Genomic DNA, 279,175 nt, shown 5'->3' with positions numbered 1-279,175 from the left:
GCTGACAAGGTTTGAATACCCTTTTTTTCTTCTTTGGCTGTGGATCCCCCCCGAAAACGTGCCGCAAATAGCAAGAGAAGCAAAACCGAAAAGGAATATTTATTATTTGAAAAATACCTTGAGGCCGTGGCAAACGTCGTGAGTTCATAAATAACATTCGGATGCCAAAAATGGACAAAATCAAGCGAAAAATGCATAGGGCAGCAAACAGAAATTTGATAAGCGATAAGGGGCGGGCCCCCCCGGGGGCTCCCCGTACAAATAATAATATTAGTAATAATAGTAATCAATGTGTAGTGTAAATAATAAATAACATGCGGCCCTAGCCGGCGCCGAAGGGGCCACAGGAAATGCCAATAAATTGATAAAAGATGATGAGCGACGGTCGGAGACGGCGACGGAGTCGGTCCTCGATGTTGGATGGCCCATGAGCGATTAGCCCTGGCACGCAACGCAACAGCCGTGAAGAGTGCTTACAAAGGTCAAAAGGAAACCCCCGAATACACAAACACACTCGGCGAGATAGAAAGCATAAACAACATAAATTTATTTGCTGTTAGCCTAATGTTATTTATACCTTTCAATTACAATAACAGCGGGAATCGGCCGGGACTGAGGGACAGGACTCCCGGCAAAGTAAATAATAAACCATGACCCATCAGCAATCAGCCAGAAAAGAGGACCCCGTCCCCGCCACTATCAAACCTAATGCGTGCGCATAAATAACTTGTCCGTTTCCCCGCTTCTCGCTTTTTACCGCTTCCCCCCTCGCGAAAGGTGTGAATATTAAGCCGGTGGCAAGCGGCGTCAGTTCCCAAAAAATTTACGGTTGCCCGTAAAAGTTCCGCTCCAGTCATAACTCAAATTCATGCCTCCCAAGGGAAGCTACTGCTGCCGTCGCGTTGCCAACTCATTTGATTTTCGCCGCCCAGCTCCTGCTCCTGCTCCAGCTCAAAAGCGCCCGACAAATGAGGCAGCCAACCGCAGCCAGTAATTCAGCAAATCTAGGGATGCAAAATGACATTAACGCGGGGCTCAGCAGCCAACCGCCAAGGCGGCGTAACATTCTCACCCAGAAAACGTGGCTGATCAATCACTCGAAGGGACCTTTTGCCAGGCAGCCGCCTCAACCTAAAATAAAGCGGATTACCCAGAAACTTTAACGATTGCTTAAGATTAACCCTCTAATTAGTATTCATCAGCCTTGTTTTTAAAATAACTTAAGCACAGGGACTTTTAAGAATACCTTTTAGCATATTCTACAAATTCTAATAACATTCGCATACTCTGGTATAAATAGTACCTATTATTTAAACTTTGCTATTATTTTTACTTAATAAAAACTAATAATAAAAATAATTAGAAATACTTCATTATAGAATAACCAAACTTCACTTAAACCAATTCGTAATTCTGATTTGCCAGCCCTGTTTTCCAACCGCAATAAAGGGCAAGCCAGGCAACTTTAAGTTGTGATGTAATTAGAGATTGGCAAATTCTAAATTTCTCATTAATTGTGCGGTGCCGCATACAAATGCCTGTAAGGACAACTCCCTGCCCTCCAGCTGGATGATTGCCCCACTGACTGTGTCTCCTTCAGCAAGAACGAGGACGACTGATTGAGCGGCGGATACGTCTGGACAATTGATAAAATGTGATAAACGCGCAGCAGTGAGAGACAAATGACTGCCAGGTTTGTGCATTAGCACGTGTCCAGGACGAAACAGTAGAGAATACTGATGCACTGAGAAAAATATATATGAATTGTACTATATTAAAGATACATATAAGAAATAAATGTATAGAATCTAGTTATTTGTAGGTATAATCAGCATTATTTAGCTATTCAAGGCCAACTTCTTATTCAATTCATATAATTTATGTATAGATCCTTGCTTAAAACCCCTTACTTTCCCTCTGTGTAGCTTAGGAATGAAACTGCCAGGTGACTCGAGGCAGCAAGCCAACAAATTGAATTTATGGCCAGGGCTAAGCGTTTTGGGTGTCAGCCTGGTTAGGTCTGATTCATTTGCCAGATATAGCCGGGTTGAGTTGGGTGAGCCGGGAGCTGCTGCTCAAGTGCTGCTTTTAATTTCCGACTCAAGCAGTTGGCGATTTGCTGGCCCTGCGGCCTACAAACAATTTCAAGCAATTTGCCTAAAAGTGGGCAACAAAGTGGGCGGTCGGCCAATGGATGGCTCCCTGCCAGTCTATCTGGGAGCATGCATCTAAATGAACTTTGCGTGCTGTCCAGGGGAAAAGGGAAGGAAAGGGAGTGGGTCATCGGGACTAGGGCACAGAGACAGATACAGATACAGGCAGGGGGCAGCGAGAGAGAGTCAATGACAGAGCCTCTGGGGACAGCAGGCAGCTCTCACATTGATATGATAAAAATTTAGCAATGTGAATAATTTATAATTGCCACGCAAGCAACTAAAACATCTTACCTCACACTGAGAAAATGTACATTACCAAATTATAAGGTAAATTCTCAAGGATTTGGGAAAATGAAATGTTCGCAGAACTTTCTTGATTGAAGGATCAAATAATTTATACTTACGAATACTTTAAAATTCAAATTCTACTCATTTCCTGAATGATTACTTATAAGAACATATAATTTATAATTTATAAATAATTTATGCAACCTAAAGTTTCACTTCTTTAATACTCTTTATTTGTATTATTTCTCTTGGTGTTCGTTCTCTTCTCTTTGGGAATATGCAAATTCTTGAATTTTTGATGTGTTATCAAAAAAAAAAACTGTTGGTATGCTTATTGCTTTTATTTATTTATCGCATTCACTCGGCATTCGCAGTTTACCGCGTTGAAATCGATTTGCATACTCCAGGAAGTGCCTACGACAGCGTTATTCTTCTTTTATTTTCCCCCGATTCGAATCTGGCAGGAAAATGGGAGGTCAGGGGAAGCTGAAGGGGCCACCCAATGTTTGCTTATACATAGTTCCTGAAAAATCGAATAGCAAAAATACTGAAAGAGGAGGCGGCGTCCTTCAAGTGCCATCAAATGTCAGCAAACTATAAAAATCCCGAAATATGTATCGCATATATTCCATGAAAAAATCAAATTGAATATATGGCATATGGTACTTTCAGGCATGCATGTATATATATGTATATATGAATGTATCTATATATGTATATAAATTTAATAAGTGGTGTGTATTGAGTTTGAAATTCAATTTCGGTACAGTTTAAACAATATTTTTAAGAATTTTTATTAAAGCCTCTATAATATTTAGATAATAAAGGTATAAGAACTAATTTTACATTTTGTAAAAAGTAAAACTGAAACTTAAATCAAACTTAAAACATTCTTTTTTATGATTATAACTTGCAATGATATTTGTCTCTCTCTGTGCCTTTATTTTTTATTATATTATCTGAACAATTCATGGTTAATTATAAAGAGCCTGAAGTTTAGTTTTTGAAATAACAAGGAAAGAAGATTATTCATAGAATATGAAATACCAAAAATCTTAAGAGCTCTGCTTCTGTGTGGTAACTTAAATAAAGGAAATATGTATAAGAAATCGTACATAATTAAGCCCTAGGCGAATATTGGGTTGTCATCATTGTCCATCGAACTTTCTCCGGCATTTTCTTAGCTCTCATTCTTATTTTCACAGTTAAGCCGTCTTAGGCCAAGCATGTTCTATGGTATGGCTGAATTTTCCGCAGCGACTTAATATGGAGTTGGGAAAATATTCCACAAAAATCTCACCAACCCACACGGTAGAGCACAGTAAGTTTCAGCATCTCAAAATCGACATTAGCGGAATTAAAAGTTTTTTTCCATGCGGTGAAAATCTTGATAAAAAAGTTTTTCGCTTCCGCTTTATTAAGCGCAAAAGAATGAAACAAAGAGGCCGAGAAAAAAATAACAAACTTTCTTCTTAACTAACGCTATAATTAATAACGCCTCTCCCTCTCGCCCTCCGGTAGTATTTCTGGTGATGTTAATACCATTCCGGAGATCCAACTAAGAAATTCATTTCCATTTAAGCAGCTTTACACACAAACGGCAATTATTATCTTTCTATTATGCAGATTAATGCAGCCCGAAAAGGGGGGACTTCTGCTATCGCCACGGCCACAAATCACCGGCAACCGCCTTAATGCAATTCAATTAATTCAGTTTGGAATCTAATTGGAGATATCACTTTTGGTGTCAAAATAAACCAAAGCGAAAACAGCAAGAAAAACAATGGCAAAACACTGAAACCGAAACAGGAACGGAAAACGAGGCTCAAACAGAAACTGAAACAGAAACAGAAACAAAGGCAAATTGCAAAAGGCAGAGAGGATGATGATAAACTGTCGTTGGGGGGGTTGGGTGGTTGGTATGTGTGACGTCATTACGTAATCAAATCAAATAACAATTTGTACTTTGTTAAATTTCTTGTCGCCATCGATTGCCGCTGTCTTCGCCCTGACAAAAATGCAAATTTCATGTATATTTTTTTGTTGTTTTTTTGTGTGGCGTATTGTTTTTGCTTTCGATGTTTCTGTGTTTTATTACGTGACAACTTTGAATTAGTCGGTGGCTTTTGGCTTTGGCTTTGGCTTTTTGGACTCGTTCGTTTTCGATTGTTTGTATTTTGCTTTTGATGCTTATGCTTGAGTTTCTATCTCTTTCCTTTCCGTTTATTGACCAACTGACACATAAAGTCAAGTGGTGAACCCAATTGGTAGCAGGCCCCCCCTCGGAAATGGGCTCATTGAAAGGGTTAAAGGGGTACAAGTATTAGAAAATCAACGGATCCTAAATTGCAACTAAAACTAAGGTACATAAAATATAATTTATGCCCTGTTAATTTGTTGTTTTTCCATTGAATTTATTGGTAGTGTTCTACCTAGAATATTTACCATAAATGTGACATTTATTTGAAACATTTGTCTTTCAATTGTTGCATTGTAATTTATTCCCAAACAAATATATAAAACCGTAATAAATAATACAACTCATAGAATTTAAGCAGATCTATATTTAAAAATATTTTCCTCTGCTTTAATAATTTATTGTATTTATTTTACATTTACAGGTATGCTTCGCCTTAGAAAGGTTACTAGCTCTTGGTTGAATATCCATTAAAATTTATATAAATTATATATATATTAAAATATATATCACCAGAAAGGATATACCTGTATCTTGCTTTAAATCTGTATTAACAATTTACCTAGGTAAACAGTACCTTTTCAGTTACAAACAGTCTTTAACTTAAAGCCCTCGATTAACCCTCCCGTTTTGGAAATCAAAACTTAATTTGCCGCAAATACAACCAATTCATTTCAGTTATCGCGATGAGATATATTTGAGCCTGATACTTGAGCTGTTGTTGTTATGCTAATTAAGACGGAAAACTAATTTCGCCTAATTAATGATGAGCGATTAAAGTGGATTGTCAACCAGTTAGAGATTATGCACACGCCGGGCCTAACAACTTCAGCTGCAAACTGTCTAATTGCGGGCCCAAGAAAGTGCAAAGTGCAGCCCGGAGATTTGTGTCCAAGGTGTCACATATTAAAATCAACTGACCAACAGACAGACGGGCAGACACACTGGCCAAAGCAAACAAATTGAAAAGCAGACAGAGTGGCAGACAGTCATTCGGAAAGTGCACAGAAAACAATTTGAACTTATATAATAAACTTAGGTTAAAAGGTTTTCATTTTCAAAAACGAAATTGAAATTTGACGTTCTTAGAAATTAAATGTGAAATAATTCAAACTTTTAGTTAGTTACTATATATTTTCCTAAGTGTAATAGTTAAAAGGTCTGACTGCGGGAGGGAAAAGAGACTACGAAATTGACTTTGAGTGTTTACGAAATGCATCGTGTTGGGCCCCGGCTTTGGGAAAATAAAAGGGGAAACGGAAACGGTTGGGAAGGGGGTCGCTTTGAAATCAATTTTGCGAAATTCATTACATTTAACCATTTAGGGCCAACGTGACCAACACCGAGGAAATAAACGAATTTTTAAATTACAATTTACAACAACTAATCCTAATATTAAAATCATAAAAGCAGCATTCAAATAAAACAATTTTTAATGTACTTAAATGTTTTAGGTATTTTAACTTATTTATGCTTAATTTGTAAAGGGGTATAAATTTTAAATAGAAAATATTATTGTACAAAAATTATAATAATTTACCATTGGTAATATTTGGTTTAATAATTAAAACATTATTTTTTTAAATAGAAATCTGGGGTTTTTAAAGTAATACCTTTTAATTAAAAAGTTTTTATCAAGCTCTAATAACTACCAAACATTTATTTAACTCAACTTTTTACCAAAACTGATATACTCTCTACCAAAAAAAAAGTGAAATTCATTTGCTTTAAGCCATTCCACTGATCATTAAGCGTCCGTGGCCCATCGCTCTTGGTTGGGCACCAACTCGGCATTAAATTACGAGAGCGCCCAGTCAGGTTGAGGCCGCGCTTAATCAGAGAGCTTAAGTCGTGTTTGATGGGAGAGATTAAGCAGAGTTTGATCAGAGAGTTAAATGTGTGTAAAACTGCGTGGAGGGAGGAGGAGCGCGGTGCAATGTGATGTGTGCAGCCGATAATTTCGGATTTTGTTTGCACGCGGCGGCCTATTGCGTGGCGGCAGCTGCCCAACATTCAACATTATTTAGTTTTTATTTTCGCACATTTTGCATAAATTAAGGTGCCAAGACCGTAGTCCGTTGGTGGCTGCTTTGGCCCGTGGGCTTTCGAGCCGGGCTCAGTTACCAATTTCGTGTGCAGCCGTTCGGTTTGGATGCGGCATGGCGTGGCCAAAACAGTGAGCCAGCGGCGATCGATTGGAAATATAGTCCCCCGCATAACGCAAATCCCAGATATACAAAATGTGTGCACACTTGAGCGGTGGAGCGTCATCGGTGGTGCAGTGGATGTTACTGATTGCGGTGCTATCCGCACCACCGGCCAGTGAAAGTGCCAAGCTCCCGGCCCGACAGTATCCCGCTGGAGTGGATTTCTTTGAGCACGAGTTTACCAGCCTGTCGGCAGGTGTGTTTCCGCCGTAGTTTACCCAGTTTACCCACTTAAACCACATCTGCTGTACCTTGCAGATGAGTACGATCCCTATGGCCCGGATATAGGGGACGACGATCTGGGAATCGATGATCCGGAGACCATGCCGCGCCTCTTCCAAGGAGACATCGCCGTTGATCCTTACACCTACATCACGCTTCGCTTGGGAGTTAATCCCATGCGACACCCCAAGCGCCTTTGGCCCAATGGCACCATTCCGTTCGAGATCAGCCCGCGGTATGTGAATCAGGAAAGGCAGGCCATAGTGCAGGCCGTGAAGACATTCAACTCGCTGACCTGCGTGCAATTTGTGCCATACGATGGGGAAGTGGAGGATTACCTGCTGATTGAGCCGCCCGAAGAAGGACCCCAGGGCTGTTGGTCCTACGTGGGTCGCAGGGGTGGGGAGCAAGTTGTGTCCCTGCAGAGGCCCGACGAGAACAGTGCCCATTGCTTCAGCAGCGAGGGAAGGATAATGCACGAACTGATGCATGCCATTGGCATATATCACGAACAATCTCGGGCCGATCGGGACAATTTTGTGAAGATACACTGGGACAATATCGTGCCGCGATTCCGAAAGAACTTCAAGCTGGTCTCGAAAAAGAAGGGGAAATACGCCTTCGACTACGATTACAACTCCGTTATGCACTACGGGGAGTTTTACTTCAGCAAGCGAAAGGGGGAGAAGCCCACGATGACCCCCTTGCAGCCTGGCGTCCGGATCGGCCAGCGAAAGACCATCAGCAAGATCGATTGTCTGAAAATCAACGAGCTGTATGGATGTCTAAAGGGTCGCAGGGCCAAGATGTACCGCAGTTTTTGTCACCTTTTGGGGCTTTAAACGTCACTTTGCTTTTAGAGTTTTATAAATCACATTGATTTGTTACTTAATAAATTAATCTTTAGATCTGTATAGCGGATTTGTGTCTAATTATTTTATTAACAAAAAGGTAACCCAACTTCGCGCTTTAAATAAGGAGATAGACTGGTGTGGATAACTTACATTTTTTAATTATTGAATTATGGGGTCAAACATTCTAAAGAATTCAGCAATATTCCTTAGAATTAGTGTGTTTGTTATTATTTTCTTAAATAAGCTTATTCACGTATTACAAAAATGGAATTTAAAACTAGGTTGCACGACAAAATGCACGTAAATACGTGTTTTAATTTAAAATTATAATATATTATTCCTTTTATCCAGTTTGTGATTGTATACTTATACAATTTAGGTTCCTAGAATATTCATTCTTTCATTTAAAATTCAAAATATAACGGTTTAAAAAAATGGGCAGCACTAGGACTAATGAACGTTAAAAATGGGCAGCACTGGATGCTCGAGCAACCAGCGTTGCCAGACTTTTCTCTTTACCCTCATTCGTGAGATCAGAGGTTGTAGTATCCGCTGTGGTTCAAGTAGCGGTGTGGTTCGAGTACAAGGTGTGGTTCGAATATCAGATGTGGTCGGATTTTTTAGGTGATTTGAGATTTTTTAGGGGAAAATTGCAACTCTAGGAGATTTTAAAAGGCAGTATTAATCTGCAACACTGGTTCGGTCACTCTTTTTTTGGACGAGGTTAGGTAAGACACGCGCGGACGTGCTGCTTCTTGATTTAGCATAACGAAAAGTGTACTTAGAATAGCCTAGAATTAGTGAAATATGCTAAAACTAGTGCAATACATATCCCGCCGGGCGGGCGGGAGTTTTGCGGCGCCGGCTGCCTGCGGCTGGCGCAACTCGCTATTGATTTCCCAGAGTTCCGAGAAATGTATAACGCAACGTCGCCATTTTCTTTTCTCCACAACCAACAGCGGCACTTTCGCTTCTTCGCTCTGCTACGAACACCGACAACAGTTCCACGGGAGTCGCAAGGATCGGAAGTTATATCAGCCGACGCTACTGCTATCCAGTAACAGTATTTTCCAATCGCAGCGGGCGTTTCGATCCAACTCGAAACCAGACGAGGACTCCATAGATTCTCTCCCTAGAGCAGAGCAACGGACGAGAAGGAAATCGCTTTTTACCGATCCAGACGAAAGTAAAGAGGATATCAAAATTGAAGGAATAATGTGAGTAAAAACATCTGCTTAAATTGCTTATGAAACTCGTTTGGTTAATTTCCGACGTCGCCATTTTCTTGCCCTGCGTGTTTTTTTTTTTTTTTCTCTACACCTACGAACGAGCGGTGATGAGTAATTAGTGTAAGCAGAGCAAAGCGAAAGCGGCGAAGAGAGGGGGGAAAAACACATGGTCTGCTAAATTTTGACAGTTACTCGTGCCCCATTCTCTTGTATTTTTGTGTATCCCCCACATCCGCAAAAAATGGGGAAAAGCAACAAGAACGACAGCGCACGTCATAAAAAGAATTTGCTTGATTTGTGAAACGTGTCTTTGCTTCGTTTGCTTTTTTATAGCGTTTTAATTTGTCTGTATGCCCCAACACGAACACGCCACACACACACATCGGCAATTTGGTGTGTTTGTGTGTGTATATGCCTGTTGACGGCGGCATTTTTCGCGTGCACATATAACAGTTTCTCGTATAACACTGTGCGGCTGTCACTGAGTCGCGCCGTCCCGCTCTTGCTTGCGTGCCCATGCCCCTGTCTCATGTTGTTAGTTCACACGAGGGTCTAATCGAAATATCGCGATGTTTTCAGTGGCCGTAAAGACGTAAAACTATACTTGAGTTATTATTGGTCTGTTCGGACTGTATGTGCCAAAGGTTATCTTCGAATTACTCACGAAACATTGTTTATATTTATGATTAATATTTATATTTCTTGGAAATTTCATAATAATTATTATATTGTGCACTTCGTGAATCGTTCGCTTACATAAACGCCCCATTAGTTTAAAATGTCAAACGACGCCAATTGATTATGATGAGGCATTCATTCCCCCCTTGGCAAGCCCGCGATTCGTCTTTTCGCATGTCAAAAAGCGACAGGTAGACACACAGCAAGTCAAAGGGGCTCCCTTGGATTTCCCCGAAATACCTTCCCCCTCCTCTCAGGTGTTTGCCCCGCTCGAGAAACTAGGGACAAGACATTTGGCTGTCTCATAAATGTTCAGAGCGTTCCGTTTCCGCTCGGCTAGTTGGGCACAAACGCTAGCGTGCCGTTGGATCCTACAAATAAACAGTTCGGGGAGGAATGGGGCTTTAGAATTGACAGAGCAAGTAGACAGGCACAAACGGGGGTGGGATTTGCATAGTGCGACCCCATCATCAGTGTTGATACACCTAAAAAAGCCAAAAAGTAGCTAAAATGAGTAGTTTAATTAGTACAGACATGAAGAAAGACAGTTTGGTCCTGTGTATTAAATTCTTTTGTAGCCTGTTTCGGTTTTCAAGTGTAAAGTATTCTAAATACAAATGCGTTAAAAATGTATAAACAAACGACACTTTTCAACATAGTTTTCGTTATGGGTTATATAAATGACTGAAATTTAGTAAAAACCATGATTTAAATTATCTGTAATGTAAAATGCATTCCTCATTTTACACATTTCCTAATTAGTTCAAAGATCTATCCAAAAAATAGCCAAGTCTGCAAGCCTAACACCGCGCATTGATTAATGTCAGAGCAATAAACCCAGTGCGCGGCGGGGTTGTTTAGTTGAGCAGTTTAGGGCAAGTAAATTGGGGTGGAAACAACTCTTTGGGAAGGGGTAGTAGTAGTAACCCTGCTCGAATTGCATGTTGTTGTCAATCAAATTTGCTTTACTGTTTGTATTATTCGAAATTTATTTAATTTCCCTAACACGCAATTAGTTTTATTTAAGTTTATTGCGGTTGTAGCACAACTCCATGTCAGCTGTTTAGCAGCGTCGAAAGAAAGAAAGAGTTACCTTCAAAGCCAGCCAAGTCACAGTCACAGTTGAAATCTAAGACCCAACTAGCAGACGTCTAAGCGCGGCAGCATGCGAGCAAAGTAAGCCAAGTCACTCGTTTCTTTTTCCCCTTTCTTTTTCTGCCAAAAGAAATACTTAAGAAAAGAAAATGCAGCTGTCGAGGCCGTGCCGAAACACACTAAAGTCTAGTTAAATACGTTTAAATTGTTGAAGGTTGTTTTTGGCTGCACAAACCAGAGAGTAGACTACCACGTTATGGCCAAATTGATACCGAAATCGTTTTTATTTATCAAAAGTAAAAATCCTAAAAGTGCGCTGAAGGAAACAGTAAATCCCAGATGCAAGATATCATAAAATTGATTAAACAAAAGTACACTTATAGGAAAAGACTAATAAACTGGAATATCTTGAATAGTGCAGCAGAATTTATGCTGTGAGAATTGGTATTCCCAGTTCTCAGATAGCAGTTTCGTTATAAAGTAAAGTTACGCAGTGTCTCTTATGTAACGCAGCAAGTTATATAAAAAGAAATATTCTTGTAATTGACATCGTTCTGAAATGCATTATAATTCAAATTTAGCTCATTTATAAGTGATTACAATTTGTACTATCTATTTTTGTATGAATCACATACATGTTCATTGTAAAAAGCTTTTTGAGGAATGTTTTCAGATACCATAAACAGTTAGGATACACATATCTGATACACCATCTTTTTAGACGCTTTGACCCCAAAAATCGCTTCTTTCTAGAGACCACAAAACCCTGAAAGAAACCAGCTGCAAGATAATAAATCACATGAATGTAAAATTTCTTTTCTTGAGCGTTCCTTTCACACAACAACTTCTTTGTAAGACAGACACTAACAGGCTCTTCTTTTGATTTCCAGGGCACCTCACGATCGCGACTTTGGTCAAAATTCGCGTGGCGGGCGCGGAGACCGCGGCGGGGATGACCGTCGTGGCGGTGGCGGCGGAGGCAATCGCTTCGGAGGCGGTGGCGGCGGCGACTATCATGGCGTACGCAATGGTCGTATTGAGAAGCGTCGTGATGACCGCGGTGGCGGCGGCGGCGGCAATCGTTTTGGTGGCGGCGGTGGTGGATTCGGTGGCGATCGTCGCGGAGGCGGCGGAAGCCAGGATCTGCCCATGCGACCGGTGGACTTCTCCAACCTGGCGCCTTTCAAGAAGAACTTCTACCAGGAGCACCCCAATGTGGCGGCTCGTTCGCCCTACGAGGTGCAGCGATATCGCGATGAGCACGAGATTACCGTGCGTGGACAGGCACAAAATCCTATTCAGGACTTTTCCGAAGTCTATCTACCCGACTACGTCATGAAGGAGATTCGCCGACAGGGCTACAAGGAGCCCACACCCATCCAGGCGCAGGGCTGGCCCATTGCCATGAGTGGCTCGAACTTCGTGGGCATTGCCAAGACGGGTTCTGGCAAAACGCTCGGCTACATCCTACCGGCCATCGTTCACATCAACAACCAGCAGCCGCTGCAGCGTGGGGACGGACCCATTGCTCTGGTGCTGGCCCCCACTAGGGAGCTGGCCCAGCAGATCCAGCAGGTGGCCACCGAGTTCGGTTCGTCATCGTATGTGCGGAACACTTGCGTTTTCGGCGGCGCCCCGAAGGGCGGCCAAATGCGGGATCTACAGCGCGGCTGCGAAATTGTCATTGCCACACCCGGACGACTCATTGATTTCCTATCTGCCGGCTCTACGAACCTGAAGCGCTGCACCTACCTGGTCTTGGACGAAGCGGATCGTATGTTGGACATGGGCTTCGAGCCCCAGATCAGAAAGATCGTCTCACAGATCCGGCCCGATCGTCAGACGCTCATGTGGAGCGCCACATGGCCCAAGGAGGTCAAGCAACTGGCCGAGGACTTTTTGGGCAATTACATCCAGATCAACATTGGATCGTTGGAGCTGTCTGCGAACCACAACATCCGCCAGGTGGTGGAGGTGTGCGACGAGTTCAGCAAGGAGGAAAAGTAAGTGAATTTCATTGGATACATTTTCATATATTTTTCAACCTATAATCGACATATTACCTTCCTTTTAACACAGACTGAAGAGCCTGCTGTCAGATATCTATGATACCAGCGAGAACCCCGGCAAGATCATCATTTTCGTGGAGACAAAGCGGCGTGTAGACAATCTGGTGCGCTTCATCCGCAGCTTCGGCGTCCGCTGTGGAGCGATCCATGGCGATAAGTCGCAATCGGAGCGTGACTTTGTCCTCCGCGAATTCCGGTCGGGCAAGTCCAACATCCTGGTGGCCACCGATGTGGCGGCCCGTGGACTCGGTAAGTTTTCGCCCACGTGCCAGTGTAGAGTACTTAGTGGAAATGCATTGGAGGGGGGCCTGCTGCTAGTTTTTAGAGATAAGGCTACACATCCCAGGGCCATTGCTTACACCCATCCATACCACAAAGACAACACGTCCATAAACGTCACCTAACCGATTCCCATAAGTCATCACATCACAACACACACACACATTCACAATGCGAGATGAATTTGAGACCCGAACCCAAACCAAATCCCCACCTAACTGCACCTAGAGAGAGAAACTCTCCTCCTGAACATTTGTAGCGAGCTCGTCAATTCAGAATCAGTTGTTTTTTTGTTGTTCCCTTAGACTTAAGCCGAAATGCCGAAATCGAATAATCAACTTGAACTTTTACCCCACCCCCTGACCCACCCAACACCCCACCTACCGCCCCCACCCGCAAAAACCCGGCCCAACCCTTGCAAAAAAAAAAATATAACAAATTTATTCAAAAAATGTATATATTCTATATATACATTGTGTGTGTGCTGCGTGTAACACAACACCTTTTGTCTTTGTGCGTGTCTCTCTCTCTCTCTGCCTCTTTCTCTCTCTCTCCCCTCTCTCTCTCTCTCTTTCTTGTTTCTTTCTCGTTTACAGAGGCCGTTTTTGGTAGTATGATGGGGAGGATAATGAATGAGCGGCGACCATTGCGAACCCTCGTGACTTGAGCGACTTTTGCCAACAACATCATTGATTGATATATATGTGGATGATATATGTACACCACATGTGGTGCATATGCATATATAGTTTTGTGCAAAAGGACCGATGAAAGTTCTGATTCGCCGCGAGACACGAATATCGAATATCCCCAACATCATGCATCATATGTGGCCTCTGGAGTCCCCGATTTTTGTGTTGAGAAAGAACGATGTGATGATCCCACACCACCGCAAACCACTCAACCAAAGATCCAAAACGACAACAACAAGAACAACAACAACAACTGAACCGAGCCCCGAGCCCCATCAGAGAGCCAAGCTTTTATTCAACAGCAGTGGTGGCAGAGACAACGACGCGGCGCGCTACAAGGAACAAAAGTCCAGGCAGAGTCTCCTCCGCTATGCAGCAAGATGTGGTGGTCTCCCCCTCCTCTCTCGAAAAGCACAAATATTATTGGACATGCACCTGCAAACCAACAACCAAAAGAGCAGCAAAAGCAAAAAAGCACATTGTCTTGACAGCAAACAACACCCACACAACACATTTCACACTCCAAGACAATCACCAGACATTGCGCTTGCCCGGAGGATGATCGATCAGCGGGAAGATGTATGTGTATGTGCTTTTTATGATGATGAGGATCAAAACGAATATGATGCTGCTGCTGCTCCTGCTGCTGGGTGCGTCATCCGTCCTCCTGCTTTCCATCGACCACCAACCCCCTGCCGGCCTGCAGGCCTGCCTGCCTGCGTTTGCCTTGCCGCCGCATCAAAAATGTCGTAAAGAAATGAACCCACTGCTCCTGGACGAAAAAAGGCGGCCCGATTGTTGTTGTTAATCCCCTTGAGAAAGTATATATAGTACTGTACTGGTCGTGTCTCCTCTCGGTGGTCATCAAATAAAATGGTCCAAATGAGAAGAGAGCTTAGTCAGAGGCGCACGCGGCTCAATGCAACAAACTCTCCGCTTCGCCGTGCGATCGAGATCGCCCGCCGTCCTTTGTTGTTTCTGGCGAGAGTTTGGACCACGAGCTGCGCGGCGCCAATCAGAGATTTTGATTGAGAGAAAAATTGAGTGAAACAATTTTATAGCACCAAGAAGGTAACGTACATTTTGAAACATTTTCTTTTTTCTCTCTAAACAAAAAACAACTAAAAAAAATGAAACAAAAGACAAACCAAAACCCCATAGACTCGATAGTATGCTAACGTAAACGAAACCAAAAATATATAAACAATCAAAAAAAGATAAGTGTGTTCAAAGTGTTCAAAACATCTCTCGGAAAAACGCTAAAAATTGTTGCAAGCGAGCGCGCAGAGCGTGTAAAACATTTGGCTATTTGAAAATTGTTGTATTATTTATATTTAATATATTATATACCCAAAAATAATTAGTAATCGTAGACAGCGAGAACTTGCAACTAATCTGTGTAACTTATTTTATTTACCTTGGGACATTTCTGCAGATGTGGACGGCATCAAGTATGTCATCAATTTTGACTATCCGCAAAACAGCGAGGATTATATTCATCGCATCGGACGCACAGGTCGATCCAACACTAAGGGCACTTCCTTCGCCTTCTTTACCAAGAACAATGCCAAGCAGGCCAAGGCGCTGGTCGATGTGCTCAGAGAGGCTAATCAGGTGAGTTTCAGTTACAAGTTTAACCTCGAATAACTTCTAATGATCCATTGATATCTTCTTTCATAGGAAATCAATCCTGCCCTTGAGAATCTTGCCCGCAACTCGCGCTACGACGGTGGTGGCGGACGCTCCCGATATGGAGGTGGCGGCGGCGGTGGTCGTTTCGGCGGCGGCGGCTTCAAGAAGGGTAGCCTCAGCAACGGGCGCGGCTTTGGAGGCGGCGGTGGCGGCGAGGGCCGACACTCGCGCTTCGACTAGATCGAGGACGAAGGATGAGCAGTAATAGAAGCTAAAGGAACAGGAGATTTCAGTAGCTAAACTAAACCGCGCTAGGCCCTAAGTTAATTTAAGTTAATAGCCTAAGTTTAAGTTTTCGTACTACTTTTCACCCGAAACAACGGACTTCAGACTTCAAAGCCCCATAATTAATGGGAGCACAGAAAAAACAAAACTATTTTAAACATACCCATTTTATGTTTTACCGAATTTGTGAATTTGTAAGTTATTTGACGCCGCGCCGAAAGGCCAACGGCAAGCTTTCCAATTGAAAACATCAAAACAAAACCACTCTTTACTTAAACGCAAAACCATAATTTCAAATATGATGTGATAATTTCTTAATTTAATGCAACGTATCACTAAACTAAAAAACAAAATCAAACGAGAACGTAGCGCGAGGGGTAAACCAATGTGTGAGGTGAGATAGGAGAAGGAAGATGAAATAAGGATCATTCCCGTCTGTCCCGTCTTGATGACAATGAACAAAGGCTGACTGACGAGCGACCTTTGTTCGATAAATAAATTCTTTATTTTTACTTTTGGAAAATTAACTTTTTGGAAACCTTTTATGGCTCAACACGAAGAACGTGTAAGGAATGTGCAAAACAAACAGGAAACACATTAACTACTGACACTAAATACAAAAAGAAATCTGTATGTACAAAGAGAGCATTATTTCTCTCTTTCAATTTAATTTTTCGGAAAAAATAAACGTGTTTGTGTAAACTTACTACAACCAAAACCAACAACAATGCTGCAGTTTTGTCTTAAATTGAATTTACGGTGGTCTTTGGGTCCAAAGGAATTCCATTTTTCCCATAAAAGTTTTGGGGGTGCAAGATGACCGCAATTGCTGAAATATTTTTGCGGTCATCATTATTGTCGGGGTTTGGGGCTCGATTGGAGCGACAGATAAAGAATGGATTGTTGTCCCGCAGGGATACAGTGTCAAATTTGTCAACTTATAGCCGCTTTAAAGTAGAAACAAAAGATGAAGAAAAATTATATACGTAGTCCAATACTTTAATTACCGACGAACTAGCATCACCTTTAAAGAAGCCATCGATTGTACACTTTTCTGTTGACAGATGAAAGATTATTCTGGCTAGATTTTGTCAGCATTGTAGACGCTCTTTATAAAATAAAAGTTTATATAATTAAATTCATACCTTAAAGTTCTTCAAGCTGTCCCTAATTGTAGCTAAATATTTATACAAAAAAAAACAAGAAAGAAAGCTTTGTAACTTTGGCCAGCCAAAGTTTGTATACCCTTGCAGGTAACAATTAAAATATATCATAACTAAGCCAAAAATGCATTAATTTCGATTCGGAAAGCAGTTTCGTGTTAGTTTTTATTAATTTAAAAAAACTGCATACCAAATTTAATAATTTAAGAAATCAAAATTTCAATCAATTTTTTGGCCATTTTTGCTAATTTTAATGATGTAACCCCTTATCAAATTTTGCAAAAATGGCCAAAAAATCGATTTCTTCCGGACATGTCTAGAAAGATTCGCATGTTAATGCTGATCAAGAATATATATGGTTTATGGGGTCGAAAATGATTCCTTGACTTAGAAAAATATTATTTTGTATTATAAAATTGGATTTTTTATATTAAAAAACTTCCTAATTTTTTTTAAATTAAAAATATCATAACTCGGCCAAAAGAGCATTAATTTTAAACCGGACAACTGTTCTGTGCAATATTTTCTACAGTTAATAAATCTGCATACTTCATTTAAAAATTTTGAAAATTTAATTTTTTATCAAAATCAAAAATTTTAATGATGTAACCCCTTATCAAATTTCTCAAAAATGGCCAAAAAATCGATTTCTTCCTGACATATCTAGAAAGATTCCCCTGTTGATGCTGATCAAGAATATATATGGTTTATAGGGTCGGATACGTCTCTTTCACTGCGTTGCAAACATCTGACTGAAATTATAATACCCTGCAAGAGTATAAAAAGAGCCTTGCAATCGATAGTTGGAGAAAACCCTCGAAAGTATATAGGCAGGCAGTTTGCCGTGTCCGTGTCTTCTGACACCACATTTAGACGCAATGAAGCCAATTCCCTGCTCCGTGCCTCGAGTTCTATTCTAACCTTATCCCCGCGACTCTCCTTTCAGGGCTCACTCCTTATGACAAGTTAGTTTGGTTCTTACGCCCATTCCCCACCACTTGCCCCATTCGACGATGGCCAGAGTGTTCGTTCCATGGCGATTCTTGGGGCACGATAATGACGCTTCTGGGGACGTGAATGCGGTCGGATTGGTGGCCCTGCGATTTGGTGGCTGATGGGACATCGCGTTCCAGTGGTTGCGGTGGAGCCGAGAAGGAAGTCATTTGTTAAATTGCTTAAATTGGGCAATGCGTTTAGAGGGCGGCAATGGAAGAATCGTCTGTCGCTTTGATTGGGCGATATGTAAAACCGAAGAAACTCAAAGGAAAATGGTTATCAAGTCTGGTGAGGCAAAAGTTTGTCCTGGCAGAGTCCTCAGAAAATGTTCTTCCTTTAAAATAAATATATATATTTTATAGTTTAGAGGCCCAAGGATACTTACTCTCATAAGTCTGGGTATTTTAAGGCCTTTCGGTTTAGACCTTTATCCTTTAATACTTCAACTTGCAGGATATGCTGTCTTTTCTCTGCTTGTGAGAGCATCCACAGGTGGTAACAGGTATCCGAGCCACACTTTGACTAAGATGCACTCCGGAAATTTGTTTTACCCTGAAAGTATTTTCGTATTTCGTAATTTCTGGTTATAATTTAAGGCTAGGATTAATCCCATCCCCCGCCCCACGATGATGGCCCCGAGTGAGGCATTAAGCAGCCACAGAACATTTACTCCACGCACTCTTCGCATTCGCAACTGCCGGCAAATTGCCTCCAGTTCGTATCCGTACACCTCGCTGCATTCACTTCTGCCTCTTCATTTCCATTTCCATCGCCATACGGCATACGCCACATTCCGTACTCCACATTAGGGGCGCAGAGCATGGCGTTTTAGCTTATTTCATTCTTATCCACTAGCATACACTTGAGCAAAAATCTTTAAATTAAATTAAATTTTATAAATTATAATTAACAAAAAAGGAATCTAGCTTCAAGAAGCCGAAATCGGTAGTAACTGAAACAAAAACCAATTTGGAATCAATTTCTGTTAGTTTTTATTGAGTTAATAAGTCTGTAAATAGAACAAAAATGTTATTTTAGGTGTGTTTTCATGACAATCTTGTCACTATTGTGCTCAATTTTTCTTCCAGTGTTTCTTCCCCTCCCGAACTCCGAGGAGCTCGAGCCAGGCCACTTAACCGAGAGCCAAGCAGGTCACTTACTTCGCTCTGCGCGCACTCGGATTACAAAGGGGATGCCACCAGCATAAATTCATTAAATTTGCCTAATTTCGTTTTGCCAGACGCACAGGCACACACATGGATCCGACAATTGCCGGCGAGAGAGTGAGCGAGACGAGAGCCATGGAAATGGATGAGGGTCGGAAAAAGAGCCAGGACAACCAGTTGAAATTCATTGATTGTATTTACAACACCCGCGACACCACCCGCAACTCCTTCTCCACCCCGCACCCTGAACCCTTGAGCCAACACACACACATGTACGATGCTTTGGTAATTTGACGCGTTATCACTTGTGTTGAGTTTGTTATCATTAAACAGGCGGCGCCGGCTGATGTACTTAGGCCAAATCAAAACTCAAGCCGTAGAAACTGGAGCGTTGGGCTTTGGGCTCCGGGCTCACAGCTCAAGTTTATAAAATCCGCGCCCACGCCCCTGACCGAGCCGCCCCCTTTTAGCCGCCCGCACGCACATTAAGCACGCCTTAACTAACAGCCAGGCTGGGTCGCTTGTTTTTGACAACTTGGGCATAATAAGACATTAACTTCATGCACATCAAATACTTTATTTATGGGCGTCTGGGGTGAGTGGATGCACTGCAAAAAACAAAATATTTTAAAATGATTTATTATTTTTTTTTAACTATGAAAACCAACCTTGTCTGTAATTATTAGAGGGAATCTGCAGGAGAGCAGTTAATATTATTTTTTTGTATTAAACATTTTATTTCTAAGCTCTTTAATTGGGGGAAAAATAATTAAGGGAAATAAGCTCTTTTTCTTTGGCTACTTTAACCTAAATATATATAATATATCTTCAAGTTGTTATAGTAAATTTCACAACATGCTGACCTCCTTATCGCCCAGTGTATCCATGCGAGTGTTCTTGTGCTTTGGGTCTGCTTCCTCAGGCACTTCAAACGAAGGCGACTGCGACTGCGAAAGCCACGCCCATTCAAAGATCCAAGGAAGCCAGGGCAAGGCGCCGTCTTGGATTTCCCCGGCATGCTCATAATTTCAGCTCTGTTCCCGCATTTCATCGAGCGCCATCTGGGCCCCGCTGCCACCGCCGTCAACGTAGCTCCTCTTGCCAACGCTTGCTTGATTTTTAATTTCGGTTTGCCCCGCTCACACCCCCAGGATACCCAGCCATTCCCTGCAGTCGCCTTACCCGCCAATTGGTTGCCGTGGCCCACGGTGTCTGTTTATTTACCATAGCTGCCTGTTTGGCAAATTAAGTGCAATTGCTTGAATTAAATTTCATGCAAATAAAAGTTTTGATTAGACGCCTCACATACCACCGTTTCGTACCGTACGCCACCCCGCGCCGAACCGTCACTTGTCCTCCCCCGGATCCACCGACACATGTTCGTAATTAGGCACTTGGGCTTATGGGTGTGTGTGTGTGTTGTGTGTGTTCGGGGCACAGCCTACGTGCTGGCCCACGTGGCGTATGCGTAACATAAAACGAAGCGCCTGAAATTTCCCAAAAGTTATATGTATGTATAAACGAATATGCGGGCAATATAAACTATACGAGTTGGGTCGGTAATAAAATATCTCAAAGGCTCTCTACCCATGATTTAATTTCGCTGAATTTTTTTTTCGGTTAGATATTCACTCTAGGGGCTGAAAAATGGATAAATTATTATGAAAACATACATCTGCGTATAGTTCTTAACTTCTTTTAAGAATACCTAAGAGTTATGGTTGTATCTATAAAGAATACTTTAATTTCTTGGTTAAATAAAGTAGGTTCAAAAACCTTTAAGTTCAAGTTATTGTCTTAAGGGGCAGATCATCACTTTTATTTGACAATTTTTCCCCCGGGAAGTGATCTGGGCGCGTCATCCATATTAAAGTAATTAATAAAGTTTACCCCAACCTCCTCATATGTCAAATTAAATTTGCCGCTTAGCAGACCAGAAACAGAATGGGCCAGAGGGGGTGGGTGAATACATTCTATGCCATCTAGTTTTGGGCCAAACTTGCAGCAATTTGTGTCAAATTTCTGGCCGCCACTCTCGGCACGGAACATAATTCAATAAAGTGTGGGGGTGATGGGCCACATGCTGCTCCCAGACCAGAATGGCAACGGCACCGGCTCCAGCTCTGGCTCTGGTTCTGGTTCTGGCCCTGGCTCTGGCTACGGCTCCCTTGTCTATGGTGCGAACCCGATGCCTGCATAATGATGTCGCAGCACATTACATATTATGTAAATATAAAATTCAATTGTTTAAGCATTTAGCAGGCTGCATAATTTATTAAAATGGCACACCTGACGCATGCCGGCTGCTGGCAGGAAACAAAGGCTGAAGCTGCTCTGGACTGCACTTAGGAAAAACTATGTCACATTTAAAAAGTAACTAGTAAGAGTAAGAGTATTTAAAAGGAATGAAAACTTTATGGTCCTAATAAATATCACTGCTTTGCTTATTTTAAAGTAATTTTTATGGCCCGTTTGTCATGTTAAATCGTATTGAAATAAATTTGTTTAAATATTCCTCTCCAGATTCCTTTTAAATCAGAAAGTATTCATAATTTCTTTGAGTGCATCCGAAAGGCTGTAGGACGATGGGCGATGATGCTGCGTGATGGCTGCTGAAGCCTGTTCCCATCATGCTGACGTCTATTGGCTTTTGTTGTGTGTACACGGGGCGTATGTCGCTGCCTGACAGGAATATAAACAGGAGGCTGGGATCCCCCCCTGCTGTTGGCTTCAAGGTGGGCTCAAGCTCGCCCAGCATCCGGCAAAGGAATATCCAGCGAGTGCAGGGGCTGCATGCGGCGTTGAAATTGATTTTTAAACAGCCAGGACAGGACCAGGATAGGGCCAGGACGCAGCGCAGCTCATGTCGTTAGCAAATCATAAAAGTGTGGCCGCTGCTTCTGCTGCTCTCTGCCTCCCTTTCTGCTCCTCTTAATAGTTGTTGTTTTGTCATCGTATAATGAGGAAAGTGCTGACGTTCCACCAGTCCCTTTTTCCTGCTGCTGCTTCTGCTCCTGGTCTAGCTTCTGTTCCTGCTTCCGCCGCCGAGGATGCGGATGCCGTCTCCCTTGGAGCAACGGGGTGGCACTGCATCTGACATTAAGTAAGATGGATGGCGTTGACGTTGCGTGCAGCATTTAGCGCTGATCCCCTTTGAGTCAATATTGATGCCAGCAACGGCGCCTTGGGGCAAATTCAATTTGACTCGCCGATGACTTTGGTCAACTTCATTTTACGACCAAGTCTTAATGGAGCGCAGCCGATGGCTTGATGAACTGTGCCGCACTTTAGGCACTACAAGAAAATTAACTAACTTAAACAAGTTGTTTTGGAAGAATAATTAAACAATGAAAGGTTTGAAAACATTAGCATATTATTAATAATATTAAATAGGAATTAAGAAGCATATTCTCTTACCCTTGAATGCTCTCCTCTTTTTTTTTGACTGCAATGTAAGGCGTGCTAAACTTTCTGCTAAATTAGCGTTGCAAATCTATCTCCCTAATCTCGTTCTCGCTGTCCGTCTGCATTCTCGTTAGCCAACTGATTTTCCACATTAAAGTTGCAGTCAAGTGGTCTGTCCTTCAGCGCTCCCATTGTTGCTGGACGCGTGCTTTTATGCAAGATTTATTACTATTTAAACGACGCATAATGTGTCCTGGCTGATGTAGCTGCGCAGCTTTCTCTTTGCCTCCTGCTGCTCCTTCCTCTTCCTCTCGTCCTGGCAGACACACATACATATTGTCGGGCCGTCTGTGTATGCAAACATCAAGCCACACTTCTTGACAACGTGTTCAAGTGGTCCTGTGTTCCTGGGTATCCTTCACCCCACTTCACCCTTACCATGCTCCGCCTCCTTCCCGTGCAATATTTTATTTACATTTTTCACTCGTCGTCTGCCTTGGCATATCCTGTTGTTGCCGTTACTTCTTTTGCAAATGCACAACGAAAAAAAAGAAAAAGTCCTGAAAATATTAGGTTTAAAAACTGCATTTTAATACTGCATTCTTGGTTATAGTAAAGGCTTTGCAGTTGATAATTTTTGATTAACAAACTATACTATTTATAGCTAATACAGTCCCTGCAAAAGTTGAGCTAGTAACTTAAAAACATTTTTCCAAGTGTCATGTTGATGCTTCTGGGTTGGCTGAATCCTTTCTGGTTGCCCTCCCGCTGTTTGCTTTTACTGCTCTTCTTGCCTTTGCCATGCGGTCCCATTCCCCGCAGCTCGCCATTCGTTTTATTTGCATTTTTGTTTCATTTTCTAATGAGCTGTAATTTCTTCTTTTATTTGCAGGCGTTATGCGTGCGTACACAAACAATAAACGGCAGGACTGAAAGGGGAAATCCTCACGCTGCGCTGGTGTGAGTGTGTTGCTGAGGTGTGAAAAGCACTTCTAATATGCAAATGGTCTCCCAGCTGCTGGAATGTCTGTCAGGGCTCAAGACCGAGCTCGTGTTCAGGCCAAGGCCAAGCCCATGTAAACTGTAATTACGATTGTAAGTGGATTCGATCAACTGATGACATGCTCAAAAAAGAGAGCTGCTCCAGGCTATTATCTAATATATCTGATGCCGGGTTCGCCAACTTTAATTAACCATTTCGATTAATTATATAGCGAGGGGGCTTTGTTTGAAATGAATACTGCCTATCAGCAACATGAGAAGGCCTTAGCTTTTCCGCTGATTACTCAGTTGATAACTTAGATTTAAAAAAAAGATGTACGAAAATAGGAATTCAATCAGAGAAAAAGCAAGCAACCACCTCTTCTAGGCTCTGCTAACTTCCCACGAAATATGCTACCAGTTGAGGGGTTTTCAAGAATCCCTGAAGTCCTTGCCCCCAAGGTTGGCCAGTTTGTATTATATAATTTGTTTGATTCGCCCACTTTGTGGCCTTGCTCGGCCCTCCTTTGTTATCTAACACAAATTATCTGCATTGCAATTTGTTATGCAGAAATTCAATTTGCTTAACATTTCATTGGCAGCAACTTCTGGCGGTGCAGCCCCAGGCGCTGGCTTTGGCGCTGGCGTTTTGCTTTGTGGTGCTCGAGATTCCGCCCGCTCCGTCCCAAAGCTCACAGCTCAGAGAATGGCCTCCAGTTAGCAAGCTGAAGTTACACCGAAAATTAGCATTAGGATTAATTTTTAATGTTGGTAAAGAAGTTAAGCCTGACTAACGAGATCGGTATTTTTGTATGCCATATTTGAAAAAAATATAGACTTTCTTTCAAGAGTTTAGCTTGTAATGGAAATTAGAAAAATATGTATGGTATATAATTCTTTTTCAGTGTCTTGGATCTGCTTGACTGGCTGTTGGCTGGTTGGCCTCGCCTCAGTTAGGCAGGCGCCCAGTCAGTCGACTCGGTCGACTACTCCATTAGCCTTTGGAGTGTAAAATTGTGCAAACAATTTCAATTATCCCCGAAGACGCGTTGCAGACTTCTTGTCTGGGTGCACAAAGGGAAAAAGTGACATATAAGTTACTCAAGAATATTGAAATGCTTTGAAAAATGATAAAATCTTAATAACGATTTGAATATTTCAATGATTTCTATTGGCGAAATAAATAAATAAATATTAGAGCTACCAAAGATCTTCAATTAAAACTCAAATATAATTAGCTATAATATTAAAAAAGAGTATACATTACTTGAATCTCTTATTTTATGCTAACAATCTCTATAAATTATACATTTCTTTAGGAATATTGAAATATTAAAATATGTCCGAATAAATATTCAAATAAAAACTAGAATATTCTAGGGTATATATGACACCCTTCACTGAAGCTCTCGCTCTGTGAGCCGAGTAAAATATTATTTCCAGTGCTTGGTGGCGGAGGAGGAGTGCGCCTGTGAAACGAGATGACAGGGAGCAAAAGGAAATATGTACGTAATAATAAGGCCAGCGAAAACAAGCATTTTAATGGCCGCGGACACTGGCTCGTCTCTCTGCAACCCGCCGCGAAATTGGAGCAGCTAAAATTTAGCGTGGCAATTGACTTCAAGTCTGGGCTCTTGGACCTCCGACTCGGATTCCTCGCTGGTCCTCGTCCTCGTCCTCGTTATGTTCCGAATTTAATAAAGCAGCTAGCTGCGACTGGATTTGGACCTGAAGAGGACCGCCAGTGCCGGCCAAATTGGGCCAACCAACTTTGAGTGAACTTTAAGCAGGGCACACACAAATTGCTAGCTTATGGCCAATGAATGCAAGACGCTGCAGCTCTGCATCGGCTGCCAAAAGTACGGGTTGTACAGGATGCGGCGCGAAAGTATGCAGGGAAAGTGAGGGAAAAAAGCAGTGAAGACGAAACGCAGAGCCGGAAATTGGCGGCCGACGAAGCCGCCGCCGCCGCCGCCATTGGCTTTAAAGACTCGGATGACTCGGACTTCTCTGCTGGCCATTTTTTGCCCGTACGTATAGAGTTTTTCGCCAGCTCTTGCCAGCTGGCGGGGTTTTCATTCAATCATCCATTTATTTTTTGACCATTTTCCAAGACAACTTGGTGGTCACGATGTTCCGCCGGAGTGAAAGGGAGATGGAGTGCGCTAAGAAATTCTTTCAGCCGGAAGCGAAAAGATAACATTGTGTGTGTGTGTGTGTGTGTGCTAGAGTGTGTGTGCGAGCCAGTCTGACGCTTTGTATATAAATGCAAGTAATGCGGAAAATATGAAAAATGTTTGGCATGTAATAAAGGCAAGAAGAGGACGCAGTAGCAGCAGCAACAATAAAAACAACAGCAGCCACATTGGGGGCTAAAGAAAAGCCCTCTACAAATATAGCAAAATATTCAGTGCAAATAATAAAAGACCATTACAAAGTGGCATGCGTTATAATTGAAAATAAATATGACAATGGAAAGTGTTTTTCCAAAGGACGAGGACGCGGACGAATGCCCCGAAGGTGCTATCAGTGGACTGGAAGAAACAAACACTGACTGCGAAAAAATAGCCAAGTAACTAATTGATGACTGAGCTGATCTAAGTTTACTTCTTGCCGGGTTTTCTTTTTCGAAATGGCTACCACACGAATAGATATTATTTCCCTGGTTTTAGCCCGGTCACGCAGTAATCAACAGCCGGAGCTACTGATTTGGAACTACTTCAAGAGTGCATTCGAAATTGAGTGATTAGTGTTGGGTAGGGTTTATATCAACACATTTGATGGATTGGAAAATATATTCGAAAGTTAAAAGAGAATGTAGAAAATAACTATTATATTAATTTATATAAGATTTTTAAATTAGCTCATCTTTAACTCATCTTTAGGATGACTAAAAGAATATTTCCCAGAAAATCTTAAGTGCAAGCCTCAGATTACTTACTTATAAGGAAACTTCTTTCTTCTTACTGCAATTCTCACATATTTCCCCCTTAACCAAAGTAACTATTTATCTCATTGTCCAAATAGGAGTTCAACATTCTCTTGCAGCTTTGATTTTAGAAATTGCCTAATAATAGTAAAATCTTATTCCCTTTGTCTCAGGAGCTCGCTTTGCATTTCTGTTACGAGCTGGCACTAGGCTATCGTCATCATGTTGTGAAGCCCTATGCAACTTAATATTCCCCCCGTGAAAACGATCCTTATTAGACCAAACGGAATGCGAGTGGCCCATTATCTAATTCCAAAGGCACACTTACAGGTGAGCAGCGGCAATGGCCAACGGTGGGTCGGCTCAAGTAGAACCAATTAATTTCCTGCAGCTGTTGACGGATGGCCAACAATGCGAGCCGCTGCTTACCTAAGCCAACTTACACAACAAACAAATTATCCCAGAGACCCGGGACCCCACATAATTATGAATCCCAAACGGGAAGGCTCTCGATACAAAAAGAGTCGCTCTCCGAACCGAGCCATCCAAGCCCAAACGTCCAATTTCTGGCACATAATTTACCGGCGAAGGGAAAGAAAGAAAAATCGCTTTTCAATTGGATTCGAGGATGAGGGTGTGTTTGAATTGCGATTGCGACTCCTATTGGAGGGCACTGAGGCGGAGGGACTGGGGCGCAGAGGCTATATTTTCTTCGATCCAACCGTCAGAAGGCAACATCTGCGCTGTGTTTCGAAGGCGCAATGGCAAATGAAAATTCGAAAATTATTGCAGCAACAGAAGGAGCAGAAGGCCAGAGGCGCAGTCTTACACCGAACAAAATAAAGTTTGATATTAATGTATTATCTGTTTTTGATTCTAAGGACTATTTTTGGGGGTATTTACATTTTCTTTAAATTTTTGTAGAACAATTTGAATGTTAAAATGTTTTCCGTAATTTGATTTCTGAAAATTTGTAAATAACTTTGGACCTTTGTGGGACTATGATTGTCTTAGAATCTTTAAAGATCCTTCAGTTTGCCTTATGTAAAATAATATTATTTTCAATATACAATCTGTATTTTTCTCTGTGCATTCACATTCCCAGCATCATTGAAATGTTTTTGGCACTTTCGGCGTGAAGTTGTCGATGCCTTTTGCCATTATGATTATTATTATTATTGGCAGCGCACCTCATACCCCTCCCATCCCTTCCTCCACTCTTACGTAGCAACAATGCATGGATAAATTCACGAGTAATTTTCCGAGTCGACAAACGACAAATTTCTTGCCTCGGCTCTTTCAACACTTTTCAGGAGAGACGATGGCAACGGCGGTGTGGGCCATACGTTTTTGCCTCGACTGTTGTTGCTGCATTTGAAATTTATGACTTTTTGACTATTGGCAGCAGATTGCGGAGCGGCTTCATTATTTTGCCAGGCAAACTTTTGAATTTTAATTCGGAAATTATGCCCATTCAGCCATTTTAATGAACTGTGTGCAGCGCACCCAATTTCAATGACCTTTTTACGATCTCGCTGGCGTATGAGTAACGTTGTTGGGCCCTAATTAACCCGTAAATAAATGAAACATTACTATGCCCAAAATTTGGCCCGTTAATTGAGCCAAAACTGAGTGGAACAGTCGCCCTTGACCAAAAGTCAAAACATGAAAAATAAAACACAAGTGTTTGTCTCCACGATCTCCCGACTCCCCCAGAGGCGTTAATTGTGTGCTCTGCAATGCGTGCTGTGATTTGCCAAAAACTTAAACAATCCCTAGATAAGTCACACCAGCTGAATACTCTACGAACTTAATTAGATTTCTATGTTTTTAAAATACTACAAATTTACATTATTTATATTAATATTAATGGTTATATGAGGAATTTAAATAAAGTAATTCTTACAATTGAAAATATATATTAAAACTTTGTAACCTTCAATTTTAATCTCCTTTTTTTCAACCAAAATTTATCTTCTGTCAGTTTCAATATTAACACAGATTTCGCTTCAAAACTACAAGTAAAATTTCCCAATTCGCCAAGAGTATTGTCCTCGACTTGCAACAATGTTGCTGCCATATTTTAGAGCAGCAGCTACAGCAGCAAGCAACAGTGTCGTGGGGCGGAAAAAATCGAGTTAGTTGCCAACATTTATGCGCGTTTCCGGTTGCAATTGTCACGGGACACGACGACAACGCAGAGATTGTGGACTGGTCCGTACTGGTCCTGAACTGGGACAACTCCAGGCGATGCAGGGGCAGACTTTGGCCCCACATAAAATATCAGATTTTATGCATTTAGCCGGTCAAGTGGGCGGAAGGAGGCGCGAGTGCACACACAAACTTTTAATTTTATTTCGTTGACTCTGCGCGACCGAACTGCGAGGCCAAAAGCTAAAGTCGTACTTGGCCTGTCCATTCAGCATCTTATGGACTTGAGCCACCTGCCCCAATTATATTGACCTTAAGGCACTGCAATGTGTGTTAATTAAATATATTTTAAACATTAAAAATATAATCTTAAAAGCTTTTAAATTACAGAAAAATGTTCGTTTTTTAGCGACATCCACTGACATCTTTAAGCTTCGGGAGCTTGGCAATTAATTTCGACTCTAGAGGTGCATTAGAGCGTACTGAAGACGAGGTGCTGCACCTGCTGCCGCATTGTAAATGATGCCACGAAATAATGCTGGCAGTAGCTTATCTCTTGCCCGGCACAAAGGCAAGTTTGTTGGCCAGAGCTTATCGCTGTGTGTGTGTGTGTGTGTTGGCCAAAACGTAATGCCGCAGCTCAGTGGCGATTAAATTGCAATACCAGACACGCCAAATCGTTGATACTCAATAACCAGCAACTGTTTGTTTGTTGTTCAAAAAAGTGTAACATGGCCGCAAATGTGTTTTTCAATTATCACCGGGATTATGTTAATTTGCGCTTCTTTCCAACGAGCTCGTTTTCGTTCTCGTTTTCGTTTTTTGTGTTCCACTCACTCGAAACCGCAACAAATCGCCGATTTATGTGCATTTAGTAAGTAGATTTTACAGATTTTACACATGTTATGGCATTAATTTATGGTTATTCGAGTGGATCAGTGTGGGAATTTGTGCTGGTCGAGATAAGAGCGCGACTCGATAGGGAAGCCTTAATTGGGATTCAAGAGTGGTTTGTTAAATGTTTTATTTACTTGTAACTTCAAGGGTTTTAATATCAAAATGAGCTACTATTTATTACAAATAAAATTACCCGTATCATATATTTTTGAAGAGATTATTGAATACCATTTTATATAAATTTTATTTTCTCATGTACTCGAACATAAGTTTATTGAGAATTCATCTGAGGTTAAACTTCCTGCACGAGGTCAATATATATCACTTAATATAGACCAGAACGGATTGCTCTAGCCGCAAGTTTCAGCCAATTCTTTGGGTTTTTTTCTTCGCTTCTTTGTATGGGCCAGAAGTCGGAGCAGGCAACCAGTTAATATTAGTTTGATTCCACTTGTAATGAATCTTTTGAACTATTTCTTTATGCAGCACTCACAAAAGGAAACTTTGGCAGTGACACAGATTTCATTTCGGTCCATTCTGTTCCATTTGCTGGCATAGTTTGGCCCGAGAATTCGGGTGCTGGCTTCGCACTTTCAGCTACAGCTCCTCCTCGTCCTCATTACATTACTGTGGCGGGGGAGCTGGGCATAAAAGAGACATTCCATTTGGCCGGCCAACATGAAAGTATCCAAGTTTAGGCAAATTAAATTACACACTTTACTCTCCAAACCAGACACCAAATCAAAGATGCGGCTGTGTGTTAACCATGGCCAAGTTACGGGCAATTCGGATTAGCAAAACACAAAATATCTTAAATTATTTTGCTAGTCTGTCCAGTCCGGTCCGGTCCGGCCTGGTCTTCGGTTCCAGTGAATTCGGAACTTTTGCTTTTGCCACACTTTGACACATTTTGCTGATTTCGTGACGCCCACGGGGCGCATTAGAAGTGGAATGGAATGGCAAGGAAAGGCCGGACCGGGCATGCTGGGATTGTTTGATGCTTTTAGCTAAAGGGCCAATATTGATTTCGATCTTAATTAACTTTGGCACATTTGCAGCAGCCTCCAACTCCGCCCCCGGCCAAAAACAAAAACAGACCAACAAAAAGACAGAAAAAAAATTAGAAAGCAGGCAAAAAAAAAAATAGCACCGGAGACGGTCGAACATTTCGCCCACAGAGGTCTATTTGTGCTTGTTTTCTTTTTGGGTTGCTCCTTTTGCTAATTTGTTTGTGTGCCCGTCTCCCAGGCAGGCACTCACTCTCACACCGCGAGAATCACCTATTAACCCAAGATCACTTAACAAATCTTCAGGTCAAAGGAAGGCTAACAAACTAAGTATTCTGACCCTCGATCGCCAGCCTTCTGGTCAACCCTTTCGGGCATAATAATCTCAATTTGAAAGGCTTTCTCTCAGTGTGCTCCCTTTGGCTCCAACCAATCGGTTTCGCTTTCGTCAACGGGGTCCGGGCCCTGTTTGCGGAATATTCTAAAACGAAGCTCAAATGGGTGTCAACCCCTGGGCTCGGCAAAAAAGACAAAAAAGTTGCCACTGTGGACAGTCTGCTTTTGGTTTTACCTCAGTTGTATCGCACACACACACACAACTTTTACCATTATCAGTGTTTGAAAAATCCCAGCCCCCAGCCAGGCACCGCAAACCCTTCTCCCAGGTCGGCACTGATATGGTATTTTTTGATTGGTTTCACAGAGACTTCAAGTGGCGTTCGCTTTGCCTTTTAATTGCCAACTGAAATTTTGCAACACTCTTGCGGGAGTTGGGAAATGGAGGGGCTGTGGACTGGACAGCAAACAAATTTAAGTAAATATTTTTCTAGGCTTTTGTCTGCAACTGTCGAACAGGGAGTGAATAGTGTTGATGTGACTGTGAGTTGCTCTCTTTACCTGGGAAATCCAATCAAAGAAAATCATCCTTTTTTCTTTTTCAAAAAGCAGATTGATTGGTTTGAAAGGAACTGTGAGAGAACAGGTCCTTTTAGGGGAGAGTCATGAGTGATATTAACTGTAAGCTACAGAGAAGCAAATAAATGAACTTTAATTTTTAGTTAGGCGGAATTACTGGTTAATAAACAAGATGTTCAATAACTAGAGCCTTATCCAAAGACCTTATTTAATGGCTAAACTTCTCAATCTGACCTCATTCAAGTTATTTACGTTTGCGACTCGGCTATTCGAGCAACGGCTGCTCGGTCTATTATTAATTGTTAATTTGTTAATTAAAATCACTTTGGCAGGCACATTGTTATGCGCAACATCTTAGCACCCTGACTTTGATGTGACCTTAAGTAGGCATAATTATAATGCATATTGAAAGCCATATTCGGCCATTGAGCGCTGCGTATTTATTTAATTACAATTGGGGGAACTTTCAACTTGAATGGCTGCCTCGCCCACGACACAACAAAGGCCGAAAGGCGGACAAAAGCCAATGAAAAGGCATTTAATAATAATATTAGTCAACCGATAGCCGAGTTGCCAAGCATTTAATTAATGAAAACATTTTTCGATGCTCGCATGGAAATGTTTAAAGGAAAAGCGAAACTGAAAACGCGGGAGGAAAAATGAAAATAAAAACAAGGCCAGCGTCTTTCAACCGTTCCTTAGTTTTGCTCTCAACTGGCAGCAGGAAACTTTTAATTAAACATTTTCTGGCCGGGCCGGGGCTCTGGGCCTGGCTTGTTCGGGACTCCGAAAAAAATAGCATCTTACGACAAATTGCATTGAAATACATGGGAGCAATAGAAGCCGCACAAGCCAAGTTATCGCGGCACATTAGAAAGTCCGCCGCCCAGCATTTAGATCTAATTAAATTTCCAACTTGTTCGTTCGTTGTCATGCAAAGCCGAATAAATTTCGGCACATACAACTCCGGGTCAGATCCGGCGCATATATAGCCATGGCAACAGATGAGCGGAGGGCTTAAAGCCCGAAAAGAAAGAAGTTGACAGAAAGTTTTAATAAGGCAGGACGAGCGGAGGACACAGGAGGGCGCTCGCTGGAGAGCGCTGGAGAGCTTGCAAAATAAAAATAAATAATGCGAGTAGTGGAAGTGAGCAAATAGAAAACGCAGCGGGGCGAGCTGGATTTTCTGGCGGGAGGCATTCATTAGAAAATTTCTGGCCAGCTATAATTAAAGTTTACTTTTGCCCTGTCCGATGCAGTAGCAACTTTTCTCCTGCGAGTATTTTTCTTCCTTTTTTTTGGGAGCAGCCAGCACAGCACAGCCAACCAGCTAGCTAGCTGCAAAACTCTGATAAAAAAGTTTATAGGTGGAGAGTGAGTTTGGGTCATGATTTTCAAAAAGACATTACACATTACAAAGCTTAAAAACAGGAGCAGCAGCCGCAACAGCAACAGCAGCCATTAAATTGACATCGTTTGCATTTATTTGGTTTCATTTCGCTTTTTGCCTGACATTTTAGCATAGAAATTCGACAGGAGGTCGGACCGCCGAGGACCGCGGACAAAAATTTCCATAGCTGCGGCTCGCATTGAGCGCGTGGGCCAACCCTTTTGATGTAACCGCGCTTTTGACTAGCGAAATCAACGCCGAAAAAATGTAAAAAAAATAGAGAAAAAATACACTTTAGTCAGGATTTTTAAATACCCTTGTAGATAAATTTTTGTTAGGTTAAAATCTCTCTTGATTGGATCAATATTTTATTGGAGGCTTATATTCCGTTCCATTCATTAAGTAGCTCTTTTGTTCTTCCGGGAAAAACCATTCAGAAAATATATTTAAGTGTGGATTACCACGAAATATCAAAGGTAAAAAGTTATACTACTGAAGTTCTCTTTAGTCTGAATAAAATATAAAACCTGTAGGTTCAATTAAAAAATATGCTGAAAAGAGTTCTCAAATTTAAATTTTTCACCGAAGAATCTGTACTAGACTGGCTAGAAAACAGGGACATCCCTTGAAAGGGTAGTGAAAAGAAAAGGGACACTGGCAAGATGGTAACGCTTACGGAAAACAAAAGGCAAACGCTGCTCCAGATGCCAGCTTGCCCTCCTGCCGTTCGCCGTTCGCCGAGCGCTTTTTGTTTGCGGCCGTGTCATTTTTACAGACTAAATTAAAATATCTGGCCGAAAAGAGCAAAAAAAAAATGGCGGTCTAATTTACATTTGTAAAGCAAATGCCAGAAGCCTTTCGCTCAGCCCCTCGGCCGGAGGGAGGGCAGCCAAATCTTAATCACTGTCAAGTTCAAACGCCCCGGGCTCATGAATATCAATGACAACTCTGAGCTGGGACACTCTTAAGCGTTTTTCCAGTTTAGTTTACCGTATCAAATTTGAGAGTGGCCAAGTGTTAAATGAATTTTTATGCATATTTATTTCTTGGTATATGAAAACTGCGATTCCTGGCTCTGGATGGGAGTACTTTTCATTGCCATTTGACATTTTAAATTTAATAAAAACAAAATTGAGTTTACTTTGTTTGGTGGGTCGCGGTGCGGTGCACATGGATTGAATGCGTTTGTATATTTTGCTCTTAATTAATTTTTAATGACATACAATTTCGTGTATTTATCAGCAATTTAATGCCCAAATGCATAACGGTAAATTTCCCGAACCAAGTGGTCAGACTGAGGCAAACCACTCGCCCAGATCCATTTAGTTCAACTATTGAAAATGTTTTTAATTTTCCCCTCTAAAAACTAACTAAATGCCGGCCACAAAACATATTTGCTGAATTTGGTATTTGCCCAAGGGCAATGGCAAAAATGAATAACGAATTAAGAGCTCAGCTAAAGGCGATCGGGAATTAATCTGTTTTAGTGAATGATATGATTTTGAAATAAAATTAACACGTGGAAGACTAAGGCTATTTATTTAGTTATTTATTCTAATTTTTAATTCGTTCAACATCAAATAAAATAATTATTGGGGAATTTATTTATTATTAGTCTCAGAGTATTAAATTTCTTTATATTATTTTGTATTTATTTTTATACAGAATATGTTACAAAGAATTTTTATTTTGATTTAAAGGCCTTGTCGAGTTCTCTGTGGTCTTGATTCCCTGATCCTTGCAGTCAATTACAGATACGCTAATAACTGGAAGGGATCTCCGCCGGAAGACCGACCCAGTTCCAGTTTCAGTTTCAGTTGCAGTCGCCGTCGCCTTCGTAGCTCCAGTGGCAGTTCCATTGCCATTTCCCTTGCCGGCTCACACACACAGCTATTAGAGCACAATTTTCAAATGTGTGCTTGGCTTGCACTTTGGCTTAATGCTTTCATTTGAGTGGCCCGCATGCTCAACTTGCATTTAAGTGCAAAACTTTCTAATTATGTGCCCAGAGAGTGAACTAACCAGCGGGAATGGCACGATGGCGGTCTGACGTTGATGTGGATGTTTATACTGATGACGACTTGAGACTGCAGTGCCGGCGGAATGGCGACTACAACACGCTCTTGGCAAATTAATAGACTGTAAATATGTTAATGATGAAAGTTGTGTTCTTTCGTTCGTTTGGCTTTGAGCGGAAATGAGCCCTGCTGAAAGGCTGCGAAAAGTCCGGGGCCACCGGGCATCAATAATAATCAGGAGCAGTAATGAGTGGCAATAAAAATATTAAATTTCCCACTAAATTCAAATGGGCCGACGATGGATCTAGAGTGACCTTGCCTAGTTATTTATTGTGCGTATTTGCCTTTGCCCGGCTGCTAATTTAAATTTATTGTGCCCAAGCAATTTCCAAGTGGCCCCGCAATAAATTTCAAATGCTAAGCCGCCGCTCAAGCCGCAATCATTAATTATAATTCATTGGAGCTGGTTATACTACAAGCCGGAGAAGTGTTCTCCACTATAGTGGGCCCGATCCCTGGGTCCTTTTGATGAAATGCGTAGAATGGAGTCCCACAAACCGGACAACAGTAAATCGATTATGTCCAGTAGCAAAAGGGTCCATGCAACGCACTCTAACTGCCACAAACTGGGTGCACTGGCCGAAAAGTGCAATATCGGAGGTAGTTTTAATGGGTTATAATAATATATAATATATTTATAATAGATATTAATAAAGTAATCCAGTCTTACCTTTTGTCTTTAAAAAATTTCAAGGCCATTTTATTATCCGTAGAATTTTTAATTATTTAAAATAGTTCCCTTTGCAACTTAATATTTGCAGTGTGCATTTGGACAGAGTTCGTTTAACGAAGTTGTCGTCCAGCTGTCATTTGCTCTCTAGTCCTGCGGTTCCTGAAACTGACGATGGGCGGCGGCGCAACTTTTCATGTTGGCTCAATGCAGCTCCCAAAAAATTACACATGTAAATTGCATGTGCAAACCGCAAAACGAGTTGTGCTATTTAGTGTGTGAGCTTCCAAATAAGGTGTCAATAAATTGTGCAGCCAGTCCTGCCCAGCTACCACTTCTGCCAAATGCGGCCAGCTGATGCCGATGCCGATGTTGCCTGCGAGCGTTTAATTTGCAAGTGTCAAATGTCAATAGATTGCTGTCTGATGCTCGGTGCAGCATTAAAGTGCATTATTATGGCCCAGAGCCAGTGACAAGGATGCTGTGGCAGATGGTGTGGGGCGATGACAGCACGGCCTAAGCCCAAGTCAAACAATTGTGGGGGGAAAATGAAAACAAGTTAGATGGCAGGTATCGACAAGGAAAATACCCTGAAAACTCGAGATTGACCATACATTCTTGTATCATTTCTCGTACTTTTAGCTTTAAGATATCCCCATGACTTGGCCACACACGTCCTCTTAGCTTACACGACCTTTTGCGTGGCAATTTACATTAAACTGTGGCACCAGATGCCAAAAACTTTAATTACAGCCCACGCACTGCCACTCTCCCCTCCGGCCGTCCCATCTAAATCTATTATTTGGCAACATTCTCGGGGTGGCAGTGATTAAAAATTAATTTGACACTTTGCGCTTGCATGTCAAAGTAAGGCGAGAGGAGAGGCCCGGGCCCTGTCCGAAACTTTTGCCGAGCGCTTAGCTTGCATAGTAATTAATGAATGCTGTGGGTGGGAATCGGTCGGGGCCAACTGCAATGGCCATAATTAACGCGTTTCGTGTGCGACAAATGATGGTGCTCAAGGTTCTGGTGAGGCGGCGACGGACGGGTGCTGGTGCTTTAGCTCGCATTATTTTTAATGGCTCGGTGCGTGTTTTATTTGCGCCTCTTGTTGTTGTTATTGCAATTAACTTGTTGCCCCAACACCGACGATTGTTTCATGGCAGCTAGCCATTTTTACCTCGATTCACTGTGGGAAATTTGTCAAGGGCTAACAAAATGAAAACAAAGTAAATGCAGCTAAGGAGCAATTAAATAGGAAACAACTTGGTACAAGTTTTAAATTAAACAACAAATAGAATTAAATGTATTAGCTAAAAAAAATAATAGTATTAACTAAATTTTTCCTTAATCAACCACTGATTTATTCCATATTTTCTGAGCACATCTTATACCACCGTCCAACGGGGCGTATACTTAATACAAGCTGCCTAGTACCGCGTTATGCATTCTCGCGTCTCGTAGAGCGATATTTGATGGGCAAAGGCTAATTTAAACGATGCCTGTTATGCAAGCTTCGTGGCAGCAGTCATAAGTCTTTCAATTTGGCTTGGCACGTGATGGCCAATGAGCCACTGAGCCACTAAGTCGCCGGCATCTCCCCCCGTCACTTACGTGCATCGATATCCAGCTTACGGCTACTTAAGTCTTCAGCTTGCCCATTTCCCCTCCTACTTGCATCTCACATCGCTGTCACGTGTGGCATCTGATTCCGGAAGCTGACGACAGTATCCACATTTTTTTTTGTGTTGCTGCGGAAAAGGGTAACATGGAAGCTTTTTAGGATTAAAATATTAGGTGGATATTTTGACAAGTTGGCTTATGGACGCAGTCAAATGCATTAAAGCTAATCTGCTTTCTAAATTATGTTTTGCCTTTGGCAAAACTGAAATATAACAGGATACAAAGAAATGGAAAGATTTTTCATCTATTAACGAGTTTCAGTTTTGTGCTAGCAAGTCATCTGTCACTATGTCAGCTAAGTATTTTGTAAATCTTCAAGGGAAATAGGAACGATTGTCAAGGGGAAAGCTTTGACTTTGTTTACACAAAGAACTATTTTTGTATTGTTTAACAACAATTTCAATCTTTTCTTATGAAATTGCCATTGATATGATTACGAGTCATAGAAATTTTACTGATTTTAAGCTTTTGACTATAATGTTTTTACAGTGTACAAATAACATAGAAAAGATGCATTACTTGGAGTTTTTCTGATGAGTTAACAGAAGAAAAAGGTAACCATTGCTCCAGCGCATCTTGGGGAATGGATAGCGACTGGGCGTTGCAAGGATGCAGTCCATCCATCTGGGATTATTTGGGATTTATGGCTTATTACTATTACAACATTTGCCAAATGAATAGAGTTCTGGCATGCGCAGTTCCAAGGAGGGGAGAGTAATGAATAAAATATAAGAAAAAAGTATAAAATGTATATTTCATCCAGCTGTTGCCATGTGGAATTGCATAATTGTCGCGCCTGATCGATGGCGCTCATAAATCGGCTGACTGGCAATGACCTAAAGCATATTTAATTATTTAATTAGCGCTATCTAAAGAGCGCATCTATAATTTTATGCATCGACAAGCATTAATGGCGTCATAATAAAATTAATACATGGCCGACAGGCAGCTGCGAGGGAGCAGCATTCCCCGTAATTATATTCCATGCATCCACAGGCAACGAATGCAATTTCTGCTGCTGCAATTTATGTTGCTGTGGAAGTTGCAATTGCATCAGGCCACGATGTGTATGCGTATGCAATGCTGATTGAGAGCAGCGCATAGAAATTGCTTTGATTTCACGGCTGATTGATGTGCTGTGGCTGTGGCACTGGCACTGGCACTGGTACTGGGATATGTTGCCAACAGAAAGTGAACAAAAAGCAGGAAGACTTACAAGTGGAAAACGCAGCTTACAAAGCTGCAGAACAGTCTGCTTTCCAATTAGTCAAATAAAATGTTTTCATTTTAAATGAAAAGGTTGAAAGCCTAAGGCAGATTATATTACATTTTTGAAAGGATAGGTGACAAAAGTAAAGACTTACAAGGATGCCTGCAAAATATTTGACCTTAAACTTATAAAGGCTTTAATCATTTATAAAAATGCAAGGACTTGAAGCATAGAAATCGAAATGAAGCATAAAAAAGGCTTTATGGGGACTTATGTAACAGTTTCAGTAATTAAATCATAACAGATTTTAGATTTTTACACAAGAGTGAGTCTTTTTAAATCATTAACAAATTTGTAAAGGCTTTTAAAATATTTGTTTGAAATAATAAAAGGTTTTTGTGAAAGAATCTTAAAACAAGAAAAATTTGATTTTCACTGAACAAAGTCATGTCTGCAATAACCACTCTCTGTGTCGCAAAAGTTAAGCACCTTTTATTTTAAAATGAAAAGCACATCCAGATGTGATTTGAATATCGTAATATATTTTCTAAAGAAACTCTGATTGATGGCGACCCTTCAGTGCCCAACTTCAAGGCAATTGAGTTATGTCGAGCATTTCAAATATTTCACTATTGTCTACGCAAATTTGCTGACGTTTGGGGCGTGTCAAAAGAACGCCATTTGAAATTGAATTTGACGTACATATGTACGCCCTTCCGAACAGCGATATTAGACTTTTATGACATGTTTCCCCCGCACACACACAGAATAAAACCGTGGCAACACTTGTAATGTGTGCGTGCTGCAACGCCCACAAAAATAAAGTATTCCGAAACAGAGCTCGGCTCAGATCGCATTGAACCAATTCAGCGTGTCGCGGATGACACTCCAAAAATTGCAGGTCTCGGCCACAATACAATCATTGCTTAATTTGTGTATTTCCAGTTTTTAGTCCTCCATTTGGCATTTTGCTATCAATTGCCGCTCTGTATGGGCTGTCATTTATTCATTTGGCTCGCGTGCCGCCTGTCTGCCAAATGGATTCGCAATTCGATTGCAAATGGCAACCTGCAATTAGTGTGCGTTTCTAATGACAGTCATCACAGAGTCGAATATTTCCACGGAGCCCCTGGGCTGTCTCATAAAAGGGCCATTTCCGGCCCTTTTGGCCCTTCATTGTGACTTCAAAATGCTGAAATGCCTGGCTTTGTCCGTCGTTTTACTGGTCTGTGCCGCGGCCCAGGAGCCCAGACGGGATGCTGAGGTTGGAGTTATTTCGAAAACGGAAGTTTTCCAGTTATAATACATTTTTTGTAGTATCCCCCACCAGCAATTCTGAAGCTGGCCAAGCATTTCCATGACATTTGTGCACCCAAAACTGGCGTTACTGACGGTAAGAAAATCCTCTCTCCACTAAACTTAAATTGTATCTGAATTAATAAATTATTTTATACATTTTTACATTTCAAATATTTACAGAGGCCATCAAGGAGTTTAGTGATGGCCAAATCCATGAAGATGAGGCCCTCAAATGCTATATGAACTGTCTGTTCCATGAGTTTGAGGTGGTCGACGACAATGGCGATGTCCACATGGAAAAGCTCTTCAATTCGATTCCGGGCGAAAAGTTGAGGAACATATTGATAAGCGCTTCCAAGGATTGCATTCATCCGGAGGGCGATACCTTGTGTCACAAGGCCTGGTGGTTCCATCAATGCTGGAAGAAGGCTGATCCTGTCCACTACTTTTTGGTCTAAGATAGGATATATTTTTAGGGCGGATCTCGGAGTTGAGCTAAGAAATCAGAGAACAGGCAATGAAAGCTCAGTTGTGACCTCCTTGCTAACAAAGTTGTTTAGATTTTAAATAAATATGAATAAAAGGTTGCTGGTTAAATGAAGTATTTATAAACATGTGTTTTAAAATATTTCTAAGAGATAATTTTGAATTGGTTAATGCTAGAGATAAAGGCTTAAGAGATTTAAAATTATGTAGTAATGTGTTTAATAAACTTCAACTTAATTGATTGAATTCGTGTACCTTATAGCCTTTCAGTTGGCCTCTCCGAACTACATTTACCTGTTGGCTGTGTAGATAATGCCACCCCTTCTGCATCCATTCGAAAAAGCTCAAGTGGACTTGAACTCAAAGGGAGCTTCGATATTGAGCTACTTACAAAATCAGCTCGTCTATCCTGGATCGACAACAAAAGCTGGCAGTGGCCATTGTGGGGATTGCTCTTCCTTGATTACTTTTGCAAGCTCGGAACTTTACGTTTTTGCATTTCTTTCGGTCCGTCTGGCTCGAAAGTTGGTTTAGTCTGCAATGGTTTGACCCACAAAGCATTTCCATTTGTATACACAGAGAAAAAAGGCTTAGAAGGTGAATATTTAAGACCTCATTGGGATTAAAATTGAATAGATTTGTAGTTTTGTAGATATCTTAACAAGTTTTGAAGCAAACGTTTATTAAGCTTTCCTAACTTGTTCCTTACAATAACCCACAATTTTCTATAATAATTAATCCAAAAGAACACTGAAATTGCTCAGTGTACCGGGGAATTCTGCACCTAATCATTAAAGACACGCCAGGGGGCGTGACCCTTGAGTTTGGGCCTGCACTTATAGGGGCGATGCCATTATAGAGACACATTGCATCCACATGAAGCGCCAATTGGCCCGATAACTGAGTGCGGCAGTCAGTTGGGTTGAGGTTTCGCCAACGACGGCACAGCGAACTTGGCCAAAATCAATATAAAAGCCAAGCGCTGCAAAAGGCAATAAAGCAAATTCAATTGTGACTGCGGTTGTCAAACAATCTCTGCGTGGCGTGTGTGTGTGTGTGCAGTATCGAATTTTTCCCATAACTACTGGCACTGACGACGGGCGTGGGGACAAAGGTAGGTTGGAAAGGACCTGCAGGAGGCAAAGGCCGAAGGTGACCCAGGAGGAAGGCAGGCAAGGGGTCGAAGGTTGCCCAAGCATAGGCAAACGACGCGTTGCAACACGAAAATTGAAATGGCAATTAAAAAACCATCCATCGTTCATGCCGCACACAACGACTCTCCAATACATACACATACACAAGTCCTCTATATTCGTCCTGCAAAAATGCAATGTTGCTGTAATTTCATTCGTCGTCCTCCGTTTCTGCAAGAGTGTGTGTGCGAGAGTGTTGGTGTGGGCCGGGGGCGAATGTCGTTTTGTGGCTTTGTTTCGGTTGTTGCGTTGACATTTGATGAAACAAAAGTGACAGTTGGGCGCAAGTTGAAGTCTTTGTTTTGTGTATTTCGGTTTTACAATTTCAAAAGAAGCAAACGAATGGGAAATTTTATATTTTGATACCCTGGACATTCGGTGACAGGTGTGGGTATCCTGGGACGTGTATACATATAACAAAAATATTAAAAAAATAATTAGAACACCAGTTACTATAAAGAAGGGTTATAATTACATTCTGCTGAAATATTTGCAAATCATATATGATCTGATAGTATGACAATTAAAGCTTTAAAATGGTTCTAATTAATTTAAAGAACAAAGACAGATCTCTATATTTTATTAGATGGAACATTCAATATACATATGTATCTAGAGAATTCCATGTGTCTTTAAAAAAGGCTAGTGTTTTTAACCAAATTCTTGATTTCTTTAATTTAAAGCTAGTAATGTGAAAATCTACAAACAAATCTGTTATTTAATCTTGATTTTTCTAAAGAAAATAAACCTTTTCTTGCTCAAATGTTTGTTAAAATTTCCATTGCCGCTCACCATACATCATAAGGAATCCTCGAATCCTGGAATCCTTGAATCCTTAGCTAGGCAATATATCACAGTCGACCTGAGCGCAGAATTTCTGAGAACAGTTGGAACGGAGCGGAGTGCCACGTGGGCATGTGTTTGTCAGACGAAACACGACAATTGTAGACTTGTGACGACTTCGCTGACGTCTCGGGCACAGTTCCGTTTCCGTTTTGGCGGCAGCTTTTTGTTCGGCCATCAGCGGTTGGAATTAATTTAGCGTGCGCTGAGCTGGCAAGAAACAACTGATTTTTGTTGCTATCCTCGTGGCTTCTAAAAATACAACAAAAATATAAAATAAAACAAAAAAATACGAAAAGGACGGAAAAATGCTAGGACTTGGCTCTCATACACATGGGCAAAAACCAGCACTGAAAATTTTGTATAAATTTCAAATGAAATTTCATAAATAAGAGAAGGATGTTTGTATCATTAAATAATGGTACCTTTTAAGTTTTAATACCCTGCAAAGCTATACAAATTACACAACAATTAAAGACTTGAATATAAAAACACCTTTAAATTGAAATTTAAATACTATTCGGGCGTAAAATTAAAGTATAAAGAATGCAACCAAAAACCAGAAAAGAATTTTTATACATAGTTCATTTACGTAACGCTTTTCGCCTCTGTGTACGCACACACAGCTACCCACAGTGTCATTGTCCAGCTGTCACGCGTGGCACATCGTCGTCAACAGCATCTGCATCCTCATCCTCTTCCTGATTCTTATTCGGATTCGCATCCTGGCCCTTCCGATGCTTGCCCTCGTCCTGGGCCGTGTACTCTCTTATGCATCGTCGCTTTTGTTCCACGTCCCTCGTTTATTTTTTCCTGGGCTCTTTTTGTTTTACTCAGAATTTACAAACAAGGCCGAGACAGAGGACAATTTTTGCTGTTTCACAGTCGAAAAGGAGAGGAAAGGAGCTGAACGGAACAGAACGGAACTCTGAGGGCCACATTAAAATGGCTTTGAATGGCTTTGGTCGGCGTGTCAGTGCGTCTGTCCTTTTAATCGCCTTGTCGCTGCTCAGCGGAGCGCTGATCCTGCCCCCGGCTGCGGCGCAGCGTGACGAGAACGTGGGTTAATGAAGTGCCCGGCCGCGTTGCAACGCCCACTTAAGCAACGATTTTTAATTGCAGTATCCACCGCCGGGCATCCTCAAAATGGCCAAGCCCTTCCACGACTCGTGTGTGGAGAAAACGGGAGTCACCGAGGGTGAGTGTTATAATCCGGCGCCGAAGTGAGCCTATAATTGTAGCCAACATGAACTCGGCAGATGCAACACTTGGCCAAGTGCTGCATTTCCATGCATCGTCAAATTCTTGAGTATCAAATGGATGATTACTAAAACTCAGGGTATATTCTTTTTCAGTAAATATGGCAATCGAACGATTTTTAATAATAAATAAATATTATTATGCTTAAAAATAAAAAATTGTTTACCTACAGCTGCCATCAAGGAGTTCAGTGACGGGGAGATCCACGAGGACGAGAAGCTCAAGTGCTACATGAACTGTCTGTTCCATGAGTTTGAGGTGGTCGACGACAACGGGGACGTCCACCTGGAGAAGCTCTTTGCGACTGTGCCGCTACTTATACGCGACAAGCTGATGGACATGTCCAAGGGTTGCATTCATCCCGAGGGAGATACCTTGTGCCACAAGGCCTGGTGGTTCCACCAGTGCTGGAAGAAGGCCGATCCCAAGGTGAGCACTGGCCTTAAAGGCCCAAGAATCCCACTTCTAAAGGCGCAATTTTCTTGCAGCACTACTTCTTGCCTTGAACACCTGGATGATCCTGTTCTCTGATTAACCCGTCGCCGGCCCCGCCCTAAATGTATTATGATTTAGTTTTTCAATAGCTGTCGAGTAATAAACGTAGCCGAGTTGTGCATGCAAGTCGCCGAGCTTTCAATTATTTGTCGACTGCCAAAAGGGCAGCACTCAATGCGCTCAAAAGTGCGCTGCAAAAAACGGGGCCGCACAAAGGCTCCGCCATGCCCCTGCAACGCACACACGCACACACACGGCACTTTTGACATAATTTATACGCATTGTGAGTGAGTGTACGCTTGTGTGCCTGCAACGTGTGTTTTTAAAATTATGCGTAAACTTCACCAAGCTTGTTTACGCCGACAAGCGTGTTACGTCGCAGCATTTAACATAAACGCGAGCTGCTGTTTTGCGCTTTTTACTTCCCATTTTCCGTCAAAGCGGAAAAAACACATTTTAAATATGTATTTAAAAAAATACCAACCAACTGGTCGGCAAGGGGCACTCAGAGTCATTAGTTCAGCTCTGGATGGTTGTAGAAAAAAATGAATACAATTTGAATTATTTCACATTGGGCATCAATCACATGGCTTTGACACCGAATTCCTTTGGAAATATAAATAACTTTGACAATTATTGATGTGGTTTTGAAAAAATTAATTAATTGATTATTACAGAGAACAAATTAATAAAAAATATATGGTATTTGGTTAGGCTTTAACTCTATTATCAATAAGACAATACAAATAATTAAATATTAATGTAACTGATTTATATATTTTTTCATTGCTAAAAAAAGACTGATAATAAAAAGGATATTAAATATAAAATTCCCCTTTCAATTAAATAAGAGAATCGGAAATCGGAATATGTTCTGTCTTCTTTAAAAGCTCTTCCCTAAAAATATTTCCACTATCAGCATTTAAAAAATACCCAATTTTAAAGCATTTCGCTTAGTCGTTCCTATATGTAAAGGTTTTCCCGACTCCGCCCCATCTCTTCCGCTGGCATTATATTTCCAGGGCCATTAATTCTAATTTTTTTTGAATTTAACATATATTTCATTGCTGTCGGTCAAATGCTCGCTGGCACCTTTGAAGCGTCGGAGTTGGGTTGCAGGACGGGTTTCCCAGGGTGGGTCCCGGGTTTTTTATTGTTTCGACGACTTGTTGCGCCCAGCTTTTCATTTCAGAGTCAATGATTTATGTTTTCACTTGCGCCCCACGTCCCTTTAATGCTCTTTTTATTATTTATGCGTATTGGTTTTCATTTTTCTCCATCGCCTGAGTGAAAAGTTTACTTACAAAAAAAAAGAAGAAAAATGCGCTTAGCTGCGCTAAAGGTCCTTTTCCTTGGCCCTTATCCGTGTAATTGTCGGAAGAAGCTTTGGGGAAGCGGAATTCTTTTTGTTGAGTTTGGCCAGCTCATTATTGTCAGCTGGCGATTCTCAGTTGCCGTTGTCATCATTACATTTCACTTAATACTAATTTCTTTTCCTGCCGCTGCACTGTGAAAATACATGCAAGGTACATTTTAAACTTACTATTTGGCAATAAAAAATACATAAAATAAAATATGTTATGCATAAAATAACTAAATATAAAAATGTTCCAAATAAAGTGAAAATAAATGTAGGAATAGGCTCTTGATAAAACTCAGAAACATAAGAAAGCCTTCTTAGTTTGACATCTACTTTTCTGACACTTTTCCCAGTGCTTAAGTTCTCCAAATTGAAGCACCCACACATCTGCTGAACTAATTTGGTAAATTGAAAATTTTTTGACAGCCTTCAATGAAGTGTGGCCGACGACACTTTACGCTGTGCGGTTCATTGAAGACGGGATGGGATAGAATGGGACTTGGGTCCCTCAATGGATTTCCACACGAGCAGCTTGAGCCATTTAGGCAGCCAATTAGCTGCCCAAATGTTGGTTAATTTCCTGGCCGCCTGTTTTTGTTCCTAATGATACAATCATCTAATTGATTTGCCCCCCAACCATTTTCGTTTCCACAACCGTTGCCAATGCCTTTGCCTTTGGTTCTGCACAATTCACCGCGAATTTGCAGGCTGACCTGTTTGGGTAAGCAGTCCCATGCATTTGTAATTCGAAACTGACACAGTTGGCAGTGGAATGCGATTGGATTGGCAACGGAAGGAGTCCGGTCCGGGGCCACGTGGCTCTGGCGGGGCGTACAATTAATGGAAGTTTAACTGTTCAATTGAAGCAGATTTTTTTTGGCCGTTTTCCTTTTTTCCGGGGGTTTCTTTTTATATTTTTATACTTCGGGAAAAGGTATATTGTTTTGATTCATTTGATTAATTCATTTAATTAAGGATTCTATTTGAAACTTAAATCTAAATCTAGGTAATTGCTCAACTTGGGCAAGCTAGCCTAAATTTCAAGTAGTTCTGTGGCTTTAAAAAATTCCTGAAAAATCTATAGCAATGTTTTGAGTCTCTAAACTATATCCTGCAATTGTTGGTCTTTAGATCCTTTTACAGGGATTCTTTGGGGTCGACTATGGTGCTCAGACTTATTTGAAATGAGTACAAGCGGCCGTGTTCCTTGCCATTAGGGCACTTTGTTCATTTTTCATTTCGTTGAATTCTCTGGCGCGTTGGCAAAGTTTTTTTCTTCACTAAACGCTGCCCCGCTTCCAACTGCCTTTGCACTTATTTTACGCTCTATTGTTCGTTTTGTCGGCCACGTCCAGAGCAGAGAGCACTCACTTTCTCGTCCTGGCCTGGACTGGCCTGGGCCGGTCGACCCATTCATATTTTCCTGTAATTTTTTTTCCGTTCGCTCACAACTTATTCTTGTCGTTTCCCGGTCAAAATGTAATTCAAAGGGAATTAAATTTTCCAACGTTTGTGTTCGCTTTCGGGCAAAAATTTAGGTTAGATGCAATGGCTTGATAATTAGCATATAACTCGACAATTGGCCACAGTTTTGTCTTGTCCTTCGTCGACTGTATCCGCAAGTATCCGCAAGGTCTGGCAATGGGATTTGCATAAATTGACATTGAATGCAAATTTTTTGTCGCCACTCCGTTGCAGAGGCGATCAAAATTGTTTTCGATGTAGCGCAAAATGAAGGGGAACCTCACCCCAGTGCAAAAAGCGCCAAGCTAAGCGTTAACAAACAAAAGTCGATAACGAAATAAGAGCGCGCTCTATCTGTCGATTTGTATAAAAAATCAAATTAGTGTGCCATCCAGAAATGCAGCGACAGCTGCACTGAGAAAAAATGTGCTTGGATAATGTGAATAATAATAACAGGTAAGTAAATTACATATAATAATTAATTCAGATAATTAAACAAAATTATTATCTGTGACTTCTGAAATATTTTATTCACTGAAATTATTTTCCTTCAGTGTTGGTAACCCGAAACACAGACATTAACTTGAACAGCGACAACAAGAACAGCAAGGCAACGGAATTGAGGCATTGCCGGACAGCGTGGTGGCCAGGAGGATCGGATCTGTTCGGTTTGGTCACTGGCCCGGGCCCTTGCCCGACGAAAGGACCCCATTCCCTTCACGATTTTAGTGCATCCGGCGAGGTTGTGTGGCGGCTGTTGTTGCGCCGCATGCTGCCGATTTTTATTATCCTTTTGTATATCCCTCTCTTTTTTTTTTATTTTTTCTTTTTAGCTGCCTGTTATCCGATTTGCATGCCCTGGTAAATGTAGAGCGAGAAGCCGAAAAATTGTTTAAAATCGAGCTGAAACATTTTTCGTGGTGGCGGGCCGCAATAGATTTAGCCAGAAGCTAAACTGCACACTATATATGGTTGCGACTAATGATGATTGAAAGGATTGCGGCATTTAAGTTGCAAGTTGGTCATCAAAATGTCTACACATCACTGGCAACCGACTAGTTGGGGTTTGGTAGAGAGAAAGGTAAAAGATTTTAATTTATTATAATTAATTTATCGGGTGATTTTCGAAGGGTTTTAAGCATTTAGTTGCCTTTAAATTGTCATTTAGCCCCTGTATTATACTCGAAAGATGCTTCAGGAGGGTATTTAAACAACGACTCGTCCCAGTTAAGTCACTTTCTTGTTTTTATAATTTTTCCACTTTCCCACGGTTCATTTGCCACGCATTTTTCACTCCGGCACAAGCAAATGTTAATAGCATCAACAGCCAGACCGCCCGACTGACAAAACATTCGTAATGCGGGGAGTACTGCACAGTTGAGGGGCTGACAGCAATTACGCTCACTTGCGTCGTGTTTCCACTGCCAAATGGTCTCATGCTGCATTTAATAATTGCGCATACGCAACGTTGCCCCTTAAAGCGAGCCAGCCTGCGACTTCAAGTGGAAGACATTTTATTGCCCGGCACACATATGTCTATGTATGCATAGGAACTGCACAGAATAGGATCGCAGAGACCAGTTGGATTTCAAAACGAGCATTCACCCGGAGCTGCACAAATACTTCAGCTTATCCTTTGTCTTTTGTCGCAGCCTTGTTGCATTAGTGACGTGCCGAGTGCTCGGCATTGTGTCCAAGTCAGCCCGTGGCGATTCATCTGCACAAACGGCGGCCCTAGTCAAATTAACCTCCATAGTTTAATGTCTGTGTCTTGCCCGACTTGTTTCTGGCTGACATGGTAGTGTCAGCCCAGGCCAATCCGCATGCAACGTATTTGTATTTCCCAGCGGTACGTTGATTATGTGTCTCCTGGGGTCTACACCTCAGCATAGCGATGGGTTCGTGAGGCCCTCGTGAGGTTTTACAATGCCAAAAAACAAATGATAAATAAGAAATATTTATTTTAAATAATTTAAAAGAATTGCTGTCTGAAAATCGGATGATTTATGCATCTGAATTATTTACAAACTTGTCAATTTAATATCACCATCTCTAAGTCCTGCACATGTCCCCCCTCTACGAAACTTGTTGCAATTGTATGCAAATTATACAGAGACTGCTGGCTGTTCTCATGTTATATGTAAATAAGCCGACAGCCAAATGGAAAACAAGACGCAATCGTAAACCTCGCAGGCCATTACGTCTGTTTTAGATTGAGGTAGGAGCCAGAGGCAGAGCTGGAGCCGTTGCCGGGGTCAGAGTCGGAATCGGAAGCGGACTTGGAGCCGGAGTTTATGGCAGGGGCTGCAGAGTCACATTGCCAAAATGTTAATGAATCAAAGGCTACGAAAAGTCTGTGGACAACTACTGGGAATGAACAGGAAACACACGTCGGGAGCGATGAGGATGGGGGCAGTCCGAAAGTGATGTGGGCGTGTTGATAACGAGCGAAGGCGCCAAAGTCATGCATAATTAATCATTTGTTAATTATAGACTTTGGCCGGGCAGAGTAGCTATTCAGCGGACTCACCTGTCGTCATCCCCGGCAGTGGCACTCGCACACCGGCGTACGCACACACACACGCTTGACACCTGGCAAAGTAATTGCCTTTGTCCACTTTGAAGTTGTTTAGTTTTTGCTCCGGGCTCATTACAACGTGGGCGTGGCAAAGGCCTTCCCCACATTCCGCTATGCCCACGTCCAGGCATTTATATAAATGAACTCGTCGCAGCTCTCCGCTAAAGAATCACAAACAGAGAACGGACATCGTGTGTGTACACTCGAAGGAATATTGCATATTTCTTTTTAAATTTTATAAAGAAGTTTGATCTTTATATTCTTAAACCGATAACTTATTTAGATATTGTAAAGTAGGTTTGTTTCTGATGAAGAATATATATTCCACTATGTCTCCTGCACTTCCTTTTAGGTTTATATTTCTTACAGATATTTTTCTATATTTTTCCCAAGTGTATGTGTGTTTTGGCCACAGTTCACGTGCATGCGTCGCCCCTCGCCGCTCCGCTCTCTCCTTCTCTCCCAGGGACATGGTGGGCAGCTGTGCGAGCGAGCTGAACGAGTGGCGCTGGCTGTGCCATGTTTGGAACAGGAAATGAGCACCTGCTGCTTATTTATATTTTCCGCTCACTTGAATGTAAAATTACATCATATTTTGTTTTCGTTCTTTCAGCTCCTGATGCGGCTGCTGCTTGCCACTTGTACTAGTCTGAAAATTGCTGTGTGAAAATACTTCTGGTGGAACATTTGAAGACAGCTGGCCACAGAGGAGAGGAGGGACGAGCAGGTTCACGGTTGCCTTTTTAAAGTAGTTGAATCACCTGAGCGAAGAGTCGAGGCAAACCATCTTAATTGCAAGTGCTGTTCATAAATTTAAAATTTATTTACTTGTTCTTCTAGTATGATAGAGAAAAATGAAATAAATTAATAATGTTATGTTTAGTTTGAACCGTATGAAAAAAATTTTGACGAGTAAACTATCTACAAACTGCAGTGAAATAATTCCATAAATGCTTCATAAAAAATGTTTTTTTGTTTGAACTGAAAGAAGCTTTTCTCACTGAAAATACCTAACTGGGCCAATCATTGAATGCCCTGAATAGTTGCAAATTGAACGGATGCCTTTCGACCCGGCATAGAGTTTAAGCCAAGTTCTATTCATACAAAATATTAGTTAACTATTTGTTCAAAATGTTTGCATACCGCGGGCATGAATAGGTTTTTCCCAGCTGCTAACCGCTGCAGAAAAAGTTCCCTATTTGTTGGCCGTTTTGGTTGCAATGTGGTAACCACAATGTACGTGAAGTGGCGATGGGACACAGCGTGCTGGCCAAATGCTCATATGCGAGTTGTTTATGTTGTCGTTTTGTTTTTTGGTCGTTTTGTTGGCCGCGCAATTCGCCAAATGTTCAGTTGGTGTTGCTGCCACCGCCGCGCTGCCACTGCCGCATAAATTGTTGCCGCTTTTGAGTTTAAGCCAACAGTTTGTTCGCTGGTCAGCCAGCACTTTCGCCCTTTCCTCCCGCCGAAATCCGACCTTTAGTTAATTGCTGTTGCCGCTGCAACATGATTGCACTTATTGGTCAGCAGCATAATCAAATGTGTAACTTTTTCGGGGCAAGTTGCAGCCGCATGAAAGTTTAATTAGAAATCTCGCATGTGCGGTGCTCACAGGGCGTATGCGTAATGCAGTAAGGGTGAACTGAATTTAACCCATAAAGAATTTGTGTGTGTAGTAGAATGATTTTCAACTATAGTTCATATGGGAAATGAATTTCGCAAAATAAGAAAACCAAAATCGACGAATAATACTATTAATTATGACATAATAATTGAACTAATATATGTAATTTAAATTCTCTGTTTTCCCCCAAACAAGGGTTAATGCAAAACTAATTTTAGCTCATAATTAGGCCACTTGCAAGTCGACAGTCTCTCCTCCCCGTAATCAGGCTTTTTCTTCAACTCTGGCTCATTAAAAATAGCAGCAACAACGGGCTAAAACAAACAGCCAAACAAACCTTTCACCTTCACACAGCTGCTGCTGGGAGCATATTTTATATAATTTCTTGGACCGACGCAAATGCAAGGCAATGCAGCTCAAGTCGCTGGCGTTAACTTAATTTCCCTGCGCGTATAATTGCAGGCTCTGACGAGTTGTTGGCGAAACTTTTGTTGGCTTAATTGAGGGCATCATTATTTGGCTAACAAGAACGGGCAGCAAGGCGAACTATCCCCAATTATAAGTCAAATGAAAGTTGACCCCTTGTCGAAATGAATACTTCTTGGGATTCACACCCCAAACCATGTATGTGTACCTTTCTATACAGGCCCAGCGAATGCCTTTCGGGTTTAACGTTTCATTTAATATTTAGCCAAATTTACTCGGTCCCATAAATCAATGCCAAACAACAGGCCGGGGGCTCCCTTATGAATACTCAAGTGTCTCGCCGAGCAACAAATGGGACAAATTTCCATTTCAAGCCAATGCCGCATAAATGGCACATAATTTACGATACGAGCAACAGAGAAGCAGCAACAGCAACAGCAGCGGCGGCGGTGGCAGAAGCAGCTAACCAAACATGCAGCTAACTATCCAAAAAGCTGGTAACAATATTAGTTAGCATGAGCGGCAACAGCAACAAAAGCAACCGAAATACACTGAGAGGAAAATTTGAAATTTAAATGAGTAAATAATCTTTAAATTAGAACAAGGCTTTGCTGAAACATTAACCAATATTTCAACAGCTGAGTTTCCGGAGAAAGCCTTACATTTGGACACGGCTAGATAGATTTGTAAGGTGAGGTTTTACAAGATCTTAAAAGCCCGAATGGGTATAAAAATATCTATCTTGAAGTAGCGATCGTTAAGTTCCTCTGGTAAAACTCAAAATAAACCCAAAAAAGGACTAAAAGGGATACTATTTATTTCTAGTGTAGTGGCACCATCGGTCGGAATCAGAGAGTAAACTTTACATTTGTGTTGCCTGTTGTTGGGAATACCCGCACCCGAACTGGCCGGCGTCAATGTGTGAAGTAATTAATTACAAAGCAACTGATGTGTATCTGTGTGGGTGGCCGCCTGCGAGTGTGTGCGTGTGCCTTGGGTTTCGGATTATGATGCATGATCGTATATGTTGCTCCACTCTCGAAACCCAAAACCCACACGCACACGCACACTCCGGAGCAGATAGGTAATGCCGTACAAGTACACACCTGGTCCCCTTTCCTTTTTGGATTTCAAGTGGGCAAAAATTGATTTGATTTACACCTGTGAGGTGAGAAAACGCAGCGGATGTCCAGGCTCAGATGCATTTTGGTAATTGCACAAAGCAACGAAAGATTTGAGCCTGACAGATTGAGATGGGGTGTATACTAAGAACCAGATTTCTGTTTTTAATATAATAACTATTTCCTTCCCTTATTTAATTATTTCCTTTTTGCTTAATTCTAGAAAAATACTTTTAATTATACTCCCATAATTAAGATGTAAAATGTAAAGCTTGGAACATTATGTCTCGTTATAATCATAGATTATGGACGTTTCTTGTGTGCTTGTGGGCTTCCATTTCCCCCATAAAATTCATATGTCATTACTATACCCATGTAAATTCCAGACGCACCATAATTCCGTTTCCTTAGAGCTAAGGCCCCGAAATCCGGAGCCAAGGGTATTCCTCATTAGCACGGCAACTTTAGGCGTTGTCTGCCATCGGGGGCTAATTGTCCCGGCGACTTTCTATGGGCAATTCGATTTAAAATTGCGGCTCGGGAGCTTCAAGGATATATTTATGAATCCCAAACACGTGATGGGCGCAAAAGTACGGGCCGCGAGGGTGCCAGCTATTTAGGTGGGGGTGCATTTAAATTAATCACAGTAAAAGCGAATTGCCCAAAACAATGTAATATCCCGTGCAAGGTCCTTTGGGGAACGGAAATCTGTAAACCGTGACGAGACCGAAACCAGAGCCTGTCACTGTGTCTGTGAGAGTGTTTGGGTGTGTGTGTGCGTGGGTATTCCTCTGTTTGTGTGCGTGCGGTTGCTCAAATTAAAACAAAGTGTCGTGCGTTTGATGAAAATGTAACGCATTTTGCTTAGCCACCCAGCGTCGCACATAAATGCTAATTGGCTTAAATGTATGCGTGTGTGTGTGTGTGGATGTCTGCCTGTCTGGGTGCTTTTGTCCTTCTGCGGGTGTGTGTATATTTTCGGCATGTGACCCCCTCTTCCCCATCAGCTTTGGCGGGGAAACGTTTTTCTACCAGCCAGGTGTTCAAACTTAAACATTTTATAGTTCGGTTAATTGTCAAAGCCGTGGCAAAAGGCAGCCAAAAGTAAAAGGGTGCGCCAAACATTTGATGACTCAATTATTCGATGGTTTTTGTGGTCGAGCTGGTGGTTAATCTGTTGGGGGATCCGGCGGGGAAGGATGTTGGGTTGGGGTGCGGTGGTACTCAGAGGGAAATGCTCCTTTCGCAAGTCCTATCCTTCATAACTAAACAAACTAAAGGATTTTTGAGTAAGTGTATCTTATAATTCCCAACGAGTTCAAGCCTTTTGGGGTAAGTTAATGGTTATTCATTTAACCTTTGATATGTTAAAATATCAAGGACTACATGATGATCCTTTTCTTATATAATTAATTAAACCTATTGATTTTCGTGTGTTTTGTCCTAACTTACTACCATACTATTTCTCAGTGTAATTCCCTTCATTGTTCCATATAAAGTCGGAATCGTTTAGGCATCTGTCGCTTTGATTAGCATGACCTCTACGTGATTTCAGCCCCCTCAAAAAACTGAGACTAGCTGGTAAAAAAAAGGAAAGAAAATAGGTGGAGGCAAGCTTAAACGTAAAGCGCTGAAGAGAATTGAAAACAAGTGAAATAAAGTGATTGGCCATAACATTCGCGCGTACGCGTGCACTTTCCATTCTACAAGCTTGGCTTTTCCATTTCCTTTCGCATTTCTTGAGTCGTCTGTGCCTCTGCCTTTGTGTGCCCACAATTCTATGCTATTTTTATGTTTATCTGCCTTCACTCCATTACGACTTTATGCTCTTTAGCAGACAATCAACATTGTTGCCGCCGCTGCCGCCGGCACCCGGAACACCCCCAGAACATCACGACCCACCGACACCCCACCCGGGGGTGGCTATAAGAGTGCCGTTTTTCTGGGCGGACAATGCCCGTGCGAAAAATGCAAATTGCGAGTGACGGAGTGGCGGATTGGCGGAATGAAGTGAATGGGCACCGAATGACTGAATGAATGAATGAATGAGTGATTGTTGCCGTGAGCCAGACATTTAAAGGAATTTGCGCTGCTCCGCTTTGATAAATAGCAACCGCTTGGCCTAGCCTCGATTTGGACTCCCTCATATGCCATAATTTATGCAAATTAATTTATAAAAAAAAAAGAATATGTACAGTCGGTGCCAAATGGGAGGGGCAAGTGCAAAATTGTTCGCGGCAAGTACATAAATATAGTGCGCCTTAAAGTATGGCTCATTTATATGGCTTTATGCTTTATGCGTAATTTCAGGCGCTGACATTTATGATGTATGGCCAAGGACAGCAGAGTTCAAATAAATAGTAATGCTTGAGCATCAAAATACCAGAATATGATTATAAAAAAATAAATTTAATAAAAACCCTATGATAGCTTAAATTTTTATCATTTTAATAGGCTAAGGCCTATATAGTTATATTATATTCTTCAGAACATATCCTATTTTTTTAAACGTACCTGTCCGTTTATGAGCACGCAGTGGAGTTGCCATGACGGCTGACGAATGACTGGCTGCCCTGTGGCCTGTAACTGGAAGTCAGCCTCAAAGTCAGACAGGCTGGCATTCGCTTACCTGTCTGAAATCCGTCATGTGAATTTGCTTAGACTTTCTGGGCATCTAGTGAGCGATCACGTTAAATTCAATCTGTGTAAGGTAAAACCTTTGAACCATTGCAAAAATTCCATTGGCAAGAGTCTCAAAAAATATTCTTTAATCGACTTCAAAATGCCCGAAAAACCCCCTGCGAAGTCACCGCCAAAGTCGCCACAGAAATCGCCACCGAAGCCCCTGACCAGCATCACCAAACCGTCCACATTCGGGACTCCTAATCCCAGAGGCCCCAAGCCATCAGGCGCTGGAACGAATCGTCCTCCTCTGGCCAATCAACATGATAGGGTGAGATATGTCAACGGTAGCTAGTCCTTATGTCAGCAGTTCCTAATTTGATATTATTTTGTCAACTAGTTATTTCATATTTAAAATTTTAATTTTTAAAATCTATATTTATTGTAATGAAAATAAAATTTTATTAAGGTTAAAAGGTTCCTTTCATACATAAGATCATTTAATTTGTGGTTTATACCATCGATACAGTTGACAAAATATAATACCAAATCGATTCAGATAAATTTAGTAAATTTATTTTAATTTCTACAGATTTGGAAGATTATGAAAATGTAATTACGGAAACGATTTTAAGGTAGTGTGTGGAAAATATATTTGTACTTACCAAAATCAAACTTAATAATTCTTAACATTTAGGATGGCTCAAGACAACTCTTCGAACTTTTAAACAAAACATAATTTATAATTCAAAATGTGTTTTGAATAAACTAACGACGGCGCTGAATAAAGCGAAAAAGTCCCACAACATTATGAAAACTCTTATAATTCTGCGGTTAGCTGACTGGAAGTTGAGGAAAGCGCAGGCGCTGGCTCTCAAGAGAAAATAGGGAAATTTCAATGGCAGGGTTATTTTCTCTTTCAATCTGATGGCTTATCTCGTTGTGCCTGAAGGTGGCTTTGAGTTACAAAAATGAAACTAAATAAGTACTATTTTAATTTATTAAGCTTACATATTTCATTTAATTTTACTCTCTTTAAATTTATGGATTTTTTTTAATACAAAAATTAGGACATATGTACATATATATATATTTTTTTTATTTTTAATTTTGTAAACAATTTTAAAATCTCACGGGGGAATTTTAGAATAAAGGTTGAAATAAGATTGCAAGTTTAGGCAATAAATTTAAGCTTTCCCTGCTAATTATATCGTGATAAATGACTTTTATTTGTATGTTATAAATTTATACATATAATATTCTTTAACAAACCCTGTTAATTTAGGAAATAAACAGAATTATGTACCAAATAATTCATCAAATATTAGCAGAACGATTCTACTTAGTTATAAATGTTCAGGAAACTGGATAAGTTTTCCATTAAAACCCTCAATCAATTTTATATGTCAGAAAATATGCACCTCCAGGACCTTACCTTCAGCGTGTAACGGAATGCAAAACAGCTTGGGATAGGCCTACTTATCCAGTTCTCAATGCAATTTAAACCAAAACAAACTCAAACTGCCGAGCCTCTCTTCGCCGAGGTCGTTTCATTTTTACTTTCATTCGGCAATTGAGTGGAAACGATGTTTTGGGCCACGACGAGCCAGAGACGAGCGCAAAAATCCCCGAGCTGGCGTATCGACCGAGGAGCAAAGGACTTTTTGGTGCTCGGGAACGTTTTTGCCAGTGGCGCGGCTCAGTTTCGTATTCGTGTCGGAACGTGGCGCTACGGTCTTCTGCTCAAGGATACGCGAGCCATCCGCTTCAGGAGCAAACGCGGCGCGTGGAACCCAACGGAAAATAAGAAAAACACAGCTGAAGGCTCGAGAGTTTTCCTGTGTGTGCGAGTGTGTGAGTGCCGCAGTCTCTGTGCGAGTAGATCCTGGCCGGGGGTCCTGTGCCGTTTTTTTGGCCGTTTAATTTTATTAGCGGCCGCGCACAGAAATACAATAAATGAAAAATTAAATATTAATTTAATTTTGCATACGAATCGGGCGGCAAACGCGGCCATTTCGCTGATTGAAATGTTAAATAGATATTAAAAATTAATGGTTATATTTCGGCAACATACAATCCCGACTGAATCGCCGTATAACACATTGGCATCTTGGCCAACTCCACCACCGACGACGACGACGACGACGGCCGGGTGTGCGTGTATATGACTTTATTAAAAATTGTAAATCCCCCCTTGCGCGTCGTGTTCCTGCCCATTGTTTGTGGACCCACGTAAAGACATTTCGCAGACCGCTTCAGATTTCCCACTCGTTTGTTGTTGCACTTATCGCGATTACGGAGCACGGAAAGCCAGCTACTTGAACTGCAGCTGCATCTATAGCTACAACCACAACAGTCCTCGAGAAGTGCGTATCAAAAAGCAAAAAAAAATAAGTATTTGGCCCAGGAAAAATAATATACACAGCGAGAACAATGTTCACATGAATAAGGGTTAAATAAAAGTAAAGATAGGGTACAACATCAAGCAAAACGAAAAGGAAATTTTTACTTTATTCTTGTCCTATTTAATTTAGAACTTGACTTTAATTTATTTAATGCAATTTATTTATTTATTTTTGTTGTTGTGTACATGTGACAAATCCCGGCTTAAGCGAGCGGTAGCGGCTTTAATTAATATCACGTACTCGCCATGAGCACCGCCTCGGGTAATCTTTAATGTTTATCGCCTTGTAGTCGATAAAAATGGCTGTTGGGGGCCGCATATATTATATTCATGAAAATTGTTCTGCTTCCTGCACTTAATTGCATTTAACTGGCAATTAATTGCTTTGAGCCAAGCCAACTCTCGCTTGGGAAATTACGTAGCCAGAAACAAGGGTCTTGTGGAGTTGTTACCTCCAGAAATAAAGGCACTCGTATAAATAAAAATTCTATTCCCTCATCTTTGATAAACTTATACATCTATGCAAAAATTTTAAACAAAAGGTCAAAGCTATATGGGGAACAATGAACAATTCTTTCTGTTGATAAACTTACAGTGAATACAGTAAAACTGTCCACAAAGTATTATAAAATGCAAACAGTATTCAGAAAACTATATTCATTAAAGAACCAAATCATAAACTAAAATATAATCTGATAATCGCATTATTAATATGAATATTTAATAGGTATTTTATATTGTTATAGTTTCACTGTATACCAACCGAACAGAATATATTCGAGGGGAACAAACAAAAGCAGATAGCAAAATTGTATATGAACAATTTGTAAATGCTGTATAGATATTGAAATATTATTTGCAAAGGAAAATTCCTGCTTTTGAACAAACGGAGATATGATGAAGAAATTCCAGATTTGTTCAAGCATTTGACCAAAATTTATGGCACGACTCTAAAGCAGAGTGGTTCAAGCCAGTTAGTCCATGCATAAAAGCTCCTTACAACAAGCCAAAGAGTATGCCAAAAATCCAGGCCTAAACTCAGCCGCACAGATAGGCCAAAAGAGCGAGCGACAGAAGGACCGGAAGACAGACAATCGGGCAAGTGGGCTTATTTCTAAGGGCAGGCTGGAATGCTGCTGGCAGCCAGGCCATGGCAAGCATTTTGGCCAGACAGCGGGGCTATGCACTCACCTAACATATCTGCTGCAGGATCACGTTTTGCAATATTTATGCATGTCCCTGCCAACAGGAGATGTGCACTCATCGCTTGGAGTTAGAGTTTTTAAATAAAAAAAAAAAGGCTGGAGTGTGTGTACAGAAGCACTCTGACATTGGCCAAAAGTAACACTCCAGTCTCAAGTGGGCCAAAGCGATGCACATCCGAAAATTACATTTAAAATTATTTAATTTGGCAGAGGGTTAGGGCAACATACAAAAACGAATATAAACACACATTTACAGGGAAAACAGAAGCCAGGCGACAGATGGCATAACAACAAAAAATTAACAAAATAAAAACAAAGATAACAAAACAAGAGCCAGAAAATATGCACAAAATGGATTTAAGTTAACCCAATAAGTATCTTAAGCATTTGATACAAAAATTAAAAGAAGGAACCACAATAAGCCTCTATTAAATGTAGGAAACTTAACAAAGTTGGATTATTTATAAGGCTTTGTTTGTTTCACAAAATAAGTTCTATTCGATACATATTTCAGATAAAAGTGTTGTGCCGTAGGATTATTATTTGAAAGCTGGGAATTATTTATTAAAATATTCAAGTTGGATAATTTTAATCTCTGTAAGGATATGGTAGTGTGGCTTAGAGTTTTCTACAAATGTATATATTTTTAAACATCTTTTTTAGTCCCTTGTGAACTGTGGCATCGATGATAAATAATGGGTTAAAAACGAAATGGCTAAGCAGGATATTTCAACGCCCACTTCTCGTTGCCTTGTTTGCTCGAGCCCAACATTTTTGACAGAAGCTCGCAGCAAGCTGAACATGTGGAGCAGCTGCGGAAAAAGATTGATCCCACGCAGCCTCACAGATGGGAGGAGGAGGAGAAGGGACCGAAACGAAACGAAACGAAAGCCATTCCATTCCCTTGGTCCTTGACTCTTTCTGTGAACTATTGCAGTGACCGAGAACGTTTGTTTTGCTTACTCCCCGGTTGTTGCTTGCTTACAGCTGTCCGAATTTATTACGGCCAAAACAAATCGGTGAACTTTCTATGCCAACTTGCAGCAGCAACTTTCACGTGTTTCTCGCCGAGTGCTGGTATTTCCGCATTTCCCTGTGCATTCTCTCCCGGCTTCGTGTTGGCCTTTTGTCATAAAGCTTAACACATAAAAATGTTATTGTCCGATGTGGAGTTGTGTGGCTTATGCTGATTTGTGTTGACCCAGTAAGCTGGCACTACCAATGGCAGGGGGAAAAGAAAAGAGGGAAATCAGAAGTAAGTTTTATGGTTGTAAGGCTGATTTAGGACTCCCAGGCGAAGGCTTTAAAGTCTCGAGCGGGACGGAGGGAAGTGATGTGGGTCAGACGTTGCATATCAGTGTCCAAATTATTGGGCTGCTCATAAAACCCAGGGTTACAGAGCGGGATAATGAAGGTGCGCCGATAAATTTAGTCCAACAAATTCCGTTCTGTTGAGCTACGGGAATTTCAACTAAGATGAGGTACCTGCTTGAATTTCTAGAACTGTAAGGAAATACTCTTTAAAATCTACCTTAAAACTACTTCTGGGTAAACTATAAACACCACCTTTACTTATTTAAGGCCAAGAGAATTAATAACTTCAACAATAAACAAACGGCTGACGTAATAGCGGCACTTAACCCTTATCGAGTCCAAAGTTAACCAGTAATTGCGGCACTTGAACAGTTAACTCCCAATAAGCTCGGTGAAAGCGTTTTAAGACCTCCGCTCTCATCGGGAATTACACTTCATTTGCCTAACCAAACCGACGCCCAGGCTCCCGCCGAGAGTTTGCGCAAAGTTTTAACTCTTATCTGTTGTCTATCAGGAAATTTTATGCGATTTTGTTTACCTATTTTAATGAGAACCGAAAAATGCTCGCACAATGGCGGCGATGAGCGAAAGGAGGCACGGCAGCTGGTGGCCAAAGTCCTGGCAAAAACCAGGTCAAAGCAAACACAACGAAAACAGAGCGAAAGGACGAAAATTTATGCAAAACTCAAAAAACACAAAACAAACCGGGAGAAACCGAAAAAAAAAAAACGCACGAAAAGGACGTTGCAAGAAGCCATGTCCGAAATGAAACTGCGAATGTATGTGTCGTGTGTTTTCTCTGTGTGCGTGTGTGTGTGAGTGCCACAAGTGTGCAGCATGTGTGTGTTCGTAGGTGTGTAGAAATGGCGTGGATTGTATCAAATTTAAATGCACAACAGTGAAATAATGAATTCTTTTGTTTGTATTTGCATCTGTGCCTGTTGTTGATGAGCGCGTTGGTAGAACCGAAATACCAAACACAAAACACAGAAAGAGCCAAGCCTAACCGAACCGAAAAATAAAACAATGAAAAACAGAAGAACAGAAGAACATACACGTCATAGCAACACAGAGAAAAATTAAGTGATTTACCAAAGTTCATCTCTTATGGCCTATCGAGGTTTTCTTATTATTTATAAAAATAATATAGATATCGTTTTTAATATATAAAACGTTAAGGAGATTACAGAGTAGGTATTCTCTTATGACAATTGGAAATTCGTTTATTTATTTAGTTAGTTTAGAAACTTTTATTACACAAAATGCAGAAAATTGTGTGGAATCTCTAGTGTCATAAATAAATATTATCCTAGTTCAATTGTATATCTTAGACACACAACCAACTGAATGCCAAAACATAGTGTTATTTTATATAGATTTTCCCTCTTAAACTACATCTTTAAATTTTGGATATGCCTCATTTATTATTTAATTAACATATAAGACACCTCAGTTATTTGTAAAACCTCCGATTAAACCTCATTAAATGTCTTGCTCTCTGTGTACCACATAAAACTTTGTGTTGCTGTAGCAAATATATTTACAGTTGCGGAGATGAAAAGGCCAGATGGAAATTTAGCTTATATGGAAATTAATGTGGGTACAGTGAAAAGTTTTTGCTCCTCCTGCACGTTTTCGGCAAGGGGAAAATTTACTCAGTCAACAGTTGGTGAAAAAAGTGGTTGGACTACGAAAGAGTGTTGCCCTTTCCACACTTTCACAGTTGAAATAAGGAGGAATTATTTTATTTTTTAAACTTATTATTTTTTTATTTTATAAAAGTATCTCAAATCTTAAGGAAGCTCAGTAAAGACTTCCTTTTTAATTTCAAGAATTCCCATTAATTTTCTATTTCAAAATATCCAACTTTCATTGGTTCTTTTTTTGAAAGAAATAAAAGTTCGTATAAGAAAGTGCAAGAAATAACTCCTTTGTTTTTCCGTCTCAATTTGCTTCCCTTTTTTCTTTTTTTTTTGGTTAGCTAATTGCATGCCTTTTGTGTGGAAATGCAAAAAAAGCAATTAAACTTTTGTATTCGCCTGCAAAGGCTCTTCCCATAATTGCATGGTTCAGACTACAAAGCAAGGAATTCGAGGAAAATTATAATTTCAAACCCTAATAACGCGGCAAGGTGTAAGGCTAACGAAAAACGCTAAGTAAGGGCGTGTACTGTGGGGCGTAACGTGGGTTAACTATAACTCAAGTCGGTTGGCGTCAAGCAAAATGTGGGCCTAAATGGGTGGAAAATAGATCTCAGCTCGGGCGGGCACACGGTCTTTTTTATGGGTTTATGGGAAAAGCCTAGCCTACTTATCGGGACTGAACGGAATGCTAATATTAGCACGTGTAACCCCCATCTAATCCTTATCAATAAAACATAGCGGAGAGCGGCTTTTCGGGTCATCACTTCCCAACTACACTTACCTACCTATGCTTATGGTTTATTTAGCTTATTCTCCGAGTTTTATGTGACCGCAAACTGCAGACAACCAGCGCCTTCCCTGTTGAATTTTGCAGTAAAAATAAAGCAAATAATGCACGGCAAACATTTCATTTAAACAATCAACGTCAATGATCTGTAAACAACAATGAAAAGGGTTTTTACTACAGCCAAGCATTTCGTTGGGGGCGTGTACATGCATACATCATACAAATACAGGCCAAGACAAACTCCCACACTCACAAAGGCATTCCTCGGCTGACGGCCATTGTGCTGGGCATAAACACACACTTTTAAAACACATCAAGCATACGCCCCGTATGTCGGAGGAGGTAGCGGGAATGTGTGTGTGTGTGGGGCACATTTCATATGAAGGTAGCTCGCGGGTTACTTTCGTTCTACAAACCGTGAAAATGTTTTATTCAGCAGCAACCAAACCAAACTAAATAGAACGAAAAAAAAACGTGAGTCTACAAGCAGACAGCCCATAACACTAAGCGAAAATGGGTGTTAGAAGAGGAAAGTTTACGGTTTTTGATTACCAAACAATAATTTAAATATAAGAATATGTAATCCAAGAGCGTAACTCTTAAAAATCTTTAGAAAATAATAAAAAGTGGAGTGTTTTACAGTTGATTTAGATAAGTTAAACCATTAATAAAGTGTATACAATTATTTTGTAAAGTGTATACAGATACTCGAGTAAACCACAAGCTACAACATCGGAATACAACCAGAAAAGTTTCCGCCTTCACTCTTTTTTGCTGTGTTATTTATTTTTTTTTTGTTTTCTCTCTTCGTTTTCAACTCTAATACAAGTGCGCATAAAATGTGACTTAAACAAAACTAAATAAGGCAAAACGCTAAAAGCATTTGCCAACGGCAGTTGCCCGCCTTTACAGAGGTGAGAAAACCGCTGAGAGAGCTTAAATAAATTATCCATGCTAATTATCCGAGGAGGCTGGCTGAGTGGAAATTTATAACATCCAGATATGACTTTAATTTTAAGTGCCAGTCTAGAGCGTAATTCAGTTTGCTTCATTAGAACACACATGAGACTGCAAGCTACGGAGAACTGACAAACAAGTTTTTGGGCGCTTACTTAACACCAAGGCAAACACATGTTTACAGGCTGTATATATACAGACGAAGTCTGGCGTGTACACAGGGAAAAATGTCAAAGAAAAACTTAAAAACAATATTAACTTTAGCTACAAAAAAAGTCATCTTTTTTTAGGAAAAATAAAAAGATTTATCTACTTTAAGTAAACCAGAATTTTATATATTCCATTCCAACTCAGCCACTTCATTTTAAAAGATAATATTCTTATGGCAGTGGCTGTGTTCTCAGTGCCCGACTACATCACAAAATGCTCAAGTAATTATTAAGTGCTCTTTGCGGTGCCGGGGCCCCATGTTGCACTTTTCCCTACTTACCATATAGTATGTGTATGCCCGAGACTTGTGGCATTTTTTGCTCCTCGGGGCGCCATATTTTTGAGGGCAAAAGTCGCAGCCACATTGTCAACAAACTTGAAGGATTATCAGAGTCAACAGACGTTGAGGCAGCTTAAGACGGGGCTGGTGGGATAACCGGATGCCGGGCTGGCTTGCACGGCAAACATGTTGAGTTGTCCAAGATGCCCACTAAACTATTCAAATATGCATTTTGAGGCACAAACATTTGCCTGGCCAAATTCAATTTCCAGCAGCAGCTGCTCTCGCCCAAAGTTATTATTGAAGTTGCTCCGTCTTCGGGCCTAATAATTTAATTTGGCTGTAAATATTCTTGCGGTCATTTGTTTTAAATTCAAATATAATTTCATTAATTTATTTGGGGTCATAAATTGCCAGTAAAGATATGCCAAGCCGAGCCGAGAGCCTTTTGCCAATTCGCATTCCCAATTACATTGCGCTCACACGGACAGGCATTTTAAAAAGCCCTCCATACGGCCATTTAAGTGTGTGTGTGTGTGCGTTCGTTTGCCTGTCCGGCGGAGAGTTGGCCAAATTAGTGCTCGTTTTAATTGAGTTTGTTAATAATTCAGTAATGGCCACTACATTCCATCGGTCTCCGAGCCAGAGAGCTTTGGCCACATTCACGGAAGTGGGACGCTGGTTACATGCCAGCTGCCAACAAATTTCCAGCTGCCAGCCATATTCATATACTTACATTGAGAGAAAATATGATCTTTAATTGTTAGGATTTTGATCTAGATTTGTGTACTTACTGATAAGCGTAAAGGTTTAGATGGCTTTGTATAGATTGCTTTGAGATTGAATAAAAAGAGAAGGTTCCAGCCTTAATAATAAGATGAATCTTTCACTAAAAAGTATTGATAAGGTTTTTTTTCAGTGCTTGAATCCTTGCATATCCACATGTAACTGCAATTGCCAGGCATATATGCTTGTGTGTGCGTGAGAAAAACTAATTAACTAGTTCTGCATTTGGCTCATTTCATTTGGCTCTCTCTCTCTCCTGGCTTTTTATGATTTTGATTAATTTTCCACCATAAATATTTATGCAGCCAGCTTTATTATTCTGAGACCAGCTAAGGGCATTTAGTTTAGATCCAGATCCTGACGCTCCCTACTCCCGTGCGAACGCACAAAGGAACCGGGCCACCCAGTCAGCCTTTAATGTTTTCCGGGTCAGTCACAGTCACTCACTTCCCTTGAGCTCGTTGTCGGCACTTTTGTTTGTCAGCATGGACGATGACACCGGCGGACAGTCAGGCAGCCAGACAGACGGGCGCCCAGCAGGCCAGGACGGAGCAGAGGGCAAAGGACAGAGGACAGGGAACAGGGAAGAGACGAAGCCGAAGCCGGAGCCGCCGGCTGCGCTTTTTGCACAGAAGCCGCTTCAGTGGCATCCACATTGAGCGAAAGAATTTGAATTAAAAAATGCTTCCAAATCAAATTCAAAGGCTAATTAACTCGGAAGAGAACAAAGGACCTTTAGAGATTTTAACAAAATTATTTACTCAGCTTTGGGAGAAGTAAACAATATATATCCTTAAAAATATTTCTTTATAAGATAATGATATTATTTAGTATGCAAAGTCTATTTATATAGTTTTCTTTTAGCTTACAATTTGCATTTATAAATTCCTAGATATTAATTCTTATTCTCCTTTTGTATACAATATTTTCTAACCTGCCAGATTGTTTTTTCTCAGTGAGCCCAGACAATGCTCCTCTCCGTTCATCCTGGCTGCCGGTGTGGCGCTGTGCACTTGGGCAGCTAAGCTGCATCAGCTCACTGGGCAGCAGCTGCGACTCGGGAGCGCTGCCGCCTCCGCTGTTGACAAATAAGCAGAGGCCCAGCAACGCCCGTCCGCCACCCCCATTTCATGCGGACAAATTGAGCAGGACATTGAATTGTCAACCGGGGGGGTGCCCAGCAGCCCTTGACGGGCTGACGAACGCACTGCCCCAGAGCCCACCCAATGCCCAACCCAACCAACTCGCAACTCCAGTGAAAAGTCGCTGCCTCTTTGCGGGGGGTTGATTATATTGTTGACGTTGATGTTGATGAAGCATGATTTGGATTTTCATCTTTATTGCATTATACTTAAAAACTATTAGCGGCCAGCGAATAGAGAGTCGTGAACTGCCGTGGACCAGGGTTTTTAGCTTGGCCAGTGAAGAGTGAAATTTCCTTAGCTTTTGAGCTAGAAAAATTATTATGAAATATGTTTTTAAAACTATGATCTAACTTACTAAAGCTTATCTTGTTTTAAAAAAGTCTGCAGATGCTTTGCACATTTAGAATTAATCTACTTTAGCTATTTTTTGTTCGTTCAGCAACTCTATTCCGGACAGCACTGGGCTTGACATGGATTGCATTAGCCGTGGATGGACTAAAGTCTAGACCAACTATTGCTAAGCTCCTCTCACAGTTTGTTGCGTGGCCTGTTAAGTGATTTATGCGATTAGTCGCGACGCGTCGCCGGGCTTAATGCAGATGAATGATGCTGTTAAAAAATGTAGAAATCAAATGATTTCCTAGCCCCACTGCCAGGCAGGCGAGATAATTTATGGGCTGATAAAAAGTAGCACTTAAATCAACTACAAAACGCTCGTTAGCATGCATTCGGGCGGGGTGTGTATAAATTTAACCAGCCAGAAAATAATGTCCTACTCGGACCCGGCCACCCAATAGACAAATGGCCCCGGGCCAAGGCCCCGACTCCCCGACCATCCTCCAGTCCCCAATCCCCAATCCCAGCGACTTATCTACAAGTTGCTCAGCTCGGAGCAGAAAATCTTGATAATGGAAAATTTATTAATCCCATCAACGACAACAATAACAATAAAATGTAAACAAATGACTGACAGCGAACAGAAGCTCTTGGGGGGGACAAAAGGGAAGGGCTAACCCCTTATTGAGGTGTTGCATGACATTCGAGTTCATTGATACAAATCAAAATCGGGCATTTGAGAATTTTATGGCATTCGCAGAGCTTGGAACTATGAATTACAAGTCGAGTAAGTCCCAATCAGGTGGCATTTTGTGTGCTCTTTATATGCGCATCTTGATCTACGGCCCTCGGACTCGGTCAGCGGTGATTTTATTGAAAATGTACATTATTCTGACACGCAACGGTGGCCATTGTCTGCCTGTGATTTCCCTACGCCATAACGATGGCCCTAATAATGATGTTGATACAAGGTATTAAGCTGTCAGAAATAACTCAATTGGTAAGATCGACGGCGTGTGATAAGACTTTGGCCAGGACAGTGAGTTGTGAATTTATGCCACCGCCACAGCCATTTGTTGCCTGATGGTTTGGTCCGATTATCAAGCATTTTGATGCAGTTCATGTGGGTGTATATATTTACACTGAGCAGGAAAATTTGGAAAAAAGATTTGGGAAATTTTTGATAGGCTGGAGAAAACAATAAGACCACAAGGAGAAAAAACCACAGCGGACGAATTATTATTAAATAAATTAAATAATTATATTTCTAATGAAAAATATCTGCAAATATATTGCCTTTTAATCTCAGAGAGTTAAAGGAAATGACTTTAATTTAAATTTTGCCCACTCCTTTCATTTTTAGGGCAGCTATTCTGTAAGATAAATAAACTTTTCGTGAGCAGCTGGAATAAATAAACCAATCTCAACCTAAACACAAGCTTCGGTTCGAAACGTTCCTGGTTCAAATTGCATCGGTCAGCAAATCGATCCTCACAATGTGATGGGAGAGTTTCTTCTAGTGCTTTTATTCCAAACAAAGATTAAAGCTATAGCTTTAGACGTTTAAAAATAAAAGCTTCTGGCAGATGTTTGTTCAATCAGATTTGAGAATTCCGGAGTCAGTCGAATTTGGAACCAAGCCGCGTTCGGACGTTGAATTATCAATACTAAATAGTTGAGTCTTGTGCAGAGAGTGGGTTGAGTTACTTAAAGTTTAACACAGACAAAATAAAATTTCTATGTTAAGCAACCAAACTCCAACAAGAATATAACTTTAGCTAAAAGTGCACGTAAGTTTTTTCTCCGTGTAAACCAGAACTGGTGCTTCTGTGTGTCCATAGCATGCTTAGTATAATCGGAGAGGCAATTAATAATTGCGCGCCAAATGCGGGCCAAAATGCTTGACAACCTGCAGTGTGCCGTGCGGGCCGAAAAACCAATTTAGCACGTGTCAAAAGTGGCCAATTTACTTGTTACTTCTTGGCTTTTCCGCCACCGAAACTCCGACTCCCCGCGCGTCTGTCAACAATCAAATCGGTGAAATTGGCTGGAAGTCTATCAAAAGCCAGCTAAAGGAGCTCCGGCTCCGGCAAACAAACTTGAAATGAAATGAAACTTTACCAACTAATAGAAATGTTATTATTTGTGTGATGGGCTAGCGAGAAGTCAACTGAAATATGGGAAAACGGATGGAAGAGGGCATTGCAAGTTGGTTGTTTAGAAAATCAACAATTTGCTTGTCTTGAAACTTCATTAATTAAATATCCTATGCGATCGCGCATTGATTTATGGCCCAAACGTCCTTGAGCAGTTCATATTGTTCCTCCGGCAGCATCATCATCATCATCATCTTCGTTGCCAGCGAGTAACCCTTTCAATAAATTCTGTAATATCGAACTTTTCACATTCACGTATCCCTGCTCACACCCCAGATCCGCTCATCACGCCCGTCAGGTTGCGACTTAAGTTCTCAGCACGAAATTTACACAAAGTCATCCAGGGAGGAGCCACTGGCCTCCACCTCCACCTCGAAATCAAAATAATTTAGTTACCACCTCCGCTCGCCTGCAATCGATGGCGGCTGTCGGAAACTTTAAAACTTTCCCCAACTGTTTGCACAATATCGCATGTTGGCAGTCCAGCTGTAGGGCTGGGCCACCATCTTAACTCCAGACGACATTTCGGACGCTATATTATTACAACAGTTCATCAAACTGGGAATCAATGCACTAACAGAAATTAGCAACAGAAGAATACCAACTTCTAACTTGAAATTTGTACTAAATTATATTTTGCTAGATGAGAAATAAGGAAATAATACTTCCCTTAAAGCTTTATTTGGGAAAATTTCCAAGCATCTAAGGACATCTCTCAGTGTTTCTAACTATATTTATGGCAAGGTATCGCTGTCGATGCCGACGTCCTCGCTAATGTAGATGTAAACGGGTAGCCCCTGGGACTTGCTTTTATCAAACAGTCCATTGGGTATTTGGGCTGGAGCTTGGGTAAACTTTGAACCTGCTGCCGCTCCACCTCACCTGCTCTCACCTGAGCTCACCTGGGTTCACCTGGGCTCGCCTGGCGGTGGTGCCTTTAGTCACAGAAAGTTTTCGCTTTCGATTTGCTGCTGCTGCCAGTTCCCGTTCCCCTTTTCCCCTTCCCCTTTTTCGTGCCAGGCCGTGGCCAAAACGCAAATTGTTGAAAGTTTGCACTAAAGTCGTTGATTTCATAGCTGAGAGGTGAGCTCAACTCGTTCAGAAAGTCTGCCAAAGTAGTTGACGTGAATCGATGGAGGGGTGGCAGAGACGGGGGATAAGAGGATCGGGGCTCCTGGGAGCCCTAGGAGCAGGAGCAGTGGCAAGGAGCACAGCCAGCAGTGCACGTAATTGAGTAAAGTTGCTGCGGTGCAAATGCGAACGAGTGAGCGAGCGGATCCACTTGAAAGGCACATGGCGAATGTTTCGATATATTGCGTCTGGCAGCCGTAACGCGACAATGAAAACTAACAATAACTTCCCTGCCGCAGCGGTCGTCGGAGGGGCTTTCATCTCCCAGGCAGCCAACAAAGCTGAAATCATAGGCCAGGCCCCCGGGATCTGGGTGCCCAGCAAATACCCCACACAACTCAAACAGTTGGCATTTACTCCTGGGCTTTTTAATTGTTCGCTCCTAAGTATGTGTGTGTGCTTGGCACAGTTGTGGGCAGTAACAATAGCTAAAAGTCACCTCTTAACTGAAAATTAATCGAAAATAATCAAATAAGTTTAATAACAATTGAGGAGGTTTTTAGAAAACACTATGAAATAATTTAACTTTCATCAATTGCAATGGATTATCATTGATCTATACATTTCTAGAAGGGGTTTTCATATTTCAATTCAATGTTAGTCTTAAAAGATCCCTATCATTTCTAAAAGTAATGAAATTCTTGCCCTTATTTATGTTTATGTCTAGTTAGATACTTGAAATTTTCTCTTCACTTTTCACAGAAAACTGACTTCAAGAGCCAAAGGATTTACTTTTAGAATTTTTCTCTCACACAACATGTTTGTGTGTCTTTCAGCGAAAACTTTAAGGTTTTCCCACACAGTTGATTGTTTTCGATGCAATTTCGCTGAAGTGAATACTTGGCCTTAGCTGGAGGATTTCAGTGCTTTATGGCAGAGTTTTAGTTGCTATTATTTTACTCGCCGCTGTGTGTTTCTCTACGACCTAGTATGGTTGTACGGGGCAATGGCTTCCGCTGGATTTTATCCAGCTTTTTGACGTGTGTGTGTGTGTGTGTGTGTGCTTTTTGGACAGTGTAGTAGTGGCTGCGCTTCAATTTGTGACATTTTGACAGCAGTTGTTGCAGTTGAATCCGAAAGTTGCTCTCTTGAGTAATCGTACAGCTTTTTCACTTACAAACGCGCAATTTTGTGGATTGCACAAAATACGTACATAGACACGGCTCCGTGTGGATGTGTCTAAAAGCCTAGACAGCAGTTGGGAACGGAGTGCCAGTTAAATATTTATGGGGAACAATCTAAATGTGGATTTCTGTAGATGAGTTGGGTCGAAAAGAAAGCCTCGCGGAATTGCCAAGAATAAACAATTGCCAAGTGCGATAATGGATGCAACATTGAGAAGGGATAAATTTTAGATATTAGGTAATTTGCGGTGTTTGTCGCCATGACTCCGATGGCAAATTAGGGGATAGCTTCAGGGCTGGGGGAATTACATCAAATTATATTAGGTTACCATAAAAGTAATTTACTAAATTTGGATAGGTAAATCATTATTGGCTTGCTTTGCTGCTATGTTAAACAATGTTTCCATTTACTGTCTCACTTGTTGGCAATACAAAAAATAGCTAACGTTTTTTGCAACTACCAGTCAGTTTCGTTATTGTGTAGTTTTTCCAATAAATTGATTTCATTCCATTATATTTAAAATATTTTTTTGCGATGCATTCCGCAAGCGATAATTGGCACAAAAACAATTCTGACAGAGCCAATACATTTATCAGGCGCTGCAATTATGTATATTTATAATCGTTTTAACAGATGAGCTATACGACTGGCACAATTTGTCCCATTGCCTCTCATTGCCTCAATTTGGATCGCCTTCAGCTGGGGATTTCCGAGCGAAGGCAGCTGAAATTACAACGCAAACTCAGGGCCTGTATTTACTGCGACTATTTGAGGAGGAAAGGCTGGCACACACAAATACAGCGAGTTAGCTATTAAACATATTTGACTTGACGTCGAAGTGAGCAAAGCGCACACATTTATACATATATTCACACGGTTACTCTGGCTTAAATATGGGTTGACATCTTGGCTATCTTTTAGCTAAATAAGAGAAGATATGTGAATATTTTGTTTTATTCCTGATCCTTAAAATATACCTTTTTAAAAACAGAGATTACAACAAGTTTTTCACCTGTTTTAATACATTTCAACAGTAGGTATATTTTATAAATTACTTAATCAATAAACTAGCAATTAAACCGGATTCTTGGACTAACTTTCTAGAGTTACAACATACCATAAAATCAAGGCAAACCAACCTACTTACAATTGTAAGAGTAATATTTTTTTTGTATTTTTAAAATGAAAAATATATTTATACATATATATTTTTGTGATCAGCACTGTTGACGCGGATGCTGAGCCAGTTTCCCTTGGCCTGGGAGGCAGTGTATTCGAGTGGGGTGGTCGGTGTATGATAATAATTCAACAAATTGTTTAACAAGGAGAGACAGCCACAGTCACGCGACTCACTCCTCGAACTCCAAACCTTTGGAGCGCTCCTCGTGTTAATCGCTTTATATGCAGCGATTGCGAGGGTGGGTGTGAGAGTCTGAGGTGATGTCTTGTTTTAATGCAATGTGTGTGGGTGGGTGAGGGTGTGCGAGTGCCTAGGGCAATACACGCACAGCTGCCGAAATATCTTACCTCCATTCCATGAAATGAAACAATTAGGAGAAAAAGTTGCCTCTTGCTAAGGACACTTTCCTTTCCTTTTCCCCACTTCCCTTCGGCTGGCGCTGCCTTTCCTGAGGGGTTTTCGGATATCCAAAGACCCAACCCTTTTTATAGCTCGGCAAACATGTGTATGCCTGTAAACAAGGCTGCCTGCCTGTGTGTTATGTGAGTGTGTGTCTCTGTGTGCGTTTAATGACAAAATAATTAGAAAACTTTTTGTGTACTCTGCAGCCGGGTCCTGGAGTCTGAGTCCCGATGTGTCGCCATTGCTCCGATGTCCTCCCACATTTTCGCCGCTTCACTCCGCTCCGCTCCCTGTCAATGTCACCGCCAATTTGCTACTTCTACCAGCCCTTCTTTGGGCCGGGTCCGGGTCCTCTGTACGTATACGTAATACGTGTATATCTGCTCCTGGCCACACACACATCTGGAAATTGCTAAACAACAACGCTGGCTTCCTCGGCCTTGGTGTCTTCGGCAATTAGGAGGCATGGGTTGCGACATTGACACCTGAGTGTTGGCTTCCGGGGCTCAGGGTTTGCCTAAAATGTTTAAAAATGTAAGCCACGGAATTTGAAAGCAGCTAATAGTGTATTGCGATCTAATTAGGAAAGCATGTTATGTTGAAAATTTAAAATAGCTCAAACCCTGGCCAATGTCCTTGAGTATTTAAGATGTTCCTTCCCAACATCCGCCATTTTTCAGCGAACCACACAGATTAAATGGCTTAAGGGCGTCTTGGGGCGGGGCTGGCCCTGCTATCGGTTTTTAATTATCTTTGAACGAATGCAATTGCCATTAAATTGAGAGCACCGCAAGGCACCAGTGTGTGACTAATGCGCTAATCTCCGCGGCAGGGGAACCAGCCAGCCACCCGATGGCCCGAATATTTTATTGGATTCGGCTATCAGCCAGTTGGCATTTAGTTATTAGGCACTTGAACATATGGCGCAGCCAAAAGGAGCGAAAAACTTTCGCCAGACAGACGGAGAGCACAAGGCACAAGAGTACCCGGTGGACACACACAAAAACACACTATACACTTTATTCCAGTGAACTGGCCCACATTGCGTATGCGTATCGCCGGTTCGCCCCGTCACGAAACTAGCTGCTTACCGGCTGTGTACGTGGAGGTGTTTTTATTGAAGTGCGTGGCGAAACACTTTAACTCGTTGTCCGAATAGCTGCACGGACCACCGGCACGGCAACTCCCGGACTTCCTAACCCACAAAACGTGCTGCCAAATCGATGGCTGGCCATGGTCACAGAAAAGGCGGTGGCACGGTGCAAATAAACAGCTTTTAGGGACACCGCAGCAGTAAAAGAAATTACGTATTTCTTGTTCGTTGTTGAAAATATCAAGAGGTTTAAAAGAAAAGGAACGCCTTTACGAAGTCTTCTAGTTTTCTTAATTTAAAGGTCAGCGGGTAACTTATTTCAAAATGGTATTTTTCACCCAATTTGCTTAAAGGTATATGGATTTTATATTACTGATTCTACGCTAGGATTCCAGCAAGGTTTTCTGTCAAAGACTAAGCGCTGACCGATAAACGCTTACATGAACTCATACCTGGACAAATAGTCGTATGAATACGACGATGCCAAGTATTTGCACTGGCCAAAAGGGGGAACCGCAAAAATACAAAAAAAAAAAAAATCTACAAAAACAGAAAAAAAGTTAAGCTGAAGGCAAACTTTGTGCCACGTGTGGTGGAGAGCGAGAGGAGGCAAGAGCTAGTTGATTTTCCACAGTTGAGTCGAGTTTATTTTGCCGGCCAGGTGAGAGAGCAGGTGAGCGAGAGCAGGACCAGGACTACCGAGGAGAACAGCAGCCGGCATTGCATACATTTTTGCTGCGTGCCTTGGCAGTTTTTCTACCATTTGGCAGGGCCGGCCAAGTCGAGCGTGAAATGTTGATGAAGTAACCGCACATGTTTGCCGTTTGCCTCTTGTCGTGCATAAGTTCCTAAAAACCGGGTTCACCTCAAGTGAGTGTTTAGGCGAAAAGTTTTATTCAGCTGCCCATTCACACAGAACAAAAATATACACCAAAGTTTAAGGAATTTAATGCATAAATATCGATGATGAAATATTTCACATTTTGGAAATGTATTTAAAATAAATGTTTGCCTATTTTCTTGGCTTAAAAACATCCCTCTACCAAAGCGAAAAATTAAAAAAAAAATTGTAATTTGTAATACATTTTCCTTACTGTGTACTTGTGCTGTTGTTACTGACGTCTAAGCTCAAATTAGTTTGTCCAGCAGGACCCACGTTCGGATTTGTGCAACAACAAACTCGTGTTTCTCCCTCTTTGATGATACATATACAAATAGGGCGATAAAAAAATACTTCAAAACAGAACCGAAAAAAAAATAAAAGTTTGGCAACTAGAGCATGTCATGATGCACGGCCACCATAGATGTTGATGCACATACATCGTGGCCGAAACAAATGTCAGGAGGCAGGCTGAAACAACGGAATTCAGGATTCCCCGGCTCCACCAGGACTCTGATTCAGTTTCAGTTTCGGTTCCAAGGACAATGTAACCATGTTAAACAGCAATCAGAGTGGAAATACAAACCACTCGCTGGTAATTTTGCATGCAACGCTTAATGCTTGTGGCGAAAGTGGCGTTGATTTCGGCAGACAACTTTTTCAGTTTTTTTTCGCCCCCTTTTTTTTCGGTTTTTATTCTGCTGTAGAATTTTTTTTTGTTGTATATTTCTGTGTTACATTTCCCCCTCCAAAGCAGTGTCGCTAAAGTTTTTGCGGGGCCTAAAGGCTGGGGGGGGGGGCTCGTCGGCAGCGGGCCAAATTAAACGAAATGTATATAAATTCGCTGCAGCGACGCTGCTGCACTCGAAATTTGAGTGAGTGGCTGCATGCATAAAGAAGCACCAGCAGCAGCGGATGCCCAAAGGCTGAGCAGTGGCTGCACTGAGAGAAATAATATAGCAAGATAAATAATAATGTATAATAAGTAAGCAGATGAATTTTAAATTATTTATTACAAGGTTCAGTTAATCCATTTCAGTTTTATTTTTTATATAATTTCTTTTTAAACACACATAATTTTCCTCTGTGTGGATACAGTTTTCGGGCTGGGCGGCGGCTGAGATATGCAGGCAGCCGTGGCGTGAGATGTTTGCTAACATGAACAACAATGTGCTGCTGTTGTTGCTGCTTCTGCTGCTACTGCTGCTGCTGCTGCTGCTGCTGCTGCTGCTACTGCCTGCCGCGTTGTCTAAAGTTTGAAGTGCGCATAATAAGCCAGGCAGCAGCAGAGGCGCTTTTCCCCGCCGAACCATGCCAAATTAGGCACTGCAGATAGTGCCCCGAAATGTAGGCAACCGTTTTTGGAAGGCCAAAATAAGTGAGCAAAGGAGGAGCTCGGGGTTCAATTGAGCTCGGAGTTCGTGGCGCTGCTTGTTAGCTTTCGAAAGTGAAACTAATTTCCGTTCTTACGTGGCTTTGGCTTCAAGTTGCCCCGAACTGGGTCAAAGAGCGAAAGTTTTGCTCTAAACTCATAAAGCGAAAGGGAATATAAATAAGCTGAATACAAGTGATAATTGCATAAGCAGAACTTGTTTCAGAAACATAAAAGTATATATTTTAATGAGAAACTAAATCAAAATTGACCTATAAAGAATCAGCTTCATTATGTCACATCGTGGTGTATAGTATATATTCTATATTGTGAACTATTCCCAATTAATTGTGAAAGAAAAAAAGCTACACTCTACAGCGGCATCATTATCTCATTAGCCCACATGCAATCGACTAATTTATTAATCCACTTATAAATGATTTTGGTATTTTGCCCCCGGCCAAAAACAAAACTTATAATTCTTCCAAACTCCTCTTCTCTTGCAGAAATTTGAAATCGAAAAAACAATGCTACAATTGGATAACTTTGCACACCTCAATGGCAGGCAACGGCAGCAACACCAACAGCAGCAGCAACATCAACAGAAGCAGCAGCAGCAGCGTAAAAGTTATGCCCCAGGCAGAAACTGAAAATGAAACAACTTAATTAGTAGATGTAGGAGTCGAGAGCAAAAAGCTGCGCACTCCCTGAATTCCGAATCAGACTAGTCCAGTTCAGTTCAGTTCAGCTCAGCTCGGGGAAGTGGAAGTAAGCATTACTGCGAAATTTAAGGAAGAATTGCGCCGAAGGTAAACGTGTTCGCGTGTGAGTGAGAGTGGCCGCATTTTGTTCGAGAAAATTAAATTGAAAACAGCGCCAGAAGAGAGGCGAGTGTAAACACTCAAGTATACGAGCCGAGCCTGCATATAAATTGTTACAATTTACACAATGGATTTGGCAGCGCCGAGGACTTCCACGATGCACGTAACCACTTCCTACTACGCCAGCATCCGACGGTGCTCTCTGGCTTTATTCGCGCTCTTCCTGTTCGCGGCACACATCAGCATTACTTCCGGTCAAATCGATTGGGACGATGACGATGATCCAGGTGAGTGACAGAAAATAACATAAACTGTAGCTTTCCCAGCAGCTTACGAATACAACTGAAAATGTGACTAGAATTCACTCCTTTTATTCACTCTCCCCTAGAGCCACGTGAATAAATTACAGATCTAGTAGTTAAAGGAATATACAGTTCAATCAGAGAGATACAAAACAGCCGTTACAGGCCAAGACAGTGTTTTCCAATTGAGTTTCGGTTATGTTTTTGTAATTAAGTTTAATTGCCATTGCGTATACGCCGTGGGTGCCCAAGAAAAGGGGAAAACAGGCGGCAGCAGCAGCGCACTGGGAACGGGGCTTTTAATTAATCGCAGATTTATGGCTTGAGGTATGTGTTGTGCCATATAAATGGAATTTTAATTATTCAAAAGCTACAATTAAAATATTTAATGAATTCATAAGTCTGACAGTTTAATTGCAAGAGTTTGCCATAACTTTGGCAGCGACGAGGAGAATATTTATAGAAACGGATAAGTCCTGTTGTCGGGACAGGCCAAAGGAAGCGCTCAGAGGCTTTGTGTCCGGATACCTGTTGGACACATATTTTAATTTATTTATTTCCAGCGCCAGCAGCTGTGGGCGAAAGTTCAATCTCTCGGCCAAGCCATTAGCACAAATATTCATAAACTTTTGTCAGAGAGCCTTTGCTTTTTTCTCGGCCTTCGGTCCTCGGTCCTTCTCCTCGCACCGATTCAAATTCATCGAAATAATTAATTTCGGTTTGAGGAGAGCGCTTTCACGGCACTTGAGCCGCACACCCGCCCATCGCCCAACAGATGGCCTTGTATCCAGCACACTTTTCTATTTTGTGATCAAAATGGAACTCCTTTGTGCTTCGGTGGGGCTAAATCACACGGTTTGTCTCATTTATCGATTTTTGCCCCATTGTGCGAGGCCCTCGGTGGCGCACGCTTTTAAGCTAACGATGCAAACTGAAAATGTTGACAACAAACATTTTTCAAGCTGTGAGCTGTGAGCAGTAGCTGTGTTGCTGTGAGCTGCGAGCGGTGTGTTGTCCTTGTTGCAAGGTAGCCGAGCCTTAAACAAATACAGATAGAGGTCTCTCAGCGTGTGCGCTGCTATTCCCCTAACACACACCCCACGGACCCACACACACACACACGTGTGTGTATCTCGGATGGAAATAGAAGCAGACAGCAGAAGCCACCCGCCGTGATTCCATTTTAGCCGGGGCTACAGGCGCCCAGCCAAGTTTTTACTTTTACAGTTGGGAAATATGGTTTTGCATAAAATTGCGAGTAAATGCTGCGATATGAGTCAAGGCTAAGATTAGCCAGGCATGATCTTAAAGCACCGTTTTGTACCGAACGCTGCAGATGCGCCAGTGGAAAATTACAAAAAAATTAATCCAAGGAGAGGGCGAAATAAAAATGCCACAAATTTGCAGAAGGCACTCGGAGAAAATATTGCATTAATTGTTTCTTACATAAAAATGACTGTAGAATATTTAAGAATAAAATTATGAAAAGTTTAAAACGGAAGTATAAGCCAAGCTTGATTGATTAGGGAACTTAAAACAACAGAATATCTTAAAAAATAAAAATATTATCTGAAAAAAGAACCACTAATCTAAGAGGTTTCACAACCCAACTATTTAATAACATAAAAAAATATATTTCATTTAAAACTTTTATCAAATAATTTGTTACCCATCCAATTTCTGATTTTAAAACCTATAAACTTTTTGTTCAAGTGCAGAGATACCGCCGCAGGGCAATGTGGCTATGGCCATAAACAACCGGCGTTCTTCTTCCCCGCCAACACTGTAAAATTATGAAATCATAAAAATATTTTTACGATTACATAAAAAGTTGCGAAAATGTGGGCGTCGCATACAATGTACGCCGTTGTCCTAGACATCGGGCCTGGGGTATTTTTTTTTTTTTTTGCTTTGGGCTCTGGTATTCGGAGAGGTCTCGGCAATTGCGTGATAGTATAAAATTCAACTTTAGACATATGACTTCATTATTTATCAAACTGCCTGCCGGGGCCTGAAAGCGTCAAATGGCAAAAAGCGGACAGGACCCAATCCCAGTCACAGGAACCTCGTCCTCGCGTCCCTTCGAATAGTTCTGCTCCCAACCGCACACCCAACATTGACCTGTGGCCGGAACCGAAACCCAGTGCCATATATTCAAATTACGTGTGTCACACAAAGGAAGGCGGAGAGCTTGGCGAGCGCTTCAAGGGGCCAGAAACCACATTCGAACAATTTCATTAAAAATGAGCCACATGTGTGGGACGCTTTTCGGGTTATTTCATTTGCTGAACTCTGCGGCTTTAACCCTATTAGCCTTTTGCTGCTGCCGGCCATAATTCATGTTGTTTTCATTTGTTTTGATTAGCAAATGAATGCCGTCCGGGTTTTTGGTCGGGATTGTTGGATTTTTGGTTACAGAGTAAAAAAAAATTACGATTAAAAGGGAATAATTAATAAAAGATGGAGTTTTTGTAGCCCCAATAGATATGACTTATAAAAGATATATTGAAAGAGATTTTTTCTTAATTTTTAAGTAACCTCTTACAGAATATTTGTTATATGTTATTTGTTATGTTTTTTATACATTTTTCTCCGTGTGACAAATCATAACGTGACTCGCTCGCCGGGCACTAAAAATCGTATTTCGAGTATTTGGCTCTGTCTCGTGCGTGTTTCGTTTCACTTGCCACACGCAATCCACAATCCGCCATGTGAGCTGTGAATTGCTGTAACACAACACACTTCTCCTCCAAGGAATAGGGAGACGGCGGCCTTCGAGGACATGGAGGAACGCGAAAGAGGAGCGAACGCGTTGGACATAAAAATTTTAATTTATGCCGTGTTGAGTGCGTTATGCCCCAGTTCGCCACAAGTGTGCCTACTTTAGATCTCCCCCGTATCACACAATGTATGCAGATAGCTGGCACACCATCGTCGGGCCAAAACAGTGTATCGGGATGAGTGGAAAATTGCAAATTAAAGAATTTAAATTCATTAGAAAAGTTGCTTATGTATACTAGCTCCCTCGCAGACTGGATTATCAGTTTAGTTTCTTAGTAACTTTATATATTTTTAAAGTTTTCTTGGCTTTAAAGAAAAGACGTGTGCCCCCAAGGAAACAAGGGATCTATACTCCTTACATATATATATATATTTTTTTTGACAGGCTATCAAGAAATTCGGTGCACTGTGCGGCCCCAAGTCAGACCACAAATCGGCACTTCTGACGCGCTCTCTATAGCTCATTTTGCCGTCGTTCGCCGGGCGCTGGAAAATGTTGGATTTGCTCAAGGCACGCGATGGATTTCCATTCCATTTCCCTGCTGATACCATGTGAGGGAAGCAGCACACTCACTGTGGGACAGAGTGGCGGGGCAGGCGGCCGCAAATATGTAAAAATTATAATTCATGTTACATATTTGATGAAACACATTCAATCATTCGCCTGGCACAGCCACAGCCCGATAATTACGCATTTCGCCTTTTTCGCAGTGTGGTTATTTTTAATGATAAATGACCGGACCCAAAGTGTTGGAAATTTTTCGGAGCTTATTCCGAATATTTCCTCACCTCACTGGTGTTTATGTGCTGGGCGTGTGCTTCTCTTCCCTTTCAGCTTTGTGTAACTAATTTTGTGTCAAAAATACTTAGCAGCCACCACGATAATACCCATTCGTACAAACATGCACGTGTATAAGGGATAGGGAAGGAGGGCAAACAAGCTGCTGAATATGGCAACGCAATTTGTCATTTGTCAGACTCTAATGCAGTTAATAATTAGCTAAGCTGTCTAATGGTAAGGTGTCTCGATTCCTCTTGACAATGTAATGCTTGACTTCACCCCTCGCCCACGAAATCTCCTTTGGGCCATTAGCGCAGCCAAGTTGCTTCAAGTTTGGAAAGCCTATTGGGAAATCAATAGATGATTAATTGCCTCAGCTACATGGGGCCTTAAAGGATTTGCTATTTATGTAGAGAGCTTAAAATATATGGATAATTTGGATAATTATGTAGAAAATAGGTTCGATAGGTCGTTGACTTGAATAATAGTACTTATAAAATAGTAATTAGATATGCATTGCGTTGTTGTTATACTTAAGCTACATAAAATTTGGACTGGTTTTGACTTCCCATTCTAAGGTTATCCTTTATTTTCCACAGCTAAACGGATGATCAATAAATCCGCGGTTTGCATACTGTTCAGATTCTTGGCCGTTGACAACATCAAGGTGCTTATCCAGTGATTTAGCCGACTTGAGCGCTCAGCAGGGAATTTTCCCTAACAAAGGGAATATCATTTCAAATGTCATGTATAAAAGGAAGAAGTCAAAAAAAGGGGAGAACTAAAGCTGGTGGAACACGCGAAATCCTAGACCTCCGGCCCGACTGTCGCACAGCAGACACGCTGAAACTGTTCACTTTGGCGAAACGTATAAATTTTCTATTGATTTATGCCAAGTTTGCATGCCATTTTTTTTTGCTTTTGCATAATTTCTGCTGTTGGCCAAATTGCACTCAGCAGAAGGACGAAGGACGAAGGAGCAAGGCGAAAAGGACGAGCAGTGCGGAGGGCGAGGAGAGGCTGGCCGCGGACAACCAAGGCAAATACAATTGTTGCGATTGCGACTGTCTCTTCGCGGTCATGGCTCGACTGCTACTTACTAACACAATGGTGAACACAATTTCCAGTGCCACAGCGAGTGCACTGAGCGAAAAAGTTTAACAAGCAACTATAGATTCTCTGTTTTCCTTTTAGGATTTATTAAATTCGATCAATGTATTTGATAATATTGTATTAATCATTCAGTAAATAAAAACTTTATCTGAAATGTTAAAAGTACTCGGTTTTTTTTCTCCGTGTCCAACTGCGGCAGTTACAGTTGGGCTACAGCAGTTACAGCGGCTACACTGCTGCAGCCAGTGGCATGAATTGCGATGATGGAGTTATCCATTTATACTCGCATTTGCATAGAACCAGTGCCTGTGATTGCCGCTGGGCGAGAGACGCTGCGCTGACACATGACATGGAAAAATGAAAACGAAGCCCGTCGTGCAGTCGGTCTCTAGTCGCTTTTCCCGCTATTCCGCTTTTCCCAACCTATCTCGTTCTGACGCAGAACAAATGGTCAAATAGTTGGCGCTGCAACCCCTCCCCTGACAGTTGAGACACGGGCAAAAACCTCCCAAAAAAAAAAAAGGAAGACGAGTATAAAAGGCGGAAGAGAAACGGCTTTTCCAGATGCAGCTGCCCTGGAAGTGGTGCTATGTTAGAGAGCCTGCCACTGCAACATTTTCTATATATCACATGTAAATCTGATAGCCGGTTACCCTGGGTGAGAGCCTAGCAGAAAATGTATGCCTAAAACTGCGATTATTGCTAGCTTTTAATTTAATTTTAGAGGAAACTATGATATTTTAAATATTAATATTAGCATTTTATAGATCTTAGTTTATTTAAAAATATGTGTGCTAATATACTGAGAGGACCATCATCCTGTAAACAAAATGTTTACTTTATTTTTCATTCATTTCCTGAAATGTGTTTTTAAAATGGGTAGAAAATTATACAAGGGATTTGTTTGATTATCAAAGAGTAGTATTTTTAGTCAAGTCTGAGCACTAATTTCATCCCCGTCTCTATGAACGCCGTATCTGCGTCCTGGGAATGCCAGAAATGTGGTTCGCTCTCCAACTCTGCTTAGCTTTTGACTGGCTGCCAGGCACGCTCGGTTGGAAGTCAAAACCATGTTGCACATCCATCACTTGGAGTAAACAATTTTTGATTAATCGCCGCCACCGGACCTCGACTCCAACTGAAACTGGGTGTGGTGTGCACTTTGTGCAACATTTTTCCTATTGCTGCAATGGAAATACAACACGAAATGGGAAAAATACAACAAACTCTTTGGCACGTGCACTCGGAGGAGGAGGCATTTTGCCCAAAAAGCACCGGGACATGTGTATACAAATTGCAGAATGAGCCGGGCAGCCCGTTGGCCAGTGCAAATTTGTAACATGACTGCCTGCCCGACCGCCAACTGTCCCAACCAGCATCTGGCAACGGAAAGCGACTGCCACTGACCAGCATCAACGGCTGCCATTTGACTTTTGCATATTCGACTCCGGCTCAACTCGTTACCAGCGGCCTCCATTTGGGCCGTCAACCGTTGTTAAGCCTCGCAACTTATCAAAGTGATCGGAGCGGACTTGGGTCCGGGGACAGGACACCACTTAATGGGGGTTTCTTTGAGAATTTCAATACATATTAAACGGGTTATGCCACAAAAGGATTACAACACTTGTCCCCCAAGCATATCATTATGGTTAAACAATTTTTTCCGACAACTTTATTAGCCCGGCCCCGAAATCGACTGACCCGTGCGCAAAGGGTGCGCAAAGGGGGCCGGAGGGAGCCAAAGCGAAAGCAAAAGGCAAAAGGGTTTCCCTGGGCGAGGCGTGCGAAAAATTCTAAACAAATAAATAAAAGGCAAGTTTGTAGCCGGCCGGGGCCAGCGTGGAAAATTGCTATGCGGCATGCGTCAGCGTCAAAAACTATTTTATAGCTGATTCGTGTTGTCGTCGGCATTGGAAATGGAAAGGGGCAACAGGGCGAAGGAGCAGTAGGAGAAAAGAGGAGGGGCTAACGAGGCTGCTGGCCAACGGGGCGGATGAGTGGCGCGCTAGCTAGGGAAGCTGGCTGGAATAAGTCAACGTGGCAAAATGTGTCAAAATGTGCAATTTATTTAATTCTCGACGCTCACACACTCAGAGCCGACCCTTCCCTTATAGGATTTCCACTTGTTTTCCCCCCAAAAATAAAGCCTATAAAAAGAAAAGAGTTCTTGCACTTCAAGTAATACTAAAAAGTAAGGAAATGCTACAAATAGTGCTTCTTTCTAGACAACAGTTTATTTAAAATAAGTCTTCATTTCAGCCTCGAGAGGGTTTTTTCTCCGTGTTGGCGTAAACTCATTTTCATACTTTGTATCTCTGTTTTCCCTTTATTTTTCGATTTGACTTGATGCTATTTAAGAGCAAAAACTTTTAAGTTGTTCCACAAAAGTTTCGCAAGCAACATAAATTGGATTAAACCAGAAAGATGGCACCAGCGCGGCCAAAGGACCGGGGACAGGACCCAACCCAGCAATGACACACAACTTGCCCTTTTGTTGTGCTGCTGCTGTCCTCCAATCCAATCATCCGACCATTTCACTGGAAAAACCCTTTTCATCCCGCTGCAAAGTATTTGCTAATGTGTGCGAATTCGGGGGAATGCACGTGACGCCAGGAGTGGACGCCAACCATGCGAGCCCGGCAGTGGCCGGGTCAACTCATTAGCCAAATGAAGCCAAAAACTAAACGTATTGCCTGGAAACTTTGAACAGTCAACATGGAGGTCGACCGGCCCGTCCGATCGGCAAAATCAAATGGGGCATGGGCAGCAGAAACTTTTGCCGACCCCGGGGAAAACCATAAATGTCAAAGTCAGCTAAAAGTTTGCATAGTTTTTGACTTTCAACAGCGAACAGCGAACAGCCCGAGGGCCTCTTATCCTCCCCCCCAGATCCTGGCCAGAGGCCCATGTGGTTGACATATTTGCTGGGGGATTATTAATTGAAACAAGTTAATTTGCACAGAGAGTATTGGCCGTCGAGAGCGAAGACCAGCAGCGGCCTGGGTCTGAACATGGCCGGGGGGAGTGCGACATCGTCAGAGTAGACGTTGCCAAAGGATATGCCAAGCCCCTGCGGCCCCTTTTTATGTCCAGCAAGCAGGGGAAAGACATGCAGGAAAGTCGGTGTGTCTGTGTGCTTTGGCAGGCTAACAAGAACAAGAACAAGAGCCAAACAAAAACGAGGAAAACAGCAAACAAAATGCCAGCAAAAAGTTATTAAGAGACATCGTGTTCTTGTCCAAAGGATAAACTTTTCATATGCTTTTTGAATTAAGCACTCAGTAATTTTTCTATGGGATATTTACAATGTGTTATATACATACATTTGTTTATTTGTCATATGCATATTTAGTTTGGATAAAGTTTCTCTGCGAGTTGCACAAAAACAACTTATAATTAGCATTTAAAGCCAAGGAATTTGGGGATCAACTTTAAGTGGAGTAATTGCACATTGAATTAGAGACTTTTTCAATTTTGCAGGAAAAAGATTACTTTTTGAACGGACTAATGATGCATGCCTTTGAAATCGGTGCGCTTGGGTAATTCAAGATTGATTGACCTGCCAAATTAACCTGTCACAGCCAAAAAACAAAGCTCAGTTCAGTTGCTCTTGGCCTGGTTTAAGTTATTTACTGAGGAAATTGCCCTGAAGGATATACTCTGCTCAGCCCACAGAATTATTTAATTTAATTGGGCATTTTCATCTTGTTTAAGTCCGAAAAATCTTACTTTATTTCAAGGGTAAAATTATCAGAAAATTACAATAACCAGCCTAACTTTTAGAATTAAGGGAAACCAATTTCTATAAAATATTTAAATGCCAACTCAATGAGCTGATCTTAATATGATCCTCATGGCAACTTGAAATGAGAGAAATGCTGGTTTTCCACCTCATTCTCTAGGAGTAAGCCTATGGCTGCCATTATACTTAAAGCCACAACCCATATCAGGTTATTGTTACTGCCAGGCCTCATTATTTATGCCCCAAGTTATGCGGCCAACAGAACATTAAATGCAAGCTGCAGCATCGGCAGAAGGAAAGGCAGGAGCCGCTGAAATACATGCTAACCCCACACTCCATCACCACCGTAAACTTTACCACGTTCGTCTGTCCGTGGGTCTTAATCTTAAACTACACTTTTTGCCAACGCTGCTGGGTACACAGGGAAAAATACTTGCAGCTTACAAGACAAATAAACTATAGAATTTGGGATTTTCTTATGCATAGTAATTTCAATGATGTTCACTAAAATTTTAGTCAACAAAATGGAAATTTATTTCTCAAACTATCCTTTAAAGAAAAATTCCGTTTTTAACCAAATTTTCTTCCTCTGCAGACCGAGGCGCAAATGTTTTGTGGAATGCGCTCGAGTCATAAATTTTACACTACATCGGCGGCGGCGGCTGCCTTCGCCAAGGCATTGCCATTGACTTGCACTGACTGTGTTTGTCTATGTACTTGGCGTTTACTTTTATATTTACTACAGCCACAGCCCGCAGCACTAGCGGATCCTTCCCTCTCCCTTGGCATTGCCCGGGCTTTCCCCTTTTTTCCCGCATTTTTCCCGAGCTTCGCTTTGGCTCTGTGTAAGCAGCCCAGACAGGGCCGCAAGCATTCCGCTTTCATAGTTTATTGATGCCAAATGGGTGAAATTGCGAGCGTATTGACGTTGAAAATATTTAAGCTGCCAATGCGGGCCACAAGGATAACGGCTAGCGGGGGCAACCTATTTATTTTGGCTGTTTGTACTTCATCAGGCAGCTCATAATGCCAGCGATAATCGCGCTCACGGGCGTTAAATTTTTAAGCCAGAAACTGCAGCCAAAAGATTGCGGCCAAGTTGTGAATGCTTTTTGGGGCAGCGGAAATGAATCAAATGCACCCACAGACACACACATGCCCCGGCACACTGAAAATGTTCCAACTAATCGGATTCTAATGGCAAAATAATTATCAGAGTACTACGTACGTACTCCAAGGGCTTCCATGCTCCCATACTCCCCGCACAATTGCGCACATAGCATTCATAAATTTTGGAATGCCATTAGTTTTACATTTGCGGTCTGGGCTTGGGGATAACCGCAAAGTGAAAAGCCGCAAAATTTCCAAGTCATACGGAAATGAATGCCGCCTGTCCAGCGACAAAATCGAGAGGCAAAAGGCAAAGGAAAACTTAAATCGGAGTCAGAGGGGCAGCAGGCACAACCAGACCAAAGTGTGGGCAGCTCGGTTACCCGGCAGCACACACACACAGAGAAAAGCAAAGAAACTCTGATCGAAAGTGCTTTTGAGCGTGATTTAAATAAACTGCGTTGGAGGTGCTACTCTATTTTAACTAAAATGTGTATAAAATCCTCTTTAAAAAAGCTTTGTTTCCAGTTTCTATTCACATAATTTATCTTAAATAGCTCAATTTCTCAGTGTAGATATAGAGTGCTGATTTGTGCTCTCTGCGTGTGCGTTCAATCAGAGTTTTCAATTAATATAACTACTCCGCACTCGGATTAAGTGTGTAATAACATGCAGAGTTTCACTGGAACTGAAAATATGTCGCTTAGGAATGGCAATTAAACACGGCCGGCAAATAGCAGGCAATCGGCTGTCCCGAACAAACACAATGGTCGGTTTTGCCCCAGCTGGGTGCACCGACCAGCAGATATTCCATAATATTCAATTCAATATTTGAAACCGCTACATAAATTCAAACATTTGCTCTGCCACCGAGCCAGGGTTCGTTTTGTAAACAAGGCCCGGCCACGCCGATGGACTTTGACAAACGTTTCGGCATGTATTTGAGTTGACATCGAACTTAACCCCGCACTGACTAGGCTGTTTTCAATTAATTTATAGGCATAGCATATCAAATGACCCATAGTTTAATATGCAATTGGAATGTGTCAATGATTATTTGATAACAACTTTATAAGTAAAGTTAGGAGTACATAGAGTTAGAAAACGGAATGATATTGGGTGTGTGTTAGTACAAAAGGAAACCCAGTAATTATAATAGAAATGCTAATAAGGGATACATTAATTAATAAGGCATAACATAAATGCAATGTAGAATTGCATATGCAATAATACTCTAAGCAAATGTTCAATGTCAATCAGGAATTGTTTTCTACCAAATATACTTTAAGTATTCCTCTAACTCTTAACATAAAAGATACTCTTACGGATTCTCAAAGTATAAAACCTATTCAAAGCTTTTCTTTTGAGTTAATTAACTTTAAAATTTTCTGTGTATCCATATTTTCTATCTAAAATATATCAATTCCAACATTTCAATATGCTATTAAATTTCCTTGAAAAATGTAAACTTTAATGTAGCCACCAAAATAGTTGAACCACAAACAAGGGGTCAAGGGTTAAGGGTGCAAAGGCATCTGTATTTAGGCATTCAGTGCACTCGCAGCATTGCGTTAGCTTCAATCAATACAACGACATACAATGGCCATTTGGCCGGGGCAGCCAGTGAATATTGTAATTAAAGTTGGGCCACACAGAAAAAGGGAAATAATCAATGGCAGCGCGGCAACTGAATTAACTCCGGCACTCGTGCACAGCGAACCCATGGAATGGCCAGCATCCATCTAGTATCGGCCGTCAGAAAGGCGAGCAGAGATGGCAGTGGTCGTGGCATCTCTCGTGCCCCCTCTGGTCAGCGCTTAATGCGAAAATTCAATTAGTGGCATAATTAGTTGTGGCAAGCGTTGAAGTTCAGATTTTTGGCCCAGCCCAGGAAGTGAAATTGAATGAAAGCCACACAAAAAAGGAGCTACTTCTGCCTGCTTGATGAGCGTTGACCAACAAAAAAAAAATATATAAGAATATATAAAGAAGATAAGAAATTTAGGGGCTGAATTTTACTGCCGGTCTTTGTGTGATCTTGCATTGCCCAGACTGTGTGTCTTTGCGCTTGATTAATGAGCATTCATTAATTCGGGCTAATTTACGAGCGGCCAAATCTGCCCGGATCCCGAATCCCGAAACCCATTCCATTTGGTCGAATTTCATTTGGGGCAACCGTAAGCCCTGCTCCGCTCAGCGCATTGGTGTTAATTAACTAAATGCAACTGCAATAAAATTGATTGTTTTCACTTTGTTTGCAATGCAAATTGCTGTGCCTAATCCCCCCCAGTAACCTGCAACCTGCGAAATTCCGCCGAAAGCCTGCAACTCGCAATCTGCAGCACAGAGAAAGAAAATGCTGAAAATGTGCAATCCTAAATACAAGCGATCTAAAATTCGAATATAAATATTTTTAAATAATAAATACAAGTTTTAACAAGTGTTTTTCAATAAATATTATAATTTAACTTTAGATTTACATCTTGTATTACCACAAGCCTATGTTGATTCAATGGCTAAGTTTTGTTTCTAGTTTTTCTCTCTGCAATGAATACGTTGAGGTCAGCCAACCGCTGCTGCCACTCGGAAATGCCCGAAAATTGTTTGGCTCCGGTCGGGATTCGTTCGCTGGAAATGGCATTTTTCGCTAACATATGCGCGGTCCTGCGGTCTGAGCTGCAAGCTCTAAATTGCAGCGACGGCAAATTTAATTAGACTTTGAGCGGGACCCACAAACAAATGCGTGCGTGCGTGTATGCCAGCCTGCGAGTGTCCTGGAGATGCACATCGTAAATAGACAGGGACACTCGTGCACCAAGAGACGGCTGCTCGCGAAACAAGTCAAATAACAAGTCACGTTTCAATGGCTAATGAGGTCATGTGTAAGGGCCAATGACGGATGCGGCATAGCCAGGCCTACACTGAAAGAAATTCGAGAATTGACTAAATATTTCCATTGATAGAATGCAGCTTGACTTTATTGATAATAACTGCACATAAATAATAAAAAATAATAGGCTTCCTCATCTCTGTTTATTTTCTAACTCACATTTTTTCCGAGTGCTGTCTGGCTCAAAGCGATTGTTAGCCAGGTACAGTTGGTGGGCGGGCACGCCATAATAATGACGACGTGCAGCAGGAGCAGCAGCGGCAACAAGAGAGCAGCAGCAACTCAAATGGAGGTCGTCTGAAGTGCCACCGACGGATATCTGGCTGAATGACTAAAGTTAACACTAACTTGGCAAACAAATAAACATGGAAACAAGGCTGGGACCGGGATAGGACTAGGACCAGGCGCAGGACCAGCACCAGGACAATATGTCAACACACACCCACAAAACACAGACGAGCACTCCAGCTTTATGTGCAAGGAATGAGGATGAGAATAGGGATGAGGGTGTGTATACATAGGCATATAATTTCACCTTCCGACTTGGCCGCCCCGTAAACTGTTTGCATTATTGCTGCTCTCTGCTGGCTGCTGGCTTGTGGCCTGTGTATGCTGCATTACAATTACAATTACAATTAGAAAAGTGTATTTTGTAATTGTATATTCAGTAATTTGCCATGCATGTGCGCCGCACAGATGATGACTTGGGCCATTAACCTCGGGCCACTCCTCTCTGGCTCCGGCTGCTCCGAATTTATAATGGCCCACACCCACAAAATAAAAAGGAAAAAATTCCCAAAAAGGCCAACGCATTAGCAGAGGTCTGAGGGCTATGCATATGCCATCCATCTGGGCTGCTTTTGGGCTTGGTGTGTAGACCTACACGGCACTTGATATGATAATAAATATTTTTGTTTGCCGTCCCCAGCAGGGCATTAAAGTCCTGGGAAAGTGAGCAACTTCAAAGCCTACCTGGCATCATAAATTCCTTGACATCTACCCCAAAAACTTTGATTGCAAGTTAATCAGCCCCATAGACCTTTGGAGAATAAGTAAAATTACATCGATATCCTTTAGAGCAGAGAACGATTTTTCCTGTTCCTTTGATTTAAAGTTCTCCCTTCGGCTGTGACTCAGGATAAACTCAGTTTTAGCCCAGGAATTTCAAGAATTTCCATTTTGCCAATTTCCTTTGACTGCAACGAGCCACAGGCCAATAAAATAAAACTGTAAATTGTCAATATTATTGAAAGTGCTTAGTTTAATCAATAGATATGCCGGAGACATGCACACGACCTGTCAACTAACTAACTAACCGAAATTCAGAAATATGCGACCTCAGCGACCGTGATTCGAACTTTGCCTGAAGCAAGTTACACCTTGAAAAAAATCACATGCCTAAATCCTTAAAATATTAGGTTTTTCTCTTCAATGATTACACTTGATTCTTAGTAGAAGTAAAAGTATAAATTATTGCAGAATCTCTCTTTTCAATTTAAATAAAACAGACTTATTTTAGAGTGCACTCAGCCAGTGAAAAGTCGGGACCAATAATGAAGTCACGTCGCACTTATGAAAAATATTCGATAACCCCGAGTCAGAGTTATGCCGTGGAGAATCGGGCGGAGAAACGCCTGGCCGGATTGGCCTTAAAAGTTTTCCATCGGCACACATGTCTGAAGCGTTGGTTTCTCGACTGCCCGACTCAAGATAGGAGTGCTGGCAATTAAGCAGAAAACTTTTTTATGGCCTGTGCCATGCACAATGGGCGGCGGCGGTGGTGGCCATAATTTGATTGTGGGTGACATCGAAAAGAAATCGCAAAGAGCGATTCATTTGCATGACAACCCCCGGCTGGTGGGGGCGCTCATCCAGCAATTGGGGCCGTGATGAGGCACGTACGCGAGAGCCGAAAGGAAAACACAGGCGCCGGATCGGAGCTGCGAATAAAAATATATGCAAAATATCGCGTATACGCACCGGGCGACAAACAATAGAAGGAGACCGTAATCAGGAAGTGCTGGTGGCGGAGCATCAAATTGATTTCTGGGACGCCTGGTCGGTAATCGATATCGCTACAAGTGAACATGACTGCTGCTCACAATAATAACTCACCACCACGTGCGTGGTCCTTGCAAAGGCTTAACGCTTTATCCGTCGCAGGCGACACATTTAAGCGCACTTCCTGCAGCTGTTGCTGATACCGCCGACAACGTCGACGCCCGTGCTATCTGCTCCGCCGCGTCCTTGTCTCTTATCAATATGCACTCGCATTAAGTGAGTTTATATGCGATAGGAATGGCTCTAGGTCCTCTGTTCGCGTTCCCACGCTGTCTTCGCCAGCCCACAATCCCAGAGCGGAAAGGAAAAGGGGGAGATAGCTCCTCGTCTGTCGCCTCGTCTATGTGCGCTCGCACATTTTTCGCTTTTCATAAATTTTTGAGTGACATTTTTGATGACATCAGAGCTTTATGCCATATGCCCTGCCAGACCCAACTAAAGGCACCTGTCACCGTTGCCAAATGTGGCATGGCATGTTAAAGCGGCAAGTGTTAAGATGTCAACGGTAGCAGAAAAGGGGGAAAGTGGCCCAACAATACGCTTTAAGATGATAGAAAAATCCCAGAAATGAAAAGGTAAAATAAATAATGGAGCATCGCTTTTTTGGGGTTTTATGAAGCAGTCGTAAAATTTACTTTTTGGGTGAAAATAGTTAGGGATTTTTATGGTACCTAACAAGTTATAGCTGTATTTTATGATAGATCAAGTGTACCGCGAAAATGACCAAGATAAACGTCTTCACAGTATATTTTGTAATCTAAGCAGACAACAAATTTAGTACAACGAAATAAATGAGGTAGAGCTCGGCATTGAAGTGGATTCAAAAAAGTTGGAAAAATAAAACAATGGCCCGAGAAGCCCTCGGCAAATACCCGTTCATAGTTGCCCTAGAGGGCTTCCCAGTCAACCAAGGCAGCCGCCGGATGAGTTGCACACAACTTGAGAAAGTCAACGGTGCTCAAGGACTAATAGGGTCTGAGCAGCCTCCCCTCTGTCCTTGTATCCTTTCACCTTTCGCAAATGTCTAAGGCACTTTCTGACATTGACACGGAGTCGGCAGAGAGGTCGGGGTTCGGCAGTAAGGCAAATGGGGACAAGTGCGTAGGCCGCCTAACAGGATTATCTGCGAAAAGGTTACGCAATGCGTTATCACGTATCATAAAGCGTAATCTCAAGCGCGTGGTTTGTATTTACATGGCTCCAGTCTAGATTGCTGTTTAAAATTTGATGCATGGAAACGGCGCGGCAAAGTGTCGTCTTTGTCTTACGCCAAATTAAACAAATGCCCCGCGAAAGTCAACTAGATGCTTTAGCTGAGCTGGCTTAAAGCCCGAAAGCAACCTTGAAGTTTCGCATTTTCAGTGAAAATCAATTGAGCCTAGGTGGGAGACGCGAGCAGCGATTTATTCAATTTTCCGCCGGCAAGGCTAATAAATGGATATTCGGTTTTGGGTGGTGGCACTGGAGCTGTCATGTCGCGGCTTGGAGGGGAAAATGCTGCACGATTTATGCGCCTTACACGCTAAGCTCAAAAGTATGCTACATAAGCTGCAGCAGCATATTGCACACAGAAAAATAAGTAGTGCAAAAAGGTGGGTTTAAAAATAAAAATAAATAAAATTTGAACTTTTTAGAAACTTTGTCTGCATATCAACATTTATTAAATGTTTGTGAAATATTTAGCAAGATATTACTTATATATTACTAATAGCTTTATGTCTCATTGTCAAATCTAAACTATTATTTTTAGTATCTAACTAAACTCAATAAAAGACATTTTTTTTAAGTGCATTAAGACCAGCTACAACGACGAAGGCGTCGCCGCATATGTTTGGCTGTTTGGTTAGCTGAAATTCAAATTTTTTCACTGCCAAAAACGGAACCGACCGGAACGCATAAAGGGGTTTCGGCTTAAATGCGCCACGCCATTTGTCAGCGTAATAAAAATCAAACACACACATTACCCGGGGTGTGGGAAAGCTGTACGCTGGGGGAGGAAGCCCAAAACCCGGAATCGAAGGAAATTTGAGGGTAGCAGCCGAGGTGAGAGATTCGGCTATGGGGAATTTATATATTGGCCACATTTGTAGCCCTTGGTGGCATTTACCTTGAGCGCTTTTTGAAGTTTTCACATTTATTTCAATTCGGCGTGCCGCCCACTCATTGTAATTGTGTGTGCACTGCGTCCTTAATGCGGCATCGTGTCAATTCACCTCACCTTCGCCGGGAAGCCAAACCAGCGAAGAAAAAGAGCGGCGGCGCCTTCACTCACTCAACTCTCCGCGTCGATGTGTTTTTACGGCGCAATTTATTGCGGCAATTTCTCGCGCTCAAATGCAAATGCAGAAGATTGGCGAGGAGATTCTACGCGACCGCTCGCCGGCGCCTGTTTACATTAGTTATTACGCTTATTTATGTGATTTCATGGGCGCCCACTTGACTAGAGTGCTCAGTGTGGCTTTAAAATTGATGCGCACTTGGGGCTTCCGGCGCCGCGATTGCCGCTATTAAATTAAGTTTAGTGCCGCGCGATATGGCCGAGCCAAGCCTTTTGTCTCTCACCTGCGACTCGTCGCGGAGTTTCGCCGCGAGCTTCGAGAGCATTGAGAAATCACCAAATAATTGCCACGCTTACACTTTGTCGCTTATCTTGGGGCAACATTTACAATGGCAGCAACAAACATCTATCTACAGAGAGAAAAAAATGTTTAATTCATCTTTGCCTTTTAAAGATTCTATTCAAAATTTATAATAAACAATGTAAGCATCTTCATTTAAGAGGCATTATGGGTGTTATTTTTGTATATCTAAGCTTATTCCTATTCATTTTTTATTGGAATTTTGTATCCCTTTTTGTTCTGCGTGTAGAGCAACTACAAAGCATCGCTTATTCCTATGGGAACGGGGCCGGGCAACAAATTACAAATTCAACAAGCGCCAAGTGGACAACCCTCATTAATTTTTGGACCCCTGGCCTTCTCCTCCGCCCCGCAGCCGCCTGGCAAAGTTTTCTATTAAAATTAATAATGTTGCTTAAAACAAAGCAGTGACAACAACAAAGCCACGCCAACGACAAAGTCGCCAAGCATGGTCCTTTAATAAGTTGCGCGGTCCTTCACTCCCATCTCTCCTGGCAACGGACACACTGTCACTTCGAATTTATCAACAGCGCCATCAATAAATACTCCACGGAGCTCGGCGAAAGGTAATGGTGGTGGTGGTCAAAGGGGATGGGCCATTATGAGTGGTGGCCAAATGGCTGCTAAAGGTGTAAGACGACACTATTTAAAATGCGAAGCCGCTGGGAATGGCGCACACTTTGTTTATGAACAAACTTACCAGATATCAAAGAGAGCGAAGAATTTGCAGTTCAAAGGCAAGTTTTATTTGTGGATCAAATCGTGATTTGATTGTGATTTTAATGTATACTAAATAAAAAATAAAATCAAGTTAGTAAGAACCAATTGTTTAAGGATATCCTTAATTATATAAAGATGTGTTTAATAAAGGTTAAACAAGCCAGAATTATTTGAAAAGCCACGAATAAGTCTGTTTAATTTAATGCCACAAAACCCGTCAAGAAATCAAGTTATTTCAATGGCAATATTTGCGAGTCTGACAGATGACAATGGCACAATGATTGTTAATTGTAGAGGTAATATGATCAGCAACTTCTGGGTATAATATCCATTTGCAATGGGTTGCTTTAATTGGGTCTTGGTCCCCGGCACTCCAGAACCGCACATCCTCCCATGCGCACCAGTTAGTCCTGTGATAATTATTCATTTTCCTCTTGGCAACACATTACCCATGTCAAAAGGCGGCCGCCCTTCGCTTGTCTAAACTTGTAATTGAAACTTCCATTTCCATTCCGCCCGCGTGGCTCCTCGGTGTCGCCGATGTAAAATAATTATCATTATGTTTTAGCACTTGTTCCTCTCATATCACAATGGCTCGGCAGAGGTTAGTTCTTTACTTCTACTTAATTAATTGAGTTGCCGTGTTATGAATACTTCATGACAGGGCGCGGGAGAGGAATAGGGATTGGAACCGGGACCGGGATCGGGATCGGGGTCTCTGCCAAATAACCGCAGGTAACCTAACGAAGCTTGCTTCGTATATAAATATTTGAGGCAATTTTCAAGTGCGCCCGGGACCCTTGGCCTTTGTCTTTGTGCGTGAAGAGTAAATAGCGCATTGGCAAACAAAAAGCGGGAGAAAAGCGGAAAAAGGAAGCACAGCGAGCGAGGCAGCCCCAAACTGGTAAAGCAATCAAAGAAATTAGCAAACAGCAAAAGAAGCACCCAACAAAAATAAGAATGAACGCAATGGTTGGGTGCCCCGACCCTAAAATACCCAGGACTCCAGTCCTTGAAGTCTTTGCATACTTTTCTCTGTTGCTGGCAGGGGGTAATTTAAAGAAAATGTCTTAAGAATCTCTTTATCTACACTCGCAGCATAGAAAATATGCAATAATATAAACGTGGTAATTTCCAAAGACTTCCAAGACTAGATCAATGCGGCTTTTATTACTTATTAAAAATCGAAATCCTATACAATATACCCTTTATTCCTTAACAAGTACTGGGTATGGAAAGTAACCAACATGGAGGAAACGGAAATGGCAAGAAAGCAAAGTAAAGCAAAGGGCAAGGAATTGGGCAAAGAAACGGATGAACATAACGCAATGCACCGAATATAAATAATTCAATATTTCCACTTCACTTGATGTTTCGCTCTTTGTTTGCACTCCCGGCTCTTTTTGTCTGTGCTCTGCCTCCAGAGTGACCCAATGAAAATAAGCAATTGAATGCTCGGTTAAATGTAAGAAAAATCAATTTTCCAAACAATTTTACTGCTGCCTTTCTCCCATTTGATTGTGTATTTTTATGCACTTGTCGCCGGCTGCGGGCAGTGCTCTTTTGCCAGCTACTCCACTCCACGCTCCATTCAGTTTTGTTTCGTTGAATAGCCCCGACCTACCCTTTTCCCGTCGCCTAAAAAAAGGCAAATCAAGAGCACAGCAGAATCAATCGTCAAATCACTTGAGTGCGTTCCCCTTCGTCGCCGTCACTTAACAGAGTTTATTGTTGTACTTTCAATCGGTACTCGAGGTTTCGAAGGGTATACGGTGATCTTTTGGAATACAGAACATAGAAAATGTTGCTCCTGACTAGGTAAAACTTTAACAAAATTAAACTAGAGTAGTTGGTGATTTATTTTTTATAAAATATTACGCATACGCCGTGTGGGCAAGCGTTTATGCACAATGCAACTTGAAACTATTTATTTGCTTAATTTTACAATAATAAAGTTTCAATCAAATAAAATTCAAATTTTACAAAATTATTTTATGTAAAATATTACTCATTCGCAGTGTGGTCAAGCGCCTAGAACAATATACCTGGAAACCTTAGATTATTCACTTATTATTTGTTTAATTTTAATATAGTAAAACTTCAATCAAAACCCAAATTTTATATATTTATTTTAAAGCAGATTGCGAGTCTTCTTTTATACAAATTATTACTCATACGCAGTGTTATCAAAATATACCTAGAAACCTGCTCAGTATTTACATATTTCACTTTAATACCATCAACATATTCTAATAATTTATTCTTTGCCATATTTGTATTATAAAAAATTAAAAAACTGTTAGTACGAAGTATCTTTACGTCTGCAAACATGACCATAGTCTCCTAACTTGTTTTTCTAGTCTATTGTTGCCTCTCCTGCTGTTTCCTCTTTTCCGGGCAGCTTTTTGTTTTGTTTACTCCGTCAGAGCGATGCGACCGAAATGGCAGGCTAACGATTCCTCCGGGTCCGATAGCTCGAGTACGGCGGAGAGGACGCCAGAGATAAGCATATTCTCTCAGCTCAACTCGCTTCAGCTAGAAACCGGTTGATGTACACTGAAAGAAAGACTAAAAAACATTTAAGAAAAGATGGCCAAAAATATAACAGTCAAAGTTTCGCATCTAATCTGAAAATATATTAAAAAAAGATAGTTTTTGAATATTTATTGAATGTTTCTTTAAAAGGTATAGGCTCTTTATATAAAAGATACCAAGATATTGCATTTTGATATAATTTCTTAGACTTTTTGGGACGTTTAGAAGCTGGCTTCTGGTCTTCAGCTGCTACTTCGGCGTTTTAGGCGCTTCAATTGTGTCACGCATGCACGCACGTTGCTTCCGTTTTTCCGGCTGCCGGGTTTGCTATTTTCCCTGCTTCCTTCTCTCATTCCCATTTTCCTGCCGACGCTTGGGAAAAACAACATCACGGCGGCGAAAGCAGGCAAGGAAAAAAAGCAGCAGCGATTTTGGGGCAGTAGCAAGGAGGCAGCGACAGACTGGAAAATTTGCATGTTTGGACATGTTGAAATCTTCTTGGGAGTTGCTTGCTTGCGGTACCGAGTTCCGTTCTTTTTTTTCCACTCGCACTCGATTTAGCCTAGCAGAAAAATGAAATTTGCATTTGCCAGTGGCGTTGGAAGGAGCCCCCGGAGGAGTCTGCTCTCTCCTCCGAAAGAGCCTGTCGGGGTCGAATTAATTTGTGCTCAATCCTTTTTCGCATAGGTAAACCTCTGACCTGGGGTCATCCAATTGCTGGATCCCAATTTTCCAGCGCACTTTCTACACCCATGCCTCGCTCCGTGTCGGCACATTCGTCTCTAGTCTCGAGTGTAAACATGCATTCGAGACTAAGTGAAACAGTTTTTTCGAAGGGGAGGCCTCGAGAATTGTTTGCCAAGTAAAAAAAAAAAATAGAATCGGAAACTCACAAAAAGAGAGCAGGAAGCGGAACACATGTGTATATGTGTGTGTTGTTGTTACATTTTAAGGGGATTCATGTACATGCAAGGATTTCGTCAAAAAAAAGAGGGAACTTTTCTGTTGATCTTCTAGTTTTTTTCAGATGAATAAAGCTTAATCATTGTTTATTATTTAACATTTTTGTAAAATATGTAGCTTTTCTGGAGTTTTACTTGAAACACACTAACATTATATATTTATATTTATGTTAAAATATAAAATTTCATTCCTTAAATTCCTATTGATCTTCCTTTACATCCAAATGCTCATAATTTCTCCAAAGATAATAAGTAAGTTATTTTATAAAGACTTGTTCAAAAGTTAGCTTAGTGTGGACATAACGTAGCGGACCCAAGTGCCAGTTCCATGGATTGCGGATTATTCCGACACATCTCCGGCTAATAAGTTGCGCGTACTTTTGCAACTGGCTGATATGCATCTGGGGGCTATTGCCATATCGTAAGCGGAAGATGTTAAACAAATTTAAAGCAGGCAATCGACCGAAGGTCATGTTGTCGTTTCCTCCAGCACAGTTGCCAGAAGTGGAAACAGCAAAACACAGCAGCAGCAGCAGCAGCAGGAGCAACACAGTAGCAACAGCAGTATCGGCAGCAGTTGGCAACGCACGCAGCTGGCACCGGATGCCCGGGGTAGCTCGTGCCACAGTTAAAAGTTCAATTTGCGCAATAGCGGTAAAGGCAGTTTCCCACCCACAATACCGAACGCCACCCACACATCCTCGAGGAGGGATCCATTGAAGCGTAAGAAACTGGAGCTGAAGCGCAGAGGCAGCAGCATCAGCAAAAGGAAATTTTGCGTTAAATTATTACTTTCCGTTTATGCAAAGCATTTGAGCGCACTCACTTTGCTTTAACGCTGGTTTGTGGTTATGTTTTCTGTTGTTTCCCACACAGTGTATACTATAAATACACAGAGAGAAAGGAACATATAGTAAGGAAATTCTTAAGGAATAACTAAAAAATTAAAGTATTTAAGGAAAAGGAAGAGTTACCACTGCAGATAAATAAAAATAAAGATTTTATTGATGATACTAATTTAGGTATGAAAGATTAGTGACTTAAAATGTTGATAAATGTAACAGGAAGTTGCTAATAATTTAATAATTTCCTTTATTAATATAACATTGCTGTCGCAGAAGCTACTCCTGTATTATTTTGGCTCTCTCTTGGTCTCCACATTCTTAATATTAATAATTCGTTTAGCTATGCATTTGAAATGATTTCTTTTTGTGTATAAATAATATAATATACGGCGGAAGGGTGAATTTCTATCCGGACTGTGTGCGAATTAGTATGTGCGACAAGCAGGGAAATTGCAATAGCATCTCATGATGCCACTAAATGCAACGGCGACGCCAGCGACAACAGCAGGGTACAAAAAATTCATTTGCAGAATTTGCAAAAAATGTTCGCAAACCCATAGAGGGGGTGAGAAAATTGTGTGTGAAATGGGGCTGGGGAATAGAAATAGAAGGGGGACGGACATAGTTCTACACTCGACTCAGCAGCTGTGGCACACTAACTGAAATGAAACGAAACGTAACGTAACGTAACGCCTCCACCGCCGCCGTCGCTGTGTGAATGCATTTTAAAGTAAACGCCTCGCTTTTGTCATTTTAATTTCGCGGATTTCCCCATTCTCATTTCATGGCAGTGTCTTCTCTGCTCTTTCTCTTCTCCTCAAGGTTAGCCTGTTTTTTAATTGAAAATGTTCTGGCAACTGCCAACTGACAAGCTGTTACTGATACTGCCACCGCCACTTTTACAAGCTATAATGTATACAGAGAGAAGGACATGCGCGGGTTTTATTCAAAAATATTTAAGAGCCGAAGGCTGATGACTTTTTAAAGCCACTTAAAAAGCATTCATTTACATTCTTTTAGTTAATTGTAGAAAATTAATCTTCTATTATAAATACTATAAAAACAATTTCAGCTAATCCTGCAAATAAAGACCATACTCTCCTCTTTATTTAAGCTTGTTGTACGCTAATTTATTCCCAATTCCGCTCTGTGTAGAGAACTATACTTAAGCCGGTTTCACCAGTTCACTTGGCCTTCCTCACATGCTGGCCATTTATCTTGCTCAAGGTAATAAAATGTCTATAATTAGTCATTTAATATACAGATTTCCGTTTTGCGTCAAGGGGCGAAAACTTTTGCCGGGCTTCTGCTTCCTGGAAATCCATAGAAGAAAAAAAAAGGCAAAGCTGCGAACACCCAACGAGAATTAAGAACAAAGTTTTCCCCCCGGCTCGCATGTGGCTAGTAGCTAGTATCTATGAGTATGAGTGGGCGTTGGGTGGAGGTGGTGGTGGAGTAATTTAAGTACAACGAATGATAAACTACTAAGCAGCAGCAGACTAGCCGTCGAGTGGGGCAAGGGATCCGAGTGCCCGGGACTTCCTTGGCGAACCCAAATAAATGTGCAATTAAGAGCTGCTCTCCTTAGTGTTGGACCGCACAATTTGCTGCCAACTTTTGCCCAGTCCACGGGGCTATATAAATACTAATAGGTATATGAAAGCACTGAGGGAAACAAGCTAGAATAAGGTGTATAAAATAATATATGGGATAAATATATTACCCACATACAAACTGATTATAAAATCAGAGTCTGGATTAGATCGATTAGAATCGGAATAATATATCCCACTCAGGCCAAAATAATATTTCACCTTCCAATTTCTTTATGTGTACTTTCCATGTGTGTGTGTGGGCGTATATGACTCGCTTAGCTTTGTGTGTGTTGAGCACTTTTAACGTAATATGCTGCCGCTTGCCTGCCTGAGCTATGAGAATTTTTATAATAAATCTTGGCGCTTCCGTTTTTGGTTTGCAAACTTCCTGTTGGCAACGTCTTTAGTAGCCGGCGGTGGCGGAGGCGAAGGAAGAGATAGTTGAGGAGCCCGGGACCGAATCCAACCCGACTGCACTGTGATTTGCACGCAACATATGGACTTTGCTCCGGACAGACTGTATCTAAGGATGTACATATACATATAGATATGGGAGTATGCCTGGCTGGGGTGTGCAGCTGCTGCAGCAACTTCGGTGGGGGGGAAATAAATCTTCAAGTTTTTACTTTATTGCAGCTGTCCGGCTGGCTGTTATATCCTACCCTCAGCCTGGGCAAACTTATTGCGTATACGCCAGGTCTGACGGAGGCTTTAAGCCGTCGAGGAAAACACGTGTTCTTGCCGAAGACATTTACATAATCTACAGTTAGTACAACCTTTTCAACCGACGCACGCACTTTTTATTGCTTATTGGGCCGTACTTGGGTCGCGGACATTTTAACGAGCACTGAAATAAATTTTAATGTCTTTTAAATGATTTCCTGGGTGGCCTGAAAAAGGGCTTGATCTATGGCCCCATCACTCCCCGCTTCTGACACCACTTGATGGCCAATATTCTACGTGTTTACGAGCCAGCATTGGAGGCTCAATACCGGACTTAGTCGCCGCCGCCGCCACCGCCGCCCGCCAACTAAGTATTCAAGTCCAACGAAGCGGTGAAAGATCCTTCATAAATACACAATTTGGGCGGAACATCTGCCGCTGCTGCTGCAGTTGCATTGAATGTAACCGGTGAAAGAACCTTTTGGTGGTAAGCTAAGCTTAAAAAAAAAAAAACATTGAAAAGAAGGGAAACACGGGGAAGCCAACAAAAAGTACAGAAAAATCGTAGACGAAACAGGAAAGTCGAGTTTAAATGTTTCTTTGGAATTGCGAGTGAGAAATGCAACCATGTCGACAGCATCCTCTATGCAGATACATATTCATGCTGTCTGCGCTTCGTGTTTTTTATTATTTCTTTTTTTGCACCTATTGCTTGATTTTTCTCCAGCGGCTGAACAAAAAAAAAATGCATTCCTTGGCCCATTCAAGTTGCGATTCGCAATGGTAACGACACTTTTCAAAAGAAATGCCACCAATTGTGGACTGAAATTCCACATTTTGCCTAAACTTCAGTCGTTAGTGGTGTCGAACACTCAATGGGTACTTGTGAACAAACCGAGAGAGACTTTAAAGTTTGTTTGCTAGAAATTATAATTTAAAAATATCCAATATTTCGCATTAACAATAATTAACTTATATTCGGGTTTCTTGCTCAGCTTTTTAAGTGAAAGCTGTCCTTAATAGGCGATCCCATTAATTTTCAACCTCCCTGCAGCAGTGAGATGAAAGGGCAAATTATGAAATATATTTTAATTTAAAAATATGCCCCAGCTTTGAAGCATTTTCCACACCTTTGCTGCTTCGCCCCGCCGGCGCGTAGCTGGCCAGGTCCGGCATATCCTGTTTGTCAACCAGCCAGCCCCAGTTGCGTATCCTTTGTTTCGTTGGACCTCGAGTTATGCCCTCAGTGCATGACTGGGGGCTGTTTCTCAAAAAACAAAATTAGAGGCAGCAACAACAGCGAAAGCTACGGCAAAAAAGTGGAATAAAACCGAAAAAATTGTAATGCAAATTTAATTAGGTTTTAAGTGCTTCGCCAAGGACAACGAAGGCGCTGCCGCTGTTGTTGTCTTTGTCGTTGTTACTTTTGTGTCTTGTCAAATATTTACTTTGAGAGCAGCGGAAAATAACAACCAAAAAGGTTGGCCTGGCCAGTCCACCCCGCCGCCCCTCAAACAAAAAGGTAATGAAATTTTTCGCGCCGAGTTTTGAAACAGTTTAAAGTTATTACGCCCGGCTACGTGTCCACCGGCGGGAGAATTGATTTTCCAAAAGAAAGTTTAAAGAGATTGAGAGGGCTGAAACTGAACCTAAAACCTGAACTCAAACCTGAAGCTGGGCCCTTGGGCAAATATTTGCCCAGGGATATGCATAATATTGACTTTAGTACTTCTGGTTTGGCCAACTGGAAGCTAATTAGAGCGACCCGCATCAAAAGTTGCTCGCATTCAAATCGAAATTCCAGCACGGAAATCAAATTGGTTTATTGTCTGTCGCCGTGGCAGTGGGGAAAGTTGCTCAACGAAAGTTTTTAGCGCCCTGGCAAATATGCAAATATTTGTTCAACTTTATTAAAATTCATTTTTGTCATTCATTGTGTGTGTAGGTTTTGTGTGTGTGTGTGTGTGTGTGGGGGGGGGGGTGTGAAGCCAAAAACTCTTGACAATAATTTTGCCAAGTTGCTACTTTCAATGTGGGCACGCAGGCATGCGAGGAATTTTTGTGCTAAGCGGCAATAATTGCAAATTCCACTGCAACACACACACTCGACCACGCCCCTCCATCGCCAACACACACACAAAGCCCCCAAGGAGGCGGACGGAAAACTTTTGCCTTGTCTAACTGTCTGCAAATCGCAGAGCTCGGCGAAAATCTTTGCCAAAATGTTTGCCATAGGCATTTTGGCAAAAAGTTTTTGAAGCTGAGCCGCAAGTATACTGCGGCTTTTTATATGGCCACAGTGCATGCGGTTCTCCAAATTGCACTCATTGTAATCTATAAAGCACCACGCCTCCTCCCTCCTCTTCAAATACACATTACGAATGGAGGGCGGGAGTAATTAAAACTGATTAACAACAGCTGAAATCCCGTCATGAATGGAATAATGCCAATATAATGCCCATTTGTATGGCTTCAATTAGTGCAGCGAATCAGTGAAATTTTTTACCCGATACAAACATTGTTTTTATGCCGAAAAACCGGAATACAGTGGATCCTCATGCATGCTTGAATCTGTGTTTTTGCTCTTTTTTATTGGCCTGAAATTGGAGAACTTTTTGCTGTCAAAGCAAACATGCGACTTACACTCTTTGACTGCGGTCGCAATAAATTGAATTAAAGAATTAATTGGCAAAGAGACAAACTTAAAGTGAATATAACAACTTTATGGCCATAAAGCCTGGCGCAGAAATAATTTGAATCAATCCGAAATAACACTTAACACTTCAACAGATAGTATAATTTAATCAGACAATGAATTATGGTCTCTTTGATAACATCTTAAATAACTAATGTGCTGCAATTCTTGTTAATTTATTAATGCAGTGAAAAGATATGCATTCTTAGAAATAAAATGCATTAACAATTATTTCCCTGTGTCAGCAAATTAACATGAGGGAAAAACAAACACTTACATTTCCTATAATTATACAGTCACGGAAGCAAAAAAAAAAACTTAATCTGAATTTAAAATATTTATATATTCTGATAAAAGCAAAGTATATATGCTGATCAATTAAAAATCATACACTTAGAAGCTAAAAAGCTTCAGCATAAAGAAAAAATATTACTTTTATTGCTGACATTTTATTCAGATATTGTAATAAAAAAAGAGCATGAGTCAGTCATATTGGCAAGGCATTCCAATTTAAATTGCTTTACTGCAAACTGTGTAATTAAACAGACTGGCGGGAATTCCCCTGGCTTTTTTTGTTTGTTTGTTTTATTAGCTTCAGGCTTGTTTTTGCGGCAGCTTTATGATGCCACTAAATTATGCCGCGCACACAGTTTGGGCAGGACTGTCAATTGGCGCTATTATCATTGCTGCCGCGATTCCACGCACACGAAAGCCCTTTTGGCCACCAAAAAAAAAGACACATATTGAGTTGATAGACATTCCGCTCAGTAGTCAAGCAGCGGAAACGTTACGTATGCGACTCGTGGGCCGACTGCCCTCCTGCCGCCTGCCGGCAAACATAACTAACAGTTCAGTGCGCACACTTTGCTCGGGATCTGGATTTTTGGGTTCTCGAGCACCGAGCAGCTGCTCCAATTCGAACTTCAACTTGCAATTGCGACGTGGCCAAGCGCGATGGCAAAAAGAACGACAATAATCGTGGCTGGCCAGTTTATAGACTATAGAATACCTCGTAAGCAGTTATTTTGTATACGGCTACAAGTTATATTATTATTTATTCCATTTCACTAAATCTTAAGCTTTTAAATCTCCAGTGTAGAGCTCTAAGAACCAAGTACAAAGTAAAGAAGAGCATCCTGTTACCAGGTCTACCACCAATACAGTACAGCCCTGTAATCTTCAAGTGCCTGGGTATAAAAAGGATAGCCAAAGGTGCCAATTGTTTGCTGGTATGCGGGCACGTATGTGTGAATTTATCGGTTGACATGACAATGCAGCTGCAAAATGCTGGCGTCGAACAGCACTTCAATATGCTGCCAGCCAGTGCCAGAGTGCCATGGCACCACGGACCCGTCCCGTACTGCCACTGCCAGGATCAGGACACGGCGCCACTGCCACTGCCATTGCCAGTGGCCAACTGGTCCTGCGGGCTGCCAACTTCTCTCACTCTCTGTCTCTCTCCCCAACCTTCCTGCCATTCCTCCTGCTGACTCCTTGCTCTTCGATCCCCTGTGTACGAAACTACCATTAGGCGGGATGGCAGATCTGGGCAACCTCTCTTGTACTTTATACCTTGACTGGTTCTGGTGTGTCGAGAGAGTCGCTTTTTGCAGTCAGAGGTGTTGTAGAGGGTTGATTGGGTAAAATGAAGTTTAGAAGAGGTGGATACAAATTTATAGGATTTATAGAGCGCTGTAAACTTTGTAAAGATAATATTCCTAAGTTAAAACAGTAATTATTGAAAATATTTGATTATTTCTTCATATTTTACTTCTGGGATATAAAAAGACCTTATATTAATTGATTATGACAAGCAATTCTTAAATATAATGTATATTTCCTTTAAGAATTATGAATTTACACTTCTATTGCTCAATCGACCCTCGCACTCAGCAATGCTGTTGGCTGCGAGGGCGCACACCTCTAATGCGACCTCAACGTAAAATAATTGCTGACCAAAGTGCACTCAAATGCAGACACATGGCCACACGTGATGACCAATGCACTTCGGGTCAAATGTACACAGTGCGAGTGCGAACGAGTGGAATGGCGACAGCTCCTGCGACGACCACGACAAGGACGATGAGGAGAGTGAAGAGAAGCTGGCCTCAGGGTTCTGGGGGGGGGGGCTACTTGGCAGTGGGAAAACTGGGCCAGTGTCCGACGACGGCGGCTCGTTATTCTTACTTTTTCGGTCAGGTCGGTTTGAAGGAAAGCCGGCACTGTAATTGATGTAATTCCTGGCATCCAAGGCATCAAGCTACCGAAGGCCAAAAGGAAGTCCAACTGAGGTCACTGTTTGTGCGGTCAGCATCTGAACTCCAGCCGGTTGATTCACATGCCTCAGGTTAGCACCTGGCCTTTTGACCGTCGAGAGCACGTCTCGTAATGCGACGCCACAAACGAGAGGTTGGAAAGCTCTTGAAAATAGTAAAGTAAAAGTATCTTGGGGTCACACGGAAATATGTTCGTGTTTTTAAGCTAAACCTGGTCTTTATTTGTTTAATAATCATGCGAAAAATGGAAGCCAAGGGTTATTTTCTTGAATATTTAAATTCTTCCCCCGAAGCTCTTTACGTATTTGCTCAAGACACTCCAGTTCCTTTGGCTTAAAGTCCAAGCACAGAACACGCAACACACATATTCAAATATCGATTGAAGTGGCAACGATGGAAAATCAATAACCAGACACCCACTCATCTGCGACAATGCCGAAGGTCAATAATAATGTAGACAGGCAGCCTGCCTGCCTGCCTGGCAGCTTGTTATTTCTTTACTTGTTTTACGGGGGCGAGTAAGAGGCAAATGTATTTGCCATTGTCCCAGTTTTGTGACTACTGGTATCATGACTGTCACGATTGCTCTTGGCCCTGGCATTTTATTTATCATGTTGAAATTGAATTTGTGTTTGTTGACTCCGTCCTGTCAATTGACATGCTAATTGCCGTGCTTCATCTGGGGAAGGAAAACAAAAATGGAAACAGAAACAGAAACAGAAACGGAATGAAGCGCATTTAATTGCAGAAGCCCGGCTTAATGTAAACGCAGAAAAATTACTTTGCTAATTACAGCGCAGGAAAATGTGCTTGAGGTGCACGCGGAAAATGGGCTAACACTTTCCAGTTGTTATTCTTGCTCCACTAAGCGTCATCTAAATGAAATCCTTTGGCTAAGAAATCTGACTGGTATACCTGATGCACTGAAGAAAAATTAACCTTAATTTATGGGAAAAAAATATATATTTGTCAACTAATAATTTATGTATTATGATTTTCTTGCTTAAAAACAAACGTAGGTTTAGTGAAAACTTAATACAATTTCCCTTCAAGCTTAAAGTTTTCTGTGCATTTTCTCTTCATTTGGTACCCAAACTCCCACTGCCGTTCTCTCTCCACCACTTGAGCCTGAAAGGCGAAAATTGAACAAAGGACTTTGTTTGTTTTTTCAACTAAATTAGTGCAAATAGTGCCAACATACAGATACAGCCACAAGCGAAACGAGGGCGTGGCAATGGCGCCAAACACCTGAGCTTCAGAGGACCTGAGCACCTGAGAGCCCAAGAACCTGAGAACCGGAGAACCTGAGAACCTCAGGCTGAGGCTGCAGCAATGCGGCTTTACCTTGTGCCACTTAGGCACTACGGCAGCGTCACCAACAATGCTACTGTACTGTGTGTTGTTTTTAGTGGCATTCACTTTCCCATATCCCACACACGCCCAGATACATGCAGACTTGGCTCACACGTACGTGCATATGTGCGTTGGCATTGTCTGGCATTTTGTTAGCCTGCGATTTGGGCGCTCAAAAGTATGCTATGCTGGCTATTAACTTTCATCTCAATTACACAGGCATGCAGAAAAAGTACCTACTTTTTCATATTTTTTTTTATCAGTAAATAACAAGGACCACACAAATTATTACCGATATTCCGAAAATCCTGCATAATAAATAGGCTAAGTATCTGAGAGATATTTACCCTATGTCTAAATGAATTGCTCACGTTAACTAGTAAATATTACTTTAAAATTTAAGAATAATAATATTATTTTTATGAGTTATTTTACCAAGAAGTTCATGTATTTTTCCCAAGTGAGCTTCATGAAAGACGAAAACGCACACAAGGGCATATATCGCTATATACATATATTTATTTAAGGAATTTTCCAACGCCCAAGACAACACAACAATAACAATGCAACAGCAACAACAACAACAGCACCAACGACAGAAATAGCAACGACTGACGCAATGGCACGTTTATGCCACACGTGACCTGCTTTAGCTTTAGCTTTCGGCCAGGTCGCCATCAGTGGCTGCTGCCTCTGCAGTCGCACACTATTTTTACAAGTGTCTACAGTTAAGTGCACACACCAACACACGCACACAGCCGCAGAAGCACATACAAACATCCAGCCTGGCTGGCAGGCAGGACCTGCAGAAATTACCATGCTCAGGACTCGTTGTCGTTGGCATCCTTGCGGTTGTAGCGTGAAACGAGAAGAAAAACTTTGGCGCTCTCTTAAACAACAACATTAAGCATATACACACGCACACTCGCACACCAACACACACACACACACAGCAAAAAGAAAAGAAAAAGAAGATGTTTAAGCCAAAGCGCAGCAGCAGAAGCGTTGCCGCGAAACTGGAACGTGGAAAAAGGCAAGCCAGTCCAAGTCAAGCCGAGCTAAGAAGTCGTCCACTGAGACTTAAGAGGTGCAAGTTTTGGGAGCCAGCAAAAATAATTAAACTAATTTAAATTCAAAGCTAAATAAAATCTCAATGAATGGAAAATCTAAAGAAATGTTTATACCTTTTTTTTTCAATACAAACTAATATCAGAAAAATTACAGTGTAGGGCCGTAGCCTAGGATTTCATTATGCGCATTTTCTACAACTTTTTGGAGCAAGGCGCGTTAGCATTGCATACTTTTAGGCGCTGGTGCCGCTTCTGCTGCTCCTTCGGCTTCCCTCTCGCCGCACTGTGTTTTGTGTCGAGCTTTTGAGCAGACACTGAAATGCAATTTGCATAAGTTTCACAGCTTCTTTCGTTTATATAGCGAGACCGAGACCGAGGCGGCGAGACGCTGGCGCCGGCGACAGCGACTTTTCTATATAAATATAAATACTATGTGCATAACCCAAGTGCGCCGAACGACGTGCCACTGCGTCTGTGTGTGCCATCTATCCTCCACTCGCTTGCTTTCCCTGCTGCGTGCTAAGTATGTGTTGCCTAGCTGTTGGCAATTTTCATAACAAAAAAAAAAAAAAACAAAAAAAATATGTATATAAAATGGCTGGGAACGGAGCCAAGCTCGATGGGGCATGCAGCAAAATGAAATTTGTGTTTGTTTTCTACTTTAGCCAGCATAAAAAGTGAAATGACACTGTGTAACGCAGGAAAAAAGTTGCCGTGGCACATAGGAACCAGCGGAAACCAGCAGGAAATTCCCATTCCCTCGTTAAGATGTTTGCTTCGGTATTTCCTTTGTGCACGTGGGTGCGAAACGTCGTTAATGTAGCCAAAGGTTACATGCATGAATATCAGTTTTGATTGACATTATAGGGAAGAAGAACAGAGCCCTTACTAGCAATGTGTGCACACAAAAGCCAATTTCCTAGAACTTTAAGATGGAGATAAAAGAGATGTATAAACAGGTCTATTTTTAACTGGGCATAGCTTTTGGGCGTGGGTTGTTTATAGCCATAAATGTATACAAACAAAACCTACAGGTCTTATTCTATTTATATGTTATAAATTGCAGTTGTAATTCTTTAGGATTTAAGAGAGAGAACTACGTCATACTAAATAACTAAAAGGTTTGCAATGAAAAGTAAGTTTTCTACTAAAATAAAATCCTTCTTCTCTTAAATTGAAATCAAACTTAAATAAAATCCCAATTCATTTTAGGCAAATAAATTAAATCAAGTTGAAAATCAAAACAACAGTCTAAAACCTTATCCTAAAAGCTTCGAAAGGATTATGATGCTCTGAGCTTTTGAATACATTTATCCAAAAATAGTTTTTGCCTTCGATTTGCACTAATAAACCCAAATTGACCCATTTTCCCGCATGCACGACCTCACACACATATGGCTCCCGGCGTTGGAGTGACATTTGTCTGTCCGTAACTGAACTGTTGCCGCTTGTGGCTGCCCAATCCGGCGACCTCAGAAGCAGCTTGCCACCTAAAGCCGCAGCACGCGCCACTTTGTCCCAAAATCCAGCCAGTTGGTTTTGGCCGCCTGATTCCGTGGTCTGTGGACAGCAGCAGGAGTTCAGTCCCATGTGAGCCCCACGGGCAAATCACTCATTACACACTTACGCTTGCGCGACTCTGACGAGCTGGAGGAGCTGACGAGATGATGGAGGCGGAGGCGCATATCGCAAATTATGTCAATTTGGCTGCTGCAGCCCGCCAGCCTTTGGGACTCTGAGACAGCCACAGCAACGGGAGGAGTACACTTGAACAAAAAGATTTAATATAACTTAGAATTTATTAGTTTAGTTAAAGAGTTTAGAAGCTTCTAAAAACTATTTGCAGAAAATTTAAAATGTATGTAGAACATAATCTTCAAAGGATTTTAAGATTAAGATCATAGTAAGATAGAATTGAAATGCTTAGATAAAACTTCAGATAGCATAAGATAAGCCATCAATTAGGATACTGTAAAGGCAGCTTTGGATTAGAAGAGATTCCACTCCTTTAGACCTTAACGCTCTCTGCTTTCGCTCAGTGCTGGAAGCTTCAGCCAACTGATAGAGAGCCTAACTGTGTCTGCTCGTCGAGCATTTGACATCTTACATGGGAATTACAAACGCACGAAAATACAATACAGCTGTAGCGTGTACCCGACACATATACACCATGTATATTGAGCGTCCGATTGTCTGTCAGTTTGTCAGTCTGTCCGTTTGCCAGTTTGTCTCTCTGCCAGTGCGTCCGTTAGCCAGTTGGTGCGCATGGGAGTCCTTTCAGGGGGTGGGTGGGCTGCGCTGCGCTGCGGGCCGGCGTTTTCATGTGCAAATTTCTGTAGTGTGCCATAAATTATCCGACTGGGAATTGCTTTTCTATAAAACGTGCGCATATTAAATAAATGTCAACAATTTTTGGCATCGTCTGCAAGCCGAGTCCCTTCCCAGGACTCGCATTTTTATTCCTCGCTCGTTTTGGCGGCTGCAGAAATTAAATTACGCGTAACACGATTGTGAGGCTCCCTTTTGGGTATTAATGAGCATCAGGCTGCAAATAGGTTCATGATGGATGTGCTCGAGTTTCTGGGTTTTGACAGCTGGACAGGTGAGCGAGCAATTGAATTTTCAATACGATTCCCCCAACGCCGGCACACACTCACACACGCTTCGAAATCGATTCGTGGGAGTTTTGGTAAACGTCAATCGCTTGCAAATATCTCTGCTTCCTTTTCCTGATTTGCCTGGGGAATTCAATTGATATTCAAATTCTTTGGGGCTTGGCAGAAATTTTATTGTCAGGCGATGGCGGAACATTAAGTGCTCAGATTAGAGGGTGGAGGGAGGCGGCAGCAGCAGCTCTTTGATTTTGCACTTTGTCATTAATGATTTGGCGTATCCTTGATCGCTGCACCTACTGACCCCTGCTTTGCAACGCTTAAGAGAGTTATATTTAAGCATTCAGCAACTCGTGGACCCATTAATGTTTTATTCATCCGCCTGATTGATGGCTATGCATTTACAGTTCATGTTTCCTTATTAATTTACGACTCCTGGCGACTCCTTGTGACGACAACAGCAAGTAAACTAAACTTAAGTGCCGCCTCCTTCGACCGCTTTGATCCTCCTCACGCCAAAGGACAATTAGGGACTTTAACTCAACTGTCACATCACAACAGGGAAATCAGCCAGCCAACTTTAATCCATTGTCATTTGCCTGGATTGGATAGAGGAGAGCGGAATGGGAGTGGGAGTGGGTCTTAGCCATCCGGAAACGAAGGCAACGCCCTTAGCATTTATCTATTTCCAGTGACATCAATTGGCAGTTTAAATGCAAAAGACGAGGCCGCCCTGAAATCGCAGACCGGACCGCAGACCATCCTCGTCGTCATCGTCATCACCATTGCGACGTCATCGCTGTCGTTGTCGTTATCGTTGGCTTCAATTTGGCATTAATATTCCCACTCACGTACTTGGTTGTGATTATGCGACTACAACGCTGAACGTCAGCGGCTATTGCGGTTGAAAGGAGCTAGGGCCGGGCGATTGGGCGGCTCGGCGGCTTGGAGGTTGGGCGGATGGGTGACCGCCTTGAGGTTGTCGTGCGGTCGCCGCCGCCTTGCGTGCTCCGTGTTTGTGGAACGGGCGTCTCAACGTGACACTTAAAAGGCAGCGTTTTGTTGACATTTGCTAGGAAATCGACTAAGGAGTCGTCGAGTCGAGTCGATTCGAAGTAATTGCGGCAACGCCCACAAAAGCTCAGCCCGCGCGTCAAGGAAAAAGCACATTTTCATATTGTGTTAATGACTTTGGCAATAGTTTTGTCATGACATTTCAAAAGAGTTGCCCCCACCTGCCATTTCATTCAATTGCATTAGGTGGAAACGGTAATGATACACTAAGGAAAAAGGCTTATAAAGAAAGTTACAAGCCTTTTAAAAGAGAAAAAATAATATGAAATACAACACATTTAAAAGCTTGAAATAAAATTGAAAATTAATATATTTAAATATTGATACAAATCCTATATTTTAAGCTTGTTATTACTTTATGTGAGTAATTAAAGTAATCTCTTTTCTTCATCTTTGCTTTACAATTTTCAAATTCAATTTAATAAAAATTTTTTTTTTGCAGTGCACTAATAATTATATTCTCCCCTTCCTGCCTTTCAGTTTCCACAGTGGCCGTGGAGGCCGTTCTGGGACGCACCGCATCCTTGCCCTGCGACATCGAGCCGGAGGCAAAGGACGACCGGGTGTATATGGTGCTCTGGTTCCGTGAGAGCGCCGGCAAGCCGCTTTACAGGTAAGCAGCCTAATTTTAATAGGGGTTAACAGGCTGGCAGCCAGGCACTTGCTAATTTCATAGTCTCTTTGAGATTTCAAGTATATATCCCAGTGAGTGTCTGTCTGTGCGGTTGACAGAAGTTCCGCCCTTTGGAGGAGGATGGCCAGACCAAGTCCTGGCCACCTTTTGATTTATAAGCGCCGCACCTCCTCAGTCGACCCGACAGCTTCATGAGAAATGGCAGCAGTTCATAATTTTCAAATAATTTATTATTTTAATAACATCATCAATATCAACTCAACTGGGGTCGAGCCGAGTGGGGACTACACTGGCAGAAAGTCCGCTCTGACACGTTTTTCACATAAATAAAATTCGAAAACAAATGTAAAACAAATTATAGATAAATAAGATAGTCCTTACGCTCTTGGGGATTATCTTTCGGTACCTCACCGACTTTATTATCTCTTTTTTTACCCAAAATTGGGTTTCTGCGAGTGTGCTTTGCCGCATATGCCTAGGCCCGGAACTGGGGCCAGGACATGCTCCGGGAGTGGGTCAAAGCAAAACAAAGCAACGGCATGCTAGGCGGGCCACACAGGGCGACATGGACTCATATATTAGCCGCAGGGCCCGAGGCAAAGGACATCCGAGGTGAAAAGCGGGGCAGCAAAATAATGGCATCCAAAGTGAAAACTGTTTTGGCGGCAACTTTGATTGTGGGTGAGTCCTGGAGGAGCGAGCTCTACACTCCCCGATGCCCACCCCGCCGGCGATGTCGATGTCCTCGAGCTCCTGCTGCTGTTATTTATAGAGCTAGCTCGGCGAACGTGTGCTTAGGTTTAATATGTTGCACATTATAAGCAGACATCGATATCCTTTAGCCTTGTCAATTTTGCTTACATGTGCTTCCTTTTCAATATGTTGCCAGGGGGGGAGGACAAATCGAAGGCGGGGGCCAAGGGATTTCGGGAATGAGGACATAGACAACAACGGGGACATGGACATGGATATCGATATGGCAATGGATATGGATACGTATAGACGCACGTGTATCTCAAGGGCGAGCGCGAGCTGTTCACGAGTCGTCCTGCTCGCAGGACACTCTCTCTCTCTCTCTATCCCCCTCTTCCTTTCCGATCCTTGTTGATGTTGTTGCCATTTCGTGCACTCAATTGGAAGCAATAAATTTCAGACCAGACAAAGCAGGAAAAGATGAGGAAAGCCGGAAAGTAGGAAAATAGGAAAAGTGCGGCGAACGTTTGGTCCGACGAAAACAACAACAGGGGAAAACAAGGGGGAAAACTAGAAAAATGTCCAAAACAATAATGTCGCCAAAAATTTCCGACTTTATAACCAAAAATATCCGAAAGTGATTCGAATTCGATTTCCCTTCCAGGAAAAGTCAGCAGAGGCAGAAAAAAAAGAAAACAACGAAAAGAAAATTTAAGCAAATAAATAACAAGAACGAAATCGAAAATAAGAACAACAGCAACAGCTGCACAGGAGACAGGCGGGATACAACAAAACACCCCGGCTGGACCTGGGCTACGGTGTAAAATTGCCAGCTCTGCGTGAAATCGAAGGACACAAGGACGGAAGCGGGGCGGCAGCAGAATGGAGCTTAGAAAAGAATCAAAACCAAAAGCTAAAACCGAAAAGGCGCCGAAATTGAAAGCAGCATGTGAAGGGCGGAAAGAGAGACTCGTTGGGATAAAGAGGACCCACTGGGCGGGAGATTCCAAGGTTTCCCATAGTTGTACACTGCTAGAAAAGAGTTATAAACGAGCAAGAAATAGAGCTACTGATAATCTCCAATAACATTTGTATTATTAACTATTTAAATTATTTATTTGCATATGGATTTATATTAACAAACTAAATGTTAACAAAAAGTCTACAAAGACAGCATTCGCAACAGTTTTCAGTGGCCTTTCTAAAGCCGATTTTTTCTCTTATTAGTTTTCTCAGTGGCTTTTGCCTCAGTGTCGTACATCCTTTTTGGCAGAACAGGCTTTGCTACATTTCCAAAGGCTCGTCACAGCTGGCAGCCCCACCTAAACTTGCACACACACCACACTCCGGCACAAATACCCCGTGTAAAGTCCTGTCTAGGAGCCGCCCTGCATTTGACAGCTTTACACCCGGATACAAAGGCAAAAGCCACGGCAACAGCGTCAGCATCAGCATCAGCATTCAGCATCCGCATCGGCTGGTCCCCCAAACAAAACGATGTCCTGCCCAGGAGGCTAAACGCAAAAATATTAAAAATTATAATGTTAACTTTTGCTTTGTTGTTTGACTGGCCAACGGGCCAGTCCTTGTTGTTGCTATTATTATTGCTGCTAGGGTTAGGCCTTTTCGGGGCCTTGGGTTCATTTTTATGGGTCGGATTGCTCGCTGGGATTTGTTTCTGCTGACTTTGACCCTTGAAATGCGATTTTCATAAGATTTTTATACATTTATTTGTTATGAATCGGGAATCAGGATATAAAGGGGGTGCAGAAGCAGAGCGGAGACAGGCCAGCTTGGCGTTCCATTATTAAAATTAACATTTGCCATGACAGCCAGACCCACCTGTAAGGAGGAGAAGAGCGTGAGCTGCTCTCTGGGTCGACAGGTCAACTGTCACGTTCAATATTGCAGGCCATCAATGGCAATGGCAACCATGGTGGCGGTGGCAGTCGACCTCCCAAGCTCCTCACCTCCACAAAAGCCTACATAATAAACAAAAGGCCAGAGGAAATGGCAACGGCAGCGGACTGAATCGATACATAAAGCAGTTAAGAGCACTGCAAGCGCCAGGTCTCTGGCGACTTTCGATTCAGGTCGCGATCAGGAGAAGATGAAGTCATGAATAAAACAATGAAAATTAAAAATAAGTAAATACAACAGTGTTGTGTGGATTTATTTTAAACTCTTTGATTACCTGTTAATTGTAATTGGAAAACAAATTTGTCCGTTAATTACTGACCAAGAAAAAGTATATATCGTGGAAAAGTTTAAGAGATTAATGTTATCCCTCTCAATTATCCCCTTTATATATATGTACATTAATGCACCTCAAATCGTATATACCCTCGAATACCTTGCGTAAATATTGAAGTGCTTGCAATGGACTTTGAGCCTGGCCCACAATCAAGGTTAATTGATTTTTAAAGCTCACCTAGAGCTGGATGCCTGGCCAGCCGGCCGCTGGCTGCTGTCTGCCAGCTATCCATGGGTTTCATGGCATGAATAATGAAACTCGCTGCGATTGGATTGGATGGGTGTGTCCTGCTGCGGTCTTTCCTGCTCGGAACAGAGGAGTCGCTGGTCTGGCTGTCAAAAGCGGGATAATCCTGGTGCCACGCTAACTGCCATAATCGCCGGCAGCCGCCTGGAAATCGCCCAATAAATACAGTCTGATCTGGATGGAAACAGGACGGGGACTGGGACTGGGCAAGGGACTGAGCCAGGGACTGGTAATGGAAGTGGAAGCGATGGTGGCAATTGAAGGTGCACTCTCAGCAGAGCGGGCCGTGTGTGTGCCTGGATGGCTGCTTGAGAATCATCATCGGTCTGCCACAAAAGTAATAAACCACAAAATGGTATTCAAAATGGCTGGCAATAAAGGCCAACGCCGCCGGAAGCCAAGGGGGAAACTGAAGATGGCGGAATCACTGCAAAGAACAGGAAACGATACACTTAAATTACAAATTTAATATGGGATCCTTCAAAACTAACGAATTAAAAAGTTGGAAAGTTTGGTCTTAAAGCTTTCATGATATTTGCTTAAATAATTTGTTTTTAATTTTTTAAATCCACTTAAACAATTAAGCAATACATAAAATTAAATATTGAAAATGTTGACTATTTGAAACATTTATAGACCATTATTTTTATCAGTGTATAACAAAGGACAGCGAAAAGTCTTGGGCCAAAGGCAATTAAGTCGCATGCATTTTCGGGGCTTTTTACGAGCGACAAGCGGCTAGCACTTTGCGCGAATTTCAGGTTAGACGGGATATTTAAAACTGTAATTAAGTTTGAAATGTATATGCAATTGTGTGGGTGCCGTTCTGTGTGCGTGTGTGAGAAAGCGGAAATGCAAGCGGCGCATGCAAATCGATTTTACCGCCACTAAGCTTCGGTTTCCACTGAAACTGGGAAATGCCAACGCTGGGATTTTCTGTGTCGGCTCACCACTTGGTCACCATCCGGAGGAAATGGTCCTGGGCCCAATCTTCACAGCGATTGTGTATTCGGAGGCGAAGGGGGCGATGGTGATTATCAAACTTCTCTTACTTACTCACCCTCTCGTCAGGATTAACTTTTAATGACTTCGATTTCGGTAATTGGAAGCCATTTTGCAGTAATTTGAAAATTCTGCGAAATTAACTTCCTTGTGCCCTTGTTAAATCGGTTCTTAGTCCTAATTTCCCGCTATTAAATATTTATGTTATGTTCTTTTGAGTGAGAAGTTAAAATTTAAGTTGGAAATTGTTACAAAGTAAGCTAAACAAATATTTCTTTCAGAGAATAATAGTAGTCAATATATTTTTAGAACTTGTTTTGAACCATTCATTACCATTCTATAATATTTTATTATTTAAAAAAGGCTTCGCATATCATTAAAAACCCCTCTCTCACCCTCTAATACTTCCATCCTTGAGTAGATTTTTCACATCTGAAACACCAACCTGCGGCAACACAACACACATGAAAACCCGAAAACCAAATAGGCAACCAAGATGAAAGTTTTATTTTGAATTTATTGCGGAATTTATTGGGCGACACTGCATAAATTTGAACTTGGCCAGCGAGCACAACGACGACGGCGTTGTTTGCGTTCTTTGTTTCTTGCTTTTTTCAGAGGAGTCCCCGCCCCCGCCCTCAGTCCCCCCGGCTGGTTGGCTCCTTCATATATTCATATGCTACAAATTATATAGTAAAAGTTAAGAAGAAGATGAAGCGAAAACCAAACAAAAACCAACACCAGCGGCAACAATGTGTGGAATGATGCCAACAAATGTCAACACCGGCCCGCTGCCAAGGGGAGGGGATCTCGACCATCGCCGGGAGTTGGAGGGGGGGAGTTTGGGGCTGGGACACTGTTGTTGGCAATAACAAAAGAAATTTACAGATATTACACAGCATGGCTCCATAATAACACCAATACACATGCCAAAAAAAAGGAGAGAAAAACAAAGGGGCAGTAAAACCATTTGCATACTTTTGTCTGCGCCCTTGTGTTTCAGTTGGTGTGCCTGTGTGTGTGTGTGTGTGTGTGTGAGTGTATATGGGGGCGTGTAAACAGCCCCTTTTTTTTGGTGTTATTATTGTTTCATATTTCTCTCGGCGCTGTGTTTCTTTTGTTTGCACGAATGTAACTATGTCTGTGTGTGTGTGCGCGCTGCGTGGAAACCAATTTTAAATTTGTTGCCACTTTTGCCGAGTTACGGAGTATACATTGCCAGGTCCAGAGAGCGATAGGGTTTCTTTATGCATAATTTGATAGGGGCCGCCAGACAATATATATGCACACCTGAGTGAGTAGTGGAGCACAATATGCGAGGGCCTATTCTCACCTGTCTAATTTCGTTTTGTGTATAAAGCGGCCAAAGTGGGTCGTATGTCGAGGAGACCCTCATGCCCTCATAGTTTATTACCTTTTGTCATGCGCTTCATAGTTGGATTACTCCACTTTGTGATACCCTGTAAAATGGATAGTATTCGGTTGTAAAATCTACAGGAGTCTGTCATGTATTTCTTAAATTTTAAGGTTGGAGAAAGGAAATATATTACAAATATTAATCAAAGTAATACGAAATCCCTGAAACTCCTTTCAGATTTCTCGTTCATTCATTTAGGGAGCCTTTCTCAATAATTTACTTTAAAAGATACTCATAAATTATGGGCTTGGAATGATTATTATTATTATTAAAAGCCTTGCTTACGTCTTATCTAACTCACAGGGCTCAAATATATCTTTATTCAAGTTATCTTCTCATTCTTCATGTTTAAATAATGAGTATAAACCCGTCGAATCTGGGAATCTCGGCCAAAAGCGTTCACACGACAGCAGCATCTGTTTAAACTGTCAGAAAATACCGACGCACACTCGCACACCCCCTCCCACGCTTACACACACACCCACACACACCGACATGCTCTGACACATATTGTCATAAAATTATTCAATGGATATTGTGAGTGCAAAAGTTTTTGGTCCTTTTTTTTATTTTCTTTTTTTTTGGGTGAGCTCCTCCGTCCTGCCCCCGCTTAGCCCTTTTGCAATCTTTTTGAATAGGATTTCGTAAGCGTTACAAACTGAAGACCGAACAAAAAAGAATAACATTAAATGGCAAATGAGAAGCTTGCTTTGATATTGGATTTCGGGGGGGAAGGGTCGAAGGTTCTCGAAAAAGCGGGGGGCGTGGCGACGTCCGAAAGTTTGCACCCAAGCCACCGAAAAAAAAAACGAAGCGTAATTACCAAAACCATGCAAAGACCAGTTCAAGGTCCGCCCTGCTTCGGGATTTGTTTAAAGAACGCGGCTCATTCATTCAGTCCGAAGATAAAGTGCTACCAATTAACGCAAAATAAATAAAACTCAACTAATTGTTGGAAAAAAGCAGACCATAGACAAAGGAAAAGTAAGAGACTGAGTGAATGAATGAAAGAAAGCCAATGCGAGCAAGACAGGTACACAGGCAGAAACAAATTTAAAAAAAAAGTAATATTAAAGCTCTGGTGTTACGGATAAATATTTTCAATAGATCAGATTGGATTAGATTGGATTCTATAAATAAAAACGTCACAGAACAACTCACTCCAATGGGAAAACTGCGACTCCAGAGTAGGTGCTTCGGTTAGCTTTGACAAGCTGTCTGTGTCTCTCAGGTGCTTTGTGGGGGCAGCTCCTATAGGAGTATACTTACTCCCATAGGTATACTTAAAGCCTTATTATATTGTACTTCTTATATATATATTATATTAGATTTCTACCTTACGAGTTATAATTTTCTTTTAAAGAATCTGTTTAAGTGCACAGCAAACTCTTCAAACGAACGTTGGTTGCGTGGTCGCGACCAATTGTCTCCTGAGCACAGTCCTGGACTTTCTCCTCCGCTTTCTCCATCTTCTGGCCATCCTCGACAACGAGCGTCAACATTTCTGCAACTGCCACAATGTTGTCTTCCTTTCTTGGCTTGGCCCATTTCTATTTTGCCTCTTGCTACCCATTTGCTTTTTTCTCTGTTTTTGCTGCTTTACAATTTTTACTGCCCTCGCATTTGGCGTTTATTTTTCTGTTTTCTGTGCTGTGTGCCTTGTCCCCTCCCTTGCCATTTTCTTTGCCGCTTTGCTTATTGTGCAAACTTGGCATTATTGTTTCCTAAGGCCAACAACGGGAAAACACAACGTCAACAGAGGGCAAGGAGGAGTGCGCTTGGCCATATTTGGGCGACGGCGAAGGAAGCTTCACTCCTCGCCACTCCACTCCACTCCAGTCCACCTTGCCTTATCGCCAGAGCTCCTCCGCCTTTGTTGACTATTCGGCGTTTCTCTATTGTTTGCAAATGCGCAAAATTAAAAGCGGGAAAAGCGGGAAAAGCGAGAGAAAAGCGCGAGAGCCAGGAACTTGAAGCGCCGTCTTAAAAAGGAAATTTCCCAAGGAGTTCTCAGTCCGTTATGTTTACATTTTCGCGCATATATTTAATTAGGCTAATTAGGGAACGTGCCCGGCTTTGGGCAAGGCTTAGATGCCGTAATTTATTCGCCGCATGGCTTACTGCACTTTGAACACAATTAGAGGAATGGCCAAACACATGACACGGCAGAGGCAGGGTCCTAGCCAGTGATAAGCATAAGAAATATGAGCACCGGATATAAATTGTGTCAGCGGCGAAATGATAAAAAACCACTTAAAGGCGCAAACAATACGGCCGCCGGGCGGAGGCCGCGAACAATCCTGGCAGCCGGCACAATGACAAACCGCTTCGCTAACCGCAACGCTGGTATGGGGGTCCGGGTGGGTTCCGGGGAGTTGGAAGGACCCTCAGATAGCGCAGACTGCACGACGACGACGACGACAGCGGAAACAACAAAAGGACACAACTTGCGATGACTGTGCAAAGAAGACATGCTGGTGTGTGGGTCACTAGAAAGACACACTCGAAGAAAACTAATTAGCTTTTGTTAGGATTAGAATTTCTAAATGTTTATGCTTTTCTATACCCAAAGATATCCCATTTTTATTAAGGATGAAAGTGTCTTGAGTATAGAATTTAAGCAAAATATATAGCTTTCTTTTCTTCAAGTGCACGAAAAAGAATTGTGGGAACATTTCGCCACCGTCAAGTCATTTACGGCGTGTCGCAGGGCCAGAGCGTCCAAAGCCCTCAGACGGACATTAACAAATACAATAAAAGCGCCAAAGATAGCACGTCGGGCTTTTTAATGCGCAAAATTGCAAACGTTTGCTGGCCCTGTGCTGGGCTGCGAAAATAATGCGAAACGGAAGAAATTAGTTGCGTGCAAATTTATGCTCGGGGTTCGCTTTGTCGACGCCTGGCCCTGCGCGGAACATCGGGCACAGGAAAAGGGTCATTTCGTAGACGCGTGAAATTTCAGGCCCAGACCCAAGCCCCACTTGCGAGCGTGTCGTTTTTTACAATTTTCCATCCAATATTTATGGCTTAAAGTGGGGGGAAGTAGCAACCCAAGTCAGCCCAATAAGTTCTTGGGTTTATTTAGTGGCTCTCTCTGGAGACTTTAAAAAATAAACCTGGTGAAATAGGACCATAACGCTGGAGTTTCTTTTAAAATGTACACTTACCCAACTGCTTAATTTCAATAATTCTTAATACACTTTACTTTAGTTCTGTTTTTAATCATTGAAAAAAGGGACAAGTAATCTCTTTATCCTCGTTTTACTATTATTTTTATATAACATTTTTATATTTGGTGATAAACCTGTTTACATGAAGATAAAGGGGGAGGACAGGCCACCTCCGGTACACCGCAATAAGACATTGAATTGAAAAATGTTTCCCCATTTTTTGTTTGCTCCAAGTAAAAATTCACCCCCGCAAACCTTTACACCTTGCCTTTCAAACTTCCACATCACATTAAAATTTACGACCTTCGCGGCAACATCCGAAATGCTCTGGGAGGCAATTGCTGACACAACTTATCGTCAATATTTTGTTTATATTTCCCTTTATTTACTTTTCCTCCTTTTTTTTTTTGCATTTCCCCAGCGGCTGTGTAGATCCAGCGATAGCTGGGGACCAACTACTTAGGCAACTTTTAACACATTTTCCGCCTGCTTTTCCCGTATCCGTTACAGTTTCGATGTGAGAGGACGACCCTTCGAGAAGGCCCTGTACTGGTCGGACACCAACTCGTTTGGGCCACGTGCGTATTTTGTTACCGGACAGCAGCCGGCCAAGTTATCGGTGGACAACATTCAGCTGGATGACGAGGGCGTAAGTGGCTCAAAACGGTCCATTACCGGCCCCGAAAAGTACGCTATGTTATTGTATATTTTTTATTGCGTCCCCTCAACAGGTCTATCGCTGCCGCGTCGACTTCCAGAACTCGCCCACGCGTAATCATAGAATTAATTTAACGGTCATTGGTGAGTAACCCCCTAAAGGCAGTGCACTGTCATTAAGGAGAGCTCTGTGGAGCACACTCAGAGAAATGCTGAGTCACAAGGAGTATCTTGATATATTTATAGCAATCAAAACTTGATTTAACAAATTAAAGTAAATGAAATTCTACAAAATCTTGCCTAAAGTTTCATAGAAATGATCAAAACTACTCAAGTTACTCCTTGGATACTTGGCTCTTAGTGCATCCTTTTTGTAACAGCATCTCCACTCCTCTCTCCGCAGTTCCTCCGCACCAAATACTCGTGTACGATGCCTCCGGTCGCGATGTTGCCGGCGCTGTGGGTCCATTGCTCGAGGGCGATAATATTGTGTTGACATGTGAAGTGCGTGGCGGTAAGTAAATCATGATAAACGACACCAGCGCATACACGTACACTCTGCCACATAAATGTGGCACTCAGACAAAAGGCCATCAAGCTCGAAAGGTCGGCACAGAAACGCAATTCCAGTTTCCAGGATTTCACAGAGAGAGAAAATTGATTTGATAACTTAGCTATAAAAATATTTAAATCAAAATAAGCCGGTATTACTAAATCAAAGTTAATTAATTTTCCATATAATTCATTTATAAACCCCGGCTATTTGCAGCTTAAATGGGTTTTATTAATCTCTTTGCTAAAAGCCTTTACGGCCACGCCCTGTCCCAGCTGCCAGGATTTGCAGCACCTGCCTATTTATACATATCTCTCAGTTATTAGTGGAAAGCCAATATTGATGCGCGACTTAACGCCCCTCCTACAGGCAATTCTATTTGTTTTATACAATATTTATGTATTTGCTCAACTCTTTTCCTTTTTTATTGGTTTTATTTTAGGTATTCAGGTATTTATTTGAATTATTGCCAAAATCAATTTGAGTTGCTCTTGACAAGGTTACCACTTGGGTGGCTTACGAATAAGCGGTACATCACAATGATATTCATCAAATATCTTGAAACAAAAGCCAAAATAAAATGAATTTCCTGCATTCTAAATGATAAATGTCTCTAAAAACCAAGCTAGTAACATCAAAACATAAGAATTATAGTAGTATGTATGCATTTTTCTCGGTGCAATCGGAGACATCCCTTCCACTCGACCCTGTCAGTCTATTTAAAGAATTAAAGATGAAAAGCTTCAGATAGGCCCCAGCCGTGACCGAGGAGGCTGTGGGCGAGTGAAGTGAAAGATAGAGGATGGGGGACAGAGGACAGGCTGGCTAAGTCATCGTAAATAATAAAAATAAATGTATGTCAAAGTCTGCGGTGACATTGCCGCTCCGCAGACGCCGACAACATCGTCTGCGCTGTCAGTGCCAGTTTGCTTTCAAAGGAAAATGCAACAATTTTCCAGCGTCTGGGTGTGCTTTTGTTGTGTACGCCACCACATCCATTGGCCAAGCCATGACCTGTAGGCATATGCGGCATCGTAAATCTTTAAAGAGGTCCCCAAGGTGAACGGAGAAGCTCAGCTCCCCATACCTCCCCCAACCGCCTCTATCGACCGCATCCCCTAAACTTTTCACTTGCTTTTTTTCAACTGGCAAGTGTGAAAATTTTTGTACAAGTTGCTCGCTTCACTGGCTGACTGGCTCTGGCTCTGGCTATGGCTATGGCTTGAGGGTGCCTCCTCGCATGACTGAGCCCCCATGGATACTGAATACGAGCTCAACCCAACGGAACCGGCGATGGCGACGGCAACGGCGACGACGACGAATGCTCCGACATCAGCATTATAAATCATTAACTTTTCTGACAACAATATTTTCGGCACACACCCCAGGCATTTTCCATGTCAACTAGCAGCCCGATTTGCGAGCAGCTTTTTTTTTCGCAAAGCTTTAAGTTGAAATTTTCAACTGGGGTATGAGAAAGTCCTTACTGATATACGCGAAAGTTTTTAAGTCCTTTGTGAGAGGGGAATTAGTTAATAATTACAGACAGGACACAGTTCATTGAGCTGCTTGAATTAGCTGAAAAAGTTGACATTACTAAAGAGCTTTTCAAAAACAATCAAGAATCTTAAAGATTTGTGCAAAGTTAAAGCTAAAAGATCCTTGATGCTCTTGAACCCTGGAAGCCATCACCAAAAAGGCCAAAGTAGTGGCCCAATTCCGGCTTAAGATCCCCGGCTTTGTGCTGGTCTGCTCTCGGCGCTCTTGCCAAATGCTAGCTCATTATTCGACACGCCTCTCGAATGGCAGGCAGGCAGGTGCTTGTGGATGATTTTGGGGCTGCTGCCACAGCCACAACTGCATCCTTCTGCCACCGTTTACGTGCAGCATTGTGCTGCCAAAGGATTTGAGTTGCGCCTTGGCTTTGCTTTGGCACCTGTACGTCACGTCGTTGCTTTGACTAACCGCATGTGAATGAGGCAAAGAGCCAGTCCACCCGGGACTCAGGGTGCTCAGCGGGTTGTGAGGGGTTCGAGGGGTTTGAGCAGAGGCAGAGAGAGGGTGGGGGTGGAGGCAAACGTGAAACTACGACGACACTCGCTTTTGACACCTGCTGAGCGACACGCTTCTTGGCAGGTGGCACAGCCCAGGCAGTGCCACTGATTCGTATGCAACATTTTACACACAACCCCAGAGTTGCACTTGAAGAAATAAAGTAAATAAAATACCTGTACATTAATTGCAAATTTAGAAATGTTCCAAAATATTACTTAGAATGAAAGTCCCTTTCACCTTTCAATTAAATGATTTCAAACTGAAAATACTTGTACAACTTTCAAAGGATAAATTTTCCAGTGTATCGGGTAGCTCCTTCAGAGACCGCACTGCACGCTCGTATTTCATTTGGCTCCTGCAGCGGTGGAGGGGAGGGCTGAAAGCCAAATTAACTAATATCGCAATTTCAACGCCACATGGCGTCGTCGGAGCGATGGTGAGGAATTGTGCCGGCACAGGATTGGATGGATGATAGAGGGTCGACCCACTGCGGGTCCTGATTAAAGCTAATGCAAAACCTGACGCCATTTTTATTGCCAGCCACTAATCATAGCCCCCGGAACACAATAAACGCCAAATGCCAAATTGCTTTATCAAGTTTATTAACTTCGACTAATAGCAATTAATACCGGCAATAAAAAGCTAATCTAGGAATGCCCCCATAAAAGGGGCCCGGTTTATCCATTGTGTCCAGTTTGCAGATCCCGCAGTCCTTTGCATATTTCTGCCGCCCCAGCTCCAGCTCCGGCTCCATCTCCGGAGGAGCATTGTCCGGCAAGCAATTGTCAACAAGCGTAAGTATGGCTTAGCAAATGGCAAACGCGCGCTGTCTTCATTACACAAAGGAAGTGGGCGGGTGGGGGGATGGCTTGTTGTGGGTGAAAAAGAAGGGAAATGAACTGGGAGTAGGAACTGGGCCTGGGCGTGTGGTTGAAAGTCAGCTAAATGCCGCAGGGAAACTGTTATTTGTCTATTATCTCTGCACTCCCATCCTGTTCACTTTTCGGGGAGGAGCGTGTGTGTGTGTGTGTGTCTGTGCGTGCGTGTGTCCTTGCTAGCTTATTGTCGCCGAGTATCCTTTGCAATCAGCCACAATTCGGGCTGAGCCGGGGCAGTAAATTCCCAAGTCCACACTCCAGCTATCAGCTACTTTCACCCGCCAATCTTCACCCCCAAATCCCAAGCTCGTCTTTATGGACCCAATGCACTGGGGGAAAAGAAAGCGAAAATTTCACTTTTATGCTTTCTTACTAATACACAAGATGATTTTTTGGAAGCAACTTTTCTTGAAGAAAAGATAATAATTTCCAAAGGCAAATGATGAAAAGTGATAAAAAATCGGTGGACTCACTCTTTGACCCACCATCAAAGTCAGAAAATGATATAAAAAGTGTTTCTAAATTCTGTATTTTCTTGCTGTGTGCCTGATGCCAATCCCCAACTGCTTGTTGCTATTGTTGCTCATTTCCGCCGCATTCACTTGGCTCACTTAATGGGCCCAAACCAAGGCAAACCCATTGGCATTGGGCCAAGGAGACAGGGCAGGCAGCCCGGGGCCCCGATGCTTTTGGGCACTTAAACGGATTAAAAATATTTTCGTACATTTGATATGTGAGCGAGTGAAATGCCAGTGCCTCCTCCTTCTACCCTTCCACTTTCTCCGAGCAAAACGAAAACCTGATTGCAGAATTTCAATTGAAATCCGAAATGCCGGACTGCCGGATTCCGAAAAGTGCATCGAGTGCTCACAACTCACAACTCAGAAGAGTAAATCGATGGTTACTCAAACATAAAGCCAATATTCTCTTAATTTAGTATTTACACTTTGGACAGGTAAAAATTGAATTTAAACGGGCATTTATGATTTATTAAAAACACGTCAACAACACCAAACCGTATTTATTGACTTAAACAAATGAATTAAGATGATCAAGCACTCTTTCAAGCCTTTACTTAATTTATCTTCTTAATTTCACAGTTTATATATCACTCGTAATGTGGCAAATAAGCTTTTAAAATGATTCAAACTGTGTATTTTTAGAAAATGACTCCCCATAAATCATCATTTTGTAAATCCTCTTTTAATTAGAGCCTAATATTTTGATATATTGCAAATTGAATGCCGCGCTAGTCAAAGCTTTGTGATACACTAATCCGCTTTACAATCGCATAAATATGTGTCTAAATTTGCCTTTTTAATCTACCCCATTGCCGTCAGTATTGTTTTCCATCCAGGGTCATCAGCATAGCATGTCCCCCAAAAACTTTCCCCAAAACCAACTAATTCAATATTCACGCTTATGCGTTTGGCGGCGGCTTCGCCCCCTTTGCCTGGTCCATCCATCTGTCCATCCCGGGCAGGACGGCAGGACAGGGCCCCAACTTTGCTAGTTAAGCTGGCTAAGCCTTTTTTAAAAGCCTTGGGTACACACAGCTAAATGCGCATTATCATTAAAATGTTGAAAGTTTCCCTCACTTTTTTTCGGTCATAAATTTTCGAACGCGGCTCTGTGGTCACGCCGCTTCCGTTAGAAAACCACCTCGGGAAAACTCTCGCTAGACGAAAGGGCGGGCGGGTTAATAATGCATGAGTGGAAAAGTTTGCGGGGGCCACCAAGAAGCAAAAAACATTTGGCACAGAAATTTAAAATTAATTTATGCATTAAATATTAATTTAAATTTGAATTTAAATTGCAAAGGGAGTACCCAAAATCGTATCCATAACAGTGAAATATTTTATACAGTGACACCCTTTCGAACTTTGGCATAACCATATTTTATCTTTGAGCATTAACAAAAACCCTATATTAAAGTCCACAATTACACCAGAATTCTTGGCCAGTCATAACTGTGAACCATGTTCTTTATTGCCCACACAGGCCGCCCGGAGCCAACGGTGACCTGGCTAAACGGTACTCGAACCTTGGAGGCGGGCAGCGGGGTCTCTATGGGCCGTCATGTGACCGTCAACCGCCTGGAGGTGGCCCAAATCTCGCGCTCCGCCCTGAACAACACGTACCGCTGTCAGGCGTCCAACACGAAGCTGGTGGCGCCCGTGGAGCGCAGCATCCGCATCGAAATGCTACGTGAGTGGACCCATTCCGCCGAGTGCGAGTCAATATGGCGAGTCACGGCTAATCCTGTTATACCTTAAACCACCCACAGTCAAACCCACATCAGTCAATTTAACCAATAAGTTGAAGGTCTTCGCCTCGAACACGCAGTACAATCTCACCTGCATTGTGGCCGGATCGGTGCCGGACACGGAAATCAAATGGACGCAGAATAATCGGCCCTTCAAACGTGGCACGGTAAGCTCTCCTCCGGCGACTCTAACTCAATCTTGGCACCACCTTCGACATCACCTTACCCTTATTTATGAGTCGCCCAATCCACCTGCCGGTTGCCGGCCACCGGGCATTTCTCTAATCGATTCCACCTTATCTCTCCCCCCCAAATCCCTGCCACTCATCCCGCCCACCAGCTGTCGACGAGCCAGGGCAATGGCAGAGTCATATCCACGTTGACGTTTTATCCACAACCCGAGGACGACGGCACGATGCTCAAGTGCGAGGGCTCCAATCCCAGGCTACAGAACTCGGCCATCGAGGACTCGCTCATGATGAATGTCATCTGTAAGTGGAACGTTTATTTAACAAAATGAGGTGGAAGGAAGCCTTAGATTTGGATTATATTTTTACTAATTAAGTTATGAATCATGGATATTTATTTATAAAATTTTGTTATTTATAAGGGGAAGTAAGCCTTCCAAAATTCCCTCTCAAATTATAATACCCTTTGGCAAAGATATAAAAAATTATCTGCAGCACACAAATCAAAGTCGCGTGTGCGAATAATTCTAAATTATATGGCATTATTTACACACATACTATATATTTGAAATTTGCCCAGTATGAAGCCGTTCCCTCATATGTCAATATTTATTTCGTTGACTTTTAGCGAGCCATAAAAAAAGCTTGCAAAAAAGTTGTTGTCTGTTTAGCTTCGTTGCCGGCAAAATGCCATAAATTTTACTTTATATGATTATCAATTTAAAATCAACAGCACTGGCCCCCATAGCAGGCTTCTTTGGTTGCAAAGAGCGCAAAAAGCTAACAAAAAATATGTGATAAGTTCTTCGTCCCACACTAAAGTATTCCTCTAGGTTAGTTCCTCTTTTGGCCTGGGTAATGCCTTGATGTTATCATAAATGTATTGAATTTTAAAGTCACGCATAGATCCCCAGCTATGTATGCGAAATGTTAGCATAAATATTGAATGTGAATGCGCGTAAGCTGCCAACTAAAAGAAAGGGAAAGTTTCTCAACGCTCAAATCATGGTGAAAATATGAAATTACAAATACACAAACAGCAAAGCTGCTTTACAGGATTAACGAAAGTAGTTTAAGCTCTTAATGGACCTGTGCTTTGATCAGGAAAAACAGAGTGGAGAGCAGCCATAACTCCGTGATTTGTTTTACCTGAAGGAAAATGCTTTACGCTTTTCCGTCGTCTGGTTAACCCCTTCTCGGGCGTTTCTTTGAGCCATAACTGTTAAAATTTGTTACTTCCTTCCAATCATGATGCTGTAAAAAATATAAAAAGGCAAAATGCAGACGGGGGAAAACACTAAATATTTTATACGACCCATCATTGATATTGGGGCGTTGCTGGCAGCAACGAGAGCGATTTTAATTTAAAAATATTCTGTCATACCCATTGGTTAGCCTGTTTGGATGCGGATCGGATCGGCATGGCATGGGATGGCCTGGCAGGGCGGCGGTTTATGCCGCGGTTCCGTCGATGCGTTGTTAACTTTTACGGGCTGCGCTTCAGCGCTGCGGATTGACGACACAACAACGGCGCAACGTTTTATTATGCAATAATATTTTTCGATTCTTTATTTTATATGGGAAGAAGGCTCTTCCCTCCCTGCGACGCTGAGCGACGAACTGAATTTCCATATTAGCAAAAGCATTTAAAATGTGAAACCTAACCATTAACGAGTCGGGTTTTCTGCGCTTTTCAGATCCGCCGCAGGTCACCTTGTCGCTGGGCTCCACGCTGCGTCCGGACGACATTAAAGAGGGCGACGATGTGTACTTTGAGTGCCACATCAAGTCCAATCCCAAGGAGCATCGCATCATGTGGTCGCATGACGTAGGTTTTTCAAACTAAATTTAATAATCAAATTAACTCTCAATTTATTATTTTACCCAGGGTCAACCCGTCACCCAGAATGTGTCCTGGGGCATCATCATCTCCACGCGCTCCCTGGTCCTGCAGCGCGTGGGTCGCGTTCACTCGGGATACTATGCCTGTTCGGCGGCCAATGATCGCGGGGAAACGCAGTCAGCTCCGGTCAACTTGAGAATAAGATGTGAGTATATATAATAATAATAAAATACAAAGATGATATAGTAGTTCCAGTACCCATAAAGTTCATCGATTGCAAATTGAATAGAACATATGAGAAACCCACAACTGTTTTAGGTTCCGGGAATATTTACCAAAAAATATGCCAAAAATGACCGACAAAATGTGCACAAAAATTATGCTGGCAGTCGATGTCAGTGGAGCGGAGCATTAAAAATACATATGCATAAATTTATGCGCAAATAGACACACACACAGAGCCGCATTTACACATTTATTCTATACCGCCTCGCTCGACAATAGATGGGATGAGCCACGCCCCCACATCCAAAAATGCCAGCCACAATAACAACAAACGAGAGCAACAGCAGTCGTAGCGGTAGTGCACTTGACAAAATCGCACAATATCCTTACACCGAACGCCCCGCATTTCCCCTTGTCCCGTCGAACACACAGGATGGGCAGCAACAATGTCCAAAAACTAAAGTATGCTAAAATGACAGCAAATATTTTGTGCAAAAAGCCGTAATATGAACAATGCAACGGATCTATATTGTCCCGCTCCACTGTCATCCATTTACATCGCCACACAGAGAAAAATAATATAGGCAATAATTTTTTAGTTAAAATATTTTATTTAAAAAAAGTATTATACATTTTACAAAGGGAAGTATTCAAAGCTTTTATTATAATCAAAGTTAAACGAAAAGGTGAGACAGATCTTTAATTTAGCGGGTTTGATAGTACTGCTTGTTCAGAAGGGTTCAACCTCTTCATCATCAGTATCCACCTGATATTTTATATTAGAATTTGTAGTATTTCTTTTCCTCAGTGCTCACATTGTTTATAAACTTTGATGTTTCTTTGAGCTCGGTAATTTATTGCGAGTTTTTATTTTATAAAACAAACAAACTACACAACATTACACATTTTTTATTAGCCGAAAAACAAAAATTCGAATCTGCAAAACTCTTAATAACCGTTGGAACATGAATAAAAACACATTGAAAATGAAATAAAGAACATTTTTAAATCGTTGTAAAATAGTGACGCTGTGTACACTTATAATTTATATTAAATATTAAGAACTTAGCTATCACATAACACTATCAAGGGCACTGAAGAGCACTTAAGTGACTATACAAAATTTAATTTATATTTCACACAATACAATACAGGGTCTAGAACATCATTCATTTAAAAACTCGTAATAAATGGGAAACCTTTGCCAAAATAAGTGCAATGAAACTAGATATAAATACAAACTGGCAATTAAAGAGTACCAACTTCTAGGTCAAATTACTAAAGCAAACGTTGTTCCCTGTATAAATTTGTATGTCGGTTACCTGTGGTAGTTCCCAGGACTCCTTCCCAAACTTTTTTAATGGTCCCCAATTACCACTAGACCCAGACAGAGACGACTTTTTAATAAAAACAGCCGGGCAGGTGTAAATTGAAGCCAAACAAGTAATAAGTCAATTGATTTCTAATTGTCACAGCTCAGATTTGATGTGAGTTTTTATTGTCACAACATACATACGTATGTGGCTGCAATTTGGCCTCTTTCACACTGTCGAGCCCCAAATAGTATGTAATTATAATTTGTGGAACGACGTATCCACCAAGGGACAACACAGAAATAAATGACCGATAAACGTTGCTCGGAGCCTTTGTGTGCTCACATATTGAAAATGTCTCAATTACCGTTATAGAGCATTTACTTCCGACTGTATTTCTAAATAATTAATGATGCTTAAATACCAAGCACAATGTTTGTGTGTTTGTGTGTTTGCCTGTGCATAAATATGCATATGTTTTCATAAAGTATCCGTCCGGACATTCCGTAGCCATCGGTGGGCGGGCAGGGGGGTTCCAAAGTTTAGCCCCAGAACTCAACGTGTCAGGGTGGGTAATAAAAATGAATGATCTGCTTTTATTATTGAAACCCACAGTCATTATTAAGCCATTTATAATTACGGGTAAGGTCAGGCGAACGACCACCGACCGACCGGGGCAGGTGGGTCAGGTGAGCACTCACACAGGCATACATTATGCAGGTGTGTCTGTGTATGGGGGGAAAATTCAATTTTTATTTTGCATATTTAATGCAACAAAAAATTATGAAATTCCCACATGCAAACAAGCCGGGTTAACGAATATTATTTAATTAATTGCCCGGAAAATGAATATTTTGATGCAATTTAAGCCCGATTTTCCCTGGTCAGCTTATTAAACTAAAAACAAGTAATTATCCGCGATTCATGCGCTTCCCTGCACAGATGTAATACTCCATTTTCATGGCCAAGGAATATTATTTAAATAATATTGCATCGTTAGGGGTTCGAGCCTAAACAAATGTGTAATTACAACCGCTTTTTGTGCCTCGCCAAGCAAATGCCAAATTAAATTGGCCTGGATATACCGTTTTCCAAGACCCAAAACTCAAATAAGTAGCTACAACTGATTGAGTTCGGTGAAAACAAAATTTGCGCAGCATCAGCACCGGGGGGGATGTGAAATCGAAACCGAAATCCAGAGTGAATGAGAAACAACAGTAACATAAAGAAAGCGCAAAACGAAGACATCAGCAAACGTTTGCACTGCCTTGCCATTATCGAATGCAGAGCACAACGTTACCCTTTTTGATAATTACGATAATTGAAAGTAAATACGAGTACAATGCATAAGGATACACCGCCATAGCCATCGCCATCGACATCGCCACCGACTGCTGTGCAAATACTACGCGGACTGTTTACACGAGCATCGCGCATACGCCACGTAAACATTTACATACAGATGGGTGAATGGATTGATGGTTGATTGGATATGGAAGGGAGTGCAGGACAGGGCTGGGGTGGGGGATGCCTTATTGTGGGACTATGATTGAGATAAATTGATTTATGGCAGCCCGCTGCTGGCTCCTATCTCGGCAGAAATTAATCAGCAAACGTTAAAATTGACATTCTCCGATTGGGAAATTGACGCTGTCATAAAAATATTACGAGTGGGGTAGAATTTATTTCCCAGCAAGACCCTGGGATCATAAAATGGAGCAATCAGCTGCAGCCATAACCCCTCCTTGATGTTTATAGTAATCCCAAACAGCGTACTTATGCCGCAAATTCGCGGCAGTCTCAGTCTCTCCAATTTGCATGGCCTTAAACCCGAGTTCATAATTCTCGCAAAATTCCATCTGGCAGCCTTACTGCTCTGCAAACAATACCACGGGTTTTCATCTCCCTTTTCGGCCATCTAATTGGTGTGCTGGCCATGAAGAATTCGCGGCTCGGGTTCACGCCCAGCGACTTTGCCAGAGCCAAGACCAACCATTACTGCACCGAGCGCCCCAAGGAATTGGTTCAACCTGGGCATTGCATTTCCCGCAAAGGGCCAGCGACATTTTAGATGAAACCCAAATGAAGAAGGATGTGAAACAACGAGGGCTTTAAGAGCGAAAGTTGAAAAACAAGGACTCTATATTACAGATGAAAAATAAAGAAAAACGGACTTTATTCAAGCTTTCATCTATTTACTTACATTTTCAAGTCAATTTAATGGGTTTAAACTTTAAATATACATATTTGCTGAACGTTATTATTAAATTCAGTTACTTGAGAGCTTTCCTACAATAAAGTGGCAGGACTTCTACATCCTCTATTTAACATAGTGTCGAACATTTCCCGAACAACCGATCAAAGATTTCGACTAGTTTAGGCATTTCCCTCCCACCCCAGATTTAAATATTTGTATACAAACTCATTACAAGATTCTCTGCTTACGCTCGTGACACACACTAACTTTTCAAATAATTTTTAATAAAAAACAACAAAAAGTGTTGTGGCTTTTGGTAATAAATGCCTCCAGGTGCTTAGAGTGTTGCCTGTGTGTGTCTAATGTTGTTGCTGCTGTTGGTTGTCTTTATTGTTGCCATGTCTTGGGCCGTGTTGTGGGGTTGTTTATGCCAGAATTCCGTTGCCACAAGGCAAACAAGGAACAGAATGCGACGCACATCGCACACTTGGCGCAGTTTTCAAAAGTTGCTAGCAAAAGTTTCCCTTTTTTCCCCGTCGTGTGCGGTGCCGTGTGCTTGGGGTAAATGGAAATTTTTGGCATGCCGCGTGTATGACAGAAAATTTCAAGTTCAATCGTTTGTAACCGAAAAACTCAGAATGAGTTTACTTTGAATAAATCATGAGTCAAGTGGAGGTAAGAGGCAAGGAGTCTAAGCTATGATGGAAACTTTTAACCGCGAGCGGGAATAAAAAAGGAAGGCTGTTTAAAGCTCAGCCATGCTTAGCTCACCCACAAAGTTTTATCTAATTAATTTATATTTTAAACAATGAATCAATATTTTGAGTTTAAACCACAGAAATACATTCCAAACTAAATCTTTTTATTACGCACACAAATATAAACTTTATTTGGTATCAACTGCAGCTTATACAAATATTTCCATAGATTTTTATTCATTCAACAAACATAATTCCCATTGCAAATTAAAGACACATTAAATCAAAGCTTAAAAAGTCTGCCTCATACCTGCTCAAAGTCTCAACGCCAGCTGCTTGCTTTGCTTAAATTGAAAATCTAAGCTGTCAATTTAGCCCGGGATCCCATTCCACCGGACGGAGTATTTATATTGCAAACATTGTGCTGACAGTCGCACAATGTTTGCAATATAAATACTTGATTTAGACAGAGAACAATCGGACAATTGCAGCTGCTCATTATTTTGCATTTCGTTCATCTCCTCCTGCTCCTCCACTGAATTCGATCTCTCAATTGTGTCGCCAACAGATGCGCCCGTCTGCAGCAGCAGCACCATCACCGTGATTGGCGCCTCCTTGGAGGAGGCTGTGCCCATACCCTGTCGCGTTAACTCGGATCCGCCTGAAATCGATTTCGAATGGACCTTCTCCACCAGCGGCGAGCACTTCGAGGTGCCCTCGGGTCACTATGCCACCATCCAGGACCCCACCATGACCACCACCAGCGATGTGAGGCGCACCGTTGTCGAGTCCAATGAAACACATTTCGAGAGCTATGGTAGGTAGCAAAATGGGAGTATTTTATCTTTATATGTTAGAAAGAAGTACATGCAAAAAGAGTCTATAAAAATATGATTAGTAATGGAGGTTTTCCATAAGTAAAAAACTGTTAAAGTTATGGAATAAAATGGATAGGAAAAGTTACCTGAACTCGGACTAGTGAAAATACATTTCTGGTGCACAAAAATACTGTCTTATTTCCCTGAAATTATTGAATATTAGATTCCATACCAGTTACAGCCCAGTTTAGGCTTCATAGGCACATGGTATGCACATTTAGAACCCTTGATGTACATGCGGATGAGAGGCATCTGCATGTGCTTGCGCCTGAGCGACTTTAGAAATTAACATTTCGATGGGAGCCGATAGAGGTGGGATGCATGTATATAGTGTGTACTGTTAACTGAACAATGGAGGTGGGCGGTGGTACTTTTATCAATATCATGAGAGTGTGTGCGTACACACCAGCACTCGCATAGTGGCAAATTGGATTATCTGATGCCGTCCCAGTTGGCTTGACTGAGTTGCTTGGGCAAGCAGAACTTATTTCATTTAACTTGGCCGAAGAGGCCAATTTAATAAGCGCCGAAACTGGATTGCAATTTATACCTGTATTCTGTTTTCCCCCCCTTGATTCGCAGTGGAAACCGTCAGCGAGCTGATCTACACGCCCAAAGGAGAGCGCGACTATGGAACACTGGCTTGTTATGGCCGGAATGCGATTGGCAAGCAGTCGGAGCCGTGTGTGTTCCAGGTGGTGCCAGCAGGTGAGATCGAACTCGGGGAGAAGTCATGAAAAATCTGTGTTCTCATCTGATTTGTTATTTATTACACATTTTGTATATTAATTACGGACACATTTCACTGATTTTCTTATTCGCTTGCTCCGTCCCTCTAGCCAAGCCCGGGGCCCTGCGAAACTGTACTCTCCGGCCGTATGTGGTGACCTCTGCCTCGCTGAACTCGTCGAACCAGACGACAATGCACGCCAATCAAATGCTGCCCACACAATACGGCAGACACGAGTCGAATTACCCGCACATGGAGTACGTACGTGAGCGCAATAACAGCAGCGGCAGCAGTAGGAGTAACAATGCCACGGCCCGGAACAATGCGTCCAATAAAAATATGAGGGGGAAGACAGGCGCTGGCCAGGCCAAATCTAATAACTGGCAGCTCAGCCAGCAGCAATTGCAGCGCCTCAAGAAGCGGACCTCGTTTACGCCGTCGCAGACATTGGCGGCCATCGAGAGGCAACGCCAGAGGAAGCAACAACAGCAGCAGCAGCAAGCCACTGCTGGCAAGTCCACTGATGGAAAACCTGATGGATCGAAAAAGCAGCGGATGCGGCGAGCCAGCCAAATCCCACAGAGACTCCCAGGACAGCAGGAGCAGTATCAGCATCAGCAGCAGCAGCAGCAGCATCAGCTGGATGCAGGCAACAAGCTCCGACTGAGAGCATCAATAACAAGCCAGCGGAAGCCAGCAGAATCAAATTTATCAATGTCACATGTAGGCAACGGCAACAGCAAGAGCCAGAGCAACGACAACAGCAAAAGTAACAACCCGAGCAGCAACAATGGCAAACTGCCAGCAAAGTATTTTAATAAGCGACAGAAAAACATGCACAAACAGAAGCACAAACTGAAGCTGAAGGAGGAGCGGGAGCAGAAGCAGGAGCCAGCAAACGAGCACAACGCCAATACAATCCATCATTATGCAACTTCGAGGCGAAGAAAGCGGCTGGCGCCAGGCGACATCTTAGCGACTGTGGCAGCAGCAGCGACATCGGCGTCATTATCCTCCGATCCTGCGGCCACCTCATTGGCGGCCACATCCACGGCATCGCTGCAAATCGAAAAGGATGTGGCTCTCAGCAGCAGCAACAATAAGCGAGCTCGCAAGTCCTTAACAATCGCTGACAAACAGACGAAGCAGCAGCAGCAACAGTTGATGCCGCCGAATGCCCCGCAAATAAGCAACCAGCCAGCAACATCAATTAGCTGCAATGATGTTAAGGAAACAGCGGCAGCAGGAGCTGCAGCATCATCAGCAACATCGTCGCAAGTTGCAGTTGCAGCAGCAACTGGGGTCCAGGGCAAGGCGACGACTAAGCGGCAGGAGGACTCTAAGGATGCTGACCAGGACAATGACGATGGCGCTGGTGACGACGATAATGATGACGATGATGATGATGATGATGATGATGATGATGGTGATGGGGCAGAGATGGATGCTGACACAGAAGCCGATGATGGTGAGCAGCAGGATGAGGAGACTGCTGGCGATGACTCTGCAGACCTAGATGAAGACGTTGCCCAGCTGGCCACCGATGGCGATTACTTGGCCGACGGTCCAGGCGATTTGGATGATTACGAGACGCTCGAGGTGGCGGATGGCGGCAAGCCGCAGCAACACGAGGACATGTTGTCGCTGGAACAGCAACTGGACCTCGAGTCGCTAGAGGACAAAGTCGATGCGGTAGAGGAGGCGGGCGATGACGATGATATGTACAATGTCAGCGATGATGACTTTGTGGCCAGCGTGGCCCTCTCCACTTCCGACACAACGACAACGGCAACAGCCACATCCAGGCCAAAGGCAACGGAACCACCTCACAAAACCAAAACCAAAAGCCCAGCCAAAACCAAAACCAGAACTGAATGGCAGCAGCCGCACTTTGACTACTCACGCATGGAGTATAGCTTCAGCAACGGAGTCGTTACCCAGAGCTTGCTCGGTGGTTCCGGAACAGCAGCTGGAGCGGGGGCCGGACACGACGCGTACGGACCGAGCGGCGGAACCATCAATTTCGACAACTATGACAACATCATCTACTCCACCATGGAACTGGAATGCATGCCCGGCTACGATGGCGGACTGCAACAGCAGTTCTTCCTGGAGGCCTACGATTCCAAGACCAAAAAGCTCAGGCTAAATATGAGCAGCACGTATGTGGATGTGCCAGTATTTAGGATCGATCTGTCAGGTGAGTTAATTAATTAAATAAATTAAATAGCAATTCAAATAGCTTTAAATTAGTGTCAAACTTTAACAAAGACTAAAATCACATGAAAGACTATACAATATAATTTTCAACTTATAATTCACTTTCTCTTAGACGCATTGCAAAATTTTCATTTATGTAATTTCAAATATATCTAAATTTAAACAAAAAACTCGTTTGCAAACTGTGAACATTTTTCTACTGGCGGATTTCTGTCCGATTTAAGCCATCGCTTTACATTTCCTTGTCCATGCTTCGCAGTAGAAATAAAATTTCCAAGGATTTAAATTGCTTAGATAGTCCGCTTGTTGGCCTTAAACTCAATTGCTTGGCCCTGGTAATGGTTCGAGGAAATCTAATATTTCCGCAGATTCTCACTGGCCCCCAAAGCAATGTTTTATTACACGATGCTTATGTATTATTATATTTAAATGAGGTTGGCTTAGAAATCACGAGGCCCGGGGTGTTGGTGGTACAATATTTACAGTGCTCGGTGAAAGCCGCAAACTAAAGACTTGACTTTTATGCGGCGGCCAGAGCGGCAACAAGAGCAACAACAAGAACATTAGCAACAGCAACGACGAGCAGCGGCGCAAACAGTAAAAACAAAAACAAATCAAAGTAACAAACTGAGCAAAAAGTTGAGCTGGCAAAATTGCGCGTTGGCTTCAAGACAAGGACGAAATAGGGACGGGATTCGGGATAGTTACACAGTGGAAAAAAAGGAAGAGTACCTAACTATATTTTTAGGGATTTGCCTTTATTTTGGTAAGAAGAATTAGGAGCTTTTACAATATTTATAGAGGGAAAAGTAGTTTTTTTTTTTAAATACCTAAATAAGAATATCTCTCTTTTACAATTTCATAAAAATATTAAATTTTTATCCTTTTAGATTCGGATTTAAAACTTGAAACTAAAACCATTCAAAATATATATGAATAGCTGACACCTTTCTTAGATGTAAATTCGCTCAGTGCATCCTGGCCAGCCAGCCAGCTCTACGCAGATTAATTAGTTGAGGCTGCCAACCTCTCGTTTCCCCCGCCGCCACCTAGCTCGCCCCTAAACCATTGCTGGCACATGCTGTTGCCTGTTTTGTTGTAATGAATTTTAGCTAGTCAGCAAAACTTTTATGCCAATGGCGTTTTGAGGTGGGGAATTGGATGAAATAGAATGCTGGCAGCGACCAGAGGGCGTGGTCTGCCCGCAAGGCAACTGGAGAATCAAGGGCCAAAAATTCGAATCGAACTGTTGAAAAAACAAGATTTATCATGGGGGCTAAGAGCGTACCGAAAATTATAATATTATATTTGATTCTGTGGTTACGAGGCGAGTTAATGAGCCACATTTGGGATTATTAAAGTTGGCGGAGACTTGGCAACGGATAGGTCGAGCCGATCTGATCCCTGCTCCTTGCTCCCTGCTCCTGCAATGCAGTGGCATTTTGTTGTTTTTGTTCTTATTCCACGATTCCTGTGCCATATCGATGACTCAGGGGTTAAGGGGTATTCAGCGATATTTGCAAAGTCAAACGAAGCGTAAAGTCACGATTAGTTAGACAGGCGTGTTAACGACGCTGTCTGTGGGATTCGGCTTGGATTGGAGGATGCTTCTGGGGGCATAGAAGCTGAGCTGAGGATGGGGGAATCTACCAAGTGTTTTTGTTCCTGCGGCTTGCCAATATATGCGTATTAGTCCTGCCACGACCTCGGCACCCCTCCTGCAGCAGTTGCCATTTTAATGAGCTGCTGCTCTATCGGTGCACGGAGAGAGAGCACGAGCACAAACAAAACTTTTGATGCGCGCATTAAGAATAACCAGAAAAACGTAACGGAAAACGGGAAAGCGGAAAAACGGGAAAGCGGAAAATCGGGAAAATACCATGGGGCGAGAGGGAAAAACACACGCAGCGCAGCCCTCAGAGAACTTTTCATTTTATGCGACCAAAGTTTCGCACCGCGACGTGCTAATTAAATGCCTCTTTGCCTAATGAAGTTACAACTACGGCACTACAAGTTTTAAATTAATGATCAAAGATGACCTGACTATCTTTATAGTAATACAAGAAGGAATACTGACTATTAAATGCATTCAATTAAATCTGAAAATAGGTTCTACATGCTCTGTTTTCTGTTATTTAATATTTCTGCAGCTAGAGCTCCCCTTTTTGCCAACTGTATCTTTTCAACTATGCAAATTATTATTAATTACTGTTCTCCAGGTAAAGCATCCGCGTATTAATTAATTGTTTCCCCTTTCTCCCAGATCTAATCCCCATGGACTATTATCCGGATGCCCATCCGGCCCTGCATCTGGTCGTCTACAGCGTCAATCAGAAGGGCCGCTCCGAGCCGATTGTCCTTGAGAATGTGCCTATCAATGAGGCGGACAAACGTTCAGGTAGGTTTACAGGAAAAAAAAAAACTCAGATGGAAACTATTACAAAGTTTCACCAGGTTGGAATGAAGGGAGAAATGTGGGGGGTAAACACCCCCTAGACCAGGACAGAACATTCATTGCTTTTTAAGCACCATTTCACCTTTAAAAAGTCATTCAAGTATTTGCATATTCCGCTTAACCGTTTTAGTTCCCTTCTTTCACTCATTTCTTTGTTGTGGTTGTTGTTACTGCCGCTGTTAGTACAATTGCTCTTTTATTTAACGAGTTTTGTTTACGCTGGGGCGACACTGCAACTCCACTTGGGCTCCGCGATACCTTGAATCCTCCTCCGTCCCATAGCCCACATCCTGGGATAGCCAAAGTAGTGACACAAAGATTTCTTATTCATGCTTTGTTATTCAACTTTGACGCTAATTTTCTTTAAAAGTTTTTCCGTTCCGGCGACAGTCGAGGTAAAAAGTGTAAAAGCGTTTGTTTTTTCAAGGGAGTGTGTGTGTGTTTGAAGACTGAGCTAGAAGGACATTATTCAAAGTTACACTGGAAGGGAGATTTCGGAACAGCTACGGAAATTGTTTAAGTTATATAAATATTTGATCTCCAAGAATTTCCTTGAATTTGTCTTCACAGAATATCTATTATTCTGAAATGTCACAATACAAACTCAATCCAATCTATTCGTTTTTGCTTAATTATATTGAGCTCAGAAAGTATCACACAAATTGTCATTATATCTTATTAATTATTTCGATTATTTCCCATTGTAATCCTTTATTTCAACCAATCAATATCTTGTGAGTAGGCATTAATAAGTATATTCCCAACAGTATTCAAATTGCATTTATTGTCTCTTATTCAATCAGCCGAATATCATCGCAAACGAATTATGCACACTACTTATTTATCGATTTATTGCATCGGCAATTCGAATGCCGACACTACCTGACCAGCATCATTATTAAACTCATCATGGTTACCTGCATTTAGCCCACATGGAGAGAATTATGTACACTTATGTCCCAAATACTGTCCGCACTTGGTCGGCCAATAATGTTTATCTGCACAATTGCATATTTGAACGCTTCGGTTGCCAATCACCATGAGCAACAAATCCACTCAATCATCTCCTTAATGCGCTCCAGACGCACACACGAGTCCTTCCTGACCCGGCAGATGGCCCTTATTTTGGGGTGTCAGGTCCTTCGGATTGAAGATTGGGGCAAACTTATCCGATGAGTGGAGCAAAGATAACTAACATCACTGTATTGGTGACAGCTCGCAGAGCGATTGCACTCAGAAAAATACATTTTTATTAATAAGAATAATTTAATAATTAAATTTAAGTTTGTATTGCATTTTATTTGAATTATTTCTTACTTTACTAATTTGATCAATTTGGAGCTCAAGTTGATTTAGTTGATTTTGCAAATAATATATTATTGAAAACTTTGTAGCTGGTAATCAGCGTTAACAATATATTCTTAGCCTGACTTTACTTAAATATTAAAACTACAATAGGAGTCAAATTAAGAATAGTAATCTAATTAAGGAACAAGAGTTTTGTGTCCTAATTTAAAGGATATGAAATACTTACCTGCTCGTATGTATGCATTCCACCCCCAATATTTGCACCTTGGTAAATCTAAAAAGCTTTTATACCAACAACAGAATAAAATTGGTTAGTGGCTCAAGGAAGGGAAAACGGCGAGCGGGAAAAGCGGAAAATTTTGCAATGGCAACACTTGATGCCACATTAATGTAAATATAATCAATTTCATGTTTTAGCCAAAAATAAAAAGCGATGGCAAAGTAAAACCCCAGCAGAGAAAGAAATATCTTGTTATGCTAAACTGACACACAGAGATTCCCCAGGAGTTACATTATTCCAGCATCACACCCACACACCCACTATAGCAGGTGCACACACACTGCGGTCGACGGGCATCAAGGTATCAAAGGCGGAGGCCGGAGGAGCAGCGGAAGCCGAACAGACACCGAAACGAAGCTTTGGCTTCAGATACAGCTCCATGTTGAGCTCGGGCTCGGGCACAAAATATAAACGATTACTGTACGACAAGAAAAAATACATTAAACATGTCTTATCTGAATACAATATCCCAAAAGACAACGGTGCAGAAAGTGAAGTAAAATAAAATAAAATTATATGTTACAGCGGATCGAAGTGCGGGGTGGTCTAGGGGGGGGAAGGAAATGTGACCGCCATTGCAATAGATGACAGCTCCCTCCGCCCCTCCTTACCATTCCATTCATCTTTTCTTTTTTTTTCAACGCTGTCTGCCTTGTTTCCTTGAAATTGAGGAGTCAGGAGCACACAACGTTTCCTTTATTTATGCTTACTTTGTGTAAACGCATTCCCGCCTTAAAACCCACATGGGCACGATGCCGTACACTGGAAGAAAATTGTGACAGCCAGTAAATCGTACTTTAAACTTTCTCAACCAGGCAATGCTGGTAATAGAAAATGGAATATCTATCTCAGGCTTTGCTCCGTTTTAAGACCAATTTTTTGCAGTGCCTCTCGCATATTCCCAATACATTTTAACCAATCCACTTTTTCATCATCTCGTCGATTCATTTATATCACAAACGGGAGCATTAAATCGAATTAAGCTTATGAGAAGACGCAGCCGGAAGGAGGATAGCCAGGTCCTGCACTCATCCAAATGAAACCCATGCAAACAATTGGCTTATGAGCGGCACGAAGGGCCCCGGCCCGTTCCGGCTCCAGATCCTGGTCCGGGCCAGCTCCTCCCTGTGCGGGCATGTGGGGGCGAACACCAACAGATACGGACACCACACACCGCCAGAGCCGGTGAGCCCCGGGTACCCACACGAACTGACTCACTCGATGGCTCTTTGGTTGGTTGTCTGGCTTATCTGCTTAAGTCGGGGCATGTGCATAGAGTATGGCCTGGCCCCTCCGGTTGGCACGCCGTTCCAGGTGGTTTTATTGGTAAATATTTGCACAAGTGTGAAAATTTCATTACGCCAGTGTGCTTATATTTAAATTAAATTTCTTTTTCTTTCGGCATCTCTCACCTTGGGCGCCGCGCCGTGTCGTCGTGGGTCTCCGTTTCAGTTTCAGTTTCTGTTTCAAGTGCCCTCTTCCTGTATGCCAAATATACATTTTATTTGGCAAACGATTGCTCGATTCGGTTTTTATTCCTTTATGCCTGCCTTTGTGTTGGGTTTTGGCAATGCGATTGGGGATTTGTCGCCGGCTCGAGGACATCCATGCTCGTATGTGACGAAGTGGAGGATGCTGGGGTGCCGATTCCTCACATTCTGACATAAATGAGATAGTAAATTACGTATACGCCCTGTGCTGCTATCGTATGCCGGAACATCAAGCGGAGTGATGAATTTATAATGAATTAATAATATTTCCACTTTCGAATGACAGTGAATGGAACTGAATCAATTTCACATTTAATTTAAATCTTTCGCCCAACCCAATCTGGCCATCAATTCATAAATCATTCAAGCGTTCATCGAACATTACGAAATTAAATAAAGCCTTATTTATCCGCTCGAACGAGCGTTAGGAAAAGTAAGCAGTTGGTTTTTGGTATCTTAATGTAGGTCGAATCCTTCTGGAGTTCCATGGAGCAATGGTGCCATGCAAATAACTCCCCTCATTGATGCCTTGTCCCAAATCCGTTGGTAAACTGCATTTGCCAGATGCATATGTTGTCCGTTCTAATTAAAGGCTAAATTATCTGCTCACTTTCCACCGAAGTTAATTAAGATACAGAACGTTTCAACAGTTTAGTTAATTCAAGCTATTTTGTCCATTTGTTGTAAATTTAATGTAAATAAAAGCAGAAGCAGAATTTAGTTTACTAAACTTTTAAGTGTTTGGTTTCATAATAAATTAAATATTTGAGAAAATGTAAATAGAGATGAAAACATTTATTAGATTCGTTGGATAAATCAACCATATTTGTTTATTTATTATTATAATAAAGCTGCTTAAATATAACAAAAAATAATATTAAAATCATGAATTTAATCATCAATGTTAAATTTGTATCCATTGATTTAATTGATTTGCCTATTTTTTTTATTTTGTAAGTATAATCTTCTTATTTAATCAAATCAAATTGCAAAAAAAAAGTAAATTATTCAAATAATTTAATCATTTAATTAATAGTATTTTTTGAACTAAATTAAACAAATCCTTAGGTTAAATATATTCGTTTACAATTATATAGACAAAGGATAGCATGAAACGTGCTTTTTGGCTGAAAGCACAGCGAGAAAACATAAATATTTATTAATTTTTTTTGCTTAAAACAAAACCCTGTGCCGGCAATTACAACACACATACAAATTAGTCGAAAGCAGTAGCCGGTGCTTGTGTGTGGTGTGTGTTGAGTGCTGTGCTGTTCGGTTAGGCGCAGCCATGCATAAATGAGCCATTTCGCCGGCGGCGCAGTTTCGTCAACATTTGGCGCGCCAAAGAATATTTATTGATTTGCAACGTTCACTGACAGCGAGCTCAGGCATATAAATTAGTAGGCAATGCGATACCCTCGTAAAATGAGCCTTAAAATAAAAATAAAAGTATTTATTTCTAAATCATTTTAAAGGATTTTAAATAATGTTATAGGTAGCATTAACTTATCCAGTATCAATGATTAATATATGTTTTGTATTCATATTCTATACTAAGCATTACAGTTTTTAAGTCAACAACTTTCTTATATATTTTTATACAGTTATTTTGCCCTACAGGGTATTATGCTTGTTTCCCTCCAAAATATTGTGTATATTTTTTTCTGAAATCACAAGGATTTGCTTATCCAATAACTACCAAATTTTCGCTGATATTTGCTTATTGAAATTCTGCGTTGCATATCCGCAGGCGCGCACGATTTGTTGAATGACGAGTTTCCGCATATACAGGAGCCGAGCGTCGCGTCGCGTCGCATCGCTTAGGTTGCGTATACGCAGTGTGTGCGGCCTTGTAATGCATATTCAATTACGTCCCCCCCCCCCCTAAAATCGAACGAAAATTCAGCCGGCAAACAGATTTTAATTGAAATGCTTAGCGCTGATGTTAAAGCCATGGCAAATATAACAAACTAAGCGAGCTAGCGGCTGAAGGACGGCTGCCAGTGGCAGCCACTTGACATGCGACGTGCGTTTTATGGGCGCCCAATAACTGGAGCGGGGATCCATATATCGCCGGATAAGGGACTTGCACGGGAGTGGCAGGTGGTGGTGGATGGAGGTTTGGCTGAAAAAGAGCTGGGCGAGCAGCATTCAAGTGGCGCATCCAGTTTATTGGACCCTCGAGGACCAATGGCTATTTATCGAATTCAGTCAGACAAAGGACTGGCATATTGCTTTCATCATCGAAATTCGCGGGAAACGTGTGTTTCACTCACATGTGTGCTTTATTTTACAAATTGTATTTTAAGTGGGACATTGTTGGGTAAATATCACCTTTGAACTGAATGGGAAATTCGATGTAGATTAAAGTGGGTGTTTTTATTTTAATTTCTGTTTGGATCTGGGAAAGAAAGAGTTACACCAAAAAATACATATAATAAAAAATAATATTTTTACGCATTATTTGAGTATATCCATATATCTTAGTTGTAGGTACACCTTTGCTAGAACTATGTTAATTGATTTTACCTTTTATTTATTTATGCTTCAGATGGTCGCATAGGTCTATCCATTTTACCACTGGCTGCTCTGCTAGCCGGCACCTTATTCACCGTGGGCATCGCCGTCCTGTCCGTAGTGGTGATTGCAGTACGTAGACGCCGTGGCCAAGGAGCTCGAAACATGTGCGATGACAAGGACAAACACCTGGGTGAGTCATCGCGACTTAAAGATAACAATGATAGACATTCCTAACCCTAAGCAAGGGGTAGTCACAAGCTCAAGCTTCCGGCTATAGTATACTTCCTATCACGTTGCTAATGTTTCATACACCTGACAGGCATGGATGTGACAGTGACGGCGCCCCTGGAAACGGGAGCTGGCCATCAGCGCCTGGTGGTGGCCTACACCCTGAAGCAGGGCATCGAGAAGCAGCCGGACATATTGAGCGCCCAGAAGAGTGCCCCAACTGGCGGTGACGCGGCGTCGCCGCTGGGAAATCGGCCGAGTGGTTTATTCGCCGGAGGAGGTGGCGCTGGCAGTGCATCTGCCGCTCCCATGGCCGGCAGTGCAGTGAGCCACAAAACCACGGATTATGTAAGTGCCGGTGGCCAGCAGAAGTCGTTGCTCTCTGACTGTGTTACTTTAAACCATAAACTGCAAGTGTTTAATTACATTTAAGGGAGGGATTTACAATACTTCTTTAAATGTAAAAATATCGTAAATTCTTGGTCTTAGTTTTAGGACTTGCTTAAGTCTTTGGAATATAATTAAACTTATTTGTATTCCTTATTTCAGGATACGAATGCCCCGCACCTGAACAGCCCGCCCTCGCAGTCCAGCACCTTGAAGCTGGAGAGTGACCCAGCGGCGGCTGCAGCCGGAGCCAGGAGCAACAATGCGCCCCCACTCCTCTACGACGCCATGCCCTCGCTTAGCCGCTACGAGCAGCTAGGTCTGAGCATGGCCAACTACGCTGCCGGAGGTGCGGGCACCGGCGGCAGCAGCAGCACGCTCAGCTCCGCGGGCAGCACTGTCAGCAATGCCCTGGCCGCCAACGGAGTGGCAGGTGGAGGTGGAGGCGGAGCAGGAGGCTACGCTTCGCACTTGCACCACACGCTGCCTCACAATATGTCCCAGCAGCAGCATCAGCCGGGAGGAAGCCTACAGCATCGCGGTCACGATCCGCTGAACATGGGCGACTACCTGGCCACCAGCAGCCTGATAGACTACGGCCTGAACAAGCCACCGCCCGCCGCGCACATGACCCTGCCCAAAGGCCTGGGTCTGGGCCTGGGGATGGGCCTAGGCATGGGCATGGGCACGGGCATGGGAATGGGTTCCGTGATGGCCGCTGGCACAAGCCTGTCGCCGTCGCAGCTAAACACCATCACGCACAAGTCGGCGGCCGGGCGCAACCACATCATCACCGATACTCTGCCCGGGCCAGAGAGCTGCGTCTAAGCATCATCCTGTCACTACCCTGGCATCCAAACCAAAAGACTGGCGCACAGCAGCAGCCCAAAGCCCGAAGCCGAATCGAAGTGGCAGATAAATACTAACTAACCATGTGGAGCTGCGGTCATAGGAGTATTATTTACAAACATACTTGAGTAATTATTATTTTGTTGTTTAACTCTAAATGGTGTTCCTGTGACCGCAACTACATATGAATATCCTGTTCGGCGGCATCGCTTAGAAGTAACTCTTAGACCTAGAAGTGTAGCTTCAATACGATTATTTAAATGTAACGCGTGTGTCTGTGTCTCTGTTCGTTTGTAAATGTTTAAGCTAAGTGTAGACCTACTTGTATACTATATACGTTGACTGGTGAATATCGGAGCGCCTCCGATCGGGTTCAGTTTTAAATTTGAAGGGGGTCGCCCCCAAAAAGGTGAAACTTATCTTCCAGGCCCTGGACTCCACGCCACGAAACGGAGCTCGTTGTTAAATCTTTTTATCCCGCAAACATATCCCTTCCTGCCTAAGCCGAAAAAAGCAAATCCACAACTATTTGAACTGCCCAAGATCAAAGTCGGAGCAGACCCAAAAAATACAACAAAAACCCAGAAAAAAGGAAAAGTTATATTGGACACGTCTTGCGCCATTGCGTGCCCGGTGCTGGTCATTATTTAACTTTTAAACACGCGCCAAAAACAGCAGCAGATTTGAATTTAATGGTCACTCCAGCAGCCGCTCCCCGCATCACCATTTTCCCTCTCCACTCTCTCCATTCTCCACTCTCCGTTCGCCACTGCTAATAGCGACAGCCAACAAGTGAGCAATAAAGAAAAGTTTAGAAAAATATGCGATGGCCACCCCAGGCCACCATGGCCACAATCCCGAACCCCAAGTAAAAATGGCATTCCCCCCTCAGCCCCGATAATAAGCTCACGAGCGATTGAATGGGTATAGAGCACAATAAAAGCGGCGGAGCACAAGAACAGGGCACGGATTTGTGCGCACGATAGCGCAAAACGATGACAATAAATGGAAAAGTTTTTAATAAGCTAATAAAATGATTTATGCGGGTCGAGTCCGGGATAAAAAGCGCCGAGCCACACACAGTCGATTCTACTTCAAAATGGCGATTTGATGAGCTCGATTTTGGCCACTTCCGGCACCTCATTGACGGACACACCACCACACACACCACAACGAAAGTATTTGTAAATATTATTTATGGGCCATAAAATGGGTCGATGACCGCAGTTTCGGCAGTTCAAATAGTTGGAAAACTCTCTCGATTAACGTACTGTTCATTGGAAATTGTTATCAAGGCATAAGCATATCAGAAATTCGTATTAAAAGCAAGCAGAAAGTATTGCAAAGGAACTATATCATAGACAAGGGCTAAACGACTATAAGTGTTCAACATTTTGCCATATCATTTGTGCGATTTCTTTCGATATACATACGTACGTCTTGACTTTTCAACCAGAAACGGAAATATATAGGAAAACCAACAGTAATTAAGCGAAAATCATCAATAGAGTTTAGTGAAATCAATGTAATGTCATAATGTTTAAAGGTTAAAGTTATAGAGCATTCCATGGCAAACTAATAGAGCAAATCGTAAACTTCCTCCAAGTTTATATATATGTTAAATATATATAGGCAAAAGTCCCCCTGCTGTAGATATCCAAAAATGAGTGCGAGTAGTGAAAAATTTGTAAGCGAAACCGAAACCTGTAGTATCATGCTCTTAACTTGAGAAACCATATTAAATGGATCGTAACAGAGCAGACCTTGTACATACATATGCATATAGCAAATCCCTAAGAAAAACATATACACATCATTGTAACTAACGACATATGTAAAAATGCTTAAAATATTTGTGATAAAGTAATAATGTTAATGATAAGAAAATAAAACGTAAACATTAATGAATGTAAGCTGTGTTTGAATTTAATCATCAGATATTTATGGGTGTAGTCATGACATTTTAGCATTTTCAGAACACAAACTTGATTCGACAAAGGAATTCTCCCTTTTTTTCTTTGTAATGCAGTAATGAGCGTTATTTTTTACATTTAAATTATTGCCGCCTTTAAAAAGTGTTGGTAAACCGTGCGTTTTCGTGCGCCCAGATGCCGCGAAGGCGGAAATGTTTGCGGCTTTCCTGGGTTTTAACATTATCAGCGGTTCAGCCGACAATCACACTCAGGGTATTCCCGTGACAACTGAATTACTAAATATATCGGCTGTGTACGGCGATAGTCGATATTTTTTAAAAATATGAAAAACTTAAAAAGGATGAAGAAAGAAATTTTGCCGATATTTTCAGTAGTTTAGTCATTTATTCGTCAAAGGAATACCCAGATTGATTTTTAAGTTTAAAGCAATTTAAAATGGTAAAATATATGTAAATAAACCATGTTAAGTCTGTAAATACATTAGGTTTCTTATAAAATAAATTATGTCACGAATGAAATAAATGCTGAAATATGCTAGATTCAGCTATTTTTTGTGCTATTTAGCTATAGCCTGAAATAAGCTGAACTGGCAACACTAACGTCATGAATTATTTTATAAATGTTCAAAGCATCATAATTTCGCGCTTTTAATCGCGCCCGCCAAAATTATAAAGTTTACTAAATGCACCCAAGAGTACCAGGCGTGCCCATTATCATGGCAGTGTAAAGGGAAATGGAACACAAACCACCATAAATCTTGTACGAAGAAGTCATCCGCATTTGGGGATTATTGCATCAGAAAACCAGTTTCTTGGCCCATTGCACCAATTGTGAAATGTGAGTGTGCAGTGCATTGACATTGTTTCCGTTTGGATGATGAAATCGCAATGTTTGTTATGTACACATTATGTGTTTTCTAAGAAATCGGGGGGTCTTGCACTCATTGATTGCGGGTGACACGTAGTAATGCCAGTAATTCCCCGCAATTCGAGCAGAAAGCTTTTCGCGAATCGGCCGCAAATCAATTTCGTGATATAGCGTCAGACGCAGCTGATCCGATCAAAACAAACTTGTGTGTAGAAAACCAGAACAGAAGAAAACGTAGCGAAAAGACGCGAAAAAGCTAACCAAAATACATACGGGCCAAACCTTGAGGGCCTGGTCGACTTGTTAATGCGGTTCGTTAAATAATTTAAGGTTCTAATTAAATTTTTAATTCATAGTTCACAATGTGTTAAGAAATTAATGCTTTTATGCTACTACTACTATTAAATGATATATTTTAATAATTATTGAAACAAATAGTTACTCCCACGCATATGCCCTGCACTGTAGGGTATCGCAAAAGCTCTTGAATCCTATTTATGTACTCGTCGTGCCCCGTACGTAGTTGGGCTTCTGTCTCGCACATTCATTCGTTCGCGAGCACAAAGCAGAGCAGGTTATAAACAAAATCGAAAGCACGAATTCGGAGAGAGCCCAGAAGCAGATAACCGAATAACAAATTTGGACCTGGGCAAATGTGAAGCGCAGCCAAAATCGATAATTTGTGCCAGGCCCGCGCGCAAATAGGAACTGTTTTTGTATAAATTGCAAAAATTCAAAGCTCCTTTTAAAGTGCGATTTTAGTGAATAACTAAAAGTTTCTGGTGAGGAGTTACTCCGCTTTTCCCCCACTATCCCCCCTCTGTTCGTGTGTATCCAAACAAAGGCAAACGTCGTGGCAAACATAAACAAGCGTTTTCAAGGTCGCTGCAAGTCAAAGAGGACGGCCAACGAAAAAAAAAAACAACTGAAAAACTTGATGGATACATAAGCATACACTGACGCGGTTAAGAAATCTCGAGATAATTTTTTTTTTCTACTTTTAAAAAATTAATTAATTTTTGGCTTATAAAATAATAATTAGATTTATTTGGCTGGTATCACTTTATTACCTATATATATTTTCAGTGTTATCAAATGTTGCTTTTTTATTTCTTTAAGTTCTTGAAGAAACTTTTTTATATGTGCCATAATTATTTATTTTACTAAACAAAGGTGCTCAGTTAGTGCCCCCAAGAGCCTAGAGTTATTCGACTTTTCGCACATATAGGGAACGTGCCTTTCTTTAATTTTAAAAATATTTTAAATTCTATAATTTACAGCAATTTTAAGAAATATTTAACAATATTTTGAGACCTTTAATGCTATTTTTTCTGCCACAACTGTTTTTTAAAATATGCCAACTTTTGTTTGGATCTCAATGTCGCAATTGGGCCTTTCTTTGTTTAGATGGAAATAATGGGATTGCTTTATCTTATTGTGTGCTATATTTTTATTTTAGCCAGCCACTAACAGTATGGAGTCCTTCCTGAGCCTCTTCGATCCGAACCAGGACGACGGCTTTGACGAGGAGCCGGAGCTGAATGGCAACAGCAGCGGAGGAGGAAGCAGCAGCAGCGACTACGAGACAGATGCCAATTCCAATGAGTGCGCTCTTAGCCTCGTAGGTGGTATCCCCACTGAGCGTGGCAACCTGATCTTCGACTTTGAGCAGGGAATGTTGCCGCCTGAGCCGCAGATTGGAAACGTGGAGTACAAGCTTAAGCTGGTAAATCCATCGAAGCAGCGATTCGAGCAACTGGTCACGCAGATGAAGTGGCGGCTGCGTGAGGGAAACGGTGAAGCCATTTACGAGATCGGTGTATCCGATGCTGGATACCTCCAGGGACTTAGTGACAAGGACATGAACGCCTCTCTCACGACACTAAAGCAGATGGCTCACCACCTGGGAGCCAGCACCTCTGTGCTCCGTCGGAAAACCATCAGTGCTCGTCGGGTTGTAGCCGAGGTACTGGTTCGAAAGATACCCGACGACCAGCACAACATCGAGGTGCGGGTGGCGGTGCTCGGAGGAGCTGATGCCGGAAAGTCTACGCTGCTGGGAGTACTCACTCAGGATGAACTGGATAACGGACATGGCAGGGCACGGCTCAACATGTTCCGGCACATGCACGAGATTCAGTCGGGTAAGAGGAGCCTTTCAAGGGTTTAACTTGAGACAATATGTGACAGTCCCATCTCCTTCAGGTCGCACCTCCTGCATCTCCCACGAGACCCTGGGCTTCGATGCGTTGGGCAATGTGGTAAACTACAAATACAATGAAATGATGACAGCAGAGGAGATCAGTGACCGGTCCAGCAAGCTGGTTACCTTCATGGATCTAGCCGGGCACCGTCGGTATATGAGGACCACCGTACAAGCGCTAAGCGGCTACTCGCCCCACTACGCCATGCTGGTGGTATCCGCTGGCAGTGGGTGCAACGACACCACCGAGGAGCACTTGGCCATTGTCCGAGCTCTAGACATGCCATTTTTCATACTGGTCACCAAGACGGACATCACATCGCCGGATGCCACAGTGCAGGAGCTATGCAACCTGCTGACCACCATTGGCTGCCGAAAGGTTCCGTTTGTGGTGACCAACACAGATGAGGCCATCTCCGCCGGCTCGAATCAGGTCTCCGAAAATATTGTGCCCATATTTTGCGTCTCGAATGTCACCGGCACGGGCCTGAATCTAGTCACAAAGTTCTTGTATGTCCTATCGCCGGGAATCAGTAATGCTGAGAAGGATCGCCTTGAGCAGGAGTCCTGCGAGTTCCAGGTGGACGAGATTTTTCGAGTATCTGACGTCGGTCCCGTGGTTGGTGGCCTGCTAGTCCAGGGCGTACTCACCGAAAATATGCCAATGAAGATTGGCCCGCTGCCGAACGGAAGCTTCCATCCCGTGACCGTCAATACCATCCATCGCAATAAGGCACCCTGCCGTGTAGTTCGAGCTGGCCAGAGTGCCTCGCTTTCGTTCAGCTTGGACCAGGACCTGCCCACGCTGCGGAGTGGCATGGTGCTGCTTGGCGATACGGGAAACAGTCCGGATGAGCCCTGTGGCACTTATTTCTTTCAGGTAAGTTAAGGGTAAATTGGGATCATTTAGCTCATTTAATTTAAATATACCTTTTTTGTTTTCCAGGCTAAGGTATCCGTTCTATTCCACGCCACGGCCATCTACGTCGGCTTCCAGACCACTGTGCACATCGGAAGCATCCGCCAGACGGCCGTCATACGAGGCATCATGGGCGGCGAGCGGCTGGGCACCAATGATTGTGCTTCGGTGATGTTCGAATTCGTTGGTCATCCGGAGTACGTGCGTCCAGGGATGCGCATCCTGTTCCGCGAGGGAACCAGCAAGGGCATCGGCGTGGTCACCCAGGTGTTTCCCGTCAACAAGACCATCGTCACAAAGTAGAGCAGCCCCGGTAGCTACAGGACAGCTGGATAGTTCCAATGACATTACAATATATATCTCAAACACAGATGACATGTATATATATAGATATTCTTAATTAGCGGTTAAAGAGAGGCGTTAAATCCTAGGCAGATCTTCTGTACTCTTAGTTTCGGGTTCTGTGATTTTTCGTTTAAGCTCGGTAAAAAACCACCTTAATTACAATAACTTAATTAAAAAGTGACACCCAGATAATTGTTACTGTATATTTTCGATTTAATCCCCTTATTCTTCGTACTTGTTATTTATGAAGCAAAACAAGAAAAATGAATTATAATGCACAGTCTTGAATAAAATTATGGAAGAATAAGTGGAATCACACCGAACTGCATCTCGTTAATAGTGTAAAATGGAGATTTTTTCATATTAAAGGTAAGAAACTGCTAAAATTACTTTAATTTGTCCTTGTCAAGTTCCAAGCTTGAAATTCGGTGCCATTGCAAGCTATAAATTTGTAAATATAGCTGGGACTATACCCCGTAGTCAGTAAAAAAAAAAACTCAAATTTTTGCTCAACAATTAATTTATTCCCGTCTGCTGCTTGGTGATTCATCTTTACTACTTCTGGCATTGCTTGTTGCTGGTACACTGGCTGGTCCTTCAATCTCCTCCGCCTTGGCTGGCACTGTTGATGTAAACCGGAAGAGCACAGGTACTTCTCCGATCGACGAATTGCCATTGGCCTCTAGCAAGCGAATCCATGAGAGCAATGAGTCCTTCGTAGAGGTACCAGTGGCGCAGATGGCTAAAATGGTGCCATCGTCTTGCTGATGCACGGAACGCAGTTTCCCCAGCTGATTGTGCCGCCTTGGAGGAGCGCGCCCTAAGAACGGAACCTCAATGTTGGACACATCATCGTCGTCCAACTGCCTTTCATCCAACTGGGCCAGAAACTGGGTATCCGGATCGGCGCGCAGGGTGAAGTAGTTGATCCGGCGATTCCTCAACCATATGTGAAAGGGTCCCTCGATATACAGAGCCTTCTGTCGGGAGTGCTCTCGCAGCAGCTTCTCCTGCTCCGCGCTCATTCCGCTGACTATCCACGTGTCGTCGATGGCGTCCTTCAGGTCGCTCGTCTGAAACACGGTGACTTTCGACCGCAAGTCGACCGTGCACATACGCTCCACTGCTAGTTTAGCGATTTCCAGTGTATCGTCCGGCACTGGATCGGGAAGTGGCCATGGTGACAGGTTCTTGAACTTGGGCATCCAGTACATCATGCGCCAGTACTTGCGGAGAGGGTGTCCCTGCCTGCCGAACACGTTGAGAAGCATCGCCTCCATCTCGTAGTCCGGCATCACCCCGAAATCTTCCATTTGCTCCAGGAGATCAATGATGCACTGTTGTTGCTTGGGATAGTGCATGAACTCCGCTTGAAAGAGGTTGGTGGGTATGAACTTGCCCTTCGGCATCACATTGATCAAGGCCTTGTACACCTCCAGATCCCGCTCCACTCCGAAGTCTGCCATATTTTTCAGAGCCGCATAGATGAACTCCACATGGTTGCGACGGTGAACATCGCGCTCCTGGAAGATCTCCACCATGGTGAGGTAGGTGTCCTTCGTCCTATCCTGCGCTGCAGCGAATGGATTCCTCACAGCCGGCAGGTTTCTGGCCGGTTTCTGTGCCCTCTGATTGGGATTCGCACTCGGATTCTGCTTTGGAGTAGCCTCATCCGTGGAGTAGCTTCTATGGCGGGTGAGGGTGGCAACTGACTGGCGTCCATGGCTGTGCAGCCTCAGCAAGCACTGCGCACGTCGCAGCATTTCTAATTAATAAAATTAAGTTTAAACTATTTGTAAATACGATTACAAAACATTGCACAAGTAGAAGTTTGCGTTTTGCAACACTGCTAGTGCTGGCAAAACATAGAAGCACTATCGATATTGACATTTGTTTCAAAACATCGATTTTGTTTTTTTTACTATCGATGTATTGTATATTATCCACGATGTATCGCTATGGTTTGCCGATATTTTCTACTGTCAACAGCTGTTCCCCCACAAACTGCTGGAAATATGGAGAACCATCGCTATACTATGCCGATATTTTCAGAATTTCACCCATCAAGAAAATACCCTGAATATAGATCACTTTCCCAACAAGGAAATATGAAGATTATATTTTAAAAATAACGATACACGAAATATAACGTAAAAAAATATCACGATATAAATTCTCATTTGTATAAGAAAATATCGATATATCGATGTTTTGATAGACTTTTCACATCCCTAGTATCCTTTGCTGCTTTTTTGTTGTTATTTCACCGTCTCTGCATTATCCTTATTCGCATAGTTTTTGATTGTTTTCTTTAATTTGATTTTGTTGATTCCAATAACCCTGATTTAATTGCACCGCCGCGAACCCCCGGGAAAATGCGATTCAACAGGTTGAACTAAGCTGGGCTGAGAAAAAGCTGGCCAGTCAGCGCAGGAGGCAGTATCTATAACAAAAGCAAAACAATAGCACTTTTGGCACGGTCCCAAGGAGCGCCGCAGACCAGTTCAAGGTTATTGGAGGCAGCCATTCAGGACAACCAAGGATGCACTGATGCAGCAACGGGAGCACAACGGGACAACAATGACAGGATAAGAGGGTTAGGATATTGTATTTAGCTGCAACATGTTGTGTTTTGACTCGGAGAAAATGAACTGGTACTACCATGTTCTGGCCAGACGGCCGTACCTGGTGGTCGTCTCCATTGCCGTCTACTGCGTCGCCTGCATTATAGTGGCCCTCATCCTAAACAAGCTGCCAGACTTCAGCGATCCCACCTTGGTACATAGAACCTACATGTGTATTTTCATGCCCCCATAATGTTGGAAACATCTATTTCAGGGCTTCGAGACGCGCGGCACAAAGATAGGCAAACGCTTGACATCGTGGTACAACCTGCGACAGGAGACAGACCACCATGGAGTGCTCTTCTCAAATCCATCGGATCTGTGGGAGAAGCGTCGCGTGGAGCAGGGCCTCGGGGAGACCAGACAGCATCCGAATCACAAGCGGCACCGGAACAAGCAGAGAAACAGAGGCAAGAATAAGCGGAGGAAAGAGCAGAATCAGAGCAATCACGAGCACCACGACGTCGTGACCCAAAAGATGATGCAGTTAAAGAAGCGATTGAAGGCCACAAGTGCTCCGGTCACAGATCTGGATAGGGACACGTGGATGGGTGACAGCGGGGTATTCCGGGACTACGAGATTACTAATGATAACGCCTCTTCCTCGTCTCTGGAGCCCACTCGACGTAGCGAGCCGATTGAGTATGGTCACAATACCACGTCGGTGGATGAAGAAGAGCATCGGGAGCGAGTGCAGACCAAGAAGAGCACATGGCGGCTGCTTAAACAAGCTGCAACCTTGCCCACCGATAGTTGGGTAGATGCACACTACCGCCAGCCCATTGAGGGCTTCTTCTGCGACTCATCGCCGCGCAAGGAGTACTCCCATTTCGTAGTCCATCGGATCGGCCCCAATGCCACCGATTCGCTGTTTGACTTGAACGGCCTGCTAGCCATGTGCCAGCTGCAAGACCAAATCACGGAGGTACCCAGCTATCGGGCCTTCTGCGAGCTCACCACCGAGTGCTGCCGGCCCTGGTCATTGCCCAACTACGCCGCCATGCTGGCCAATAAGAGTTCCTGCTTCGACCTCACCGTCGAAGACGTTACCTCGCTCCAGACCCTGCTTACCGGCTGCTATGAGTACTTCCATGACCTGAAAATGGACAACCATTGCAACGAGATTCCGCACTGCAGGGCACCCGAGGAGTGCAAGCGTCACAACATCGTGTTCAACGTGCTGAACTTTCTCACCGATTTTACGTTTATGAAATCCAATGTAAGTATTTAGCAGGTTTATTTGCACTTCCTTAATTTTAACATATACATGCAATATTCGTATTTCCAGGACTCCAACGTCTACCTGAAGTACGCCATGATATTTGTGCCGGTGGCGCAATCCAATCGCGTCCTCCCACTGTTCCACGAGTGGGAAGATGTGTAAGTACTCCAGTTCCAGCCTAATACTTGCGAAATTGATAACGATCAATGGGTCCCGAGGGCATTATCCCGTTCTTTGCCTTCAGCAGAGCCGGTGCGCAAATTTCGTCAAAATAAGTTGTCAAGTTGTACTTGGTAAAGAGCTTGCGCATATTGGTGGAGAACCTGTCCAGCGTCATGTTCTTCAACGGAGCCTCCGGGTAGCAGTGGCTTCTGAGAGACTCAATATCCTGCAGTCGATTGTGGTAGCATCCATAGGTTGTAAGATAGTCGCCCTCAAATGCCTTTGCTCCCAAAACCGATCGTCTTTGTCTCACTTTCGATATGTACGTATCTCGAGAGAAATCATACATGTAGATGGACTTGCGCAAGTCCTTAAAGTAGTTCTCCAGTAGGCGGTAGTCAACGGGCGGACAGACGAAGAAGAGCTTATAGAGATTCTCATTGCACCACTTGTTGCGTTTAACGAACTGGGCGTAGTCCTCGCGCCAGTCCATGGATTGAGGCCATGTCTTTGTCTTCTCCTCGCCGCCGCGGACCTTCAAATTGTTCGCAAAATGGCCAGTTATTAGGGAGGGATCCATTTGAGTCTGCCTAGATGGGGGATTATGAACAGCAGTGGCCGTATGGTCGACATAGTCCGCTCTTGAGGTACTGATGTAGTCTATCTTTGAAGGCAATAAGGAATCCATGTGAAACGCATCCATATTCCTCAAATGCTCTTCTCTGAGCTTCATCGCCCGAAGTTTGTCCATTTTTTTTTATATTATTTATCTTTATTTTATTTTTTTTGTTTTGTATTATTTCTTGTAAAAGTTTTCTAAGTGAGTTGAAATGTTTGACTGATTTCTCAGGACACTGAGCAACGAGCTAGTGGAAGTCATTGCCATGGATTTGGGCCTGGAGAACGAGCTGTTTAACGAGCTGCTAATGACCGACGTCTGGCTCGTTTCCCTGGGTGGAGCCTTCGTTATGGCCAGCGTTTGGCTGTACACCGGATCGGCATTCATTACGTGCATGTCCTGCATTGCCATTTGCTTCTCGCTGGGATTGGCCTACTTTTTCTATGCCATTGTGTTCGAGTTCGAGTTCTTTCCGTACATGAACCTGCTGGCTGTGGTGGTGATAATAGGCATTGGCGCCGATGATGTCTTTTTGTTTTTGAAAATCTGGCAATGTGTGCTCGCCGAGAGGTTCAGCAATCGATGCACCTTGTCCTCTCAAGCGCAGAGTGCTCTGCCCACGCCCCTGGAACACAGTGATCACACAGAGTCGCTGGAGAATATTATGGCACTCACAATGCGACATGCTGCTGCTTCCATGTTCGTGACTTCGCTGACCACCGCAGGCGCCTTTTACGCCTCCTATAGCAGCTCCATAACGGCCATCAAATGCTTTGGGTGAGTCCATACGACATGGAAGTCTGTATATAAACTGAAATATTGTGCACTCTTTTTAGGATCTTTGCAGGAACGGTTGTGGTGACGAACTACGTGCTTATGATCACTTGGCTGCCGGCCTCGGTTTCGATCATGGAACGGCTGTTTGCCAGCAGAATGTCGTGCCGCCGTCCAATCGCCCAGAAACTGATCCATGCCAGCAAGAAGTCAATTAACCGATTCTGTCAATTGTTCGAGGAGTGCGTAACGCACAGTATCTTGAACTATGCCTATTTGTGGTTACTTGTCTTCGGCGCTTTGGGCGCGTCTAGCGCCGTCATTGTGTTCTGGTATCCAGGACTGCAGTTGCCGGAGAAATCGCACTTCCAGCTGTTCGTTGCCCGGCATCCATTCGAGATGTATTCAAGTCTCAAGCAACAGTTTTGGTTCGAAAAGACATTGCAGGCGTACGAGAACTTCAAGATGCCAATGCACTTCGTTTGGGGCATCCGGGCGGTGGACGATGGCGACTATACGAATCCCAACTCCTACGGCAGCTTACACTACGACAATAATTTTAATATATCCAGCAAGACGGCGCAGCTCTGGATTCTCGACTTTTGCCAGAGTGTGCGGCAGCAGCCATTTTATAAGGAGACTTTGGGCTTGTTGCTTCCCAATTGTTTCATTGAGAATCTAATCGATTTCATGAAGCGCAGGTAAGCAAAAAATACAAATAAATCTGAATAGTACTCAAAAAAATAACACATTTTGTATTTAAGATGCATTGACGACATGGACATAACTCGGAAAGATCGCTCGCCCTGCTGTGACGCCGAGTTCCCCTTCGATCCGCATATCTTCGAGTATTGCCTGCCACAGAGCGTCGCCAATATGTATGACACCACATTTTTCCGACCCGGAGTGGCTGGACCCAAGTTTGCAGATTTTTCTTCTCGAACGCCTTCTGAAGATTACTCGGGAATGATCGGTGGAAACGAAAGTGCAGAGTACACCAACTACTCATCGTCAGCGACACCAACACCGCTGTTGGTAAAAGCCTTGGTCATCGAGTTCGAGTCGAATGTGGCCTACAGCACCATCTATGTCAATGTTAAGGACTTTTTCGAGTCGGTTGAGACCTGGTTTCAGCAGCAGTTGGCCACGGCGCCTACGGAACTCCGGGGCGGATGGTTCATTAGCGACCTCAAGTTCTACAATGTGCAGGACACACTGTCACACGACACCCTGATTGCCATTTGTTTGGCCATGGCTGCATCGCTCATCGTTTTGCTATGCTTCACGGTCAATATCCTAATCTCCATATACGCCGTTCTAACCGTATCCTTGAGTATCTTCAATACCGTTGCTGTGCTCATTCTGCTGGGCTGGCAGCTCAACATCCTCGAGAGCATTGCGGTGAGCACGGCCATTGGACTGGCGGTGGACTTTAGCCTGCACTATGGCATTCATTACCGGATGTCTCCGGTGAAGGACCGTTTAGCAGCTACCCAGTTCGTACTGTCTCGGATCATAGGACCCACGGTGATGGCGGCTACAACTACGGGATTGGCTGGCGGCATCATGATGGCCTCTAATATCCTGCCTTACATACAGATAGGCGTCTTCCTGGTGGTGGTCATGATCGTTAGTTGGTTTTACGCCACCTTCTTCCTGATGAGCCTGCTGAGGGTGGCCGGGCCGCAGCACGGCTTCCTGGAGCTCAAGTGGCCCTTGATTAGCAGCCACCGCAACAGTGCCGGCAGCAAGTTCTACGAGCGGTAATAATAATAAACACATAACTCCATTACTTACTACATTAATTATTCTTTTTAATTTATAGTAAACCCAGCCAAGTGATCGCCAGCGAGCAGCTGCTGACTCCCACCAGCTCGGCTATTGTGGAACTGGCCAACTCGGAGACACACGAGCTGGAATCCCTGAATTCGAATAGTTTGATCAAGACTATTTCGGGCACCGAAGGCGCCCATGCCCTCTCCTCGCTGCCAAGGGACTACGAGCACTCGTTCCAGACGCTGGGCGGCAGCGGCGGGTGCAAATATCAAACGTATCCGTCTACATCAAAGTGAGTTAGTTACTATTGCCGGCCATCGGACGATGCCAGTTGTGTTGCCAGTGCATTTTTATATACAGGGTATGGAGGCTTCCCTGAAGCCTGCCCTCCCCCAAGATATATATTTATATATATATACTTATATACAAGTGACACCTGTGTCCGCATATACATATATAGTTTTAAGGATATTGTGTGGACTCTACATGGATATACTCTAGAGCTATGTATGTACTTGTTAGACGTAAGCAAAAAGCGAAAACGTAACGTGTAAACTTCTCCTTAGTGTGCTATTTTCAAAAGACTTCAGACGGCTGCGCAATATGCTTTTAGTATTTGGTTATTGCCCGCTCGATGATCGCTCCGGCAAAGTGAATACAATTTGTAAACTGAAGCAATTAGCCGAGGTACTACTGGGTGACTGTACGATGACGGTATTATTAGTTTTTAGCCAAAAGAAAACGTTTCAACGCTGGTTACGTACTCAAAACTGTAATCAAAACTATATTTATACTCTGGTTTTTATTAGATGTTAAGTTGGGCCACATTCTTGGCGCCAGCAGCAGATGTAGTTACTTTATATGCTAGTTCCATATGCTCAGAGTTATATATGCATACGTATGTTGTGTTTACTGATGCAAATGCATGTGTTGTCTATCCTAGTTGTATGCGTTTAAAACACACAAAAAACCAACAAACATACACGCACTCACGTTTGTAATAACCATGTAACTGTGATACAGAAGGTGAGAAACTTAAGAAATCGGTGTTTATACAGACAAACTGTTATAATACCCCGTAAAATCATGACGTATTGTAATTACCTACAACTAAAAAGGCCCTGTACTTCCTATATTAAAGATATGTATGTGTTTAAGTGATTTAATAAATGTTACTTGTAAAGCCACTACTCGTATATTATTTGGGGAACTACAAGCATTATATGATGAATGAAACATCTTATAAAGAATACCTATAAATAAAGCTGAAAAGGGGAAGTTTGATGGATAAGTTTTGTGTAATGCTTCATCAATGATCATTTGTATTTATTAGTTTCCTGAATTGTGGCATGATAATAGGAGACTTCCTTTTTTCTTCTGGGGTTTTCTACTTTTCTAAGTGTATCCTTTTTGAGTTCGGCGCCTTACCATGCATACACCTGTTGACTTTGGAGGGAATAGTAATTTATAAAATGTATACTAAAAACCCTCAGAATTGACCTTAAAGAATATTAATATATATAATTGAACTGAAAAGGTTTCAAACCTTCAGCTTGTTCGCTGAACCATTAATGCCATTCTAGGTAATATTAAACCAAGTTATTACTTCAATATTCTTTCGTAAATATTTTTATTTATTTGGTTTATTTGTAATACATGGGCTTTTGGGCTTTTGTGTATCCAATACTTCAGTCAGTTAGTATTCCTTTTAATTGCAACACTTGAAACGTCCAATTCCATTTACACATGCATCGATTAGAACGATTCGCCTATGGGTTTAATGATCAGCTCATGGATCTGGACATTTGGAGGCGTCTGGATGCAGTAAGAGACAGCATCGGCTACGTCCTCAGCCCGCAGCATGGGGAAGGTTGGCAAAACTTCTCTAATTTTGTCATCAATGATCTCGGTGTCGACTGCTCCGGGACTAATGCTCTATGGATTTAAAAATAATTACAGAATGATTAGTGACTCAATGTTATCAGCTTCTATTTAGTTATTATAACATAATATTTTGTTTCATATATTAATGATCCAAAAAGATATGAGCGGCAATTAAGCGATATAAAAACAGCCTACTCCATATCTTTGTTTATCAAAGCAAACATACACAAGTGATCACGATAAGTATTAACTTATATTTTGTTCTCTAGAAGACCTTCTTGGAACTTACCGTGATCTTGGTCTGAGTCTTCTTCAGCTGGAACTCCTGTCGCAGAACCTCTGTCAAAGCGGTAACTGCGTACTTCGAGGGGGCGTACATCTTAAAATTAAAGCCCGGCACTGAAGGGATTTTGTGGCCCACCACACTGTTGATGACTACCACATGACCGTCGGTGACGTTGCGCTTCTGCTGCGAGCGGAAGGCCTCACGGGCACACCACACGAATCCTAGGACATTGGTGTCCAGGACGGCTCGCATATCAGCAGCATTGTCGGCATCGGTTATCAAGGAAGGCGTGGTAATGCCTGCGTTGTTCACCAAGACATCTACACCTCCGAGGGTTTCATCCACCCAGGCGAAAGTGTCGACCACTTGCTGCTCCACGCTGACGTCGCACTTGCGGCCATGGAAGCGCGCTTGTTGATCCGCCGGCAGAGACTCCTTCAGCTGCTTTAAACGCTCCTCGCGACGAGCGAGTCCAACTACGATCAAGCCCTTGGCCACCAGATCCTTGCAGCAAGCCGCTCCGATCCCAGAGCTGGCACCCGTAACAACAGCAACACGATTCGTCCAGCGATCCATTTTTTCGATATAATGATTAGAATTGTGTTCCCGAAAGACCTTTTAGTTGAATATTTCCACTGTAACTCAGCTCTCTGGCCCGGACACCGCTTTGTTTTATAGGCTAAAGTAGCTTTTTCTTCTCGGAAAGCTTTCGCTCTATGATTTACTAAATTTAAGGGAGTCCGGCCACTGTTTCAAACTGCTCGATCATGTTTATATATGTTTCTATCGATTCTACTTGCGAAATAGAGAATAACCGCGATATGGAGAATCTTCTAGTAGTTTCATTTAAATACAATCTACTGTTGAAATTTGTGTATAAAAGGAAGCATTATGTGGAGGCTTGTCTCAGCGAAATACAATATTATTGATTGTGTTTGTGTTTATATTTTAAATTTGTAAAATACAAATTTTATTACTTGTTGAACTATATAACATTAGAACATTATCAAAGCGATAAGATAAGAGGAGAACCTCAATATAACAATTTCACAACATTTCAATCCTATCTCTTAGTACTTTGTCTATGTTTATAAAAGAATTACATATTTATTTTCCAGGTGTTTGCTATTATATTGCTGGGTATTATTATTTTTACCAAACATAAGCTGAGTCTACAGAAATTAAAATAGTTAACATTTAAATTGGAAAATCGCAATTCATATGTTTTATTATGAAAGGTATTGATAGAAGTCGGATCTATACTTTCTTTTAACTACTTAAGTTTTTAATACAACTGCTAGGGTATTCAAATTTGTGCTTGCCGGTTTCTATTAGCTTCTTGTTTTTATATTATCTCAGCCAATCGACTTTAATATTGTTATTGTCTAAGTAAAAAGAGAGAGCTTTTTTGATTGGAGGCAGAACTGTCTGGTCATGCTGATATTATTTAATAAGATACTACTTCTCTTATTTAGGAATGAATTGAAAATACACAACAATAACTCGTATGCTCAGTTTTTGCGTAAATAAATTAAATTAAATTTAAATATTTGATTACAGCGGATGGCTGGGAGATAGAAACAAAGGAGCTGATGGACAAATAAATAAGTCCATATCAGGGTAGGATGATAATGGTTCATTGCCTTGTAAACTACTGTTTGGTTGGGTTATCTGCTGCATAAAGCAGTTATTATGCTTTATTGTTTAACGAGTATATCTGTGTAAAGTTTATTAAGGAACACAAACAAGTGCATATTCGTTTGCATTATCTCTGGTTGTAGTATTGTTAAAATAAAAACCTCAAGAGAGGAGGTCCTGGCTACAGCCTGCGCAGCGTGTAGCGATCGATGGGTCCCGATGGCATTACACCATCCTTGGCCTTAAGCAATGCCGGCAGACAGATTTCCTCATAGTATGTGGACATATTGTACTTGGTGAACAGTTTGCGCATTTCCTTGGCAAACTCTCCCACAGTTAGATCTTTCGGCTTTGGTTCCTGGTTGATAAAGTCCTTGAAGGGATCCACTTCCTGAATGCGATTGTGGTAGTTACCATAGGTCGTCTGGTAGTCAATGCCACCGGAATCGATAGTGGACATTGAGTTATCTCTACGCTGAGATTTACGAGATATATAATATTCGGGAGAGTAATCGGACATATAGGTTGTTCTGCGCAAGTCCTTGAGATATTTTTTAATCTGTGAGTAGTGAACTGGCGGATTCACGAAGAAAAGCTTGTATATCTTCTCATTGCACCACTTGTTTCGTTTTACAAACTGATTGTACTCCTCGCGCCAGTCCGTGGATCGCGGCCATGTTTTGGTTATCATCTGCAGTCCATCAACTTTGAGATTGTCGGCATAATGACCGGCGATGAGGGATGCATCTGTTTGTTCTCGAAATGCCGGCGGAACTCGTTTCATCTCAGCCGTGTGATCCTTAAAGAACTCCTGGGTGGTGGTTTTATCTTTGCAGCATCTCGGCAGTATATCATCCATGAAGATGAAATCCATTTCGGCCAACCCGGCCTCTTTAGTTTTCACCATTTTTTATAATTATGTATTATTTCCAATGTGTTAAGTGTTTTTAACAAAGCCTTGGCTATCAATGAGCATATATGATATATATGATATATTTCTGCATGCTATTGCGATACTGTAAAATATGTTCAAACTCATAGAAAATGTTCAGTTTCATAAAAATACACATATTTTACCTTATGTGTCAAGAGGCAAACCCGTATTTTATAGCATACTGTAAGGCGTTTTCTGAAAGTCAAAAGATTAGTTTAACGTTGAAAGAGAAAAAGTAAAACCTACCTACAGAATTAGTAAATATTCATATTTCTATAATTATTTCAGTTTAGTTGATAAGTAAAAAAGCATTTTCTTTAGTTTTATATTTTTAATTATTATTATCTCTAGAGTTTCTTTGTTTTAACAGGCAAACATGTAACAATTGAGTTTAGACTTAAAACCTAACCAATAAAATACTTGCACATCAACGAGCGGATGTAGGCAAACTCAGGATCTCTGCTTCCTAGTTGCGCTTTCCATTGAGTCGATCCTGGATCTCCTGCAGGCTCAGACCCTTCGTCTCCATAACAATGAACAGGACGAAGAAGAAGGCCACAACCATGCAGCCGGCAAAGAGCCAGAATGCGTAGTAGGAACCGAGGGCATCAAGGCTGGGATACAAATAGGTGACCAGGAAACCCAGCGTCCAGCAGGTGCTGGCTACCAGGGACGAGGCCGCCGACTTGATGTTGGCCGGGAACATCTCACCGAGCACCGCCCAGGGCAGGGGTCCGAAGCCAGTGCAGTAGACTATATTGTAGACGATCAGCGCCGGCACTGGCATCCAAGACACACTGGAGATGTCGTTCTTTACAAGCTGCATATAGAAAAAGTATCCCAGGGCCGCCAGCCCAAGGGACATCACACTGGATGAGGTCAGCAGCATCACCTTCCTGCCCAAACGATCGGCCACCAAAGGTGTGAGTCCCGAGGAGGCAACCTGCACGCATCCAATGATAATGGTGGCAACCGCTGGGTCTAGGCCGGTGTTTGCACTTTCAAATATGGACTGACTGTTAAAGAGCACCACATTGATGCCGGACAGCTGCTGGAAGCAGATCAAGCCAGAACAGATGAACAGCGCCCTTCGGTTGCCTGCGTTCTTGAACAAATCCATTATGGTGCCTTTACTGGCCATGGCCTCCTCCACGGAGGCCTGGATCTCGGCCATCTCGTCGTGCACGCCCTCGGCACTCTGGCCCCGGAGGAATTGCAGGGATCTCAGAGCCTCAGACTTACGTCCTTTGCCCGCAAAGAAATACGGACTTTCGGGCATCATGTAGAAGACAGCGTCGAAGACTACAGGCACGACGATGCAGCACCACTGAAGAGCTTGGTAGGATACATACGGTCCAATGGCGTATACATAAAGAATTCCAGCTGAGAAGAAGGAAAAACTAATTGGTTAACATAATTTCTTAATTTTTCCCAATCAAACTTACCAACGATGAAGAGCTGCATCAAGGACCCGGTGGCTCCGCGCACATTATCTGTGGAAATCTCCCCCACATACATGGGCTGCACCGTCATCACGAATCCGACACCGAAACCTTGCACGAGGCGGGACAGGTAGAGGATCCAAACTTCAGAGGCCACCATATTCAAGCCGAAGGCCAGGACGAAGAAGAGACTGCTGGAAAGGAGCACCCACTTCCGACCAATGCGATCTGCCAGCGGGCCGGCGGCAAAGGGGGCGACCAGTGCTCCGATGGCAATCAGAGATGAGATCCAGGCATCTTCATCGGCTGTTATGGGTCTGCTTAGCGGGGAGTCTGAGGTGTCCTCGCTCTTGAGCTTGGGGCCGATAGGAGAGGTCCAGCCGAGGGTGGTGCCGACCACAAAGGCGGCTAAGTTTGCTGAGAAAGTATGAAGTGAAAAAGTATAGTTTTAGTAAACATTTTTAATATTTCTAAGGTTAAATTATTAATAACTTGTTCGAGGGCCTCATAAATACCGCTCCACTAGCCATAAACTCACCTGCCACGGCAGCTAGGAAAATACGACCCGACTTGACCGGCTCGGGCGCCATATTTCGAGTGCTTCTTTCGCTTATCTGAAACGTACTGACTTCCGTATAGGAGTACTTGGCACTGCTCTCCTCTTCCCTTAGCGAGGGCATCTGGCTGGTGTAGCGGGTACGGTGGCAGCTGTAAGCAGTGGAAAAGCGAAAGTTCCTCATTAGAGATTCAGTTGACGTGGATTAATGATGCTATCCCCATTTGTAATTCAATCGCTTGTAAGTCCAAATGGCCAGAAAATTGACCCTGCCCGTGGCCAGCATTCCCAGCCCGGTTTCTTGGACGGCGTGACTCATGCTAGCCATATGTGCGAGGAAGCCAAATAAAGTTCCACTGTATCGCGTTCACTAGGAGTTTTGTCGCCATATCTGATAATTTTAAAACCATCACGTTATCAGAGCATTAGCTGGGAAAATCTAAACTGCCGTTGGGCGATACTACTTGGGCAGCAGAAATTAATTGTTAAACAACATTAATTATAATGATTTAACGCGATGAGGTACAAAATAAAATTAATTGCGCCACTGACGAAGCTAATACAAATTATTTTTCTGTCGCAATTGAGTTGCTGATTACTATTTGCCGTAATTGTTCATGTAATCACGGTTGACACTTTTCGCAGTTTTATGCAATCATTAGAGCACGGCGGCATTCGGGGGAATATTAAGCAGTTCGATGCTGATATAGAATATAGTTTGCTGTTCACTTTTGCACACGCTTACAGAAAAAAATCCTTCAAAACGAAGTAAATCCCACACTCGCGCAGGATCCTTAATTAACGATGAAGCCGCTGGGGTCTCACTAGAGAACTGTAATGATGTCCGGATCGCGGAATCGCGCGAATTTAAAGATTTTGCCCCTTATATGGCAGCCAATACACAGCCAATAATGCTCACATCGACACTCGAATTGACGAGCTCTCTTACACGTGCATTATCTTATCAGGGAAGCGCCTGCCATTCCATGGCAATCCCATTTACAGTCGGTAGTGGTAGTGCAGTATCATCGGAGCTGGATTCCCTCCCATCGATACTCGTTCTCTGTCATCTTAGTTTTATTTTTGTTGCAGCGATGAGCCGGTTGTTTTGGTCGCAGTTGAGTTGAGCTATTTGTGTGCTTTTTGCACTTGAACTGGCCCATATAGTAAGTATTCCTGCAGTTGTAATGTGATAAGGTCTTGCAGCGGAATCGGTGCCCCAATCTCAATTTGTTTGCTTGTTCGACCCGCCGCCGAAAGGGCGTCCGCCTTGCTACCTCACTTCAATCCCAAAATACTCGAAAAAAATATGTACTTGTAAAGGTTATACTGGACTCGTTACAATATCAAAAATATATGTAATTATTTAATTTTAAATTGATTTTATAGTAAAAAATAGATGCACTTTTGTTCCGCTTTTTCTAAACTTTACTAGAATAATTATTTGCAGTGTATAAATGTATACCTCCTATAGGAGGTATTGCCTTTTTTCTAAGGGTTTAGAGCCAAGCCGCAATCTATAAGTGGCCACATCCACTGACACTCTGAATTACATTGGACAACCAAAAACAAAGGCCCCTCCGATTGCGTAAAATATAGTTTGATTATGATTAATAATTCTTGAGTAATTTCTGATGCACTTTGGCGCTGGTGTCCTTGAGTTATTTTGTTAGTTCCAGCTATAAGTTGTTGACACAATTACAGTGGCCAAGCCCAGAGACACGTGAGGGGGATGTGAAAGGCTCTCATAACAGCAGCGATTGTCATATCTGCTTGGGGTATAAGTATCTCAAGAAACACCTGGGCACTCAACAGAATTTAATAAAACACTTAAAAATTATCCCCTGTGGTGCAATGTTTATGGCATAATCCCACACATCAATAAAGGTTGTAATTATTTTTAGAGTTACGCAAAAGCAGTTGTAGTATTTACTTGGCATTCCAAAAAACGTACAACTTCCTGTTCAGTACCAGCGAACTCCTTAATTTGTGAATGAACCTTATAGCAGAGTTTTAAGCGTCATTAATTTATAGCCCTAATTGAACGAATTCCAACGCTGATGTTTTGGGCAATAATTCAAACAGATTTTTCTAATCTCTGTTGAAGCACCTACAATTTGATTATTTAAACTTATCTTGACCGGATTTTTATTAGCTTTTGGAATAATTTGGACACCGCAGTTTATAAACTTCTTCCCGGTAAGGTTATCTTAAACTTCTTAACCTATCAGTTGGAAGAAAACGTAAATAGCATTGGTAATAATGTCAGAAACTTTCCGCTGCTTTTCTACTTTTTATAGGGGACCTTTTATTTGTCAGAGTGTTTCTAAGTTCTGATCTTATTGTATGCTTAATATAGAAGTAACTGTCAATATTTAATCAATTTGTAGAGAATTGTAGGATTAACAAAAAAATAATAACACATGGATAAGTGTGTGTTTAGTATATATCAAAATATCTGTAATAGGAAAGTTTTTGTAATCCAAATATATGCACATATTGTAAGCTGTGTTGACTAAAATGGTGATTATTTTCTGTTACCAAATTATTTTCAGTTATCAAAATATGAATACAATTATTGTGACTTCAAAACAATTATATGAACTTTTTGTTAATAATATATTAACAAATGACTTTCTAAATTTAGATTGTCATATAATAATTCCCTTAAATCTGCAGACGTTAAAAACTTAGTATTTATCGTAAGAACAGAACCATAACAACACACAATTATCATCTTTGTAAATAATTCTTTAAATTGGACACTTTCAAAACCTTTATCCTTATTTTTCACTATTAACTAATTAAAGGGCACCTACTCTAATACAGCACAACAATTTGGTGGCTCGATCGCTACGACATCAGATGGAAACTAATGAAATTGGTAACTAGGTTGCATTCGGGAAACCATTGGGCCACTACCTATGCTCATGTCTGGTGCGATAATGGCTATGTGTGGGCCCTAATCGGAGCAGCAAAACATATAATTATACATATTTGATATTTATAATAATTCAAGGCGACACTCGATGATCAATTTATCAGCAGTCGGCGGCAGCGGGGTAAACAATTATTGGTTATCAAAAAAACAAACACTCTTCTAGTACCAACACTTATTAACTAGGCCGACGACTCACCCATTTTGAAGCCGAACTTATCAATTAGTGGGCGATCAATGAAACACTCTCGGATAGGACTAGGTCGCGGTGTTCGGGTAATGTGAAAATTAATTTAGTATCTGACTACACGGAGATCAGAGCTAACTGTTTGGATGGGCGGCCGGAATTGAAATGATGACGGTCCGCGAGTGTTTTGACGCTTTTGTGTTGGGCTTGCAAAAATTGAGCCGCGGAATTATGACAGATGTATTTATACTCGCAGAGTCTGCTTAGTCGCAAGTGCGTCTAGATAATACTTTTCTCTACAATATAGAGGAAGCTCTCGCACACAATCGCCACAACTAGAGCATAGTACAGTCAAGATTCAGTAAAATAGGATGCTAATTTATATTTACTAAGCTAAATGATATTTGTTAGCGAAACGTAACACTTTATCAATGAAAATGACTGCCAAATTACTGCATACTTCTTCTTGGCTCTTTTTTTTCTATATTTTAAAAGGATCAATGTTCTTGCTTATTCCTAAATCAAAGCTGCTTTAAAAATCATAATTTGTTTTCTAAAGAATATAGTTTTTATTGTGATTTTTTTATAAATTTTTGCTTATATTTACAAAGATATGTGTGGCTCTAAATGTTATAGTTCTTGAGATTTAGATATTCTTAACTAGTTTGCTAATAACATTTAAAACCGTCTTCTTAGTGCTGCATCTAATCAGAATAAGAATTTAAATACTTTCATTAAAATCTAAATAATTTTACATATATCGAAGTAGCACTGTACTTGGTTTAGTACCAGACATATCGCAGACATGAGCCACTATCATAACGAATTAAACGCGATTGTTGAACCGAACTCAGTTGAGAGAGTTGAGCTCGAAATTTTTTATATTTTTATCAACGCTTTGTCTGGGTCTGGCTAGTCGACAATTGTACAGTGCACGCTCTCGCAGCCTTTTTTGACAATGAAAAATAAACAGACATATAAAAACACATTTAAAGTTCTGTTAAGGTGTTCATAGACCTCTAGTTCCGGACTGTGCCGTGGAAAACTGTAGAGTAATTTGGCCGATAGTGATCTACGGCAGAGAGTCGATAGCGCGTGGTGTGAATCACAGCTTTGAGGAAGTTAATTAGCATGCACCGGACCCGATCGGGGGGATTGACTTATTCCGATGGCTTATCGATACAGTTAGTACATACGCAATTAAGTCGCTTGGCTAGTCGGCCAGTAACGTGCGTGCCGTGCCGCACACATCTGCTAATTGAAATGTCTCCCGGGTAGGCAACCGAAATGCTTATTATATTATATCGACGGCAGGGAAGTGGGAATTCTGGTTAACGCCGACCGGAACAAGCAATATGATATACATGGGAATCACAATCAGTACCTGAAATGCTTAATTTACCTCCTGAAAGTGAAGTTAATGTGGGATCTCAAATATAACATAAAGGAAAAACGGATGCTTTTATAAACTGGTTATGCAGTCTTGGCAGCATTTTAATTAACAAAAATGAGCATTAATGATTTCTGTAACGTACGCATATAAATAAACCCAATCTCGGCAACGAGAGGCTCGTGATGTTGACAGTTTGACAACAAGTTCTCATTCCATTTTTAACATTTTTCACTAACCTGACATTTTTTGGTAAACAATTATTGGATTGATAAGGCAGATTGTATTTATGTCTACCTAAAGTAGGTTACCAATATGGTGTGAGAATGTACAATTCCCTCCATAAATGTGTAATATTTAATCATAAATATGATAAGCTGCCGAAAAACCCACCTTCCAACTGCAAGATAAAAATACATAACACACAGAGAGAGTTGTGACAAAGACGACCTACCAAAAATATAATGAATCTTCTCACAAGGATAAAATATAATTTTCTATAGTTAAGAATAGCTTATCATTTTATTTATTAATTATTAACATTTATTGCCCATTGAAACTATGGAGTGGTTATATACTTACTGGTTTTTGTTGACATAAATTAACCTTATATTGTCCTACCTAATCCGAAACCCATTCAAACCAATCGATTTATTTACCAGGCACTCGAACGTCCAATGGCAGATGCAACTAGTATAGGCGCCGGCTTTCAACTACACCTAATGATTCCCAGTGACAGTATCAATCCCACTTTTCCATTTGCTGCCCGCAAACATATATCGCTGATTGTCGACAACCTGTTGAGCATGTGAGCAAATATCCAAGCAAATACGGACTTCGATGGGCTTCCTGTAATTGCGATAAATATTTAAATACACCCAACGAAACATATGACAGGAAAGCTGGTTGGATAATTCGCAGTAACATTAATTAAATATTTATTTTTATAAATATTATTTTGGGGATTACTAGAATATTTGATTATATTCCGCCCAGGTATTATGCATAATATATAAACCATAAGGAAAATATTAAATGTTTTTATTAAGATTTTCTTTAGAAGTGCTTAGTTCAATATTTATTATTTTTCTTTGTAAGGGAAGCAACTATATGTAATCAAAAATATTCATAAATAATCCATCTGAGTATTCAAAATAATGAAGATATTCTAATACAGATTTTAAAGATACTTTGTCAACTTTTCTTACTGTACAAATACCGGCAATCTAATGCAAATGCAAAAGCGAGACAGCTGCTGGCACGATTTCAATTTGCTTTTTGTGCGTCGATCTGGCGATTCCGTTGTCGATCAATCAATCAACCGACGATGACCTTCACACTGACCATGGAGGCGGAAGAGGCGGAGATGGGCGGTGGAGAGTTCTGGCGCCAAGTGTAGGCGTGGCTTGTCGCCAACCTCCACCCGATCGCCGGAGAGGCCTGATAATGGTCAAACCCCGTTTTAGGGGCGTATACGAGCCCCTGGGGTTATCACTATGAGTCTGCCATACGAACACAGTGCCCTTCTGTACGAACAGCTTACGTTTATTATCAAATATATGTGCATTTATTTCTGTATATAATTTACATGTCTTTGCCATCTTAACAAATATATTTATTTACAACAAAAACGATCTACAAAAAAGAGAAGGTGGCGAGTTTTCTTTTTAAGGGCGAAATCAAATCATTTCGGAAATGAGTACTTAGGAACTAGTTGCACTACACTTAATGTAAGCGTGAAAGTCAATTGAAACATAAGGCACATGCTATAACATAGATATGTTTAATTGTACTTTTTGCGTGATAATGTCCTCGGATCCCAATTATTACCTTTGCGAGCATATGAGAAGAATGTATTAGCTTGCATTTTTGAAATATACAAAGTACACAAAGTAGTAAGCATTCTTGTAAAGATAGATCCCAAGGATTTCTTCCTTTTACATCCCAAGTTAATATATGTAATCTGGATCTTATCTCATTTACAAAGGTATTTATCTATCTCATTCCTTGTTTTTCCGGCTTATTCACCTACGAGTGTAATGGCATTTAGCTAGACTATTCTAAAATCCAGGATACCCTTGCGGGCTACCTAGCGACCACTGAGCCAGTTTTGGATTTGGCTAGCACTCTTGCCCTTCGTCTCCTGCACGGCAATGGCCACGTAAATAGTGGCCAATGCCATCCAGGTTCCGAAGAACCAGAAGGTGACATCCGAACCCAGCGACTCGTTCATGGAGCTAAAGCATTTCGTCACCACGAACACGCACAGCCAGTTCAGCATGACAGTGAGGGAAACGGCGATGCCCTTGACGTCGGGCAGAAAGAGTTCGCCCATCATTAGCCAGGGAATGGGGCCGTATCCCACCGAGAAGCTGATAATAAAGAGCACCACGCAGAGCAGGGGCAACCAGCCGATGGCCGACACATCCTTGCCACTATTACTCATGTTGAAGTAGGCGCCGAGCATGGCCAGACAGATGGTCATCACCGTACTGCTGAAGATCAGCAGTATTTTGCGTCCAGCCTTCTCGATAAGCAGGGATGAAGTCAGGGTCATGATCACCTGCACCACACCCACGATAATGGAGCAGAGCGAAGCATTGAGGGAGCTTCCCGCCGACTGGAAGATCGACTCCGTGTAGAAGATCACCGCATTGATGCCCGAAAACTGCTGGAAGACCATCAGAAGTGCGGAGATTATTAGGCCATTACGGGAGCCACGATTGCTGAAGAGGTCCATGACAGAGGCGTCTGCTACGGTTTGATCCAGATCGTTTTGGATCACCTGGATGGCACTACGGGAGTCGCAGTAGCGGCCCCACAGCCATTTCAACGAGAGAGCGGCCTCGGAACGGCGACCCTGCAAGGTGGGAGGGATCAGCTAAGTCCAAAATATGTATATTCCCAGCTCACTAACCTTCTTAAGCAGATAGACTGGGGTCTCTGGCAGGATGAGCAGGCCACAGAACAGAGCAATGGGTATCAAAAGGCAGAGCATGCTCAAGGTTTGCCACGTGACCATCGATCCCACCACATACACCAACAAAATGCCGATCGTGAGGAGCAGTTGGAACAGAGTGCCCAAGGTGCCTCGAATGCTCGTCTCTGCAATCTCCGATATGTACATGGGAGCCACTACACAGAAGCTGCCCGTGGAAATACCTAGGATAAATCCCAAATTAAACAAGCTTAAGTTCAGTGTAATATATAGTATCACTTACCAATCAGAAATCTGCCCACGTAGAGCCAGCCGGCCGATTGGGCAAAGCTAATTGAAATCCAGGCCAAAATGAAAGGCACGTCCATGACCATGGCGGTGTACCGTCTGCCGATTGTATCCGCTATATATCCGCTGGGAAGGGCTCCGAGGAAGGCACCGATAGCCAGCAGGGAACTGACCCATGTTGCTGCAAAAATGAAAACCAATTACAAACGTAAATCACAGGTATCTAACCCAAATAACCATTAGCAATGACGTATTATCTGTATGTAGGACATTGTTATCTTCACTATCTATAGCTAGTATTCCGCGTAGGTCCTAACCACTTGTTACTGCAAGGCAGATAATATTTCAATAATTTGTACATGGAGCTTATAGCAATTGGAAACGATTCGGTTCTTCCCCAGGGTTTTAATCTAATCTGAAGCGGCTATTTGAATTTTAGGTAAAGGGCAAGGTGAAGGAGAACTGTCTGAGAATTAAGTATATATACATATTAAAAAAAACCCATGTCGGTCTTTCCCTTTATACCTATTTCTGTCTCCTTGGCAGTATTGAAGGTATTCGCATTTTTATTTGACTAACAATCCAAATTATATAATTTTATTTAAGTTAACTGAGCTTAAATATTTTCTTAATTTTCTCAGTAAAGATTTTACCAAGTTACCTTTCCCGCCTAAGTCTAAGTACAGTACATTTGGTCAACACTGATAGGTGCTCTTTACTGGGCTATCAATGCAGTCTAAGAATAGTTTTATCAATGCAATTGAGTTAACTCTTTGCAAATGGAAAGTTTATAAAAATGGGAACTCACTCTGATCGACAGTCAGTTGAAGGCGGTCATCACTGGGCAACGGAGTGGGAGTCGTTCCGTTGGTAATAGTCAAATTACCAATTGTGGAGTTACCAATTGTCGAGTTACCAATAGTTGAGTTGGTGATCGCTGTGCTGTTAACATTAGCCGTAATCTTGGGCAGAACTGGACTCGTCCAGGCCAAAGCAGTACCTGCAGCAACCGCACCCAAGCAAACTGTAAATATATTTGTTAATTAACCATTCCATTGTAGCAAATAACCGTCGATTTTTCTTACTTATTAACGCCGCCAGATATTGACGGGTTTTTGAAGTCTTCACCACACCATCCTGCAGGGGATCATAGAGCATTGGATTGTGAGAGTTTGGATCGCCATCCTCCTGACTAACAGTCTGTAATGAAAATAGATTGGATTAATGTTTATTAAACATAAATTCTAGGTATTGGTGAAGGGGAATTTCCTGGATTACTTTCAAAATGATTACAATTGCCTCTGTCTTTGCACTTTTTGTTACAATAATTACGTATGTTGCCACAACTATTTGGACAGCATTAAAAACAATTTACACCTGTATAAAAGTAGCCCGAACCTTAAAAAAAATTCCAACACTTGGCGATGTCAGCTAACAATTTCAAGAAACATCCAGGCAAAAAATAAGCAATGCCAAAGAAACTTCAAAGCAAAAAATTAACGAAGCTAAAAATCTTCTTAAGAGAAAGTAACAAAACGAAAGAAATAAAAATAAATTAAATTTAAAGCTTTAATAAGTGATATAGACCTCTAAGTACACTTTTGACGTTAATAAATTTAAGGAACTTTGTTATAATTGTATTAATTTCTTTTTTCACTTGAGTGTTTTAAAATTAAATTTGTTCGAAATTGCACAGTTATTTCTGGATACTCTTAAAATTACGAAATTCTTTCTTATTTTTTTTCTTGACACTTTTCTTTACCTGCCACCAACGTGCCATTGCGCGAACCACTTTTTCTGAATCCATTCGCCACTTGGCCGATTTCCGGGTTCTTTACGGACGTCTTATATAAGACGATCTCGCAGAAACAACGCACTGTGCCAAAGTGTATGACACTTTGTTGTTGTAAAAAACACTATTTTATGGTTTGTATATATTGGCTTATATTCCGCTTATTTTTATCCCGTGTCATTAATTATCTTAACGAAACGGATTGTTTTGATTTTTCCGCTAATTTTAGCCACAGCCTGGGGGCAGTGGATTGTCTCGTGCGAGCACCTCGAGACGACTGAAACGTTGGACTCTTTGAGAAAACGTATTTTCATCTCGGATCTTGGCGAAAATTCCTCTATTTTGCCTAGGATTCTTCTTTTATTTTATTTTATCTGGCGCTTGTGTTGGCATTTCGTTTGATTGCCAGCAGATTACGCGCATCGACTGCAGCCGAATCTTTTGTTTTACGTCAGAGACAAATGGATTTTGGGAAAACGAGGGGGTGTCATTTGGAGAACGAATATTACAACCTGTTAGAAGTATATTTTCCTGCTAGAATCAAAGAGTTTACTGCACAATTTCATCTTGTGAGTAATTCAGGAATCCTATCTAAGTTTTCCTCAACCTGTTAAGATTAAAAATTATAAAAAGTCCCTAAGGGATCCTTTGGGAATCAATGAATAAAATGTAATTATTTAAATTCCCTTTTCGTTAAATGCTACAGAAAATACTTCCTTGAAAGTCTTACAACTAAAATGCAATGATATAGAAATATTTTACGAATTGAAATCAGTTAGAACAGCTCCACGCATAAATTACGTATACGCCACCGCAACCGATCTGAATTGATAAACAGAATAGAATATATCCCAATATACTGTAAAGATAGCTCGCAAACTGATATACGTTGTCATTTGAATTGTTCGTCAATAGATGATCAATTTAAACGAAAATATTACGCATACGCCACCGCACCTGAGCCGAACAAAGTCCAAGCAAAGAAATACTTCCGACAGTTCGCTCGTCAGTTAAATTTAAATTGCTTAATGCACTGCGATGCGTTTGTCGTTGCACTTGCCAAACAACAGTTTCGATACCTGAATCGATCAGGTATTATTCGCCGCCCATAAATGGAAAGAAACTTGTCTCCAATTAGATTACAGGCCCCAAAAATCAACCGTATAAAATAGAATCCTTAATGGAAGTGCAAGCGGCCGCTCAAAAGCATATTAAAATGGAATGTTTAATTATAAAGGAAAACACGTACGCCTAAATGGCGTCAAGTGCATGCCAAAAGAAACCTGTCGCCGCATTCACACCCAAAACAAGTCGAACAGCCGCCGGTTGAGAGCGAGATCGTGCGATAAAGAGAGAGACCGGACATTAGACACACCCACCGGCGTGCACTGAAAAATCATAGTTGTCAAATCAAGAATTTAAAACTCGATTCTATAATCTCAACTGGTATGATCAGACGTTTCTGAAAGATCACTCTTACCTTATACTACATGAAAATATGGTTTCTTCCAAAATTGTATACTTTTCAAATTCGAAATATCGAAACCTCAATATAGAACCCCAGATTTATTTAGCAATTCATTTAAATTTATTTTAAGCAATATCATTGTTCAAATATTGAGAGATAAGTTGACAATTTTTGTGCCAGTGCACTGATGGACGCTCTCATTCTACTCATCCACATCACATGCTAATTAGTTTGCGCCGTTTGCTCCGCTCTGTTTACTTTGTTGTTGTTATTGCTTAGCAGCCGCTTTTCTCTGTTTTCCCGACGCCAAGTTCATCGAGCGCCTTGTTTTTGCCTTTGGGAGGCCCGTCGTTGCAATGCACTTGGCCAATGTCGGGTTATAGTCTTGCATGCATATACATTAGGCTCAAGGGGCGAGGGTGTGCTTTTATGTTCAATGTTTCCGCTTACACGCCCACATTTTCCTTGTCTTTATTACGACTGTGCCACTGCACAATTTCTTTTATTGACGCAATTCCCTTAATTTGCTCAAGTCCATTGGCCATGCGGTAATTAAAGCGATATTGCCGCGGGGAATTGTTTACCTGTGGCTACCGGTTCAGTTTCAAGGTGTGCTATCCATTTGAATACTCTTATAAATATGCTATGAAAATAAAGTACCCGCAATAAAATGTCATCTTAAGTGATGTACGTTTGTGTACCATAGTAGTTAATCCTAAAGGAAATGTAGTCCCTAAGGATAAACAAGCTCCTACTCCTTTGGACTTTGCAATAGGAGGATCAGGCTGCCGAATTCTAAATCTATTATAACTAAGCAAAAAGGCATTTATTTTAATTAGGAAAGCTTCTCTGTGTGACTAGGAGGGGAGTATTAATACAAATACAAAATTAATTATTAATACAAAAATACTCGGCGTTAACTTGTAAAGTAATTTGCAAAACGTTGCCAACTTTTTGGCGACCATAAACAACGCTATGTGTAAACGCTGATGTTGGGTTCTATATTAGGTAAATCCTTTCCAGATTATGTGGATAATTTATAACCTTACATAGGGCTTGTAAGCTAGCTGGTAAGGAGTTGTATGTATTACCCTTAATGTTTTAAAAATTAAACAATTTATTTAAATTAGAGAGAGAGAGAGAGAATACCATCAAAGATAATCCAAATATAGAAATGCACTTTGTTTTCATTTGTACTTATAAAAAATACATAAGTCATAGGGTTTTTTAATCAGACTTGGAAAATGTATTTATAACTTTTTGACTAAGGCTGGAAGTCCTACAAAACCTCAAAGATAACCCAAGTCACATATAAATATACCCGTTTGTTTTACTCATAAAAAAATAAAGTCATTCAGTTTTTTTAATAAGACCCAGATATATCCTTGCAATTATGACTAAGGCAACAACCTTACTTTGACTCAACATGTTCTTCTTTGTACAATTGTATTGCTTAAGAAATTTCAAATCTCCTTAGAAGATCTGCAATATTTGCATTTTACATTCATTACATTTTAGCGGAAACCTTTGACCATGATATGCCGAAACCTATTGATATGTAAATATTATTATTTTGTATTTTTCTGTTTCCCAACAATCAGTGCAAGCTAGATAAACCCAGCGTAAACATGTCCCGAGAACATAAACAACAAAAAGCGATGGGCACGCGACGTAAGCTATGTACATTATACTATATTGCTACTGCGATTATTGCTCTACTGTTCCGACTTGATAAAAGTGCGCCAGCAATATGGAGGAGTAGTAGCCTGAACAAAAAAATACATAAACGCTATCCTTATCAATTGGCTGGTACATGATTCACGCGAACGACTGGAAACGGTGTTTTTTTTTTTCTTTAAATCCTAAATCTGAAATAAAAGGCCATCGTCACGCTCAAAGGTGGTCTTTAAATTTGGGCGTTATCGAAAGCAGTTAGTGGCTGCGTGAAACGCACGCCTCTCGATGGCCACCCCAAAAATCTTGAGCGTGTTTATGGTCCCATAGACCCCACTCCCTCCGATAAGAGCCTCCTGGCCCCTGGCACTCAATTATGGCAATACGACTTCCTAATGCCCGATCGAATCGTTTGGTAAGAGCCACTTGACGGATCACTTGACGGCAATTGTTTAGCAGAAATGTGCATAGTCTGTCCCAGAGCCAAGGGCAAGACAGTGGGCCAGTGGCAACCCCAAGTACAAAACTCTTCATCCTTAAGGGTTTCAGAATCCTAAGCTAGCTCTAAAATGTGGTTAATAGCATTGATAAGAAGCCGTATGAAGTCTTGGCAACCAGCTGTATCCGTAAACAAAACTGTTGATGGTAGGACCTATAAATCTTGAGCTTTGTGTAAACCCCTTCGGCAGGGGATATTTTGATTAGATATTTTTGCTGCCCACTTGGAAATCGTTTCCCAATCATTACCTAATAAATTTGATTAATAGCAGAAGTCAAGATTATGACAATAAATGCAAATTTAAGTGGTCAGTTATTGAACTGGTAGCCGAAATTTAAGTGTACTTATTAACAAGACAGATCACCTTAGTACCATAGATTGTATAATATTTTTAATTTATGCCAAATTTATGTCACTTAATATAAGATCCCCTAAAAATATGTAATTTAATTTCCAAAGGTATTAGTATTAAAATTTGTTCCCTAATTTAATTTTTAAAAAAACCAACAAATGATTACCAACTAGATAATCTTTAGATTTTTCTATAAATATATTATAATCGTAGGCCTTGGCCAAATCTAGTTTATTGTTTTATATAATCGTGGGCTATAAATTTGGCCTATCTTGAACACGCAGGTCTGATTTAGAGTTTGATATATTCGAATTGAAACGCAACCCAAAAGTTGTAGTACCTTTTTTATGTCCTCGTTGGCCACCATCCTTTGAGACACAGTGATGAAAAGGGGTTAACTTAAATATTTCACTGGCTATCTATGGGTTTATATTCAGTTGATATATTACTGTGATCGGTTGAAATTTCGCGGAAGCGCTTAAACTATCGAAACGTGCGGAATGAGCGCTATGAGCGTCGGGGCAAAACTGAAATTCTCCAAGGAAAGGCGCTTAGCAGCTAAACGAAAATCGCCATCAGCGGCGACTGCGACTGCGACGGCAACTGCGACTGCGACAGAGGCTGATACAAAGAGCCCTGATATCGCAGTGACAGTGGCAGAGGCAGTGGCAGCAGCAGAGGCCGATATAATTCCGTCTTCCTCGGGAATCGTATATGTAGTTCAATGGATGAGTCTGTAGTCCAATAGTTGCTAGTGAAACGTACTCAGGCGACCGTAGGTGCTGGCCTTCCTTTGGTTGTCCTGGTAGGCCTCGAACTTCTCCACAAGTTTGTTGAAGCCTCGCTCCAGCGTGGGGGAGCTGACTTTCTCTAATGCATGCAGCAAATAGTCCACCAAAGCCTTGGCCAGCTTCTATTGAATAAACCAATAAAAAAACAAAATCCTTAATTTACAGAGCCCAAATCAAAAGCTGTCAAAAGGATATGGATTTTTAACAGCCTTTTAAGCATTGAACTTACCCCAATATACAGGGAACCCACTTTACAGCGACTGTGAGTCACATTATTATCGCTGATCATTAGCTGATACATTATTGGATCCTGCTCGTCGATCAGGACTCCAATGAAGCGTACGAACTTCAACGCATGCTGGTGTAAAGTCTTCAAATCCAGCTCCGTACCGTTACCGAACTTTTTAATACCCCAAAATTCCTTATTTAGGAATCTGTACAAAATAATAATGTATATTGTAGGAGTGACTTCAGTTACAGCCGCCTTACGTGTAAAACACATCCTGACCGTAACGACGCGAAAATGGTCGGATTAAATTCCATGCCCGTCTCAAAGCTAATCTCTCGCTCAGCGTGAATCCTATACCATCCATAACCGGGCCTAACTTTATTTCAGGCAAAGGTTTTGGATATATAAGACTAGCTCTATTTAAGCGGGAATTCTTTATTTCATCACCACTCATTTTTGGTAATTTCGCTTTAAAAATAAAAAAAATATAATAAAGGCAATTAAGGAATTCAAAAATTAAATATTAACATTTAACACATCGAACGACTGCCCAATATAATTATATTTTCGAGAGATCTTTCAAAGCCAACTTCAAATACTTGATTTTGGGGAATCAATGGATCCCATAATTGTTTGCCTCAGGGCCACGGAAAAGGCTCGTTTTCTGGCTTCATGCACTTGTGCGTAATCCCCTATAATCTGCACCAGTTGGTTAAGGGCTCTGGTCAGCGTACAGGACTTGTGATTCTCAATGACCGACGACTCAATAATGTAACTCTTAAGGGCACTAGCTAGCATCTAATAAATAAATTAAATTAAAAGGAAAATAGAAGTTCTTTCGAGCAGCATTTCCTTTCCGTTGGCACACCTTCATGTAACTGGAATCGATGCCATTCTTCATGTGATTGGGAAGATTCTCATCCAGCGCCAGGCGGAACTGCAGATTGATATCCAACTTGTGGATCAGCTTACCCATCAGTTTCATCATTGCCATGGCATGCCCGTGTAGTTTGCTCATATTGATTTTGCCATCGCGCCTGAAGAAATCGATGAGATGCTCGTGTTCGGTTAAGAATCTGACCCATTTGCAGGAAAGAAGTGTAAGGGGTAAAGGAAAACTTTGGAACTAAATTATGGTACCTGTAAAATGTTTCCTGGCCAAAACGACGCTGAAATGGCTCAATAAGACGCCAGGCATTTCGCAGGGCCGCCTTCTCCGCCATGGTGAACTGATTTTCGTCAACTTTGTAGCTTATATCTCGCTTCGGTAAAGGCTTTGGATACACCGGCTGGTCTACGTGCCGCTTATCCTCCAAACTTTCCTCCGATCCTCGTTTCACGCTAGTTTGACTCATTTTACAATCCCTATTTTATCTCTGTGGCCCAAGGACTGAACTTTGTTCGATGTAAATAGATTTAAAATGACCCGCTTGCTACAGTTGGTTTATTTAAAAAAATATATTATTCTTAAATGATATGTTTATGGTCAAACATATTTATTCTCATCAAGACTCTGCGATGTCTTACTTTTAACTCAGATAGCCAAGCCTTCATGTTATCCTGACCATGCCGGTTAATGCGATCACTTACCTTGCTGAAATGGGTCCCAAATTATAAATATAATAATAAACATTGTTGTTACTGTGCTATAATTAATCTTTTACAGCTTCTATCATTGGTTTAGGAAACATTAATATTTAATTTCTCTTAATTACAGAAATAATTCTTTACACATTCTTTGTGCTGTAACTTGCGAATCGGATTACTGGGAAACTTAAGCAGAACATCTTTACCATCCTTAACATAAATGAATGCCATATATCTTACTTAACTTAATGTGGCTCACAGAGCCGACCTTACAGGTAAATGCGGGAAAATTGACGCACTGTCATCTTCTTGTTGCACAGAGGGCATTTATGTACACTATTTATGGCGGCAACGAGACACTCCTTACAAAAAACGTGACCACATTTAGTCGACACTGGCTCACGCCTGCGCACATTTTCCAGACACACTGGACACTTGTAAGACTCCTCCATTTGGGACTCGTCAGATGTGGGACATGTGCGCTTTGGTGGCGACGGATCGTCGAGGTCTACAACGACAGCATTGGATGTGGATTGCTGCGAGGACCTGCGACGATGTGCAGATGATCTGTCTGGGGTGCACAAATCGATCACCGCATCAGGAGTACGATTTGTCGGCGGGCGAGCTGGCGGTGCAAACTCGAAATTGGACAAGTCTATTACTTCCACTGGAGTCACTGATTGAAGAAACCAAAATGTTGTAATATTAATAAAAGGCTGCAATTGAAGACCCATAGTTCGAACTTACCGTCAAGTCTAGGACGCCTGCCTTGGATTATTGTTGGTGTAGAGGTAGTGGTTAGGTCGTAGTTGTTATCGACCTGGGAGGCAAGTTGCTCGCAATAACGAGTGACTGTAATAACAATTTATGTAGTTTGTGGCTTATACGAGACCCTTGCGTTTGACTTACTGGAACCAATGTCCTCCAGCATCTGGGCAATTTGGTCATTCGACCGATTGAGTGATTCACGAACAAAATCAGCAGACTGGTTGTCCGATTCACCTTCCAAATCAGTCGACTGGTCGCGCGATTCGTCCATAGTCACGCGAAAGGAGTTATCCTGCACGGATTCTGACGAGCTGGCACCCGGGGAATGGGAGGAACTTGAGCTGGAACCGATGCTGTCACTCGGAAAATGGGAGGAGGAACTTGAGCTGGAACCGAAGCTTGCACTCGGTGAAGACAACTCTGTGCTGATATTGTAGGTGCGACTTAATTCAGACTGTTCAGAAAATGAAATCTAATAAATGAAACCGACGTCAAATTCAATAACTGTCTCCAAACTACAACCGGAAAGCTTACCTCAACAAAAGACGAGTCAGACATGTTTCCGGCTTATATCAACCGGTCAATGCATGGCAGGATTTTCCTTACTTTCAAACGAATCTCTTTTAGCTGTAGTAAATGTGTTCGAATTAGCAAATTAGTGAAATTGCATTCGCGCCGCCATTCGCCCTCTTCGTGATGGAACTTGCCCGGCTGAGAAGCTATCGATAAGCTGCTACAACTGTATATTTCAGTACTAAATACTTGGTTTCCACTATATAAAGTAGTGTGATTCCAGGAAATACCGTGATTATTTTTTAGATCTGCTTATTTATATAAAGGACTGGACTTGTAGGGTATTTTTTATGCGTCTGAAACTATCGGCAAGTGGCAAAAGCCGTTCCATAAAAATTTTAAATGACAGAAGAGCTACAGCAATAGCTACCTTTTTTTTCTCTTTTGATTTATAGCTACCCTGCCCTTTCAATTATAGCCAATGACTAAATATATCAAAAGAGATTATATGTAGCTGCCGATATTTTATTCGTATAGGAATACTAAACTTATTTTCATCGAAGACAGTGGGCTATTAGAGCAGTTTTAATTTTTTATTTACTAGATGTCGAAAATTGTAATTAATAATAATTAAATCATTTATTAACTATTATTTGTTCTTTTGTTATTTAATTTCTTGTATATATCTGCACCCCCATTCGACCAAACAAATTTGTCGTCCTGGTCGGTGTAATTTTTGCATCCGTTTCAAAATCGATAGCAAATCGATATCGCTATCGTTGCAGTGACAACGTTCTATCATATCAAACATATGATAATCAACAACATCTGTTTTTGCTGTTCTCTTGTTGTTGACGCGTCAAAGTACAATAATATTAGTTTTCTGAAATAAACACAGTCATGGCCACGGACAAAGACACGTTTACGCTGCAGTCCATCCGGCAGGATCTCATTGATAACAACCTGCAGGCCAAGGCCATTATACAGGTAAACAGATCGAAACTACATATAAAAACAATACAACATACCCCAATTGCGTACATATTTCAGGACATTCTGAACAGCCGCACGTCGATCGCCGAACTAGAGGAACTGAATGAAACTGGACGCGCCAAGCTGTCGTCCATCCGGAAGAGTATCGAGCGACTGGACGACTGGGCACGGGATACGGCAGATGCAGCCCTCGCCAAGGAAGTGGACACTCATCGAGACCAGTTCTCCAAGACCCTACAGGCGTTCCGCAAGGCAAATGTCTCCACGATTCTTGAGATTGAGAAGGCCAATCGCGAGGAGTTGATGGCCATAACGGGCGAGAGCGAATTACGCCAGCGGACAACAGCTCGTGCGCGTCACAACCAAGGCAGCATGGTCTCGCAGGAGAACGACGTTACTGAGAAGATGTTGGCCATTTCGCGTCACCTGTCGGAGACGACTCAAAAGAGTGCCGTCACGCTGGAGACACTAGTGGCCTCGTCGCAAAACGTGGAAGCCACAAGTGACGAGTTGCACAACACGGCCGGCACCATCACCATGTCCGGCAAACTTTTAAAGAAGTATGGACGGCGCGAGTGCACTGACAAGATGTTGTTATTCTTCGCGTTTTGCCTATTCCTAGCATGTGTGTTCTATATCGTCCAGAAGCGGCTCTTTTAGAGAATACTACTAAGAAGCCCATTTTGTTACCTAGCTTAAGGTCTAGGCATTAGCTATGAGCACATGACCATACCTGTTAAGCACCGTGTATTTATATTTATTTCGCAAAAACTTCCAATTGTAAACAAAATACAGCATACAGGCTAGTAAGGACACCGGGGTACTGCCCCTGGATTAGTAAATCCGTTTGTATTGACCACACGGCAAATATCTTTGTACGAGCGCTGCTGCTCCTTTGGTCGGGGTCGCTGCTGCTGCTGTCTGTAGCCTCCGTCGTACCAGCCAGGATATGAAGGCTGCTGCGCCGGAGTGGGTGGATAGTAGTAGCCTTCAGATCCTGGGAAAAGCTGGTCAAACACAGATCTGCTGCTAACACCGGTCAGTGCCAGAATCCATAGCACTACGATGACGATTAAATTGGGCATGGCTGGTCTGTTCGAGATTACGAATCTGAATAACAAGGGAGACTATTTGGTTGGCCCACTTATGAATCTTTCTGACCTTGTACGGAGGGGGAAAGTAAGTGACATGTCAAGTATACACAGATTTGTCAGTGAAACTGATAACAGATTAGCGTTTCCCACTTATATATTCAATGATAAGGAATGTGTACTTATCAGGTACAGGTTTCTAAAAAATCTATAATTTTGGAAATTTAATTTTAATTTAAATAATAATTGTAATAAAATAATTAGTTCAAACCAAATTCAAAATTTAAATAATTCGCACATGTTCTTTCGATAGTTACAATCGACATGTGCCGGCCACAGCCAAGCAATCGGTATATCGATAGCGTCATCGAAAAGTTGTCATCGCTGCTTTGTAAAACCAAAACATAAAATTCTTAAATTTTATTGCTGTTATTTTTTGCAGATTATTGTTAAAAATAGAATGAGCACCGCTATCGAAGTGGTGGACAAGGCTCCGGCGAAGTTCGCCAATTACTTTGCCCTTGAGGCGGCATTCAAGGTGAGAAATGGTGGCTAGTTATGTTAATACCAGTTACTAACGCGAAAATATAAATTAAATTCTGCAGGATGCCTTGGAAAAGGCCATCCAGCAGAACAGCGTGGAGCTGCTGGTCACGGCTTATAACAGTTTCAAGGCTAACTCCGAGCACGACAAGCGCCTACCCATGGATCAGGCATTCCGAGTGCTGCTGATGAAGCGTCTGGACGAGGACGTACAGAACATTGGCGATCTAGTGCGCCTCTCTGTGAAGGCCACACGCGCCGAGATAGTTTCCACCACCATTCCCGTGGTGCTGCTCATCGACACGTTCGACGTGGTCACTCTGGACAAGTGCCAGGAGATCTTCCGCTTTGTCGAGGAGCTGGTGGAGGTATGGAAGGAGGAGATCTTCTTTGCCTCGTGCAAAAACAACATCCTGCGCATGTGCAACGACCTGCTGCGTCGCCTGTCCCGAACCCAGAATACCGTCTTCTGCGGTCGCATCCTGCTCTTCCTCTCCAAGTTTTTCCCCTTTTCGGAGCGATCGGGTCTAAACATCGTCTCGGAGTTTAATCTGGACAACTTTACGGAGTATGGGCTGGATAGCAAGGACAGTCAGGACGACAATGACAAGGAGCTGGAGGACACGGCCGAAGACATACCCCTTAAGATTGACTACGATCTGTACTGCAAGTTCTGGTCGCTGCAGGACTTCTTTCGTAATCCCAATCAGTGCTACAACAAGGCACAGTGGAAGATGTTCCAGATGGTAGGCCATTGCAATGTTAAAATAAAAGGAATTGGATAACATGCTTATTGTCTTTCAGCATGCCGAGAACATCCTGCAGTCATTTTCCAGCTTCAAGCTGGAGGATGTGCGTTCTAGTGGCAGTGACAACGCCAGCGATGCTGGTAGCCAGTCGATGGACATTGATGTCGAGACCACAGACCCTGCAGCTGTAGCGACCGCCGTGATCAAGGCAAATCACTTTTTCGCCAAGTTCCTGACCAATCCCAAGCTACTGGCCCTTCAGCTCTCCGACTCCAATTTCCGCCGTGCTGTCCTGGTGCAGTTTCTCATTCTCTTTCAGTATCTGCAAGTCACCGTTAAGTTCAAGATGTAAGTATTCAAATAAAAACCCGGAGAAATTAGTTAATACATTTTCCTCTCTGGCAGAGAAACCTATACCTTGACTAGCGATCAGGCTGACTTTATAAAGGACACAGAACCCCGCGTTTACAAGTTGTTGGAGGAGACACCGCCGTATGGCAGGCGGTTTGCTCGCACTGTCCACCACATGCTGATACGGGAGGAGATGTGGAATAACTGGAAAAACGATGGCTGCAAGGAGTTCAAGAAGCCGGAGGAGCCGGTCGCAAGTGAGGAGGAAGTGAAGCCACCACCGACTAAGAAGCCCAGGCGTCCCTTGGGCGATTCTCTGCGCGATGCTGCTCGCAACGGCAAGTTCTTTTTGGGCAAGTAAGTGTGGCATCTCACCACAACCCATTCAAATCGAAACTAAAGAAAAATTCTCCCTCAGCGACAATTTGACCCGCCTGTGGAACTACTCTCCGGATAACTTGCAGGCATGTAAGAGCGAGCAGCGTAACTTCCTGCCATTACTGGAGACCTACTTGGAGACGCCGCACGACAAGGTCGACCCTGGCTTTGAATGGCGAGCTTTGCGGCTGCTGGCTCGCCAAACGCCACACTTCTTTACCTCGCTGTCGCAGCCGTCAAGCAAGACCTCCGACTATTTGGAGCAGGTGCGCAAGCGTCTTATTCGTGACAAGGAACCGAAGCCGGTGGTTATGACCTCAAGCCACTCCTTGGAGCACAATAATGGCCTGGCAGCCAACCATGGCCATACGGAGAGCGTGAACTTCGCTACAGAGTCACCAGAATCGCCGGCTGAGGCAGAGCCAGATCTCGAGGTTGATGATACGGAGCAGGTGGTGGATGAAGCGTTTGAGCCCGCAGCCTATGAGAAGCCTTTAATGGTCACAAAAGAGCATATCGAAGAGGTGGCCCCACTGATCGGCGAGCCCTGGATGAAGGTGGGAAAGAAAATTGGATTCAGCAATGATGAGCTGCTTTACTTCCAAATGGAGAACCCCGCCGCCAACTTGGCGTGCATTAAAATGCTGACCAACTGGATCTCCGAGGACGATGATGACGCCACCCTAGACAACTGGGCGTACATGCTCGAAGGCTTGGAAATGAACAAGGCTGCCGAGGCAGTGAAGGCCATTATTGAGCGCGAGAGGTCAGGATCAACCGCGGCGGTGCAGGCCGCGGTAAGTGCTTCTGATGACAACGACGTTGAGGTGCTGTCCGACTAGCACATCCATACCCAGAACCCACTACACATTCGATTCTTTTCAATCATTAAACTTCTTTATCACAAGTAAAAATATGGGCATGTTTTCCACTGTCACCAGACCCAGAGATCAGCGCTTTTTCGGCGGGGGACCATTGCGGGGCTTGTTGTGCACCATGTTGACACATTTGGGGATGTGCCGCTCCGCTGCCTGCTGGTTGAAGCGTCGTCCACAGTGCGGGCATTGGATGTAGTCTGGGTTCTCCGATGGCGGCGGTGGTGGCAGGTCGCTCAACTTGCCCCCGCGGGCCAAGTGCTGCTGCACCATCTTGGCCGCCCTTATGGACTGGATAAACTCCTCGTGCTTCTTGCGCCAATTGTTCTTCTTCACCCCGGTGGTGAGACCTTTCTGCTGGGCAGCGCTGCTGTACATGGCCTGCGATCGAAGGCCAGCCTTTCCTTTCTTATTGAACTTTTCGGCTTCGGTACCCACAATCCGCTGCTTGGAGGCATCAAAGATCTTGCGCTTGGTGCTCATCATTCGGGCACACACAGTCTCGTGCTTTTGCAGGCGATCAGTGAGGAAGTGCCGACCGCAGTGCTTGCACAGGGCTGTGCCTTCCGGAGGTGGAGCTTGGGCCTCCTGTAGAGGATTTATCGAGGGTGGTTCAGTACGAGACTTGCAGACAACTGCGTGGTTCGATGATACATACCATTTTGGTGACCTTTTTGACAGGAGATTTTGGCTCGAACTGATGCGACCGATCGGTTGTCTTTAAATGAACATAGGTTTAAAATGTTAGCAACTGACTGATACGTCTCGGACAAGCTGATCGTACTCACCATTTGGCGGGGCGGCGGAGGTGATCTCCGATTGATTGCAGATGTCCCAGCCCCTTCCAAACGATTCGATGCCGGCATCCTGGGACTACGCGGCGCTTCCTGGGCTGGAGGTGTTTTTCGGGTGATCACGGGCTTAAGGTTTCGATTCACAGTCCGTGGCGTTGCGAACTTATTATTGTTGCTGTCGCTCGTAATGCGCTTGTTGGTGCTAGCAGCAGCTTCCTTCAGGGTCATGGCCGACACGCCCTTGGTTAGTCGCTGCATCGGCTGCTGTGGACGTGTTTTGACCTGAGGAGCGGCGGGTGGCGATGGCAGAGTTCCGATGGGCCTTAGAGGATTACTGCGGTCAATGCCTGCACCTCGACGACGCTCATCAAACATCTGGCGAACCTTGCCATTTCCTGCCGTGTCCAAAACATCGGCATTGCCCTTGGTAGCTGCAAGCTCCCGACGGCGCGCCTCCTGTTCCTGGTGTGTTCGCTGTTGGAAACGCATCTGTGGATGAGGAAATTTTAGATTTAAGTTAATGGACTTAATTAAAATCTAAAAATAATTAAAATAAAACAAAAATATAAATGGCTATTTGGAATACTTTAAAAGAGAAACTTAGTAATCTCTTCAGTTTTCATTCTTAGTTTCCCTCTTACAGGTGCTGAATTACTGATCCCACTGGGCGGAAGGTGACTCAGTGCCTCCATGAGACGCCTGGCCGCCCAAGATTCGTTTAATTTTAAGGGGAGTATATGTTCCTGTTCAAACTCCGAGTAGTGGGAGTAGTCTCCGTCCTCGTTCCTGTCCGCCTGCAACATTTCGGGCCGGAGAGCGCGTGCCAACTGAGCCAGCTAGGACCGGACATTAGCGCGTCCATTTCCCGTGAGTGGAGTCATTAAGTGCACAGGCTTCACTAGTGTGAGTGCTTTGTTTGCTTGTCTATTCTAGCGATGATGTGGTGTCGCACCTCCCATCCCAGCCCCACCGCCTTCCCCACAGTGATATGCGAATAAATCCGTGCCCACTTACGTGCCGCCAGTACATAAAACCCCTCGCCACACGTCCCGCCTGGGCAAAGGAAACCTTATCCTGTTCCCTGGAACGGGTCGTGGGTGCGGGCGTAAATGTGGGGGTTCTGCTTGTGGCCATTCTTCTGCTCTCCTCTCTCTAAATGCCTGCCTTCGAGCCGTGTAATTGCGGTTGTCTCCTGCGTCTGGTATCCTGGTAGTGGCCTTCGGACCCAGCCATGGCCATCTGGCAAGTCTTCGGCGAGTACGCAAAAACAACGTAAATCCTTTGTATATATCGGACCCTTGAGAAATCCTTTCCGGCTGCCCTTTTGTTAAGCTAGCTGTATGTTTTTGTTTTTTTTTTCCCCTGCATGCCAATAACAACAACAAAAATCAATGGCTGCAACGTTGCCATGGCACATGGGACCCACACCGTCGAACGACAACCAGAGGCAGGGTGTGCACAGCAATTGTTGAATGCCGGAAAGGAAGAGCAGCGCTCGCTCAGTTGACAAGGGACCTTAGCATTGTCCTTTAACCGGCCACCCACTGGCGCCTTTCGGCGATAAAAATCGCGCGCGACTATTTTCCCAGGTACATTTTTTGATTGATGAATTATAGTGGGGTTTTGAGTACAGAGAGACAGAGAGAAATACGTGGAGATTTTAATATATTTTCCTTAGATTAGGATATTGGAAAGGGCATGAAATAGCACATAAATAATTGATTAAGAAACCTCTATTTGTTAATAGATATTAAGACAATCTCAAAATATTTCTTTGATTTTTCCTACGATATCTTATTACCAGACCTTTTCCAGCTTTCACCTTCGAAGTTTTATCAGAATTCAATTTCCCTCTTCTAACTTAAATTCCGAGCTAAACCTCACGGCTTTCAACCACCACAGATTTCTCTCTGTGCACACGTGTTTGTTGGCGTTTTTAATGTCAACCCTTTTTGGTTATTGGGTGACTCAAAAAGTGACGTACTTTGGCTAACCCTAATTACAGCTAATTGAAGGGAAAATGTTCGGGTTCGGGACCTGTTCTATGTTGTCGACGCCGCTCTTTTCCCGTCAACAGATGGCAGGCAGTCAAGGAGCGCCTTTTGTTCTATTCTGTGGGGGCTTCAAGAGTCCCCATTACCAAATATGAGCAGCAGCTAATACAAATCAATTAGCTGGCTGGCTTTTGCTGGGAAACTTTAGCCAGGGAAACGGAATTAGAACTCCCCAAAAAAGCACGAGAGCCGGACTCGGACCATTTAAGGCACATCACGGAAATTGAGCGCAGAGATCCGACGCAAGCAAACTCTTTATTATGGAAATGTCTGATTAATTGAGCAAGCAACATTAATTAAGACAGAAAATAATTTGCTTTCGGATTATGATATATGCATAGTGGAGTCGAGGTCTCTATGAACGGAAATTATAAAGAGGCTTTACTTAAAGCCTGGGTAAACATGTAAACCAAACCTGTCTGCCATTTCAATCTTACCTGCATTTGAGCCAGCTTTGAGGTCTTCACCGCTCCGGAACCTTCTGACGCCATCGCCAAATACAGTCGTGGAGCAATTCAGCGATTGAATTCGGTGCGATTCGATGCGACTTGATATGCGGTGTGTTCGTGTGCTCGTGTGTGGGCACCAGCCAAGGCGATGATGACGCGACAGAGCTTTGGCCAAGCCGTTCGGTTACCGCAGACCCGGCACAGACTCTCCGGTGAGTCACCCCGAGTTGGCGAAAATAAATAAAACCGGCAGCGGCAGCAGCAGCAACGGAGGCGGGGCAGGCAAATTGTGAGCGCCGATAAATGTCGCCAGGAGGCGTCAGGGGAAACTGTCGCTCGATCTTCGAAATGGACGTGGGTGTCGATCTGGAAGTGGAAGTGGAAACTGCTCAGACCGTGCCCAGACCCAGACTCAGATTCAGATTCATAATTGTGGGACGAAGGTCGCTCCAAATAGGGTGCGATCAATGAACAAACCAATTCAATTGAACTCACTCCAACTCACCAAAACCAAGCCAAACCGAACTGTTGTGATGAAAGTTGACCCTTATCTTTGCATTTATTTATAAAACACTTAATCTGGACCGAAAATGTCTTCAGAAAAGTAACAACATTAAAATTTGATGAATAATTCTTGTTTGTTTGGGATATACTGCCGAAAATATGAAAAGCCTTTGAAGTGTTCTTTTTTAAGCGTTGCTAAGCACGCATCTGACAACTCAGTAAAAGGTAGCAAAGCAAGTGATCGAAACAGCCGAGAGCTTGCCTAGATAAGTATTATTACCAAGGAAAAAGAGTGAAGGTTAAAGTTGAGGGTCCCGGCTCAGAAAACATAAAGTGATATGTTTTCAATTCTTTTTTAAATAATTACATTACTTTACTTTACTATACTTTCTTTTTTCCATTTTTAGAGTATACAGCAAACACTCTCCACACCCACTGGCTCGCTATCTGACTTCGCTCGTTCTCGGTACAATTAATTTATGTATTTTCCAGCTTTTCGACACAAGAAACGTTTCTAGCAGACCATTCGAACTCTCCGCGGGCTTTGTTTGCCTTCAGAACTGCGATTTGCATACACTGTCGAAGTGAACTTACCAAGCGAAGGAACAGGGAGTCGGTGCAGGACTTTGGCAGCGGGCACTGGTCACGCGAGTTGGTTGACACACTAAGAAGGCACTTAAACGAGGATTGAACTTTAGAGCCAGACCTCGAAGTGGGTCACCGAAGGATAGCTGCCATGTGTGGAGTGGAGGAGTGCTGGTTCCTCTGTGGGCAACTGGCCAGCTGTTGATAGACTGTAATTACGCATACGCCCCGTGTGTCTGGGTGGGAATTCGTGTGTGGAATTCAGACGTTTTGAAGAGCCTTCCACTGGCGCTGGCGCTGGCTCTGGCGACTGTTTGCTGAGAAGTTTGCGCGCTAACTGAGACAAGATTCCATTCCGATTTCGATTCCGATTCAAAATCCGATGGCCGGCCCGAACAAGTTGCGAAGTTGGCGACAATCGAGCGGTGCACCGCCGCCAATGATCAGTTGATGATGGCGTGTCGTTGGGCTTGCTGTCCCCCTGCAGCTCCCCATATAAACAAGTATAAAGTATATTTATATGATATATAGTGTTAGCTCCCCTATGAGTACCCCCCTTTCCCAGAAAGCCCCAAACAAACACACATACGACTGTGCGTGCACGCGAAGAGAAACTTGAGTTTATCGCTCAGTGAATGTTTTTGTTTCGTTCTCTCAGATGTTGTTGCTAAACTTTATTTGCTTTTGTTTTACATTTATCAACGCTGACGCTTCGCAGATGTTTTCCGCCGTTTACAATTCATCAACCCCTTCTTTGAAGTCATCATATCAAGACTCAAACAAACTTATCAGTAAACAAGAGTGAATCTTAGTTAAACGTAGTTTGAAGCCACTTAAATTATATTAAATAATGGTAAAAGAGTAAATCAATATTTTACATAACTTACTGCCAGAATAAAATACAATTAAAATTTAATTATGGAGCATCTGTGTGCTTAGACTTGCCAAAAATAATTTCAATATGCAAAAAGTATAGTTTGGAGCTTTTTTACGAAACGTGAAATCATATAAGCGCACTTCAGCTTTGCAAAATTAGATGTTTGATAGTGTTTAAGCTTCAGCAATCGCCCCTCTTAATGACTCACTTGATGACTTCTTCTCTTTATTCGTTTGGCGCTAAGTTGCTCATCGCTTTAGTAACAATTATTCACACACTCATTGTTCGTCTGCTTTTGGCTGCGGTCTTGAAACCATATAAGAGCGTGCTACTGCCTTGTCTCTTTGTCTTGGCTTGGCTCTCTTGCTTTGCGAGCTGGCCAAAAAGAGATGCAGCTCGGCCGTTGCGGCTCTTGCTATGAGTTGGTTGAACCTGAACCTGCCGCACTAAGCGATCTCTTCGGGCTTGGCGCGTCAAAATATATATTTATAGACACATACACACCTATAGAATTACGTTGTTACTTCGCTAATTACCTTTGTTCGGGGGGAAGTTCGAGAGGGGCGTTTTCTTGGCTAGGCCGAGCCTGTTTTGGGTTACAACTTCTTGACATTTACTCAAGGCTCAAGGTTGGTTCGAGCTGAAGCCTTGTTTCCAGATTGTTTGTTACACCAATGTATGTATATATATTAGATATTATTTGCACACCTAGGTAATGTATGTATATATGCTTGCTTGCTTGCTTGCTTTCCTTGCTGGCTTGTATAATTTGTATAATCTGCTGCTGCGTAGGTCGCGATGAGTGCCGCCTACGTAGCCCCTCGCTGGCCGCTTCCTGCGCTCTCAAAAACAGCTAACTCCAAACACTGGGCCCGAAGCGAGTCGGATTACAACTTGAATATACGTTTAACAATGACACGGCAATTTCAATTTCAACATCAACGACACTGACAACTGACAATTGGTAACAAACAACGCGAACTTACTAGCCTAATTGTGAGATACACAGGAATGTAAGGGCCGGCGACTGCGAGGCGTATACGTAACGTTCGCCAAGATGGCCGGATGGCTGGAAGCCTGCTTCCGCTTCCGGCTGTTCGGATTGCCTCCGCCCGTGTCGCCTCCTTTCGTTTCCATCTCACTTGCCACCGATTGGTTTTCGACAATTTCATAATTTCATGGTTACATCAGATGCGGTTTACACGCGATGCCGGCCGGCGCTACCTAAGGTACTATTCACAGTTCAGCTGCTCGCTGATAAGGCGCAGCACAATAAAATTGGGTGTTCTTTCTCGGTTCACATCCTCTAAACATTTACATATACACATATATATAAGTGGATGTATGTATACTACATACTAATATACGGTTGTTCAGCTAACATCGGAAATGCAGTTTACGTGTACAATTATTCTACAAAAATTTGCACCTAAAGTATACCTTTGTTTTTTCTCTATATTTGCTTAATTTCGGTTTTAAAACATCCATGTTCATGTTTTTTGTTTTTTTTTTTTTGTTTTCCTTGTTGTTTTTCGGTGTTCTTAATAAAGTTTACAAAAATACTTCTCGGTTTAACTGAATAGCGTGGGGGATTGACACTTAATTGAAGCTTGACTTGTCTCGAGCCCTTCAATCGAATCGTACCTTGTGTGAGTAGAGTGTGTGTGTAGTATAGTTGAGTTCATGGAGTCCTGGGTGGACTCCATGCTGGACGTGCTAAGACTATGCCACACAAGCTGTGCCGTCGGCCCTTTATCGGTATACCGACCCAAAACAATTTACATACATTATTTAATCCCGTTTTCCTACATACATATGCGTGATTGTCCAAGGTTGATTTTTCATTTAGTTTGGTTTTCGCATTTCCGATTCGATTATTTGCAACTCGATCGTTAACAAGTTTCGTTTTATTTGTTTTATTTCCGGGCTACGCTTCAGACTAAAACATTGTGGTGAGGTTATCCTTAAATATGTTTCTAAACGCTCCTCCGTTCGCTCATCGCATCTGAATCTAGAACTATGTATAAGCCAACATTCAATGCGCTCTAATTTAACGTCTAAACGACAATTGCTTAAGTCTTGTAGTCTACATTTCATTTACGTTACGTGGCGGGCCAAAAGTTCTCCGCGATGCCCCAACGTTATCGTACGTTTTCCTTGACCATAGCTACGGATATACATAGATTGTAGATAATACTAGGCATATACGGCTAGAAGCGAATGGTGGGAAGATGGCGCGAGGGTGCTGGTAGTGTTCAAGGTGTTCCTAGGATAGCTAAGGCTGTGGGCTCAGGTCTAGGGGTTTCGCTTCGTGTAGCTCTGATCATAAATATATAGTATTACACCCACGCGTACGTACAAGGACATGCAACAGATGCGTTTGGGGACATAGGCGTCCTATTACCCGTATTTTACATATTATCTCGCGACTCTATCCTCTATCTCTAGGCATACATATATGCGCGGCATGCAACATTTTGAAAACCTGCACTTACAACTATTAATACGTGTATATTTATATAACTTAACAACTCTAGGCGCCCCTCCATTACGTGACGCTTCCGACTTAGGCTAGATTTTAGTTACAGATACAGTTTCTTCAAGGTGTCCGTAGCGGCGTTTCCCTTCCTTATCGGAAGTTCCTCAAAATCAAATTCAAAATCGAATCGATGTGGCATGAGTTGAGTGTTGAGGTGGCCCCAAACACTCTGTCGGTGATTTGCAACGATTTCTGCGATGAGGCGCCCTTAACTGCTAATTAATCGTACATGTCTGTGTATACACATCTTATACTGATCTGGTTTTTCCTGGGCTACTAACTTGTTTTTTCTTTGGTTTTTGTTTTGGTTGCTTCTCGATTCGCTTAATTTTGTTTTATAAACTTTACATCAGTACGGGTGGTGGGGTTGATCGATCTGTGTGTGAGTTAGTTTCGAAAACGTAAGCCTTAAGTGCTACCATTAACACTAAGGGTGTGACGACGTGTATGAGTGTGGTTACATCTAGAGTTAGTTTTCCGTCATTAATTACTTGTTTTTACCTGGTTTTCCTGTTTATTCTGCCATTTTTATGTTCAACATGCTGTGTATATAAAAACTGCTTTACTCCAATTAAAATTCTGCGTTGGATTCTCTGCCGGCTTGTCCCTGCTCTTTGTTGCCGCACAATTATATTAAACTTGTATTGATTTTTCGGTGACCCTTTATCATTTGCGCGCACTGTATATGTATAAATTTTTCAAAAATTGGCACACATAAATGAGTTTGGCGTTTGGGGGCATCAGAGGGGAAGGGTAGGTTTCCGGGGGACTTGTTTAATACTATCGATTCCAAAAATTCTAGAAAATCATGGCAAAACAATTTGAAAAAGTGTTTCCATTTAAAAACTGCATCAATATAAATTACAAAACTATCAAAATACTCAAAAGTATTTCAGTTTCTAGCCGTTGCACAGTGGTCGAGCTTGTATGGAGCCGCGGCCATAAATACTTCTAGATGTGCTATCGCTATGAAACTTTCACCAAAAATCTAGAAAAATGTTTTAAGTATATCCACAAAAAATTGGCCATATTGCTCGACTATATCATATAGCTGCCATAGGAACAATCTGTTAAAAATCCATACTTAATATGAAAAACTTTTTTGTTTTTCAAGATATCTTAACCAATTTCACAGATTATATGTTTGGTACAGGTTTATGCATTCTTACCAAATTTGGTTAAAATCGGATCTCTATATCTTATAGCTCCCATACAACATTTTTATAAAACTATTTTTTTCCAAGACCTAACTTTAATTTTTTAGTTTTTGATCTCTTAATGAGAACGTTGGTGAAATATAAGTGCCCAAAAGTAAAAAAAAAATTATGCACTTATATATTGTGTGTTTATTTTGTCCAGCAACAAACTTACACAGCTTAAGGGGGGTAAGGTTAATTGGATGCAAAACTCACTACTTTTCAAAAAAATGTTGTGGCGAAACGGCTAAAATTAGCTTAATGAGTTAAATACCATATAATAACACAACATTTGAGCAATTTTTTTTTAATTTTTGTATTAAAAAATATTTACATGCTTACGAGTAATAGCGAATCTCCTGAGTCCCCACAAAAAAAGTTTATTTTCGGTGTACATCCTATCCTAGCTGTCCACAAACACATCAGATATCAAAAAAATGTATTGTATTCACTAAAGGATAAGTGCTCCGAGGTACTCAGGTGACGTTTTTATTTTTAAAATTTTTTCCCGATTTTCTATTACAACCCGGATTATTGGCTAAAAAATTAGGGTAATTTGTTTTGTAATGGCAAATTTGCAGCCGCAGGTAGCCGCAGCTAAAGTAAACATTTTTATAATCTTTAAATATCAGTTAATGACGGCACATAAATTTCATTTGGGGGCAACGGGGGGAAAATACTTAAAACTTTACGTAAACCCAACATTTACGAACTAAAAAGACGCACTTTTTTAACAAAGATTTACACGAAACACAACACAAATTATATATATATTTTTCTGTACAAATAAAGTATATACCTTTATCTACCATATCCAGTCCAATTTTTTTTGGTTCAACAGCGTTTTATATTATAGTTTACATTTTTAAATTTGGTCTGTGCACTCCACTGCTGACAAATTAAAAGTGCATGAATACAAAAACGCTTTTGTCAATCTATTTTCAGAAAGTCCCGTTAGAAATTCCAAGTAGACCGTATTGCATGGTAAACTTTGGACAATCAGCTGATAGAAAAACCATGTTTCGCTTGAATAGCTCAAAATCAATTTTTTTATTTTTGGCCTATGGGCCCGACCACTGTGCGTTGTTCGTCTCGTTTTTAATTCGTTTTGTCGCTGCTACTGTCACGTTTTCATTTTATGTTGCAAAAATATTCTGTAGCCTACTTATATGCGCGTTGCAAAAATATTTTCGCATTTCAAATACCTGTGGTTGACACTGCGCCTAGGAAGGCGTGTTGCGGTTGGGTGGGTATGGTTCTGCGGGTTGTGTTGTGGCTTTGAGGTTTGCGAGTGTGTAGTTTAAGTTATACATTCATATATGGGTTTACATCGAGACAAATAGATATACCGAGCAGCGGTTGCGGTCAAAACAAAGGCAAAGGTGGAATTTTCTAAATAAACACCTTAATAAATTTCGCTAAAATCATGCCGATTAGGTAATTACTATTATTGAAAATAAAAATAAAATACTTGTCTTTTTTTAGGATAATCGCAATTGATTTAGATATACATATATGGAACATATACCAAAAACCTAACACACAATTCCATAGCTTTTTTTAGGCAGTGGAAAAATTTTATAGCTTAACCGCAACCGCTGGGTATACATTTTAGCGCACTCAAAAAAAATATAGGGAGCTGCTGTTGCTGTTTAACAGCTTGAGGAAGTTAAGGGATTATCTGGATTAGCTCAACTGACCTAACGAGTCGTATACGCAACGTCGTATACGCAACGTCGTATACGCAACGTCGTATACGCAACGTCGTATACGCAACGTCCCTGACACTCCGGGGTGAGCAAGAGCACAGCTGAATAATACCTAAGCGATTACCAGTTACTGAGCTCCTTGATGCACGGAAGCATCTGTTCCGCCTGAATATGTTGGCCTGGAGGGAGTTTAAAATATGAAATCGCCACAGTCCATGGCATAGTCGAAGTCCTCGCCCCCAATGTCGTCCACGCCCGATGAGTGGAAGTCAAAGCCGCCGATGTCTGTGTGGTAGACGGCTCCGCTGCACGAGGTGTCGATAAGATTGGTGCAGTGGGTGGTGGGCAGGGCATGCAGTGTAAAGGTGTCCTCGCACTGCGACCAGGTGAGTCCGCCGCTCCACACCCCATTCGGCAGCGTGGCCCATCCCCAGCCATGACCCCAGGGCAGGGCGCAGGCCAGCGAGGCCTTTGAGTCCGGCTTCTTGCTGAGAATGGCCACCGCCGCGTCGCTTTTCACCAGCGGATTCTGGGTTTGTCTGAAAAGCATCGTGGTCACCGCGGACGAGGTGCAGCGATGGTGTTTGCTGCCGCTGGCTCCACTGCTGCTGCCGTGAGCCGCAGCCTTGCGCTGTTTCACCTCCGACTGAGTGGCAGCTGAATAGGTAAATAATAGAAAAACAAATTTGTTTAATATATTTTATTAAATTTCTTGTGAAATAAGCTATGCCTGAGGGTAATAGAAAGAGGGAAAATAAAAAATAATATAATTACGAGTTTCACTCACGTCTAATGCGCACTAGCGGACGCCGAAGTACGTTCATTAAATGCGGCTTGTCCACCACCAGCTCGATTTGTGGTGGCGGCGGCAGGGTCTTGGTGATCGCATCGATCCAGTCGCCTACCTCCTGCTCAGACTTGGCCAGCATCCAGTAGACCTTGGAACGCTTGCGCTGGGATCCGAGGGCAATCAGCTGCGAGACATTTACTCCAGCCGGCAGCGGCGGACGACGTGGTATCTGGCCAGTCCAGTGGGCGATTGCCAGCATTTCGGGAGCCTCTTTTACCAGAATCTTGCCCGATGGGGAGGAGCGACCTGGTTCCGTGAACCAGGCCATGGTCGAGTCATCATACAGCACCACCCACTCCTCGGCCCAGCGGTTCCAGAACATTTGTTCTGTCAGGTTAAAACAGATAATGAAATTAGACAGGAGGCTTGAGATTAGATTCCAGGAAAAACTTCTTAGAAATAAGGAGCTTAATAATCTCTAGGAAAGGCTGATTCATTCTCTATATGAATCCATACGGTAGACTCTACTAAGCTAATGGTTTAGGCCAAGATTTTTCATCATATACCAGCTAGCGCATTAATGAGGTAGGCACAGCGCCGCCAAATCATGAGTAATTACACTTAAATGTGACCCCGAACTGATTATCGCAGCCATCATATTCGAAAGGCCGTAGCTCTCCTCATTTATCTACTTTACGTATGGATGCTGCGTCATCCTGTCGGGCTTGAGTTGGGAGGTCCTGCTGTTACTCTTGTGCTGATTTGACAGATTGTCGCCTCTTCTGAGGGTCCCTGAACGGACCGAGCTTACTCTGCTGACAGCCTTGCATTTCCTATTTCCTATTTCTTTTATCTGAACATTATATTGTTTAGAAAATAAAAGGAAATTCCCTGAATTTGCTTTGTTCTTGTTGATTGAAAGTTATCAATATTACTCACTTTTATAGCGCAGTAGGTAGCCGCCTTTGATTTGCTTCCCGCTAGTTCCTGTAATAAGAAGTGAGGAGTGAGTGTCGAGTGGAGATATGTCCGCTGAAAATCCCATCTAATCCGCATCCCATTGCCCAGTGACGAGACCGCTAATTGAACAGGAACCTGCTGCACCTGCGTTCCGATTACTCATTGTCCAGTCAAGGATTTTTCAATTTTCATCCGCCAGCCGGCGGCCCAACGCCCACGCACCGAAAGTGGTGAAAGCCGAGTCCCTTGGCCACCAATGTTGCGAATTCCAAATTTAACCGGGCCCGGGAGCAGTGCAGGTGCCGAGAGCTGCCTCACAGACACAAATCCGAGGGCGAAAAACGAAACATGAAATTTCATTTAGCAATTCCCCGTACTCGCAGCCCGAGCCCAGCTCAACTCAATCAGCCAGCCCAGCCCGGGTGCAATTGCAGTTGCCCTGCTGGCCTGGTCTGGTCTCTCATTTCAAATTCATTACCACGGGTTTCAGCTTCGGCATCCCATTTATTTGGTCCTTGACGAGAGTCGAATGTCGGTGTGAAATAAGAATCAGAGCGGAATAGGGGGGACTGAGTGTGAGCACCGGGGATTCGAGGTGGGGCAACCATGAATCTTGCGGCGAACTCCATTAATTATTTCAATAAAGATGACAGGGAACAAGGGGTCTGTGGTTGGTTGCATGCTTATGCTTCTCTTTACATCATTTCCTGCGAACAGGCAGTGGCAATTCTATTAAGGTTAAAATAACATAGTTATCCAATTCTCTATTCATTTGAATCCGGTATCTTATCTGAACTTTAGTTAATGCAAATCTGATCATGAATTAAGAGGTTAAATTAAATATTTCCTAAAGCAATAATGACATGAGATGAAAATATAGTTGCAATTGAAAATTTCGCGTCATACTAAGTTGGGGCCATTTTCAGTTTCTAGAAAAACTGATAGGCGATTAAGGATGTCCCGGCCAGAATTCTTGCTATTTCAGAATTGAAGAACCCCCTTAGCAATCTTGGCCACTTGAAAAATTGCCATGGCAGCAAACTTATTTCGTCCAGAACACGGTCTGGTGACAATTGGCTCTGGCTGGGAATGATGGTGCGATGAGCATTTGAAAATCGCTCAAGACACACGTTCGCCAAAAGACGCAGCTGGCTCTTAAAGCGGTCTGGGTCTGTCCGTTCTCTGGTGTCATTTATTTTTGAACGAGAAAAATAAAAAGTAACTTGTGGCTACTTTCCTACATAATTTAATATGTAATATTTTGCTAGAAAGTTTCTCTAACCCCATGTAACAAGTATGAACATTCCTGACTCAATAGGTGTATTATCCTCGGCTATTGGTTATGCTTCGGATTATTTTTTTTTTAATAATTATAATTAATAATAATTTATTTCCTTAACAATTTAAAATATGATCAGGGTAAGGTTTGTAATATTTTTCGTGTATTTTTCATGGTGTATACGACGACTAGGGAAAATGCAGACGACAACGAGAGTACATGTGCGGAAGAAGAGCACGAAAGGATGAGCTGAGGGAATGGAATGGTGATGAGATTCTGGGCTGGATAAGTGTGGGGCTGCGGGGTGTGATGAGAGAACGAGCTTGCCGAAGGACACTGCGCTTGTTTAAAAAAAAAAAAGGCAAGGCAGCGGACACCATGTGTTCCTCTTCAGTTCACTCACACAACCGTATATGTACGTTCGCTCACACCCACGCACATCCTGAAATCCTTGCATTCACATATCCACACATCCACATAACAAATCAGTTACACAGAAAAAATAATACCATAAATCTGCCAACCATAGAGCTCACGGATAATTGAGTTTGAAAAGGGAAGAAGCTTTTCCTGCTTAACAAAGTATAAGTTGTCTCTGTTCTATATTTATTCAAATAACAATTTAGTTTTAAGTCCCTGAATCATTTTCCTAAACAAAAATTAAAATTAAATTTGACTAAGTAATTTATAAGTTTTTAATTAAGTTATAAGTGAGCTCCTCAACGTTGATTTTAGTATCTCAAAGATACTCATTGGGTAAAGCCAACAATTGTTTGTATCTCCCCCTTATATCTTTGAGTGTAGCTGACTGATTTATGCTTGGGGCAAAATGCAACTGTAACTGTAACCTGAAGCCGCATTTTCTGCGGCAAGTGCACGGATATACTCACACTATTGCGTTAGCTCTGTGTTGTCTCGCTTAATGATTTAATGCAGTGCACACACACACAGGCAAATACCAACACACACGCTGGCCAATGGGCGTGGCACTGTCAACAATTGCAGCATAATGAGACCGCATTCTGGATTCCGCTTGATAAGTTAAACGACAGTGTGGCTGTGGTTGAGCCTGAGTCTGAGGCTGGGGATGTAGGGGCGGGTGCGGGTGTGCCAAAGGAGCGGGAAGGGATGCGAAAGAGAAAGTTGCAGACAGACGCGCAGCTGCGCCTGTGTGCGAGTTCATTGAGAAAAATAAGTAGTCAGCAGGGCAGATGGGGGGAGAGGGATGAGGATGGGGCGGTCGGAAACTGGGGTGGGGCAGCAAAAACGAGTTCAAGGGTTTTCCGCCAAATGAGGACACACCGACTCGACAGCCTTTCGGCGGCCCAGTTTCCAGTTTCAGTTTCGGTTTCCGTTTAGGTTTCACTTTCTTCATACTTTTCCCCATTTTCCCTTATTTTTTTCGAATGTCCCTCCCTACTCACCCATCGCCTGGGGCTGTTGCAGCTGCAGCTGCTGCGACTGCAGCATGAACGAGCCGTCCGCATCCGCGCTCCGCGACTTTACCTTGGTGCACATGGAGAACATGTCTTGGCTGGTCTTTCCTCCTTTCTCGTCGTGCCCTGCGGTAATTGGCTATTGGCAGCTTTGTTGTTGTTGTGGCTGTTGTTGTATTGGTGGTCTAATTGATTTTGTTGCCGTGCGGTTCGATTGGCAGTCTCAGCCTCAGCCTCAGCCTCTCGGGGCCCGAGATGGGTCTTTGAGAGGCGGTTTCCCAAGTGAAAGTGATGTCAGCACCAGGCTCGCGTTATCAGTACACACACAGGCACACAGCAACGCGACACGAGCACACACACATACACCGACAGCGACGCGAACACAGAAGCAAGAGTGCTTTCCCTTTTTTTCAGGATTTCAGGAGTTTTTCCCTACTCTTTGCTAGCAACGCCTTTTTGGCCAAAAAGTTGTTGATGCTTCGAAATTAATGGATTTGCGATCCTGACACTGACGTCGCTAATTAGATTTCCAATTTTTGCTGCCTCTTTTCGCGCTGCCAGTCTGAATGATGCTGCTGCCCCACATCCGTGTCCAGTGAATCCACAACGAGCACGGACGGGAAGCGGTGGCGGTAGCGAGGAAAATGAATACGGATGATGGTACGCTGTCAGTCAATCCAGTCAATCAGTGGCTGCTCCTGGCTGAGTCCGCTCACTGGCAGCAGCTTAACATGGCGCTGCGATGGCAGTTGTTGTTGCAGTTGCAGTTGCAGAATCAGATACAGATACTCGGACTGTGGGGTTGAAGTGGCTGGGTCTTCCGTTCTTTTGTGGCCGCAATTATTCAGTCTGCTTTTGCTGGTGTTGCTGTTGCTGTTGCTCCTGCTACTGTTGCGGTGAATAAATTGAATGTCCGCTGCACGCCTCTGCTAGGTTAAGCGACCGAAACTCGACTGGCAAGCGTTATCGAACCACCGAAGCTTGGAGCCCGATCCGAGGACCGAGAACCGAGCGCCGAACACCGAATGCGGAGAGCCGAGAGCTTTCGGCTAGGACTAGGACAACACTCGACCGCCAGACGCAGGCGGTGATGATGCTGCTGCCGCTGCTGCTGCTGCTTCTGGTGTCCTTCAACGTCCTACGGCAACAACACGTCGCTGGTGCGGCGGCAAACGAACCCGCCGCCAGAACAGATGACAGGCAGCGCCGCTGCTTTCAGTAATCTTCCCAACTTGCTCCCGAGCTTTTTCATACTTTTTGCCACATCACTTTCTCTCTCTCTCTCTCTCTTTCTGCTTCTCTATCTCTCTCTGTCCCCCTAAGCGTCTGTGTTAGTAGGTTATCCTTCCAAACCAACCAACACCCGCACCCTGTCATCGCTGTCGCTGTTTATTTGGCAACCCACTGCGACTCCGGATGGGGCGGCAGCATCTGCTCTGCTCGGCGATAATCGGTAATAATGCGCTCTGCCACTATTCAAATGGGCGGCAAGTAAATAAACAGTACTTAGTACAGTTTGAACACTTGCTGAGCCCCAAAAATTGTATAGAACGCAGCTGCTGCGTGTAAAACGGATGGAGGTGGAAATGGGAAATGGGGGCGAGACGCTGTTTCCCAATCCCTGGGGTGCAGGAGAAAGCTTCCAGCTCCCAGCTCGCAGGCGATTCATGCAGGCAACTGTGTGACCCAAATTGAAAGATATCCATTTTGTCGGATATCTCGACGGCGATTTAATTATCTTAATTTGATTTTAAGTAGCGCCCCAGCGGGGAGTCAAAGTGATTCGTACCACATGGCGTATGAGCGATGTTGGCGATATGGTATGCTAATGCAAAACATATTACATATTTACTGACTTTTTGATGACTGTGTGTTGGGTTTAGCTAGGACTATGGGATCGATCAGTAGTTAGAAGAATAATAAAAATTAACTATGGTAGGTAAATATAAGTATATAAACTAATGACATGTTTTGATGTTGTAAAGCCCCACAGTGCCCCATGGTAGTTCTTCATGTTCCACATTTCCTGCTCGATGTCGATGCTTTGAATGTGCTGACTGCATTGAACGTCAACCTCAACCTGAAGATGAAATCACTTAATCAGTTTATGCAGCACAAATTGGCCGAGTAAAAGTGGGCTTGAGCTCGCTGGGGGGTATTGCTATTTGGCATTGCTTTTCGCACTCGCTTTGGCTGCGAACTAAATGCATTTGTTAGGCAAAATAATTTGATGCTTCTTTTCTACCAATACCGAGATATAATTAAATTTAAACGAGAAATATGATTTAAGTTCATAGTACAAACGAAGCTGTTACGAGTGTTCCCACAAATAGCAACTTAAAGAAAGCTAAGTAAAATCTTTATTTCATTTCTTTTAATTTTGAAGTTATTAGTTTATTAGAACATGTCCTTTAAGACATACATGCATATTTTTTTTCTTAATACTCATTTCTTACTCATTTTTATTCAGGTTTAAAAATGTGTTATATTTATCTATCTTCATCGCCTGTAGATAGAGTAGTTTTCTCTAGATTCGGATCCGTCAGAAGTACATTTTTATTTTGATTTATATTTAATTTGTTTTATTCTTTGGTAGGTTGAGGTTTATAGTGGGTTACGTTGGGGTCAGATCCGACAGGAGTGCCCATTAACCAAAAATATTTTATTTCTATTGTTTTAATTTTGAAGTTTTTCTAAATAGTATAAAGATTTGGTTTCGACAACAAAATCATTATTAAGGCTTTCTTGAACAAATCCTTTATATTTCTTTTGTTTTACCTTTCGACTTGAAAGATAATAACATAAATTTTAAAAGGCATATGATTGTTTAAAAAGGGACCAATAACTTCCTGTTCGGTGGTCTGGAGGGTGTGGCACTTCTTGAAAATAATTTTCGAGCTCCTATCTGTGCGGCGACCCCTGTTGACGAGTCCTTTATGGCCAGGGCGTTTTCACTTTCGGTTTCAAATTAAACGCCAATGCGCTTCACCAGCTCGCTCTCGCTCACTCTCTACGTATCGCTCTCTATTTCCCGACACGGACTCTGAGATACCCATACGCTTTGCTTTAAAGTGTGGCCCAGTGTCGGGCCCCACCATCTCCTCCTCCGGCAAGCCCTTGCCCTAGTCCCCATGTCCACGCCCATACTCCTGACCGTGACACAATTTCTATTGTCCAGCATCTGCAGCAGTAGCAGCAGTAACGACAGTAACAGGACGAGCTTCCTATGGGTGTGTACCTACGGGCTCGGTGACCTGCTCTATTTTATGGTTTTCGGGCCCCTATCCAGCTGGGGCCCAGAGATTTTCCTCGGCCCAAGCACGGGCAAACAGGTGCTGTGCTTTTGAAATTGGACACTTGTTGGCCTTGCGGGTATCAATTCACATTTGGCAATCTTTGTTGCCAATTATAAAAGGATTTATTAGGATTTTGCGATTTGATTTACGGCTCTATCCTAAGCATAACAGCGATACATACATATCCACCTATATCAGGCCCTTCGGTTATTTGAGCTCCTATTTGGCATGGTACTTGTCAAGTTACTTTGCTTAGGTATTAAATATGTACATTATAATAGGCTCTTGCAAGGGTATAAACATATCCATATGGGTCGTGTGTGTACAAGCCTTGTTGAACTTTTGCCTAACTTTCGCTTAGTCTGCAATTAGCATTTTGAATAACAAATTTATGCAAACTTATGTAAAAGTCGCTGTGTTTTTGGTTTCTCAGCTACGATGATTTTGGATATAATAATGCTAATAAGGGGTGTAAATTGTGAGATGGACTAATATAGAAGATTCCAGTTCTTAAATTTAATATATCAGTTAAGACATTTTAGATGAGCCCAATCCTCCCTCGAGCAGTTTTACTTTAATTATAGTTTTACCTAATAAATTTAATTAAATAAATGTTAACAATATCTTTATACGATTTACGTTAAAGCATTATTTTAAGAATAGAATATTTTATATTGGTTTTATACGTTATATAGACACAATATCGTTCAGAATTCAAAGGAAAATGTATACATACATATATGAAAAAAGCGGATATAGAAAATATTATAATTTATTAAATTTATTATATTTATTAAAGCAAACAAGACTTAACAAAGGAACATTTTGAGTCAATTAAATTTAAATTTTTCTTAAACTAAACACGTTTTACACAGATATTGCAAGATATTTTATAACCGAAATATATGTACATATATATATAATTGCTTTTTTCCCGCGAACTACCGATTGAAACCAAATAGGTGGTTAGTTTTATTCTGTGTGGAAAATACTAAAAATTACTTACATTTAATTATTACTTAAAATTCTAATTTGCTAATTTAAAAAACTGGTTCTCAATAAATCGGAACCAACAGCTATATCGATATATCGATACAATAGCAGTATTCCGCGTTGCCATTCGCCCGCTGATTAGTTGGCAACGCGGCACCGACTATCAGTTTTACGTTGACCGACTTTTACCCTCGTTATGTATCTCAAAAATGGTTACTTTTTGGCTTATTTTAAAATATTTAACTTTAGCTTTCCTAATATATATATTTTAAAATATAAAAGAAATATATAAGCCCGGTTTTAATGGTATTTTTGTAATATATTTTCAGATTCAGACTCGATACCTATCGATAATTCCACGGCCACACTGGTGGCGAGTGACATCTCTAGCTGAGCGTCTTCAGACAGAAAAAAACAACAAATATATGCATGTGCAATAAACCAAACATAAATAATAACATTTCGCCCAGAAGAGAGCCAGCGCTGTTAAAATGGCCAATGCAGCCTCCAACGTGCGCTGCATCAACTTTTACGACCTCTGCAGAGTCTGCACCGACAGCAGCGACCACAAGACGAATGTCTTCTCGCCCGAGGGACGCGCCAAGAATCTGAGCAGCAAGATCTCCGAGTGCCTCTCGCTGCAGGTGAGTGATGGGGAGAAGGCTTCGTTCCGGGCCAGAGAAAGCTTGCTAACACTTATACTTCGCAGATCGATGAGAAGGACCGCCTTCCCAAGGTGGTCTGCGCCCAGTGCGTGCAGCTGGTGGAGCAGATGCACAGCCTCCGGGCCACCTGCCGCAACTCCCAGACGATGCTTAGCAACTGCCTAAACATACGGCCCACGCCAAGCGGCGACAAGCTGTATATCCGGGATGCCGTCGACGAGTCTGGCAAGAGCCTTAGCGTGGTGCAGGCCCCGTCAACGGTCTCTGGTGGTGCCCAGCAGTCCAGCAATCTGCTGAGCAGCATCATGCAGGCGGTGGGCATGCAGCCGCAGCAGCAGTACACGATCACGGTGGACAATGGGATCCAGCAGCAGAATCTGCCGGAAGTGCAGGTCAAAAGCGAAAAACAGACGTGAGTTGGCCCCATCTCTTTGTCAATGATTCCTTTTACAGCAGCTCTTTTTTGTATACTTTTTAGGGTTTTGGAAGAGTTTATCCGGCTCAAGCCCGACATCAAGATAACGCCGCTGGGCAAGAAGGAAACCAACAGCAATGCCGCCAGGCCTCAGCCAGTAATCTCTCAGCCGCCGCCTCTCCAGCCGCAGTCAGTGACCACCGCCACAGTAAACACGCCACAAATCCAGTTGCAGACGCAGATAGGAGATCAACTCCAGCCTCTGTGGCAGCAGATCCAGCAGCTGCAACTGCAACAGCAGCTCCAGCAACTCACAAACCAGTTGCAGGCCACCACTCAGTTTACCGCCGCTGCAACGGAAGACTCGTCCAGTCCCAGCGATAGCAAGAAACCTAAGCTGAACTTCGTGCTGTCCGGCCCGACGGCGCCGCAGTTTACCACCTCTCTACCACAGTTCGGAACGAATCAGCCGCAAATTCAGCTGCAGCTGATGCCCGGCGGAGCAGGAGTAACGAGTACCAACACCGCGTCCACTCAGCCGCAGTTTAATGCCGCCGCATTGCTGTCCAGTTTGGCAGCTCCACAGTCGTCGGCTCCGAATATGATGTCGCCCAGCAAATGCTTTCTGCCCGTCACTATTCGTGACGAGAACTCGGACCAGCAGATCGTGGCTCATATAGACACCAAGAATTTGATGCTGCCCACCACCTACCAAGTGCAGATGAAGCTGCAGCCCCAGCTGGCCACCGCCGACGGACAGCCAATTATGCAGCTGACGCCCACCTCTATCCCGGCCACCTTGCAGCTAACGCCGCAGACGCTGAGCAGCAGTCAAGGAAACAGTTTTCAAGGAACCGCTACTTCTGTATCTCAAAGCCAATTTCTTGCGCCGCAGCCCCCTCAGCAGCAGCAGCAGCAACAACAACAGCAACTGGCTCCAGTCACAGCCCAGGTGACCTCCCAGCAAATCATCAGATCTCCGCAGACCAGCACCACCAGTCCCCAGCTGGTTATTAGGAATGTGACCACAATGCCAGCGACTCCCACTACACCAACCAACAGCAAGGAGGCGCCTGCCTTCAAGACACCTCCCAGGCAAAGGCAGTTGCCAGGGCAGAAGCCAAAAGCAATTCCTAGTCAGGGACCCTCACCAGTATCATCCCCGGCTACCAATCAGCCACCCATCAACGAGGTCAGGCGACTGGTGACTCCGCCAAAGCAGCAGCAGCCGCAGCCGCTGCCAGTTGTAAAGCAACCACAGACATCAACATCAGCATCCAACCCGGCAGCTTTGCAGCGACTCTCCGCGAACACAACCATTACGAAGGTGGCCGCTAAGCAGGCTGCCCCAGTGCCAGTCCAGGCTCCAACGCAAGCAGCCACCGCACCCGGAAAGCTGCCCTTGCTGAATAAGCAGAATATCACCATCAGTCGAATCTCTACGGTAACGGGGGCCAAGCAGCCAATGAAGCCACCAGCTCCAGCGCCTGGGCCTCAACCCATTCATGTAAATGTTCCCGCACTTAGCCAAGCGCCGCCTCCGCCGCTGGCATCCCAGCACAAAAAACCACCCGACCAGGTGCAGGAAACGCCGTCGCAGAAGGTGAAATCGGCGCGACCACCAGCACCGAAAATTCAACCTTTGTCCGGTCAAGATGAGCAAAACACTTCCGGAGATGCGAGCACGCCAACTGGCGGCTCCGCGCTCATCTGCCCCACTTGCAACCGCGAGTTCAAGAAGAAGGAGCACCTCACCCAGCACGTCAAGCTGCATGCGGGGCTGCGACCCTTCAAGTGCTCGGAAGATGGCTGCGACAAGGCCTTCAGTCGCAAGGAGCACCTGTCCCGACATTTGATCTCTCACTCCGGCCAGAAGATGTACACCTGCGAGGTGTGCAGGAAGCCCTTTTCGCGCAAGGACAACCTGAACAAGCACAAGCGGTAAGGAATTTTTTTAGACGTTTTTTAAGATCCCATAAGGAAGAGAAAACCATAGGTTATTAACAAACCATTACTCCGACAGGATTCACACTCAAACGGCCAATGAGACGTTTTATTGCTGCGATGTCTGCAATAAGAACTTTGCTACCAAGCTGCACTTTGAGAAACATAGGGAAATGCACAAAAAGCCGGGACCGGAAAATGCTACTCCCCCTGCGGCACCTGCTGCTCCCGCGCCCGCCCAAGTTCGTAGCAATGGCCAGGTGCCCAATAAAGTGAGTTTCTAATGCCACTTACAAAAACATTAGTTGACCAAGCTAACCATTCTTCGCCAGGCTCAATTTGAAGTTAAGCAGCGGCCTCTTCAGCAGCAGCAACAGCAACAGCAGCATCAGACGCAAGCGCAGCCACAGGCACAGCAAGCGCAGATTATGCATGTGGTTACCACCCAGGACCTGGCCGGGAATACCATAACGATAACCCAAGCACCCGACTCCAATATGCCCGCATCTTTGGCCAACTTTGTGCAGCTTGGCTTCCCGCAATTCCAGAATGCCAGCGCACCAGCCGCCAACCAGTTAGTATGTAAGCTCGCCAAGTAGACTCCCTCTCCAGCACCTCCAGTTTACCTCGTTTCCTAGTCCGCCGTCTACGTCTACTCCAGTTCCTTAATGCTTTTTAGTTAGTACTTGGTGTACTTTTACTTTTCCGTTGTGCAATATTATTTTAACTTAACTTATTTTAGTTTACTTTTGTGTCAGTGTAGTATGCTTTTATTGAGTGTGACCCGCAGTGCTATTTATTCCAGCTGTAATTTTAAGATAGGCTCCTAGAACGTGTGTGTTTCGAATCGTAAGACATTGTAAATATCTGTGTATGTATGAACGTATGTATAAGCTAAAGACAACCTTTTTTGGGTGAAATAAAATGAAGATTCCATTGTGAAAATAAATAGAATGTATAATTTATGGCAGATAGTGTGTATAGTATGAATTTTATTTGGACTGCACCGGAGCCTTCAGTTTTGTGCGGCGCTATAAAGCAGATGGCAGCTGGGCAGGCGGGCGTCCAGGCTGGCCCCAGTGTGTTTACGTGATTATTTTTGGTAAGACTCGCCCCACTGCTGAAAGTATGAATATCAGACGCTTTAATTTCCAATGGCCGACCGGATTCCTGAAATATTTCCGAAAGAGCTCGTAATTCTTACTCTCTAGCATGCGAACGAAGGAACGAAAAACAAATGCAAGCCCGTTTCCAGCCGGTTTTCCGTAACCGAACAATTTATTAGCATTAAAGTAAAACCAATTTCCCATGAATTTGTATGTTTACTCAATTAAATTGGCGATATTTAATACTTGGCGTGGTATGTGTGTGGGTGTTACATATAACTAGGCTCAAAAACTATGTGGGCGAAAATCAGCAAGCACAGACAATAAACGTGTATAATACATACAAATCTTTGGCCTAACAATTAACAAAGAACTACAAACTATAAACCAACAGAAAAAGCAACTCCAACTAAAGGCAATAAGCAATAGAAGAGGCTGCAGTGGAATCATAAGCCCAAGGTCGTAAGACAAGTGAGTGGTGTGGGTGGTGGCGACAAACGAGTGATCAAGAGTGACAAATACCATATTCCCTAACATTACAAATTATTTTAAAGCAAAATATGAAAATATACAACATATTTAAGGAAAGTAGTCGCAATCCTAATCCTTAATCAATGCATATTAATTATATCTAAAGTCTTCTAATACTATTCGAAATTCTTTAAAAAATACATGAAATCTGTATAAAAACATAGGAAACCCTTAAATCTTTAATCACAAATATCAGCTTATGCTGATGATATATCAACGTCATATCATTCTAAATAAATTACTTTAAAAAACAAAAAGTTAAAGAAAAAATTCCTAAGGAAATGTATCCACCTTCAAACGATTTTTTCAGCAATAAGCGAAAGGGTTTTAAGATCTTATTAGAATAAGGCAATTCAAACGGTGATGGAGAGAAAACAAGCCAACAAGCTAACTAAATGTAAATATGGGTGCGAAACAATCCAACAAACTAAGTTCAACGAACTACTCGGTGAGGGATTAGGATTAGGGTCGTGCAATGTTAGGACTAAAGGTGTGCCCCGCCACCGATCTCGTATCGAAGCGATCAGAGAATGGATTAAATAGGTGAAAATAAAGGGGCTACCTTGGGGATCGGGGTTGGGGGCTCTCTCCCTATCAGTTGTAGGCCAGGGAAAACTGGTTGACCTTCTGCACGTCTCCCCAAACCTGCACCGCCTGGATGTCGGAAAGGGAGAAGAGGGTCTCGTACTGGGTAATGAAATTGTGACCCGCCTCCCTGCCCTGGTAGACACGCATGGTGGAGTTATCGTAGTCGAAGGCGAACTCTAGGCAGAACGAGGACTCTGTGGATGAAAGTTGGAGCGCCTCATCAATCTCGTTCATAATGCTGGCAAAGCTCTGGGTCAGGTTTTGGGTCTTATTGCTAGCGCCTGTACCGTCGAAGATGTTCAGGTACTTCTCCTGGTGCAGGCTGCTCCACTCGCCGTTCCGTTTGTAGTTCTCGACGATCGTCTGCGTGGGAATTATCACCTTGAAGTGGTACGTGATGTTGTCCGTACAATCCGGACTGTTGACAAAGTTAACCGAGAATCTGTCGAGGAAGGGAGAGAAAAGCCATTATATTTAGCGATTCGCATTGTTTAAATCCCACCTAGGTGCTAATGACGTCGAAAAAGACTTGAGCCCTTCAAGTCCAAGCTCTGGGCTAACTTGTTAAAGAATCATTTATCAAGTCATCTCAGTTCGAGTGTCTTGTTAACTGTTCATACAATCTAATGGCTATCATTTAACGACTAAATTCACATATGAGAGGGGAAGCTAACAAAATTGTTTACCAATCAGAAGAGGTTTTTACAGAAATCTTTATTAAACAAATTTCTATCGAAGATTTTGTAGAAATATTTTTATATATTTCACAGTAAAAATCTAAAAATCTTTCTAAATAAAAAATAATAAATAGAAACTATTTTAAGATCCTAAGTTCATAAGATCCCTAGGATCACGTAATTCTAATTTCTAAAATTTAAAAGAAAACAAAAGCTATTCTGGGAAAACCTCCAATTTATTTTAATTCTCATTTGGATTCTCAGACGGTTTTAAGGAACCCGAAACTCGCCATTCATCACAGAGTCGTGTGTTAATGACGTAGTGATTTGCACGTTTGACCCTCCGCCTGACAACTGCTTAGTCATCATAATGGTTTCTATGGCACATGGCGGTTCGGTGAGTTTTTTTTTTTTGGAGACCGGGGCTCCCAGAAGTCGTGTGTGGGAGCTAAAACGTGCAAAGCATTCAAGGAATGGAATTTGGATAGGAATTTTTGACGTCCGCCCATTAGGGAATTCAGATTTCTGAGTAAAATATGTGTTAGTCACTCAGAATTTAAAGTTCCTGGGAAACTTGGAAGTGTATTATTTCCTTGTAGAAAATCTTATCTAAGTTTGAGACTTACAAGAATGCAGCGGACAGGAATGACCGCTTTTCATGACACATTTCAGTAGCAGCTATCAATAGTGTCTTATCGATCCAAACAAGAGATAACGAATCGAAGGTCTTGAATTCTGATATAGGAAGGTGGACAACAACAGAGAACCCGGATTCCCATCGTGATGTAACTGATTTGATTTATTGACATCATTTAACTATTCATAAGCTGATTAACGAACTTCCCACCCAAATTCGTCTTGTTCTTTCGTCGCTTTCATCTTTACCATTTGTTACGGCTACACTTATTGTTTTTTTCTTCGTTTGCCGGCATCTTCAGCGCGTGTCTGATTTAATTCGTCCGGTGATGTCATTGATGGTGGAATTGATACAGTAAAACCAGACAGCTCGAGTTTAACCCATATAAAGAAATTTTTTTTTTAAATGACTTACACAGGTTTTAAGTTCTTCATTTTAAAATTCTTAATTAATGGTTAAGCTATCTTTATGAGTTTTATTTTTTAACAATTTTAAAGTGTCTTGAGCATTTATTTATTTTCTTAAAAAATCGTAAAGAACTCGATCGTTTAGGTAGGATCAAATAAATTAGAAGCAAATAATTTCCTTACATTTTAACCATCTAATTAAGAAAATTTCTAGACAGCAAATATGGACATTTTGATATCTTGGGTTAATCAAGACATTTTGTGATAAATTCCTGTGTTTTGTACGTGTTAATGGCTGCTTTATTGTCTGCTATCATCGCCGCCTGCCTTATCGCCTTAATAGATCATAAACTCATAAATGGCATTTGGAATTTCTAAAAAAAGAACTGGGTACCAAAGCATAAATTATTCAAATTTCATAGCCCATTTGTATGTTTCATGTGTTAGCCATAAATCGTTTTCGAGCTCGTGAGAAGTGAATTCTAAATAAATCGGGTCACATACATACAACATTTTTTTAGGGCACTGAATTTCTGCACGCAAGGAACTAATGTTTAACTGGTGTCTAATCGATTTTCTTAAAGTTTTCTGGTAGGACTTACTGCTGTGGATTTTGGAGCAGGGTGCCGGTGACGGACATGCTGGTCACGCGGTCGGAGGCATTGGCATTGGTGGGCAGCAGGGCGAGGAACTTTACATCAGGCATCTTATTTGGTTTTATTTTTAGGCTGGTGCTGCTGGTGCTGGTGCTGCAGTGTAATTGCAAATTATATCCGGTGAACTGTTAACAGTGCTCGGGGACTTTGCTGTGGCAGTTGCCAACGGTTACGATAACTCTAATCAGCGGCGGCGGAGTAGTTAGCACTTGGCCGACTGGGGCAATACTGTTGGGGCTTGCACAAAGACGCGGCTATTTTAAGGGAGCGCGAAAGGGGATCTGGGAGCCACTAAGACGTCACGGGTAAAGTACGTTCGGGGGGTACATATTTGTTCAGCTTGTTCATTAAGACGCGTCGTTGCCCTGTCCGACCGCTATCGCGAGTGATTCAATACTGAGCAGGAGCACACTTCTGGGAGACGGGAGAGCCGACCCCACACCTGTTAGACAATTCATTACGAGCAGAGAATTTTGAGCATTTGTTTACGTACGCTCTTCGAGCCGTTTGACGAGAAACTTGAATTCGATAAGAGTCGCGCTCACTCTCACGTATCGAGTATCGATACCCAGCAGTAATCGACCGTTAGAAAGAAAAACTACATTTAATTCAAAATACAAAATGCATTTTACTACGATTAAATCAAGCCATTAACTGCCAGGGGATATTAATTTTTATTGCTGTAAAATATGTAATTTGTAATGTAGTCATATGTTCAGTTATAAAATTTTGAGTAAAATCCTTGTCACTTGACGGTCTTTATAATTTGTTGTGGAATCTGTCACTGTCATTGCTTGACTTATCAGCCAACTCCGCCTCAGTATCGACGTCGCCCTCGTATCCAGAGTTCGTTTTCGAGTTATTATGGGTCACATATCCTTCAAAGGTATTGTTCAGTTCGTCCGCACTTTGGGAGGCCTTGAAGCAGTTTGTGAAGTGGCGACAGGTGTCGACCAGCTTCTCTCCCTTATTAAAGGCCTCGATCTTCTCACGGAGATTACGCCTAGAACTGAGCTGACTGGCTTGTGGTTTTGCACTCAGCTGGCTGGCCTGAGTCTTGGGCTTCTCTAAAGTAGCAAGCAACTTCTCCAGCGACTCTCCGGCGCCTTTGAAGCTCACGATGCTTTCCCTTAGAATTTGACTCTCGTTTAGAGCCTCAAACTCTGCCAGAAGGGCTCTAGTTTCGGCCAGATCCGTGGACAAAGCGATCTCCGGCGCTGTGGTACTCTCCGTTATATTCGACCCATTCACAGCCTCAAATCCCATGATCAGGCGTCGGATCTTGGTGGCCGGTATCTGGGAACCGGACTTCGTAAGCAGCACGCCGCTTATATCGCCCACCTCCTTGAGCAGCTTCGACGATGACTGGACGGCTTCCTGGTTTTGCTGAACCGCCCAACGCAGGCGATCGCGTAGGTTCCGGAGATAAGAGCTGAGCCGACGACTTTGCTCTTTCTCATCGACCCCTTCAAGAAATACTAAGGGGAAATGAAATAAATTAAATTTTAAATAAATAAATAAAATAATTGAGAATTATTAAGCACATTCCTAACCAAAGAAGAGTCACAAATTACTCCTCTAAAAGCTTACCAGGAAGATCCCCCTCGCTCTTCGTTTTGCTATGATATTCAGACATTGTGATTTAGAAAATTTTTGAACAACCAAATTAGTTAAAATTAGATGTGAACTTAAAAATTTTATAAATTTCAATGAACCTTTCAAAAATGACGTTTTATATGCCAAGGTTACTGAGTTACAATATATAGAAACTAGATCTCAATTTTATTATATACATTTTATTACAATTTTAGTATATAAAAAAAAGTATATAGTACAAATATTCTTGATCAGCATCTACAGCCGAATCGATCTAGCCATGTCCGCCATGTCTGTCTGTTAAATCTGCATACAAGTTTTTTAAATAAAAATATACGTAAATTTTTTAAAATTTTAAAATTTTTTAATTTGGATTAAATTAAAAATTTGCTTAATTTTTTATTAATAAATAATTCGAATATTTATGGCTATCTTTGGCTTTCTTTTTGGCTTTTTTATAGCTAGTTATACTCTAGATTTTTAGCTAGCACCCAAATTGTTGTCATTTTCAACGAGTTGGCAGCCCCGCTTCGAACGCTAACAAATTACACGAAATCAAATTCGTTGCAGTCGTTTTATAAATTAAAGACAGAACCAGCACAGTTGAAAGACAGCAACATGAGGACTTCGCATTTGGTGGTCGTGGTCTGCTTCCTGGCGGGACTGGCGCAAACGTCCTTCGCCCTGAAAGAGGAGGACTGCGAGGGTATGTGATGAACGATGGCCACGTAAGTGGTAAAGGTGTTCTGGACTGATTTTCACCGGCCTTCCGCCGATTTACAGTGTGTGTCAAGACGGTGCGGCGGTTCTCGGACTCGCTGGACGATGCCACCAAGAAGGACTACAAGCAGATTGAGTCGGCCTTCAAGAAGTACTGCAAGGCGCAGAAGAACAAGGAGCACAGATTCGTGAGTAGCCGGCAAACAAGTGCCCCTTCCCCGCTCTTCATTCCGCAGAGCTAATGTTCCACGTATGCTGTGCGTTCTTCCACGTAGTGCTATTATCTCGGTGGTCTGGAGGAATCCGCCACTGGCATCTTGAACGAACTGAGCAAGCCCCTGAGCTGGTCCATGCCGGCGGAGAAGATCTGTGAGAAGCTGAAGAAGAAGGATGCGCAAATTTGTGACCTGCGCTATGGTAAGTATAACAAAAGTCCCGGAAATGATGGAAAGAAACTAGGTAGTCGTAGCTCAGCTTGGCTGAAATGAAGTTTTGTTCCAAAATTTGCAATCTCCCTTCGAAGAAATGACCGGATTTTGCTAAGAAACACGTGCGAGAAGCCGGATCTTGCTGTACATTTAAAGACAGAAATTATTCATTTAACATATTGTTCAAGACACTAAGCCAAGGATGCCAAAGCTAAATCTATCTGCTTTCCATTTTAATTTCGAACATTTTATTTTGATATCTAAAGAAAACAACCTCTATAAATCTTTTCTCCTTAACCTTTTACTCTCTAAACAAACTTATACTCACAAAATATTTCTATTCGCAGAGAAACAGATCGATCTGAACAACGTGGACCTGAAGAAACTGAAGGTCCGGGACCTGAAGAAGATACTCAACGACTGGGACGAGAGCTGTGACGGTTGCCTGGAGAAGGGCGACTTCATCAAGCGCATCGAGGAGCTGAAGCCCAAGTATGCGCACAGCGAGCTGTAGAGCTCGGTTTAGAGCTAGTTACTTGTGTAGTTACAATGAAACACGCCCACTTAGCAAAAAACAACAACAACAAACAACAACCACATGAAACGCCCCCACTACTACACACCCATATTTTTAGTTAATTTACAATTTTGATAGACTTTGAGAGAATTGAATATAACTATATATATACCTAAAGATAACTATATATTTTGAAATAAAAAACCACAACAAACACACAAGACCTCGTGCTCTCAAACGGTTGATAAATAAACAAGAAGTTTGTTTTTATTTTTCACGTGTTAATCTTTCTTTTTTTTCGGTTTCCAATCTCCTCCTCCATTCACAATTACAGTTATTGACGTACAAATTACAAACAGAAATTCAAAAAAATATCTGGATTAAAGTTTTATTTAAATGTTAAATACATTATTCCATTGCACTTACTGCCGCGGGCCGCGTAAATTCGATGTGAGCGAAGGACTGGCTTCTCTCTGGCCTCAATTAATTAAATTACAATTATTAGTTAGACGTAGTCACTAAATACGAACATAAGCAGCTAAGAAGATGAGGGTGTTGTGGGTATGAGGGTCTGCTTCTAGAATGCAAATGGTGGTGAAAAATGCTGATCCTTTGGATCCGCCGATCGTTATCTTTAGCGGCGGTACGGCTGCTTGTTGTACCGACCGCGCTCGTTCTCCTCGGACAGGTTGGCGTACTCGCTGTACACCACGCACCAGCAGTAAGTAAGGATTGCTGTAAGAGGAAATTAAAATGGTTAAATCAAGCTGATCAAGATTTCATAAGCTTAAAGGTTTTAAAATAAAGTAGTGGTATAGTTTACAGATGGCCAAAAATAGTTCTTCTTAGTACAATTCCACGAGTTTCGGTATTCCATCTTTAATCAATGCTATTTTAAAAGGAAACCCATTAACTTTTCCCCTATTTGATGACAATATTTGCAATATGCTTCCTGAATTTCTAAAATGTTGAAAAGGCTTTCTAGATGCATTGGAAAACTTTAGTATGTGCCCCTACACTTAAGGAATAATTAAACATAAAACTAGTCGCTTTATATCCCTTAATTCTTGTCACATTTTGAGGTCCATTAAAACAGCTTATTAATGGCCTGGTTTCTCCTCCTCCCCATTACTTTAATCCGCGGCACTTGGCAGTTGTACAAATGGCATATGCCAGCCACTTCGCGCCTCGTTTGTCAGTTCCACTGCCGCCAACCCAACCCCTTGGCATCCCGATCCCCACCAAGTTATGGCCTCGGGCGCCGGCTCCTCGGCTTTCAGCGCACGGGCAATCAACGCATGATAAATGCGTCAATAAAGTAAAAACGGCGCGCATAAACCGCCATCCGGTGCTAAAAACCGCACACAGAGCCACCGCTCCGCCCCCAAATTGGTTCTCTGCTGGAGGAGTGGTGTACTTACCGCAACAAAGTAATCCGAAGATCAGCCAGAGGACGCCCGTCAGCACATAGCCATCGATGAAGAAGACGACGCCCGTGTAGATGACGGAGATCAGCAGGCCGATCGCAATCATAATTCCCAGCACCACCCAAGGCACCATGAGATAGTGGTTGCGCTGCAAGGAGACTTGAATTAGTAGTGCCCGAAATGGGTACTTCGTGGTAACTTACCTTGAGGACACCGGCAATCATGAGCAGTGATATCAGGATGGTCATGCACAGATTGATGACGAGTATTATCTTTACAATGTCATTGGGAATAAAATCAAAGACGATCGTCTTGAAATGCACTCGCGTCGTGAAGATCACAATGATGGTGATGATCGACAGGATGATGGCCAGGACACCGGAAATGACGGAGCCATTCCGGGTGGACTGGCACAGGCAGCAGGAGTTGAGCAGGGGCTTAGGCATTTTTGCTGGTTTTTTGTGTGTTACAAACTGGAAATTAAGAGAAAACAAAAGGCTGTTATTAATATTTACAGAGAAATTGATTGTTTACATATTTGTCACTGGCACTCAATGGACTGGGATTCTTTCATAACATTCAACATTTTCATTTGTCATGATTTTATTTTGGAACATTGGTCAATGATTTGTTGTGCATTCTTCAATGACACCAGAGTTCCTTGAACCAATTCGTCATGTGTATGTTCCCTCTGATAGTGTGTTCTTCCGTTGTTTGTGGTTAACCAAGGCTGGCGGCCAGTACATTCCGCTTGTTTTGTACAGGAACCGGGGAGAAATATTTATGGCATTTCTGTTTCCCCACCTTGACCGCCTTGGCAATTGCAGACGCAAAGATACAGATAAACAAGCCGAAAAACAAGATCCCATATTTCGGCCAGTTGTTGTGACGTCAAGCGTCGCTTCAAACGAATAAAAATGTTTATAAAGCAAATGTGCTGCTAAAATAGAGAGAGGGCTGAAACAATAGGCAGAGAGCGTGGAATATTGGCAAGAACGTAAGATTTATATTTAGCGAAGCTTTAAAATAAATCAACGGATCGAATGAGTAATCAGCGACATTTGGCCGACAAGGAAGTGAGCTAGGAAAAGGCAGTAAACGCCGCCGATTTGGAAAAGTTGATCTCACCCGCCTGCACACGTATCCATGGATCTATGCATCTATGGGGCGGCACCCCACTAAAAAGCGCCACCGGGCATTGTCATTAAATTAATCAAACGCTCAACGTGCTCCGTCGGATTGATGTGGCGCATGTTGGCACTTGCAAATGCCGCTGCAGCTGGCTTGCATCTATCTATTGGATGCAGGGGGCATGTAGCTGCATATTCATGAGATGCAAGATACAAGTACATGTGGCTCGCGGCGGGCCTCAAGCCTGATGAGATAATCACACGCCAAAGTGTCTTGTCTTACATGGAAACACTTTGAGTGATTATCCAACGACTAAGCGGAATGTCTGGGAAATGCGCTTATACCTAAAGTTCAGCCATCAGATAAGGGCTAAGGTGAAGAGCCTATCACTGAAAACTAAAGTTAAAAAAGCTATGTAAAAATTTTATTCCTTAATTGGAATCTATTCAAAAGTAAAAGTAATCTTTCAGTGCAAAACCTGTAGGATATTTAAATGTACAGTTTAAAGACCCTAATTGGTAGGAATTTAACACTCCCTATTCTTTCAGTGTATCCGTATTTAAAGCACATTTCCGCTGAGTTCACACCTAGAGCAAAAGCAAACTACAAAACAAAACAAGCGAAAAGATGCAAAGAATCTGAATCTGAGCAACTGAGAGTAGCAGCAACCGAAATGCTAAACAAATTACGCAATTATCGAGAGGGGCGAGCGGGCCAGGTTAATGCCCAAAGATCACATCACATTCTACTCCGGCCAGACTTTTTATAGTTTCGTCACAAGCTGGCGGCGATGATAAACCGGACATATGGCGCATTAACTTGCCGTTTCCACGCGATTCGCACGCGTTTTCTCAACCGATCTCTAAATGGTGCCCACAGACTCCACTAGTATTTGTCTGGCTTCCATTAAGGAGCCATTCTTGGGTTACATTCTGCAGTTATGCGATAGGCTTTGGCCTGGTTATCTGAGTATGTGGAGTGGAGGCCCCCACTCACAATTGGGGTCAGAGGAGACTGCGCAATATCAGGAGAGCGAGTGGGGATAGGCTCTCGAGATTCGATACGATCCCATCCGCCCACGCAGATGTTCCCTGGCCCGCTCCAAGTTCACACACTAATGGCGTTAATGCTCGCATGAACTCATCTAATGCTGACGTTGACTTCCGCTCGCCACACACAGACTGAAATTACTACAAAGTATTTATATATGTGTGTAAATATGGTACATAGGCGTAATCCCTGGCTTACGGAGTCAAGTTCAATCCGAGGCGTGGGCGACTCTTCCGAGGAATTTGTGCCGCCACTTGACGTGGGCTTTGGCTTCGAAGCTGGAAAGTGCTCGAGACTTGACAAGTGCAACTGGACGCAGTCGCAGTTGTCATTGCACTCCGTCCAGTCAGTGCTGGTAGGCTGATTGAGGTGATGTGGGCGTAGGAGTTGAGTTGTCGGATGCCGGTGAATGTGAAAGGTAAACTTGGTCAGCAAACAAAGGCAGGAGGACAGGGAAAGCGGAGAGAATGATTGAAGAGTGCATCCGAATGAATTTAGTCTCGACTTTCCCGAAAATGAAACCGGCAAACCAACATATTTGTGCTAAGATTGTTTATGGAATTAGTCAATACTTTTTGTTTATTTTGTATAGAAAGCGTTTCTGGAAGTCCAAAATATTTCACAATCACAGTTAAGGACTGTTCTTTTCCCTATTTTAACATGATTTTCAGAAACAATATCATGGCATCGAATAAAAATCGATCATAACTAAGCCGAAAAAGCATTGATTTCACTTCGGATAGCTTTTTTATACTGGTTTTTTCTCAGCTTAATAGTCTGCATACTAAATTTAATTTTTTTAGAAATCAAAATATTTGTACATTTTTGACAATTTTAACGATGTAACCCCTTATCAAATTTTGAAAAAATTAAAAAAAAAAATGTATTTGTTACTGACATGGCTTGGTAGACGCGTCTGTTAATGGTGATCAAGAATATATATGATATATAGGGTCGGAAATGATTTCTTCACTACTTTCCAAGCTTCTGACTGAAATTAGAATACCCTGGGTATTACCAAGGGTATAAGAAAGTTGACAAAGAAAACCAATTTGCTTGAAAGATAAGAAAGTAGGCAATGTTTCTCTAAGAATGATATGGAAACGATAAAAAGCCCATATTAACTTGATCTATTTAAGGAATTATCAACACGGAAAAGTGGTAGATGATTGAAGATTGTAGTTCTGTTCTGTTATAGAAAAATATTCATTAATATAAACTTTGTTGTAAAAGATAGTATTTTGAAGCCAACCTATAATGTAGAATAGTTTATTTCCCGTTCATTAAGCTAAAACAGCGATTAAACTGCAATAAAATGTAAATTTCAATAACATGGGCTTACACATTTATCGCAAGCCATTAATCAACCATCTGACCCATTTGTCTGGGCAAGCGAAGTGAAAATATCGCTCATATAAATCATGTCAACGGCTATTGGCTTTATGTTATGCTCGTGGAAAATTGGAAAATTGGTTCAATCAACGAGCGAAACCTGGCGCTGGCCGGGAATTGTAATTTTCGTGTGCAGTGAGCGCGTGTCCAGCTTTTGTATCTTTCAGATACGCGAACGTTATTGTTTCGGCATTTATCTGCCGCGGGCGGAGCCAAAGCCAATTATTCGCGGCTTTATTGCTATCCAAACTTCAGTGACCCCTGCCACTGCCGACAATTAGTTTGCGCTTCAACGCGTAATTAAGTTTGACATTTTTCTGCGCCACTTTTTGCGCCAGCCACAAAAGATACAGGCGTTCTGTGTGGCTGTGTATCTGCGATTGAGCCGCGATGTGGCTGAAAATTGCTCAATCGACGACAGAAAGTGGGAGCTCGCTTGAGCTGGCCGGGTCGGTCGGGTTTGGGTTTTGTTTTGGGCCCCCTTTCAAACCGGTCAAAATCGTTCTACCAAAATTGACAAGTCTGAAGCACGCGGCATTTTTGGTTTTTATTTATTTCTCCGATCTCTCCGCCATCCCAAGCAAGCTGTTCCACTCGAGACGCCAGATACGCTCGCTTTGTCTTCGATTTTTGTCAAATTGCCGCTTTCAATCACTGGACCTGCCATATTGCTTGTACATTTACCAAATCAATTAAGCCCGCTGCTGCTGCAGCTGCAAACTCAATTGCAGTCGCCTTTGAAGTGGCGATTGCCGACGACTTTGCTGTTTAAGATTTTGCAATTACTCGCACCAGAGCGGCGCCTTTTAGTGCTGCGGCACGCATCCGTCAGATACATTTCGATCTGGCTCTGCGTTCTGTCAACGCTTCTGCTCCTCTCAGGGTCAGGGTGGCGGCGGTGGTGACATTGAACGCGTTCAACAAGTCAACTCTCGAGGATTTTCGGTTTTACGGCTTTCGATTTCCCCGCCAAGCGAAAGTCAACTCATAAAGAGATAGCCCATCAAAATGATTCATTTGTGGGGCCAGAGAATAGAAAACGAAATACACGAATCGCTTATAAATAGCCCGCAAGGTCGCGGGCATTCAGCTGGGAGATCTAGAAGTCTAGAAAGCACAACATAGCCACCTCAGAATCAGAGCGTTTGCTGTGGAAATATTCCGGCAGCGGCTACTATCCGAACACAGCGCCAGCTGGGGTCAGTTGGGTTTCTACACGTGAAAAAAATAATCAAAGCACAAGGGAAAGGCGTCATTAGTCCCAAGGGTTTTCGATTAAAGTCCCAGTGTATGCCCCTGAGAGACCTTTGAATTTCAGTTTTACTGACATTTCTAATCAGTAATAAAAACTCTAAAAACAATACCACAACATCGTTAAACTTGTGGTTTGTTTTAAATATATTTTTAATAAATAATATAATCAAGGCACAAGGAGAGACGTCTTTGGTCCCAAGGGGTTTATATTTAAATGTCACGGTATCATTAAAGCTTCTTATTCGTTTTAAAATATAATACTCCCAATAAATAATATTCGATAGGGATTCTTGGAACATGGCCATGACATCATGTTTTGCTTGGCTGCCAACAGTTCTAGATTCAATTGAAACGTCATCAAATCCATCATCACTTAATATACATTTTTGTGTGTATTATAACCCACTATTTTCGGCACCTGTTGGCCAGCTTTTTGGCGCCACTGTGCCTTCATCTAGCGTAGGTGTGCAAACGCCTTCGTTTATTCAGCCAGAATGTGTTTTGTGTGCCAGGTTTTTTCTGCTGTTGCTTTTGCCTTTGTCATATATATTTTGTGGCGTTTTATCTGTTGCCTTGTAAATTGAGTAACCTTCACATTGTTCTTGCTCCTATCTGCCTTGTTGATTTTCCAAAAAAGCTTCTTAAATGGATGCGCGTCACTGAACTCTGCCGATCGGAGGGGATCTCGGATCTTCAGCGGTATCACTTCCCCTCTTCATTAATTATGCTCCGCCGCGTTGGGTTGTGGGAGTGTCCACTTTAAATTCCGCAAGTGACGCTTCGATTTAAGCTTGAATGTGATTTTTATGGATCGCAGCTGAGGGGAATAGCCAAAATGTGGCCCAATTGAAACGGATACGTTGATGACGACCTTCTTAACCTGTTCAACTTGGGATCTCCCGAATAGGGGAGGATGCAATCAGGTTGTTGGCGGGGATCGCCTCGAGACGATCAATGCCGTTTGGCTACTGCTGACATCACCCGGCGATGCATCGACTATATAGAGCGCAACAGTCAAAGCAAATAAACAATATTGTTTTTGGTTTCTGCCATATTTTCCCACCCAATTGGGTCAGGCGATCAGTGATCAGAAATGAAAACAAACAGTGGCGTTATGTTTCCCATTCCCATATTCATATGCTGCGGTTTATCGACTCCCCGGCGCATTTGCAGGCGCTCAGAAAAACGACCGCCGTCTCGGACTCGCATTGAAGTTCAGCGGCGATCATTTGAATATTGAAATTGCCGCCGCGACAGCTAAATGAAATTGAATATATTTTGTATAAATAAGAGGCGGCGGCGAAGGCGAAGGCGCACACACAACCGCAAGGCAGACGAGCAGTCGCGCCTCAAGCCGGGACTGGCTGTAGATAGGTCTCTGGCTACCGACTGCTGACTACCGACTGGCTACTGGTGGCTATCCCCTCCTCCTCCTCCACCTCTGCCCAGGCCCAGCAGCGCCGGCGATCACACATATGCATATCCACCTCCGCGGCATGCTGCTCGCCTGTTATTTCGATTCCGAGGCGATCGTTTATCACTCGATTTGCATGCGCCGGCAGCAATCAGATCGATTGATCCGCTGGCGATCCGCCCAATCGACTGCACTTTTCCGCTGATAATGTCAGTCACTTGGCAGGCGGCCAGAATCACTTACACTTTCCACTTATTTCTTCCTATCCACCGCTGCAGGGTTCCGCTAAGGAGACCGCCTCGCTTCGAATTGGCCTCGCAATTAATTAGTGTTTGATATTTCGCCTTTGCCTCGGTTTGGACGCGATTTCATTCACTCGACTTGCGCGCGATTCCGTGTGTATGCGGCGGGTTTCACGATGCGACTGAAACCGCGCGCGCTGCCAGTGAGCGAAGCGGTCCAACTCGCGGTCGCGATTCTGCTCTCAGCCACGAGCGTCTTGCTCTGGCGATCTGCGGTGCTCCTCGTTGTTGTTCTTCTGATGACTGGGAAGAGTTCTACGAAGGCGAACCTAAACGCTGCTTTTAGTAAAGACAGCTTTTAGCGGGGGGGCCAGAGCTTTCTCCGACGCGGGGGAAACCAGTTAGTCGATTGCCTTCTCTGCTGTTCCGGCATGGAGTTATCAAACGCTTGGTCAAACAATGGCTACAACGCTTTGCACTAGCCTAGCCAAACAAATCATTAGACGGGCTCCATGCCACTCGGATCGTTCTCATTACCTGGGCCCGACATCCGCATCTCCCGGGTTGGAGCAGCTTGAGATGCGGGCCTTAGATATGTCGACACGCTATGGCCCCGTCTGCCATTTTTGGCCAGTGTCTCGGACCGCTGCACTGGTGGAAAATGTCATCATATAAGTCATATAAAATATATGTATTAAATGAGGATAAAGGGGGTTTCTACAACTCACTCAAAGCAAGCAAACTTTCGATTGAAAACGATGAAAAGTGAATGACAAACAAATTAAATGTTATTTAAAAATAATTCGTTAAAATCATTAACGTATTACAGCAGAAGAATATAATAAAATTAACGGAAGCTGAGCTATATTTGAAGGTTTATATTCAAAGTTTCATAATTAGAGCTTGGACAAATAGATAATGTATTCTTAATTTACAGAATCATAGAATTTTATTATACATACATTTTTCTCTCTGTGTGCCTGCCGGCCGTTAGTTGCCAAGTTTTTGGCCATCTCGTCTGAAAATGGTAAATGCTAGCATTCGACTTATTGGCAACTAGGCGAGAGTTTTGTGGGCCAGTCCATGGCGTGCAGCTAGCTACTTTCATATTTATCAAATCTGGCCGCAGTAACCTCTGTTTGCTTTGGCATTTCTATTTCCTGGCTCCCATTGTATGCAAATTTCCCCATCGAACCGATTGCATTATTTAGTTGGCCAAGGCAATCCCAAAAGAAACGGGTCAGCGGGCTTTCTTCTCCTATTAATACTCCAAGTCGTGCGATTTTGGGGTCTATATATTTAACAATCTTCAACTATAGTTATGGGGTTGCTCTGGGGTGTGCGCATCTGTGCAGTATCAATCTTTGAATCTCTCTCTGGCGCCCTCACCATCTCTCGATTCCCCCAGTCCCAGTCCGCAGCAGGCTAAAGGGTGGGGTTAGTGGGATTCAGTAAGGTGCGGCACCCAATGTGACTGGATTGTGTGCCATAATCTATATATATATTTTCGTTAATTAACACAATAATACATAATATTTAGCAAGGCAACGCGGCAACTACTGCATCTGACTGTCTGGCGGCTGCATATTATGTTTTATTTGAAAATTTATATATATATTACAGTAAATAATTTAGTCAGGTAGGTGGAGAAATAAGAGTTCTTAATGGGGGTTCCAGCAGCAATCGATGAACGAACGAAACCCGAAACAAAACTGAAATCAAAGTCCTTGCCGGGCTGGCCTACCGCTGCCATGGCGCGTGCTGTACAGCCCGGTAATATCTCTATGCGTAGTTGTAGCGTTGAAATGTATACAATTCTCGTCGTGTTGTGTGCTGCTCATGTACAATTAACCACGTGGTCGTCCTGGGGCGCCGCTCCGGTCCCGGCTCGCGAGTGACTAAATCCCTAACAACTGAGTGCTGCCGGTGACCTTCTGCCGGCAACCCCAGCAGTGCCAGCTTCCCGGCGTCACTATTTACTGGTCCCGGCAGCGGCGGCGGCGGCGTCCTCCTTCTTCTTCTGCTTTTCACGCATCATCTCGGCATCCCTGTGAGAGGCAGAAGTGTAAAGTTCTAGACTTATAGAAGGTGTGGAAAAACTACTCACCTGGCCTTTCGCTGCTCCACGGTGAGGTTGTCGGTGCGCTTGCCCTTGTTGGAATCGGCCAGCTTCTTCTGGGCCTTTGCGCGGGCCAGGTCACGTTGATTGCCGCCTGCGGAGTTAAGCGGGGATCTGCAGTTAATACGTGTCACTAAGCCAAGTGGCGCGTGCTAAGTGACCTAACCGAGCCCCGAAGAGGTTAGAAGCTCTTGGCAGTCGGCCCCGCGTGTCCCAGGACGCCCCATCGATTTTGCCCGTCTGTCGGCGGTGCATCCCAAGGAATACCCTGGGCGCGGACACCCCACAAATCCGTTTTACCCCAAAGGCTCCATCATCTCGGAGAGGAAAAGCGGAGGAACCCGTTCCCCCACGAGCACGCCAATGCATTTTCCACGCGTGGGCCCAGTAAAAGGCCCCGAGATGCGTTCACTTACGTGTCATTTTCTGCGCCGTTCTATGTAGGAGAGGTAGTAGCAGCAATTTCACTTTAATTTTGTACTGCGACGTGAGAATTTCAGCTTTATCTGTGAAATTTATCTGTGAAATTTGTTTAGTTTTCGTGTATTACGATTAGTGTGGCCAGATGTAAATTTGAATTTCCTCTTAAAAAATCTCAAAACTCGAGAAACTGCACATTTTTGCCGCTTCTGGGCACACTAAACGCGAAAACCCTCAGAACGCCCGGTCTGGCAACGCTGCTGCATCAAGCAGTGCACCTACATTTTCCTTTAAAACGGCAGCTGGTCCCACTTAAACATTTGATTGTGGAAAATCGTTATTTAAAAAAAAAACTACAATTCAGATTTGAATACTGTATTAAGTTTTCTTTACGCAATTCATATATAGTGTAGTTATAGCTATATTGAAGATTGAAAATACAATTGGATTTGAATACTCCAAATATTTGGTGGCAGGATGCTATACCTGTCTTTTGTTATTATTATTGGACTGGCCGTACCGAGCTTGCAGATCATCAAAGATGGCCACACACGTGAAATCGTCGTATTCTTGTCTTAAAACCCATATTTCCACAGTGCTCAGGATCACAAACTTACTATGGGCGCACTGGGGGTTAAGAAAAGGGAAATATAAATAGATACACGTGTATGATTAGCGGTTCCTTTTACCTCTTTGGGGCGCTCTCTGTTCCACAATCCCAACGCCTTCAGGTAGTTCTTGACCAGCATGCGCCATATCCAATATGTGTGCGTATCGCCAAGCTTTGGAATCGGCGGAATGATAATATTGGGCGAAGCCTGGGCTGGCTTGGACTCGCTAATGGAGTCTCCCATTCTTCTGTTCCAAAAATATCTAAAAAAATTTTGGAAAAACCGAACAATAAAATCTAGAATCATATAGGTATGAATAACATTTTTGTACTAATTCTGAAGCTAATTTCCAGGAGTACTTGCTCCTATTTTAGAAACCACATTCAATATTCAGGGTATCCCTTTTTAAGCCGCAAAACCATTCAAAGAAAATTCGCATTTCACAAGGATACTTGCATAGTTTTAATTATTACTCTGCGGAATATACAATAACATTAACACTTAAATGCGTGGAAGATGCTTCTCTCCGGGGCTTCTCAGCGGCGGCTAATACTAGGGCTAGGAGCTGATGCGAATGCGGATAATGGATGCGTCTAATGGGCGATGGGACGGAGGAAGGACGGCAGGGACTACCTGCGCAGGCAGGGCTCGCAGCTGCCCGGCTGGACGAACGAGGGATGGCACTCCGGGCACTTGGGGTTCTCGCCGAACCACTTGACGCGTTGCTCGGGGATTTTCAGCTGGAACGAGTTGTACAGGTCCCCGCTGTTGGAGCCAGTGAAGCCGGCTCCTGGCCCCGCGGCAGCTCCCGGGCCGTAGCCCGTGCGGCCGATGGTCTCCAGGGGGAAGGCGTACTCCGGGATGAGGAGCTGCTTTCGCAGGTGGCCGATGTCTGTGGAGCTGGCCACAACGTCTGAGCGGCGCTGCGCCTGCTCTGTCTGCTGCTCCTCGGCCTTCGCCTTGATGGATCGCGAGATGGGCAGCCGGCGGCTGGTGCTCGATTGCTGGGTCAGAACAGGAATCTGCGCCGGTTTCTTTTGGGAAATGGGAATGTCGTTAAGCCGGGTGTTAAATATCTCTGCCTTGCTGGAGACTCCGTAGTCACCGGTGGTCTCGGGGTACTCGCGTCCATCCACACCGATGGGCGGATCTAGCTTCGGCGGCTCGAGGCCGTTCGAGGGCACCTTCCACTCGTAGTAGATGGGCGGACCCTGTGTGGTGGCTATGTCGTGGGGCACAAAGTCCACGAAGGGCGGCAGTAGGTCGTTGAACGGCAGCTGTGCAGGCTGCACTGGCGAAGGCGTCGTGCTGGTGGGCGTGGCCAGGCGGAAGCTCTGAGCCGGAGCCGGTGTCCGGTTGTCACTGCGAGGTGGAATGGCCACCGTGCTCGTCGTGGTCGGTGGCGTGGCGAATGAGAATGGTTGGCCTGCCAAGGTTGTCGGTCTACTCAAAGGTCGTGTCGTAGTGGTGCTGCCCTCCGCCCGGCTGGGAACCGCACTGAACGGGGCTGCGGTGGAGGTGCGCAGCGTGGAGGAGGATACGACGCCACTCGGCTGCGCTTCCTCCAGGTTGTAGATGGGGTACACGAAGGGCGGCTCGTAGATCTTCGAGGGCGGCTTAACAAACTTATTCAGTTTGGTGCTGGTGAGCTTGGTGTTACGGAATGGCGCCTCCGCTGAATTGAAGTCCGCCGAGGTGTTGTACCGCGTGCTGTGGCTGGTTCCCAGATCGTCCGCATCGTGATCCGCCGCCTGGAAGCTAGGACGACGCGTGAGCAGAGCCTCTGTGCGCCTGGTGGCCACCACTATAGGTCTCCTAGTTGTGGTTGTTGTAGTAGTAGTAGTGGTGGCCCTGGTGGATGTGGTTGCTCGAGTGGTGGTGCTAATCCTGGGCTTGGCCGTGCTGCTGGCCAGCTCGATCTGCGGCTCGTAGGCCGGTGGCAGGATAGTCCTGCTGGGTGGTGGGATGCGCCAGCGCGTCTGGGACAACTGGGGATCTAGTTTGCCGAAACCAACGCCCTTGATGGATTCGTCACGTATCTGGTTCTGATTTGGCGTCAGTTGCTGTGGGCAAAGGAAGTGTAGGAATAGTTTTTGAATGGATTTATAATTTGAGCCAAGTTTGCAAGTAGACATTATATAATCTTGATCAGCACGTTAAAACAATGGTTTTTTGTACCCACCTTGTATTGGCTCCTGAAGGACTCGCCAGAGTAGTCGGGTGCGTAAGGGCGATCCAGGAGGTCGGGTCTCGGTGTCCGCAAGCTGTTCTCCTCATCGTTCACAAAGGGCTTGTCCCGCTGGCCTATAAAATCCTTTTAAGTATCCTGGCTTATAAGATGAGAAATTAAAACCCACCAATGAGGAGATTAGCCGCGTAGTTGCTTTCCGCCTTGGAGCAGTTCACCATGTACCAGTGATCGCAGATGAGCATCCGCTGCTGGAAGAGCGTCGTGTTCGGGCACGTGTAGCTGAACTGCCGTCCGAGGCCGTCGCACATGTGGTACACCTGGCAGCCCGTCTCCACGTCCGCGTAGTAGCCGGCAGGACGACCGGCGCAGGAGAACGATGTCTTTTGCATAAGGTGAGAGGCGGGATCCGCCGTCTGGATGGCATTTTGGGCCTGCAGGGGGAAGTTATTAGAGTTGTATGTAGTTTAAGAAAACTTTAAATTATTTAAAATAATATTTAAAATTCTAATTAAGATAATGTAAATTTGTATTACATTAGTCAGAGCTGTATAGAGGCCTTAACTGCAAGCAAACGTTTATCTTAAAAGCCGCATCAAGTGCATAAATCTTTATTCTTTGTCAGAGTGAAAGGAAGTCTCTTCTGTGAGATCCGCTGTAATCCAAGTGGAGATAAGACCAACAACAGCATTATCTGTAATTGGCCGCCTTGGCAAAGGCTTTCCCAGGCTGGAAACTATTAGACTAACCAAACAAATGACGGCTAGATCGATATCACCACATACTCGTGCCCATCATGTGTGAATGCAGCTAAGCTTGGGCTTTGGCTGTGAGCGGGAGCTAGGAGCTTGGAGCTGGAAGCTATGGAAACTGTGGAAGCTACCCAGACTCGGGCCCAAAAGTGATGAATTGACGCGATGTCATAACTTGGCACATGGCGCTGCTGCCACACGAGTGCTTGCAACAGTCGACCTGGGCTGCGGTGTGTGAAATGTCAACTTTATTTTTAGTTGTTGACGTTGGGTTCGCGAATGTTTCTTTATGCCGCCTTTAATTATATAGAAAAAATTTCACGTTGCCAGTTCGCAAATTATAGCCCAATGACTTATCGAAATCTGCCACTGGATGGATCTGCTGGGAGTACGTGCGAACATGTGCAGAAGCTTCCGCTAGGTCCGTGAAAAATTATTGTGTTTTTTCCCAGCATTCCAAGCCATCTATGCAATCGTGAATCTTTTGACAAAGGAAGGGATAGACCTTATGCAAGCCGCCACTGCCCAGCGGTGATAATCGAATGCCATCAATAATTAATCTCTAAAAAAACCACAAGCTTCAAAGTGCCAGAACCATTTGCATTAATTACAAGAAACAATAAATTACATTTGTGTGAATTAAGTGGGTGTTATTAAAACAAATATACTATGATGATCTTTTCAATTATCAGCACTAGTTAATGGTTCCTTAACTATTCCTTTACTATCAATATTAAAACTTTATTATATTGTTTTTCTTGTCCTTCTACAGAAACATTCCGTGATTATATTTGTTCCATGTAGAGTATTTAGTTCAATTTCCATAAACTGTTTCATCAAATTCTCTGGCTATTATAATTGTTTTCTGTTCAATTTAAAACCAATTTGCGGAGCATCAGTGGAGATGGCGCCTTATAAGGTCACCATATACTTTAGTCTCCGACTAGAAGCTTGTAAGGCCAGATTGGCTGCGGCTTGGCTCGCCTTATTCGGCCGTCTTTACGACGCGGAGATGATCAAATTACGGGAACTGCGGAAAATACTCGTAAATCGGGACTGCGATCATTCCGATGGGGGACGGAAAGGCAGGCACTTAAGGAAGGGAGCCCCATTTGTGACCAGGTTGTGCAATCGGAGTTCCAAGGTTTTCAATTTCGCGAAGCCGCTTTTGTGTGTGTGTGTTTCTTTGGCTTTCGGGGTAAGGTAATTTGCCATAATTCGAGACGCTCTTCAATCTCATCTCTGGCGTATTTACGGGCCACACTAAACATACATTCTGCGCCTAGTTGCCCACTCGGCCGTTACATAACCGCCCAGCTCTGTCTCCGGCTCTGGCCTCAGTCGGCTCCATCCTCCACTGGAGACGCCGCCACGTTTTAATTTCTCGAATGCAAACAGCACACACATTCGGCGTCCGCCGGCGGCGGCGGTGTGTGTTCCATTTCTGCAAAAGTGTCAGACGAGTCGGAAAAAAGGTCACTTGGTCAGCGGAGTCTTTTGTTTTGGGAACACTTTGAGACCTTTGCTTGGCTGGCTGAATCTGCGGTGTTCGCTGCTCGGGTGTGTGAACGAACAGTGGATGCACCCGCGGAGACACACGTAGAATAAATTAAAAATGAAACAAAGCGTAAAGAGCGCAGAATTACAACATTTTCCGCCGTTGCTCAAAAAGTGTCTTGGGAAGCACTTGGAAGCGCGGTGGCAAAAGGCGATCAAGATGAGTAGTTGTGGGGCCCATAGGCGGACCTTCAAACGGGGTACTTCTAACAGAATCAAGTTAAACTTCACCTTATTTGGGGGATTTTAGGAACTATCAGCTTTCTTAATTGGGTTCTAGCATAGTAATACCAATTATATTCTTCTCTAGAGGGGTTTTTTCTGTTTAACAGTATAATGAAAACTTAAAATAAAGATAAATAATTATTCTAATAAAGAGAAATATATACATTCTTATTTATGCAGCATTAAAGATATATTAATTTCCCTCAGCTATTTCCTAATTACAGGGCTTCTATCTTCCAAGGTGTCTGGAGAAAAGCGGCTTATAAAGTCTCCACCCCCTTCATGTCACGCCACTGACCACTGAGCCAGGGGTCACGCTTCGAAAGATGACAATCACAGCTTTAACGGATTACCATTTTACTGGATATGGTTTCATTGTTGTGGACCAGGTGAAAATTGAATACTAAACTTATCTTAGGGCGTCTCTAGATGCTCGTTTAGTTGCAGGTTCATTAGCATCGATCATGCTGGTGTTTACGATACGTCTTAGCAATTAATTATTGCAATCTTCGGCTAAAAGCTAATAAGCAGCTTGGCCACAGAACAAACACATCGTTTAAATATTTATACAATTCCGCAATTTGCATTTGAATGCTCCCTCCTCCTCACGTGCACACTTGCCGTTGGAATCGCATCGGAATCTCCGCATCATTCGGATCTCTCGAGTTCCCCGGTCCATCTGTACCCCCTAGGCTAAGGGTGGAAGTCGTCGAACTTACCTCACTGGCCAAAAATAAAGCTGAGCAGAACAAAGCCAAGGTCAAAAGCCGCGACTGCGTGGGGATTGTTCGGGCCAACATTTTCGCGATTCCGTTGGTTCTCTCCGGACTGATGATGGACTCTGTGGACTCGGTGGAGAGCTGGCAACTGAAAGTTATTAATAAGTTATTGAATGGGCGACGACTCGAGCACAATTGATGGGAAAGTGCAGGCGGCGGCCCTAAGCTAGCGCTAATTGCCTTACACAATAACTGGCATCGTCTTACGGCCCTTCCTTTCCATCCACCCATAGCATAATAATTCCGTCCAAGCGCCTTTTGTTGCCAATCTTTGCGTAACCGAGACCCTGTTTACCTTAGTCGTAACTTTCCCAAAAATATCTCCAGCTCCTCATAGGTGAATATGGGAGATAACAATGAAATGCCTAGGCTGCTGCTGTTTTGTTGTCACTGCACAGCCAATTTCCCCCGCTTTGAGCCAACAACGTCTTCGTAATGAAGCGTAATTTAAAAAACATTAACATTACCATTAACATTAACTTGTGTTGTGTCGGAGCCGCTTTATTGACTGGCAGAATTCGCAACGCTGTCGCTATTCTTCGCTTCATTCTTCCCCCGATGGTCTTGTCCCGGCCTCCACCTACACTTCGATTCTGCGACCTTGCCACTCCACTCCTCTCCCACACCCTGCTGGTGCTGCTGCTGTTCTTTACGCTTGTTTATAGTACCAAATTTGTGGAAATTGAGTGGTCCCATCGGAGGCTCTTAACTTTACGAACCCTCGTTTGGGTCAAGAGCGTCTTCAGCCAGTTTGCCAAGTTGCTGTCCTAATGGAACGAACCAACCTGTCGAGATTCACCGAATCTTACACCAAGACACGCCTTTTCGGTATTTGCAGATCTCTCTGTTGGCGTTCTGATCGATCGGAGTATTGGTTCTGTTAACTAACAGTTTCAACACGGTTTCAACACGGTTTCAACACATCAAAATAAAAGAGAATTACAGATTTATCTCCCCGATTCGAGATAATCTCAAAAATTGGCAGACGCCTGTCAACTTGGCTTTTTGAACTTGAAGCTTCAAGTGGCAAAGCAATGCAAACAATTAAAGTGGCATTTATAATTGTTTAAAAATATATACAATTTTGCTTAAAAAGAATACTAGTTCCTTGGTTTATTGTTTAATTTAAAGCATTATTATTTTATAAGTTCAGTTATAATGTTTAACTGCGACTATTAGCCACAAATTGAACTGAGTGGCAATTTAACAGCGAATAAAATGTTTACTATTCAAGAATCGTTACACGATTTAAGCAAGCTTTTTAACATCAACAAAAAGTAATTAAAAATATTTAATTTGTATATTGAATGGGCAAATTAACATGTTAATCTTACTGCAATTGCAATTAAATTGTTTAAACACTCTTAAGAAGCTGACAAGGTCGATACATTTTCAAAGTCAAAAGCTAATAACAAAAAATCCAGCTTAAGTGAAACAGAAAAACGTACATTTACATGTTAATTTTATATGAGAAACTCAAATAAAAACGAATTTTCGATTAAAGCTGCCAACCGAAATTCATTCCACCTACATTTTGAGGAAATTCGTTAAAGCTGCTTACGATTTCCATTCATTTTAAATTAAATGCATACGATTATAGTTTTTCCATTAGCTGATTTGCCACGCCTTCGGCAACCTTTAGGTTTAATAAGCAATTAGTAATTTAATGTTTTTAAAATTTTACAAGAATTCTTCCACTGCAAGGGGCTGCTTGTAAGATCGAAAATTATAAACCATTAAATTGAAATTTGGCAATGAATAGAGTTTTTCCCTTGGGACATTCGACGTGGTACTTCAGCGACCACTTAACTGTGATTTTGCAATTAACTCAAGTAATTGAAATGTTTTCTTTTTATTTCGCTGCCATAAAGTGCCCCGATCATCATCGTCCCAGGCTGGCTTACTGGGTTAGCAGGTCCCGTACATCATCAGTTCGCGGAGCCCCAAAGTTCAGCTGCCCAATAAAATCGCACACTTTTCAGCTAACGAGATCATCTGGCTCAATGCTAACCGCAGCCAGCTTGCGGCCAGCAGGCAGCCATTCGAGCCAAGTGCGTGTGGCAACAACAACTGTGGCAACAGCAGCAGACACAGCTAGCAGCAGCAAGTCTAGCAACAAGACTTTAACAATATTGAACTGGCATCTAGTTTGGCGGTTTTTCCTTGTCTTGACCTTTTTGACAACGGAAAATATTTACTGCTTTATCCTCCTCAGCCTGAACCCGTCGTGATGCTGGTTTCGGTTTTATTTTCTTGTTGCTTTTTTATGCTTTTCCCCCTATTTAGTTGCCTTGTGGCCAGCGAAGGCGAAGCCTATTTGACATTTTTGCCAGCAATTTCCACTGAAAGAGCATTGCGAATCTAACTCGAAGATGCCCAGCAACGAATAATAGCAGCGGCAGCAACAACAATTATGCCAATTAGCTGGCATTACAGGTTGATTACGGCAGGGCCAGGCCAAAGCATTTGCTCAGCCATAGTTGGCATTTTTTCTAATTGTTTTCGTTTCCCTCGGATCGGATCGGATCGGATCCCCCAGATCCACGGATACCCACGGATACTTGGACCCCCGCTTGAGCCGGAGATGCAGAGGAAGTTATTAAGATGCAAGACACCGATGCACGGCTCACCTTTGGGGTCTTAAATTGAACAAACTAATTGTCGCTGTAGGTGGTGCCGTGCTAAAATATATTCCATATGGTCGGTCGCAGCTCTCTTCACACATCCGACGCGATGCGAGGTGATTCAGTGTGATCTTTGCAAAGATCAAATGTCAGAGACAGCGGCCGAGAGTTGCAGCCAGCATCCAGTGCCGCGATGCAGTGGCTCCGAAACAAAGTCAAGAGCACTCGCTCAGCGCCGCACCAAATTGGTTCGCATAAATTAAATTACAGTATGTTTATTTGTGAGGCTTCTGACATGCCATCAACACTGTGCAGCACTCAACGATTTCTCAGTCCTTTGGATAACGCGCGCCCACGGAGCATCAATCTCGTGACTCGGGTTGGGAGGAGCTCGGAGGTTTCCTTAGCCGGAACGACACAACCGCGTCGGACGAAGTCGCGCTTTGAACTGAAGCCTCCGAGTGCACCCATCTCGGTTTAAGATTCACACCGGGCCGCCCGCAACAGCCAAAGTCTGAGTATTAGATACACGCAGAGAAATGAAAGCGTGCGGTATTAGGTAAAAATAGTAAATATTTCTTTTAAATATATTTAAATATATATTTTCAATAATAAAAACTTTAAGAAACTAAAATCTTAATGAAATTGGGAAAGTTGAAAACTAACTATAAAATATAAATTCGGAAAGCTGTTCTTTGCTAGTTTTAAAAGGTTAATAAATCTGCATAACTTTGAACAACTTTAAACTTTAATAAATCAAAAATCAGAATAGTATCTAGACTTGTACCATTTTTTTCAGTGCGCAAATTCAAAGCACTAAAGAAGTGCCAAGCCGAGCTTCGTCATCGGCGCACAGTGGGCGACAGAGGCGCCCACACGCGTGAGAGAAAATTCTGCTAATTTGCTAAGAAATCTATGCAAATACTTTCGAATGCGGCCAAAAAGGCTAAACGAGGCTTAGATGTGCTTAGGGAGAATCTGTAATGGTTCAAAGCCCTGGGTGCCATTAAACCCATTAAATTTGGGAACCGACTAGCAGATTCCACTGTGCCAAATCTTCTCCGGCACCTAACGAAGTTCAGCATCGGCCTGGGACCGATGGCGAGTCGGGTTTTTGAGTCAACAAAGCGTTAACATTGCAGCTTCATTTCCAGCCTCAGTTTCATTTTCATTTTCCGTTAAGAGCTTCGGCTTCATTCTCGGTTTCAATTTACCGCTAACAGCTTCGTTTTCATTTTCATTGCACGTTATTAGCATTTGCAATGCCACCGTTTAGGGAAACCCTTCACCCACCGGTGTTTATTTGTCTAATTTATTGAAACGTTCCTCGCCGAGGCAGAGGCAGAGGCTGATGCAGAGGTACTGACTACAGCCAGAAGTGGGCTAAATAGAGCAATCGAGCGGGCTGGGAGATCTTAGCCAGATTGGGCGGCTGGTTGCGAAAGCATTTTCCCCATCTCAGATTCGCTCGCTGGCTGACTGGGTCTTTTTGGCGGCATCATTGTCAGATTTCTGGCAGTTGTTGGGTTTTGTAAGCGAGCAAAGATTTCCATTTTACATTTTCCATTTTCATTTTCGATTCATGCCGTTTATTTACTCCTCGGGGCCCTTTTGTCGTGAGGAAAAAAGCCGAGAACCGCCAACGGCTGGCGCACTCAGGTTTTCCTAGCCGTCGTGTGTTGCCTCATTGACTTTCTGGGCCTCATATTCGCCGGGCGTTGGGTCTCGGTTTCCCCCACCCATCATCATCAACTGCATCTTCGTGACGGAGCCGGGAGGAAGTCGGAGGCGAAAGTCTTAGACAGTCAATAAACGATTTATTTTTGTCATTGTGATAGTTGTTTTTGTGAAAATTAACGAACAAATTAACAGAAATAACTCCGCGTATACGATGTAACCTAAAATTTTGTTATGTTCTAACATAATACTGGCTAGCCTGAAGTAGCCTATGTAAGCTTGTCCACCTGATCTTGGTCAGCGATCTTGCAAACCTGTGCCTGCTCTTGCTTAAACTTTATCTTTTCCATCTCTAACGATTGCTTCTGAAAGTCCGCTAGGATGCGGCTTTCGGGTATATCCGTCTCCACACGGCTACCCACTATATTGATCTCGCTATCATTCTTATCCATAAATATATCAATGATAATGCGAACACCTGAGGAAGGTATCAATCAGTATCAGTAAAATCAATATAAGGTTTTCGACAAAATGACTATAAAAAGGATTACTTTGGAACCCGAATCACATCATTTCTATATTCTAAGTTTTAAGTAAAAACAAGGCTATGTTTCCTTACCCTGATCTGTGCGTCGAAGGGTGGTTTTGCTTCGATATGACTTTTCCACCGTCAGTCTCTCACCTACTTGCGACATCGAGGCCTGGCTCTGGCTAGGGTTATCCTGACTAAGGGTTTATGGGTTAAAATGGGTTGATGGGAAAGAAGAGTCCCTTGGAGGCGTAAACTCACCCTTCATCGACTAAACCCTCCTCCTCCTTCTCTATCGACGTCGGCATATCGCCCGAAATATCGCGCTCTGCCTCCTGACCCCTGCCGAATAATATAGACTTGGCGTGTTCCAGTTCCTGGTTCTTCTGCATGGCGAAGTTGTATAGGTTGATCATGTCGCGCACGCGGACGTACTTCTCTGGGCTTGCCCCAGCCTCTGGCGCCTGTGTCTTGGTCAGAGTCTGAGTCTTGAACTTTGACGGGGACTGGAGCAGCTCGTTCTCATGCTCCTTCTCTCGCTCCCGTTCCCTCTCGCGGTCTGTCTCCCGGCTGGCGGCGGAGTGGACGCTGCTGCTGTCCTCTTTGATGGAGGTCATTGTATCTATATTTATTACACTTGAAGAAAGTTGTCGCTATATGTGAATCGAAATAATCGAATAATTTTGTTACTGGTTTTGCTGAGAACTACGACTTCTGTGTTTAAGGTGTAAAGATACTAAATACTAAGTAACTCCGAATACGTTTCTGACACTGTCGTCAACTGGAAATGACCTTTACGGCATGGAGATCTTGGAGCTGGAATCGGAATCGGGGCTGGGATGGGGATGGGGTCGTATGTGTGTGCTGAAGTAAGTGCTTCATGTGGGTCTTCGGGCAATTCGTTAGCAATTACAGTAACGGAATGTAAATGTAATTCATCTCCGTGCCGCCGAAGACGAATCGTTGGAGGGCGACCTTCGGGTGCTCGGTGCGGCAATCGAAGATCGTAAATCGAATGCGATCGATCGCATGATTGATCCCACCGGGGAGGGAGTGATTGAGGAAGGTTCGGTGATTAGTGAAATTTGAGCCACACGCTGAATGCCAATGGAATTGTCTTAGAGCGGATTTACCGCCACCTTTTTTCTCATTTTTCCCCCAATTTTTTCGTGTAGTGGTTAATACTCGTATTTTGAAATTGGGTGAGCAATGACTCGGCAGCGGCATCATCGTACCACCATCATCAATCGGTAGCTGATGCTAGCGAGCGGCCAGCTGGAGGTCCATTTGACACAGCTTCCCCACAAAAAATCCGCTTTTAAGGTCAATCTTTTGGCCAGCGACACTTGAAGACTGCCGCGAAAACAGCCAACGGATTCGCAATCAGCGATGATGATTCGGGCAAGGTCTGCAGCCAGAGAATGCAAAGCTCTGATAAAGATTTTCAATCACAGAATGCAATTCAACGATTTTTAAGGCTAAAGATGGCCTTAAGTTGAGTAATTAGTTTGCAGATTCGGCGAACATTTCATTGGTGGTTACCAGTAACCGTGATCCTTGGATAGTCATTATATAATGATCCAGCTGGCTTATTATTCCGCTGAATCTCACTATTAATGCGGGTAGAATGCTAAAACATTCTAACTTCGAGATGTTCCCAGAGTCTAATTGGTCCAGGCATTGAATTAATTAAGCTTATAAATCAACGCGAAGTTGAAAAGACTCCCAACTACATTTTTCCCCCAAAAAACAAATCACTCGGTCATACTTAGAGGTAGAATAATTTTTATTGAATCTCAAGAACAGCAGAAAAGCGGCAGTACCCAGCCGAGCGTTGTGACTAATGTCGGTTTGATGGCATGATAATGCATTGTTATGCTGCCAAAAATTAATTTGGCTTCAGTTTCAGTGTGGGAGTTCTTCTTTATGCCTGCCCTGATCGACATTCTTTGACTTTTAATTCTTACACATCACGAACTTGGAATTCTGGTCGAGCTGCCCTGCTCTGCTCGTTTGTGCAATTAGCCGCGATGTCAAAGGGGTTCATGCCAGTCATGGCTATAGAACAGGCAGAAGGTAAGGTGTGGGACCCACAGCAGAACTCACACAGGCCATACATCGGGCTGTGTACATAGGTGTGTCATCATCTTCATCATCATCATCATCATCCAGTCATTGCTGGCTGTGATTCCATTGAAGGTCGCTGAGCCGCAAACAGCCGCAACATTTGTTGCTGCCATTTATGCTCACTGACTGCTCTTTCACTCTACTCTCGGTGTGTAGTATTGGCCTCTCGCTTCCGCCCACCAGCGGGCTCACATGTTTAATTGCCAAATTGGTGCAATTCCACATAATTCATGCCGATTCTCCTCTCGCGGGGCTGTTAATTTGACAAGGTCCCCGCGTTCGGTTCCAATGGAGAGCTTTACGGCTTAGCAAACACTGTGGAGATTCACACGTTTATTAAGGGGGCTTCTCTTCGGCAGAGTCGTGCGGCGCATGAAAATCGAAAGTGGAGCGCCCGCTAAGCACACATAATTGATAACGCCGGGTAATATGGAAATTATTGCGCATACGCCACCGACAGTGCTGGGTGCCAAGAGGAAAGGTAAACACCTTTGCCACCAACCCGACCCTCCTCCGTCTTAGTCTAGGTTGTGGCGCGAAACTGAGCCGCATCCGGTCGCAGGCAAAGTGGCAATTTCGGCTGCTGGCTACTAGCTACCAACTACTAGCTCTACTAACTGCTAGCCGCCAGCTGATGGCTGCTACAAATTTGTCAAACCAACAATGCAGCAAGGTCAGCGCCTGAGCTATGATCACGTTCGCGTCCGGCATGCGGTCAGAGCTTCGCCATATCATTGACCTTAAGTGGAGAACATGAAGAGCAGTGAATAAGCCAAGATTATCACCTTTGGCAGCGTTTCATTGCACTTACACTGGCAGCCGCCAAAATCGGATTTGAAGTTCAATTGCAGCCATTTCAGATGCTCCAGCTTCGTCGTGGGCCCCACTCCGATCTCGATCTCCATCTCCATCTCCAGATCCATCTTCATCTTCATTTTCATGTGCCGCGGACCTACCAAGACGCCCATGGCACAATGTACAACACGACTATTAAAGGTCAAGCTCCAGTACCGCGCGCGAGCAATGCAAACGACAAACGGCAACACAAAGCGGCGATAAAGGCAAAATAATAAAAAGAAAAAGACCACGGAAAACAAAAAACGTTAAGTAAATCAAAGTAAACAAACGGCGCACTTTGTTAATTGTTGTATTTATTTCCATTTCAGTTCAAGTTTCTCTGTCCGTTTCTGTTTCTGAGGCTGCAATCTATTGGAGAATGATCTCAAAGATGCGTCAAAACGAAAGACTTAAGACACGAACTGGACGCAAAACAATAAACTGACCGTAGAGCTCGGACCTAACAGGCCATATATTTGAACAGTCACCAGCCAGGGGAGGCTGTGGCCCATTGACACACTGGAATGCCTCTTGAGATCTTTAAAAATTTTAAAATTTCCCAAACGGAGCATCGGCAATTTGTCAGCCGACAGCCGTTCACTTGTTGCCTCGACTTCTGTCAGGGGTTGTTCTGAAATGCCAAAATGGTAGCACACGTTACGTCCATTGTCTCCCCGGCGCGACCTTCGCTTGGCAATGGAGGAGGCAGGAGGAGCAGCATCACCTAGCCTGAGGTTGCCCGGAGGGCATTCGGCGAACCCGAGTCAAGTGCGCGGCGGCGGCAGCAGCCTCTTCAACAATGAAGCCATCAGATCGACAAATATCTTCAATGTGAATTTGGTTCAGCGGCTGCTTGGCTCAATTGTATCGCACATAGGAACTGGGCCGAGTGATTAATTGGTTTGCTTTCGAGGCTCCCCGTACAGATGTGTGTGTATGTGCGTGTTATGTTTGGTCTTGGGATAATGCCAGTGAGTATGGTGCAGAATAAATCATTTAATATTGAGCGTAAACAAGGCAGCCCACATACGATTGCTCACTACCCAAGCCCCGAGCCGGGCCCGCTGGATGATTATGCCTTTGTGGCGTGTACTATAAGTCTTCGAATCCGCGCCTCAGCCTCGGATGAATGCTTTTCCATTATCTATAAAGCGAGGAAAATATGATTGTTAGGTGTCAATCAAAACTCTTTTTTGTGCTGTGTGTCGCGTGTGTGTGAGTCACCACGTTGTCGTTGTCAATTAGAGGCAGTAAAGCCTCCAATTAACTCTGGAGATGGTAATGGCTTGTGGTTGAATTGCCATTGCTCTGCGGAAAATGCTGATTTACTATTGTTACGCCTGGGACTATGACAACCAAATGCATACAGGTTGGGGATACTGCCAGACTCTTACAAATTGTAATTTTATTGTAGGAGGTCCTATATAACCGATTGATCTGTTAACATTACATAATGTGTAGACGGTTTTCTTCCCTGAAAAATGTGTAAGTTTCTACATGAAGAATCTACAGAAAGGAAGGGGCCACGAGCATTAGGACCTTTAATCTCTTAAATATTTGCCACAAAGAATAACCAAAAGGCTTGAATAAATAAAATATTATATGGATAAATTGCTATATGGATAACAACAATAAAAAAACGAAACGCCTTTATCGTTATTTACAATATCTGCTAGTTGCATCTTTTATGGTTAAATTTTGCCTACTTTTGGGATTATGTTTTTCGGTTCTCTTTTGCTGCATGCTTCTAGGCCAACATCCAAAAGATACTTCAATTACTTTAAAGATACATTTGAGGAGGGCTAACTCAATCCTAATTAATCAAAATGAAAGGAGAATTTCAGTACCTATAATAAAAAAATTAGATAAGGTCACGACTAGAAGGAAGGCCTTTTCGGTATAAAAAAAGGATAACCTCAAGGTTCAGGACTACTTAACTTGATATATCAAAAGACCTTTATATAATTTGATTAATTTCTAAATTTATTTCGTTCTGATTGTTTTGGATAGACGTGCTTTACATGCACTTGGATTTGTTTTTTATAAATTTATATAATTGAAATTTCATTTGATTTTTCCTTTGATTAGCTGAGATATTTTATCTACATCATTTTTGTTTTTTTTTTCGGAAACACAATCATCTAGATTCTAGAATATTATGCAGTAATTTTGATAGCTTATTCATCCATTGCGTTATATCAAAAGTCGGTTGTCATCATGCCAGGTAGTACAGACTACCTACAGCATGGCCTGACGACTGACAAATTGCCAAATTTGTATACTATCGAAGTATGTTTATTATTGTTAGGTAATTGTTTAATTTATAAGTAAAGGTTTTTATGCGGGCGACTAGAAATTTTTGAGAAAACTTTAAACATACAATACAGTAATATACGGATACATCCGCTTACGGATTATAAGTTAGTTACTTGCTAGGCGATAGGAATCATGATGAAATTACTTTAACTTGCCTTACTCGCTACGTCTAGAGGTTCAATTAATTAAATATGGATACAAGCATCTGTTATTCTCTTACGTTCTACTTAAGCACTCTCTCTTAAACGCAACTACTTAGGCATTTACTCGTTCCGTACTCTGTGTTAGCGAGTGTAACTGAAATGTAACTAAAGTCTGGCGCCACAAACCGAAGCCATCGTATTATGCTAAAACGATACGTATAAGTTAGAGAAATCTTTGGTTGTAACTACAACTGAAAGTGAATAGTCGCGGGCCGAGCCTCCATCTCCACCGGGGAGTGCTCCGGATCAGCGGAGGCTCGCTCCGTGACTTTGTGCTGGTTAAGGCTGCTGCTGCACCGCTATTTCGTATGTATCTATAAATTATCACAGTAAAATAAATAGAAATCTTCTCTGCTGCGGCCTCTGCGAGAATCGGAACCAAGGATTGGGTGGATGAAGCGGCATCCAGGCGTTGCCGGCGCGGTGCTGGGTTCAGATTACATGGAAGATACGATAGTCATAGTCCACATTTTGGCAAAACTGTTGAACATGGTTGTTGTGTGCTCCCCCTTCGGCTGCCCCTCACTGGTTCAGCAGCGTGTTGGTCACCTCCGAGAAGGAAAGCAGCGGACTGCCATCGGCATAGGCGCCTCCCACCGGCGGCGGAGCGTAGGCTAGCGCCGTGTGCGCCGTAATGTTCGCCGGATATAGCAACTGATGGTGCTGCGTATGATGATGTGAGTGCTGCTGCTGGTATATCGCATGCTGGTGTTGCTGCTGCAGGGCAGAATGCTGCTGCTGCTGCTGGTGCTGCTGATGCTGCTGCTGGAGGGACGACTGCTGCTTTGCCGCCTTGCGCCCGATGCCGCCCACCTCATCGGCACAGATGACCAGCGGGGCAGCGGACACAATTGCCACCTGCTGATAAGCTGGCAGCCCATCGGAGACTGATCCCGCGGCCGCTGCCACTGCGGCTCCATTGAGCAGGCTGCTCACCGCCGGCAGGACTGTGGGCGAGCGGGACAACGCTGGCGGTGGCGGCGGCGACGATCCTGCTCCTACTCCCACCAGCTGGTGGTGCAGGGGATAGCCGGCACCCAGCGACTGCTGCTGCTGCTGCTGTTGATGGTTGGTGAGTATGATCTAGGGAGGATCGTTACGGTTAGTAGTCAGGCGAAAGAGCACACGTAGGTGCAGTGTGAGGTGGGTGTTCTATTGTGTCGGTGTCGAAGAGTGTGTGGTGTACAGAGTACAGATTACGGAGTACAGAGTGGGTTGGGTGCTTCATTACTGGTGCAATCTATCCGCCTTCTAGCGGTGGCCGTGGTGCAGGTGATGCGACTGGGCCGGAACGTGGCCACCGCCGCCAGCCGACGGGTGGTGCGGGTGCGAATGCGGATGCGGATGATGGTACGTGAAGTACTGCGAGTACTGCGTGTAGGAGGCGGGCGTCCATACCTCGCTGCCGTGCTGATGCGCCGCCGCCGCCTCATGGTGATGGTGATGGTGGTGGTGATGATGCGAGTGCGGATGCGGGTGGGCGTGATGATGCTGCTGCTGCTGTTGTTGCTGCTGCTGCTGTTGCTGGTGGCAGCTGGGTGGATGCACCGCCTGGTGATCTGTGCCCGTGCTGGTGCCCGTGCCGGTGACCGCTACTGGGTGCGTGAGGGAACTGCTGGGAGCGCTAACATTGGCACCAACTCCGCGCTGCGACTGCTGTTGCTGTTGCTGTTGTTGTTGTTGCTGCTGCTGCTGCTGGGGCGAAGTTGTGTGCGAGGAAGCGGAGTACAGGCCGGAGTCGTCATGCTGTAGCTGGTAGCTCTCCGGAGTGCTGGCGCTGGCCGATTTCCCGGGCAGCTCCTTTGTCCCGTTCCACTTGGCCGCCGTGGCCGGTTCGTGCTCGTTATTGTTATTGGCATTGCCATAGCCCAGACCGTTGGTGAGGGGCGTCACCCGCTGCGGGGAGCCAGGATTACCGGAAGCAGTTCGTCCTCCCTGCAAGCTGTTCAGTGGCACCCCGCTCGAGTGTGTGGTGCCCCACATAAGAACCGTCTGCCTCTCATAGGGATCCTGACCAGCAACTGCCGCCGCCGTCGTTGCCGACAGCTCGACTTTGGGCGTGGCACTTCCAGCGCCATTGGGCGTTGCACCGCTCACGGGCGAGGGTCCATCAGAGGAGCAGGAGATGACCTCCATCACCTGCGGCGAAGACTTGGGCGTTTTCAGCGGTATCTGCTGTGAATGTGAGAGCAAACAAGGATTATAAGAGATGTCAATAGAAACCGGAGGATGGGTTATCCTCATACCTGAGGTGTGGACGTAGGACTGCCGTAGCCGCTGCTGTAGCCACTGTAGTACTTGCCGGTCTCCTGCCACTTGTCGTCCGCCTTGGAGGCGATGGCATAGCCGTCGTAGGAGAGGAAGCCGTTGGCCACGTATGCCGAGGCCGGGGCGCCGGAGTGCGGATAGTCCGTGTAGTAGCCACCGACGGCGCCCTGCAGCCGGTACTGGTGGAAGAGGTTCTCGCTGACCGGATAGAAGGCATTGGCCGGCATGGAGCTGCCCATGTACAGGTTGTCCGCTGCGCTGGCGTACGGCGAGGTCGTGTACATGGGATTCAGGTTGGAGTAGGCGGCAGCCACGGCTGCCGCCGGATCAGGCAGATATTCCACGGCTACTGCTGGAGCAGGTGATCCCACCTGGCCGCCCAGCGGCGAGGTTTGCTGCGTCTGCTGTTGCTGCTGCTGTTGCTGTAACTTGCGCTTGCTGCGACACGTGGAGAGGAAGTCGCGCAGCTGCGTCTTGTAGCGTCGATTGGGTCGCGTCGGCGTCACTGGCGGCGGCAGAGAGTGGGCAGTGGGGGAGGCACTCGGCGGCACCACCAACTGATCCGCCTCGGAGAAGTAGGTGGACGCCAGGCCCGTGTCCAGGTAGCTCACCTTGAAGTCCATTGTCCGCTTGCCCAGCAGATCGTGGCCCTCCTCGTCCATCAGCTGCCGATGCGTGCAGATGACAAAGTCCGGCTTGGAGTTCTTGTACACCAGCCGGGAGCTCGTCTGCAGCCACTGCCATTCGCCGTCCTTCTTCTGGTACCGGTATGCAATCATCCCGGAGGCGCCCGTCTTCAGAACTGCGTAGAGTGGGTGTGGGTTAGTGATCTGGATGTTATACCTCCAATTTATGGCTGATACTTACGCTCCTGATGGGCGCTGGCTACGTAAGCCAGGTCATCGTAGTGGACCAGGTCGTAGCCGCCCATGTTGACCAGCTCGGCATCCGCGTAGCCAAGAATGTGCTTGCCCCGCTGGTCCATGGACACCAGCGAGAAGTCTAGCTTATGCTTGGACTTGAACATGTTCTCCTTGTGAGGAATCTCCAGCAGACTGGGCGGGCCAAAGGGCGTGCAGTAGGCAAAGAGGGCCAGCGGAGGCTCCTCCGTCTTGCGGTTTTGGCCGTGCAGTACCTTGATGCGACCGCGGATGTCCAGGCGGAGGAAGCCGCTCGTGTTGTCCAGCAGGCAGCGGAAGCGGACGGTGAAGCTGCGCTCCAGATAGAGTGCCTTGTCCGGCGCCAGGGTCTCTGCCAGCTGCATGCTGGACATGTCGGCGGGCAGGAAGCTGTTCCACAGCAGCTGGCGCTGCAGCTCCTCACGGTCCTCCGAGTGCACCAGCTCGTACACCGACTGGTGGACGATATCCGACTGCGGAGGGGAGAGGGAGATGGAGATGAAGTCGGTCAGGGGTCAGTCACCTTCGGTGGGATCTCTCAATGATTTAGCTCTCGCCGCTGCTCTCTTTCGCCCGGGGATTTCGGGGCGTATAAATCAAAATGCGCGCAAATTGAAAATGCGCCCCATGTTGGCCACAAATTGAGACATAAATTCTGCACGCGCCAGGAGCTGTGGCGGGCATGGGGGCTCCAAGGGATTCCCCCTTCTATCTGCGGCCCAAAAGCAAACAAAGCCAACTCGAACTCGAGCTCGAAGGCGAAGGCGAAAGCTAAGGCGAACTCGAACGCCAGCCGGGCAGCAGCTACGCTTTTAATTGAGCTGCCAAACGGGGCGTGGCAAGTGCCGCTTTACACATTTACAACTAAATTAAAAAGAACAACACGGGCGGATGCTAACTGCAATTTCAATTTCCATTCGACAATAAAGTAGGCAAAAACTACAATGGAGGTGTACCTGCCAGCCCAGGCCAAACATGCTGCCGAAGCAGGCCGAATTCAAATCGGGATGCCCACATCGGCATCGGCATTGGAATCAATCTGGCCACGCCCTACCACTGCCACTACCACTGGGATTGAGGATGGCAGGAGGAGATTCCCGGCGATTGCGCAATCTGATTTTAATTTACGATCTGTCGGTGCCCGTGAATCGATTCAGGTCCGCGCACCCTTCTGCCAAGGAGAACGCAAAGCCAGACCGCTTTCCTGGCAGCTTGGAGACCCATCTGTGGACGCTTATTTGGGTCAGGGTATTCGGGAATCAGGTTACTCAGTTTTGTTTTATTTGACTTCGCCATGAGAACTCGTACTCTGAGTGCCTGAACTGGAGTTTTTCCGCATACCAAAGATTGGTTCAAAAATAAAAGCCAAAATTGACAGACTTGGTTCTTTGTAATGAGTCTTATGAATCTGTAACATTTTTAAATATTTGTAAAACACTTAAGGTCCTGTAGCTATCTATTTCCGCTTATTAAAGGCCTAAATTAAATCCTAATGCTGATTATCTAAACTCCATATTAGTTCTTGATTTGATACCCTGACGTCTCTTTTAGGAGAAGAATCTGCATTTCAGTGTTCAGAAATAGAATCTGTACATTTTCTACCTCTAATTAAATTGGTTCTCTGTGAACCTGTACAAATTCTAGAATAGTTGTGCCTCTTCTTCTCCCATTCTGGCCCAAAGACTTCCCTTTCTCGGACCGCTTCCGCATGCCAGAGAATGACCCAAAAACCAGAGACAGACTCACATCAGAACCCCCGGCAATTAAAATCAATCAAATGTACAGAACAGGAGGAAGAGAGAGAGCACGGCTCTGGAGGAGGGGCAGGGATTGGCTGGCTGGTGGCACTTACCTGATGAAATCCCAAATAGCTCTCGATGCTGTGCGTGGCAAAGAAGACTTCGCCTTCGCATGTCAGTATCATTAGAAATCCATTTAGGGCCTGCAAAGAAAGAGCCAAGAGAAAGGGGAGAACATGGGTCAAAATTAAATCAAAACTATGAATTAAATTTTTGTTTCTGCTGCTCCAGAGACAAGTGGCTGGAAACCCAGAATCAATAGCTAGATGAATGAATCTTTTGGGATGGGATGGGATGGGTTGGATGATGGGCTGGCAAAGGTGTAATTACAGTAGCTGCCAGGTCTCGTCATATTTGGTGAATGAAATGTTATCCATCATGGTAGCCGGCAGGGTTTAAATACACAGGTAGAAATCAGTAAGCTAGATTAACATAAATAAATACCTAAAACTTGTAGGTAAAAATGCTTATTTATAAAATATAATAAAGCAGTAACCCAGTATGTAACTGTGCACTTTTATTTCTAGGATAATGTCCAAGATTATTCCCAGCGTTCATTCATTGACCCGTACAGGTTATCCCGCTTCAATGAACTCCGCCTCGTCTCGTCCGGACCAGGAGGAGGAGGAATCAACCTCGATGGCGGCGCTTGGTTGTGGGGAAAAAGCGTAATCAGCGCTTAAGCGGCTCATTTCATCCAAGCCACAGGTCGCCGACAGTGTGTGCGAGTGTGTACATCCCCTGTCCCGATCCCAGTCGGAGCTGGAGTTCCACATCAAACACAACCAGGAAATGGCCGGCAATTAAATCAATGGGTTTCAACTGGTCAAGGAGGATGCGCGGGGGCCATGGGTAGATTTCGGTCGATTCTGTGCTGTAATTGCAGGTTCCATGCCCGTCCAGTTCCCCCTCTTCTGGCTCCCTTGACTCCCCCAGATGAGCCATTGTCATTATCTATTCGGATATGCCCCGCACTCTGAGCTGCTAACAAGAAAACGAAATGCGAACCTGAAGGCGGCGAGCGAAGCATGCAAAAGTTGTAATGCCTTTCATTGTTTTGTTTATTATTTGGCGCATTATTGTTTTTGATTGCATTTTAAAGTCGGGCTTTATGGCCTGCTAATGGCGGCGACGCATGCGATTCCCAATGGCCAGATCTCGGCCGGAGCTAACGGAACGCGGCCTCCGTGTCGCGGTGAGGTGTGAAGTGAAAATGGGAGGGAAACCGAAACCCGCCGAACGGAATCCAAAACGAAACCGGCATCGAAAGACAAATTTGCCAATTCTCCATTAGTGCCTCCCTGGCGGTGCGGTCGTAATTAATAAAGCCAAAACAAAACAACAAAAAACATACGGTGCGTAATTAATACGGGCGTATTTAAATATCAATTTGCAGCCACCACATCGAGCCGCATCGAAAGGAAGTTTCCCCCTCTTTTGGCTCGGAGAAAAATGTGCGCGATTGCTGCTAATTACAGAGGAGACGCGGCGCTCTGCAGCAGGATTGGCCAGCCGATCCTCCCGGCTGGAGGAGCAGCGGGTAGCCCGCTCCTTGGCCCAGAGTTGGCATTAGCCGACATAAATGCTAAGTGGCGTCATCATTTAAAACGCATCAACAGCCCGCGAAGGATGTGGCCCCGGCATTCGCCTTCGCCGCATGGATTGTCATCAGGCGCGCGGCCCGGTCGAGCATCAATAATCGGGGTAAAGATCTCCCCAACGGTAGCCGCTGAGAGAAGGAGATGCGAACGGAGAGCTAATATTATGACAGTCCCATATGCATACTCTGCTGGGATGCTGTGGACAGTTATCTTGGCAGATGTTCTGTTTAAGAGAATATTTTCCAGAATAATTCTGTAATAATGGATCCATACTAAAGAGTTTCTACTCTCCTTTTGGGATCTAGGACAATCGAAAATCTATATTATGACATTGTAAAGGTGAAGAGAATGTAATATTAAAAATACCTTCGTTAGATATACAAATTTTAAGATATTGGAAAGGAAGACAAGTATCTAATCTACCCCCATGTATCTATATTTCCATTTAACATATTCTTAGGGTATTTAAGACACTCTGTTTTAAAAATATGAAAGTTAAGCCTTTACTACAGTAAAGTCATACAAATTCCCAACGTATATCCTCCTTCTAAATATTTATTTCAAAGAGTATTTAAAATTTAAAAAACCCATCTTTAAAGGGTACTCACTTATTCGTTCTTCCCCTTTAGGTCCTGTTTCGCTAGTTTTCTTATTATCTTTCTTTATACAGCTTTTTTGCCGTTCTCTTTTCATTTCTTGCGGCATTTTATCTTTTTATGCGGCCAAGAAAGATTTCTCCCCACAGTCTAATTGTTTCTCTCGCCCGTCTCTTTCCCGCCAATTACGGCAATGGCATTGCCGATCTCTTTCCCTCCCGCAGCTACAATTTAGACAAGCTCGTCTGCGTCCGCGGCGTCTTCTAATGCGATTTTAATAATACACGCCCGTCTCTATAGAGAGGCTGTATGGTATGTACGTATATGAGTTGGGGTATACTACCTGGGTTCCCTTCCCTTCCTCGACGCTCACCGGCGTGTGTTGCACTTCAGTTTTCAGAGATTTGATAAGTTGGCGGCGATTATTTTACCATTTCCTAGCATCAGGCGTAGCCTCTCGCTAGCCATCTCTCTAGTTTGGCCAATTTACCCATACTCGTCCGTATAATTGCTTAATAAAGCCCACCCCCAGAGGTAGGTTCCCCGGCCCGGTTAATATCTGCCGCGGATCTGCCGCCTAAAACTGTTGCATGGAAAGTTGGGTTCATTTCATGTTGGCGGCAGCGTTGGGCCAAGTGTTGAAAGTGTTTTACTTTCAGTGAAAACGGAAGACAATTAAATGCTGCCCGAGTGTATGTGTTAGCCCTCGAGTAAGCTGCGTGACAAAACGCCATTTTCTAATGATAATATGTGACCCATAATAAACAGAAAACGGCAAAGGAAAAAGCAGCGGCGGCAACAGCTGCAGCAAAAAGTAAAACTTCACGGGCAACAGGTAACAAATACCCGAGGTATTAAAACTAAATATGCACACCTTGCCGCGCCTCACCTCAGACCCCCTTCTCAGACCAAGAACTAAGCCAACTTTCCCACTGAGACAGACTAAAAATATGCACGGAAATGCACAATTGTGCAGTTTTGAGCTCGACAATTAGCTGCAGTCAGGAAGGGGTAGCTGTTTTTTGGCTCGCATTCAAATTCGCCAGTCGCCAGTAGCCAGTAGCCAGTGGCCCCCTGGCCACCCTGCGTATACGTAATGCAGCACGAAACTGCAACTTGCAACGTTGCAACGTGTATGTCAGTTGGTGGTGCATACCGAGCTCTGGCGGGTGGTTAGACTTTGACATTGAATTGTGCAACTGTGGAGTGTGTGCAGGCCAAAAAAAAAGTAGAGGCGGCCTGGCTGGGAGTGCAAGTGCATGTTGCACAATTGCGTGTGTCTGTCTGGCAGGGAGGAAGAGGAGGAGGTGGGTCACCACCACCGCCGGTGGCCACCGCCAGCTCCAGTGGCCGGTGAGCTATGTGCGCATTAAATTAAACTGTCATGACTGTGACAAGTGCATATGTTGGCGCCTCGGACACTGCAACAAACAAATACAGCGGCGGCGGCACATGCACTTTTAATTCAGCAAAAACATGCAACTGCCCCCAAGGCGAGGGCCGTTCGGCTGACGAGGGAGTGCTTAGCTCTTTGCGACAATTTAATTGGAGTATTTTGGCACATAAACTTGAAATGCATAATGTTTTATGTTTGCTCCACATCGGCGTTGCAGCTGCTGCTTGATAACTGCTAATTAATTGTAGAGAAATCGTGGCAAGACTGCCTACCTACCATCAATTGGATAATGCATATTTAGACTTGAAAATGAGCGAAATAATTAGTGTATTGAGTTGGGCTTCAGCTATGTTTAGCAGCTAGTTAAAAGGCGATAATGGGGCTAATTGTGCTCTGAATTTAGGTTAGAACTTGCTTATAATTGGGACTTTCATTTGAGTTTAATTAAAATGGAGTCTTTTAGATTTCACTACAAAAAGACGATTAATTGAAAGCGTTATGGGTTACTTCTGTTTTGCACTTAAATGTGTTTTTAATTATATTTAAATACAAACCTTGAGATATAAAATCTCCAAGTTTGTGACTAAACTCCCCCTGCTACTTCGAACTTGTCAGTGTAATACCAAAGCAATTTTCAATTACGTTAATCAATTTGAGCCCTTATTAATTGCAGACAATTACAAATGATGGAATCGAAGCCTAGGGAGAGTACCCCTCCTTCCCCGTTCGATTGCGTGCTCCGCATTTATCAATGGAAACTCTGCCGGCTAACAAGACGCTGATTGATTATGCCCCGCTTTGCCATAGCCATACATCCACCCATCTATCCAGCCACGTATCCTGGCCAATGAAGCCATCAAGCAACCACTGATGAAGACAAATCGAGGCGATTGGGCTGCAGTTGGACTCACCTGGAGGAACATATCACCATCCAGCAGGCCGTGCTCGAAGGCGCCCAGCTCCCGTGTCCTGTAGCCGTCGTGTGCGTGTATGTGGGGCAGGACTCCGTTCTCTTCCTTATCCTTATGCATAACAACTGCAAGCCGAGACAGAGAAAGAGAGATATAGTACTTTAGTTGTGGCGGAATTTTTGGATATTTTATTAACCATAAATATTTGATATTCACTCAAAAGAAGCGAATAAAGTTGAGGAAATTTCTTGGCCATAAATAAGCCACTCAATTGTTTTACAAACTCACCTTCCCCGCGGGGATTTTGGGAGGCATAACCATAGTAACTTCATAAAAATACCCAATATATCATAGGCATACATATACTGTGTGTGTCTCTGGCGCTAGGGCTCCCCGAAAAATACTCGTACAATAAATATTTACGGCTTTGGCAAAAGTACTAAAAATTGTTTATGGTGTCATTGTAATATTTTATGGGAACTTTCGCCCCTTCGGTCCCCATCTCCAGCGATATCCTTGAACTATCCACCCCTGGGCCCTAGACCCGGCCGCCATTTTGCCTAGGAAAATTTCATTTTATTTTCCTTACCCCGACCCCATTAGTTTTGTTTATTTATTTCTTAGCGGCGGAGTTTTATTTGGTGGGAGCCGAGCGGGTCTTTTTATAATAAATTTGTCACAAAAATTGATTTATGTGCGATAAACGATAAAAGAAATGGAACTTCATATATTTACACAATATTAGTAAAAGGTTTTCGGAGGGTTGTTCCCGTCCTGGCCAAAAATTATGCCACGCCAGCTGATGTCATAAATTATGATTTTTATCAACGCAAATGGGTAAAATAAAAAATGCTGAAGAGAAATAAAACAGCAGCTAGGATAGGAGACGAGGAAACTTAATTTACGCATGGCAAGCCTCGGGAAAAGCCAGTCCCCGCAACTGCAACCCCTAAGCAGGGGGAAAACTCTCGGAGTCCGGCTTCAATTTCAATTAGCAGGTTTAGCGTTCGTTCCCCCTACCCGGCGAGACCAGACCCACTCCTGACCTGACCGCAAACTGGAGCTCCTTGTCGCCCGAGCTTAATCTCGGCCTTTTTGGCCTTTTTATCAAATTAACAATAGTGACTCGCACTCGCTCGCTCCTCTTGGCCCGAAAGATTGTTCATTTTAGCGAAAGTGCGATAAAACAAATAGTCGCCGCTGGTTACAGCTGGCCACTCCCCTCCAGCTCCTGCGGCTGCCTCTGGGCCCGTGTAATGGGGCCCAAACAAATTGCATCATGTGCGTGTAATCCTGGCGTGATCCCTTACAGCCACTTGGCCTAGGACGCGGCCGTAATTATTCATAATTTAATTAGGCTCAGTTTACATTCATTCCATTTCGCGGCCCTGCTTTTTATTATTTCTGGTTGTATATTTTAATTTTTTGTACGTGCATAAACTCATTTAATTATTTCTTTTCTGATGGGTAGAGATTTGGGTTGGGTTCGACGTAGGACTCTGCTTTTATTGCACTTACAATGTATTATTACTCGGCGAATAAACCGAATTTACGACGAATTCTCCGCATTTTCCGCCTTTCCGCTGCTCCTCTGCTGTTTTCCCCAACTCATTTTCCGCTGCCAGCGCGCTTCCATCTTGGCGAAGCCACCCCCAGAGAGTCGTTAAACGGACGACCATCCACCGTGAACCCAATGCCGAACGGTGGATGAAAATCTTGAGCTGCGAGCCCGGAAAAGCGCAAAATCTCGGCTGGCGGTGGTGCGAGGTGCGGGTTACTTGGCGGAGAGCCCGATGATGTACACACACATAAAATGGCGGCGGCGAGGAAAACCCCACCCAGGTGGCCGGAGAGTGGAGGAAAGCGGACAGAGAGGAAAGCCACAGCGAAACCAGTTGGGAAAAGGCAGCGAAAGAAGACCCAAAAGATAGATACTCGCCCTAATGACGTTGCACTGACGGCACCTCCGATTCCACCAAGCTCTCCTCTGAGCCATTTTCCCCCTCCCGGAATGGCTTCAATTATGCTGGCGATGGAGCGGCAACTGGGCGTGCCCCAGCTAGCTGGTGGCACGGCTTGGCGCAGAATAATAAATAAAGTTTAAATTCTCTGACATTTTGGCAAACATTTTCCGTGCCGACAGAAGCAAATATGTCATGGAAATGTCAAACTCATCAGCGGATTTGATTGGAAAACTGACAGCGCCGGTGTCGGGAAAGCATACGTATGCCGAGACCCGTAGCATCAGTAGCGGCACCATTGGCAGCAGCTGTCAGGAGTGACAGCGCCCCTCTTGGATGCACTGCACCCTGCCGCGGCCTGTGGGTCAAAAGGAAAGGTTAACAGCTAACGGTGGGCAGCTCCAATGGGCACAGGAAGGTTTGGCTGGAGGTATATTAAATAAATAACTATAATAGAGCTGTCAGACTATAAACTCTGATTTAAAATGTGTTCTATTAAACTTTTAATTATATTTTGGCATTTAAGAGATTTTTATATATTTTTTTAAACGATTAAAACCATAATTAAACTATATTTCTATTATTCCAGTCCAAAAAAGTTTATCTATAATTATTAAGAGAAAATTATTGTTTAAAAAGTTTATACAAAAGGATTGAATAATAAATGAGCTAATGAAATAGATAAGGAGGAGTCTCAACTATAAGCTAAAGCCACAAAATATCCTTGATTGGCTTGATTATCCTTGCTTTAAGACATTTCAAGGAGTTTGCTTTAGCTTCAGAAACCAATATATTCCATTTAAAGAAGGTTCCTTTGCGGTTTTAAGTTCCCAGCACCTGACACACCAACGCACTGCGCAATTACACTCTCCTTATAGACAGTTCAAGTTCCTTCTACCATTTTAAAGAGACCGAATCGTTTATTGGACTTTAAATTGAACTAGGCCCTAGACATTGTATCTTGGCAAAGAGCAAGGAGGAGGAACTGGGGGGGGATAGGGAGGAAAAAGGGGGGTGTCGACCTACGTAAGTCACGCAATGTTGTCTGCCAATGCACGCGGAGCTATGTATCCGTAGCCATGTAGGTATATCTACGTATCCATGGGTATATGGAAACAGCTGAGCTTTCGGCCGTCGTGACAATGCGACGCCTTTGGGCAACAAAACACGGCCACAACACCACAGCGCTCCACAACAAAAGCAACACCTACGTGGAGCAAGTGCATCGCCATAGCCGTAGCCATCGCCTGACTGATTGCATGTCCGCCTGCGACCCATTCATTGTCTGGTTTTGAGCCGGCACCGGCACCGAGGGGTTAAGGCGGCCTTAACTGGAGCAACGCACGAAAGTCATGTTACAATGTACGAAAAATTGGCCAAATGCCGCTGGAGCTCTGGCCGTCTCACTATGTTTATAGGTTAAGAACTGAGCCTTGGCCTCCTCCGCCTCCTCCTCCTCCTCTTTCACCTCAAATAGGTAGCGAATGCCTGTAGGCAATTTTGATAATAGCATAAATGGCTCAGTGGAAAATGGAGCAGCGGGAGCAGCAGGAATGCAACAGAAGATTGACTGACCAAGTGACCTTGTCTTGGCCACTAATCGGTGGGTGACTGACAGACTACTAAGCAGCAGGCCACCCGGCTCGGGTGTCCCATGCTCTGGCAGTACGAATCTCCGCCCAAAGATTCATATTCATTCATAATACGCTTAACTCTGCCGCTTCCCACGGAGCACCGAGAACCAGTTGCCAGGCCGGAGCAGGCCAGGTCCATTGAGTCAAAAGTAATGGCGACATGATTTGCCAGCAAATCTATTATGTTATTGGCTCTGCACTGGACAAAAATATAAACCATTTATAGAGGTTTCAAGGCAAGGAGGTTTGGAGGAGGGTTTTAAAATGTATTTTAAATAGTTTTGATCGTAGTTTCGCAATGGAATGCTTCTATTTAACATTTATTAAACATTTTAATTATTTTCTATATTTAACCGTAAAATAAGGCCGTTGATGCTTGACTTTTTAACTATACTACCTCAAAATAAGTTCTTGAAATTTGATTTACTTTCAATTAAATCTTAATTTTTAGATTTTCCAAAGTTTAAGTCTTATAACTTTAAGCCAGTTTTAAAGTACAATTTTATTTAATTAATTTAATTTAAATTATTAAAATCTTTATTACAGTGTCCGCTTAAAAAGTGTGTGGGAACTCTACGCTGGCGAAACCGTGGCGGCCAACGCCAATGCAAATGCAAATGCGTTCCCATCTCGGGTTACCAAATCTTTAAGGTAGCTACCGCTTCTTGGTTCTTGGGAACTCAATTTGCTTATGGCCACATTTTACTGCCATTTTAATGGCATTAGCTCCGCCAGCAGGGGGTTGAATAGCGGCTAGGGTAGCGTGCGGGCTCCCAGAAAAAAAAACAGAGCAAACATTACAGAATGCATAATAATCGTAAAAGCAGAAACTATCAATATTGGAGCTAGGGAGAGGGAGCAAGGGGTCATACCAACTAATGTTTCAGCAATTGTTCCAACCTCTCCGTTGGCACTTAATTACGCAACTCATCAATTAGGCAGACGTCGAAAGACAGGGACAAGAGTGGAGGGCTGGACTGCTCCTCTTCGAAAAGGGCATTAAAAATGTAGAAATTGCGCGTCTTAACAATTATGGCCAGTAGCCGGGCGGTGAGCCAAGGTGAGTTTGCCCTGGGCAATTATGGGCAGTTGCCCCCAGACAGATCCTCTCACTCTCACTCCCCCACTCCGCACCCTGCGCATTCGGGGCCAAGACAATGGCCCATTAGCAGCGCGCTTTAATTATTTAGTTTGCGGCCAAAACCAAACCCAGAGATAGTGGAAAAGCACTCGGCAAAGCTCGAAAATGGCTGGCAGAGAGAAAGAGAATTACTAAATCATCGGGGGGCGGTTGGGCGAAAGGGGCGTGGTTCCGCGCATAAGCAAGGCTAGTACAGCTAAATGCAAAAGCGAAACTCTGAAACTCTGAAGCCCTGAAACCCTGAAGCTCTGCTTTCTTTCCTTCCCCGGGTATAGAGAACATTTTCAGTTCGGTTCTCGTTCGTATTGTTTTCGGTTTTCGGGGCGCAAAAGTTTTTTGCGCAAGTCAGGGTCAAGCAACTGCAGATGGCAAGACCTCCGAGGACGAGGCACCCCCAAATAGACATGTGTATCCAGGATACAGGAGCAACTTTCCCACTGGCTGAGAATAGCAGCATCCTCCTCCTTCCCTCGGGCATCTAATCAATTTTAATCGTCTTGAGTGCTTCCGCCCGGTAATCCATGAGCGACACACGTCGCGTATGCGTATCGAACCACCAAAATCGGAATCCAAAGTCTATTGATGGGCTCCGAGGGCAAACAAACACTAATTGTAAATTAAATGATCCCGATAATATCCGAAAACATCTATCTGGGCACGGGGTACGGGTACGGCACCCGCAATGAAAACAAACGTTGACCCCGTGCGCCGTGTTTTGTGACAACCCCTGGCAAAGGGGTCGGGGGAAAGGGCCACTCACCGGGGCACACGCCGCAACGGTTCTGGTCCATTAACCCGTCGTCGTTGTCCTGCGAGGTGCCCTGGTCCTGCAGGCCGCTGGCAAAAGGAAACTAATGTTTATATTGACTTTTCACAATGCACAAAGCGGCCAGAGGCACGTGGCCAGCGGCTGCTCCTTTGTGTTTGCTGTCCTCTAAGCCAACAGTTTGCCAGTGCAATTAACGCTGAGCTCCGCTTGACCGCTAATTGTCAAAATATTTACTCGAGTTTGTTACCTTTTCTCAGGCGCACTTCGATTTCTCGAGTTCGTGGTGGCATTGGTATCGGATTGGATCCTTAATTCTGCACTTAAGCTTAATTAAAGCTGTCATACCACACACCCGCGTCCGCCTGGACATTGCCAATTTTGTGGCTCCGAATGCGAACGAGGAGCAATTAAATATTTTCTTTATTTTCATTTTCAGTTTTTGTATTTTTTTGTTGTTGTGTTGGTCATTAAAACAAACGCGAAATGCCAACGAACCCGGGCGGACGAATCGTTAATCAAGCCATCAAGGCCCGAGAGTTTATTGCATTTGTTTTAATTAATTTAAATTATACAAATATCTTGACCCCTCGTAGCGTCCCCTACCGCCGCAGCGTTCAGCAACCCCCAGGTCAACCCACACATCGCGGCGGTCTCGGGCTAGAATAAAGCACCCCTGAGAGAGGTAGATACATATGTTAGGTCCTCCAGCTCCTGGCTCTACTCCCGACTGACTAAGCTGAAGACAACGTCAAATGCACTGGGGAAAATAAGCATAACATATCCAAAATTACCCAGGGGTGTTTAAAATCCTTTAATTGTCTAAAAGTCTGTTAGTTTTCAAAAATTGTGTAGGTTTTTTAACTTAAAACACTCCTTTAAATATTATGTTTTAAAATATGTCAGAGAATTTCCCAATTGAATAACCTTTTTGTTTTTTTTGGCAGTTCTTTTCCCCTAATTTTCTCTTTTCTCCTTTTTAGCCCTTCTCGACTCTATGCTAGACCGCTCCCCGCTTCCTTTGCAGCTCGCTGCTTCCTTCCTGACTGTTCCTTAATCCGTCAACAGCACGTGCGTGTGTTTGTCTGTCGCTGGTCCGAGTCGCCGCTGAGTTGTGGAACTGGCCAGGAGAGGAGAGGACCTCCTGGCGCGGCGTTGAAATTAGTTTTGAATCATTTATGAGTCATGTTTAGGGTCTGGTTCTGGGTCTGGGCCGCAGTCTGAGCAACCAAACCCAGAACGGGGAGTTCCTCGGACGCGGCATAATCGATTTAATAGGCCAAAATCGTTACGCGCCGTATGGCGAATGGAAAGGAGGCCCAGTCGTAGCCCAGTTGAGACCCAGTTGAGGGTGACTCCAGTGGCTACCCTTCGCGGATTACAGCTAACATAGAACTCACCTTGAAAATAACTTTTGGTTCTTAAATAACTAACGGACAGCCTTAGAATGCTCAGTCGATCCAGTTTGCTCAAGATGTTCTGCTCGAAGGGCAGCAGCGAGGCCAGGAGATCCAGCTCGGCGTTGAGGCGCTCCCGATGCCGCTTTGATGGATTGCTCTTTGTGACGCCATCCTTGGGCGGCGGCTTCAGGCTGCGGGGGTAAGGAGTAGAGAGAAGAACACAGGAGAAATGAGTGAAAGGGAAATTAAAAACAATTTTCATGCATAAATGGAAAGTGGCTCCCTAAATAGAACGCGCCTTCGCACGGCCTCGACCGCGTCAGCTGGCAGAGGCGGCGTTGTCGGCGTGAACTTGAAAAGGTCAAAAATTATTAATTGCACTTATCAGTTACCCGAAACTGTGTAATAGCCCGGGCCCTGGACCGACCCAAAATCCTCCCCCAGATGGTAGTCTCTCCAGGACTATGGTCATCCAATCTGGGGTAGTTTCCTTCGATTAGCTATGCCCACTTAATCCGCTGATTAGTCGATCCAAGGGGAGGGCGTAAATTGCACAAGCGATCCTTTAATGTAAGGCATTGTATCTATTCGACAACGACAGACTTATCAGCTAAGTTGTCGCTTATTTTAGGTAAATCAACTTATGGTCATTGGTTCAGTAATTACTTATCCTAAAGATAGAACAACTTTAAGGATAATTATCTGGTTACTAGGCACTTCTTTTAATATTAACATTTTCTGCTATATTATTAATAATTTAATTTCCTTAAAAATGACCCATTGTGGCTCAAAATCTAAATGATTGGTCAAATTATTACTTAAACCCACGCTTCTAGTCGCATATAATGATGCATAATGAAGCGTATTTGCACGTTTTAAATCCCTGTTCCGATTCCAGCAAGATAATCGGCCCCATTACCCGACTCCACCTCTAACTAACAGTTTCCGTGAATCAAATCATAAACGGGAATATGCATGGATACCCAGACACAAGTCAGAAGTCCGACCGCAATCTGGAGCCACTCCAATTAAATGTCATAAAATGTTCGAGGACCCGACCTGGAGGAGCCGTCTACAATGCCATTGTAAATCCAAATGCTGACTGGGGGCGGAGCGGGGCTTTCATAAATGCAAAATCCGTTTATGATGGCTATATGAGGAATGAAAATGGGGAATCGGGTGAGTGAGGAGGAGCAGCAGGCAATCTGGATGGATTAGCTCAAAAGCTTCGCCGCTAATCCATCATTATCCGTGGCCGTGAGCAGTTCTTTAGGATTTTCTCCACAAGCTGATGAATTCTCGGAGCCCCTCCCTTTCTCTGTCTCTCTATTGTGTTATTTTTTTAATCATATTTCGTCTCATCATTTTCATTGACATTATTACAAAGTTAATTGCGGTAATTAAATATAATTATTGTTGTAATTTATGAGACGACCCCTTCCATGGCCATACCTTGCGTGGCATTGTTTTTGTCACCGTTTTCAAATTTTTTAGCCGTTTGTTGTGCTTCTCGTTGGGGTTTTTGTGTGTCGCGTTTTATTTGGAAAACTTTTTGCTCGGCTGCACACACACGAGACGCGGAAAAAGGACGCGGACTGTTGCAGGATATTGTCGCGTTAAGTTAATTGGCCGACGGACCACGTCCTCTGAGCTGTTTTTCTTTTTTTTTTAACTGTTTCTGCTCATTCTTGCCGCTGCAGGATCCCAGGTAATTGTCAGTGGCATGTCCGTTTGATGTCACAAAACTGGACGACATGTTGCCTCAAATTGTCGCCGGTTGCCGGACGTACGGATAATCCCCCAGTTGCTATCGGAGCGCTCCCAATCCCAGTTCCATTATCGTGCCACCAAGGCGTTGTCCGGCCAGCGGAATGCGAACTTCTCGCCCAGCTGCTAGGATAAAAGGATCTCAGATAAGGATTCCCGCTACTCCAGAGACTACAAAGGATGAGCAGTTGTCCCTGCAAATCGACGCTAAACGTGGGACAAGCCATTCCCGCTCCACCTTCAAATCGGAGCAATCGAAAGAACTCATTTAATGAAATAGCCAATTACGAAGAAATTCGAAAATGATCAGTGTCTGGGCAAAAAAAAAAAAAAAGATGGAAGAAAAATAAAAAAGGATAAACGAACGGATCGCGGAATGATTATATTGATGAACGAAACCGTTAGACGCATCGGAATGCACTGGAGTCAAGGCTGCGAATTAGCAAAGGAATCGACATAGAAATAATTTCGATCCGGGGCCAAATTGAGGCCCCTGCCAAATTGGGGGCAATGCGGTGTATTATTTTTTGTTTTGCCGCTGTGCCCCTCTGTCTCTCGCCTAACCTGGCGGCATAAAATGTATAATTTTCTTATTATCTATAGCAGTCTAAGGCAACCAACCAAATGGCAAGGGCAAAGCAGCAGGAGCAGGAGCAGGAGCGGCAGCGGCAGCAGGAGGAGCAGCAGGAGCAGTGGGAATAAAATGAATTCCATAAACAACTTTCCAAAAACTAAAAGAACTTTCGGCGACGAAGAGGAAAGGTGAAAGGTGCCTCAGCCTTTTGTCTGGGGGCCATAAAAACGTCAAGAGAAATAGAGAAAAAAGGTAGAGAGAGGGAGAGAGAGAGAGAGAAAGAGTGTACGTGTAGAGAGGAATCCTAGCCAACAAAGGATAACTGCAGTGTGTGTGTGTGTGGGCCACGCTCCTTGCGAAAGTTTCAGCCCCAAAAAGCCATTTTTATTCTCCTTTAGCGCCGCCGTCGTCTTCGTCGTCGACGTCGCCTTCGTCCTTTCTATACATTTTTCCCCATGTATTATTTTTCGCCATTTTCGTTGCTTTCCCAACTCCACCGCCACCGCCACCCCATTTCCCATGCCCACTCTCCCCCCCATTCGGCATTCTTCTTCGCATTTCTTCTTTCCTTTTCCCATTATGAAATGAATTGCTTTTAAAGAAATTACAATGCGGACGACTTTTGGGATTGGGGCTTCGTCCGCCGGACCGCTGGAGGAATGGCGGGAGTAGCTCAGGGATTGCGGCCAGGGGCGGGGTGAGTGTGTCTCGCGATTGGGTTGACACAAATTGCAAGGTCCAAGGCTGCAGTCTCGCCCAGCACACGCCAAAGCAAAGTTCTCAGATCCAGCGACTACGATATAAGCCCTAAATCCCGACGCACCACGCCCACCACTGTTGTCCGGGGCAATAAAGATAAGCCAGAGCCAAGAAAAAATAATTAAACCAAAGGGTGATAGAATTAAAATAGAATAAGCTGGAATCGGTTGACAATCTAATTAAAAATATCGAAGATATCCAAAGTATCTAAATCAAAAGAAATAAAAGTAAATGTATAGAAGAGGTGTAATATATTTATACAAAAAACGGAGAAGGTCTTCTGCCAGGGTAATTAAGGAAGCTGCCAGGGTAATTTTCAAATGAAATGCTACTCGACTATTCCAAAAATAAAGCATATTGACGTCAGCATAAATAAGCGAAATATTTATTTGTGTTCAGGACTGAGAAAGGATTTCAATTTGTCGAGAATTTTGCAAGTTGCCTGAAAACTTTCCGCTCAAATGTATATTGCCATTTGCAGGTGTCGATTGTTGCTTAATCCCCGCCAGCGAACTCTGCCCCGCCGGCGCTGCTGCCTCAGTGATGTGTTTATAAACAAATGACACGCAATCCTTTGGGGGGCACGTGAGTTCATGGCATCCAGCTCAGCTGTCTACGCCTTCGCCTCGCTTTGTTTTTTTTTTTTTTCTTTCGCCGGCTTGCATGCAAAGCATTACGCATACGCAGCGTGTTCAGGCGGTTGTTGTTGTTGTTGTTGTTGATGATCATAGCACGCTCGATTTGGCGCCAAAATCGCAGCAAACCGTTAGTAACCCACACACACGCAGAGTAGAGCAGACCAGACCAGACCAGACACTCGTTCATTCATCAGCTGGCTCTTTTGACTTTGGCCTATGCGTGTTGGTCGAGAGCTGCGTGCCGCCATTGCAGCTGATAGGTGTGCGCCCCCCCAGCCCCCTAAATACACTTGAGCACCTCCGCTCCACCCCTCGACAACTCAACCCTTTCGGCATTCAGCGTTCGCCAAGTGGCGTGTCCAAAAAATAAAACTCTAAACAGCACCAGCGGCGGATTGTGGGTCATCATCGCACACTTTTACTGCAACTAATTTGATTTTACATACTCCCCCAAAGCAGCCACTTGTTGATGCCGCACACCTGCGACTCACCTGGCTACTGTGCAGTGCAACACCATCATCTCAGTCTGGAAATGTCACATTTAATTGATTCTGTATGAAAATGTCACAACACCGCGTTAAGCGCCATTTAAGGAAGCTGTCAGAGGCGAACAACATGCTGCTGCTGCTATGCTACCGTGTTGCAGCCTTTGGCCCAGCCACTTAGCAGCCCGCAAAAGGGAGCCACCTAATCTATGGACCACTTAATGGATCTGCGCCAAATTCACGCATAAATTTCGAGGCTCAGCATCCCAAAGCTGTTAAAATTAACGAGGAGCGCGCGGAGGATGGCGACTGAGAGGAGGAGCCTCACAGCGCGGCCAACTCATTAATTTTGTCAACCCGAAAGCGAGAAAAGTGAATCGCCAGGCAGTAGCTGAAACCAAAAGCGACTACAAAACGATCGCGCAACTCTGTCAAGATAACAAGTTGGCTGAAAGAGGGCAGGACGAAGTAAATTCCAGTTGGAGGAGCTACAGACAGAGGATAGATGCACAGGAAAAAAAAGGTTTCTTAACTGGTGCAAGGATTTTCTTTTAAGCTTTATTATTTAAAAAATAGGTTTAAAATAAGTCTTCAAACATGATATGTAAGACTGGATCAAGTTAATTTAAGTTTGAATAATTGGTTTATCTTTAAGATACGCTTTTTATGGGATATTCAAAGTTATCCCTTAAATACCACCAAAACCCCAGCTGTTAGTCAGAATTAAATACAATTTCTTAGATCTTGAAACCAAAATTTTCAACTGTGTATCTGCCAGAAGAGCCTGTGAAGTGAGAATCTCTGCAGAATCGGTCCCAGGCTCTCAGGTTCATGGCCCGCGCTAATCGTCAGAGGGGCGAAACACTTCTTCTGAATGGACTGTGAACCGAATTAAGTTGTTAAACGCATTATTTGCATATTTCGAATGCGGTGATGCCACATTAAGATGCCACAAGCAGTACATCCCCACCTCCGCCGCATCCGCGTCCCATTGGGGATTCATTTGCATATTAATTGTACAAACAGAGGCGGCGGAATGTTCGCTCCGTTCGCTTAATGAAGTGATAAATGTTATCGATAACTTGAGAGGGGCCGCCAATTGCAATCGCATTTGATCTATGGGCCAGCAACGGCGACAGTTTTCCCATCGCCAAACTCCAGTAGCTTTGCCCTGCTTTATGATCTACACTTTGCTTTTGGTATCCACAAGATACATTCTTGCAGCGGGGAGTACATAAAACTACGGTTATAATGGCCAATGAATGTGTGTGCGATGGCTTGGTCTGTTTTTAGTTTTACGATTACCCTTGTCAGGGCACCGGCAACTGCCTTGGCTTAATACTTCGGGCTAGATGTGTTCTATGAGGCGGCAAAAGTTCAGCACAAGAATAACGTCAACTGTGCCAGGACAGAGAACAACAACAACAACAACAAAAGCAACCACAATAACAATAGGAGCAGCAGTCAGCAGGGGAAGTACAGGAACAAGAACAACTAAACTGTGGCAAAGGCAACTCATTTATTTTATCGATTAAACATTTTTGCGATTCGCGCAGCGGAATCTCTTTTGGTCTCTCACCGAAAGGAGCTCCACACAGCCGGTGGAAAAAAATGTATCTACTACTGACACACACACACACACACCCCTAACCCACACAGACACCACATACACACAGAACACTCGGGGGCGACATCAAAGCGCCGGGCAAAGGCAACTTTGAAAACCTTTTGACAGCTGCGAACGCCAAAACGAAGGCGGAAAGGGATGGTGGAAGAGAGTTGGGGTTGGGCTGGAACTGGGTGTGGGTATGGGGAAGAAGGGGAGGCAACCAGGGGCGGAGTTCCCACCCCCTTGCCTTCTCTGGTGGGCGCGGCCTTTGGATTTAGTGGGGCGCGGGATTGAAGAAGTCCAAAAAAACAAAACAAAACAAAATATGAATAACAACAGTGGCTACTGTGCCGCTAATGATGCGCATTTGGCATTTTGGCATTGATCACTTATCATTTGGACGACCGGCGTAATTATTAAATATTATGTATCTGAACTCCATTTGCCGTTGGCATCCCCAATCGAAATTTATAAGGGGAAAACACAAAACTAATTTATCGTACATCTTAATTAACAATATTAGCGGTTGAAAATTTTAAGTGGACTGGCGACAAAAAATAAAACTATTTCCTCTGGAAAAAAGCGCCTAGTCATTAATAATCAGTTAATGTTAAAAATGTAATGCTAATTTAAAATTATTTTAATAATACAGTTTAAAATTTGAACAGTTATATAAATATTAATTTGAATTATTTTAATAATTTAAAAACCTATTAACTGTGGAAAGAATGCTAAACATTTTTATTTAAAGAGAAAAAGTTAGACTTTTTTTATTAACATTTCTTTATAGTAAAGTGTAAAAGTTTAAAGTTTTATATCCCGATAAACTGTGATAGAAAGTGTGAATGAGCATTAATAGTGACAATTTGATTTATTGCAGCTCATAAGATCTTGACTAAGCTTATAAATGTGCTATTAATTTTATTACAGTAATGCAAGCTGTGATTACATCAAATGATAGTACTAGTTATCACATTATCAGTGAGGCAGTTATGCTATTATTCATAAAAAATCCCAAATTAACATACATTTTAAATGATTTGTTCAGATAGCGCATTTAGGGGATAAGTGTCATTAGAAGTCCGTCTCAGTTGAGCTGCCACACTCTTTTGTAAGCTCAATGTCTGAGTTAAACGAGTCCTTTTTTTGGCCAGGGTATCATGCAGGAAAAGGTAACTAAAAGTATCACCTGCCTGGGACTGCTACCACCACCACCTCTCCGACGACTGAAAGTCCACCCCACAATCCTGGCCAGCCCCTTGGCGCTCCACTTCAGCGCACACTCGAAAAAGCAGAGAAACACACACAAAAATGCAGACGGCAACAGTGCGTCCTGGTTTTTGATCCTTCTCCTGGTGCTGGCAGTCCTATTTCTGCTGCTGGACTGAAACCCGGCGCCGTGGTGGTGGATTTTAATGGGACGCTTTGGGTTAACTCGAAATTCTTTTGTTTTGCTTTCGCTGACTAACCTGGGCTAGGCTCTCGGGGTTGGCCAAATGCAGGTGGTCAGCCGAAAGGAGTTTCGGTGCATTATGGATTAGTGGTTGCCCCGTTCGCCCCCGGGTTCACTGACACACACCCGATCTCGAACAGCCAACTATCCTGATCCGCCAGCTGATCCGCTGGCCAGACGGAAAGCCCGACAAATCCGAGCCCAATCGCTTGTAAGGCTCTAAGCGTTTCGACACCTCCCGACATGACTGATGCGAGGACCCCGGCCCCATAAATGGCAACAAAGTGGCAGCAGCGTCAGCTGCCCCGGAACGAGACAGCGCATTTAATGGCTGATATCGCCACCTCCTCGGGGCCCACTGCCGCCCAGTTTGGCATATGGAGCAGCACTATTTAGGCTTCGATACGCTGCATTACGCAATGGTGTTAATTACCAACACACGGACACCAGCCTGCCAGGCAGCCAGTGAGTGGGAGTGGGACAGGGAGAGATATACCCGCCAGATACACACACCGATAGACGGATGGATAATCGCCGGCAAGCAACTGAAGCGGACTGGCGGCGGTGGAAAACGGTTAACCAAAGACGGTAGCAAAGCATTTAAAGCCATTTTCCATGGCGTCCCCAATAGAAAATCGTCCATGAAAAAGCTTAGATTTCAATGATTTTTAGTTGCAATGTAGGAAAGAGCTTCAATAGAGATATAGAGCTTGAATATATTCCAGTCCCAAAAAGGATAACCGCCGGCATATGTCATTTGGTCTGCATACTTGTATCTTTTTCGATCTCCGACACCCCCTCTTCTGGGGTAATTAACTAAAAAGAATAACCCGCTAGTCGCTATACTTTTAACCCCATGTGAACCGGCTCCGATACCGCTGGCAAGGGCGCAGGCGCAGGCGCAACTAATGAGCAACCCACCACCATGGGCCATGTGGTGTCCTGAACTGACTCCCCCACCCAACGGGCCATCGCCCGCCGGCTGGTCAGCTCGTTTGACCAACATTAAATTGTGCTGCGACTCAGGAATTTAGGTGAGCTGTGTGTGAAAGCGGTCCTGGCCATATGGTCGGCGGATAGGGAACCCGAAAGCCGGGCCCAGACTCTGGCGATGAAAACATATGGCGCAGTGGGCTGCGGTTTTCCAGAGAGCGATCTTCTGGCATGTGGGAATACAACAATTCAACAATTCCGAAAGGTAATTCATCAAAAATTTTACAAACTAATTTTGCAGCAAGGGGAAGCGAGAGATTGAGGAGAGTTACAGGGATGGTAATTAACTTATCTTGCTAAGAACATATAGAACAAATTTAGAAATTGAATATTAAATTACATAGAGAAAATATTAAGCTTTAAATAATTTAAGTAAAGAGAGTTACTGCAGTTTCCTGCATTAATTTTCCCCCAGTTTTACCCCTTAAAAACTCTGTAATTACCAACTCCCTTTGTAAAATTCTTCTACCTCCACCAACAAGTTTTGCAACTCAATCAAAGTACATAAAATACGAGCGCTTGAACTTTAAACCTTTTCGCAAAGGCTTCGGCACCAACAACAACAATTGCAACTGCAACATGGCTAATTGCAATTGCAACCGGCAACAGCAACAACAAAAAACATGGAACAACGACAAATGCAGCTTGAAAGGAGCATTGTAAAGGATACCAGCTGCAGCAATCAATAACTTGGATACACCACACAACAACAACAATTGCCACATAGAGAGCATAAACAACGAGCTGATAATCAATAAAGCAAAAGCAGGACTCATATATCCATAACAACCAACAAGTGGAACCCCAGCGGCGAGGGGCCAAGGCATTCCAGGGGTCGGGAGTCAGGACGAACTTTGACTACTTGTGGTAATGGCCAACCACTCTCAGAAACGGATGCAATGGCTCCCAATTAAACCGTGCACCGAAGTGATTCCATTTAACAGGAAAAGAGAAAACGGAAGAACAGGCAAATACCACAAATTCCTAGATCTGGCAGATACTTACAACAAGCTTAAGGAAATACAGACTAAAAAATTGTGTTACCAACTTATAACTTTACTTTAAGTTTACAAATTAGATAATGTATGTAAATTAAAACATTTTAAAAACTAATTATGTGCCAATAAACGCATAATAATTTCGCTATAATTCTTTATAGCTTGCTGTAAAGTATCTTTTTTGTTCTGCTTCCATTTTGATACCCATTATTCCATTCCAACTTTTTATTGCTGAAAAATTCGTGCCTTCAATTGAATAGATAAGTTCCTAATAAAATATTTGCACGCGAGGCTCAAACTTGGCCAAATGTTATAAATAAACTGCACTGCCTGCCCATGCGTCGTATGCGTAATATTCGCAGTAGTGCGGGGCCGAGGAGCATAAAACAAAGGGCAGCTGCTCCCGGCCACTTATGAGCTCTATTAAAATGTTGTAAAAAACAGCAGAGCAGAGCTAGCTGGAAGCTCTTGAGAGCACATTTTGATCAGTTCATTAAAAAAATTTAAAAAATAAAAAAAAACTATGATCGGAGGGGTGCCGCAGAGCTCGGCACCCTAAAAAGAGTGCGGCCTCGACCTGCCCCTCGGTTAATTGCAGGTGTGCATTGCAGCAGGGAGAGGCAAGGTGACAATTTTGCGTCAGTCGAGCGCGGCAGAGTTCGGTGTCAGCTCCGAGCCAGGCCCACAGTCAGGGTCCAAACGGGGTGGCACTACGAAAGCCCCGCTTTTTTCATTTTGCCAACTGCAGTAAAGTGTAATTGTTTTTTGTATTTTTTTTTTTCCTTTTTAATTTTTGTATTAAGCTAGAAGGAACCGCGAATTATGTGACTGCCTGTCAATGGTGAAAAGAATTAAGTGGAAGTTCTTACTCAGCGATTTTAAAGGAAAGAGGTTTTTCTATATATACTAATTTAAGTTCCTTACAACAAGACATTGATGTTTATTATAAAAAAATATTGGAGTTAATAAAGAGTGAATATTTTGTTTGGTACAAACATATTATAATAAAACGACTAAAGTATGATCTAAGCTAAATACGTTACTTAAATAGGTTTTAAAACTATTGAAATAAATGTGTACACAACTCGTAGCTAATAAAGTTAATCAGAAAAAGAGTTATTTCCCCATTTGCATTCTCTATCTTGTTTTCTAAATCGATCCTCATTCCTCGCTTTAACACTGATAATGCATCGCTAATCGATTCAGCTTTTAGCTTCTGGTTTTCCTCGTTCTTCAAGGCTACATGGCCGTCCGATGATGCACTGCAGCTGATCTGAGCGTTTCGATCGGAGAACCTTGATTATGGGGGTCGCAACATTAGCGCATGGAGCGCAACCAACTGATGGTGGGCGTGGCTGGAGCGGCATATTTACCAGAGTTGCTCGCGGTAATGCGTGTCTTCTTGTATATTTATATATTGAAAACATCATGCTTGGTGCTGCTGCAGCGGCTAAGTACACAAAATTATCAGAAATTATGTGCACCTTGGGTCAGGCAGATTCCGATCTCCCCCAGCGAACAGCCCGGGGGAGCGGCCATCATCATCATCAGCACGGTCATCATGGTGATCATGGCCATCATCATCTCCATCGACTGCTCGGCTACTGTAATTTCACGGTAACCTGCCACGGCATGCATAATGCAAATCAATTTGCGGCGTAGGGCGGCCAAGGGGATTCCCCCGGCCCGAGGGCCAAGTCAAAAGAGTCAAGAGTCAATGGCGAAGGTGATTTGTCAACAAATGCCCTGCGGATCATTAATAATCGAATCGAGGAATGGATTCAAGACCAGTAGCTGGCGCAGGAGATTGATAGAGCCACGAGCGGCTCGTCAGCGGGTGGCGCCACAAGGTGGCAAGTGGGTAAGTGGCAAGTGCAGCCAATCGCAGCCACTCACGCGCATTGATTGAAATCTTTCAGTAATAACAGAGCCCCAAACCGCGCGTCCTCTCTTCCAACCTCCCGCTGCGCACTTGTATTTGCATTTGTATCTGTATCTGATTCGCTGGCTGTATCTGTATCTGAATCTTTGCACTGGGACTGGGACTAAGACAGGGACTGTTACTGGGACTCACCTCTTGCCGTTGCGTCGCCTGCGCTTGGTGGCGTAGACGGTGCCCAGCTGGCTCATTGCTAGGGCGGAGTTCGTTATGGTCGCCGTGGTGAATGATTTTTACTCTTATTATTTTTCGTATCAATTCTTTCGCTGTCTTCTGGCCCCTTGCTTGTCTCTTGTCCAGCAGCTTGTTTTCCCTCCTTCTTGTTTCTTTTTTGTATTATTTTGTAATTGGTTTTTATTTATTGATTTGGCTTGCTCTGGGAACACTCACACACACGGACTCGCGCACAGGCGCAGCCAGAAGCCGGGTGCGATCAGATCCGGAGAGATCCTGCTGCGGATTTCGGTTTCGGCTTCGGTTTGGGAGTCGCAGACACGCGTAAATTTCGTTTCTTCTTTGCCTCTTTGTATTTTATTTTTAATTATCATCACGCTTACATTTTGTTTGCTTTTTCATTTCTCGCGCTTCTTTTTTATTGCACTGTAGTTTCAGTTGGATGGAGCTATATGGGGGATTCGATGGGAAACTCGGATTTAGCAATTGAAAAAGGCTGGGAATTGCAATTGGCCAAGCACTTCAAATATTTGCAGCATTACGGATTGGGATCAAGATTTTTCCAATAAAAACTTTACGTTTTTAAATGGCCTTTAGATTTATTTTTGATTTGAACCAGATTGAAAGATTAATGGGTATTAAAATATTTCAGATTGTGGTATGGTTTTCTTCGTAAATAAATCTAGGAGAAATAAAACCCTAAATGGCAGGAAATTTATTTAAGTTAATATTGAGATTTTAATAAATTAGGTTTGTGTTCAAGCTTTTGACTATCAAAAGCAGGCAACATCTTAAAATATTTATTATTACTTTGATATTTTATTTAAAAACTTTAATTGTTAAAGTTTCTAAACAAAGACGATCAATAAGGTTTAGTTACTCAACTAAACTTTAATTAATTATACAATTTCTCTGAGCGTTGAATTATTATAATCAGTGTGCAATGAATTTTTACTCAAAAATCCAGCTTTACCCAACTCATAAAATAACTCTGAAATGCCGTCGGCTTGAAAATATAACCCACAAATCTTTATAAAGGATAATAATTTCCTTTTGTGGCATTTCATAACAATTTCAAGTGATATAAATTTAATGAAAATAATTTTAAATGATGTTAATTTACAATCAATAGTAGAAACTCATATCGTTTAAACTTCTATTAAAATATTTAGCTGATTTTATTAGAATAATAAAAAAGATTGTGTAATTTAAAAAAGATGTATTACATTTATAAATATTATATTATATATATTTATTTTTTTAAAGGAAAATTTAAGCTGATTTGTTATTTGATTTTTCAGAATTTAGATTGAATACTATTTTGGAAATTTATAACATAAAACATTGCTGTGTATCCTGTCAGTCTTGAATGCTAGTTTGAAAGCTACTTCAAAGTTGCAACAAATTCATTTGGCATTTCCCCCCTAAAAAATATCCTTTTTCAATTGCTTTTCAAATTGGCTCTTGTTGTTATTTTAATTCCGGCAGCGCCAATTTAGTAAGTTTATTGTTTTGGTTCTCATTTTCTTTGGCAGCACTTTTGCTTTTTCACTTGCACTTTTCAGCGGAATTGTTGATGTTGCTGTTGTTGCTATTATTGTTGTTGTTAGTGGTGTTTGGGTGTTGTTGGTGTTGTTGTGGTTGGGCTTTGGTTTATCAATGGGCGATGGCGATGACGACGCATGCAACGGAGGAAATCAAAATCGGCACGGAATAAAAAGCGCTAACGCAAGAACGGCACGCAAATCATTTGCGGCACGATCGACGCCGGCAGAGGCGCCAGCAGCAGAGGCTAGCTGTCAAAGTGACATTTTGGCACGCACACACTCGCACACATGGGAGCGTGGGAGGAGCAAGGAGTCAGGTGCCAGGAGGGAGCGAATGACCGCCGGCAGTCTGCACTTGCACTTGTCTCTTCGCTGCTCGCTTCCTTCCGGCGCCTTCGTCTTGCCGTTGTTGCGTGAGCTTGTCTAGAACTTGCAGCAGCAGAGCGGTGTTGCAGGTACAGGGTATCGCGTGCTGCGTTTCGCTTTTGCTTCTCCGTCACTTTTCACTCGCACACACACTCGAGCACACACGCACCTTGGCGGGGATCTGGCGACGGCGAAACAACCGTTAGGGAGCAGCGGCCACGTTCAAAAATCGAAATCGAAAAACCAACTGAATGAAGTTGGCAGGCTGAAAACGTGAATCAACTGGAAACAGTGTTCCACTGCCAGAAATAAGCGGAACGCAGGCATTTGAAACGAAACACTCGCGCTCCACCTCTCTCGCTCACACTTTGCCCCACCACTGGGTGGCTCACGTTCCCTCCCTTTCACTCAGGCTTTGGCTTTGGCTCTGGCTCTGGCTCTCTTTCGGGCGCGACTTGGCTGCGCTGCGCTACGTAAACGCTGTGGGATTGGGATTCCAATAGCAACTGAACGGCGCTCACAGCGAAACGAAAACCAGTCCTGGCGAAACACTGCGGAATCGGAACGCGGGCTTAGTGTGTTGTGGCCTGCTTTCCAGTCGTCCTGGCAACACGAGCGATCGCGTGGTGGTGCGGCCGCGGGAGCGAGAGGGAGAGTACGGTGTTCCATTGTCAAACGTTCCGCCGCTGCTGCTGTCGATGTGTGCGTGCCTGGAAGGAAGCGACCAACCAAGGCAGCCATCGAAGCCGCATCTCGCTCTCGCTCACTCGTTGCGCTCAAGCCGGCAAGGGGGCGTATACTCACTCACACGCGTTAGTGCCAGCTCTTTCCATCGCACAGCCCTTGCCAGACGAGATTTCGGCGATTCATCGCTCATCTCTTAATTAATTAGGCGGTAATTAAGTGTTATCAGTCCCCGCTATCACTCAATGGCATCGCCACCCCTCCCTTTCCATCGCTTTCGCTCTCCGTTGTTTTTGTATTCGAACTTTTTTGAGTCAGTTTTTCTTAGATTATCCCTTTTGCCTGAAATGCAAATTTTATTTGGTGTGACTAAAGCCATTAAGTCCATAAACATGAGCACTCACTTCGCGCTTATCGCGAATGATTTATTCACGTGTGCCACATGACAGCAGCAACAAAGGCAACCAGAACTGAGAGGCCGGCCAAGAAACCAGAAACCAGAACAAGAATCATATTCGCACATCTTCTAGGCGGCCAAAATGTCCGCACTCAAGCAGCCCATTGCACTTGGATGCGGGCTCAGACACAGAGGGTTATGTCTATGTTTTGGCCATATGCCGCTTCCGCCTTTTAACCGCAAGTCACAGATGGTTCTCGACGTTTTGTTCTGTTTTGGCATTAAATTCTCACCGGTACATATACTATAGTATTTCTATAATATTCTATAGAATGCTACCATATTATTTAGATTAAAAACAGTACCAAATTCTTAGGTACAAATATTATTTAATCAACATGGCGTATACGTGATTTAAAAGCTTTATTCCAGCACTAATACAGTTGAAGAAGTTGGAAGTATTTTTAGTGTTTAACCAAATTGTAAATAAGATCTAGAAAATATAACTTAAATAATTATAATATAATATAAAGCATTAAATAAATAATTAATATTATTAATGCTAAAAAATAAAAATTAAGGTTTTCTTAAAATAAGTTTATTTTTCTAACCGAGTATTTACTGTACCTCTTATTCGACTCCAG

General features: G+C 43.0%; 31 protein-coding genes and 1 long non-coding RNA gene across 47 annotated transcripts; 13 read left to right on the top strand and 19 right to left on the bottom strand.

Moving 5' to 3' along the window:
• The first annotated feature begins 6,784 nt into the window (after positions 1–6,784).
• On the top strand, positions 6,785–7,971 carry LOC108070670 (hatching enzyme 1.2). Its single transcript, XM_017161244.3, is given in 3 exon segments — positions 6,785–6,880; positions 6,882–7,044; positions 7,107–7,971. Coding segments are annotated over 3 exon segments (1,056 nt in total). The 5' UTR covers positions 6,785–6,793; the 3' UTR covers positions 7,913–7,971.
• Positions 7,972–8,609: 638 nt separating this feature from the next.
• On the top strand, positions 8,610–16,611 carry Rm62 (ATP-dependent RNA helicase Rm62). Of its 5 annotated transcripts, none has more exons than XM_070286294.1 (6): positions 8,610–8,647; positions 8,884–9,141; positions 11,817–12,929; positions 13,006–13,244; positions 15,402–15,580; positions 15,647–16,611. In XM_070286294.1, coding segments are annotated over exons 2-6 (1,725 nt in total). In that variant the 5' UTR covers positions 8,610–8,647; positions 8,884–9,139; the 3' UTR covers positions 15,839–16,611. The 5 variants fall into 5 exon arrangements, with proteins under 5 accessions (XP_070142395.1, XP_017016746.1, XP_017016744.1 ...); XM_017161257.3 differs by having other exon boundaries at positions 8,617–8,652; XM_017161255.3 differs by lacking the exon at positions 8,610–8,647 and having other exon boundaries at positions 8,709–9,141.
• A 23,101-nt stretch (positions 16,612–39,712) lies between these two features.
• On the top strand, positions 39,713–40,410 carry Obp83b (Odorant-binding protein 83b). The gene is made up of 3 exons (XM_017161211.3): positions 39,713–39,788; positions 39,842–39,917; positions 40,004–40,410. Exons 1-3 carry the CDS (start codon positions 39,714–39,716, stop codon positions 40,279–40,281), a joined length of 429 nt encoding a protein of 142 aa, XP_017016700.1. The 5' UTR covers position 39,713; the 3' UTR covers positions 40,282–40,410.
• Positions 40,411–41,289: 879 nt separating this feature from the next.
• Positions 41,290–44,226, top strand: Obp83a (Odorant-binding protein 83a). The gene is made up of 5 exons (XM_017161203.2): positions 41,290–41,423; positions 43,183–43,404; positions 43,468–43,543; positions 43,778–44,034; positions 44,094–44,226. The coding sequence occupies exons 2-5, from the start codon at positions 43,291–43,293 to the stop codon at positions 44,109–44,111; spliced, it is 465 nt and encodes a 154-aa protein (XP_017016692.1). The 5' UTR covers positions 41,290–41,423; positions 43,183–43,290; the 3' UTR covers positions 44,112–44,226.
• Positions 44,227–55,301: 11,075 nt separating this feature from the next.
• Positions 55,302–56,101, top strand: LOC108070674 (uncharacterized). The gene is made up of 3 exons (XM_070287249.1): positions 55,302–55,626; positions 55,888–55,930; positions 55,993–56,101. Exons 1-2 carry the CDS (start codon positions 55,456–55,458, stop codon positions 55,909–55,911), a joined length of 195 nt encoding a protein of 64 aa, XP_070143350.1. The 5' UTR covers positions 55,302–55,455; the 3' UTR covers positions 55,912–55,930; positions 55,993–56,101.
• Positions 56,102–76,649: 20,548 nt separating this feature from the next.
• On the top strand, positions 76,650–149,799 carry side-III (sidestep III). Its single transcript, XM_017161329.3, has 17 exons — positions 76,650–76,809; positions 112,822–112,954; positions 122,268–122,406; positions 122,489–122,558; positions 122,818–122,928; positions 127,902–128,108; positions 128,188–128,333; positions 128,507–128,657; positions 130,052–130,182; positions 130,243–130,402; positions 135,199–135,447; positions 136,091–136,216; positions 136,348–138,438; positions 140,722–140,856; positions 146,543–146,701; positions 146,831–147,087; positions 147,289–149,799. The coding sequence occupies exons 1-17, from the start codon at positions 76,650–76,652 to the stop codon at positions 147,952–147,954; spliced, it is 5,091 nt and encodes a 1,696-aa protein (XP_017016818.1). The 3' UTR covers positions 147,955–149,799.
• A 697-nt stretch (positions 149,800–150,496) lies between these two features.
• On the top strand, positions 150,497–154,571 carry LOC108070699 (GTP-binding protein 2). Of its 3 annotated transcripts, none has more exons than XM_070286594.1 (4): positions 150,497–150,746; positions 152,240–152,920; positions 152,982–153,859; positions 153,926–154,571. In XM_070286594.1, exons 2-4 carry the CDS (start codon positions 152,251–152,253, stop codon positions 154,199–154,201), a joined length of 1,824 nt encoding a protein of 607 aa, XP_070142695.1. In that variant the 5' UTR covers positions 150,497–150,746; positions 152,240–152,250; the 3' UTR covers positions 154,202–154,571. The 3 variants fall into 3 exon arrangements, with proteins under 3 accessions (XP_070142695.1, XP_017016772.1, XP_017016773.1); XM_017161283.3 differs by having other exon boundaries at positions 152,236–152,920; XM_017161284.3 differs by lacking the exon at positions 150,497–150,746 and adding an exon at positions 151,343–151,558 and having other exon boundaries at positions 152,236–152,920.
• A 174-nt stretch (positions 154,572–154,745) lies between these two features.
• ECSIT (evolutionarily conserved signaling intermediate in Toll pathway, mitochondrial) lies at positions 154,746–156,115 on the bottom strand. Its single transcript, XM_017161285.3, has one exon. It carries the CDS (start codon positions 156,004–156,006, stop codon positions 154,765–154,767), a length of 1,242 nt encoding a protein of 413 aa, XP_017016774.1. The 5' UTR covers positions 156,007–156,115; the 3' UTR covers positions 154,746–154,764.
• A 379-nt stretch (positions 156,116–156,494) lies between these two features.
• Positions 156,495–162,607, top strand: disp (RND transporter family member dispatched). Of its 2 annotated transcripts, XM_070286593.1 has the most exons (8): positions 156,495–157,021; positions 157,082–158,086; positions 158,156–158,247; positions 159,102–159,647; positions 159,707–160,345; positions 160,409–161,407; positions 161,470–161,712; positions 161,987–162,607. In XM_070286593.1, exons 1-8 carry the CDS (start codon positions 156,866–156,868, stop codon positions 162,234–162,236), a joined length of 3,930 nt encoding a protein of 1,309 aa, XP_070142694.1. In that variant the 5' UTR covers positions 156,495–156,865; the 3' UTR covers positions 162,237–162,607. The 2 variants fall into 2 exon arrangements, 1 of the variants encoding a protein (XP_070142694.1); XR_011445132.1 differs by lacking the exons at positions 156,495–157,021; positions 157,082–158,086; positions 158,156–158,247 and having other exon boundaries at positions 159,132–159,647; positions 161,470–161,927; positions 161,987–162,126.
• LOC108070687 (uncharacterized) lies at positions 158,081–159,002 on the bottom strand. The gene has a single exon (XM_017161264.3). The coding sequence runs from the start codon at positions 159,000–159,002 to the stop codon at positions 158,268–158,270; it is 735 nt and encodes a 244-aa protein (XP_017016753.1). The 3' UTR covers positions 158,081–158,267.
• A 426-nt stretch (positions 162,608–163,033) lies between the features above and the next one.
• On the bottom strand, positions 163,034–164,249 carry LOC108070686 (farnesol dehydrogenase-like). The gene is made up of 2 exons (XM_017161263.3): positions 163,594–164,249; positions 163,034–163,355 (listed from the first exon to the last, which is right to left on the bottom strand). Exons 1-2 carry the CDS (start codon positions 164,164–164,166, stop codon positions 163,176–163,178), a joined length of 753 nt encoding a protein of 250 aa, XP_017016752.1. The 5' UTR covers positions 164,167–164,249; the 3' UTR covers positions 163,034–163,175.
• A 1,008-nt stretch (positions 164,250–165,257) lies between these two features.
• Positions 165,258–166,216, bottom strand: LOC108070666 (uncharacterized). The gene has a single exon (XM_017161237.3). The coding sequence runs from the start codon at positions 166,133–166,135 to the stop codon at positions 165,410–165,412; it is 726 nt and encodes a 241-aa protein (XP_017016726.1). The 5' UTR covers positions 166,136–166,216; the 3' UTR covers positions 165,258–165,409.
• Positions 166,217–166,473: 257 nt separating this feature from the next.
• On the bottom strand, positions 166,474–171,444 carry LOC108070729 (facilitated trehalose transporter Tret1). Of its 2 annotated transcripts, none has more exons than XM_070287065.1 (4): positions 171,298–171,444; positions 168,143–168,312; positions 167,608–168,021; positions 166,474–167,545 (listed from the first exon to the last, which is right to left on the bottom strand). In XM_070287065.1, exons 2-4 carry the CDS (start codon positions 168,282–168,284, stop codon positions 166,629–166,631), a joined length of 1,473 nt encoding a protein of 490 aa, XP_070143166.1. In that variant the 5' UTR covers positions 168,285–168,312; positions 171,298–171,444; the 3' UTR covers positions 166,474–166,628. The 2 variants fall into 2 exon arrangements, with proteins under 2 accessions (XP_070143166.1, XP_017016815.1); XM_017161326.3 differs by lacking the exon at positions 171,298–171,444 and adding an exon at positions 168,906–169,029.
• Positions 171,445–174,219: 2,775 nt separating this feature from the next.
• On the bottom strand, positions 174,220–182,164 carry LOC108070726 (facilitated trehalose transporter Tret1-2 homolog). Of its 2 annotated transcripts, none has more exons than XM_017161323.3 (6): positions 182,027–182,164; positions 176,987–177,101; positions 176,710–176,925; positions 175,897–176,082; positions 175,593–175,837; positions 174,220–175,535 (listed from the first exon to the last, which is right to left on the bottom strand). In XM_017161323.3, exons 1-6 carry the CDS (start codon positions 182,051–182,053, stop codon positions 174,765–174,767), a joined length of 1,560 nt encoding a protein of 519 aa, XP_017016812.1. In that variant the 5' UTR covers positions 182,054–182,164; the 3' UTR covers positions 174,220–174,764. The 2 variants fall into 2 exon arrangements, with proteins under 2 accessions (XP_017016812.1, XP_017016811.1); XM_017161322.2 differs by lacking the exon at positions 182,027–182,164 and adding an exon at positions 177,664–177,954.
• LOC108070728 (uncharacterized) lies at positions 176,788–177,541 on the top strand. Its single transcript, XR_001770563.2, has 2 exons — positions 176,788–176,927; positions 177,003–177,541. It is a non-coding gene; the product is annotated as an uncharacterized lncRNA (long non-coding RNA).
• A 273-nt stretch (positions 182,165–182,437) lies between the features above and the next one.
• Positions 182,438–183,160, bottom strand: glob3 (globin 3). The gene is made up of 3 exons (XM_017161325.3): positions 182,967–183,160; positions 182,707–182,911; positions 182,438–182,599 (listed from the first exon to the last, which is right to left on the bottom strand). Exons 1-3 carry the CDS (start codon positions 183,158–183,160, stop codon positions 182,438–182,440), a joined length of 561 nt encoding a protein of 186 aa, XP_017016814.1.
• Positions 183,161–183,206: 46 nt separating this feature from the next.
• On the bottom strand, positions 183,207–184,124 carry glob2 (globin 2). Its single transcript, XM_017161242.3, has 3 exons — positions 183,847–184,124; positions 183,575–183,782; positions 183,207–183,504 (listed from the first exon to the last, which is right to left on the bottom strand). The coding sequence occupies exons 1-3, from the start codon at positions 184,059–184,061 to the stop codon at positions 183,298–183,300; spliced, it is 630 nt and encodes a 209-aa protein (XP_017016731.1). The 5' UTR covers positions 184,062–184,124; the 3' UTR covers positions 183,207–183,297.
• A 214-nt stretch (positions 184,125–184,338) lies between these two features.
• On the bottom strand, positions 184,339–185,958 carry dgrn (degringolade). 3 transcript variants are annotated; one of them, XM_017161216.3, is made up of 4 exons: positions 185,596–185,958; positions 185,203–185,515; positions 185,041–185,145; positions 184,339–184,969 (listed from the first exon to the last, which is right to left on the bottom strand). In XM_017161216.3, exons 1-4 carry the CDS (start codon positions 185,617–185,619, stop codon positions 184,563–184,565), a joined length of 849 nt encoding a protein of 282 aa, XP_017016705.1. In that variant the 5' UTR covers positions 185,620–185,958; the 3' UTR covers positions 184,339–184,562. The 3 variants fall into 3 exon arrangements, with proteins under 3 accessions (XP_017016705.1, XP_017016704.1, XP_070143374.1); XM_017161215.3 differs by having other exon boundaries at positions 185,203–185,533; positions 185,596–185,956; XM_070287273.1 differs by having other exon boundaries at positions 185,203–185,486; positions 185,596–185,955.
• Positions 185,959–186,401: 443 nt separating this feature from the next.
• On the top strand, positions 186,402–187,435 carry Sec20 (vesicle transport protein Sec20). Its single transcript, XM_017161224.3, has 2 exons — positions 186,402–186,561; positions 186,625–187,435. The coding sequence occupies exons 1-2, from the start codon at positions 186,475–186,477 to the stop codon at positions 187,225–187,227; spliced, it is 690 nt and encodes a 229-aa protein (XP_017016713.1). The 5' UTR covers positions 186,402–186,474; the 3' UTR covers positions 187,228–187,435.
• Positions 187,436–188,028: 593 nt separating this feature from the next.
• Hpr1 (THO complex 1-like protein Hpr1) lies at positions 188,029–190,593 on the top strand. The gene is made up of 5 exons (XM_017161292.3): positions 188,029–188,196; positions 188,264–188,947; positions 189,006–189,298; positions 189,356–189,658; positions 189,720–190,593. The coding sequence occupies exons 1-5, from the start codon at positions 188,119–188,121 to the stop codon at positions 190,519–190,521; spliced, it is 2,160 nt and encodes a 719-aa protein (XP_017016781.1). The 5' UTR covers positions 188,029–188,118; the 3' UTR covers positions 190,522–190,593.
• LOC108070704 (uncharacterized) lies at positions 190,555–194,570 on the bottom strand. Of its 2 annotated transcripts, none has more exons than XM_017161294.3 (5): positions 194,347–194,570; positions 193,840–194,217; positions 191,343–191,837; positions 191,213–191,272; positions 190,555–191,142 (listed from the first exon to the last, which is right to left on the bottom strand). In XM_017161294.3, the coding sequence occupies exons 2-5, from the start codon at positions 193,891–193,893 to the stop codon at positions 190,630–190,632; spliced, it is 1,122 nt and encodes a 373-aa protein (XP_017016783.1). In that variant the 5' UTR covers positions 193,894–194,217; positions 194,347–194,570; the 3' UTR covers positions 190,555–190,629. The 2 variants fall into 2 exon arrangements, with proteins under 2 accessions (XP_017016783.1, XP_017016782.1); XM_017161293.3 differs by having other exon boundaries at positions 194,357–194,570.
• Positions 194,571–200,067: 5,497 nt separating this feature from the next.
• Positions 200,068–206,658, bottom strand: LOC108070675 (uncharacterized). The gene is made up of 4 exons (XM_017161248.3): positions 205,715–206,658; positions 202,991–203,038; positions 202,049–202,438; positions 200,068–201,918 (listed from the first exon to the last, which is right to left on the bottom strand). The coding sequence occupies exons 1-4, from the start codon at positions 205,815–205,817 to the stop codon at positions 201,452–201,454; spliced, it is 1,008 nt and encodes a 335-aa protein (XP_017016737.1). The 5' UTR covers positions 205,818–206,658; the 3' UTR covers positions 200,068–201,451.
• A 3,706-nt stretch (positions 206,659–210,364) lies between these two features.
• Positions 210,365–213,965, top strand: pad (poils au dos). The gene is made up of 5 exons (XM_017161296.3): positions 210,365–210,659; positions 210,725–211,092; positions 211,159–213,036; positions 213,119–213,311; positions 213,372–213,965. The coding sequence occupies exons 1-5, from the start codon at positions 210,507–210,509 to the stop codon at positions 213,636–213,638; spliced, it is 2,859 nt and encodes a 952-aa protein (XP_017016785.1). The 5' UTR covers positions 210,365–210,506; the 3' UTR covers positions 213,639–213,965.
• Positions 213,966–214,000: 35 nt separating this feature from the next.
• On the bottom strand, positions 214,001–218,046 carry LOC108070706 (uncharacterized). Of its 4 annotated transcripts, XM_070286668.1 has the most exons (4): positions 217,588–218,044; positions 215,552–215,706; positions 215,239–215,458; positions 214,001–214,209 (listed from the first exon to the last, which is right to left on the bottom strand). In XM_070286668.1, exons 1-3 carry the CDS (start codon positions 217,689–217,691, stop codon positions 215,271–215,273), a joined length of 447 nt encoding a protein of 148 aa, XP_070142769.1. In that variant the 5' UTR covers positions 217,692–218,044; the 3' UTR covers positions 214,001–214,209; positions 215,239–215,270. The 4 variants fall into 4 exon arrangements, with proteins under 4 accessions (XP_070142769.1, XP_017016787.1, XP_017016786.1 ...); XM_017161298.3 differs by having other exon boundaries at positions 215,239–215,706; positions 217,588–218,046; XM_017161297.3 differs by having other exon boundaries at positions 214,001–214,159; positions 215,239–215,706; positions 217,588–218,046.
• Positions 218,047–218,296: 250 nt separating this feature from the next.
• On the bottom strand, positions 218,297–219,389 carry LOC108070664 (uncharacterized). Its single transcript, XM_017161235.3, has 2 exons — positions 219,232–219,389; positions 218,297–219,119 (listed from the first exon to the last, which is right to left on the bottom strand). Exons 1-2 carry the CDS (start codon positions 219,275–219,277, stop codon positions 218,401–218,403), a joined length of 765 nt encoding a protein of 254 aa, XP_017016724.1. The 5' UTR covers positions 219,278–219,389; the 3' UTR covers positions 218,297–218,400.
• Positions 219,390–219,749: 360 nt separating this feature from the next.
• On the top strand, positions 219,750–221,172 carry Manf (mesencephalic astrocyte-derived neurotrophic factor). The gene is made up of 4 exons (XM_017161282.3): positions 219,750–219,943; positions 220,021–220,145; positions 220,233–220,374; positions 220,733–221,172. Exons 1-4 carry the CDS (start codon positions 219,856–219,858, stop codon positions 220,897–220,899), a joined length of 522 nt encoding a protein of 173 aa, XP_017016771.1. The 5' UTR covers positions 219,750–219,855; the 3' UTR covers positions 220,900–221,172.
• LOC108070696 (uncharacterized) lies at positions 221,139–229,006 on the bottom strand. The gene is made up of 4 exons (XM_017161280.3): positions 228,814–229,006; positions 222,533–222,802; positions 222,324–222,477; positions 221,139–221,637 (listed from the first exon to the last, which is right to left on the bottom strand). The coding sequence occupies exons 2-4, from the start codon at positions 222,773–222,775 to the stop codon at positions 221,537–221,539; spliced, it is 498 nt and encodes a 165-aa protein (XP_017016769.1). The 5' UTR covers positions 222,776–222,802; positions 228,814–229,006; the 3' UTR covers positions 221,139–221,536.
• Positions 229,007–230,342: 1,336 nt separating this feature from the next.
• LOC108070697 (putative SERF-like protein) lies at positions 230,343–231,507 on the bottom strand. The gene is made up of 3 exons (XM_017161281.3): positions 231,348–231,507; positions 230,920–231,025; positions 230,343–230,860 (listed from the first exon to the last, which is right to left on the bottom strand). Exons 1-3 carry the CDS (start codon positions 231,352–231,354, stop codon positions 230,785–230,787), a joined length of 189 nt encoding a protein of 62 aa, XP_017016770.1. The 5' UTR covers positions 231,355–231,507; the 3' UTR covers positions 230,343–230,784.
• A 203-nt stretch (positions 231,508–231,710) lies between these two features.
• LOC108070671 (uncharacterized) lies at positions 231,711–232,302 on the bottom strand. The gene is made up of 2 exons (XM_017161245.3): positions 232,041–232,302; positions 231,711–231,978 (listed from the first exon to the last, which is right to left on the bottom strand). Exons 1-2 carry the CDS (start codon positions 232,266–232,268, stop codon positions 231,832–231,834), a joined length of 375 nt encoding a protein of 124 aa, XP_017016734.1. The 5' UTR covers positions 232,269–232,302; the 3' UTR covers positions 231,711–231,831.
• A 97-nt stretch (positions 232,303–232,399) lies between these two features.
• On the bottom strand, positions 232,400–240,507 carry js (jiangshi). The gene is made up of 5 exons (XM_017161221.2): positions 240,094–240,507; positions 237,404–237,551; positions 234,320–234,584; positions 234,145–234,266; positions 232,400–234,025 (listed from the first exon to the last, which is right to left on the bottom strand). The coding sequence occupies exons 1-5, from the start codon at positions 240,186–240,188 to the stop codon at positions 232,592–232,594; spliced, it is 2,064 nt and encodes a 687-aa protein (XP_017016710.1). The 5' UTR covers positions 240,189–240,507; the 3' UTR covers positions 232,400–232,591.
• Positions 240,508–241,884: 1,377 nt separating this feature from the next.
• LOC108070663 (uncharacterized) lies at positions 241,885–243,076 on the bottom strand. The gene is made up of 3 exons (XM_017161234.3): positions 242,555–243,076; positions 242,384–242,490; positions 241,885–242,242 (listed from the first exon to the last, which is right to left on the bottom strand). Exons 1-3 carry the CDS (start codon positions 242,908–242,910, stop codon positions 242,034–242,036), a joined length of 672 nt encoding a protein of 223 aa, XP_017016723.1. The 5' UTR covers positions 242,911–243,076; the 3' UTR covers positions 241,885–242,033.
• Positions 243,077–248,076: 5,000 nt separating this feature from the next.
• On the bottom strand, positions 248,077–277,688 carry ss (spineless). The gene is made up of 9 exons (XM_017161317.2): positions 277,620–277,688; positions 275,499–275,985; positions 264,149–264,339; positions 257,247–257,371; positions 252,796–252,885; positions 250,912–251,416; positions 250,023–250,846; positions 249,175–249,951; positions 248,077–248,859 (listed from the first exon to the last, which is right to left on the bottom strand). The coding sequence occupies exons 2-9, from the start codon at positions 275,552–275,554 to the stop codon at positions 248,299–248,301; spliced, it is 3,129 nt and encodes a 1,042-aa protein (XP_017016806.1). The 5' UTR covers positions 275,555–275,985; positions 277,620–277,688; the 3' UTR covers positions 248,077–248,298.
• Positions 277,689–279,175: the final 1,487 nt, after the last annotated feature.

Source organism: Drosophila kikkawai, chromosome 3R (assembly GCF_030179895.1).
Source record: "Drosophila kikkawai strain 14028-0561.14 chromosome 3R, DkikHiC1v2, whole genome shotgun sequence".
NCBI classification, from domain to species: Eukaryota; Metazoa; Arthropoda; class Insecta; order Diptera; family Drosophilidae; genus Drosophila; species Drosophila kikkawai.
This window is presented reverse-complemented; position numbering and strand designations above follow the sequence as displayed.

Bases quoted from the DNA above. Each gene is read 5' to 3' on its own strand.
- LOC108070664 (XM_017161235.3), bottom strand. From the start codon at position 219,277: ATGTCTGAATATCATAGCAAAACGAAGAGCGAGGGGGATCTTCCTG. The intron at 219,120-219,231 runs GTAAGCTTTTAG...ATTTCCCCTTAG, and splicing joins GAGCGAGGGGGATCTTCCTG to TATTTCTTGAAGGGGTCGAT.
- LOC108070663 (XM_017161234.3), bottom strand. From the start codon at position 242,910: ATGACCTCCATCAAAGAGGACAGCAGCAGCGTCCACTCCGCCGCCAGC. The intron at 242,491-242,554 runs GTGAGTTTACGC...ATAAACCCTTAG, and splicing joins GAGGGTTTAGTCGATGAAGG to TCAGGATAACCCTAGCCAGA. The intron at 242,243-242,383 runs GTAAGGAAACAT...TACCTTCCTCAG, and splicing joins CCTTCGACGCACAGATCAGG to GTGTTCGCATTATCATTGAT.
- LOC108070674 (XM_070287249.1), top strand. From the start codon at position 55,456: ATGCCCGAAAAACCCCCTGCGAAGTCACCGCCAAAGTCGCCACAGAAA. The intron at 55,627-55,887 runs GTGAGATATGTC...TAATTTCTACAG, and splicing joins TGGCCAATCAACATGATAGG to ATTTGGAAGATTATGAAAAT.
- pad (XM_017161296.3), top strand. From the start codon at position 210,507: ATGGCCAATGCAGCCTCCAACGTGCGCTGCATCAACTTTTACGACCTC. The intron at 211,093-211,158 runs GTGAGTTGGCCC...TATACTTTTTAG, and splicing joins GTCAAAAGCGAAAAACAGAC to GGTTTTGGAAGAGTTTATCC. The intron at 213,312-213,371 runs GTGAGTTTCTAA...ATTCTTCGCCAG, and splicing joins ATGGCCAGGTGCCCAATAAA to GCTCAATTTGAAGTTAAGCA.
- LOC108070704 (XM_017161294.3), bottom strand. From the start codon at position 193,893: ATGGCGTCAGAAGGTTCCGGAGCGGTGAAGACCTCAAAGCTGGCTCAA. The intron at 191,273-191,342 runs GTGAGTACGATC...GTTCATTTAAAG, and splicing joins CTCCGCCGCCCCGCCAAATG to ACAACCGATCGGTCGCATCA. The intron at 191,143-191,212 runs GTATGTATCATC...AATCCTCTACAG, and splicing joins TCAAAAAGGTCACCAAAATG to GAGGCCCAAGCTCCACCTCC.
- glob3 (XM_017161325.3), bottom strand. From the start codon at position 183,160: ATGAGTGGTGATGAAATAAAGAATTCCCGCTTAAATAGAGCTAGTCTT. The intron at 182,912-182,966 runs GTAAGGCGGCTG...TATTTTGTACAG, and splicing joins GGTCAGGATGTGTTTTACAC to ATTCCTAAATAAGGAATTTT. The intron at 182,600-182,706 runs GTAAGTTCAATG...TTTATTCAATAG, and splicing joins TGGGTTCCCTGTATATTGGG to AAGCTGGCCAAGGCTTTGGT.
- disp (XM_070286593.1), top strand. From the start codon at position 156,866: ATGTTGTGTTTTGACTCGGAGAAAATGAACTGGTACTACCATGTTCTG. The intron at 157,022-157,081 runs GTACATAGAACC...CATCTATTTCAG, and splicing joins ACTTCAGCGATCCCACCTTG to GGCTTCGAGACGCGCGGCAC. The intron at 161,713-161,986 runs GTGAGTTAGTTA...ACTTCTCCTTAG, and splicing joins ACGTATCCGTCTACATCAAA to TGTGCTATTTTCAAAAGACT.
- LOC108070671 (XM_017161245.3), bottom strand. From the start codon at position 232,268: ATGATTCTAGATTTTATTGTTCGGTTTTTCCAAAATTTTTTTAGATAT. The intron at 231,979-232,040 runs GTAAAAGGAACC...CTTAACCCCCAG, and splicing joins ACAGAGAGCGCCCCAAAGAG to TGCGCCCATAGTAAGTTTGT.
- side-III (XM_017161329.3), top strand. From the start codon at position 76,650: ATGGATTTGGCAGCGCCGAGGACTTCCACGATGCACGTAACCACTTCC. The intron at 130,403-135,198 runs GTGAGTATATAT...TGTCGCCAACAG, and splicing joins GGTCAACTTGAGAATAAGAT to ATGCGCCCGTCTGCAGCAGC. The intron at 136,217-136,347 runs GTGAGATCGAAC...CCGTCCCTCTAG, and splicing joins GTTCCAGGTGGTGCCAGCAG to CCAAGCCCGGGGCCCTGCGA.
- LOC108070706 (XM_017161298.3), bottom strand. From the start codon at position 217,691: ATGCCTGATGTAAAGTTCCTCGCCCTGCTGCCCACCAATGCCAATGCC. The intron at 215,707-217,587 runs GTAAGTCCTACC...CTTCCTCGACAG, and splicing joins CTGCTCCAAAATCCACAGCA to ATTCTCGGTTAACTTTGTCA.
- Hpr1 (XM_017161292.3), top strand. From the start codon at position 188,119: ATGAGCACCGCTATCGAAGTGGTGGACAAGGCTCCGGCGAAGTTCGCC. The intron at 188,948-189,005 runs GTAGGCCATTGC...ATTGTCTTTCAG, and splicing joins AGTGGAAGATGTTCCAGATG to CATGCCGAGAACATCCTGCA. The intron at 189,659-189,719 runs GTAAGTGTGGCA...ATTCTCCCTCAG, and splicing joins GGCAAGTTCTTTTTGGGCAA to CGACAATTTGACCCGCCTGT.
- Rm62 (XM_017161255.3), top strand. From the start codon at position 8,732: ATGCTAAAACTAGTGCAATACATATCCCGCCGGGCGGGCGGGAGTTTT. The intron at 9,142-11,816 runs GTGAGTAAAAAC...TTTGATTTCCAG, and splicing joins ATCAAAATTGAAGGAATAAT to GGCACCTCACGATCGCGACT. The intron at 12,930-13,005 runs GTAAGTGAATTT...CTTTTAACACAG, and splicing joins GAGTTCAGCAAGGAGGAAAA to ACTGAAGAGCCTGCTGTCAG.
- Sec20 (XM_017161224.3), top strand. From the start codon at position 186,475: ATGGCCACGGACAAAGACACGTTTACGCTGCAGTCCATCCGGCAGGAT. The intron at 186,562-186,624 runs GTAAACAGATCG...TACATATTTCAG, and splicing joins AGGCCAAGGCCATTATACAG to GACATTCTGAACAGCCGCAC.
- ss (XM_017161317.2), bottom strand. From the start codon at position 275,554: ATGAGCCAGCTGGGCACCGTCTACGCCACCAAGCGCAGGCGACGCAAC. The intron at 252,886-257,246 runs GTGAGTCCAACT...CTTTCTTTGCAG, and splicing joins ATGGTGATATGTTCCTCCAG to GCCCTAAATGGATTTCTAAT. The intron at 250,847-250,911 runs GTAAGTATCAGC...CACTCTACGCAG, and splicing joins AGCCAGCGCCCATCAGGAGC to TTCTGAAGACGGGCGCCTCC.
- LOC108070696 (XM_017161280.3), bottom strand. From the start codon at position 222,775: ATGCCTAAGCCCCTGCTCAACTCCTGCTGCCTGTGCCAGTCCACCCGG. The intron at 222,478-222,532 runs GTAAGTTACCAC...GTCTCCTTGCAG, and splicing joins TGATTGCCGGTGTCCTCAAG to CGCAACCACTATCTCATGGT. The intron at 221,638-222,323 runs GTAAGTACACCA...TTCCTCTTACAG, and splicing joins CTTCGGATTACTTTGTTGCG to CAATCCTTACTTACTGCTGG.
- ECSIT (XM_017161285.3), bottom strand. From the start codon at position 156,006: ATGCTGCGACGTGCGCAGTGCTTGCTGAGGCTGCACAGCCATGGACGC.
- js (XM_017161221.2), bottom strand. From the start codon at position 240,188: ATGTGTGAAGAGAGCTGCGACCGACCATATGGAATATATTTTAGCACG. The intron at 234,267-234,319 runs GTGGGTTTTAAT...AGGATTTTATAG, and splicing joins CGCGGCTAATCTCCTCATTG to GCCAGCGGGACAAGCCCTTT. The intron at 234,026-234,144 runs GTGGGTACAAAA...CTTTGCCCACAG, and splicing joins CCTTCAGGAGCCAATACAAG to CAACTGACGCCAAATCAGAA.
- LOC108070686 (XM_017161263.3), bottom strand. From the start codon at position 164,166: ATGGATCGCTGGACGAATCGTGTTGCTGTTGTTACGGGTGCCAGCTCT. The intron at 163,356-163,593 runs GTAAGTTCCAAG...TTAAATCCATAG, and splicing joins AGACTCAGACCAAGATCACG to AGCATTAGTCCCGGAGCAGT.
- LOC108070726 (XM_017161322.2), bottom strand. From the start codon at position 177,708: ATGGATTCAGAAAAAGTGGTTCGCGCAATGGCACGTTGGTGGCAG. The intron at 176,083-176,709 runs GTGAGTTCCCAT...TCATTTTTGCAG, and splicing joins TCAACTGACTGTCGATCAGA to CAACATGGGTCAGTTCCCTG. The intron at 175,838-175,896 runs GTAAGTGATACT...GATTTATCCTAG, and splicing joins CGTGGGCAGATTTCTGATTG to GTATTTCCACGGGCAGCTTC.
- LOC108070729 (XM_070287065.1), bottom strand. From the start codon at position 168,284: ATGCCCTCGCTAAGGGAAGAGGAGAGCAGTGCCAAGTACTCCTATACG. The intron at 168,022-168,142 runs GTGAGTTTATGG...ATACTTTCTCAG, and splicing joins TTTCCTAGCTGCCGTGGCAG to CAAACTTAGCCGCCTTTGTG. The intron at 167,546-167,607 runs GTAAGTTTGATT...CCTTCTTCTCAG, and splicing joins GATGCAGCTCTTCATCGTTG to CTGGAATTCTTTATGTATAC.
- Obp83b (XM_017161211.3), top strand. From the start codon at position 39,714: ATGCTGAAATGCCTGGCTTTGTCCGTCGTTTTACTGGTCTGTGCCGCG. The intron at 39,789-39,841 runs GTTGGAGTTATT...CATTTTTTGTAG, and splicing joins AGCCCAGACGGGATGCTGAG to TATCCCCCACCAGCAATTCT. The intron at 39,918-40,003 runs GTAAGAAAATCC...AAATATTTACAG, and splicing joins CAAAACTGGCGTTACTGACG to AGGCCATCAAGGAGTTTAGT.
- LOC108070697 (XM_017161281.3), bottom strand. The intron at 230,861-230,919 runs GTGAGTAGTTTT...TGCCTCTCACAG, and splicing joins GTGGAGCAGCGAAAGGCCAG to GGATGCCGAGATGATGCGTG.
- dgrn (XM_017161215.3), bottom strand. From the start codon at position 185,619: ATGTCTGACTCGTCTTTTGTTGAG. The intron at 185,534-185,595 runs GTAAGCTTTCCG...TTCATTTATTAG, and splicing joins CTGACTCGTCTTTTGTTGAG to ATTTCATTTTCTGAACAGTC. The intron at 184,970-185,040 runs GTAAGTTCGAAC...TTCTTCAATCAG, and splicing joins CAGGCGTCCTAGACTTGACG to TGACTCCAGTGGAAGTAATA.
- LOC108070666 (XM_017161237.3), bottom strand. From the start codon at position 166,135: ATGGTGAAAACTAAAGAGGCCGGGTTGGCCGAAATGGATTTCATCTTC.
- LOC108070699 (XM_070286594.1), top strand. From the start codon at position 152,251: ATGGAGTCCTTCCTGAGCCTCTTCGATCCGAACCAGGACGACGGCTTT. The intron at 152,921-152,981 runs GTAAGAGGAGCC...CATCTCCTTCAG, and splicing joins CATGCACGAGATTCAGTCGG to GTCGCACCTCCTGCATCTCC. The intron at 153,860-153,925 runs GTAAGTTAAGGG...TTTGTTTTCCAG, and splicing joins GTGGCACTTATTTCTTTCAG to GCTAAGGTATCCGTTCTATT.
- Manf (XM_017161282.3), top strand. From the start codon at position 219,856: ATGAGGACTTCGCATTTGGTGGTCGTGGTCTGCTTCCTGGCGGGACTG. The intron at 219,944-220,020 runs GTATGTGATGAA...GCCGATTTACAG, and splicing joins GAAAGAGGAGGACTGCGAGG to TGTGTGTCAAGACGGTGCGG. The intron at 220,146-220,232 runs GTGAGTAGCCGG...TCTTCCACGTAG, and splicing joins AGAACAAGGAGCACAGATTC to TGCTATTATCTCGGTGGTCT.
- LOC108070687 (XM_017161264.3), bottom strand. From the start codon at position 159,002: ATGGACAAACTTCGGGCGATGAAGCTCAGAGAAGAGCATTTGAGGAAT.
- LOC108070675 (XM_017161248.3), bottom strand. From the start codon at position 205,817: ATGTTCTCCATGTGCACCAAGGTAAAGTCGCGGAGCGCGGATGCGGAC. The intron at 202,439-202,990 runs GTGAGTAATATT...TTAACCTGACAG, and splicing joins CTACCTACTGCGCTATAAAA to AACAAATGTTCTGGAACCGC. The intron at 201,919-202,048 runs GTGAGTGAAACT...TTACCTATTCAG, and splicing joins TCCGCTAGTGCGCATTAGAC to CTGCCACTCAGTCGGAGGTG.
- Obp83a (XM_017161203.2), top strand. From the start codon at position 43,291: ATGGCTTTGAATGGCTTTGGTCGGCGTGTCAGTGCGTCTGTCCTTTTA. The intron at 43,405-43,467 runs GTGGGTTAATGA...TTTTAATTGCAG, and splicing joins CGGCGCAGCGTGACGAGAAC to TATCCACCGCCGGGCATCCT. The intron at 43,544-43,777 runs GTGAGTGTTATA...GTTTACCTACAG, and splicing joins GAAAACGGGAGTCACCGAGG to CTGCCATCAAGGAGTTCAGT.
- glob2 (XM_017161242.3), bottom strand. From the start codon at position 184,061: ATGAGTCAAACTAGCGTGAAACGAGGATCGGAGGAAAGTTTGGAGGAT. The intron at 183,783-183,846 runs GTACCATAATTT...CAAATGGGTCAG, and splicing joins GGCCAGGAAACATTTTACAG to ATTCTTAACCGAACACGAGC. The intron at 183,505-183,574 runs GTGTGCCAACGG...TTTATTTATTAG, and splicing joins TCGATTCCAGTTACATGAAG to ATGCTAGCTAGTGCCCTTAA.